Genomic DNA, 288,358 nt, shown 5'->3' with positions numbered 1-288,358 from the left:
TGCGCATAATGGTTGTTTGTCTATTCATGTTTTAAATTTACCACAGCTGGGTTTTAAACCGGAGAGCTCTTAGCTAATTGCATTGTTATGCAGAGCTGTCATTTTGTTATTACATTCTTGGGTGGGTAGCACTGTCGCCTCACAGCAAGAATGTCCTGGGTACCATTCCCAGGTGCAGCGGTCCGGGTTCTTTCTGTCTGGAGTTTGCATGTTCTCCCCGTGTCTGCGTGGGTTTCCTCCGGGAGCTTCGGTATCCTCCTACAGTCCAAAGACATGCAAGTGAGGGGAGTTGGAGATATAAAATTGTCCATGGCTGTGTCCGAAATCACATACTTGAACAGAATGTACTAAATTCGAGAGTGTGCAGTATGCACGCAACGTTATCCATAACGTTATTCAGGGTTGTACTTAGTTATACAAATTTTTTTAATGCATTTTCTCCCCATTTTTCCTCCCCATTTAGCACACTCAATTTGGTTTTCCGCTGCTGAGAGACACCAGATTGCATCCGAGGAGAGCACGTCGCTGTACACGCCTCCTCCGACACGTGTACAGCCCTCCTCTTCTCGCCCCTGCATTCTGCACAGGCGTCTCTTCCGCCAATCAGGGTCCTTACACAGCGTATGAAGTCCCACCCACCCACCCACCCACACATAGTCAGATACGGTAGCCAATTAGTATCTGCTTCAGGCACTGCCAGTTATGCCCGCCAGATGGCGCCCAGCCGACCGGCGGCAACACCGAGTTTCAAACCGAGGAGTTCAGAAACTCGGTGCTGGTGTGCTAGCGGAATAACCCGACGCGCCACCTGGGCGCCTATCATAAAATTTTCAATGTTTGTCTTGCTCCACTTTCCACCATCTTTCCTCTTTGCAGCTCCAGTTAAATTATGGGATAGATTATCGGATCGCAAGTGTGCATACTAAAAAATGGCTGCCCATGCAGTAGGTCATCCGGGTACTTTTCGCATACTGGTTAATGAAGACTACGTATTCGGACACACTGCTCACTCTCAGGTACTGCATCTTCTAGACCTTCATCAGTGGTCACAGGACGCTGCCAACGGGGTGCTGTTGGCTGGATATATTTTTTGGTTGGTGGACTATTCTCAGTCCAGCAGGGACAGTGAGGTGTTTAAAAACTCAATCAGCACTGCTGTGTTTTATCCACTCATACTAGTACAAACACACACTAACACACCACCACCACCATGTCAGTGTCACTGCAGTGCTGAGAATCATCCACCACCCAAATAATACCTACGCTGTAGTGGTCCTGACCATTGAAGAACAGGGTAAAAGCAGGCTATAAAAGGTATTTAGTAATATTAATTGAATAACTACAAAGTGCTTCTTATGGTAAGTGGAGTGTAGAAACAAGGAGGTGGTTTAAAACCACAAATTTAATCTCATATGTATTAACATGGGCACTACGGTGGCTTGATGGGTAGCACCGGGTTCGATTCCCTGCTTGAGTGGTCTGAGTCCTTATGTGTAGAGTAGCATGTTCTTCATGTGTCTAAATACAACTCCACAAACTGCACTAACCTGTATGAATGCAAGATATGCAGAGTGTTGTAATCACTCTGTGGCACTGCTCGTTCTTCTAGAATTCTGCAGCCTCAGCAAATGGCAACAGTTGATTCTGTTTTTTCCTGCCTCTCGTCTACACTACCGCTGCACTTCCGACTGCTTCTGAAGATCTCTCGCGCAAGCATGCCAAGAAAATACTACAGAAACAGAGTAGCTTAGAGGCAGGCGAGTCATTTTCATCGGTGTTTTATTCCCTTTATATGATTTAAGCGTTTGCTGCAGTATCAGGGATCGCTGCTCTTCATGTAGATAAATGTCAGATGAAGCTGGGGTTTCGACCATTACAGTCTTTTTTAAATATTGCTGACAGTATGTGGCAGGGTGTTCCCTTTGCTGACGGGTGAGCTTGCTTTCAGGAGTGCCTATTCACTCAATTAGATCGTAAACTAAACAACATATAAAAATGTTCGTGTGTTTTCTGTGTGTTTCAGGAACGAGGATGCTGAAAAACTACAAACACTGGTCATATTGACGGAGACATGAGAGATTCTTGCAGCTTGATAATCTGGACGTGAACCTCAACGTTCTTCCTGCTCTTTTTTTTTATCTAGTAATGGCTGATCTGAATGAACATCTCATTTTTCCAGACTTTACAGCACGTTCCTGACCCTGACCTTTCGGCCCCAAAAAGGACCGACCGGAATAACCGTTTCATACATTTTCTCAGGCAAAGAGTTTTAAAGGATATTTTTGATTTTAAACATAGTGTTTTTTGTTTTTTTTTAAATCATGCACATGCACCCTGTCTTCTTGGTTAGAAGGGGAAGCTATCAGAAGTAACCACTGCATGCATCATGTGGGGAAAACCCCTATATAACTAGCACTGAAACACATTTTTATTTTTTACCCTGGTGAGCATCGTTACAGCTTTGGGTGAAACATGCTTCTGAAGAAGAAGCTGTGCATCTGTGCCTTGTCTTGCTTGGTCCTATTTTTTATGATCGTCTCCTACACGATCCAGAAGAACATCGTTCAAGATACCCCGAGCACCACGAGGACCATCGTTAAACTACAGCAAGTTCAGCAACGCATGTGCAGCTGCTCAACTTGCGTTGCAGAACCAGGTGTCTCGAAGTGGTTTGACAAACGTTATAACCAGAGTCAGCAACCATTTCTTACGACCGGGAAAAACAAAATCGATTCGTACTCTTTGAAGTGGTGGCTGGTAAGTGTTGCAGATGCAGGTATTTTGTGTGCATGCTATGTTTGTTTATTAGGATTTTAACGTCATGTTTTACACTCTTTGTGTACATTCATGACAGGAACGGTAGTTACTCATTACACAACATTCATCAGTTCACACAAGGTTATATCAAACACAGTCATGGACAATTTAGTATCTCCAGTTCACCTCACTTGCATGTCTTTGGACTGTGGGAGGAAACCGGAGCCCCCGGAGGGAACCCACGCGGACACGAGGAGAACATGCAAACTCCACACAGCAGGGACCCGGACCGCCCCACCTGGGGATCGAACCCAGGACCACCACCGATCGAACCCACTTAGCCACCGTGCCGCCTGTGCATGCTATGTACATGATTGTGCAATAGAATTATTCACTCTCCTTTCAAAGAAAATAAGAACTTATAACTTGTCTGCAGAGCTACTTTTCTTTATTTAATTTTCATGTTTACCACTGCTTTATCCTGGTCAGGGTCCCGTTGGGTCAGGTCTCCCCGGAATCACTGAGCACAATACCATAACACACCTCGGCCAGGACGCCAATCCATCACACCTCCTTCCCCAAACTGTTGCAACATGTCATTAAAACTACTGCATATTAGTGCTTAGTGCTTGGGGTGGCTTGTTGGCTCAGTGGGTAGCACTGTGTGTATGTGTGTCTGGCCTGCGGTGGACTGGCGCCCCATCCAGGGTGTTTCTGTGTGCCTTGCGCCCATTGAAAAGCTGGGATAGGCTCCAGAACCACCCCCAGGCCTCCTTGTTTCTACACTCCACTTACCATATAGAAGCACTTTTTAGTTCTACAATTACTGACTGTAGTCCATCTATTTCTCTGCATGCTTTGTTGGCCCCCTTTCATTTCAATGATCAGGACCCCCACAGGACCACCACAGAGCAGGTATTATTTGGGTGGTGGATCATTCTCAGCACTGCAGTGACACTGACATGGTGGTGGTGTGTTAGTGTGTGTTGTGCTGGTATGAGTGGATCAGACACAGCAGCACTGCTGGAGTTTTTAAATACCGTGTCCACTCACTGTCCACTCTATTAGACACTCCTACCTAGTTGGTCCACCTTGTAGATGTAAAGTCAGAGACGATCGCTCATCTATTGCTGCTGTTTGAGTTGGTCATCTTGTAGACCTTCATCAGTGGTCATAGGATGCTGCCCACAGGGTGCTGTTGGCTGGATATTTTTGGTTGGTGGACTATTCTCAGTCCAGCAGTGACAGTAAGGTGTTTAAAAACTCCATCAGCGCTGCTGTGTCTGATCCACTCATACCAGCACAACACACACTAACACACCACCACCATGTCAGTGTCACTGCAGTGCTGAGAATCATCCACCACACAAAAAATACCTACTCTGTAGTGGTCCTGTGGGGGTCCTGACCATTAAATAACAGCATGAAAGGGGGCTAACAAAGCATAAAGAGAAACAGATGGACTACAGTCAGTAATTGTAGAACTACAAAGTGTTCTAAATTGTAAGTGGAGCTGATAAAATGGACAGTGTGTGTAGAAACAAGGAGGTGGTTTTAATGTTATGGCTGTTTATTGTACTTTGTAAATTTGAGGCTGAGGCTTGCACCACAAAGTTGGAGCGTAGGCATGTTTACACTGTGCTCACCTTTTTTAATTATTTGGAAACTGAGGAGACCATTTTTGCTTAATACAAAATTTCAGTTGCTCAACAGTCCATAAACACCATGTGTGTGACAATGGTCTTTCAGTACTGCAGATCTCGTGTAGCTATATTTATCACAGCAGCATGACTGTTTGTCATGCAGTGCCACATGAGTGCTCACCTCACGCATATTCAACAATAGTTTGTCTGTGGCCTTGAACTACATGAAAAAGATTTCTATGGATTTCCTGAAGCTGATGAATAGGGCTGCCGCGATTGGTCGACCTAGTCGATGATGTCGACGCTAAAAATGTGTCCATGCCAATATTTTAAGTCGATGCATCGTTTTTAAAATGATGCTTATAAATGATCTTTTTTAATTTCTACAATGTTTCCATTATTATAACCGTTCATATGATTTCCCTCAGCACTACTTGCTGGGCGCATGACGTAAGTCGTATTTGGTCCAGTCTGGTTGGTGGCATTAAGTCTTAAAAAATACATCTGCAGCAGTCAGAGGACGATTGTAGAGAGCTTTCAAAGAAAAGCTCAAAGTTTTCCAAGACCCAAATCATCAAGCGTTTGGGAATAATTAAAACTGGCATGAAACAAAAATGTGGTTTGTACACTGCAAAGCTTTAATGGTACCATGGCAGCACGAGCGTGATGCACGGTTGGTGCCCTATTCTCAGTCCAGCAGTGACAATGAGGTGTTTAAAAACTCCAGCAGCATGGCTGTGTCTGATCCACTCATACCAGCACAATACACACTATCACACCACCACCATGTCAGTGTCACTGCAGTGCTGAGAATCATCCACCACCCAAATAATACCTACTAATACCTACAAATTAGTAGGTTTCATGTGAATGAGTCTTAACTCTTACCACTTTGTTTACATGGCTTAGAATTTGAAGTAAGTTTTGAGTAGGTCTAGGTTAGAATCTGGGCTCATTCTGTTGTTACTGTATGTTGGACTTAATGAGACGTGCCTACTGCTTGCAAAGACTAAGCTTTAAGTGGATCCTCCTTTTATACTCAATCTTGATACCCTCACTGTGTCCAATTCACTTTTTTATTGTGGAGTGTAACTCTTCAGTCTTATTTAGCTCCTGTCTCAATTTCTGTTTCTGAGTTTTTAAATTCACATACTTTAAATCAGAGATGGGGACTCGAGGCTGTGACTCTGGGGACTCATTTCAAATGACTCGGGCTCGCAAAAAATGACTTGTGGACAACAAAAGTCAGTATGTGTTTACATTAGTTACGTGTGACATTTATATATATATATATATATATATATCCGACATCATTCTGATCGTGTAATTTTCTGCTCTCTAATAACGCTGCGGCCGCCTTAACCCACAACGCACGCAATGCGTAAATGTTCCAGCCAGCTTCCGGCGTAGTGATGAAGCGTCGCTCCCTACTCCCTTTGGATATAAATCTCACTTAAAATGGTGGAATACCCTACGTAGTGCACTTCACAGTAACAGCTAATGTGAATGGAACGCTCCTACAGAATTGGCGCTAATGATTGAAAGAACCGCTTTCTGAACCAATCAGACCTCCTGATTTTAATTTTTAGTAAGAAATGCTGTTATTTGCATTTATTCAGTTTGCGTCACACAGATGCTTGTCGATGAAACGCTTGATTGGCTTTCTAACGAGTTCGTGTTTTACTTCACAACCGGGAAAAGTTTGGAGGTTTTTAATTATAAGCACATTTACAAAATAACGGATTATATTCCTAATGGGACACACGCTTATAAATGTAATAGCATCTGGAAGAACATAAGCTAAGGTAAGCAGTATTATGGATATTATGGATGAAAACAAAACGTCAGTTGAAGCTTTTAACTGGTACCTAGGAAAGAAAAGGCACGAAGTAAAAATACAGTCGCTAATCTGTTGTTGTTTTTTATCTGAATTTACATATTATGTGTTTATGTTTACATTACATTTCCAATATATGTTGTGTGCAGATTATATTGACTCGTGACTTGACTCGGACTCTAGCCTAAAGACTCGTGACTTGACTCGGACTCGTATTTTGTGACTTGTGAACATCTCTGCTTTAAATGTATGCTTTGCCCTAACTTTAATTTACATCTTGCCACTTTCGTCCATCACCCATGCTTAACAACTTGATGTTATTTGAGAACAGTTTAGGCTTACACACAGTTAGGAATTTGAGCTTGGGTAATTTCAGGCAAGAGTTTAAGGACTTTTATCTGTGTTGCCAAACTTGTGGAGCAGTGAAAAACACTTTGTTGTTTTTAGAGATGCAAAGTTAATGATGTAATTATTGTTTTGCCCTTGCTGGTCTGAAGAAACATCTGGAAAAGAGTTGCATTTTATAATGCAGATCTGCTGTCTATATCAAAAGTGTTTGGCAGTCACAAGTCATTGTGATTATTAAACCAAAGATGGGTTCAGAACAGGAATCTAGGTCACAGATAAAATATGCAAATAAATATGCTACCCTGTAGTAAACCTGTATTTCAGTATTTAACTAAATGTAATTAAAGGCCTAGAGCAATTACGCACACAGTGAAATTACTGAGAACGTTAATTACAGTGCTCACTTAATTATAGGCTATTTGGCACTTATTTTAAGAACTTAATTATTTGTTTAGAAATGCAGGGAAACTAAAATCTAACCTCTTAAACTCTTAAAAGACGTATTTGTAGATGCAACCATAACTTATTTTTATGGCATTTTTTTATTCAACAATGTATTTGTGGACAGCTAAGCTCAGCTATTTTAACATGCAATAACATTGCTATAGTAATATTTTAATAGTACCACTAACAGGTGCCGTGATGAAGAGATAATCAGTGTCATTCACGTCACCTGTCTGGTCATAATGTTATGCCTGGTCGGAGTATTAACACATTCAGGGACAAAATAAGATTTAAAAGTTATTTATGTTACAGCATCCCACAATAAGCAGTTGAACTGGTAACTGGTGAAGAAAACTTGATTGTCAACTAATGATAAGTAGTGGCTCACAACTTTGTACCAAACGTAAAAGAATTGTTAATCAGTTCAACAAGAAGACTGTGAATAAGCCTTTCACCATTTACAGTTCATAATATTGTGAAAAGATTTAGAAAATCTGTAGAGAGCTCAGTCCATGTAGGGCAAAGTTGGATACCACTGTTGAATGTACATGACCTTTGAGCTTTCAGACAACATTGCATGTGAAACTCTCATGCTACTGTGTTAAATATAGCTACATGGACTGGGGAGTACTTTATAAAAACTGTTGTCACTTAGCACAGTCTGACGCTGCATCAAGAACTGTAACGTGAAACTCTCTTACACAAACACAAAACAATACATTAGTTCTATCCAAAAATGCTGCAGAGTTCTCTGGGCCCAAGCTCCTCTGAGAGAGAACGAAAGACAGTAGAAATACACCGATCAGCCATAACATTAAAACCACCTTCTTGTTTCTACACTTACTGTCCATTTTATCAGCTCAACTTTCCATATAGAAGCACTTTGAAATTCTACAATTACTCACTGTAGTACATCTGTTTCTCTACATACTTTTTTAGCCTGCTTTCACCCTGTTCTTCAACATCTTTTTCTGTGTTCAGCAGAACAAGGTCAGGCCTAGAACAGCATTTAATTTGACTTTTATTTGATTGCAGACAGGATGAAAATGAGATATTTCATGTTGTCTGGTCAACCCTGGTCATTTCAGGCCTGCAACACATTCCAAAAAAAGTTGGGACAGTAAAGCATTTATCACTTTGTAATGTTGCCATTCCTTTTCACCACACTTAAAAGACGTTTTGCCACCGAGGAGACCAAGTGATTTAGTGTTTCAGATTTTATTTTGTCTCATTCTTCCTGCAAACACGTCTTAAGATGTACAGTACAACAGTACGGGGTCGTCGTCACATTTTTCGTTTCAAAATTCTCCACACATTCTCTATTGGGGACAGGTCAGGACTGCAGGCAGGCCAGTCCAGTACCCGTACCCTCTTCCTCCGCAGCCATGCCTTTGTAATGTGTCCAGCATGTGGTTTTGCGTCGTCTTGTTGAAAAATGCATGGACGTCCCTGGAAAAGATGACGTCTTGAAGGCAGCACATGTTGCTCTAAGATCTCAATGTACTTCTCTGCATTAATGCTGCCATCACAGAAGTGTACATGACCTTTGCTGAGGACACTGACACAGCCCCATACCATGACAGCCCCTGGCTTTTGGACTTGTAGCTGATAACAGTTTGGATGGTCTTGTTCGTCTTTGGTCCAGAGCACACAGCATCTATTTTTTCCAAAAAACATGTTTCCACTGTGTGATGGTCCATCCTAGATGCCTCTGAGCCCAGAGAAGTCGACGCCACTTCTGGACACGGTTAACATAACCAAACATAACCAAACATTTTTTGCACAGTAAAGGTTTAAGTGGCATTTGTGCATGTAACTCTGTATTGTAGTGCCTGACAAAGGTTTGCCAGGTTTGCCCTAAATTACCCCCGTCCCAACTTTTTTGGAATGTGTTGCAGGCCTGAAATCAGGAATGGATGTACAGTATATTAGCAAATGAAATAAAGTTGAGCAGACAAAACATGAAATATCTCAGGTTCATCCTGTCTGCAATCAAATAAAAGTTAAAGTAAATGTAAGGAACACTGTGTTTTTATTTCATTTGCTATCGTGATCTCAGTAATGTTGAATTCTCAGGAGGGCATCTCCACAAGATTTTATCATAAAATAGTTTCATCTTTTTAATAAGCTTTAAGAATTTTCAAATGCAATTTCATGCAGAACTGTTGAAATCATGTGAGGAGTGTATGGTGTAGAAGTGCAGGTCTAACTGCAGGTTTTAATTCTTTTTCAGGCTTTGCAGCAGTCAGGTGATAGCACAATCAACGAAGTTATAAGAGAGATGTTCAAAGTGGTTTCTCCTCCCAACGGGAAAGAAATTAATTCAGATCGGTGTCAGAGGTGTGCCGTGGTTGGAAATTCAGGAAATCTTCTGCATTACAAGTATGGATCCATGATAGACTCCCATTCCTTCGTCTTTCGGTATGTACCTTACTACTGCCTTTTATTTATTCATTTATTTACTGGTGTTTTTTTCTCCATGGTATTTTACATTTTTACATTTACATTTTTGCAATTTAGCAGACGCCTTTATCCAAAGCGACTTACATTACAGTATGAGCAACCGAGGGTTAAGGGCCTTGCTCAAGGGCCCAACAGCAGCAACCTAGCAGTGGTGGGGCTTGAACCAGCAACCTTTGGATTACTAGTCCTGTGCCTTAACCACTAGGCTACGGCTTGCCCTATGTTTTGGGCTCTCCTTTTCTTTTGGCTTACATGGCCTGGATACAATAGATTATTCTATTAAAAAGAAAGTAAACAAGGAAAAGACCATATGGCCATAGACTTGTTGGACACCCCAGGTTTCCACATTGTTCAGATGTATCTGTGGGAATTTGATGTGCACTCGTGTGGTCAGGCAGTAATCCTCATCATCACTTTTATTTCTTTAAAGTCCTGTAATGATGTATGGCAAGGCCTAGCTCACAATCAGCCCTCCAGTTCATCCCACTACAGTGGTCCTTACCTAACTCAGCAGACCATGTCTTTTTGGATATAGCATCATTGTTTAATTGGTTGTAACACCTTAACAGTAGGTGTGGCTGAAATACAACCCCAAATCATAAAATATTAAGACAGTACAGAGTTTCTTACATTTACTTTGACTTTTATTTGATTGCAGACAGTCTGAACCCAAGGTATTTCATGTTTTGTCTGGTCAACTTAATATACTCCCATTCCTGCGTTTCAGGCCTGCAACGCATTCCAAAAAAGTTAGGGATGGGAAAAATTTAGGGCTAGTAATGAGGTGAAGAAAACAAATAATGATGTGATTCCAAAAAGGTGATTGCATCCAGGAAAGTCTGAGTCTTTGATGAGCAAAGATAATCAGAGGATCTCCAGTTTGTCAACAAATGTGTGAGAAAATGATTGAAATGTTTAAAAACAATGAACCTCAAAGAAAGATTGGAAGGGATTTGCATATTTCTCCCTCTACAGAGCATAATATCATTAAAACATTCAATGAATCAGGAGGAATTTCAGTGCGTAAAGGCCAAGGGCGCAAGCTTAAACTGAACGCCCGTGATCTTCCATCCCTCAGACGGCACTGCATCAAGAACCGCCACTCAACAATAGCTGATATAACCACATGGGTGAGGGATTACTTTGGCAAACCTTTGTCAAGCACTACAATACAGAGTTACATGCACAAATACCACTTAAAACTTTACTGTGCAAAAAAGAAGCCTTATGTTAACCGTGTCCAGAAGTGGCGTCGACTTCTCTGGGCTCGGAGGCATCTAGGATGGACCATCACACAGTGGAAACGTGTATTGTGGTCAGATGAATCAGCATTCCAGGTCTTTTTTGGAAAAAATGGACGCCGTGTGCTCCGGACCAAAGATGAAAAGGACCATCCAGACTGTTATCAGCAACAAGTCCAAAAGCCAGGGTCTGTCATGGTATGGGGCTGTGTCAGTGCCCTTGGTAAAGTTCATTTACACTTCTGTGATGGCAACATTAATGCAGAAAAGTACATTGAGATCTTAGAGCAACATGTGCTGCCTTCAGGATCACATTGTCTGCAATGAAATAAAAGTCAAAGTAAATGTAAGAAACTCTGTGTTTTTTATTATTTTCATTTTCCATGCTGTCTTAACTTTTTCTGATTTGGGGTTGTACCTGTATTATTGCGTAATAATTAAGAGGCGTGTCCACATACACAGTCATTATAGTTTAGCAAAAGGAATGACTGTGCAGTGCTTTTCAACAGTTCAGTTACCTTAGCCGAACAGATTAAAACCCTTATTTACATTCTGTTGCAACAACGACGACTAAATATTGCAAAATCTAACTGCAATCAAGCAGTAATCATATCACACAGCTCTTTACACAGCCGTCTGGGGAAATCCTGTTTGGTGTTTATTTTAGTGCTGTCATCTAATAGTAGGGGTTTATGTGACAAAGTATAATGACACCTAGTCACTCTTTTGAGAGCTGAAAACATTGTATCATGCCAGGGCTTATATTTAATCATTCTTAAGATGTGTCTAGATTAGAACTCAACTTGGAGTCCACCTGTTGCAATTTGAATTGATTGGACATGTCTGTGGATCTCTGTGCTCAAATTCTGGCAAGGTACGGATCAGGACAAGGATATTAAGCAATATACACCGATCAGCCATAACATTAAAACCACCTCCTTGTTTTTACACTCATTGTCCATCTTATCAGCTCCACTTACCATATAGGAGCACTTTGTAGTTCTACAATTACTGACTGTAGTCCATCTGTTTCTCTGCATGCTTTGTTACCCCCTTTCATGCTTTATTATTTGGGTGGTGGATGATTCTCAGCACCGCAGTGACACTGACATGGTGGTAGTGTGTGAGTGGATCAGACACAGCAGCGCTGCTGGAGTTTTTAAAATACCTTGTCCACTCACTGTCCACTCTATTAGACACTCCTACCTAGTTGGTCCACCTTGTAGATGTAAAGTCAGATACGATCGCTCATCTATTGCTGCTGTTTGAGTTGGTCATCTTGTAGACCTTCATCAGTGGTCACAGGACGCTGCCTACAGGGCGCTGTTGGCTGGACATTTTTGGTTGGTGGACTATTCACAGTCCAGCAGTGACAGTGAGGTGTTTAAAAACTCCAGCAGCGCTGCTGTGTCTGATCCACTCATACCAGCACAACACACACTAACACACCACCACCATGTCAGTGTCACTGCAGTGCTGAGAATCATCCACCACCCAAATAATAATAATCAGGTGCAGCAAACAAAACATCTATGTTTAAACTACCAAAAACTAGCTTTATTTGGCCACAATGAGTTACACAGGAGCAAACAAGTGATTCCTGTTCTTTTGACCTTTGTGACTGTTTCTCTTAACATTTTGTGAAACAGCTTTTAGGAAGCTGAAAAAAACTACTTATTAACTACATGTTTTAAATAAATAATAGAATAATAGAAGAAGCAGGGCAAAACCTTAAACTTCTTAGAAAGTTGGTCATCAGATTTTTAGCCACACCAGTTGCATTAATGTGCTTCATTAATTGTTTTTAGGGCCCTACTAAATTCTTGGGAAAAATTTTCATAAATCACAGATTTTACAGATTAAAAAAAAAAACGAATTTTCGGCCCTTTTCTCTTGATTTTTAGCGCGTCAAATTTTTAACCAATTGCGTAATGCTTCCTCTCTACTGGTGCTGAGAGAGGAAGGGGGACCCCAATTGTGGAGAGCGAACTGACGCACGTACCTTCCGATACGTGTGCAATAGCCAACTGCATTTTTTTCACCTGCACCAGCCATAGTTCATATGCGAATCAACCCTGCACATGGAGAGCCACACCTTGATCAGCATTATTCCTCAACCATCAACCAGCCAGCAGAGGTCATAACTGGACCACCTTATAGTGCAAATTTATTATGTTATGAGGTCCCTACCCGGCTCCCTCCCTGTATGAAAAACAGCCAAACGTTGTTCATATAGCCCGATGGCAGAGCTGAGATTCGATACGATTTATTCAAAGTCCCAGCTCCGGTGTGTTAGCGTATTTTACCGCTGCGCCACCTGAGCGCCACCTACCTTAATGATTAAATGTAAACCTCAAACACCCCCCCCGCCCCCGCATCTACGGAATTGGTTGGGGGTTTTCCGAACTCAGTCACCCGAGTCGTGTTTTTAGGTGCTTCGAAATCTTGGACTTCAACATTTTGACTAACTGAATTGCCGTAGGATTGCTAGGACCACCTTATAGTGCAAATTAACCAGTAAACATGAGACACTTGAATGATACGCGAATGAAAAATGGGTCTTAGAAACCTGTTAGATATTGACTGGTCAGTTGAAATATAAAGGCAAATTTAACGAAATTTAAAGGTATAATGCTTAGTCAATTTATAGTATTTAAATGTATTTGGTGGTAATGGTTGGTACCTCAGAACAATAGGTGTTTATGAAGCCACACATGCAGCACTATACAAACCTAAATGTGTTTTTGCTTTGAAACTTTTTGACACTGACGACTTCTGTATTCTTTGTGTTTTTTTCAACAGCATGAACAAAGCAACAACTGTGGGTTTTGAGCAATTTGTGGGGAATAAGACCACTCACCACATCATGTACCCTGAGAGTGCTGTGGATCTTGCTTCTGATGTCCATCTTGTCCTGCTGCCTTTTAAACTAAGAGACATCGAGTGGTTGACCAGTGCTCTATCAACAGGAAAAGTCAAAACGTACGTTCCTTACATAGTAAATAACACTTGCAAACACATGTATACACACGTGTGTGTGTGTATACACAGTCGCATCACATAGAAATCCGACACTGGTTGGAACAGCATGACCAAGACTTCCAAGTACTACCCCTAATTCCCTAGACTTGAACCCAATTGAGCATCTGTGGGACCACCTTAATCGTCGTGTTCGCTCTATGGATCCTCCCCCATGCTACAGCAGCTGTGGGATGCACTGCAGTCAGCATGGCTCCAGATACCTGTGATAATCTAGCTTGTCGAGCTGCTGTTCGTGCTTTACACGGCGGTTACTGTGGATATTACTGGTGGTCATAATAATGTGACTCGGCTGTATACTACTATATTTTAAATATGAGAGAGAGAAAATTTATATAAATATGAAAAAAAATAGGACTCTTTAAAGCATGACTGAATGTTAAACTTGCATTTGAATACTAATACAGTAGACCCTTGACTTATGAATTTAATTGGTTCCAAAGGGCTGTTCTTAAGTCAAAATGTTCGATAGTTAAACCTATTTTTCCCATAAGAAATAATGTAAATAGAATTAATCCGTGCCAGACCTCCCAGACCACCCCCTTACCTAACCTCTCTAATGTCTTAAATTCTCTTTTTTGTTATAAATACAAGTATATTTGCCCTTAAATCTTTAATTATGGAATTGACATTACTGTAATAAACAATAATGAACAACAATACACAGTAGTACTGTACATAAACACACATCACATTTCAGTACAGTACGTGTGCTGTACCATACACCATAATACATTGCATCTACCAGAAACAACAATAACTCATATTTCTCTATTATTTCCTTCTTTATTTTAATAGTGTTGTATTTTGTAGGTGTAATTTCACGAATGAATAACTTCCTTCATCTGTCTTACTCAATGTCACATTAAGGCGGTCCAACGAAATATTAGCGTGTGTGTATATACAGTATATATATATATATATATATAGATAGAGAGAGACACACGGTCTGAATCAACTTGTTTGTCATGTGTTTGTAATCTGAAATTACATTTGTTTGTACGTTAAGTTGAAAAAGATCGTTCGTAACCCAAAATGTTAGTATGGTAAACCGTTCGTAACTCAAGGGTCTACTGTACTTAAAGGTAGTTTTAAATCTCCAAATGTGGATGTATGCAAGATGTATGTGATCATTAAGCAGTAAGTTGATTAATCTGTTATCTTTCATCCTTAGGACATACATGAGAGTAAAAGACTTTGTGAAGGCAGATAAGGATAAGGTAAGTGTACACCAGTATAATATAAGTGTAACATATATATATATATATATATATATATATATATATACTTGATTTTTTTCTTTTTAGCTAAATTTAAATACATTTAAATGTTTATTTTCCAGCTAATTATAACTGAATATAAAGACAACACAAGTAAACACGAAATACAGATTTAAATGGTCATTCCATCAATTGAAGATAAAGATTTAAAACATATCACCAGTGTGAAAAAGTAATTGCCCCAGTAAACCAAATAACTGGTTGTGTCATCGCTGGCAGTAACAACCCCAGTCAAACATTTGCGATAACTTGTGATGAGTCTTTTACATGGCCGTGGGGCGGCACGGTGGCTGGGTGGGTAGCACTGTCACCTCACAGCAAGAAGGTCCTGGGTTCGATCCCCAGGTGGGGCGGTCAGGGTCCTTTCTATGTGGAGTTTGCATGTTCTCCTTGTGCCTGTGTGGGTTTCCTCTGGGAGGCTCTGGTTTCCTCCCACAGTCCAAAGACATGCAAGTGAGGCGAACTGGAGCTACAAAATTGTCCATGACTGTGTTTTACTTGTGAACTGATGAATCTTGTGTGATGAGTAACTACCGTTCCTGTAATTAATGTAACCAACTGTGTAAAACATGACGTTAAGCATGAACTGCCTGTGTACGGTCTTACCACAGTACTTCAGTGGGATTCAAGTCAGGGTTTTGACTCCACTTCAAACCCTTAATTTAGTTTCTTTTGATCCATTCAGAAGTGGACCTTGAGCATCACACATTATGCTCTTAATGTTACCATGCTGAATCATACTTGTTCTGGCTATATGAGTCAGGCTCATTGTACTGGAAAACTAGATATGTAATTACAACCCAAAAGCTTTTATTTTAGCAATTTGTTACATTCTAAATGGGTTGTGTGGACTTCAGTATTACTTACAGATCAAATACAAATCAGATTTCCTAATGTTTATAAGATCATGTTGAAAAAGTCTCTTCATAATAATTGTTGTGTGTGATGTTTGGACTTGCAGGTGATGGTAGTTAACCCAGGCTTTCTTAAATATACTTACGATAACTGGACAGAACATCATGGCAGGTACCCCTCGACGGGCATACTGGCTATTGTGTTTGCCCTACACCTCTGTGATGAGGTAAGATGCTCACATCTTGATTGTTCTGTGTTCATTTCATCTTGGTGCTATTAGAACTGCAGTGTCTTAGAATTTACTGAATTTACTAGCCTTATACACTGATCAGCCATAACGTTAAAACCACCTCCTTGTTTCTACAAGCATTGTCCATTTTATCGGCTTCACTTACCATATAGAAGCACTTTGTAGTTCTACAATTACTGACTGTAGTCCATCTGTCTTTCTTCATACTTTAGCCTACTTTCATGCTGTTCTTCCAGGACCACTACAGAGTAGGTATAATTTGGGTGGTGGATCATTCTCAGCACTGCAGTGACACTGACATGGTGGTGTAATCAAATCGAAGCATTTCTTGACATTGTTGATATATGGCTTCCAGTGTTTGCAAATGTAAATGCACATTGATGAGCTGAAACATTAGGGCCACACCCTAAAAATATGAGCAATGCCGATTTTATAAAAATTTTGCATGTCATCAGCAGAGATATACACCATCTAGGCATAACACACCACAAGGCTCACTGATGCAATGTTCTGGTGGGAAAACCTTGGGTCCTGCCATCCATGTGGATGTTACTTTGACACGTAACACCTACCTAAGTATAGTTGCAGACCATGTTCACCCTTTTCCCTGATGGCTGTGGCCTCTTTCAGCAGGATAATGCACCCTGCCACAAAGCAAAAATGGTTCAGGAACGGTTTGAGGAGCACAACACCGAGTTTGAGGTGTTGACTTGGCCTCCAAATGTCCCAGATCTCAATCCAATCCAGGATCTGTGGGATGTGCTGGACAAACAAGTCCAATCCATGGAGGCCCCACCTCACAACTTACAGGAGTTAAAGGATCTGCTGCTGATATCTTGGTGCCAGATACCACAGCACACCTTCAGGGGTCTAGTGGAGTCCATGCCTCGACGGGTCAGGGCTGTTTTGGCAGCAAAAAAAAAGGGCCAACACAATATTAGGAAGGTGGTCATAATGTTATGCCTGTACTTATATAATGTTGAGTAACTTGTAGTACACGTGGTGAAGGACAAAAGACCTCACAGACTTTCAGAACACCCAAATCAGTACGGCCAGACTACGCACTTGAAGCATGTCTAAAAAACCAGAGGTGCTCACTGGCAGCCGGTAATGCAATAAGGACAAGCCACAAGCCACAAGCCACAAGCCACAGACAGGCCAAGACTCATTAATGCCAAAATACATAAAAGCTATGGTGTCTGGTACAGACAGAGAAGGGCTGCTGTGGCTCAAATTGTGGATAATTTTAATCCTGGTGATGAGGTGAACGTGTCACAACACACGTCTGCATAGAGTTCCCATGAGTAGCAGGATGCACATCGGTGAAGTATGTGTGTACACTGATCAGCCATAAGATTAAAAAGATTATCAGCTCCACTTACCATATAGAAGCACTTTGTAGTTCTACAATTACTGACTGTAGTCCATCTGTTTCTCTGCATGTTTTTTTTAAAACCTGAATTCGCCCTGTTCTTCAATTGGCAGGACCCCCACAGGACCACCACAGAGCAGGTATTATTTAGGTGGTGGATCATTCTCAGCACTGCAGTGACACTGACATGGTGGTGGTGTGTTAGTGTGTGTTGTGCTGTACGAATGGATGAGACACAGCAGCGCTGCTAGAGTTTTTAAATACTGTGTCCACTCACTGGTTACTCTATTGGACACTCCTACCTAGTTGGTCCACCTTGTAGATGTAAAGTCAGAGACGATCGCTCATCTATTGCTGCTGTTTGAGTTGGTCATCTTGTAGACCTTCATCAGTGCTCACAGGACGCTGCCTACAGGGCGCTGTTGGCTGGATATTTTTGCTTGGTGGATTATTCTTAGTCCAGCAGTGACAGTGAGGTGTTTAAAAACTCCATCAGCATTGATGTGTCTTATCTACTCATACCAGCACAACACACACTAACACACCACCACCATGTCAGTGTCACTGCAGTGCTGAGAATGATCCACCACCCAAATAATACCTACTCTGTAGTGGTCCTGTGGGGGTCCTGACCATTGAAGAACAGCATGAATTTGGAGAGAAACAGATGCAGAGAAACAGATGGAGTACAGTCAGTAATTGTAGAACTACAAAGTGCTTCTATATGGTAAGTGGAGCTGATAAAATGGACAGTGAGTGTAGAAATAAGGAGGTGGTTTAATGTTATGGCTGATCGGTGTATGTGTGTGTATACAAATATAATACAACTGTATGTTTATTATTTGCATTAGGTTTGTTAGGTCTGGCAACCACAGGCGAACATTATTTTTCAGATATCTGTCTGTATTCTTGGCTTAGTTGCTAAAACAGTTTTTAGGATAAACTTTTAGGGTGATGCTGACTCCCCAGATACACTGTAAACACATTAGATGCTGCTTGAAAGCAGAAGTAGTTTTTTTGAGGGGAAGTTGGCACGTCGGAACTTAGAATTAAAAAAAATAAAAAACTACACTAAAAGGAGAAGGGCTGCGTCCACAGACCTTGTGAAACCAGCATGTTTAAGGCCAGAGAAGTCTTACTTTCTCTACTGTTTCTGATCTCCAGCACTTCTACACTTCTGATTGAGTAGAGCGAGACTTACACCCCAACCCAAACCCCCCCATCCCGACCAGTTCATATGTGGATCAGCTTCATGTACGGAGAGCCACACCCTGATCAACTCATTATTCCTCGACTCTGTGCAGGCGCCATCAATCAGCCAGCAGAGGTCGTAATTGCATCAGTTATGAGGTCCCGGATCCGGCTTCCACCCTGTATGAACAACAGCCGATCGTTGTTCATGTAGCCGCCCAGCCCAGCCGGATGGCAGAGCTGAGTTTCACACCAACTAGCTCTGGTGTGCTAGCGTGTTTTACCGCTGCGCCACCTGAGCGGCCGAGTTATAAGTTTTTAAGCGAATTACACCGACAAGGCATAACATTATGACCACTGACAGGTGAAGTGAATAACACTGATTATCTCTTCATCACGGCACCTGTTAGTAGGTGGGATATATTAGGCAGCAAGTGAACATCTGATCCTCAAAGTTGATGTGTTAGAAGCAGTAAGGATTTGAGCGGGTTTGACAAGGGCCAAATTGTGATGGCTAGACGACTGGGTCAGAGCATCTTGTGGGGAGTTCCCGGTCTGCAGTGGTCAGCATCTATCAAAAGTGGTCTAAGAAAGGAACAGTGGTGAACCGGCGACAGGGTCATGGGCGGCCAAGGCTCATATAGATAAAGAAGTTAATGCTGGTTCTGATAGAAAGGTGTCAGAATACACAGTGCATCACAGTTTGCAGACCAGTCAGGGTGCCCATGCCTAGACGCGTTAGGGCTGGACCAACACAATATTACGTGGTCTTAATGTTATGCCTGATCGGTGTATATAATCATAGAAGCTGTTCTAACCAATCCTCGTTGTGCTATGACCTGTCCTTCTAGGTCTCCGTGTTCGGATATGGCGCAGACACACAGGGGAACTGGCACCACTACTGGGAGAACAACAAGTACGCCGGAGCCTTTCGCATGACGGGCGTGCACAACGCCGATTTCGAACACAAAGTTATCCAGATGCTGAGCGCAGAGGGCAAAATCAAACTGTACACAAAAGCCAAAAAGAAGCTTTCTGAGAAGCTTCATTAAGCGACTCAGGGCCACGAGCGCGCACGACGTGCTGAAGAAGTGCTGAGGCCAAAGATATGCCACACTCAGCCACCCGGCTGTGATCCACCCGGCTATTAACTCTGACCACTGTGAGTTACGCTCAACCAAACCCACTCAGAACATGCTGTATTCTTGCACGACCAAACAAACCTTTATTTTTATATGAACCTTGTTATTAAATACCACACATTTGATACTGGACCACAAGTTGGAGAAAATAATGAGAAGTGAAAAGAGCTTGGGTGCCAACAGAGCTGAACTCACACCAAATGCCTTAAAGCTACTAGAGCTTCAGGAATTTGACACTGTGCTAGTGCACATGACGATGACTAGTGGTGGCTTAGTGTTTAAGGTACTGGACTAGTGATTAAAAGCCCCATTGATGCCAAGGTGCCAGAAACCATTAATTGCCTGCAATGTATTTAGTCACAATTGTGAAGCCACTTTGGATGAAGCGTCCACAAAATGTAAGTCTGATTTCCTGTAAACGAGTGTTCTTGGTACCATTCTTATTTACTTTTTACCTTCTGGTTAGTGAGCCATGTCTTTATTACTGTGTTAATAACTTCAACAGGAGGTTATGGAAAGGTTTAACAGGGCAGTGATAGCTCAGTGGTTAAGGTACTGGACTAGTAAACAGAAGGTTGCCGGTTCAAGCCCTCGCCACCACCAAGTTGCCACTGATGGGCCCCTGAGCAAGGCCCTTAACCCTCAATTGCTCATCGTGTTCAGCTCATTGTGTAAGTCGCTTTGGATAAAAGCGTCTGCTAAATGCTGAAAATAAAAATGTTGAAGGTTTAACCTCCTTTACGTCTGTGTAAGGTCTCGGGCTGGATTCACATAGGCTGTGTTCATACGCCAGTGGCTATGGTTACAATTCCTGGACTGCTGAATCTAGTTACATCCATAACAGACTGATAGAAAGAAGTATGGGGGGGGGGGGGGGGGGGCTGCTATGTTGATATCTTACACATCCACAGACGTCCGTACAGAGCTGCTGACCTGATAGCAAACTGACCATTAACCCAGTGCATGTGAAATATGTTGGTATTTTCCAGCCAAAATGATTAGGATAATTATGACCATGCTTACATTTTAAGCAAGAACACCAGCGATACAGACAGAATAATGCTGGATAACATCTGTTCAGCCTATGTAAGTCATTTCCAGTTTCTCTATTCAACCACGCCGGCACTGTGCCTCAGTGGGTAGCACTGTCGCCTCACAGCAAGAAGGTCCTGGGTTCTCGATCCCTGGGTCCGGGTCCTTTCTGTGTGGAGTTTGAATGTTCTCCCCGTGTCTGCGTGGGTTTCCTCTGGGAGCTCCGGTTTCCTCCCACAGTCCAAAAACATGCAAGTGAGGTGAATTGGAGATACAGAATTGTCCATAACTCTGTTTAACAATTAAACTTGTCAACTGAGAAACCTCGTGTAACGAATAACTACAGTTTCTGTCATAAATGTAATCAGCTGTGTTAAAACATGAAAAAAGAAAAAAGACCATTCACATGCAGGCAGCATTTGTGATGTGTAATGCTATAGCAAGCCAAAACAGGGTCATTTGGCATGTTTATCTACCTCCATGGTTGATGGTTGACCCTGTGTTGTTGATTCCCTCTCCATCAAACCTCAGCAAGTTCCAGATATCTGATTAGTTCTTCAAAGCTTGTAGTTACAAGATTTTCCACAGTTGTGTCATGATGAGTTATCAAAGGTTGTGTGCCTTGGGTATCTAAACAAAAGGTGAGAACTGGTTATGCCACGCTGAGGTAACATGCATTAAACTGACACCAAGTCCAAAGCCATTGGGTATCTATAATCTTTCCATATAGACACACAAGGCTCGCTGTTAATGCTGACGCTTTTTTTTAACCACTATATATATTTTAGCTCAACATTTTACATTCAGATTAAATTCTTGTCTCTTTTATGTTCATGTGTAATGACCGGCATGTTTTTATGTTATAATTGACAGTATAATTGAATTGAAGTACACATACTGACTGCATGTAACACAAATTACAGTAAACTTTAAACTCTACCAACCTAGTACCACCCTTAGACGTTGTAGCCTTAGTACCAACTCATTAGACGTTGTTTTCCCCCCTCTTTTCTCCCCTAATCTAGTCGTATCCAATTACCCTGATTGCATTACGCTTCACCTCTACCGATACACCCCTCCACTGCTGACTGAGGAGCTTAGCACCGACTGCCTCTTTTCACCTGCACGAGGCGAGTTCATATGCAGATCAGCCTTGTGCACTGAGAGCCACACCCTGATCAGCATTATTCCCCAACTCTGTGCAGGCGCCATCAATCAGCAAGGAGAGGTCGTGAGGAACTGTGAACAATAGCCAATCATTGTTAATGTGATTCGATTTAATGTGATTCGATATGATGTACTCGAAATCCCAGCTCTGGTGTGCTAGCGTGTTCTACCGCTGCTCATTAGACATTGTTTATGTAATTTCAGCTTGATTTGGTTAAAAATAGCCTTTTAACACGTCATATTCATCAATTCATCAGGCATTCATCAATTATCAGCCTTTAAGATGCATTGTAGAAGATATAAATTATTTATAACTGGTTTTGGTCTCTAAATGAACTAATAATTTTCATGCTCACAGTATTTAACGTCGTGTGAACCTGGGACAGAACAGTGCAGTCAGTCATTGTGTTCTCATTATAACTTGGATTGATCGTCAATGTTTTTTTTTAATGTTGAGCTTTAACTTTAGTTTTAACGATGATCTTATGTGGTTTAAATTGTGGTTTAATGCTTGTTATGAATCTTTGTGTTATTGCCACTGTTTTGTGTCAAATAAATGTTGTTACTTTAGTATATTTGTACTCAAAGTCTCTTAAAATGATCTAAAAGTAATTTAATCAAGATAAATGAGAAGTGAGTTTTTCTTTAATAGATTTTATAAATTTAAAATAGTTCAGTTGCCAACCAACTTCATTACAAATAAAAAAAAAAACATTTAAAAAAGCATTAAGATAGCTGAGGTCAAGAATCACAACATATAATAAATACAGAACATACAATTCCTAAAATGCATATAACACTTTTATCTCTATTTTTATACATTTTATTCCCCATTTACTTCATCACAGACTTAAAACAGCAGGAACATTTTCATTTCATGATCATGTCGTTGACATTACAAACATCAATCACAGACATTTAACTTACACTGAAACGTTGATAGAAAAATAAAGAAATAAATCAGTCACCTTGTGGAATTGTTATTTACATGATAATTAATACAGTTTATATTGTACCTATTGATCCCAAAATAATAATACACAGTGTGGGGGCACAAATATTCAACAACTTTTTGCTCCCCTTAGTCCATTTATCAATCAAAAGGGATTCCCATAGGATGTTATTCTCAGCACTGCAATACCACTACTATACTGATAAAGTGTGTTATAGTGGTAAAGTGTATCAGGTGCAGCATTGTTGGGATTTTTTTTAATGCATTTTCTCCCCAGTTTAGCGCACTCAATTTGTCTTCCGCTGCTGAGGGATACCCGATTGCATCCGAGGAGAGCACGTTGTTGTAAACACCTCTCCCAACACGTGTACAGCCCTCCTCTTCTTGCCCCTGCATTCTGCACAGGCGTCTCCGCCAATCACGGTCCTTACACAGCGTATGAAGACCCACCCACCCTGCAGATACGGTGGCCAATTAGTATCTGCTGCGGGCACTGTCAATTATGCCCGCCAGATGGCTCCCAGCCGACTAGTGGCAACGCCGAGTTTCGAACCGAGGAGTTCAGAATCTCGGCGCTGGTGTGCTAGCGGAATATCCCGCTGCGCCACCTGGGCACCCCGTAGTTGGGATTTTAAAACACCTGAATGTCAATGTCTAAAGAAAAAGAGTGCTCCAGCCAAAAATAAAAAGACAACAGCCTACTGTGGTCAGAAAGTGTCCACTATACATACGAGTACACGTAACACAGTTTATTAAACAGTATTAAATTATTCAAGCAACACTGCTGCACCTGATACACTCATACAAACACACTAGTATGGCATTACCATGGTAGTGTTGCTGCAGTGCTGATAATGGTCCATCACCCAAACATCATATGGTCCATCGGGGTCCTATAGGGGTTCATTTGAAGTAATAAATGGGATATGTTGTGGGTGTACCTCATAAAGTGATCAATGTATGTACACACCTGATAGGTGTACCTAATAAAGTGCTTGGTGTGTGTATGCACATTTTTAACTTCGTACCTTTAAATATGAATAAAGAAATATACATTTATACACAAAAATAAATCAGTAGAAATAAATAGAAACAATAATAAAGATTCAAGATTGGCTGCAAAGCTGCTGTTCACAGTTTTAACATGTGTCTGATCAGAAAAAGTGGCTTTTTTTGCAGGATTGTGGCTCAATTTTGGTCCATTCAAACTGGCAAACCATCTTCAATTCAAGTTATAATGCTGTGTCTTCTGTCATAATGCTATTGAAGTGTGGAGGATGGATACACCATGTAGACACTTTTACCTTCTGTGTTATTGTCTTGTTAAAACATCTATATTTATTATTTTTTGCTGATAAGAGGTTGGGACATTTTGTAAAATGCATTTAAACAAGAATCTGTTCTTTCTCAATGCAAAATTACAATGCAGGTTTTCACCGTCTACTGTACATAATATTGTGGAAAGATTCAGAGAATCCAGACAAGTGTTTGTCTTTGTAGAGCAAGGCTGGAACCCACTGCTAAAGGTACGTGAATGATTCTTTCACTTTCACACAGCATTGTATGAGAAACTACTCATGCTACTTTAATAAATACACCGATCAGCCATAACATTAAAACCACCTTGTTTCTACACTCACTGTCCATTTTATCAGCTCCACTTACCATATAGAAGCACTTTGTAGTTTTACAATTACTGACTGTAGTCCATCTGTTTCTCTGCATGCTTTGTTAGCTCCCTTTCATGCCGTTCTTCAATGGTCAGGACTCTCCCAGGACCACTACAGAGCAGGTATTATTTGGGTGGTGGATCATTCTCAGCACTGCAGTGACACTGACCATGGTGGTGGTGTGTTAGTGTGTGTTGTGCTGGTATGAGTGGATCAGACACAGAAATGCTGATGGAGTTTTTAAACACCTCACTGTCACTGCTGGACTAATAATAGTCCACCAACCAAAAATATCCAGCCAACAGTGCCCCATAGGCAGCGTCCTGTGACCACTGATGAAGGTCTAGAAGATGACCAACTCAAACAGCAGCAATAGATGAGCGATCGTCTCTGACTTTGCATCTACAAGGTGGACCAATTAGGTAGGAGTGTCTTATAGAGTGGACAGTGAGTGGACACGGTATTTAAAAACTCCAGCAGCGTTGCTGTGTCTGATCCACTCATACCAGCACAACACACACTAACACACCACCACCATGGTGGTCAGTGTCACTGCAGTGCTGAGAATGATCCACCACCTAAATAATACCTGCTCTGTAGTGGTCCTGTGGGGGTCCTGACCATTGAACATCTGGACTACAGTCAGTAATTGTAGAACTACAAAGTGCTTCTATATGGTAAGTGGAGTGTAAAAACAAGGAGGTGGTTTTAATGTTACGGCTGATCAGTGTATACATATACAGATGTACAGTACAATGAAATGCTTTCTTCACAGTGCAGGGTCAGCCATTGTACAGCGCCCCTGGAGCAAACAGGGTTAAGGGTCTTGCTCAAGGGCCCAACAGTGGCTGCATAAATATGCCTTTCTGCCAACTTTTTAGTGTTGCATCGACATTATTTTCTTTGTCTTTTCTCAGTTACAAAAGGTTTAAAGAGAAGTCTTGGTTTTATTTAGTTTTATAAAATGTCCCAACTCTTCCAAAAGTGTTTGTATTAGCACTTTAGTGGAAAAAGTTAGAGCTGTGGCAACTGCCTTAAACATTGCCGGTTCAACTGGTTTTACAGTTTTCAAGCGGAAAGTTTATGGAACAACAAATCTTTCCTGAACAGCTGCGAGGCAGAAGATATGAAAACTCGCTCTCAGACCAGTGATAAGCAAGATAAAACAGACGTCATTTGGCCTGAAAGCAGAGTGAGCAATAAACTGCTCTGCTATCATCCTCAATCCTTTACTGTGTGCAAATCTCCTCCGTAAAACTGTACGCTGCATTTTATATGTACACACAAACTTTTAGACGATCGGATAAAACAAAAATATAACTTTGGCACAATGAAGTATGGAGGTGGGAGTGTCATGATAGGGGCTGTTTCTTTCACTGATTAGCCATAACATTAAAACCACCTCCTTGTTTCTACACTCACTGTCCATTTTATCAGCTCCACTTACCATATAGAAGCACTTTGTAGTCCTACAATTACTGAATGTTTGTTAGCCCCCTTTCATACTGTTCTTCAATGGTCAGGACTCTCCCAGGACCACTACAAAGCAGGTATTATTTAGGTGGTGGATCATTCTCAGCACTGCAGTGACACTGACATGGTGGTAATGTTTTAGTGTGTGTTGTACTGATATAAGTTTTTAAACACCTCGCTGTCACTGCTGGACTGAGTATAGCCCACCAACCAAAAATATCCAGCCAACAGCGCCCCGTGGGCAGCATCCTGTGACCACTGATGAAGGTCTAGAAGATGACCAACTCAAACAGCAGCAATAGATGAGCGATCGTCTCTGACTTTACATCTACAAGGTGGAACAACTAGATAGGAGTGTCTAATAGTGGACAGTGAGTGGACACGGTATTTAAAAACTCCAGCAGCGCTGCTGTGTCTGATCCACTCATACCAGCACAACACACACTAACACACCAGCACCATGTCAATGTCACTGCAGTGCTGAGAATGATCCACCACCCAGATAATACCTGCTCTGTGGTGGTCCTGTGGGGGTCCTGACCATTGAAGAACAGCATGGAAGGGGGCTAACAAAGCATGCAGAGAAACAGATGGACTACAGTCAGTAAATGTAGAACTACAAAGTGCTTCTTGTTATGTTATGATGTTATGGCTGATCAGTGTAGGTGTGATGTACCAGCACACGTCAGTCAAGAAACTAAATCTAGATGTTTTAACAAGGCCAAAATAATATGACACTTGTACTTGTCAGCCATTTATGTTCTACAGTAGGGGTTTTCAACCTGTGGGGTGCGAGTACCTGTCCAGGGGGGTGTGACATTACACCTCTTTTAAAGACACACACACACACACCGATGTCCTATAACAACAGTCAGTGTTTTTGTCACAGATCTGGTATAGTGGGAGATGCTCCGCTCACAATTATCGCTCTAAGTGAGTCAGGAGTCGATTCATATGAAGCGAAGTGTGTGCACGTTCCGAGTTTCTCTCCTCAGTCAGCTCTCTGTTTTTACTGTTATTAATGAATGCTGCGCTTTCAAATAAACACCAGCTACTACACAACATTTTGTGTGACTCGCTTTTTATACAGGTCAAAGGCTTAATTAAACTGGGTATTACCACAGAGCGACAGCCAAGTCAGGTTTGTTCTGTCCGTTGAGCTATAAGTTAGCTCCACTTAGTTTTCTGACTATGGACAGAAAGCGGGAATCAGGAAAGGTAACACTGTGTTGTTTTGGCCGAGGACTCCACTGGCGAGGCCATCCATATCGATACCACCGGTGCCGATAAGCAATCTACATCTTTTGGCTCAGTCAAAGCAGAGTATTCTGAACTAGTGAACTTCGCAATTGATGTACTTTTGCCTCTACTTGGCTCTGTGAACCAACTTTTTTTTGCTCTCATTTACATCAAAGCAAGCAAGCAAGAACCGCTTAAGATTTCGGTCAAGCTGTAACTGAAATTGAACCACAAATTTCTATAATGTGCTCGCAGAAACGAACTCAGCCGTCGCATTAAATAAGGTAGTAAGTATTTACTAACTTTCTTAACCGCTTATCCAATTAGGGTCACAGGGGGTACTGGAGCCTATCCCAGCTTTTTAATAGGCGCAAGGCACACAGAAACACCCTGGACGGGGCACCAATTCATCGCAGGGCAGACACACACACACACACCCATTCACCTATAGGGCAATTTAGTGTCTCCAATTAACCTGACTGCACGTTTTTGGACTGTGGGAGGAAACCAGAGCTCCCAGAGGAAACCCACGCAGACACGGGGAGAACAACTCCGCACGGAAAGGACCCGGACCGCCCCGCCTGGGGATCGAACCAAAGACCTTCTTGCTGTGAGGCGACAGTGCTACCCACCGAGCCACCGTGCCGCCGTGCCGCCCAGTAATCAGCAAAATTGCATCATATGTGTGATGTGCACAACGTTATTGATATTATTTTAGCTTGTCAAGAGATTTCACAATGGTTTCTGTGCAAGGGTTGTTTTGGGGGAGGGAGGCGCTCCCTGTTCTACAGAACCCTTCCCTTCTGACTGACTGGACTTGAGAGATTTGTGGAACAGGACTTTTAAACAGGCCTTCAGTCCCATTGTGTGCTAGTCCCTAAAATTTAAAAGCATACATATCCTCAAAACATGTACCTTAATGCAGAATAATCGGTGTAGCTTTCATTTTGCACACCGACGTACTGTAAGGTTATACTATTTCCTTCCCGTTCATGCGTGCAATCAAGCATGCAGTCACGCAATCCCCATAGTTTAACACTGGCAGTGTAATGTTTTGAACCATTCATTCATTATTAAGAAATGATTTGCCCCGGTTAGGGTCGTGGTTGGTCCGGTGTCACACACACTGCTCTGGGCGGCAATCTATTACAGGGTGACACACAAATATTCGCTCAGTCAGACCTAGAAGTTATTGAATGCAGCCAATTTACCTCCTCCGTGTTTCGGTGTGCTGGGGAAACTGGAACACAGGGATACATCCTCCTCAGTTACTGGGATACACATAACAATGTATTTGCTGCTTTTGTGAGAGAATTAACCCTTTGATGCACAACCTGGGTCAAAAGTGACCCAACTGAGTTTTTATTTTCTATATCTTTGCAATACATTTATTTCGTCATTCAAGCTCCATGAATTTTTCAATTAACTTTTTTTTGATCATCACAAATCCTTATTTCAGTTTTATATTTTTTGCTTTTTTAATAAAAATCTTTTTTGTATCACTACCCTCCTAATGCACAACATGGGTAAAAAATGACCCTTATGTATTTACTGTGGAATTTGACAGAAACTACTGACATTTGTAAGTGTTTGTAGTCAAAAACATATTTACTGATCTTTTGAAAGACAACCAAAGATTAGGCTCTTGAATCTTGAATATGTCCAATACTATTTGCTTGCTAGCTGTTTACATATTCTAATATAGATAGCTTTTATTAGCTAAGACAGCAAATACATGAATAACTGACAAATGTGCATATGAAAATATTCTTGAATGGATGAATATGGGTCATTTTTGACCCATGTTGTGCATTAGAAGGGGTTTGCTTAGCTTGTGCATCAAAGGGTTAAGGCAAATCCCTGCAACAACCTGAAGCAATATGATTGCTTCAGGGCAGTATTACAGGGCAACTGTAGCTCTTAACCCAGGATTTTAATTTTTTTTTGCTTTTTTCTACAAATAGGGGTATCAGTGGATAGCATATAACCCCTTGTATGTATAATACTTACAAGGGGTTATATGCTATCCACTGATACCCCTATTTGTAGAAAATAAAGCAAAAAAAAAAGTAAAATCCTGGGTTAAGAGCTACAGTTACCCTGTTATAACTTGCCCTTGTGTTAAAACAGACCAATTAAAGAGGGGCAGCATTTTTCACACAGCACAATCATAAAAAACTTAGAATGCCTCCCATCGTCAATCTGCTGTCAACAACCCGAAGCATTATGATCGGCTCCAGCCAGTATTACAAGGGGTTATAAGTGAAAGACTGCTGATAAATCATTGCATGAATGCATTCAAAGTGCATATAGGATGCTGGTAAGCACTTTTTAAACCCCAAAACTAGGCAGGACCATCCAGCCGTGAGGACATGTAGACAAGGACCACATGATCCCAATTGCAACGAGGGAAAGATTATACTGTGATGCTATGATATGGTCCCTTAGAAATGCTCTTTATATATATTGTGTAGTAATAATTACTAAGAGCACATGGGTGTCACTAACACTTTTAAGGGCGTTTGGTACTTCACCATCCTTTGACCATCTTCATTCAGACAACAATGAGACGAAAGAGGCAGGAAAAAGGCCGGTCCTGTTTGGTTTTCCCTCGATGTAGCCATGCTGAAAGAGATTTTTTGTGCTGGTTAGATGCATTACCCAGGTGAATATTTAATAATAGTCATTTAAATCAAACAACAACAAAATCAACATTTTATGTCCTGCCAGGAATGTTTTATTTTGCGTGAATACCCATTTTAAATGCTGCAGAATTCTGCAAAGGCAGATAGTTTAATATGTTTGTGAATAACAAACCAGGTCTAGAATTATTCTTATTGTAAATCTGTGAATATTTATGAAACGTCCACCATGCGTCGGCTTCAAAACAGCACGCAAACCCAAGTGTCTGTAAGTTAAACCATACACCGATCAGGCATAACATTACGACCACCTTCCTAATATTGTGTTGGTCCCCCCCTGTTGCTGCCAAAACAGCCCTGCAACTGTGATGCACCGTGTATTCTGACACCTTTCTATCAGAACCAGCATTAACTTCTTCACTACTATTCACTACTATTTGAGCTACACTAGCTCGTCTGTTGGATGAGCCAACCTTCGCCGGTTTACCACTGTTCCTTCCTTGGACCACTTTTGACAGATACTGACCGCTGCAGACCGGGAACACCCCACAAGAGCTGCAGTTTTGGAGATGCTCTGACCCAGTCGTCTAGCCATCACAATCTGGCCCTTGTCAGACTCGCTCAAATCCTCACGCTCGCCCATTTTTCCTGCTTCTAACACATCAACTTTGAGGATAAAATGTTCACTTGATGCCTAATATACCCCACCTACTAACAGGTGCCGTGATGGAGAGATAATCAGTGTTATTCACTTCACCTGTCAGTGGTCATAATGTTATGCCTAGTCTGTGTATTATTCATTCTTTTATTCCCCAGGCTACCCAAGAAGGATGGGTCCCTGCTGAGTCTGGTTCCTCTCAAGGTTTCTTCCTGTAATTTTTAAGGGAGATTTTTCCTTGCCACTGACACCATCGGCTTGTTCAACAGGGTTTTCTAGTATGTTGGACCTGGATTCTGTAAAGTTGCTTTGAGACAATGTCTATTGTAAAAAAAAGCTATACAAATAAATTTGACTTGTGTCTGTGTCCTGAACCATATTAAACGCACTACCTTTGGTATTGCGTACAGTATTGAGGCTTACCTGTGTTAGCGAGTAGCTCACTTAGCAAAAAGCTATCTATTTATTCAATAGTAGTGAGACGTCGTCATATAACCATAATAACTGTATTGTGTAAATAACATTAGTGCATAGTGTACAATGTGGGCTGGTAGGCAAATAATTTTAATAACATGTTGCCAACTCACTCTGCACTTCACTAGATCTTGTGAGGGAAAATGTTAATTTACACTAGAAGTATTAATACATAATCAATTACTACTTAGAACATGTAAATATGCTTAGGGCATATTGTCAGTAGTCATACTCCAGTATTCCAAGAATACTGCTACAATAGAATGTTACTGGATGTGTACATGGGGGTGGCACTGTAGCACTGTCGCCTCACAGCAAGAAGGTCCTGGGTTCGATCCCCAGCTGGGGAGGTCCGGGTCCTTTCTGTGTGGAGTTTGCATGTTCTCCCCGTGTCCGTGTGGGTTTCCTCCGGGTGCTCCGGTTTCCTCCCACAGTCCGAAGACATGCAAGTGAGGTGAATTGGGGATGCTAAATTGTCCATGACTGTGTTTGATATAACCTTGTGAACTGATGAATCTTGTTCATGTCATGAATGTAACCAAAGTGTAAAACATGTCGTTAAAATCCCAATAAACAAACAAACAATGTGCACATGGTGTATGTGATAAGTGTGTCAATTGCATTTTATGACATCCAAAACCCAGTTCTAGCTGGTTTAAATCAGTTCCAATGTTCTAGCTAAGAAATCTCTGTTAACGGTGGAATCTGTCCTACACAGACACCGACGGGAGTACATAAGGGTGTTAATTTTTTCCTGTGTTCACAGAGGCTGTGTCCGAAATCGCATATGAGGCAGTGCCCACTGCTCAGCTGGTAAAGCAGTAAGCTCTTTTAGTACGCAAATGTGCAGTATACTCACAAACTTAGACGTACTACGTACACATTCTTACCAACGTCATTGTTTGCATACTCAAAAACGGCTGCCCATGCAGTAGGTCATCTGGGTACTTCTCGCAAACTACGTATTCGGACGCACTACCCGCTCTCGCGTACTGCTTTCGTGTACTGTTTAGTATGGAAGTATGCAATTTCGGACACATACTCTCTCTGTGTGTGACTGTCATGTGATTCTTCTCTGCAATTCAGTCTCTGAGCTGTTTCATAAAGGGTTTTTCCACTCTGCACATCTATAGCTCATCTGCTTCTGCACATAAATAATTATGATGTGTACAGCTGTACCCATCTCTGCATATCTTTGACGGCTCGGTGGGTAGCACTGTCGCCTCACAGCAAGAAGGTCCTGGGTTCGATTCCCAGGTGGAGCGGTTCAGGTCCTTTATGCATGGAGTTTGCATGGTCTGATCGTGTCTGCGTGGGTTTTCTCCGGGAGCTCCGGTGTCCTCCCACAGTCCAAAGACATGCGAGTGAGATGAATTGGAGACACAAAATTGTCCATTCTTGCTGTGAGGTGATGGTGCTACCCACCGAGACACCCTTTTTAGTAAAAAGTAAAGCAAAATAAATGTAAGATCCCGCGCTAAGAGCAACAGTTGCCCTGTTATATCTTGCCTATTAAAAGAGATGTATTGGGGTAATTTATGACCCTAATTAAAGTGACAGTGTATATAAAACTGTATTTATTTTACAGTTATGAAAAGGCTGCCTTGTTGCCTGTGTGGTAAGACAATTACTAAGTGGCTTGTGTAAACTTGGATCTTTCCCATAATCAGCTACCTAAAGTACATAAAAAGAACAGGATGTCTTTATGATCTCTAAGTCTTGACCTTGTACAAATTAGTTTACTCATTCAAGGTCGTACCAGTAATTTTGCTGCTCAACCCTTCAGTCTATTTATGTGTAAATGACCCGTACCAGCATACAAAGGAGAATCTGAGGACAGATTTAATTCACTGTCACATTCTTAGCCGCTTATCCAATCAGGGTTGGGGTGCTGGAGCCTATCCCAGCTTTTCAATGGGCGTGGGGCACATAGTAACACCCTGCACGGGGCACCAATTCATCGCAGGGCAGACACACACACACACCCATTCACCTATAGGGCAATTCAGTGTCTCCAATTAACCTGACTGCATGTTTTTGGACTGTGGGAGGAAACCGGACCTCCCGGAGGAGACCCACGCAGACATGGGGAGAACATGCAAACTCCACAAAGAAAGGACCCGGACCGCTCCACCTGGGGAACGAACACAGGACCTTCTTGCTGTGAGGCGACAGTGCTACCCACTTAGCCACAGATTCAATTAATTAAGAATAAAACGTTCTCATAGAGGTATAGTCAACATAAAGTGGCACGGTCAGGTTACTTAAAGCTACTAAAAATTGCCATGAGTGTGAGTGTGTGTGAATCTCTTGATGCATGCTCAATAATCCAGGTACACACATCCACAAAGTTGAATCAGTTCGTCTGGACACAAAGTTTGGTGTAGAGATATGTTTCGTCACTCATCCAAGTGACTCAGTTTGAGCTGATGTTAGGCGCCGGGAGGATTGCTGGCACAGCCACTGGCGAAACGGATGACCCAACATAAAAGATCGACCTCTTCTGAAGATCGCCACTCATTTAATGATGAAGATGTGCAGATCCTTGACGAGGAAAAACGCTGGTTTGAACGAGGAATCAAAGAGGCCATCTATGTGAAGAGGGAACGACCAAGGGGGGGCCTGAGAGTACATCTCTCACCATCTTACAACGCCGTAATAGGAGCTATACCCCAATCATATGTAAAAGGCACACATGGCCATTGTAATTAATGGTTGTTGTGATTTGCATTTGGACCTGATCACTGGTTCCATTGTTATACAATGGGCGGTGATGGGTAGTTATGCAAATCGTCTGCATATAAGGTTGGGGTTATTCAACATCAGCTCAGACTGAAGGAGTCACTTGGATGACTAACTTTGTGTCCAGAGGAACTGATTCAACTTTGTGGATGTTTGTGTGAATGTTTGTGTGTGTCTAAACTGTCCGGGGTGTCTCCTGCATTTCGCCCAATAGATCAGACCCACTATGACTACTAGACCTTATTAAAATAAAGCAGTGGTAAAGCAGACAAAGAATTAACATTAAAACTATAAAGCTTACAATAAAAATGCAATACTTACCCACCAATCAGTGTCTTCTTCTGCAAGAACCACCAGTACGTCCCCCTCACTGAACGTAAGCTCGTCGTGATGATCAGCCACACAGTCATACACGGCTTTTACCCGTCTCAGCTTCGACTTCTTCTGAATAAACACACGAACATTTAAGATGAGGTCTAGATAAAGTCTGTTACACATAACCATCCTGTGTGGTTTCATGTTTGTCAGCAGCAGATAACCACACGCTGAATAAATAAGACTTAGACTAAGGAAGTTCATGTGGTTCATACAGAACAGTGAATTAACAACCTCACCAAACTTTGTCTGGGCTGTGGGTGTGGGACACCGGGGCAGGACGAACAGGAGCTACCATTAGAGTCCAGGCTGAAAGAGCGAGGAGAGGTAGGGGAGAGACCTGGGCCATGTTGTGCAGAGCTGCTGTGACCATGAACTGTTGAGTACAGATGGGATGTGCTGCTTTCAGTGTCTGCTTGAAAGCCTGCGAAAAAAACAACACACAAAACACACTTCCTGTTGTGATACAAAAACTATGCAGTGAAACAAGATACATCATGAAACTGAAAAACATGATAGAGGAACTTTAAAAAAAACATTAGACAAGAAAGCTGAATTGTGCAGACCAGCTCCTACTTAGAGAATTTTAAAATCACAAATATACACCGACCAGACATAACATTATGACCACTGACAGGTGAAGTGAATAACACTGATTATCTCATCACGGCTCCTGTTACTGGGTGGGATAAATTAGGCAGCAAGTGAACATTTTATCCTCAAAGTTGATGTGTTAGAAGCAGGAAAAATGGGCGAGTGTAAGGATTTGAGCGAGTCTGACAAGGGCCAAACTGTGATGGCTAGACGACTGGGTCAGAGCATCTCCAAAACTGCAGCTCTTGTGGGCTGTTCCCGGTCTGCAGTGGTCAGTATCTATCAAAAGTGGTCCAAGGAAGGAACAGTGGTATAACGGCGACAGGGTCATGGCCAGCCAAGGCTCACTGATGCACGTGGGGAGCGAAGGCTGACCCATGTCAGACGAGCTCCTGTAGCTCAAATTGCTGAAGAAGTTAATGCTGGTTCTGATAGAAAGGTGTCACAATACACAGCGCATCACAGTTTGTTGCGTATGGGGCTGCATAGCCGCAGACCAGTCAGGGTGCCCATGCTGACCCCTGTCCACCACCATAAGCGCCAACAATGGGCACGTGAGCATCAGAACTGAACCACGGAGCAATGGAAGAAGGTGGCCTGGTCTGATGAATCACGTTTTCTTTTACATCACGTGGATGGCCGGGTGTGTGTGCGTCGCTTACCTAAGGAACACATGGCACCAGGATGCACTATGGGAAGAAGGCAAGCCGGCAGATGCGGTGTGATGCCTTGGGCAATGTTCTGCTGGGAAACATTGGGTCCTGCCATCCATGTGGATGTTACTAACGTACTACCTACCTAAGCATTGTTACAGACTGTATTCCCTGATAACTGTGGCCTCTTTCAGTAGGATAATGCGCCCTGCCACAAAGCAAAAATGGTTCAGGAACGGTTTGAGGAGCACAACAACGAGTTTGAGGTGTTGACTTGGCCTCCAATTTTCCCAGATCTCAATCCAATCCAGCATCTGTGGGATGTGCTGGGCATGTGCTGCACAAGTCCGATCCATGGAGGCCCCACATCACAACTTACAGGATACAGATTACCACAGCACACCTTCTGGGGTCTAGTGGAGTCCATGCCTCGACGGGTCAGGGCTGTTTTGGCAGCAATAGGGGGACCAACACAACATTAGGAAGGTGGTCATTAGGGCAGTAATATCTCAGTGGTTAAGGTACTGGACTTGTAATCAGAAGGTTGCCGGTTAAAGCCCCACCACTTAACCCTCAACTCGTCGCTTTGGTCATAATGTTATGCCTAATCGGTGTAAACAAACACCATCTGCAAAAATCATCAGGGATTGCAAATCAAAGCTGACTGAATTACAGTATAAAGTAATAACACTGAATGACCATAAAATTTAAAATGCACTTCTATGTGTAGACGCACTCTGTGGTACCCAATTCAAGGGATAATAGCGTCTTCATACATGCAACTGTCATCATTTAACATTATGAATACTAGAATAAAGTCAAGCACCTTGCAAGACCTCCCTAGTCATCTAAATATACAATAAACAATAAACCTTTATGGGGCTTTCTAGGATGTCTAAGAAGACCTCAAGCTCCTTCATTCATCAGTATTCCAAGGATTGAAAATCTTTTAGATCTTGGAGATGTTCTGATTATAGCTACTAACATGCACAGTTAACTTTGGACCAGATTTTAAAGCACTGATTAACACAAACCAACAGCTAGTTGGGTCAAAATGGATTTTCCCTCTTATCCCAAATGTAGTCAATCAACCAAGCAGATAACCTTTAGGGCCCTCTAGGCTCTCAGAGAGGGCCAAATATATTCTAAATATATAGAAAAGTAAGAAAGCAGTTCTTATTTATTTTATCTAGTAATAATTTGACAGTCATCCTTTACACAAATACAAACCTAAGCAAATAAATCCTTTATATTTGCCTATTTCGTTCACAAGATGCAGGGTTACTTATAGTTCCTAAAATTATTAATTAAATTATTTTTTAATTATTTTTTAATTAATTAAAAAAGCATTTTCTTACAAAGCTCCACAACTTTGGAATAATCTTCCTGCCTCTGTTCGGGATTCGGACACAGTCTCAATGTTTAAGTCTAGACTGAAAACATATTTATTTTCTCAGGCTTTTGATTAATATAGACAAAGGCGCAGGGCTTGGGGGTTCTTGGTCATAGAAACTTGTGGTGATCAGGGATGTTGGGTTGCTGTCGTTCTGCCTCTCCTGTCCGATCACTCAGGTTTGGGTAGGGGAGGTGGACGCTGATGTCCTGTGAAAGTCTTCATGACCTTGTTACCTGCTTGCTCTCCCTTTTAGTTATGCTGTAATAATTAGGGCTGCCGGAGTCTAAAACTCTCTGTAAAACTGTTTTACTCAACTAGCATTGTACATTATTAACTACATTCTTTGTTGTTTTACTCCAAAGGCGTTCTGATGGAAACCTGTTTACCCACCGAGGTTAAGGATTAAAGTCGAGACTGCCGTGACAACTATGCTGCTCCTGCCGGATGTGACGGATCTGGAGTAATTGCACCAAGAATGACAAGAACTAACTACAGACTTTATTGAAGACTAGAGCGAAGAACAACTCTATTATTATTTATTTCTTTATTTATTACCAGTTATAACTTTTAGATCATTTAATTCTGTGTTTGTATGCTCTGTGTAAATCGTGTATTTATTTAAAGTATCCTCCAGACCACCCAAGAAGGATGGGCCCTGCTGAGTCTGGTTCCTCTCAAGGTTTCTTCCTGTAATTTTCAGGGAGTTTTTCCTTGCCACAGTCGCCCTCGGCTTGCTCAACAGGGGTTTTTGTATCTGTTGGTCCTGGATTTTGTAAAGTTGCTTTGAGACAATGTCTATTGTAAAAAGCGCTATATAAATAAAGTTGACTTGACTTAACTATTGAATGTGTTGGAACGTGAGGGGTTAGATTAAAGAAAACGCGCCCTCTGCTGGCAGTACAAAATACGTCAGGTCAGTTGTTCATTCTCCGCAGGTCATAGCAATTTAATGAGACCAATTTTAGATAACAGTACAATTGAGCAATCACATTTTCACTCTAAATGAACCAGCTTTGTTATTGCTAACACTATGACAGGTTCCACCTACTGTGCAGACAAGGTGGTTTTAATGCTGAAAAGTTTCAGTATAGTGAACAGATACAAGTACCGGTAGATAGTAGATAGTAAGAAAATACACTTGCTGTCTGTTCTGTTTATTTAACAGTATAAGTAAACAGAATAAAATAATGTGTGCAGTGTGTTGTATACATAGCTTGTTTGATATCAAGTGATTTCAGCATGAGTGACTTTGTTGTCAATGAACAGAATAACATCTATAAATTCAGTAAAAGCCACTTAAGTGTAAAACAGTTAATGTTTAAAAAAAAAACCCCTGAAATTACTGGCTACAAATGGTGACTTACCTTGTTCTGGGAGTTCAGACAGGGAGTTGAGAGCATTTACAGAGTACTTTGGAGACCCGGAGCTGAAATAAAAGTATTTATTCTATTTTTATTAAAATTGCATTGGCCATTTACTGTTCTAGAACATTTAGTACATCAAATGGAATAATCTAAATTATATAATTTAATCTTTTATTGTTTCATTTTCTACCATCACTGGGTGCATAGGCTAATTAAAGTCATGTGAGCACTGACAAGATGGGGATAGTCTAATTTCTAATTAATCCAATTAAGGCTGATATGATTTTTGTCATTTGTTTCAAGCTAAACAGCATTCTTAATTGCAGCATTTTTTCCCACACCTGGCTAAAACTTTTGCACAGTACTGTATACACTGATCAGCCATAACATTAAAACTATCTCCTTGTTTCTACAATCACTGTCTATTTTATCAGCTCCACTTACCATATAGAAGCACTTTGTAGTTCTACAATTACTGACTGTAGTCCATCTGTTTCTCTACATGCTTTGTTAGCCCCCATTTATGCTGTTCTTCAATGATCAGGACCCCCACAGGACCACTACAGAGCAGGTATTATTTGAGTGGTGGATAATTCTCAGCACTGCAGTGACATTGACATGGTGGTGGTGTGTTAGTGTGTGTTGTGCTGGTATGAGTGGATCAGACACAGCAGCGCTGCTGGAGTTTTTAAATACCGTGTCCACTCACTGTCCACTCTATTAGACACTCCTACCTAGTTGGTCCACCTTGTAGATGTAAAGTCAGAGACGATCGCTCATCTATTGCTGCTGTTTGATTTGGTCATCTTCGAGACCTTCATCAGTGGTCACAGGATGCTGCCTACGGGGCGCTGTTGGCTGAATATTTTAGGTTGGTGGACTATTCTGAGTCCAGCAGTGACGGCGAGGTGTTCAAAAACTCCAGCAGCGCTGCTGTGTCTGATCCACTCATACCAGCACAACACACACTAACACACCACCACCATGTCAGTGTCACTGCAGTGCTGAGAATGATCCACCACCTAAATAATATCTACTCTGTGGTGGTCCTGACCATTGAAGAACAGGGTGAAAGGGGGTAACAAAGCATGCAGAGAAACAGATGGACTACAGTCAGTAATTGTAGAACTACAAAGTGCTTCTATATGGTAAGTGGAGCTGATAAAATGGACAATGTGTGTAGAAACAAGGAGGTGGTTTTAATGTTATGGCTAATCGGGGTATATATGGCCTGGCCTGTGACCTGTGAGCACTTCTTGTGGTTTTGAAGATACTATTACCCAGTCATCTGGCCATAATGATTTGGTATTTTTAAAATCTGTATCGTAAAATCGTTACTATGTTTCAGTAAAATTTCTTTTGGTGTTTACTTTCATGTTTAATCCTGTTTAATGTTTTATGCTTTCAACCTTTCACATTTTTCCCTTAACTGAAATCTGTCAGACATGGGGGCTTTTTCTTTTTACACATCTTTATACACGAGGCTCTGTGGTGTTAATAAACCTGCGTATGAAAACAATGCTGTGTTCATTATGTAAAAGTTATTTATTATCTTACCACTAGGTGGCAGAATCTGACTAGAGATAAAGTAGGAGACACTAACCCACACTTATGAAAGGACCCATCCTGGTCCCTGAAGCCTCGAGGACTTGCTGGCACTCCATATTCTATTCCAAAGAAGAAAAAAGCCAGTAGAAAATGCATCCATTAAACTGCATACTAAGTACAAAGAGAAAGTGTCCATACCATTATTCCCAGAGCAGGAATCACCACGAGGACTGTATGGCACCTGGGGTGAGGGCTCAGAGAAAGTGCGCGCATGTCGGATTATCAAGGGAGGAGGGGGGGATTTTTTTTTGCTGAATGGAACCTCACTCCAGTCTTCTGGGGGACTCACAGGAGGGGGAGGAGGAGGAACGTTGGGTGCTACAACAGATAAGAAATAAAAAAAAATGATGTACTCAGCACTGGTGAAACACTGAAAAATCTACTTTAGCAGCTATGCTTTACCTTTAGTTATACAATGCTACATTTCTACAGCACTGTATAATATACACTGATCAGCCATAACATTAAAATCACCTCCTTGTTCTACACACATTGTCCATTTTATCAGCTCCACTTACCATATAGGAGCACTTAGATGGACTACAGTCAGTAATTGTAGAACTACAATTTCTTTACATACTTTTTTTAGCCTGCTTTCACCCTGTTCTTCAATGGTCAGGACCACCACACAGCAGGTATTATTTAGATGGTGGATCACTCTCAGCACTGTAGTGACACTGACATGGTGGTGGTGTGTTAGTGTGTGTTGTGCTGGTATGAGTGGATCAGACACAGCAGCGCTGCTGGAGTTTTTAAACACCGTGTCCACTCACTGTCCACTCTATTAGACACTCCTACCTAGTTGGTCCACCTTGTAGATGTGAAGTCAAAGACGATCGCTCATCTATTGCTGCTGTTTTAGTTGGTCATCTTGTAGACCTTCATCAGCGGTCACAAGACGCTCCCCACGGGGCGCTGTTGGCTGGATATTTTTGGTTTGTGGACTATTCTCAGTCCAGCAATGACAGTGAGGTGTTTAAAAACTCACAACACACACTAACACACCACCACCATGTTAGTGTCACTGCAGTGCTGAGAATGACCCATACCCAAATAATACATGCTCTGTGGTGGTCCTGGGAGAGTCCTGACCATTGAGGAACAGGGTGAAAGGGGGCTAACAAAGCATGCAGAGAAACAGATGGACTACAGTCAGTAATTGTAGAACTACAAAGTGCTTCTATATGGTAAGTGGAGCTGAAACAAGGAGGTGGTTTTATTGTTATGGCTAATCGGTGTATGTACAATGTGTAACGCTCTTTATAAATACAGCACTGTACAAGTTTTTGATTTCTTCTATTTTTGTGTGTTACACCAAATGGTTTCAGTTCCCCATTCTTATTACAGTACAAAAAAGGAGAACATGGAAAACAAGGTAAAAAGGCTACACAAAGTTTAGAAAGTAACTGCCCTTTAACCATGGCTGTCAGGTGTTGACAGGTCAGAAGTTTTTTTGAGCAGTTAGGAAGTGGACCTGCTCTTGTGCTTCAGTTTGTTGTCTTGTTGCATATACAGTAGTGTTCAAAATAATAGCAGTCCAACACCATTAACCTGATAAATCACTGTTTTTAGTATAAATGCTATTTCTACATAGCAAAAAATTGACTTGAAAGTGTAGTAGAGTAATGAAAACAAAACAAACCCAACAATTAGGACATGCATGCTGCTCATTCTGAGTAATCGAAGCATTGATTGAAAGGGGGTTGTTCAAAATAATAGCAGTGAGGAGTTCAATTGGTGAAGTCATTAATTCTGCAGAAGAACCGGTGTCAGTTTTGGCCCTTATTTAATGTAGGGGGGTGGCAAATGTTGCACAGGTTGGTCATAGTGCATTTCCTTCTGAAATACTGGATAAAATGGGTTGTTCCAGACATTGTTCTGATGAACAGCGCACTTTGATTAAAAAGTTGATTGTAGAGTGAAAAACATACAGAGAAGTGCAGCAAATTATAGGCTGCTCAGCTAAAAAGATCTCAAATGCCTTGAAGTGACAACCAAAACCTGAAAGATACGGAAGGAAGCGTGGAACTACTGTTCAATTGGATCGAAGATTAGCCAAAATAGCAAATACTCAGTCAATGATCACCTCCAGAAAGATCAAGGAACATCTGAAGTTACCAGTGAGTACAGAAGATGATTAAATGAAGCCAATTTACCAGCAAGAACTCCTTGCAAAGTCCCGTTGTTAAGATAAAGACGGGTCCTGAATGGCTTAACATTTGCCAAGGAACACGTTGACTGGTCCAAAGAGAAATGGCTCAACATTTTGTGGACTGGTGAAAGCAAAATTGTATACTTGAGCAGATCATGTTGCCCTGTGTTGAAGAAGAAATGTCCTTAAAATGGGTGTTTCAACATGACAATGACCCAAAACATCTTGGTTACAGACAAACAAGATTGAGGTAATAGAGTGGCCAGCCCAATCCCCTGACTTCAATCCCAGAGAGAACTTGTGGGCTGAAATCTGAAACGTGTTTTTTTGAAGCAAAACCCAAAATTGCAGAAGAACTGTGGAATGTAGTCTAATCATCCTGGACTGGAATACCTGTTCAGAGGTGCCAGAAGTTGGTCGACTCCATGCAACACAGATCTCGGAAACAATTGTTCTGCCACTAAATATTAGTTCAGTTATTTAAAGTAAAGCAAAACCTCAAACATTTTTTCATGTTATAGATACATTTTTTGAGTTTTTAAAGAAAAATGCTGGCACTGCTATTATTTTGAACAGCCTAATATTCATTTTTCTTAATTTTCTGTAAAGGATTAACACAAACTGACTAAATTTTGTTAATGTTTTGATTTAGAATTGAAAGTGTAGTATTTTCAGTGCATTTGCATTTATGGAAATAAAAGTTATTATAATGATTTTGTGCTTTATTCGCTTTTTTAAAATCACTGCTATTTTTTTGAACACCACTGTACCAATTAAATGAAATCAATCCGACAGTTAACACATAAAAGAACTAAATATAATTCAAAAATAGGAGAAGTTGATTCGAGAGAGTATCGCAGCCTTTGGTCATGAAATTACACATCATACCACATTATTATTCACACATCGTTCAGAGAAATAGGGTCAGCGGTGACTTGTTTGCTCTTCTCTCTGAGCATTTTATTACTTATGATTTCCTGTATCTTACCTTTCACTCTTGGAGGCAGTGGAGGTGCAGGTGAAGATGGCGGTGGAGGTGGTGGACTATCCAAGCTGCGCGTCTGACTGGCGGGACTACAATACACATCCCGCTTGTGATCTCCCCGAGATATAGTCAATCTCCGGGTCATGCTGAGGATCCCTCCTCCTCCTCCTCCTCCTCCACCCCGGTTTTGTGAAGAACAGCTGCTCTGGTACATGCTGAATGGACGTCCGAAGCGTTCCTTCTTCACTGGGCCTGACTGTGCACAGAGATAAGTCACTGTTTTATCAGGTCCGACTACCATATACAGTAGGTGCGATAAGCCTGTGCCATCATGGACCAACCAGACGTGAGAGTGATATGGTAGTGTGCTGGTGGTTTTTGAGACCTTGATGTCACAGCTTGGTTTAAGTCCTTGTGATTAAAATGTCTATGCTTACAAGGTGCAGCTGCAAAGGCTGGGTAGAAGTATAAGCAGAAGTACCAAGTTCTAATACTAGAGTATTAAACTGTTTGTAAAGTGTGAAAAGCCGTTTTTAGTAAAGATTTGACTGGTAGAATTGTTTAATTAAGGTTTAAACAATTATCAAAAATGGGGCGGCACAGTGGCTCACTGTCGCCTCACAGAAAGGAGGTCCTGGGTTCGATTCCCAGGTGGAGTGGTCCGGGTCCTTTGTGTGTAGAGTTTGCATGTTCTGCCTGTGTGTGCGTGGGTTTCCTCCCACAGTCCAAAGACATACAAAAGATACAAAATTGTCCATGACTGTGTCCATGGTTGAATCTTGTGTAACCAGTAGCTACCTGTCCTGTCATGAATGTAACCAAGGTGTGTAAAGCATGACATTAAAATCCTAATAAAATAAATAACATGGCCAAAAGTATGTGGACACCCCTCTTAATTATTAAATTTAGGTGGTTTAGGCACACTCATTGCTAACAGTTATCAAAACGCGATTATATGGCCGCTCAGGGAACGCAGCGGTAAAATACGCTAGCACACCAGAGCTGGGATTTCGAATGCTGGGCTGGGTGGCTACATGAACAACGATTGGATGTTGTGCGCAGGGTGGGACAAGCCGGACCAGGGTTCCTCATAAATGGTGCAATTACGACCTCTGCTGGCTGATTGATGACGCCTGTGCAGAGTTGGGGAATAATGCTGATCAGTGTGTGGCTCTTAGTGCACAAGGCTGATCCGCATATGAACTCGCCTCGTGCAGGTGAAAAGATGCAGTCGGTAGTGCACACGTGTCGGAGGGGGCGTGTGTCAGTTGCGAGGCTCATCAGTCAGCAGTGGAGGGGTGTATCGGTAGAGGTGAAGCGTAACGCAATGAGGGTAATTGGATACGACTAGATTAGAGGAGAAAATTGGGAGAAAAATTGGAGAAAATAGACATAAAATAAAGTTTGTGCTTCCAACTTTGTGGCAACAGTCTACAGATGGCTTTGTTAGTTCCAGCATGATTGAGCCCTACTGCACAAAGCAAGGACCATACAGACATGGTTTGAGACATTTAGTGTGAAAAAATTCAGTGGACTGGAACTCCCGGAGTCCTGAGTTTACCACCTTTGATATTAATTAGATCTTCAGTTTCAAGCCAGACTGTCACGTTAACCTCAAAATGCTCTTCTGAGTAAAAGAAAACATTTATTTATTGTATTAATTAGGATTTTAACATCATGTTTTACACTTTGGTTACATTCATGACAGAAACGGTAGTTACTCATTACACAAGATTCATCAATTTAATGTCAAACACAGTCATGGACAATTTTGTATCTCCAATTCACCTTACCTGCAGGTCTTTGGACTGTGGGAGGAAACCCAAGCAAACACGGGGAGAACATGCAAACTCCACACAGAAAGGACCCGGACTGGCAATTTTTACAAGGGTAAAATAGGTGTTGCATATACACCAATGAGGCATAACATTATGACCACCTTCCTAATATTGTGTTGGACCCCTTTTGCTGCCAAAATGCACCTTTCTATCAGAATCAGCATTAACTTCTTCAGCAATTTGAGCTACAGTAGTTCGTCTGTTGGACTGGACCATACGGGCCAGCCTTCGCTCCCCTCGTGCATCAAAGAGCCTTGGCTGGCCATGACCCTGTAACCGGTTTACCACTGTTCCTTCCTTGGACCACTTTTGATAGATACTGACCACTGCAGACTGGGAACACCCCACAAGAGCTGCAGTTTTGGAGATGCTCTGACCCAGTCGTCTAGCCCTTGTCAAACTTGCTTAAATCCTTATGCTTCTTTGAGGATAAAATGTTCACTTGCTGCCTCTAATAAATCAACCACTAACAGGTGCCGCGACAAAGAGATAATCAGTGTTATTCACTTCACCTGTCAGTGGTCATAATGTTATGCCTGATCGGTGTACTTGCATATGCTATAAATTCTTTGAACATAAGCATAAATAATCTGACAGCTTTTCATAATGCTGTGCTGTACTTACTGCTGGAAATATGATAAAAATAAAATGACCCTGCACATCTATAAAAACAGTAAAAATCTCTACCCCTATTTGTTTAAATATTCTTTTTATATAGATCCTGACCTTGTCTTCCAGGTCCTCATCACTCTCATACAAGTCATCCTGCCGCAGTCTCCATTCATACTCCACATGAATGTGCATGTTGTACTGGTTATTCTGAGACTGCTGGATCTGAAAAAGAAAGCACTCGTTACAAAACAATTCTTTATAATTATAAATAATCTAAATAACTTTAAACAGACAAAAAGAGAGCACTAGATTCATGCTAGATTAATTACTATTATACAATTAAAAGGCCATGTGAAACTGGTCCATTAATATAAGCTTATAAAAGAAAAATAAAACCTAATGTCATTTACCAGCTCTTCACAGTGAGTGTACTTCAGTCTTCGAGCAATGTCCAGAGCTGTTTCACCATTCTCATTTTCTATAAAGCAGAACAATTTTCATCAACCCACTTCAATCAGAACGGCTCGAACTGCATAATCAAATCATCACAATCAGCCATCAACCCAATCAGCCTTGTTATTTAGAGAAAAGTGTCTCATTCAGTTATGAACCATTTTATTCAAACGAAGGAATAGCAGTTTCATTATATTTGCTATCTGAATGAAATGAAATGAAATGTATAAAGTAACAGGTAGGAAAAAAGCACACAGAAAGGAAGGTAGGTTCACTTACTGATATGTGCATTGGCCTTGGCTCTCAGGAGTAGCTTTAGGCACTCAGTTTTATTGTGAAGACAGCAGTAGTGCAGGGCAGTGTTTCCTTTCACAGTCTGGGCATCCATATTGTTACTAAAACAAATGCATCAATGTTACAAGAGCCTTTTATAACATGTATATCACTTATATCAGTTTTAATCCATGTCCTTGTTCTAGTCGTGTCTTTAGTCCCTTTTCTTTTGTGCTCACTTAATTATCACCTATTAAATACCTCAATAACAAACTGGACTTGGTTAGCAACTCTGATGCTCTATATAGAAAGGGCCAAAGTCGCCTCCACCTACTGAGGAGACTGAGGTCCTTTGGAGTGAGCCGACCACTGCTTAGATCCTTCTATGACACTGTGGTAGTATCAGCCATCTTCTATGCAGTGGCGTGCTGGGGAGGTGCAATCTCGGAAAGAAAGACAGTAAAAGCTCTGTCTTGAACTGTCCTCTAGAATCTGTAGAGGAGGTGGGAGAAAGGAGGATGATAGCCAAGCTGTCATCCATCCTGGACAACAACGCACATCCACTACTCGAGTCTGTAGGGGTCCTAACAAGCTCCTTCAGCACAAAACTCCTCCACCCCCGTGTAAGAAGGAGCACTATTGCAGGTCCTTCATTCCAGCACCCATCAGGGCTTTCAATAATAATATGTGATATGTCACTCAATAAGTAATACACTGCCTGGCCAAAAAAAGGTCACCACCTGGATTTAACTAAGCAAATAGGTAAAAGCCTCCCATTGGATAATTTCTGCATGGGTGATTATGTTTCAGCTGGCAACAAGTTATTTAACCCTAACTGATGCAGTGAGTAGCTTCTCATTTGTTAAACAACCATGTGGAAAGACACATCCTGTGGTCGTGGAAAAGATGTTAATCTGTTTCAGAAGGGTCAAATTACTGGCATGCATCAAGCAGAGAAAACATCTAAGGAGATTTAGCTGAAACTACTAAAATCGGGTAAAGAACTGTCCAACGCATTATTAAAAAGTGGAAGGACAGTGGGGAAACATCATCTTCGAGGAAGGAATGTGGTCGGAAAAAAATCTTGAATGATCGTAATCGGCGATCACTTAAACGTTTGGTGAAATCAAATGGTAGAAAAACTACAGTAGAACTCAGGGATATGTTTAATAGTGAAAGTAAGAGCATTTCCACACACACAATGCGAAGGGAACTCAAGGGACTGGGACTAAACAGCTGTGTAGCCTTAAGGAAACCACTTGTCAGTGAGGCTAACCAGCAAAAACGGCTTCAATTTGCTAGGGAGCATAAAGATTGGACTCTGGAGCATTGGAAGAAGGTCATGTGGTCTGATGAGTCCAAATGTACCCTGTTCCAGAGTGATGGGCGCATCAGGGTAAGAAGAGAGGCGGCTGAAGTGATGCACCCATCATGCCTAGTGCCTACCGTACAAGCCTGTGGGGGCAGTGCTATGATCTGGGGTTGCTGCAGTTGGTCAGGTCTAGGTTCAGCAACGTTATGTGCCCAAAGAATGAGGTCAGCTGAGTACCCGAATATACTGAACCACCAGGTTATTCCATCAATGGATTTTTTTTGGAATGCGTGCCGTAATCAAAGCTAAAGGTGGTCCAACGAAATATTAGAGTGTGTGACCTTTTTTTTTTGGCCAGGCAGTGTATATTCTTCATATTTTTTATGTATATTCTATTTTTGACTATAATATATGTACATCACTTCTTCTTAAAGGAGTTTTCCTTGCTTCATACTGCTGTAACAAGTTAATTTCCCCAAGGGGATCAATAAAGTCTTATCTCATTTCCCTAAAGTGACAGGCATGGTTAAGTGGTTGAGAGATATACATTATATTAAAAAGAATATCTACCCAGAGAAATGAGACATTTATACTATAAGAAATATACAGTGGTACCTTGTAACTCGACGTCCCCTAAACTCAAAATTTTTGAAACTTGTTGCCCTTCGTCGAGAAATTTGTACCCCTAAACTCGACGTTTACCTTAAACTCAACATGTTTCGTTTTTTTAAAATGTATTCATTTAATTTCAATTTAACAATGAACAGTCGCTTTGTTAAGCTTGAGTGTTGCAGTAAGACATCATTGAAAGACGAATCTGCATTTGTGTGGAATAACCATCAAATTCACTCTGAAAGCTCCACATGTATCTGTGTTTAGCTGGATTTTTCTTCTATTTCCCCTTTGAAACTTGTGTTATAAAAATCAGTTTATTTTAAGAAAGTCTAAAATGCTTATCATTACAAAAAGCTTAACGTGACTAAATGTATTAAAAGAATGACATAGAAACACTAAACCTCTCTTAATTATAACTGCTTATAAGTTCTCTCCACTAATTTAATTCCTGGCTCATTGTTTTAGTACAATAAGTCACGTTAAGCTTTGTGCACCGACACACTCTATAGGAAACAATGGCACTATTATACCTAATAATGGCACTAATAAACCTATTGTGCCGCTTCTCATGTGAATGCGCCTTTACTGTAATAATACAATATTCCAAGATCAAGCATCTCCACAATTAAGAAGCATAAGGAAACAATAAAGAAATAAGGGTAAGCAGGTTTTATTTGTAACTGTTTTCAATTGTATTTCAGTGTTTTTTTATATTTGCTATTATATTTATTTAACAACCCCATTATTGTACATTAGCCTAAAATATATGCAGTTTCACAGGACCATGGAACACATTAACTGGTTTCCCATACAGCCTTATGAGAAAACATACCTTGAAACTCAACACCTTTAATACTCAACGCCACTCCCAGAAACAACTGACGCTGAGTTTCACGGTACCACTGTATATTAAGACAATCCTGTGTCAGCTTGCTATGCTCATCAGATTAAACAGTTTCTCCTGTTTCCTCAGAAACACTGGTCGCAAGGCAGGAATACACCCCAGACAAGGCCCCAAAATCATCACTTTGGCCATCTCCTCCAAGAGATTTTCAACAGTAGTGTGCTAGAGTAGTAGACTGATGCACCAACAGAGCATTTCACCAACTGTAATGTTACATACTATTTAATGTGATACAGGATGCAGTTTATTATTTAACAAAAAATTAAGTCTTTCTTTACCATAGATATAGGATCATGGCCTCTTTGCAAGGTGATGTTAGTTAATTCGTACTGTAATTTAAGCTCTCTGTACATAGTACGTAAAAGTACACAATGACATACTTTTATATAATACCATATGTGGTGAAATATGGATTACATATACTGTAGACAGCTGACTTTGTAGAGTACATGTGCATGACTGGCCTGCCTATAGTCCAGTTCTGTCTCCTATTGAAAATCCATAGTGGTATTCCATGAAGAGGAGCAAGACACAAGACGACCACAGACTGTTGAGGAGCTGAAGTCTCAGATCAAGCAAAGATGGAGAAAAATTCCACTTGCAAAACTTGCAAACAATTAAAAAGTGGAATTAATAGAAAAAGTGATGTAACCCGGTGGTACACATGGCCCTGTCCTGCTACAGGCATTACGTTTTTAATAGTTTCTGTTTACAAAATACAATCAACTTGGTCAGTGAAAACAAATAAATATATTTCCTTTTTTTCCAGTTAAATGAAGGTTAAAGAGATTTAACAACTCACAAATTCTTGTTATTAGTGCATTTAACTAAATGTCCCAACTTTTTTTCAGCAGTGGGATTTGTACTAATACTTTCTTACACTTAGAATAATATTAACATAATATATCAAAATGCTTTACCTTTCATTTTAGTTATCATACCAAAACAAAAAAGAGCCTTCCCCAAACTCAATTCAATTTAAAATCATAGCATGTAAATTAATAAAGGATTTTTATACCGGTTAGCCATTTTTATACCATTTAATCTCAATATTAGAAAAAATGTCCACATACACTGATCAGGAATAACATTATGACCACCTTCCTAATATTGTGTTGGTTCCCCTTTTGCTGCCAACTCTGATGCACTGTGTATTCTGACACCTTTCTATCAGAACCAGCATTAACTGGTTCGCTTCCCACATGCGTCAGTGAGCCTTGGCTGGCCATGATCCTGTCGCTGGTTTACCACTGTTCCTTCCTTGGACCACTTTTGATAGATATTGAGCACTGCAGAATGGAAACACCCCACAGGAGCTGCAGTTTTGGAGATGTTCTGACCCAGTCGTCTAGCCATCACAGTTTTGCCCTTGTCAAACTCGCTCAAATCCTTACGCTGCTCAATTTACCTGCTTCTAACACATCAACTTTGAGGATAAAATGTTCACTTGCTGGCTAATTTATCCCACCCACTAACAGGTGTCGTGATGAAGAGATAATCAGTGTTATTCACGTCACCTGTCAGTGGTCATAATGTTATGCTTAGTCGGTGTATATTGTCTATAGATTGTATAATGTGGAATTAAAAGGCATCTGTTCTATCTACAATATTGAAATTGATAATCATGCTCTCACCTGTTGTGTACCAGAAAGTCCACCATGTGCAGCGAGGTCCGGTCTGCTAGTAACACAGCAAGATGCAGTGCAGTCTCTCGTTTTTCCTTGAGAATAAAGATAAACAATTACCCACAATTACCAACAAAGCCCAAAGCAAGCAAGTAAAATGTTTGGACACACCTACAGTAAATTTATGGACCTTATGAAATAGTACAGTGGTCCCCAACCACTGTCATTTATTACCGGGCTGCACAGAAAGAATAAATAATTAGAGATCGCTGCAAAAGCAGTGAAAATGCTGCTTCCATTTACAACACACTTTAGGTGTTATTGCTTCCTATCACCCCTAGGTGGGAGCATCTCATTGCAGCCCTAATTTTCCATCATTTGTGAGTAATATTGTTATTCGAATTTAAATCCCCCCACCCCGCAGTCTGTGAAATTATATCTTATATAAAACCAGTCTGTGGTGCAAAAATGGTTGGGGATCGCTTATATAGTGTGTACAAAGTGTACAAAGCTCTGAACAATTTACTAATAAATGTAAACATATTTTGATTTGCTTAACACACTTTTGGTCAGAGTTGTAATTTAGGGCCTAGAATGGTTTAAGTTCCAAAAAAGAACAAAGAACTGGAATCTGGACTAAGCACCATAAAAGCAGACACAACTAGAGAGTAAAAACAAAATAAAACAGCTAATGGCTGGAAGAGGAATAACAAAGCAGCTTGCAATGCCAAGGGGAGAAAACGTCTCTCTCTCACAGATTTCTCACATGAGAATCAATAGTACGTTGATACCATGTGGTTATGCATCACAAGCCATTGATTTATCTGCCATGCAAAGCATATTACTTTGTCTTTTTATTTTCCCCTTCAGGATTCATCTTGCTAAGAGCACCAGAGTCGTTTTTTAAATAATTTAGCAACACTGTGGTATATCTGTTTTATGTGTGTATCTACAGTGCTGGCTATACGCAGGCTACTGCTACTTTTTTTGTCTCATAATCTTGGCTTCTCGAAATTGTCCCTAGGTGTGATAGTTAATGAATATACACTGATCAGACGTAACATTAAACCACCTCCTTGTTTCTTTGTAGTTCTACACTTTGTAGTTCTACAATTACTGACTGTAGTCCATCTGTTTCTCTGCATGCTTTGTTAGCCCCCTTTCATGCTGTTCTTCAATGGTCAGGACTCTCCCAGGACCACTACAGGCCAGGTATTATTTGGGTGGTGGGTCATTCTCAGCACTGCAGTGACACTGACATGGTGGTGGTGGTGTTAGTGTGTATTGTGCTGGTATGAGTGGATCAAACACAGCAGCGCTGCTGGAGTTTTTAAAAACCCCACTGTCACTGCTGGACTCAGAATAGTCCACCAACCAAAAATATATCCAGCCAACAGCATCCTGTGGGCAGCGTTCTGTGACCACTGATGAAGGTCTAGAAGATGACCAACACAAACAGCAGCAATAGATGAGCGATCGTCTTTGACTTTACATCTACAAGGTGGACCAACTAGGTAGGAGTGTCTAATAGAGTGGACAGTGAGTGGACACGGTTTTTAAAAACTCCAGCAGTGCTGCTGTGTCTGATCCACTCATACCAGCACAACACACACTAACACACCACCACCATGTCATTGTCATTGCAGTGCTGAGAATGATCCACCACCTAAATAATACCTGCTCTGTGGTGGCCATGTGGGGGTCCTGACCATTGAAGAACAGGATGAAAGCAGGTTAAAAAGGTTCTTTATGGTAAGTGGAGCTGATAAAATGGACAGTGGGTGTAGAAACAAGGAGGTGGTTTTAATATTATGGCTGATCAGTGTATGTAACAAGTGTTAACAGTGAAAAAATGCATCCAGGGTGTTGCATCCTAATTTGTACTAATTAACTGCCTACCCATAAGTGTCAATCAATAACTAAAGCCAAATTAAGCAACAGCCAAACATCTGGCTAATAGGACCAGAGTCAAATTAGATACATCATTATGTACCTGCAAATAGATGAGCTAAGAAGTGTTGGTATGCTATCTCATAGAGGAAGGCGTGTGTGTGTATGTATACCAGCAGAAGGCTGGCAAAGGCAGACTATGGAGTATGTGTACCTGCAGTACCTTAGGGCAAGGCATAGAAAAACTGAAGAAACTGTATGTACCTGCAGTGGGCTGGGCAAAGGATGGGTCAAGTCCAGTTTTTCTGAGTAGAGCTGCACCAGGCTGAAGATATCTCGTGAATGTACCGCCTCCTTTAGTCGTCTCCGCAGGGTGTCGGAGGAACAACCGCTACGATGAGCAAATTGACACTCGATATACTTTGCCAGGATGAAGTCTTTACGTGTCGCCCTGTACACACCCCCAACACACACACAACCATACACAAGTTTACTTACTGTTAAAATCATTACAGAAGTTACAGATCCAAATGATCTACAATGATTCTTATTTACAACTCCAAATCAGAAAAAGTTGGGACAGCATGGAAAATGCAAGTAATAAAAACACAGAGTTTCCTACATTTACTTTGACCTTTATTTCATTGCAGACAGGATGAACCATCCATTCCTGCATTTCAGGCCTGCAACACATTCCAAAAAAGTTGGAACAGTGCTATTCCTTTTCACCACACTTAAAAGACATTTTGGCACAGAGGAGACCAAGTGATTTAGTGTTTCAGATTTTATTTTGTCTCATTCTTCCTGCAAACACGTCTTAAGATGTGCAACAGTACGGGGTCGTCGTTGTCGCATTTTCCGTTTCAAAATTCTCCACACATTCTCTATTGGGGACAGGTCAGGACTGCAGGCAGGCCAGTCCAGTACCCGTACCCTCTTCTTCCACAGCTATGCCTTTGTAATGTGTGCAGCATGTGGTTTTGCATCGTCTTGCCTGGAAAAGATGTCTTGAAAGCAGCATATGTTGCTCTAGGATCTTAAAGTACATTTCTGCATTAATGCTGCCATAACAGAAGTGTAAATGACCTCTGCCAAGGGCACTGACACACCCCCATACCATGACAGACCCTGGTTTTTCATCTTTGGTCCGGAGTGCACAGACCATTTTTTCCAAAAAAGACCTAGGCTGCTGATTCATCTGACCACAACACATATTTCCATTGTGTGATGGTCCATCCTAGATGCCTCTGAGCTCAGAGAAGTCGACGCCGCTTCTGGATATGGTTAACATAAGGCTTCCTTTTTGCACAGTAAAGTTTTAAGTGGCATTTGTGCATGTAACTGTGTGTTGAAGTGCTTGACAAAGGTCTGCCAAAGTAATCTCTTGCCCATGTGGTTATATCAGCTATTGTTGAGTGGCGGTTCTTGATGTAGTGCCATCTGAGGGATGGAAGATCACGGGCATTCAGCTTAAGCTTGCACCCTTGGCCTTTACGCACTGAAATGTAAGGAACACTGCATTTTTATTTTATTTGCATTGTCCATACTGTGTTAAATTTTTCTGATTTGGGGTTGTATGATGATTATGATAATAATAATAATAATAATTAGAAAAGTATATTAATGTATAAAAAGGGCATTTGATAGCCAAATAACATTTATAATAAAATGGCCTTTAAAATGCAATTTCTGTCTCAATTTCTGACATAGTTACAAAGTGTAGCCATTAAAAAATACAGCCACAGTGCCTACGTCCAAACAACTAGACAAAAAATTTGCTTCATTTTGCCAGACAGCTTAAACTGGAAAACAGTCTTCTGTGTCAAATAACATTTTGATAGTTTAAAATTAGGAAAATGCTTGAGAGCCGCTCAGGTGCCGCAGCGGTAAAATAAATACGTTAGCACACCAGAGTTGGGTTTTCGAATACATCGTATAAAAACTCAGCTCTGCCATACGGCTGGGCTGGGAGGCTGCATGAACAACGATTGCCTGTTGTTCATAGGGTCAGGCAAGCCGGATCATGGGTCCTCATAACTGGTGCAATTACGGCCCCTGTTGGCTGATTGATGGCGCCTGCAGAGAGCTGAGGAATAATGCTGATCAGGGTGTGGCTCTCCGTACACAGTGCTGATCGGGATATATGAACTCGACTCGGGCAGGTGAAAAATGCAGTCTGTACTGAGCACGTGTCGGAGGGGGCGTGTGTCAGTTGAGAAGCGTCCTCAGTCAGCAGTGGAGAGTTGAATCAGTGGAGGATGCAATCAGGGTAATTGGACACGACTAGATTAGGGGAGAAAATTGCTGGGGAAAAAGAAAATGCTTGAGAGTCCTGATTTTAACCCAATTAAAAGTCTATGGCGAAATGTAAAAATTGCAGAACACCACCACTCCCAGACTAACTTGGCAGAACTCTAGAAAAGAAATATGTTAAGAGGAACAGGATAAATTTTTTTCATCACATTGTGCAAAAATTATACAAGACAAAAACTCCAAATGGGGGCCATTTTTTCTCAGAGCACTACATTACTTTGGACAGAGAGATTAAGCATAGCTCTGGTGAGCAGGAGTAAATTCTTGGCTGATACCATTTCAGTGCAAACATCTTAATTAGTGTGCCTCCCTCCAATGTTTCAGTGCATTTTTATGAAAGAGGTGCACAGGTGGGAGTCATTTAAACTCCAGCAGGGATTCTGTAATAAAATGAGCTGCATGTGTAATCTTTTCATCTGGCATCCTCCCATAACAGAAAGAAGCATGTGGTTAGAAAACACACAGAATGCTACAATCCTCACTGAGCTGAGAATGTTGTGTTATAACGTTTAATGCTGAATTAATTCCAGTTAAATGAGCACAATGTAAATAGCGGGTTCTTTTATTTGATTGCAGACAGTTTGAACCCAAGATATTTCAAGTTTTATCTGCTCAACTTCATTTCATTTGTTAATAAACATCCATTCCTGCATTTTAGGCCTGCAACACATTCTAAAAAAGTTGGGACGGTGGCAGTTTAGGGCTAGTAATGAGGTTAAAAAAACTAAATAATGATGTGATTCCAAACAGGTGATGTCAACAGGTGATTGTAATCATGGTTTCATACAAAAGCAGCATCCAGGAAAGGCTGAGTCTCTGATGACTAAACAAATGTGTGAGAAAATGAAATGTTTAAAAGCAATGTACCTCAAAGAAAGATTGGAAGGGATTTGTATATTTCTCCCTCTACAGTGCATTTTATCATTAAACCATTCAAGGAATCGGGAAGAATTTCAGTGCATGAGGGCCAAGGGCGCAAGCTGAAGCTGAATGCCCGTGATCTTCGATCCCTCAGACGGCACTGCATCAAGAACCGCCGCTCAACAATAGCTGATATAACCACATGGGTGAGGGATTACTTTGGCAAACCTTTATCAGGCACTACAATACAGAGTTACATGCACAAATACCACTTAAAACTTTACTGTGCAAAAAAAGAAGCCTTATGTTAACCATGTCCAGAAGCGGCGTCGACTTCTCTGGGCTCGGAAACATCTAGGATGGACCATCACGCAGTGGAAACGTGTATTGTGGTCAGATGAATCAGCATTCCAGGTCTTTTTTGGAAAAAATGGACGCAGTGTGCTCCAGACCAAAGACGAAAAGGACCATCCAGACTGTTATCAGCAACAAGTCCAAAAGCCAGGGTCTGTCATGGTATGGGGTGTGTCAGTGCCCTTGGCAAAGGTCATTTACATTTGCAGAAAAGTACATTGAGATCTTAGAGCAACGTGCTGCCTTCAAGACGTCATCTTTTCCAGGAATGTTTTTCAACAAGACGATGCAAAACCACATGCTGCACACATTACAAAGGCATGGCTGCAGGAGAAGAGGGTACAGGTACTGGACTGGCCTGCCTGCAGTCCTGACCTGTCGCCAATAGAGAATGTGTGGAGAATTTTGAAACGAAAAATGCAACAATGACGACCCCGTACTGTTGCACATCTTAAGACGTGTTTGCAGGAAGAATGGGACAAAATAAAAGCTGAAACACTAAATCACTTGGTCTCCTCGGTACCTAAACGTCTTTTAAGTGTGGTGAAAAGGAATGGCAACATTACAAAGTGGTAAATGCTTTACTGTCCCGACTTTTTTTGGAACATGTTGCAGGCCTGACAGGAATGGATGTTTATTAATACAATAAATTAGGTTGAGTAGACAAAACATGAAATATCTCAGGTTCATCCTGTCTGCAATCAAATAAAAGTCAAAGTAAATGTAAGAAACTCTGTGTTTTTTTTTATTATTTGCATTTTCCATGCTGTCCCAACTTTTTCTGATTTGGGGTTGTAGTAAATTAATTAAAAACTGCAACAGACAAACTGCTTTTTGCTTACATGTCACTGTCTGCAGACGGCTTCAGAAACTGACTTGGAAGGTTGGCCTCAACGATTTCATTAAACCCTGAGTTCCCAATGTTTCTTGCCAGCTAAAAAGAAACACAGAGAGTGTAAAATACATTAATCTGGCAACAGAATGGCCAAAACTTAAACTAAAACATTACATAAACATAACCAAACCGTGTTTCCCCATATTTGTTTCTTTTTTGTGAGGACTGTGTGGTAAAGAGACTCACCAAGAGTTCAGAGGTGCCAAGCTTGTCCAACGAAAGGGACTGGATGCGGGAGTAATGCACCCCCATCTCCCGATGGATTCCTGAGCATTCGATACAAATCAGGATGCCCAGGTTTGTCGAAATCCAAGTAGGATCTAAAAGCATTCAAGTATACACTGATCAGTCATAACATTAAAACCACCTCCTTGTTTCTACACTCACTGTTCATTTCATCAGCTCCGCTTACCATATAGAAGCACTTTGTAGTTCTACAATTACTGACTGTAGTAAATCTATTTCTCCGCATACTTTTTTAACCTCCTTTCACCCTGTTCTTCAATGGTCAAGACCCCAACAGGCCCACCACAGAGCAGGTATTTTTTAGGTGGTGGATCATTCTCAGCACTGCAGTGACACTGACATGGTGGTGGTGTGTTAGTGTGTGTTGTGCTGGTATGAGCCATTTAAATACCGTGTCCACTCACTGTCCACTCACTGTACCGTGTCCACTCACTGTCCACTCTATTAGACACTCCTACCTAGTTGGTCCACCTTGTAGATGTAAAGTCAGAGACGATCGCTCATCTATTGCTGCTGTTTGAGTTGGTCATCTTCGAGACCTTCATCAGTGGTCACAGAACGCTGCCCACAGGGCACTGTTGGCTGGATATTTTTGGTTGGTGGACTATTCTCAGTCCAGTAGTGACAGTGTCAATGTCACTGCAGTGCTGAGAATCATCCACCACCTAAATAATACCTGCTCTGTGGTGGTCCTGTGGTTGTCCTGACCATTGAAGAACAGCATGAAAGGGGGCTAACAAAGCATGCAGAGAAACAGATGGACTACAGTCAGTAATTGTAGAACTACAAAGTGCTTCTATATGGTAAGTGGAGCTGATAAAATGGACAGTGAGTGTAGAAACAAGGAGGTGGTTTTAATGTTATGGCTGATTAGTATATATAGATAAATAGAAAATATTTAACAACTAAAAACTAGTTACATTGTTCTTGTTTAATTATTTATTGAAAACAAAGTTGTAAATTTTGCTAATAAATATTTGCAATAAGAATTGAATCGTTTTAATTGCATCTGTACATTCTTTCAACTATTATAAAAATAGACTTTTTTTGGCAGTTGTGCTCAACAGTTGTAAGCAGTATGTATGATTTGAATAGTCGTATCACCTGGAGCGCCACAGTCACAGCAGATGTGGTTGCCCGGCATGCGGAGGATGTCCTCTATGACTGCTCGTGTCAGATCCTCAACACTGCTTTCACCGGTCTGTTTGTGTTCATCTAGAGCCTCGTTCAGAGCCTCCTGCTTACTATTCATCAGCACTGAGATCCACCTGAACATCACACACACACAAAAAGATAATTACATGTTGCAAATGTTCTGAAATGAAATTTGAATTTAAATAAATCTGTTTTTTATTTTTATTTTACAATATATTTATTTAGAGAGTTGAATATTACATGTAGGGATTATGTATATATACACACATACACCACACATACACCACACATACACCACACATACACCACACATACACCACACATACAACCCCAAATCAGAAAAAGTTGGGACAGCATGGAAATATAATTTGTTAATATACCTCCATTCCTGCATTTCAGGCCTGCAACACATTCCAAAAAAAGTTGGGATGGGGGCAATTTAGAGCTAATAATGAGGTCCAAACAGGTAAATGTAATCAAAAAGATTGGAAGGGATTTGCATATTTTCCCTCTACAGTGCATAATATCATTAAACGATTCAAGGAATCCGGAGGAATTTCATTGTGTAAAGGCCAAGGACGCAAGCTTAAGCTGAACGCCTGTGATATTTGATCCCTCAGACGCCACTGCATCAAGAACCGCCACTCAACAATAGCTGATATAACCACATGGGTGAGGGATTACTTTGGCAAACCTTTGTCAAGCACTACAATACAGAGTTACATGCACAAATACCACTTAAATCTTTACTGTGCAAAAAAGCAGCCTTATGTTAACCATGTCCAGAAGCAGCGTTGATTTCTCTGGGCTCTGAGGCATCTACGATGGACCATCACACAGTGGAAACATGTATTGTGGTCAGATGAATCAGCATTCCAGGTCTTTTTTGGAAAAAAATGGACGCCGTGTGCTCCGGACGAAAGACAAAAAGGACCATCCAGACTGTTATCAGCAACAAGTCTAAAAGCCAGGGTCTGTCATGGTATGGGGGTGTGTCAGTGCCCTTGGCAAAGGTCATGTACACTTCTGTGATGGCAGCATTAATGCAGAAAAGAACATTGAGATCTTAGAGCAACATGTGCTGCCTTCAAAATGTCATCTTTTTCAAGGACGTCCATTCATTTTTCAACAAGACAAAGGCATGGCTGCGGAAGAAGAGGGTACGGGTACTGGACTGGCCTGCCTGCAGTCCTGACCTGTCCCCAATAGAGAATGTGTGGAGAATTTTGAAATGAAAAATGCGACAACGACGACCCCGTACTGTTGCACATCTTAAGACGTGTTTGCAGGAAGAATGGGACAAAATAAAAGCTGAAACACTAAATCACTTGGTATCATCGGTGCCAAAACGTCTTTTAAGCGTGGTGAAAAGAAACAAAGTGGCAAATGTTTTACTGTCCCAACTTTTTTTGGAATGTGTTGCAGGCCTGAAATGCAGAAATGGATGTTTATTAATAAATGAAATGAAGTTGATCAGATTATTATTTGCATTCTCCATGCCGTACCAACTTTTTCTGATTTGGGGTTGTAGATTGAATGAGTCTACAGGTTCAATTGTAAAACTGTAGGTTCCAAAAAAAACTAAACAATGCAACTTTGAACTTACGCTACACAGTCTGGCTCATCCTCAGCAAGAAAGTGATAAGTGCGGTTATCTGCAGCGAAAACACAATGAGCCGTAATGCACTTACATAAAAACTGGCAAACATTGGATGATGAAACAGATCTAAGCTCATTGTGTTGCAACAATGCTATTACTAAAACAGGACATATACACCACAGCATCCTGTGAATACTAGAATTTACTTTTCAATGCACACAAGGTATAGAGATAATAGTTCTTTTGTGCCGTATTATACACCGATCAGCCATAACATTAAAACCACCTCGTTTCTACACACATTGTCCATTTTATCAGCTCCACTTACCATATAGGAGCACTTTGTAGTTCTACAATTACTGACTGTAGTCCATCTGTTTCTCTGCATGCTTTGTTAGCCCCCTTTCATGCTGTTCTTCAATGGTCAGGACACCCACAGGACCACCACAGAGCAGGTATTATTTAGGTGGTGGATCATTCTCAGCACTGCAGTGACACTGACATGGTGGTGGTGTGATAGTGTGTGTTGTGCTGGTATGAGTGTGTTGTGCTCAGAAGCGCTGCTGTAGTTTTTAAATACCGTGTCCACTCACTGTCCACTCTATTACATACTCCTACCTAGTTGGTTCACCTCGCAGATGTAAAGTCAGAGACGATTGCTCATCTATTGCTGCTGTTTGAGTTGGTCACCTTTGAGATCTTTATCAGTGGTCACAGGACGCTGCTCATGGGACGCTGTCGGCTGGATATTTTTGGTTGGTGGACTATTCTCAGTCCAGCAGTGACAGTGAGGTGTTCAAAAACTCCATCAGCGCTGTTGTGTCAGATCCACTCATACCAGCACAACACACACTAACACACCACCACTATGTCAGTGTCACTGCAGTGCTGAGAATCATCCACCACCTAAATAATACAGCATGAAACATGAAGAACAGCATGAAAGGGGGGTGACAAAGCATGCAGAGAAACAGACGGACTACAGTCAGTAATTGTTGAACTACAAAGTGCTACTATATGGTAAGTGGAGCTGATAAAATGGACAGTGAGTGTAGAAATAAGGAGGTGGATTTAATGTTATGGCTGATCGGTGTATAGTTGTGACCTTTATTGTATAACACTACAATGCTACGTCTAAAACGGTGTAAATGTAAGTGCAGCAGGATGATAAATTCTTAAGATTCATGCATCAAAGCACACAAGCACAGTTACATAATTACTGTCTGCAAAATAACTTTTGTTGACAGTCGGTTCTGCAGGGATTAAATTATGGTTATATTCTCCATTTAAACAACTTTGCTGCAAAACGCAACACAAGGCTAGACATAACTTACGGGAGATGAGGTCAAAGCATTTCTTGTCTTCCAGACTGGGTTTGACCTGACATGTTAGGAGGTTTAGTTTGGCTGGTGCTTTATTTGGCTAAAGAGACAGAGAGAAAAAGAGACCGAGAAAACATTCACCTTTATGTACATGTTAACTTTAATAAGATGTCATAATTAATAATTAATAATGCTTTTTAAAATTATGGTTCAATGCGGTAAAATACGCTAGCACACCAGAGCTGGGATTTTGAATACATCGTATCGGATCTCAGCTCTGCCATCCGACTGGGCTGGGCGGCGACATAAACAACGATTGGCTGCACAGAGTTGGGGAATAATGCTGATCAGGGTGTAACTTTATTGTAAGTCACTTTGGATAAAGGCGTCTGCTAAATGCTGAAAATGTAAATAAAGAGATAAAATTAATATTGAGCAGAATTAAGTTCACCTCCACAATAGTCCCAGTTTCTTATGTGGACCCCTCGAAAATTTAATTGCCCACCCCTGATCCAGACTGTTATCAGCGACAAGCCCTTATCAAAGGTCATTAACACTTCTGTGATGGCAGCATTAATGCAGAAAAATACATCAGAGCAACATGTGCTGCCTTCAAGATGTTATCTTTTCCAGGGACGTCCATGCATTTTTCAACTAGACAATGCAAAACCCCATGCTGCACACATTACAAAGGCATGGCTGCGGAAGGAGAGAGTACGGGTACTGGACTGGCCTGCCTGCCTGCAGCCTTGACCTGACCTGATTCTGTGTGAAGAATTTTGAATGTGACAACAACAACCCCGTACTGTTGCACATCTTAAGATGTGTTTGCAGGAAGAATGGGACAAAATAAAACCTGAAACACTAAAGTGTGGTGAAAAGGAATGGCAACATTACAAAAAGGTAAATGCATTACTGTCCCAACTTTTTTTGAAATGTGTTGCAGGCCTGAAATGCAGGAATGGATGTTTATTAATAGATGAAATGAAGTTGACCAGACAAACCATGAAATATCTCAGGTTCATCCTGTCTGCAATCAAATAAGACAAAGTAAATGTAAGTAAAGGTTTTCTGATTTGGGGTTGTATGTACCAGATACGTGAACTTTTAAAAAATGCCCAGTGAGTGTATATTGTGAAAAGGCCCCAGCTGGATGGTTTATATAACAAAGTTGCTTACAGTTCCATGAGCAATGGTCAGGTAGCAGTTTTGCACAGAACACTTCCTTTTCTGCCACATCTTCCTCAGCCTGCAACAGTCAGAAATAAAATGAGTATTTCTAGGCCACACACACACACAAATCATAAGAATTATTCATCAGTGTTGTTTTACGGACACTGTAGGAAACATTACATACTTTTAAATATTGCAAAAGTATTTTAGCTTTAATATAGTATACAGACAAACTGTTCTAGTTCTGTCACACTGTCATGAATCACTGTGGAAGTAAAAATTTTTTACCCATCACTCTTCTTGTACAGGAAGCCTGATTTCTCTGTGCCATACTGTTTGTTGCCTTGTAGTTGGTGCATACTGTAAGCAGCCTGTTTACAGAAAGAGTCCTGCAGCAAACAAATACACATATGACACATAACTTAACACACAGCCTTGAGTAGACCCTTGAGTTATGAACGGTTTACCATACAAACATTTCGGGTTACGAGCCATCTTTTTCAATTTAACGTACGAACAAATTTTGGATTACGAACAGCCTAATATTCATTTTTCTTAATTTTCTGTAAAGGATTAACACTAACTGGCTACATTTTGTTAATGTTTTTATTTAGAATTGAAAGTGTAGTATTTTCAGTGCATTTGCATTTATGGAAATAAAAGTTATTATAATGATTTTGCACTTTTTTTAAATCACTGCTATTTTTTTGAACACCACTGTATATACAGTGAAAAAACATTCAGACAGCGGACGGTGTTTTTTTCTGTGTTTTCTTTACATTTTGTAAAATTCTATATTAAAATGTCCCCAAAGAAGTTGCAGAGGAAGTGCAGTGGTGAGAAAATGAAAAATTACTATTTGTTGTGTTGTATAATTACTCCTGCCTGTAGCTGTCACTGCGTATCAGACAGAGGGGACAGTGAGTGAGAGAGAAGAAGGAATTCGGCTCAGTAAAGTATTCTTTCTTTCGTGCAATTACACCTACAAAATACAACACTATTGAAATAAAGAAGGAAATAACAGAGAAATATGAGTTATTGTTGTTTCTGGTAGATACAATGTATTATGGTGTATGGTACAGCACACTGTACTGAAATGTGATGTGTGTTTATGTACAGTACAGTACTACAGTGTATTGTTGTTCATTATTGTTTATTACAGTAATGTCAATTCTATAATTTAAGATTTAAGGGAAAATATGCTTGTACTTATAACAAAAAAGACAATTTAAGACATTAGAAAGGTTAGGTAAGGGGGGGGGGGTTTGGGAGGTCTGGCACGGATTAATTCTATTTACATTATTTCTTATGGGAAAAATAGGTTTAACTAACAAAAATTTTGACTTAAGAACAGCCCTTTGGAAAAAATTAAATTCATAAGTCAAGGGTCTACTGTATTTGATCATTTGATGACTGACATAAGGTTAGCAGGCTTTGCTCTAAACTGAAATGCTCACTGCATGTTGCATAACTAACTAGTTCAGTGTTTCTGTCATAAGCAGAAGCAGAAGTGTGAAGTCTTTGCATGAGCAAAAGCAACAAGTGAGAAATGCTGGTTACAAATAGTGGTTGAAATATAACTGTCACAACATTACTACAATGCATTAGATCAATGATACATACAAACAAACCTACAAGTTATTATTATATTATTGCAAGCAGTTCAGTATACACTGATCAGCCATAACGTTAAAACCACCTCTTTGTTTCTACACTCACTGTCCATTTTATCAGCTCCACTTACCATATAGAAGCACTTTGTAGTTCTACAATTACTGACTGTAGTCCATATGTTTTTTAGATACTTTTTTAACCTGCTTTCACCCTGTTCTTCAATGGTCAGGACCCCCACAGGACCACTACAAAGCAGGTATTATTTAGATGGTGGATCATTCTCAGCATTGCAGTGACACTGACATGGTGGTGGTGTGTTAGTGTGTGTTGTACTGGTATGAATGGATCAGCCACAGCAGCACCGCTGGAGTTTTTAAATACCGTGTCCGCTCACTGTCCACTCTATTAGACACTCCTACCTAGTTGGTTCACCTCGTAGATGTAAAGTCAGAGACAATCGCTCATCTATTGCTGCTGTTTGAGTCGGTCATCTTCTAGACCTTCATCAGTGGTCACAGGACGCTGCCCATGGGGCGCTGTTGGCCGGATATTTTTGGTTGGTGGTTTATTCTCAGTCCAGCAGTGACAGTGAGGTGTTTCAAAACTCCAGCAGTGCTGCTTTGTCTGATCCACTCATACCAGCACAACACACACTAACACACCACCACCATGTCAGTGTCACTGCAGTGCTGAGAATGATCCACTACCTAAATAATACCTGCTCTGTAGTGGTCCTGGGAGAGTCCTGACCATTGAAGAACAGCATGAAAGGGGGCTAACAAAGCATGCAGAGTAACAGATGGACTACAGTCAGTAATTGTAGACTACAAAGTGCTTCTAAATGGTATGTGGAGCTGATAAAATGGACAGTGAGTGTAAAAACAATGAAGTGGTTTTAATGTTATGACTGATCGGTGTATAGAATGCCTTTATTTGTCATGTGAACATGCACAAGTGTACAGTCCAATAAAATTCTGTTAACTGTTACAGCACCCCTCTGAGAAGAAACTGTTAAGGACCTTGCTCAAGGGTCCAACAGTGGATGCATAGCAGCTTGGATTTGAACTGACAATTTTCCATTTGATAGTCCACTAGCCTAGCACTTCTGGCTCTATTGTCTCTAAAACTGCTTTTCAAGATCATTATTTTTTTTTAAAGAATAACTGAGTTGAGTGAATGGTGTGTAATCGATCACCTCTTTAAGTTCAGGCTGCAGTGCCAGTCTCAGCTGGTCTCTGAGAGAGCAGAGTCGTCTCTTCTCTTCATCCTGGCTATGTTTGATCTGCATAGAAAATCACAAAAAACACAAAGTATGCATGACTTCTTACAAACAAATGCCACAAATGACAAAACTAGTGTTGACATTGCAATATCTACAGACTTTATGCTAACTGAAACAGAAGAAGATTGGCACAATCTTGGACCTTCCTAGAGTTGGGTGTCTGGCTGGCCGGCAAACAGGCAAGAAGGCCTTCAAAAGTCCTGTACAGAAATGGGAGAACCTGTTGTTTGGATAACCATCTCTGCCCCACTCCAAAAATAACCAGACCTTTATGGCAGAGAGGCAGGATGAAGGCCCTGTTTGTGAATTTATTTATTTAGGTTTTTAATGTCATGTTTTACACTCTTTGGTTACATTCATGACAGAAACAGTAGTTACTCATAACACAAGAATCATCAGTTCACAAGTTTAATGTCAAACACAGTCATGGACAATTTTATATCTCCAGTTCACCTCACTTGCAAGTCTTTGGACTGTTGCATGAAACCGGAGCTCCCGGAGGAAACCCACACGGACACGGGGAGAACATGCAAACTCAGAAAGGACCCAGACCGACCTACCTGGGGATCGAACCCAGGACCATATTAAGCCTCATCAAATATCTGTTGAGAGACCTCAGCATGGCAGTTTACATAAGACCTCTAGTCAATCTTCACTAAATATTGTTTGATTTTTAATTAGTATAAAGGGTGTAATTTATTTGCAAATTCACACTTGGACACACAGGAAAGAAGGAACACAAAGGAAGATGTTAGCTTGCATGCTAGCAAGTTGTGCTGCCTCAGCCCATTGGTTTAAAGGCCTGAGGCTAACTGTGTGAGCTTTGTAAGCAAAGATTGTGGTGACATAATCACTGTCTAAAGTGTGTCCAAGTGGTCTAAGTAGTGTGTCTGAATTTCCTGCTTTAGAAGTTCAATGAGGGCGGCACGGTGGCTAAGTGGGTAGCACTGTCGCCTCACAGCAAGGAGGTCCTGGGTTCGATCCCCAGGTGGGGCGGTCCGGGTCCTTTCTGTGTGGAGTTTGCATCTTCTCCCCGTGTCCACGTGGGTTTCCTCGGGGAGCTCAGGTTTCCTCCCACAGTCCAAAGACATGCAAGTGAGGTGAATTGGAGATACAAAATTGTCCATGACTGTGTTTGATATAACTCTGTGAACTGATGAACCTTGTTTAATGAGTAACTACCGTTCCTGTCATGAACCTACACTTAATTATGATGCCGTATGATTGCTATGACCGCCTTATATGGCATATTGTGTCTCATATTTCATACGTTATGTGAATGAAAAATGTTAAATCGTTAAACACAAACCTTAAATTTGTTGAATTGCACAGCAAATTGAATATTTCATGGAAAAAGGCTCATTTCGGTAATTCGGGAATTAGGTAGGGCCGTTTTAATAATATTTTGAACTGTAGATGGTGAAAGACCTGAATCCTTTGCCATCTTGTCCTGAGAAACACTGTCTTTGAACTGACTGACAATTCTCACACAAAGTTTGGCACAAAGGGGTGGACCATGACCCATCCATGGGTGCAAAGTCAAAACCTTTGGTGGACGCTCCTTTTATACTCAATATTGATGACCTCACCTGTTCCCGGTTAAACTACTAATTATGGAACCTTCTAGAGCAGTGTTAATTGTGTTGCAGGCATCACATTTTATATTTTTTTGTATTTACAGAATACAATTAGTTTACCCAATTACAGTTTTTAGCCTTTACTGCATTTTAGAAAATGTCTCATTTTTGGAAAATGGGATTTTATACATTTAGTCATGGCTCGGTGGGTAGCACTTTCGCCTCACAGCAAGAAGGTCCTGGGTTTGATACCTAGGCGGGGAGGTCTGGGTCCTTTCTGTGCAGAGTTTGCATATTCTCCAAGTGTCTGTGTGGGTTTCCTCCGAGAAACGGACTGCAGTCCAAAAACATGCAGTCAGGTTAATTGGAGACACTGAATTGCCCTATAGGCAAATGGGTGTGTGTATGAGTGTGTGTGTGTTTGTCTGCCCTGTGATGGACTGGCGCCCCGTCCAGGGTGTTACTGTGTGCCTTGCGCCCATTGAAAAGCTGGGATAGGCTCCAGCACCCCCCCCACGACCCTGACTGGATAAGCGGTTAAGAAAAAGAGTGAGTAATTTAAAAAAAAAATGCATTTTCTCCCCTTTTTCTCCCCCTTTAGTGTGTCCAGTTGCCCAATTGCGTCATGCTTCCTCTCCGCCGATGCCGATCCCTGCTCTGACCGAGGAGATCAAAGCTGACCCACGCCCCCTCCGATACGTGGGCAGAAAGCCGTATGCATCTCGTCACCCACACATTGACGAGTGTTGTGCCACCTAGCGCTGTGTATGGAGAGACACACCCTAAGAGCACTCTTTCCTCATCTCTGTGTAGGCGCCTCTAATCAGCCAGCAGAAGTCGTAATTGCACCAGTCTGACAGAGAGAGAGCCCTATCCGGCTTAGTTCCGCCCATCTGAACAACAGGCCAATCTTTGTTCATGTGGCCGCTCAGCCTTAGCCGACAGGAGGGGCTGAGATTCGCTACGATGTATTCGAGATCCCAGCTCTGGTTGCAGCGTGTGTTTTTACCGCTGCGCCACCTGAGCGGCCCGAGTGAGTAATTTTTAAAAGAGTCTTTAATGCAAGTCACTGCTGACAATTATTTGAAATGGCATCCTGTCTTTTGAAGTTATTTTTTGAGTTCTGCACAACAAACAGATCTTCACCCTCTGTCACCCTCACAAGGGATGACATTTAGCCATCAGTGCATGGCATTCATGGAATATAAATATAAATGAATTGATGATAAAAAGTTTTTTTTTTTTTTTATATTGCTTCATGAACAGTAAAACCCTTTTAAATGGTGAACTATAAGTGTTTATTAAACAATTAGACAAGAGGATGGATGATGTGTGGAGAGCTAAATAAATTAAATGATCCACTGGCAGTGTCAAACTTAGCAAGCAAAATGAGCTGTGCTCTGAATATTAATTTATTCCTCTTGGTCACACACACACACATCTGAATGTAATTAGACTGGATAGTGCAGCTGGGGGGTATTCCTCGAATGGACTGACAGTGAATTTGCAGCCTTTAAAAAAACAAAAGGATTCAATGTACTTTTGTAAAACAAATATTTGAATAAGCTTTTATGTGCATTAATTGTTCTGAAAAGCTAAAGCGGGTTTATATCTTAAAGAAAGAAGACGCTCATTTTGCACTGTTCTAAAGTAATTTAAAAGCAGATATGCTCATTCAAAAGATAACACATTCTTTAGACCCACCAGATCAGTCATTTTATGTTATTAGTGATAATTATTTTATGTTTTATTAAGCTTCTAAAAAATTTCTCCCAATTTAGCGTAGTCAATTTGTCTTCCGCTGCTGAGGGATCCCCGATTGCAGTCAAGGTGGGTATATTGCTGCTCACGCCTCCTCCGACCCTCGCACAGCCCTTAGCGGAACCCTTTTTCACCCATGCTCTCTGTAAAAGCGCCTCTTTATCTGCCAATCAGGGTCCTTGCACAGCGTATTAAGACCTCACCCACATAGTCCGGTCATCCCGCCCTAGCAGAACCGTGTCTGCTGCAGGCACTGCCAATTATGCCCGCTAGATGGTGCCCAGCTGACCGGTGGCAACGCCGAGTTTCGCACCTAGAAGTTCAGAATCTTGCCGTTGGTGTGGTAGCGGAATATCCCGCTGTGCCAACTGGACTCCTTACATACATATTATTAGTAAACATGGGCTACTATGGTTCCACAAAGCCATACGAACCTCTTTAAAGCAATTCAGTACATCCCACACTGCGCTAAAGCTGTTTTTTGTCAAGCTACTAAACTAACGTCCCTATACGCAAACAGATAGAACAAGATATTGCTAATCAAGATATAAACAATGCACCTATTAAACAGCTTTGAATATGTAAGAACAGTTACCCAGGAATAAGCATTCTGAGTGTAATATTTAGGCACCAACATGGCAACCTGTACAGTATGAACCTTGAAGGAAAGATTCTTAACAGCATACAGCACTTACAATGCTCAGTCTTGGAGTCAGAGTGTCAATGTAGTGCTTCAGCTTCTCTGTGGCGACTAAGCACTCCTGAAAGAAACTGACAAAAGGAAACAATTAATTATCACCATCACACTGGTTTGCTGGTACTGCTGGTGCTGCAGTTCCCCTTTATCTTCCTCATTTTATCTCACGTCTTATCTCACCCCTCATCGTTTTTCTCCACCACCACCCCCACCCCCTGTTCTCCCTTGAACATTTTCTGCCTTCTTCCTCTTCCTAAATTACTGCATAATGAACCATAATTGTCTTGATGGGGGTAAGTCAAAGGAGACATAATGCAAAAAGCACCAGTAACACTAGCACCCAAGTGGTAATGCAGACAAAGAGCAGGTGTGCCAATTACCTTTGGCAGCAGACAGGACATGATTGTCATTGTCTTATTTATTTTGGAGCTGTTTATGTATTCCATTATGAAAATCTGTGCCTAGAAATATATTTCAGATCATACAGTCCAGTCCAGTACCCATGCCCTCTTCCTCCGTAGCCATGCCTTTGTACAGAATGTGTGCAGCATGTGGGTTTGCATTGTGTTGTTGAAAAATGCATGGACGTCCCTGGAAAAGATGTCATGCAGGTAGAATACGTTGATCCAAAATCTCAATCCATTCTGCATTTATGCTGCCATAACAGCAGTAAAAATTACCATTGCCGAGGGTAATGGCACAACCCCATACCATGACAGACCCTGGCTTTTGGACTTGTTGCTGATAACAGTTTTTGGTCCTCCATTCTGATTCGTCTGACCACAATACACACTTCCAATGTGTGATAGTCCATTCCAAATGCCTCCAAGCCAAGCGAACTTGACGCTGCTTCTGGAAAATGTTTAACACCAGGCTTCTTTTCTGCACAGTAGAGTTTTAAACGGCATTTGTAAATGTAGCTTTGTATTGTGGTGCTTAACAAAGGTTTGCCTGGAGATCCTCTGCCCAGCTTTGCTCCTCAGGGACTTTCATGGATACTGCTTTTGATCAAATAATGTCCTCAGTAGCAGTGTAAAGGAGTGTGGTAGGTTTACCAAGTGTTGGAGGCTTGCAAGGAGGACAACAGCTCAAAAAACCAAGTTCCAAGTTTTATAGTTTTATTCACACACATGAAATATTTACACAATGCGTCGGAAAATAAAACCACAGCTGGTTGATATAAGTAACCCTATTGACTACAGTCAACAAAAAGGCTGTTACTCATATAATAAGACCATAGCAGTCTCACGAATAGGCGGTAGCTGTAAAGCTACAGAAGACTTTCCGCCATCACTCCCTCCTGCTTTTACTATGAGGCCCCTCCCCTATAGACCTGGTGGCCAATCCTCAAGCAGGAGAAACTAGAGCGGGCGTTCAAACACACACAAGATACATTCCTATGGCCATGACATTCAGTGTACACCTTCCCCACATAATTCATAATGCATATACAGCATACAGCTAGCTTTATTCCTTACTGTGTTCTTTTCTGGTATCCTCAGGTACCTTACACACAACAGAGTCCCGGACCAACTCCGACCTCCGCCGACACCTGGATCATCTCCCAACAACAGCTAAGTACTTATTTATTTATTTACACTACTTCCATTGGATACCTAAATCTAGTCTTGGTGATGTGTAAGGAGTACAATAGTACTTACATCATCACAAGCAGCCACATAAAAAATAACACTTTCTAGAACATAATTTGGTGGAACCTAATGATGCCAATTTGGAATAAACTGTCAAACTGTCAATTTGGAATAAAAAAAAACATCATTAATGATCTACACTTACTTGCATTGTGAATGGTAGTGCTTGATGAGATTTTGGAGCAGGTCCACACCCTTCTTGGTCTTAATATCATTCACTTTGATGAGGTACTGTGTAATACAAAAGGTAAAAAAATGCAGCTCAAACAAGAGCGCTTTACACTAAACCAAGGCATTGTACACCGATCAGCCATAATATTAAAACCACCTCCTTGTTTCTACATTTACGGTACATTTTATCAGCTCCACTTACCATATATGACCACTTCGGAGTTCTACAACTACTGACTAGTCCATCTGTTTCTCGGCATGCTTTGTTAGCCCCCTTTCATGCTGTTCTTCAATGGTCAGGACCCCCACAGGACCACCACAGAGCAGGTATTATTTGGGTGGTGGGTCATTCTCAGCACTGCAGTGACAATGACATGGTGGTGGTGTGTTAGTGTGTGTTGTGCTGGTATGAGTGGATAAGACAGAAATGTTGATGGAGGTCTAGAAGATGACCAACTCAAACAGCAGCAATAGGTAGGAGTGTCTAATAGAGTGGACAGTGAGTGGAGACAGTATTTAAAAACTCCAGCAGCACTGCTGTGTCTGAACTACTCATACCAGCACAACACACACTAACACAACACCACTATGTCATTGTCACTGCAGTGCTGAGAATAATAATAGCAAGTCTAGAATGCCTTATAAAAGGTTTAAAAGCGTCTAATCAAAGTCCTAAATTAAACCTCATTGAGGTGCTGTGTTGGACCTAAAACAAGCAGTCCATTCTCAAAAGCCCTCCAATTCAGCTAAATTATAATTATTATTATTATTATTGCTATTATGTTAATGCATTTTACCCTTTTTCTCCCAATTTAGCATAGTCAGTTCGTCTTCCACTGCTGGCGACTCCGGTCATGTCCGAGGAGGGTATATAAGCCTGCCTCACACTCCCTCTGACGTGTGCACAGTACACCGACCCCTTCTTATTTGCCCACACGTTCAATGAATTTGCGCATGAGACCAGTATTCGTGCGCGGAGTGCCACGCACTGATCCTGCGCCTCGGGCTACTAACCGAGGTCCTTACACAGCGTCAAAGACCCCACCCACATTACTCTGGTCTTTTTCCCCTACCAACAGACTTTAAATGGCCAATTTTGTCTGTTGCAGGCACTGTCAATTATGCCCACTAGAGGGTGCCCAGCCGACCGGTAGCAGAGATGAGGTTCGAACTCGGGAGTTCAGAATCTCAGCGCTGGTGTGCTAGTGGAATATCACGCTGCGCCACCTGGGTGCCCAAAGCAGCTAAAGTAAAGCAATTCTGCTGAAACGTGGGCCAAATATTAAATAGTAGTGCTGAAGACTAGCCTCCAGTTACCCAAAGGATTTGGATGCGGTTGTTGCTGCTAAACGTGGCAAAAATGTTTAAGTTTAAAGAGGCAACTGACTGGTATTATTGTGGGTGCTGTTTTTCACTGAATAAGCAGACCATCCCAAAATTGGATTTTGTTTAGTTATGCCGTCTTTTGTAAATAAATGTAACATATTTGCTAGAATATGATCAGAAATGGGGCGAATATGAACCAATTTATTAACTATACTGATGCGAAGTGTGTCTTAGGAAACAAAGTTTAGTTGGTGGGTTTGCCAGATCACTGCTTCCTTTAAAAAAAATCGACCACTGAGTCTCTTCAAGCTGGTTGGTCAAGGTTGTGTAACATCCATATGCACACACACACACACATGAAGGAGAGCACTAACGGCCTTCTTTCACACAAATACACTGACAAACACCCAAAATTGACCAATTTCGCTATAATTAGGAGGAGACAATACTATCCCAGCAAGCTTAGCAGTGCAGCCTCACAGCACCAAGGTCCCAAAGGCTTGGCTTTAACCCTTAACGTTTAGTATACTGCACTTGTCCTAAGGGTCCTCATGTCTGGTAGCTGCCCAGTCGGTCAATAGCACAACTGATTTCTGCTGTTGGAAATCATTCATTCATTGTCAGTTTTACCATCACTTTATCCTGGTCAGGGTCACGGTGGGTACAATTCACTGGGCAAAAGGTAGAAAACACCCCGGACAGGTCGCCAGTCCATCACAGGACACACACACACACACTGCATGTCTTCGGACTGTGGAAGGAAACCGGAGATCGCGTAGGGACTTGGGAATCAAACTCAGAACCTTCTTGCTGTGAGGTGACAGTGCTACCCACCGAGCCACTGATTCCCCACTCACTCACTTTCTTTAACCGCTTATCCAATTAGGGTCGCGGGGAGGGTGCTGAAGCCTATCCCAGCTTTTCAATGGGCGCAAGGCACACAGTAACACCCTGGACGGGCGCCAGTCCATCGCAGGGCAGACACACATACACACACACACACACCCATTCTCCTATAGGGCAATTCAGTGTCTCCGTGAACATGCAAACTCCGCACAGAAAGGATCCGGACCGCCACACCTGGGGATCGAACCCAGGACCTTCTTGCTGTGAGGCGACAGTGCTACCCACCGAGCCACCGTGCCGCCCTGCCACTGATTCCTGCTCTTTGAAATGATATTAGAATTATATTAGAACCAACAAATGTAAGGTGTTGGTACAGGATTAGGTGCACCCTATGGCGCAAACTGTCTTTCCTAATAAAGTTCTCTCAGTCTATGATGATAATGACCTTTTAAGTGATAAAGATGATAATGACAAAAAGTTTTTAGTGAAGGTTTGAATCCTCAGCACATGTTTGGGTAGCCACCACTGATTCCTGCTGTTGGAAATCAATACAATATAATTATACTGTATAAGAACAAACAAATATAAGGTTTTGGGACTAGGTAATAACCTACTTTTACTAAACCCCTAAAATAAGGCAGCTTAATTAAATTTTAAAACCCAAATGTATTTTACGTAAAGAAACAACATGTCATTCATCACAAATTTTGTGAGTATTTGCGGTCACTCTAGGAAAAGTAAAATCTCAGGCAGAAATAAGTTTAAGAGAATCTTAACTGCTGATAATCATATTGGTGGGTCATTGTTGACCCATAAGGCAGGGGTTAAACCTGACCTTTAATCACCATATGTGTGAGTCTAGTATGTTCTCCACATGTTTGTATGGGTTTCTTTCAGGTTTTTTTCCACCTCCAGAAGGCAGACTGGCTATTCAAAATTGCTGGAGCTTTTTAAATTAATAATGTTATGTAAGAATAATGTAATTAATAATTATTGAATAAGTTATTGAATAATGTGAATACATTTTTCTACCACAAACATGAATACATACTATTTTCACTAGCAGCATTAAGTAAAAGTGATCATTTCAAATGCCTTTCAATCTCTACTGATTGTACAAAAGACAAACTTTAAAAGAACTGACTACTTCAAAGGATACAGGCAATTTACAGTGGTGTAAAAAACGCCCCTCTCAATTTCCTCTTTCTTTGCAGATTTATCACACTAAATGGTTTCAGATCCTCACATTATATCTATTATAAGACAACAAAAACATTAGAAAACACAAGCCACAGCATTTAAACATTTAAGCATTTAAAGGAAAACGTTTCTGATACCTGTATCACCATTGTAATATATGATACAGTGTGGGCCAGAAGTCTGATACCACTAGTAAAATGCTTTAATTATGGTACAGTGGTTTTAGATGCTTGTCCACTGAGGAAAATGTAATGCCTTTACAAAAAGTGCACTGAAATACTTTCTACTGTATAACTGATGGTCAGTCTTTTTAGAAGAATGAATCATTTAGCCACAAAGGGTTGTAGCCTTGTAGGTCCTGTTAAGAGGGATCAAGTCCATTGTATAGAGTATTTTACAATGGACATTGTCTCAAAGCAAGTTTACAATTACAGGCAAACAAAGGGTAAAAGTGGCAAGGAAAAACTCTCTGAATATTACAGACTGAAAATTTTGATAGAATCCAGACAATGCATATCGCGTTGGCTGCATATTGATGTAAATGGACCAAAAATGTCTTTTTAAAAGTAATGTTTTAAATGTATTAGTCCACAAGACATGGCAAGGCTTAGGGCTCATCATAATATTTTTTGGCAAATGTGAGGTAAAACTTTATGTTCCTCTTGGTCAGCACTTGTTTTTACATTTTATTTATTCTATGTATTGATAGACTTTGTCCAGTCTATTAGTGAATCATGGATGCTGGCCTTTTTTTAGGTGATCCAGGCCAACAGTTTTTAGACGCTCATGTAGATTCTTTTGGAACCTAATAGATGATTTGCTGATGCGGTCTCTCACTCATGGATTATTCTCCAAAGTTGCAAGTTTGCAGTAGTCTGCAGCAGTCTCAGAGTCTTAGAAATGTTTTTCAAGTCAGTTAATTTCTGTATGTTGTAGGATGGATCGTCATACAGTGCATCTTTTGGCGGACAGAGGAGGAAGGACATAAGCATAATATTGGTGATCATTTATTTACAGTGAAATCCAAACGCATGGTCCGTTAATTAGACAAGGGTCAAAATGAGAAGATGAATTGAGTAGAGATGGACCGATCGGGGTTTTTGGCACCGATTCCGATCTCCGATCTCCTTTCAGGGACATCGGCCGATAGCCGATTCCGATCGGGGGGTGGGGGGATTAGCAGTAAATAAACTTAAAAAGAGCCTCACTGTGAAGATAAACCGGAGCAGTGCGCAATATTTAAAGTAAATATTACAATCAGCAAAATTACATCGTAAGAGCTTTCACGATGGTTTCTGTACGATTGTTGATGAATGGTGATGTGATGGTTGGTGCTTCGTAGCTCAAAGTCTGGATCAATCCACTGAGCTGTTAACTTAACATGGTCTTTATATATCACACGATCGGATCGGCTACTTTTAGGAAATATCGCCGATCGCCGATAGCATATTTTGATTAAAAATCGGCCGATACCGATTCGTAGCCGATCGATCGTCCCATCTCTAGAATTGAGCATTGATAAAACAGGGACACTAAACAAATACAAGATAAAAAAAAAACTAGAAGTAGAAACTATAACTAGAAAACTAGACTCTATGCTAAGTACGCAATACTTGACCAGGGTTAGGGTTAGGGACAAACAAAGGTACATATCAGAGATGGGGACTCGAGTCTGCATCTCAAGTCCGAGTCGCACGTAAGTCGTGACTTCAGACTCAACTCAGACTCGTTTCAAATGACTCGGACTTGACTCGCAAAAAAATGACTCGTGAACAACAAGAGTCGCTAGCGTCAAAATGTGTTAACATTAGTTACATGTGACAACTATATATGTACATAATTATTATTATTATAAATACTCCGGCCATCTTAACCTGCAACGCACGCAATGGGTAAATGTTACAGGCAGCTTTAGGCTTGGTGATGAAGCGGCACTCCCTACTCCCTACACAGTTTGAAGTTCACTTCATTTGAACATTTTCGTTACCTTTGGATTCAAATCTCACTTAAAATGGTGGAATACCCTACGTAGTGCACTTCACGGGAACAACTGGGGTGAATGGAACGCTCCTACAGAATTGGCGCTAATGGTTGTAATTTTTAGTAAGAAATGCTGTTATTTGCATTTATTCAGTTCGCATCACACAGACGATGTGTCGATGAAACGCTTGATTGGCTTTCTAACGAGTTCGTGCTTTACTTCACAACCAGGAAAAGTTTGGAGGTTTTTAATTATAAGCACATTTACAAAATAACAGATTATACAGGAGGCCAACTTACGTCAGAGATCCGTAATGACGGAACAAGACTTTCTTAATAAATTTATAGAAGATGGCAACGTAGCCACGAAACGCCGTATGTTGAGTCTGCCGTAACCCGAGGACTTACTGTATTCCTTATGGGACACACGGTTATAAATTTAATAGCATCTGGAAGAACATAAGCTAGGGTAAGCAGTGGTTATGATTTTTTTTGCTGTGTTTTGGATTTTGGCCACTGTGCTGTGATTTATTGCGCGCAATGAAAACAAAACGTATCAGTTTAAGCTTTTTACTGGTACCTTCTTGTTACGGAAATTACATTCATTTGCACAATGACTAGGAAAGTAAAGGAAAGTTAGGCCTGGTCTAAAGACTCCGTGACTTGACTCAGACTTGTATTTTGTGACTTGTGAACATCTCTGGTACATATACACATACTACAGAAAAACATTGAACAGCAGGTATAAACAATGACAAAAACAATGGGACAGGAAAACAGAACTGAAAACAAAACAGAGTGCACGAGGACCAGGGAGAATGTTCCAGCATCTATTTCTTCCTCAGGCAATTGATGCACTCTTTCCCAGCCATTCATATGATCTTTAAGAAAACAGGACTAGTCCGACCAGTCAATCCATTTCCAACTGACCAGTCAATCTTGTTACAATGTCCAGTTCTGACGCTTGAATGCCCAGTGTAGGTGTTTTGACTATGGGCAGAAGCATAGGCACTCTGACTGGCCTGCAACTATTCAGCCTTATACACAGAAGGGTTCGATACTCACATTCATCTCTTTACCAGCACTACTAGTTGTTAAAGATACTTCAACCCAAATGTGCCCAGGTGGTGCAGCGGGATATTCCACTAGCACACCAGGGCCGAGATTCTGAAACTCCAGAATGAGTGTTGCCACCGGTCGGCTGGGTGCCATCTAGCGGGCATAACTGGCAGTGCCTGCAGGGAGGGATGACTGGAGCCTATCAAAGCTTTTCAATGGGCGCAAGGCACAGTAACACCCTGGACGGGGCACCAGTCCATCACAAGGCAGACACACACACACACACACACCACACAGGGCAATTCAGTGTTTCCAATTAACTTGACTGCATGTTTTTGGACTCTGGGAGAAAACCGGAGCTCCCGGAGGAAACCCATGCATACATGGGGAGAACATGCAAACTCCGCACAGAAAGGACCCGGACCGCCTTGCCACTGTGCCGTCCAGGAGAAAAACGTATAAAATATATTAAATAAAAGATACCTAGACAAATGGCCATACCGATTTGATCTTTCAAGTGTTAGAGGCTGTCCATATAAGTAACTGCCAACAGCACAATGTTTAATACATCATGACTGTGACAAGCACAACTGTTACAAAATAGGCATTGCCATTCCCCTTTTTTTGGGGGGTGTGAGGTGGTCCTAATGTATTGAATGATTGATGTACCTAAACATTTTCTTCTCTCTTCTGGATTTATTTAAGTGCAGCATAATGTGCTGCTAGTTAATAATTCTAGCCCACTTCACAGTCCTGGAAAGGTTCTCATTAAGTATACAAAGCAGACAACACACTTGGTAAACTGGTTAATTAATAAAAACCTAGAGGGCATTTGTAAACACGTCACGACTGGTGTGTTGGTGTGTGTTTTGTGCTCACCTCACACATCTGCAGCTGGAACATTCTGCGCTCTTTCTCCAGCTCCTCAGCAATCTCTCCACCACTCACTTCTGTCCTCACCATCCCATACTGCTTAGCCAGCTCCCTCTTTTCTTTCTCTATCTTAGTGCTTTACAGAGACAAAATACATGTGTAATACCCCTTGTTAAAACATTTGTGCAAAAAAAAAAAACTGCAAGACACGCAAAGCTGTAAACATTTGACAAAACAACTCCATGGATCAGTGCGTGTTTGTTTCAGAGATTCAGTCGTGGTTCAGGCCTTGAAAAACAGCTGTATGAACCAATCAGAGCTTTTGAATTCAGAATTTGGGTGGGATGTCAGATGTTCCTCTCTTTATTGGTTGTCGTAGAGCAGGGGTGGGCAATTAAATTTTCCAAGGGGCCACATAAGAAACTGGGACTGTTGTGGAGGGCCGGACCAATAAGGTGATCTTAATTCTGCTCAATATTAATTGTATCTTTTTATTTACATTTGCATTACATTTTCAGCATTTAGCAGACGCCTTTATCCAAAGCGATTTACAATACAGGTCCAGTATACAGTCTGAGCAATTAAGGATTATGGGACTTGCTCAAGGGCCCAACAGCAGAAACCTGGCAGTGGTGGGGCTTGAACCAGCAACCTTCTGATTACTAGTCCAGTACCTTAACCACTAAGCTACAACTGTCCACTCTTTATGAAAAGCAGTGAATTGTACAGTTCTAATAAGCTGTTTATTGTTACATTTAGAAAATCAGAAGTATGCAGAGTAAAAACATCAACATTATTTTACTATTTAAACAAACAAATGCAAAAACAAATGTGAACAAAATGTGCAGGTTTTTAAACTTTACACTATTTTGTTTTGAGTCTAATTACCACATTTGTTTTTCAGTCCTTTGTTATTGTTTAATATTATTTTTATAATCACAGAGCTGGTCCTGACTGCTTCAGTTCTGGATGTGTTAAACTTTATAAAACAGTCTTTGTTGCTTTTGCGGTTTAGTTAGAGACGCTTCAGGTGTGACGCTCCGCATCGTTCATATGCTTGTATTTCTGTTTAGTACCGTAACAGCGATTTAGAGCCTAAATTCTGATCCTTAACCAGCGTTACACCTGACTTAATAAACAATTCAGAAGTTCATGTCTTGTTAAAAACTCCACCGTCAATCACACTCAGTTCTGTTAGCATAACAGTGAAGCTGATACACTCGCGCACACGCGCATACGCAAATTGAAACGTACGGATATTTAAAGACACGGCGCTCTCGTCAAAATCAGTCCTGTTATATTGCATGTTTGATGTACATTTATTTACATCTCATTTTTAATTGCCACGAACCTCATGCGGGCCGACTGGGGATGCCGTACAATGCCCAGGTCCGTTGTAGAGGTATAAGTGACAGCTCAGTTAATGAATTACCAGTTTGAGCTTTTTGCCGCGAGTGGATTATTTTTAGTGGATTATATCCCTAATGAACAACACACGGATATAGATTTGGTCTCAATTTGAAGAAGAGAAGCTCAGGTAAGCAGTGGTAATGATTTTATGCTGCTGTATGGTTAATCTGGGTCACGATGCTGCTGTTTACCGCTCGCTTTCATTTTGCAATGATAGCAAAGCATGATCAAATATTGAACTTTTTCAGGATTTTTTTTTAAATAAGATAATCCTTTATTAGTCCACAGTGGGGAAATTCATTCATTTAATGCTCACTTATTTAAAGTTAAACAGACATAAATGTGAACAAATATCACACACTTCGACTTTAAGGTAAAAGTCAAGTTTAAAGGTACAAACTTCTTCTTTTTATTTTTTATTTTTTCTCCCCCTTTAGCGCATCCAATTGTTCAATTTGCATCGTGCTTCCTCTCTGTCTATGCCGAACCCTGCCCTGACCGAGGAGATCAAAGCTAACCCATATCCCCTCCGAAACATGGGCAGCAGCCGGATGCATTTTTGCCACCCACACATTGACGTGTTTCGTGCCACCTAGCGTTGCATGCGGAGAGACACACCCTAAGGGCACTCTTCCTCATCTCTCGTGCAGGCGCCTCTAATCAGCCGGCAGAGGTCGTAATCGCATTCGCATTCTGACAGAGAGAGACCTACATCCGGTTCTTTGTCCCACCCCCCCAACTGAGCAACCAGCCAATCGTTGCCTATACAGCCACTCAGCTTCGAACCGGTGAAGCAGAGCTGGATTCGATACCACGTACTCAGAATCCAGCCCTGGTTGCAGCGTGTGCTTTTTACCGCTGCGCCACCTGAGCGGCAAGGTACAAAATTCTTGACGAAGGGCGTCAGGTTTCGAGTTTAGGGGATGTTGAGTTACAAGGTACCACTGTATAAAAAAAAGTAATTGTGGCATGTGCAAAGATGCTTCTAAATCACCCCCTTTTTGCTGCTATTACATCATGCAAACACTTTTGTAGCCGGCTGGGAGTTCTTTCTATTGTTGGTTTATTCTTTATGTAGCATGTTTAGAATCTACCCACAGCAATTAAACCAAAAGAAAAACTGTACATGCAGCATTCCTATGGGGATTGTGGCCAGAAATAAAATTTTATGTAACATGAGAGCACTGGGAGACGGGTTAGCATCACTAGTGTAGGTATTTATCATGTGGCCCACAATACACGTACAAATTGAGACAGTAACACAAACCACCTACATATTGTATGTAATAAAATACAATAAAACACTGCAAGTGTTCTAATTACACAAACACCCAATGTATTGGCAATTAACAATTGTGCGCTAACTACAGTGCTTATGCTACATTTACATTTAAGACGTCTTTATCCAAAACAACTTACAACTGTGATTGATTAAGGCACATGAATAAGGCAATAGATAAAAACTTGGTGGTGGGCTTCATCCAGCAACTTTCTGGTCAACAGTCCAGGACCACTGCCCATAGAATAACAACTGTGCACTATTACAGTGCTAAGGCTAAGTGGATAATGGTTAAAGAACTATAATAAATACTTTACTCAACATCAATAGAAAATAATCTGACTATACAATACCACAGTAAACAAAGAGCTAGGACTAGAATAAAATATATACTATTTTATTATGTACACTGATTTTTTTTTAAATGTGGAAATCAGATGGCGCTAAATCCGGACTTTAAGCTCTCTCTCAGTCTCTCAGACACGACCAATTACTACTCCCCCCACCCTCACCGTTTCCACAGAAAATATAAAAGTGCGAAATCTTTTTGAAGATCCCTCATATTATTAAGGTTGTTTTGCTTATTTGCGTGCACATAAATCAGACACTAAACTGGGTATCTTATTAGCACACTTTTTATAGTTACTAATTAGCACTAGAGTTGCTCGTGGCATATTAAAAAATTTGAACTGATTGTGTTATTGATCCTCACATAGAAGAGGTTTTCCGTTTTCTCTTCTTTAATACTTTTTTAATAACATCAGTATCACAGTTCATGCAATTAAATACAGTATGAGTACTTACAACTTATTCTCATAATCCCGCCATGCTTTATCAAATGGTTTCTTCAAGTCCTGAAGGGAAAAGAAGAAATTAAATTATATAAAGTATATTTTTCTGATGTATTTATAGAACATCGACATGCAACGTCTACATCTACAATTCATCTGTGCATCTACATAGAAGATACATCACAGCAGCTGGTACTAAGTGGATTACACATGACTACAACAACAATACATCATACACTGGTGTGAAAAACTACCTATGTATTTATAGAGTATTATCTAATTAAACCAATGTTATGCATTCATTCATTTACTGTCTGTTTCACCAACACTTTATCCTATTCAGGTTTGCATGTTCTCCCTGTGTCTGTGTGGGTTTTTTAGAGATACAAGCCTCTGTCCAAGACTTGTGAACTGATGAATCTTGTGTAATGACTAACTACCGTTTCTGTCATTAATGTAACCAAAGTGTAAAACATGACGTTAAAATCCTAATAAAGAAATAAAGAAATAAACTATCCTACTTGTTGAGTGGTATAATTCAGCAGCCAAAAGGCAGTAAAACACCACAGACAAGTCTTCAGTTCATTACAGGACAAACACACACACCTAGGGGGACTTTAGTATCACCAGTTAACCTGACTGCATGTCTTTGGACTGTGGGAGGAAACCAGAGCTCCCGAAGGAAACCCATGTAGACAGTGGGAGTAGATGCAAAGCCCACACAGAAAAGGGCTCAAACCGCTTCACCTTTGAATCTAACCCAGGACCTCCTTGCTGTGAGGCAACAGCGCTACCCATCGCGCCACCTTAACCAATTTTGATTGGTGGATTTTTAGGTTTCAGGTTTAGAACATGGCAGGGTTTACTTCTAATTTAAGCAACTAAAGTTTGAATTGGTTTGGTTAAGGTGCTGGACCAGAAATCAGAAGGTTGGCAGATCAAGCCCAACACCAAGTGGGCCCCTAAACAAGGCCCTTCACTTTCAATTGCTCAAATTCTATTCATTCATGATAGTATTGGACAAAAGCACACTGTATCCAAAAGAGAACAAAACCAAATTTTCTACAACAGCTCAGTGAAAACTCATCACAACATATCATGTTAGTTACACAGGTGTTACAAATCAACAATTATAAAACGGATAGTTCCGGTCCTAAAAGCTGATTGGCTGAGCCGCGTTCGAAGCCGTTGTAGCCGTTAGCCGCATTCGAAGCCGTTAAAATCCCCGATAAACGCACACCTATGACGCCACTGAAAAGAAAAAGTGAATGTTATGTTCGCCCTCATGTTGCCTAGCAACACTGTTAATCGAACTACCTTGCGTCGCGGAAGAATGCTTTATTATAAGTTTATACACAATAAATACATTTATGAATTAAACATAGTTGTATTTATTGTATTTTATGTTGACCGCCGTTTTATAAAAGCAATAAGCCACTCGAGACCGTGCGTTACTGCTATGATTTTATCGCGGGGAATGACGATAAGTCTCTCGTGGCTTATTGCTTTAATTAAATGAGTTGGCAGGGTAATGTGTTGAATTATATTAAAGCTAGACTAAAAGTGATATAATAATTGTAAAATTGACTAGTTAGCCTTGTTCAGTTATTAGCATCTGACATTAGATAAATTTAGACATCGTTAATAACTGATGTGAATATTTTTCTAAAGAAACACTGTTATTAATAGTGCTTATTGCCGAAGTTATGCAATTAAAATGGGGTTTAAGGATAATGCAGTTATGTATAACTGTGAAGCACAAATAATATAGACGTCTTATTCAAGATTGAAATCCTAGGACACTGGTAGCCATTGTCGGCTTACATCATAAAATTTGTCAATTTCAAGAAAATGGCCTGTGATCCTATCGTACCAAGTAGGCGTCTTTTCCAGGGACTTGACCAGTGTCCTGGAACAAATACTATGAGTGTGTTTTATTTACACAATGAACAATGGAAATGGTCAAGTAATTTCACCAAGCAAATACCAAGAAATGGGTTGCAGTTTGTCTTTCGACTTCACTCGCAAAATCCGCGATGGGACTGAAGCTCCCAGTGATTAAGTGACGTAGCTGTCAATCAAAATGGGATTCAGCCTTTCGACTGATCCTCCAATCATCTTGCAGAAGCTCCGCGTCCAGACCCGCCCACAGCTCCATTCACCCCCAGAGACGCTCAGCGTCCGGGGGTGGGACAAAATCGTGGCATTTATCCAATGACCGCCGAGTTTCGAAGCAATGAAAAAACTTTTCCATGCAATCCCATCGAGTTCGAGTCAGTCGATTTGTGATAAGTAGCTGATTCTGAACAAACTCGTCTTCAAGATGAACGTGTTCTAACGCATTTGTAGTCAATGAAATGTTAACACAACTGTACATATTTGACCATTTAGTTTTTGACATTTTATGGGAAGCTGAGCTTCCCTTGCAGTCTTAGAGAAATCGCCACTGGTGGTAGCCTAATGGAATAGCCTTGGGCTAGTGATCAGAAGACTATGGGTTCATATCCCAGCTCTGGCATACAGCCACTGTTGGGCCCTTGTCTGCACTGTACAAAGCTGACCCTGCGCTCTAACCCGGCTTCCAAGCCACCTGGGATATGCGGGAAAAAATATTGTGTGTGTATATGTGTATATGACAAATAAAGACATTCTGTATTCTGTAGCTCTAGATACTGATGTGAGCAATTGTAGAGGACATGGAAGTCTTGAGATTTCAATAATTTCTCTAACTGGTCACAGAATATGACAAAAATCATTTGCAAAACCGTGTCTCCAAAAGAAATGTGTGATCATTTAATATTTGAAACCTAAACAAGTTGATGCTCAAACATTTTGAGATAAAGTTCTATGGAAAAGCCAATGATACTCAGAAATTTGGATAACAGCGCTCTTATTTTTGCAGATGAAAAACAAATACAGCATTTTATAGTACAAATACTATAACATTAAATGTTAAAAGATGATCTGGCCATGGGCTAAAACTGAGGGTAAAGTGGGGTTTACAGTAGGACAATGATTTAAAATACAAAAGCAAATTTACAAGGCTCAAACCAGCAACCTTCCCATCAATAGTCCAGTAACTTAAACACAGCTAAATCTAGGATATCACAAAGACAGGAGTCTCTGTGTGTATTTCCGTCCCAATCCCTCAGCCTTGCGTTACACATGGTCAATACTGCTTTCATAATGTAGGCCCCCAAAGTAAAAAAATTTTTAGGTCGTCAATAAGCTTTGGTTAATAAAGTAAAATTACCCAATGCATTGATTTTTGAACACTAAGAGGAAGCACACGTGGTTTAAATAGACATGTTTAGTACAGATGTAACAAGCAACCGGTGAAATATAATAACAATATATATAATAGTAATCTCTTTACTTTGTTTGCTTAGTAAAACACATGCTACAGTTCTTAATGTGATGGGATTTAATTTCTAAAACAGTAAAACTCATAATATAACACATAAAATAAAATAAAACAATTTAAAAAATGGGGCCAGAACAAAGGAATGTGCACTCGCTATAGTTCCCGTTAAAGTAAAGTTAAACAAAGGAACAAAATGTATTCACACTTATGGGTGGGGCGGTCCGGGTCCTTTCTGTGTGGAGTTTGCATGTTCTCCCCGTGTCTGCGTGGGTTTCCTCCGGGTGCTCCGGTTTCCTCCCACAGTCCAAAGACATGCAAGTGCGGTGAATTGGAGACACTGAATTGTCCATGTCTGTGTTTAATATAACCTTGTGAACTGATGAATCTTGTGTAATGAGTAACTACCGTTCCTGTCATGAATGTAACCAAAGCGTAAAACATGACGTCAGAATCCTAATAAACGAATAAACAAAATACCTTGGAAAAGTTGCTAATTCAACAATACAGAACAACATTATGATGAAAAGAAAGAAGTGTCTATGGAAGATCAGCAGTTTATGAATATAATGACCAACTCTACAATACAGAAAAATGGACATTATTATTTGAAATTGCCCTTTCGCAATGCTGATGTGAGTACGCCAAATAACAAACACTGGGTGCAGATATGAGCGCAGCACTTAATAAAAGGTTTAAAGGGAATGTACAACTTAAGTTAACTAAACGTCATATTTACTGTTAAATGTTAATGTTTACAGTTTGATACAAAAAAAAACACAGCAGTATTTTACAGTATATGTTTGTAAAGGTCATTTTGTCACACACTGGTACATAACTGACCACATGAAAGCAGACATGACATGCAGAAAGACCATGACTGACTTTATCAACTTACACCTTTGACCTCTTTCAGATCCCCTTTCACTAGTGAGTCCAGGAAGAAGTTGACGTTGTGCAGCATGCTCTTTAGCTGAGGACAGGAAAATGATGAAACGTAAGGCATTGTTGTGACAGAGGATGTTTCATCCAATAAGAGTATTACACAAATTACCATTTCTAAAATACTCTGAACATTGTACCTATTGTACCTGCTTATTTTTACAATAATGTACACACACACCTAGACAGATCATAAGCAATATCAGAATGACAAATGACCATGATTAGATTATTAGACTTAAGTTGCTGGGGCCTAGCTTCAGTTTTTGCTGTTGTTTCCTTCCATTTCTCAAAAATATGGCAGTAGGTTGACTGGCTAAATTACCCCTAGATGTGTTAGTGTGGCTGTGTGATGCCCTGGATAGGGTGGTACTCTGCTTAGGGTTTGTTCCTGCCTTATGTACAAAGTTTCCAGGTTGGCTCATGACTTACCTTATATATATATATATACCAATCAGTCATAACATTAAAATCACCTCCTTGTTTCTACACTCACTGTCCATTTTATCAGCTCCACTTACCATATAGAAGCACTTTGCAGGTCTACAATTACTGACAGTAGTCCATCTGTTTCTCTACATACCTTTTTAGCCTGATTTCATCCTGTTCTTCAATGGTCAGGACCCCCACAGGACCAGCACAGAGTAGGTATTATTTAGGTGGTGGATCATTCTCAGCACTGCATTGACACTGATGGTGATGGTGTGTTAGTGTGTGTTGTGCTGGTATGAGTGGATCAGACACAGCAATGCTGATGGAGTTTTTTTACACCTTACTGTCACTGCTGGACTGAGAATAGTCCACCACTCAAAAATATCCAGCCAACAGCGCCCCGTAGGCAGCATCTTGTGACCACTGATGAAGGTCTAGAAGATGACCGACTCCAACAGCAGCAATAGATGAGTGATCGTCTCTGACTTTACATCTACAGTGTCTAATAGAGTGGACAGTAGTGGACACAGTATTTAAAAACTCCAGCAGCGCTGCTGTCTGAGCCACTCATACCAGCACAACACACAATAACCATGTCAGTGTCACTGCAGTGCTGAGAATGCTCCACCACCGATATGGTAAGTGGAGCTGATAAAATGGACAGGGACGGTGAGTGTAGAAACAAGGAGGTGGTTTTAATGTTATGGCTGATCGGTGTATAATAAAAGTTTTGATAATATAATTCAACATTTGAGACAAGGTTCAATGTAGCGCTAATAAACCCACAGTGACACCCACATTTGTTTCAGAAAGATCAAAAGGCCATTTAGCCCATTACAGTCAAGTTATAAAATTACCAATTATGGTAAAGAAACCATAACTAAGATTAAAGCAATTTCAGTAGGAATGCATTTAACAGTGATCTAACAAAGCATTTCCTCTGGCAGTGACTCACCATGTTCTTCATTGGTGACAGAAGCTCTTTGGAGAATTCAGCAAACTTATTAAAGGAGGACGCCACTTCCTGCTCTCCGTTGCTGCGGAAGTTGACAGCCAGCTTCTCCACTGAGTTAATATAGACCTCCAAATGTGATATGTGGTCTGAAGAGACAGCAAAGCATTATTTTTTCAAGTTAATAAACATGATATGTTGACAAATTTATACCATATTATTTTTTTCTATTCTATTTATATTTGTTTATTCCCTCCCAATGATCTTCTAATCTTGTCATATCCAATCAATTCTCATTTTACCCTCTACAGCTGCAATCCTCCACTCCTGATTTTAGGAGAGCCACAAACTTTGTACACCCCTTTGACATGTGCATGGAGCTGCCTGCTTATATGGGGATCCATATCGCTTACGGACAGTCACGCACTGATCCCCATTATCCCCTGTCTCAGTGAGCAGACACCCTCAATTAACCAGCAACGGTCGTAATTGCAGCAGTTATGAGGAATTGCTAGGGATGTAACGATGCACCACAAGACAGTTAAAAATCGATTCACATGTGTAACTAGTGCTGGACAATAATTCAATATCGATATACAGGGGTTGGACAATGAAACTGAAACACCTGGTTTTAGACCACAATAATTTATTAGTATGGTGTAGGGCCTCCTTTTGCGGCCAATACAGCGTCAATTCGTCTTGGAAATGACATATACAAGTCCTGCACAGTGGTCAGAGGGATTTTAAGCCATTCTTCTTGCAGGATAGTGGCCAGGTCACTACGTGATGCTGGTGGAGGAAAACGTTTCCTGACTCGCTTCTCCAAAACACCCCAAAGTGGCTCAATAATATTTAGATCTGGTGACTGTGCAGGCCATGGGAGATGTTCAACTTCACTTTCATGCTCATCAAACCAATCTTTCACCAGTCTTGCTGTGTGTATTGGTGCATTGTCATCCTGATACACGGCACCGCCATTGGATGCACATGGTCCTCCAGAATGGTTCGGCAGTCCTTGGCAGTGACGCGCCCATCTAGCACAAGTATTGGGCCAAGGGAATGCCATGATATGGCAGCCCAAACCATCACTGATCCACCCACATGCTTCACTCTGGGCATGCAACAGTCTGGGTGGTACGCTTCTTTGGGGCTTCTATGAGTTCAACAGCTGTGAGTGAACGAGCATCCACAGTTGAAAAAGAAGCAGTATAAATAGTTGATAAGAGAGGAAAAACTAGACTCTTTTTTTCTGTATTCTTTAAGCACAACATCTGCTGCAGCAAATTCTGCAGCAACTCTTAAGCACTTTTTATATTCTTTATCCTGGTTGAGCACTTTTGTTTGAAAATGTTTACATACAAATAATAATCAGTCCATGTTGTGGATTAAAGTTGGTTAAGACCAGAGGTAGAAAGTAACGAAGTACATTTACTCGCGTTACTGTAATTGAGTAGGTTTTTTTGTGTACTTTTACTTTTTAAAGTAGATTTTACAGCCTGTATGTTTTGTATTAAGAATTGTAATTCGCTACATTTTAAATAAGATTCGTTACTGAGTAAAATAATAAACGCTAAAGAAATCGCGTCTGGGAAACTGCTGCAGTGAATTCTGCGACGGGGAGTCGGATCTTTTGTTTCGGTTCCTTTTAAAGAGCCGTATATATACATAACGACTCCCAGAAGCGCGAGTCGGTTCCTTTATTTCATTTTAAAGGGCCGTTCAATAGATTCGATTCATTCTACGACACATCACTAGTGGTTATACAGTTTGAAAAACTTTTATGGGACTAAAATGACACATTACACACCCCTAAATGTTTTAAATGTTGTGTCAACATGTTTTTTCTATTATATTTTAATTAAAAACAAATATTGTGAGATTTATATCCACTTGTCCTGTTTGCATTACACAGGAGAGACCCCCCCCCCCCCCCCCGCTGTTAATAAAGTAACTAAGTAACGTTTACTCTGAGTACATTTTAAATAAGTTACCTTTTACTTGAGTAGATTTTTAGACTAGTAACTTCACTCGTACTTAAATAAAAATTCATTAAAGTAATAGTACTTTTACTTGAGTACAATATTTTAGTACTCTTTCCACCTCTGGTTAAGACATACAGTATATTATATTATATATTGTCAAAGCTTATGTTTATTTGAGAATGATGTCGTGTTTTTGTTTGTATACAAATGCTGAATACAAGTAAAAGGTGAAAGCTAATTTATTTGTATTATTATTATTATTTCTAAAATATTATGTAGTTGTAAAGGGTGAGATTTTATAGACTTTGCAAAAAACATTTTCAGAGGTTTGCAGGTACAGCCTTCCAATTTTGGTGTTCTTGGCAGTTTTTCTGACATTTGTATTATTCATATCGATATCGGAATTATATCATATCGATCGAAATTAGGAGTTATATCGTGATATAAATTTTAGCCATATCGTCCAGCCCTAGGTGTAACAATTCAAATCGGTTTACATGTATAATGAATCGATATTCACTTTAAACAGCAGAGGGCGCTGGCGCTATTCACCTCGTCGGGTTGACGTCACTACAGGGTTGCCAGGTTCCGAATTTTCCAAATGTATTTATGTGAGGATACTTTCTTTATTTGTATTATTAATTTATTTATTTAATTTCAATTTTTTTACACAAAAAGGGAAATGTGCAGGATTATTTGGCATAGTTTGTACCTACCTCAGAAATAAAAGGGCATTTATTGTTTAAATAAATTAAAGATAAGCACAAATACAGTATTTTATTTTTTAAAATAGAAATTATAAAAGGAAACTTTGTCATAATTTGTCTTCAATTTAATTTAGTTTTAAAAAATCTGGAAAAAATCGTATCGTGAACCCAGTATCGTGAATCGCATCGCATCGTGGGTAGAGTGTATCATTACATCCCTATGAATTGCCACCAGCAATCTAATCCGATTAACAAGCCAATCATTGTCTGTATAGCACCCGGCCTGCGGGTAGCAGAGCTGAAATTCTCTGGTGTGCTAGTGTGTTTTAGCACTGGGCCACCCGAGTGCGCCATTGATTTTATTAATTAGTATTTATTATGGAAGCGTTTTTAAATTAACAGCCAGATATTACAACCAATGAACAAAAAATATTTTATGTATTGTCTGGTTAGCTTTATTTCTTTGTTAATATACCTCCATTCCTGCATTTCAGGCAACACATTCCAAAAAGGTTGGGATGAGGGCATTTTAAGGCTAATAAAAAGGAGGAAAAAAACTAAATATTGATGTGATTTCAAAACAGGTGACGTCCATAGTTGATTGTATTCATAATCTAGTGAAAAAGCAGTATCAAGAAAAAGCTTAAAGAAGCAAAGATGGGCAGAGAATCAAATGTGTGAGAAAATGATTGAAATGTTGAAAACAATGTTCCTAAAAGAAATATTGGAAGGGATTTGCATATTTCTCCCTCTACAGTGCATAAAATAATTAAACATTTTAATTTAAGTGCATTAATCCCTTAGACAGCACTGCATCAAGAACCGTCAATTATCTAGCTGATATAACCACATGGGCAAGGGATTATCTTGGCAAACCTTTGTCCAGCACTACAATACGTAAATATGTAAATATGTAAAAAATTACATGCACAAATGCCACTTTAAACTTTACTGTGCAAAAAAAGAAGCCTTATGTTAACCATGTTCAGAAGCGGCATCGTGTTCTCTGGGCTTGGAGTCATCTAGGATGAACCATCACACAGTGGAAACGTGTATTGTGGTCAGATGAAACAGTTTTCCAAATCTTTTTTGAAAGAAATGCTCCAGACCAAAACCGAAAAGGACCATCCAGACTGTTATCAGCAACAAGTCCAATATATATATAAAGGCATTCCATATTTTATATAGAGAATAGTGAAACACTAAAATGAATTCTGTTTTTCATTATTTTATGTAAACACACACATAAACCCCTTAAAAATAAGCTAAGACTAATCAATTAATCAAAAAAATAATTGTCAGATTAACAGATAAAATAATCGTTAGGTGCAGCCCTAATGTAGATTAACAAATAAAATAAAGTTGACCAGACAAAACACTAAATATTTTGGGTTCATACCATCTGCAATTTTATAATGTCTTTTTTCTAATGCGGGATTGTACAAGTATGCCATACATGCAGTCACTGCCAGACGTAAAGTCATTAACTAAGCTCTGGCTGTGTTTAGTACAGTAAACACAGTAATGTTGGAGTATACATGGCAGGATGTGGTGACAATCTTTGTAAGACACAACTTCCTGTCTGGAATAGCTGATTGTGGTCATCTGGTCTTATTATGGAAATGAGTGGTTTGTGTTCTGTTCCATACTTTAAAACTCTTTTACATTCCCTTTCATGCCCCTGGTAAAATAAAAGGAGATTAAAAAGGAGGGAAGAAATTGTGAATTAGCTTAGAAAACCAACCTTGAAGTGAAACAAAATTAATCTCCTACAATGTCTTATAAGGTTGGAGAATACAGAGCAGGGAATTTCTTTCAATAGAATCTCTCTCTCCAGATTGTCCAGGACAGTGGTAGCCTAAAGGTTAAGGTTCTGGACTGGTAATCATAATCTTGCGGGTTCAAGCCTCGCTACCTTCAGGTTGTCACTCTTGGGCTCCTAAGCAAAGAAAGCCCTTATGTCTCAATTGCTTGGATGATATTTGGTCATAACTGTAAGTCACATTGGATAAAAGTATCTGCTTTTCTATGGGGTTTAGATCAAGCAGAAGCTTAATTTGGTGTTCAGTGAAAAAAAAAAAGTGTTGATCTGGACATATGTTTTGAATCTTTGTCCTGCTGCAAAATCCAAGATGACCCATTTTTAGTTTCTTAGCACAGTAAGACAGATTTAGATTTAAAGTGTCCTGTTATTGCATAAAATCAATTAGGGCTGCCACGATTGACGTTGACGCATCAATATTTTAATTCGATGCATCGTTTTTAAAACTATGTTAATAAATGATCCTTTTTAATTTCTACAATGTTTCCGTTCATATAACCGTTCATATGATTCCCTCAGTACTACTTGCTGCGTGCATGACCCAAGTCGTATTTGGTCCAGTCACTGGTTGGCGGCATTAAGCGCAGTCAGAGGCCGATTGTGGAGAGCATTCAAATAAAAACTAAAAGTTTTCCAAGACCCAAATCATCAAAAATTTGGAGAAACTTAAAACTGGCGCAAAACAAAAAGGTGGTTTGTACACTGTGCAAAGCTTTGATGGTACCACAGCAGCACTAGCGCCATGTTGCACGTCTATATTGTTTCATTAAGCTTCTTGATCGTGAAGATCTTGGAATACCGTATTTCTTAGTGAGTTCAGTTAGGGCGCTGCACACTTTGCGGCATTGAGCTCACGATTTTTGAGGTTGCCGTACATAGCGTAAAAAGCTTCTCATGTAAATGCGCCCTAACACTTACCACTTTGTTTACATTGCTGAGAATTTGAAGTAATTTTTGAGTGAATGTGTAGGTTAGAATCTGAGCTCATTCTGTCGTTACTGTACGTTTGCTACAAGTTTAAGCACATTGCTTAGTGTACGGAATGTCATAAACACATGCTGCACTTTGTTTAATATGGAGAATTTGATAATATGGACATAAACCCTGTTTACATTTAGTTTTGTGCCATATTATTACGCCATACAGTTTGTTGTTAAAATAAAGAAGCTTAAATAAGATTCTGAATTAAATATTTTGGAGGAAAATTAATCGTTTAAATTAATCGACTAATCAATAAAAATAGTCTATAGATTAATTGATAGATCATTAGTGGCAGCCCTAAAATCAATGATGACTTGTACCCTACGTAGGTGGAGAAAAAAACACATTTGCTCAGACACATTGGAATCAGGTTCATTTTAGTGCTCCATTCTTCTATTTTTTACATTAAACTAAAGTCCCGAGACATACTCATACCCTTTTTTTTTTCTTTTGGCTGCTCTGGTATGTATGGGTTGTGACAGCGGGTCATTCTGATCTGGATACCTAATTTCACACTGGATGCCCTTCCTGGAGCAACTTAAAAAATTTATACACAATTCTTTGGTGCCAATAATAGCAGTACATGCAGTTTGGTAAAAAATAATATAAAATAAACACATTTTTTCTCCAAATAAATTAACTTTAATTAAAGGAAATGGATTTTTAGTTTTTTAGTGTTACATTTCTTAAAACCCTTTTTACTCATCTTTACCAGGGGTGCCAATAATTGTAAAGAAGAGTTTATGCCTTTTCTGTAATGAGCTATTTAAAGAGATATATTGTAAAATTGTATGTCATTGGTTAATAGTGGGGATGTTACCTTGTCCTGTCACATGCTTGGCTTTGGAGGCTTTCTTCATTTTCTGCAGTACTGTACGGTCACAGTCCAAAGCCTACAAAAAAAAATACAACAGTGAACTGTGATACAAGTCCTATTAACTTCAAAATGCAATGTAACGTAATATAAAGACCACTAACACACTTTATAATTTAACACATGAATATAATATGCATTTTATTTTTATGTTTTACATCAGGGTCGTCAAGGGTCTGGTTTTCCCAGACCATCGCAGGTCCTTGGCCAACTAACACCCCCCTTCATTACCACATATGGAAACGCCCGGCCGGCTGATTGCATCTTTTGTAGTGGGTGGTAGTGGTCTAGTGTAGTACCTGACAAATTGATTGCATTAGTAGACGACTAATAGAATTGTCTGGTATTATGCTAGACCATATAATTATGGCAAATTCAGTCAATTTGAATTATAATTAGTAGGGATGCATCAATACCATTTTTTCCCAACCGAGTACAAGTACATGTATTTTTGTACTTGCCGATACCGATACCAATACCCATTTAGAATGATGGAGTTAATGAGTTGGAGGTTAATAAATATTTTTGCAATGTTGGTGTTTTGTTGTTATGTTTTGTAGAGAACGATCAGGTCAGAAATACTGTAAAACGTGTGTGTGTGTGCCGGTGTATTCTGATATAAACTATATTATCCCCTTGTCCCACCTGTTTACGCTCCTCTCCTGCGTTTCCCCCTCACACCGTATCCTGCGTTCTCATTGGCTGTTCGACATGTCACTCATTCCCAGTCGCACATCTCAGATCAGATATCTGACGTGCTAGAAAACTCGATTCGGTCGCCGAGCGGTCGGCGAGCCGGTCGGATCGAGTTGTTGGGTAGTTCACACTTAGCGATCGAGAGCCGAGTTTTGATCGCCGAGCGAACGCCGAGTTGCTCCCGAGCCGGCAGATCTAGCGCCGACCAGTCGCCAAGTGAAAATCAGGGCAAAAATCGTGTAGTGTGAACCAGGCATAACGCAGCAACGTGCACTAGGCACACAGTATCTGATGTTTAGTATCGGAGCCTCGTTTGCGAGTACGAGTACGAGTTAATGAGCGCGGTATCGGGCAAATACCTGATACCAGTATCGGTACTCATGCATCTCTAATAATTAGGATTAACAATTGGAGTATTTCTGATTAAAAATCCCTAAGCTGGACAACAAATTAGGCCCTGAAACAACCCTCTGCAGAAACATCGGCACCTAAAGCAGAATGAAATACAATCCAAGTATTACGCTGTGTGTAATTACCCGTTTCATAACAGATTTTCCACTGTTGAATGAAGTTGTAAGTGAAACTAATAGATGTAAACAAACAGATGTTATGCAATGTATTAATGTTGCATACAGTTAATTGAAGCATAAGGCACTGGCATTACAAAGGTTATGATTACAACAGCTCAAGCTGCCTATATATGGCCAAAATTAAGTGGACCCAACTACTAATAATTGAGTTGATGTGTGTGGCGGCACAGGCAGCCTGGTGGTTCGGTGGGTAGCACTGTCGCCTCACAGGAAGAAGGCCCTGGGTTCGATCCCCAGGTGGAGCGGGGCGGTCCGGGTCCTTTCTGTGCGGAGTTTGCATGTTCTCCCCGTGTCTGCGTGGGTTTCCTCCGGGAGCTCCGGCTTCCTCCCACAGTCCAAAAACAGGCAGTCAGGTTAACTGGAGACACTGCCCTATAGGTGAAGGGGTGTGTGTATGTGTGTGTGTGTGTGTGTGTGTGTGTGTGTGCGTCTGCCCTGCGATGGACTGGCGACCCGTCCAGGGTGTGCCTTGCGCCCATTGAAAAGCTGGGTTTGTCACACCCATTCATCTATTCCTAACTTTGTAAAAAGAATTTGAAAATGGTTCGTTGCAGCCTAGTGGGTAAGGTACTGGACTAGTAATCAAAAGGTCGCTGGTTCAAGTCCCACCACTGCCAGAGTGCCACTCTTGGGCCCTTGAGCAAGGTCCCTAACCTTCAATTGCTCAGACAATACACTGTAACTGTACTGTAAGTCGCTTAGGATAAAAGCGTCTGCTAAATACCGAAAATGTAAATGTGATAACAGGGGAACAGGACTGTAAGCAAGGACCATATAGACGTGGTTTAATGATTTTGCACTGAGCCCTAACCCCAATCCCATTAAATATCCTTGGAACATTGATTGCAAAAAAGGCCTTCTCATACAACATTACTGTCTGACATTACAAATTCTCTGCCAGTACAGACGTTATTGATTGGGCACAGACTTTCCACAAACACACTTAAAAATCTTGTGGAAAGCCTTCCCAGCAGTGGAGGCTCTTACAGCCACAAAGGGTGCTTGGGGTTAGAACAACTCCATAATAATGCCCATGGTTTTGAAATGGAATTTCCGACAAGCTTATGGTCAGGTGTTCACATGCACAAACACTATATGGCCAAAAGTATTTGGATACTTGATCATATGCTTGTTGGGCATCCCATTTAAAAAGCAAATGATATTAAAGTCTCTAAAATCTATATGATTTTTTTTCTGTGGTAATGTGTGCCCATTCAGTCAAAAGAGCATATGTATGGCTGGGCACTAATGTTGGTCAAGAAAACTTCAATTGATGTTCCAGTTCATTCAAGGGCTGTTGATCATGTCTTTATAGACTTTGCTTTGTGCTTTGTGAACAGGCAAGGGCCTTCCCTAAACTGTTGTTGCAAGGTTAGAAGCATATTATTTTCTTTAAATAACTAGTTCATTACATCTATTAGCTATTTTATAGCTTAAACACATTAATTCAAAAATTACAAAGGGTGTCCCAATACTTTTGTACATATAGTGCATATTGCCCGTATATGCTATTAACAGCTTAAGAACAAAAAAGGCAATAGATCAAAATGAAACAACAGTGATAATCTTTTTTTTTTTTAATTCTATCCTTTGTGATTTAGATGTTCAGTACCTTTCCTCCCTCCTTCAAAACATGCCATTACATAGATTTAAATTCCACTACTTGCCTTAATGGCGATAAAGGAAAAAATATCTGTGTAATGCACTGTCCAGTGTAGTCTCTGGATCCCTCACAACCCTGACTAGAATAAAGCATTTACAATAAAGATGAAAAATGATGATGATGAAACTGATGCTCTTATAGTAATTAATTTTCATGCAAGTTAATAATCAGACATTACAAACTGTTGTGGCTCTGACAGTGTGTAGGTCATAGAGCCCAATGTAGGTGCATTTCACCTAAAAATATATGCAAACAAAACTCTTATGACTCAACAAATCCAGGGTTCAAACATTGATTATTGTGCTAACTGAATAAAAATTTAAAATACAATATAGTTATTACAATAATAACATATTATAAACATTTCTGTTACTTCCGTTTTATCCCTGTTTCATTTTAATGACACAATAAAATATGATTTCAAAAACCATACCAATGCCTGATAAATCTTTAGCAATTTTGAATTAAAGTATCAAATAGATTTTTTTTTTAAAAACTCAATTCCCAAGAACGTTACTCAACAAAAATTCAGTAACCTTGAAAGTGTGGACTGCGTTTGAACAGGCACACTAGAGTTGCAAGCTATTGAATTGATTACTAAGGTTAGACTTTTTGTTTGGTTGCACATTTCTTAAAGCAAATGGGTTGCTACAAAGTACTCTTTCCACTTTTAATTTAAACATTAACATTTTATAACTTAACTATCTATTGACTGGTAATAGGCGTAACAGTACAGGTGAGAAAACAGTATTACATTTCTATAGTTTTCTTTTATTATTAAAGCTATTTATAGGGATGTCCGATCAAGGCATTTTTTTAAACTGATCGGTATCGGCTTTTTTTGTTTTACTGCTGACTTTTGTTGTCTACAAGTCATTTTTTGCGAGTCACGAGTCATGTCCGAGTCACTTGAAACGAGTCAGAGTCGAGTCTAAAGTCGCTGTGTGTGCGACCTACGTGCGACTAAGACTTGCAGACTTGACAATCTCTGTAAAATGGTGCAGCCATCTAACACGATATGCGACTGGCCTAGTCAAGTGCTCAACAGACACAATTAATCTTGTCTATGGATGTGAAGGCTGGATGGGGTGTCATCTTTTTGACAACGTAACTTTACCAGAACAAGCATTAGGGGAATCCAAAATCACTGGGCTCAATGCAGTAATACACCCTTGACAGAATGTCAATCCATCACTTGGTCACCCCCTATTACAGACAAAGCCAATCCCATAACACCGCTGGGGCCGCTCAGGTGGCGCAGCGGTAAAAAGACACGCTGCAACCAGAGCTGGATTCTAAGTACATCGTATCAAACCCAGCTCTGCCTTACCGGTTCGAGGCTGAGTGGCTGTATGAGCAACGATTGGCCGGTTGCTCAGTTGGGGGGTTGGACAAAGAATCGGATGTGGGTCTCTCTCTGTCAGAATGCGATTACGACCTCTGCCGGCTGATTAGAGGCGCCTGCACGGAGATGAGGAAGAGTGCCCTTAGGTTGTGTCTCTCCGCATGCAACGCTAGGTGGTGCCACACTCATAAATGTGTGGGTGGCAAAAATGCGTCCGTCTGCTGCCCATGTTCCGGAGGGGATGTGGGTTAGCTTCGATCTCCTCGGTCAGGACAGGGTTCGGCATAGACAGAGAGGAAGCGCGATACAAATTGAACAATTGGATGCGCTAAAGGGGGAGAAAAAGGGGGAAGAAAAAACCCACTGCTGGGGATTTGAACACTAAATTCCAGTAGCGTGCTAGCATAATTCACTGCTGTGCCACTTAAGAGCCACCGCTTCAATAATCACTCCTTGTCTGTTTTACCGCAGTTTTAGCCTGGTCAGGGTCGTAATGGGTTTGATTACTTGGGCAAAAAATAGAAAACACCCAGGACCGGTCACCAGTCCATCACAAGGCATACAGTGTATCACAAAAGTGAGTACACCCCTCACATTTCTGCAAATATTTCATTATATCTTTTCATGGGACAACACTATAGAAATAAAACTTGGATATAAGTTAGAGTAGTCAGTGTACAACTTGTATAGCAGTGTAGATTTACTGTCTTCTGAAAATAACTCAACACACAGCCATTAATGTCTAAATGGCTGGCAACATAAGTGAGTACACCCCACAGTGAACATGTCCAAATTGTGCCCAAAATGTCAATATTTTGTGTGACAACCATTATTATCCAGCACTGCCTTAACCCTCCTGGGCATGGAATTCACCAGAGCTGCACAGGTTGCTACTGGAATCCTCTTCCACTCCTCCATGATGACATCACGGAGCTGGTGGATGTTAGACACCTTGAACTCCTCCACCTTCCACTTGAGGATGCGCCACAGGTGCTCAATTGGGTTTAGTCTATCACCTTTACCTTCAGCTTCCTCAACAAGGCAGTTGTCATCTTGGAGGTTGTGTTTGGGGTCGTTATCCTGTTGGAAAACTGCCATGAGGCCCAGTTTTTGAAGGGAGGGGATCATGCTCTGTTTCAGAATGTCACAGTACATGTTGGAATTCATGTTTCCCTCAATGAACCACAGCTCCCCAGTGCCAGCAACACTCATGCAGCCCAAGACCATGATGCTACCACCACCATGCTTGACTGTAAGCAAGATACAGTTGTCTTGGTACTTCTCACCAGGGCGCCGCCACACATGCTGGACACCATCTGAGCCAAACAAGTTTATCTTGGTCTCGTCAGACCACAGGGCATTCCAGTAATCCATGTTCTTGGACTGCTTGTTTTCAGCAAACTGTTTGCGGGCTTTCTTGTGCGTCAGCTTCCTTCTGGGATGACGACCATGCAGACCGAGTTGATGCAGTGTGCGGCGTATGGTCTGAGCACTGACAGGCTGACCTCCCACGTCTTCAAGCTCTGCAGCAATGCTGGCAGCACTCATGTGTCTATTTTTTAAAGCCAACCTCTGGATATGACGCCGAACACGTGGACTCAACTTCTTTGGTCGACCCTGGCGAAGCCTGTTCCGAGTGGAACCTGTCCTGGAAAACCGCTGTATGACCTTGGCCACCATGCTGTAGCTCAGTTTCAGGGTGTTAGCAATCTTCTTATAGCCCAGGCCATCTTTGTGGAGAGCAACAATTCTATTTCTCACATCCTCAGAGAGTTCTTTGCCATGAGGTACCATGTTGAATATCCAGTGGCCAGTATGAGAGAATTGTACCCAAAACACCAAATTTAACAGCCCTGCTCCCCATTTACACCTGGGACCTTGACACATGACACCAGGGAGGGACAACGACACATTTGGGCACAATTTGGACATGTTCACTGTGGGGTGTACTCACTTATGTTGCCAGCTATTTAGACATTAATGGCTGTGTGTTGAGTTATTTTCAGAAGACAGTAAATCTACACTGCTATACAAGCTGTACACTGACTACTCTAAGTTATATCCAAGTTTCATGTCTATAGTGTTGTCCCATGAAAAGATATAATGAAATATTTGCAGAAATGTGAGGGGTGTACTCACTTTTGTGATACACTGTACATCCTCTCAGACCTATTTCAATTAGGGCAATTTTAAGTTGCTCCAATTGGCCTGACTGCATGTCTTTGGACTTGCGGAAGGAAACCCAAGCCCCAGAGGAAATCCACACAGACACAGGGCAAAAATGCTAACTCCACACAGAATGGATCCCAGCCGCCCAGCGGGGGAATCAAATCCAGGTCTTTTTTGCTGTGAGGCAAAAGCGTTACCCACTGCACCACTGTGCTGCCCTAGTTTAAATATTTCACAATGAGCCAAACGAAATCCTTACCAATATCAGACATGGCACATGGTAGAAACTACCATGCACCACTTTTATTTCAGGCTTAGTGTTTTTAGTGGGATGTTGTTCCTGGGTATAGATAGCTCTTATTTCCCTGACAGTGCACAGCAGCTGGGAGGAATTCCAGAGTCAGCATAGTTAAACCTTTTGTACCTCCAGCCAGCCAGTGTGCCTTCCATTCAATATGGTTTTGTATGCATTAAGTTCAGTTTGATGCAAATGCTTCAAATGAAGCAGGAGCTTGAGGTTCATCTGCATATTTAGATGTTTATAAGAACTGGAGACAGAGGGATGCGCTATTTCATTCGTTCATTCAGAGGGATGCGCTATTTATAAGTCTGTAAAAACCCCAATTTTTTAACAGTGGGGGAAAAAATGGGACAGAGTCAGACTAGATTTGTGCTGCTTTGCTCTCCATCGAGATGTTTACTATAAGAAGAGGTTCAGATATTACTTGGACCATTGTGAGATCACAGAACAGAAAAATCAATTAAGAGCAGCTCACCAGCACAAAGTGGTAGCAGGAAAACTGGTCCAAAATCTAAATGTATTCATTAATTGCCTGTTTTCCCACCCATCGCTTTATCCTACTCAGAGTCGCAGTGGGTACAATTCACTGGACGAAAGGTAGGAAACCCTCTGGACAGCTTGCCAATCAATCACAGGGCAAACACATCACTATTCACACCTGGGGCAATTTTAGTAGCTCCAATTAACCTGACTGCATGTCTTTGGACAGTGGGAGGAAATCGGTGCACCCGGAGGAAACCCATAAAGACATGGAGAGGCAGTTGTAGCTTAGCGTGTAAAAATGTAAAATGTAAAATGTAAATGGAGAGAACATGCACACTTTACACAGAAAAGACCCGAACCTGGGAACTGAACCCAGGACCTTCTTGCTGTGAGACAATAGTGCTACCCATAGAACCGCCCTGTTTGAATCCAAAAAATCTAGAAAATAGAAGTGCTATGGCAAATATTTAACTCAATATATACAAGTAACTTAATACATAACATCTGATTTTTTTCTACAGATGGCATCTTTAATGTATAATTATAAAATAAAACATACTAATACTACTCGGGGGCGGCACGGTGACTCAATGGGTAGCACTGTCGCCTCACAGCAAAAAGGTCCTGGGTTCAATCCCCAGAGAGGGCAGTCCGGGTCCTTTCTGTGTGGAGTTTGTTTGTTCTCCCCGTGTCTGCATGGGTTTCCTCCCACAGTCCAAAAACATGCAGTCAGGTTAATTGGAGACACTGAATTGCCCTATAGGTGAATGGTTGTGTGTGAATGTGTGTCTGCCCTGCGATGGACTGCCCTGCGCCCCATCCAGGGTGTTACTTTGTGCCTTGCGCCCATTGAAAAGCTGGGATAGGCTCCAGCACCCCCCCTTTCGCAACCATAATTGGATAAGCAGTTAAGAAAGTGAGTGAGTTAGTGAGTCAGTTAGTGAGTCAGTGAATACTACTTGGTACTTACTGGTTAATGTGTTTTATTTCATCCATAAAGTTCCCTTATGATTTAAATGAAATTAAACACCACCTCCATAAAGCCTTTCCTTTATCTAACCACAAATGTTAACGCCTGAAGTTTGAATAATGATGAAATCAGTCGATATTTTAACTCAAATAGCTCAAGAGGATTTGTTTGCCTCTTCCAATAATCTATGACTAGGTTATAGCTGGTCCTTCTAACAGAACAAATATCTTAAAATATACATCAAAATCTAATTTATGCTTACATATTTAAGCTTTTACCATGGTCATTCCAGTCCCCTGACCTAAACTACACTAACAATCTGGTAAATGTCAGTGGACATTTGGACCTATTCCATTTCAATGTTAATATGAAGTCCCACTCTTTTGCAGTTGTAACTGCCTCCATAGTAAGGGATGGTCACAAAAATGTTATAGTAGGTCTATGGAGATTTGTTGCCATTTGATCAAAAAAGTAAAGTCAGGCACTGATGTTAAGAAGGCCTTGTTTACATGAACATTACCATTCATCCCTAAGGTGTTTATTGACCACTGAAGTCGTGGGTCATTCTGTGGTCCTCGTTATGCCCATATTTGGAGACCCGGGTCTAACTCAGATTTCCTATGGGAAAAATGAACGGGGTTTTCAAAAAAAACGGCTCTAACTTATCCTGTGCTAAATAAACATGTTCAGAACCCTGTACGTTTTGTCCTGTGTACATTTTTCTCCTGTACATCACTGGATCCTCTGAATTACGAGGTTGTTAAAGGGTCGTAATACTAATAATGCTAAACGAAAGCTAATGCTACTGCACATTAATTAGACGTCACTGAACTACACCAATCAAATCGACGGAACGAGCGGCTCGCTTTTGGTGAGTACAACCAAAGGCGTAACACCCGACCATCCTCGCTTTCTACTTTAATGTAGCTAACTACTAAAAATATCAACTAAAACTTGTGAATATCACTCCACTGTTATACTGGTGAATCGCGCTGCTTCGTGCGCTTATTTAAGAGGCTTATAAAAGAAAGAAAAAGAAAAAATTAAGAGGCTTCCAGTTTAGTGACGTCAATTCATTGCACAGTAGCATTAGCTTACATGTAGCAATATTCATATTTTGACTTCATAATTCAGAGGATCCAGTGATAAGACAGAAGAATCTCCATAAAACAAAACGGAACAGCTCTGGAACATTTTTTATGACTACAGGATGCGAGAGAGGCAATTTGTGAAATCTCCATTCATTTTTCCTATTCAAACCCAAGTTACCAAATATGGGCATAACAACATGGCGTGGCCTACAAAATGACGACACGACTTCAGTGGTCTATTGGGGTTGAGGTTAGGGCTCTGTGTGGGTCATTAGAGTTCCTCTACACCAAACCTGTTAAGTCATGTCTTTATGTACCGGAACACATTTATGCTGGAAAGGCAATGGCTTTTCTCATTTGCCAAAAAAAAAAAAAACACCTCGACAACCCCCAGGCTTTTTAATATAATGTTTTCTTGACAAATAAGTAAAAAGCGTAACAATGACATTGATCTCATTACATTTGGGATAAAGCTAATATAACATTTCTAGGGATGTCCCGATCACGTTTTTTTGTTCCCGATACCGATCCCGATTATTAATTTTGAGCCCGATCCGATACCGATTCTCAAACCGATACTTGTATTTTCTAGATATTGTCTAGATAAGAACTAGATAATACTGTTCACACAGTGCACACTTCAAGTACATTACAGTTATTCAAATTAATCCAGTGTATATGTTTAACAACTGAATAGCTCTGCAGTGCTGAAGGGAAAAATGCTGCATCCAAGCTATTGGCTTAATGTTCTTTTATTTTTACAAAATCAATCAAAATGAGTGAGATAATTAGTTTTACTTTAAACTTTACATTCAAAGAAAAAGAATGTTTAATGCAGTGATACACTAAAAATGAACAGAAATCTGTGTAGCAGCTTAACTTGAATATAAGAAAAAAAGTTACTTAAAAGCATTACAGTAAAACCTGAATACCAAAATAAAATGGAAAGGCTCTTTTGTTATGAAGGAAAGCAAGTTCTTAAAGTGCTTGTATTGTGACAGTGGTTTGATGGACGTTTGTACACGAAGTGAGTGTGTTTTGACCCTTTAGGCCTTCCATAGAACATGAAACAGCATGCTTGACTCAACTGTCGGCTATTCGGTACCGTAACAGAAGTTAATAAAGTGTTCTGCTCCCGACAATATGTGAATATACTGTGCATTTATTTCTTTATTAAACGAGTGCATCACTACGTTGTTTTGTAAACCGGTGTGATCCTTAACTCACACACACTCTCACACATGAACGCAGCTCTGCTCCCACCGCCTCGTGAAACGCTCACAGTGCAGACGTTACACTTCACTGTTGGACTTGTTTTACTTTTCAATTTAAGGTATTTCCACACAGCGGACATGCTGATGTTAAACAAAAGATCGGGATTAAGATCGGGTCTAGTAAAGCCGATTCCGATCAATTAAAAAATGCCTTGATCGGCCCCGATCCCGATCTTTGAGATCAGATCGGGACATCCCTAAACATTTCACAATAAAAACATCATATCTACAGTTGTTGAATTATTAGTGCCTTATGTGTCTTTTATCTTGTTACATCTAAATACATTTTTATTAATACTTTGCTTGTATTCTTCCCTTAAATTCTTAAGCAAAGCAGCACTAAATTGTGAGTCACCCTCCACCATGCTTCACGTATTGGTGTACAGTTTTCTGTCCAATAAAATAACCAATTATTTCTTTTATTTTTTTAAATGAAAGTTGTGTAACACTGAGGGAATCATTTGCAAGAACAGAAACAATAAGCTGAGTACAGTGAGTCCAGTATGCTGTAAAGAGATATTTCATGTAGCTCTACACTTGGGATCACCAGCTTCAGTACTACACATTGTGTTCTTGGTGTGATATTTGCCGGATGTCCACTGTTAGCATAAAACACTGTACTGATTTTTTTTCTCTATATATAAAGACAATGTATCAAATTGTCTATTGATGAAGCCTTATTTCTTAAAAAAATGTTTGTCTATTATTTCCCATGATGGATGTGAATTCAGGTGATGCTGCGTGATAAGTCTGGTTCCTCCCAGGTTCAAGTCTCGGCTCTGCTACCGGTCGGCTGGGCGCCCTCTCGGCTGCAGACAAATTGGCCTCCAATCTGCTAGGATGGGAAATGACCGGATTTAACAGACGGACGGGCTGTGTAAGGAACCTGGTTGCCCATGGCAATTGCACAGCAATGGAAGAGCGGAAAGGTCGGGGCGTGGCTCTCCGTGCGCGAAGCCGGCCTCACGCGCATATCCACCGATGTGTGGGTGTATAAGGAGGGATCAGTAGACTGCGCACCCATCAGAGGGTGTGTGTGTCAGTCAAGTCACCCCCTCCTTGGGCACCACTAGGGATCCCCAGCAGCAGATTGACTACGCTAAATCCATCATGTGCGTAAAAAAGTATTACATTTTACAGACTAGAGAGAGAATCTGGATTCCTCAGCCATAACCCATGACAGCTCCTTAAAACATCCTTGTATTTTTTTGTTTTTGACCTGTATTCATAAAAGGAGGATTATACACTCAGCTTTTAACAAAAATGTGCACAATTAGGCACCCAGGTGGTGCAGCGGGATATTCCGCTAGCACACCAGCGCCGAGATTCTGAACACCTCGGTTCGGGTCTCGGCTCTGCTACCGATCCGCTGGCCGCCATCTAGTGGGCACAATTGACAGTGCCTGCAGCAAACACAAATTGGGTTGGGGAGATGACCAGACCCTGGTTAGCAGATAGAGGCGTCTGTGCAGAAGCATGGGCGTAAAGAAGGGGTCCGCTAGGACTGCGCAGGCCTCGGAGAGCACATAAGAAGCAAATATACCCTCCTCGAATGCAATCAGGGATCCACAGCAGCGGAAGACAGATTGACTACGGTAAATCGGGAGAAAAAGGGAGAAAATGCATAAAAAAAGTAGAAAAAATGTGCACAATTAGCTTTTTAAACATATAAAATACCAAAAAAGGGTTATTATGGTGCAGCTTTATTGCACAACAACACCAGAACAAAACAATAATGAGCATCATTATTAAAGTCGTTCTAATTACTCTGCCTTGGTTGTGAAAGTCGTACCAGTACCAGTGTTTTTTTCCAGTGAAACAATGAGACTTAAGTCACGCAAATCAAATTATCCTTTCCCGTATCTATTGTGTACATGCAAAAACATGGTTCATCTGTTATTAGAGCACTCCCTGACCGTAACTAGTCTCAAGATACAAGCTTTTCAATAACAAATCTTCAGTAAAAAGACATCAGTATGAACACGATCGTGCTCTGTGTTGCATTAACCCTCAGGTTACGAATGAACCAAGCACCCTGGTGGCAAGAGGATCTGTCCTGTCAGATGATGCTCAAACAATCAAGCATGTAATGTGGTTCACTGTTCAGTACTCACGGCTTTTTACAGCCTAGGTCATTGCCATGGTTACCTCACAATCTAACGTCTGCCTGTAATAGAGGAAGTCACCTTCTGATTGCCATTGTTCTGAACATGACCTCAAATATATTTTGCAATCTAACACAAGTAGAGCACTAACGGACATGCCAGGTGTCAGTAAGTGGAGATGGTACATGAGGTCTGCTTGTACCACACAGTCTGCTGCTTAGAATAGAATAGAGTACAATAGAATAGAACAGAATAGAATAGAATAGCCATTGCCATGCATTTTTTGTTATTAGGAACTAATATAATAACATAAAATTGGGATACAAGACGTACTAATACAGAATTCACATTTACAAAATACAGTCAAGCCGAAAAGTCTGCACACCCCTTTCACCTTCTCCATGTTCTATTACATTACAGACTCATTCTATAATAGATTGAGATCATTTTTGTCCCAAACATCTACACAGAATAGCCCACAATAACAAAGTGAAAGCATTTTTTTAGACATTTGTGCTAATTTATTAAAAATCTAAATGTAAAATATCATATGTACATAAGTGTGCACACCCTTTGATATGACACCCAAAAGTGAGCTGAGGTGCATTTTGTTTTCACTGATACTGCTTGAGGTGTTTCTACAATTTAACTGGAGTCCACCTATGGTCAATTCAATTGATTGGACATGATTTGGGATTGCCAACACCTGTCTATATAAGGTCTCACAGTTGACAACACATATCAGAGCAAACTGATTAGCCATGGGGTCAAAGGAATTATCTGCAGATCTCAGAAACAGGATTGTGTCAAGGCATAGATCTGGAGAAGGGTACAGAAAAATTGCTGCAGCTTTACAGGTCCCAAAGAGCACAGTGGCCACCATCATTCATAAATGGAACCACCAAAAATCTTCCTAGACCTGAGGCCCGGCCAAACTGAGCGATCAGGGAAGACGGGCCTTGGCCAGGGAGGTGAGCAGGAACCCGAGGGTCACTCTGACAGAGCTCCAGCATTTCTTTGTGGAGATGGGAGAACCTATCAGAAGATCAACCATCCAGGCAGCACTCCACAAATCACGCCTTTTTGGTAGAGTTGCCAGACAGAAGCCACTCCTTTCTCAATATGGTGGGAAAAAATAAACATAAACAGCAAAGAAATGAGCCATGTCTGCAGTTTAGAAGTTTTTTTGTTCTGACACAGATTAAAACACTATATACTGTACGGTTTGTTGGGGCACGGTTGTTGCAAAAAAGCAAACGGTTAAGCGACGTTACTTTAGTTTAATTGTTATACTGACGGTATACCAACAACACCCAAGCAAGCTGGAAGCGTAGATATGATAAGCGGTGATAGCTCAGTGGTTAAGGTACTGGACTAGTTGCCAAGTTGCCACTGTTGGGCCCCTTAGCAAGGCCCTTAACTCTCAATTGCTCAAAAAATTGTGTTCAGTCATAAATGTAAGTCACTTTGGATAAAAGCATCTGCTACATGCCAAAAATGTAAATGTAAAGTCGTCCACTTTTCTACAACAGACCTGTGATCAAGGGAGAGCTAACGGTAACCGTATTTACATTTTAGCGGACGCCTTTATCCAAAGCGACTTACATTACAGTTACAGTATACAGTCTGAGAAATTGAGGGTTAAGGGCCTTGCTCAAGGACCCAATAGGAGCAACCTGGCAGTAGTGGGGCTTGAACCAGCTACCTTCTGATTACTAGTCCAGTGCCTTAACCACTAGGCTACTGCTTGTATACAAATACAACATAAAATATACAACAAAAAATACAGTGACACATTTACAGCATTTAGCAGACGCTTTTATCCAAAGCGACTTACACAATGAGCAATTGAGGGTTAAGGGCCTTGCTCAGGGACCCAACAGTGGCAACTTGGTGGTGGCGGGGCTTGAACCGGCAACCTTCTGTTTACTAGTGCAGTACCTTAACCACTGAGCTATCACCGGTCCAAATTGTTACAAATTGATACAAATTGTTTTGGCGCCCAGTCCTACATTAACCGTATGATTTCTAAGCAATAGGAGGCAACTAATAGAGTTCCAGATGCCAAATGATATTAAAAAAAAAACAAATACATTAAGGGAACAGTGTAATAACTTGTCAGTGTTTGTCTTTAATTTAAGTGCCTTATATGGTCATTGATTGGAAACAATCATGAATCCTTACAGGAAGTTATAGAGCTCAGATTTAGTAGATCCTTCATTACCTTAAAACTGTAGGGTTATCTTCTTGGAAAATGCTTCTACATGTTATATCAAATCATCCAGGACTTTAATGACAGCGTTAGGAATTAATATAGCTGTTGTTTTATTTCATATTGTTACCATTTCCTAATCCTCTGGGTCTACAAGGGTGCATTTAGGGGGAGAACTGAAGCTGGACCAATACAAAATATATGGGTGGCTTTATTCAGCTCTGTAACATCAAACAATACGATATTTTCAGCTCACAACAAATAAATAACATGTATTATTCTGTTTCCGACCTTCTAGTTATCCTAAACAGATCAATACAGATGTATATAATAAATAAACAAACGAACTGGAAAACACCACACATGCACTGTTTACAACTGGCGTCTCCAACAGACAAAGTGGACAAAGAGCTAGAAGCAGCCTTACAGAAACAAGCAGAGCAGCACCGGGGATGAACTGAAATACTGAAATGTGTTCAAGCTCAGATAAGGTTTGTAGTAAATGAGAAACAACGACACAGTAAAATGAGGAAGATTCAAATTCGTACTTCCACATAACTACTGTACTAATTAGTAAACCATAGCAAACTGTAGCCTACTGAAATACTGTATAAACGGTGATACAGACACTAGGCGAGATAAACGGACGCTTCCACCGCTACACAGGTACACAGCTGTCAAAGTAGTCTAGTTTTGCTTATTTGTATCGTAAAACAAACAACATTTTCATACCTCTTCAATATTGTTAACAGAATTCCGACAGCTTGTCATTTTAGTGATGAAGGAAGACGTCGTGGGAGAACTGTAGTCCTCCAAAGTCTCCTCGATGAACTCGTCCACAGATATGAACTCAGGCATTTTGGTGATAAAAATAGTGAATTTTAAAAGAAAGTATTTCACTTTGAAGCCATGGAAAATGTAAACGCAGTGGATATTTAAGGTTTTCAGCGTTAAATTGGTAAAAATGGCGTTTACACGGCAGAAAAACTAGTGTTTCTTCTTTCTTTACTGACGCTCGGTGCGACTGAATGAATTCGCTCGCGCACTGAACACATTGACGTTCCTGCAAGCTTCACGAGCTGCTGAGTGAGACTAGTGCGCATGCTCTGTAGGGTAGCTCGCAGCCTGATGAATACTTTTTTTTTTTGACAATATAATAATAATTTTAATGTTTAATTTGAATGAAAATGCTCTGTCGATGTTTATTATATACATTTCATATTTTATTTACATTTCTATTTTTATTTTTGCAAATGAGTAAAGCAAATGTGTTTTTTATTCCAGAATAATAGTTATATTTTAGAATAATGTGTGTATTTATTTCTATATAAACTCTTTTCTTGCAGGTTAAATATTTATAAAGTTTTTTTTTTTTAATGAACTTTATTGAACAACAAATATATTACAAAAGAATACATCAATCACAGCCAAGATGTTTGTTTGTTTGTTTATTAGGATTTTAACGACATGTTTTACACTTTGGTTACATTCATGACAGGAACGGTAGTTACTCATTACACAAGACTCATCAGTTCACAAGGTTATATCGAACACAGTCTTGGACAATTCAGTGTCTCAGATTCACCTCACTTGCATGTTTTTGGACTGTGGGAGGAAACCGGAGCACCCGGAGTAAACCGACGCAGACACGGGGAGAACATGCAAACTCCACACAGAAAGGACCCGGACCGCCCCACCTGGGGATCGAACCCAGGACCTTCTTGCCAGCCAAGATGTAACATATACAATGAAAATTATACAATTATTAACTAAAAATTGCTCGAGGTTATAGAAATAGAAATGAAATAAACTAGAAAAAAAATTTGCTCAAGCAGGATTTTATAGGTAATACCATTTAATGATTTTTTAAAAAGACCTTAAGGGATAGAGAAGTTTTCTAGCAGTGTTAAAGTACGTCTTGCCTTCACATTTTTACAAAGTTTTAATGTATTAATGTACGATATAAAGGATGCCTTAAAAGTGTTGAAATTTGGTCTATTATTCATAAATTTACAACAATGAATGTGATATTTGGATCATATTAAGAGAAGGTTGACAATATAAGTCTCATCTGAATTCAATATGTCATTTTTAGTTATTCCAGATAGAATTAATTCAGTTTTCAATTTAAGGTTATAGCTAATTTTTCTATTAATACAATTATTTAAATCAGTCCAAAAAATAATCCCAAAATAAGTGAATAAGGGATTCTTCATATTTGTGACAAAATGAACCTTCAGCCTGAAGAATACAGTGGTACCCACACACGTGCACGCACATGCACGCATAGTCGCGTACACACACACTGAACAGAACCGGCTGACTCCCTGTTAAGGGTGAACTTCCTGCCTTAACTTACCGGACTTACAGCGACCCAGGTCATTGTAAAAAATAAATAGTAATAGAAACATTCCACCAACAAAGGGCTTTTTCTGCACCACTACTAATACAGCAAATAGTACACTATATTGCCAAAAGCATTCGCTCATCTGCCTTCACACGCATATGAACTTGAGTGGCATCCCATTCTTAATCCATAGGGTTTAGTATGATGTCGGCCCACCCTTTGCAGCTATAACAGCTTCAACTCTTCTGGGAAGGCTTTCCACAAGGTTTAGGAGTGTGTTTATGGGAATTTTTGACCATTCTTCCAGAAGCGCATTTGTGAGGTCAGACACTGATGTTAAACGAGAAGGCCTGGCTCACAGTCTCCGCTCTAATTCATCCCAAAGGTGTTCTATCGGGTTCAGGTCAGGTTCTTGGTTCTTCCACACCAAACTCACTCATCCATGTCTTTATGGAGCTTGCTTTGTGCACTGGTGTGCAGTCGTGTTGAAACAGGAAGGGGCCATCCCCAAACTGTTCCCACAAAGTTGGGAGCATGAAATTGTCCAAAATTTCTTGGTATGCCGAGCTAAACTCCTAAAAAACAACCCCACACTATAATCCCCCCTCCACCAAACTTTACACTTGGCACAATGCAGTCAGACAAGTACCGTTCTCCTGGCAACCACCAAACACAGACTCGTCCATCGGATTGCCAGACGGAGAAGCGTGATTCGTCACTCCAGAGAACACGTCTCCACTGCTCTAGAGTCCAGTGGCGGCATGCTTTACACCACTGCATCCGATGCTTTGCATAGCACTTGGTGATGTAAGGCTTGGATGCAGCTGCTCGGCCATGGAAACCCATTCCATGAAACTCTCTACACACTGTTCTTGAGCTAATCTGGAGGCCACATGAAGTTTGGAGGTCTGCAGCGATTGCCTCCGCTGACCCCGCTCTGTCATTTTACATGGCCTACCACTTCGTGGCTGAGTTGCTGTCATTCCCAATCACTTCCACTTTGTTATAATAGCACTGACAGTTGACTGTGGAATATTTAGTAGCGAGGAAATTTCACAACTGGACTTGTTGCACAGGTGGCATCCTATCACGGTACCACACTGGAATTCACTGAGCTCATGAGAGCGACCCGTTCTTTCACAAATGTTTGTAGAAGCAGTCTGCATGCCTAAGTGCTTGCTTTTATACACCTGTGGCCATGGAAGTGATCGGAACACCTGAATTCAATGATTTGGATGGGTGAGTGAATACTTTTGGCAATATAGTGTATGTGCACAGAAACAATGAGATGAGGAGATGAATTTGGGCTCACAGCATGGGGGATGGGAATTAGGCCGCTAACACAATAAACAACATCTTTAGGAGCTGTCTATTCTAAAAATAGCACAGGTACTCCTAATTTTTGCAATTACATGTGTTTTAGCCACAACAACTGCTAACAGGTGTAGTAAATCAAATGTAGCCCCAAGCTGGGATTTCTGTGGTTTAAGCACAAATTAGCCCAACTTGGCGAGATTTGTGTGTGTGGGACTATTTCTGAAGAAGAATAGGACACAGAAGCACTATGCCAAATTTCATGTAAATGTAAGTCTTGTTTTGCGTAATATTATTTTGCACGTTATACACCATATACTGTATATGCCATAGCATACAGACCTCCTATGGTATGTGCCTTTAGAGTTTCATCAATTAAATGCTTTCTGAGTTACAACAGTATACACCGATCAGCCATAACATTAAAACCACCCCCTTGCTGTTCTTTAATTGTCAGGACTCTCCCAGGACCACTACAGAGCAGGTATTATTTGGGTGGTGGATCATTCTCAGCACTGCAGTGACACTGACATGGTGGTGTGTTTGTGTGTGTTGTGCTGGTATGAGTGGACTAGACACAGCAGCGCTGCTGGAGTTTTTAAATACCGTGTCCACTCACTGTCCACTCTATTAGACACTCCTACCTAGTTGGTCCACCTTGTAGATGTAAAGTCAGAGACTATCGATCATCTATTGCTGCTGTTTGAGTTGGTCATCTTCTAGACCTCCATCAGTGGTCACAGGATGCTGCCCAGGGGGCGCCATTGGCTGGATATTTTTGGTTAGTGGACTATTCTCAGTTCAGCAGTGACAGTCCCTCAGCACTGCTGTGTCTTATCCACCCATACCAGCACAACACACACTAACACACAACCACCATGTCATTGTCACTGCAGTGCTGAGAATCATCCACCACCTAAATAATACCTGCTCTGTAGTGGTCCTGGGAGAGTCCCGACCATTGAAGAACAGCATGAAAGGGAGCTAACAAAGCATGCAGAGAAACAGACGGACTACAGTCAGTAATTGTAGAATTACGAAGTGCTCCTATATGGTAAGTGGAGCTGATAAAATGGACAGTGAGTGTAGAAACAAGAAAGTGGTTTAATGTTATGGCTAAAGTTTAGAGAGGCACATGTTGCCATCATAGCAACTTCTTTTCCTGGTATGGTCATGGTTTTATTAGCAAGGCAATGCAAGGCCTCATTCTGCATGTGCTAGAAAAACATGGCTTCAGTCATGTGCTTGCATGTGCTTGACTGCCCTGCCTGCAGTCCAGACCTGTCTCCTATTGTAAAAATATGGCACATAATTAAGAGGAAAATCAGACAAAAATGTCCACAGACTGTTGGGCACCAAAGCAAGAATGGGCAAAAAATTCCTTGCAAAACTGCAACTATTAGTATCCTCAGCTGCCAAATAATTAAAAATGTTATTAAAAAGGAAAGTTAATATAACACAATATAAAATACAATCATGTTTATCTGTGAAAACACTGGAAATCTTTACTTTGTGTTTTGGTTAAATTTATTGCAGTACAACACATTCATTATTTACTATTTATTTATTTATTTATTTATTTACTCATTATTTACTCATTATTTTTCACTCTCGCACTCTTTCACTCCTTGGGGCAATCTTGAGTAGCCAATCCACTCAAAATGTTAAGGAAATCAGAGAACATAGTGAAATTTATCAGACAGGGAAAGAAAATACAAAATACATTTATTTAATCATTTATTTTTTTGGTCTGTCTGGGTGAAAAGACAGATCCATCAGACTTAGATCAGATTCACACAAATCAACTCAAAGTTTGGCTTTAGGATAACATTTAAATGATACCATACAAAACTTGACAAAGGCAAATAGCTAGGAGTATAATTCTGAAATGATTATAAGATAAATCAGGTGCATTTGTTTAAACTAATGCGTGGTGTTTTATTGAAATTCTAAAATATACACTGATGAGGAATAACATTATGACCACCTTCCTAATATTGTGTTGGTCCCCCTTTTGCTGCCAAAACAGCCCTTGACCCCTTAAGGCATGGACTCCACTAGACCCCTGAAGGTATGCTGTGGTATCTGTAACTCCTGTAAGTTGTGAGGTGGGGCCTCCATGGATCGAACTTGTTTGTCCAGCACATCCCACAGATGCTCGATTGGTTTGTGATCTGGGGAATTTGGAGGCCAAGTCAACACCTCAAACTCATTGTTGTGCTTCTCAAAGCGTTCCTGAACCATTTTTGCTTTGTGGCAGGGCGCATTATCCTGCTGAAAGAGGCCACAGCCATCGGGGAATACCGTTTCAATGCTTAGGTAGGTGGTACATGTCAAAGTAACATCCACATGGATGGAAGGACCCAAGGTTTCCCAGCAGAACATTGGGTCAGCATGGGCACCCTGACTGGTCTGCGGCCCTGCAGCCCCATACCCAACAAACTGTGATGCATTTTGTATTCTGACACCTTTCTATCATAACCAGCATTAACCTCTTCAGCAATTTGAGCTCGTCTGTTGGATCGGACCACACGGGCCAGCCTTCGCTCCCCACGTGCATCAATGAGCCTTGGCCGCCCATGACCCTGTCACCAGTTTACCACTGTTCCTTCCTTGGACCACTTTTGATAGATACTGACCACTGCAGACCAGGAACACTCCACAAGAGCTGCAGTTTTGGAGATGCTCTGACCAAGTCATCTAGCCATCATAATTTGGCCCTTGTCAAACTCCCTCAAATCCTTACGCTTGCCCATTTTTCCTGCTTCTAACATCAACTTTGAGGATCAGATGTTCACTTGCTGCCTAATATATCCCACCCACTAACAGGTGCCGTGATGAAGAGATAATCAGTGTTATTCACTTCACCTGTCAGTGGTCATAATGTTATGCTTAGTCGTTGTATAATTTAATCAAGTAAATGGGACAGAAACACAGCACATCACATCAATAACATATGTTTATAATCAGAGCTGGTAAAATATAGAAGTATTGTCAACAATAATAATAATAGTAATAATAATAATAATAATTCATTGTCTGTTTTACACATCGCATTTACACACACACACACACACACACACACACACACACACACACACACACATACACACACACACACACTTAAGGCAATTTAATAGTTCCAGTTAACCTGATTGCATGTTTTTGAACTATGGGGGGTAACCGGAGCTCCTGATGGAAATCTACACAGACACAAGGAGAACATGCAAACTCCACACAGAAAGGACCTGGACCACCCCTTTCCAGGAATCAAACCTAGGACCTTTTTGCTGTGAGGTGTTACTCACCGAGAACTTTATGTGAAAAGTGCTTTATATATTAATATGTTAAACAAAATTTTTATGGTAACTTATGGTAACCGAAAAGTCTGCACACCCCTTTCACCTTCTCCATTTTTTATTATGTTACAGATTCATTCCATAATAGATTGAGTTAATTTTTTTTGCCTCAAACATCTACACACAATCACCAATAATTACGAAGTGAAAACAGGGTTTAGAAAATATGTAATTTTATTCTACTGACAAAAATGGTTTATTTAGAGGTTACATATCTGTACACACCCTTAGCCTAATACTTGGTTAATGCACCTTTGGCAGCAATTACAGATTCAAGGCATCTTGGGAAAGAAGCTATGAGCTTGGCACACTTGTTTCTGGACATTTTTTGCCCATTCCTTTTGGCATATCCTTGCAAGCTCCATCAGGTTGGATGGGGAGTGTCGGTACACAGCCGTTATCAGCTCCATCTACAGATGTTCCTTTGGATTCAGGTCTGGGCTCTGGCTGGGCCACTCAAAGACATTCACAGACTTGCTCCGAAGCCACTCCTTTGTTCTCTTGGCTGTGTGCTTTGGGTCGTTGTCATGTTGGAAGGTAAACCTTCGCCCCAGCCTGAGGTCCAGAGCGCTCTGGAGCAGGTTTTCTTCCATGATCTCGGTGTACTTAGATGCATTCATCTTTCTCTCTATCAGGACTAGTCACCCCGGTCCCACTGCTGAAAAACATCCCCACATCATGATGCTGCCACCGCCATGCTTCACTGTAGGGATGGCATTAGCCAGGTGATGAGCGGTGCCTGGTTTCCTTCAGACGTGACACTTGGTATTCAGGCTAAAAAGTTCAATTTTGGTTTCATCAGACCAGAGAATCTTGTGAGTCCTCTAGGTGCCTTTTGGCAAACTCCAAGTGAGCTGTCATGTCCCGTCTGGCCACTCTGCCACAAAGGCATGATTTGTGGAGTGCTGCCTGGATGGTTGATCTTCTAATAGGTTCTCCCATCTCCACAAAGAAACGCTGGAGCTCGGTCAGAGTGACCCCCGGGTTCCTGCTCACCTCCCTGGCCAAGGCCCGTCTTCCCTGATCGCTCAGTTTGGCCAGGCGGCCAGGTCTAGGAAGATTTTTGGTGGTTCCAAACATCTTCCATTTACTAATGATGGTGGCCACTGTGCTCTTTGGGACCTGTAAAGCTGCAGCAATTTTTCTGTACCCTTCTCCAGATCTATGCCTCGACACAATCCTGTTTCTGAGGTCTGCAGATAATTCCTTTGACCCCATGGCTTGGAGTTTGCCCTGATATGCACTGTCAACTGTGAGACCTTATATAGGCAGGTGTTGGCAATCCCCGATCATGTCCAATCAATTAAATTTACCACAGGTGGACTCCAGTTAAATTGTAGAAACATCTCAAGCAGTATCAGTGAAAACAAAATGCACCTCAGCTCACTTTTGGGTGTCATATCAAAGGGTGTGCACACTTGTGTACATATGATATTTTACATTTAGATTTTTAATAAATTAGCACAAATGTCCAAAAATCTGCTTTCACTTTGTCATTGTGGCTATTTTGTGTAGAATTTTGTGACAAAAATGAACTTCATCTATTATAGAATGAGTCTGTAATGTAATAAAATGTGGGGAAGGTGAAAGGGGTGTGCAGACTTTCCAGCTTGGCTGTATATTAAAACTAATTTAAATTTAAAATTGTAAAACTTAATTCCTGATTTCATTCAACAGTTTTCACTTAAGGACAAATGTTTACCTACACTTGTAAGAGACATTTATGTCATTCTTAACATTTCTGCAACGACTCCTTTTTGAGACTTAATAAAACTTTAATAAATGTATGTATGGGCTGAATTAAGCTCTGATTTTATTACAAATACAAACATATTCTAATCAGAAAAAAACCTTTAATATAATACAATGTATAACAGATATGCAATGATAGGAACAGCATAAAAATCAACAACCCAATGAGACTCAGAATCTAAATACAGTGCTTCAGTCTATAACAAAAAATAATTAAGTCATTTGAGCAGCATGTAATTACTATTTAGGCAGTTTGTTCTTCTTTATAAGAAACAAGGCTAGATGCATGTTTCCTAATTAGCCATTAACAATAAGCTGACTGATGTGTGTTGGTAAGGTGTACAAGATAAGGGCAAGAAACAGCGTCAGGATTGCTAGAATAACCAAAGCAATTATATATTTTTTGTATTTCTTCCAGATGAAGTATACAAACGTCTTCAATGGGTTCACAAACCAGTTGAAGGACGTCTTGGGACGACTGTAAAAAAAAACAAAGTAAGATTAGTTATAGCCAATGTCTTGTGAATTAAGCAACTCAAAGTTGGAAGTTTGCTGAGATTATGAACCAACCTAATGACAAGTGAATGGATCAGATGTGTTTTTTACAACTACCAAACCAGCACTGTTTACTTAAGCCACACTTATGCCTAGTTTACACTACATGATTTTTGCCCTGTTTTTCGCTTACTGACTGGTCGCCGTTAGATGTGGCAGCTCTGAGGCAACTAGGCGTTCGCTCTGGGATCGAAACTTGGCTCTCGATCACTATGTGTGAACTGTTCATCGTCTAGATCTGAGCGGCTCGTCGACTGAAGAAAGATATCTAGCATGTTAAATATCTGGATCAGTCAGCGATTTCAAATCGTGTCGTATGACAGGCTTTGCGAGCAGGTTGTGAGTGCCAGCGAGCGCTGTGTCGAACTACAGCCAGTGATAATGCAGGATACGGGGTGAGGGGAAACCCGGGGGAGGAGTATAAAAACATGAGACAGGGGCATAATATAGTTTCTATCAGAAAACATCGGCACACACACAAGCTTTACAGTATTTGTGGCTTATCATCCACGGCAAACCATAATATCAACGCTGCATTGCAAGAACTATTTATTAACCTCCAGCTCACTACAAAACAGACGATCCCTGCTGGTCGCGTTGCCCAATACACTCAGATTCATTTATTTTTCCAACTTGCTTTTATGCTGCACATCAGCACACAAACAACTTCGATGCTCGCTTCTGCTGGTGTGAATTTTTGGACGTGGTATCATTAAACCCCTGGTGACTTCTCGTGTGTGTTTTCATGACAAAGCGTAGTTTGGGAGACCAGACAGACTCGTCTGTGTAGTGTGTGACCCCCGCCGATCAGTCGTGTAGTGTGAAATACACAATGACTTAAAAGACTCCCGATTGCAAGAGATCCAGCTGTGTAGTGTGAACTGTACAGCAATCTGACAGATCCCGAAAGTCGTGTAGTGTGAACTTGGCATTATGTTTAAAAATGCCTGTTGGGTGTTTGACCCATCTTTGTTGGTTGAACAAGGAGCATATGATCAGTTTAGATCCAATTGGAAAAGGCCATATCATTCTTGTTTGGCACTTGCAGTGAACAAACACTGTTCATGAGCTATGAGCTTTATAGCAGCTATAGTCAGAGTGAAATTATACATGCATTATTCATATTAGTATTCAGTCAGTATGTCTAGACTTAATTGCCTCTTGGACAGTTACATTTTTTCATATCTTTATTCATTGCCTGTTTTACGACCGCTTTATCCTATTCAGGGTTGCGGTGGGTCCAATTCACTGTTCGAAAGGCAAGACACTCCTCAGATAGGTCGTCAGTCCATCAAAGGCAAACACGCACACACATATCTAGGGAGAGTTTTTTTTCTATTTATTTATGCATTTTCTTCTGATTTAGCTTAGTCATTTTGTCCTCCACTACTGAGGATTCCCGATTGCATTTGAGGAGGGTACATTTGTCTGCTCACGCTCCCTCCGACACATGTGCAGTCCTTCAAACCTTCTTTTGCGCCCGTGCTACAGTGGATTAGCACATGAGGCTCATCCACTTTTTGCACAGGCGTCTCGGTCTGCTAACCAGGGTCCTTGCATAGCGTTTGAAGTAGTGGTGTGCGATACTGCAAAATTTGGTATCGATCCGATACCAAGTAAATACAGGGCCAGTATCGCCGATACTGATACCGATACTTTTTCCTTATTAAGCAGCTTATTTATTTTCATGTAGGGAAGAGCAGTGTGTCATGATTTATGAGGTGAACGTATCATCAATATGCTTTGATGACTAAATGATTTTGTGTTAATTAGTTCATTATGTGCATGTGAAAACCCACTACAGTTTTTAGGCGAATAAAAAGTAATTTTATTAATGTAATAAACTTTAATGAAGTCTGGGGTTTTCTTCAAAAACAGTTATATAATAATAAAACATAATTCCCCCTCTTATTGCACTTTCTGGATTTTTTAAAAATAAAGTACACAAAAATATTAAAGAACGTCAATTCTTTTTTTAGTGAAAAAAGTTGAAAGTTTTTGTTTCTAAACAATAATAAAATAAAACTAAATTTATTCCTTTCACTGCACTTCTCTGGCTTAAAACAAAGTACAGTACAACATTATAACTGAAGAACAAATGTTTTAAAACTTGAAAACTTTTTTTTAATTTAATTAAATGTATTTAATTCACTGACGGACAATATCCACAATTTTTTCTCTTTGCCTTTCACTTACTGCTGTATGTATTTTCTCTCAGCGTCGCTTAGTCACGTGACGGCACGACAATAAAACACAGCAGAGCAGGGAGGAGCAAAGTGTGCATGTTAGATGTACAAGAGTGGTGTTGAGCACACACACACACACACACACACACGTCTACTTTTTGATAAAACGTGAGGAATGTACTGCACGTAGTGGAGAAATAATTGAAACTAAAGTATTGATCCCATCACGATAGGATCGATCCGATTCCAATACCAACGTTGGTATTGATACTATCTATATTTGGATCGATCCGCCTACCACTAGTTTGAAGACCCCACACACTTGACGTCCGGTCATTTTCCCACCCAGCAGACACGGTGGCCAATTTTTGTCTGCTGCAGGCACTGTCGATTGTGCCCAGCTGACCAGTAGCAGAGCCGAGACTCAAACCGGGGTGTTTAGTGGAAAATCCAGCCATGCCACCTGAGCACCCAGATACTAACTAGTATCTCTAGTTAACCTGACTGTTTGTTTTGAACTGTGAGACACAAGGAAAACATGCAAACTCTACAAACAAAGGACCTGGACCGTTCCACCTAGTGTTAATGTCATCCCATAAACGTAAATAACTGATCATGACCTTGTTTAACAGGCCATTTACAAACAACCGCCATTAATATGAATATGCCCCCCATTTGCATCTATAACAGCCTCTTTTCTGCGACGGCTTTCCACAACATTTTGGAGGGTTTGTGAAAATTTGTTCTAATTAAAAAAACAATTCCCACAATGAAGGGCAATACAGAGGGTTTCTCTTATGCTTGGGGAACATTCCTGGAGTTTTTCTCTGATGTTACTTCCCTTGACATTCCAGACACTCCTTGAATTGTTTTTACTGTTATAGGGTTGTGGCTAGCTCATGTACTAACAATTGAATGTCATGCTGTGATTTATTGTATATATATTTATACACATGTGTGCTTATACTACTATTATGAATACATATATATTATTACTAGTATTATTATTCGATTTTAGTACTATAATTACCTATTTTAATTATTATTTATTTATTTATTTTTATTATTATTATTTTATTTTTTTTATTATTAATTTTAATTAATTTTATTTTAATTTATTTATCTGTTTCTTTTATCTATTATTTCCACTCTCTTTTAAGTCCACTTTTTGTGAACAGAGGGGGGCTGTTGAAGTAGGTCCAACTGGGAATCAGGGAGGGGGGATAGGTTTTTGTGATGTGGCAACTTATAATAATTTTGTAATAATATGTAAACGCTACATTGTGGTTGTTTAATTTTTTTCCTGTCTTTGTCATATGTACTGCAAAACCTTAATAAAAAGAATGTTAAAAAAAAAAAAAAAAAAAAAAAAAAAAAAAATCCCCAGCAGTATATGACACTACATAAAACCTCTAGTCTGTATGTTCTGTTCACTTACTTTGGCTTTTCTAATGGCTCTGGTTCCTTGCGTGCTTTGCCCACAGGGTTCTTCTCCGCCTCTTCAGCAGTAACCAATTGGAACTCAGCTTCCACTTTGCCCTTCAAAACAAAAGTGAAAAACAAACCCATTTGAACTGATACTCAACAGAACAAAAAAATAATGTTTACTTAGTAGTCTGTATTGTTTTGGGTTTTTTTTTGCATCCCCCCCAATTTTCCTCCCAATCCAGTCATATCTAATCACAATGGATATTGCATTATGCTTCGTCTCTACTGATGTTGAACTCCAACCTGGTTGAGGAAAGCCGAGACTGACACATGCCCCCTCTGACACGTGTGCACTAGTCGACAGCATCTTTTCACCTGCACGTGGACACACCCTGTCCATATTATCCCTCGTCTCTGTGCAGGTGCCATCAATCAGCCAGCAGAGGTCGTAATTGCATCGGTAATGAGGTCCCCTCTGGCACCCTGCTCTTAAACAACAGCCAATCGTTGTTCATGTAAGAGCTCGTATTGACGAGTTTGAAATGTCAGCTCTGGTATATGGCTGCTCAGGTGGCGCAGTGGTAAAAACACATGCTGGAACCAGAGCTGGGATCTTGAATACATTGTATCGAATCTCAGCTCTGCCGGCTAAGGCTGAGTGGCCACATGAGCAACGATTGGCCTGTTGTTCAGATGGGCTGGACTAAGCCGAATGGGGTCTCTCTCCCATGACTGGTGCAATTACGACCTCTGCTGGCTGATTGATGGTGCCTGCACAGAGATGAGAAAAGAGTGCTCTTAGGGTGTGTCTCTCCGTACACAACGCTGGGCTATACTGCACTCGTTGAAGTGTGGGTGATAAGATGCATACGGCATGCTGCCCACGTGTCGGAGGGGGCATGAGTTAGCTTCGTTCTCCTCAATCAGAGCGGGGATCAGCATTGGTGGAGAGGAAGCATGATGCAATCGGGCAATTGGACATGCTAAAAAGGGAGAAAAAGGGAAGAAAATGCATATATATATAAAATGCTTTGGTATATAAGATTATACTAGAAAAACGAATCATACCAAAACAGCACACAACAGTATAATCTCTTTTAGCAAGTAATACCATTAAGAGAAAGATATTTCCACTGCTGTCCACAAACTCCAGGTCCTCTGGCTTCATTTGACTGCGCTTGCTTTTCTTCTTTTTCTTCTTCTTCTTGTTTTTCTTTTCTTGTTCAGCCTCTCTGGCCTCCCTCTCGATGTCCTCCTGACTCTTTTGTTTAATGAGTGGCCACCAGCCTTTCATCCTCTTGCTGCGGAAGATGGAGAACCGAGGCGTGGCCTTGTCTTTGGCCATCTGCACGCTGCACTGCTCAGAGGATTTAGCTGCACGAACCATGTCGCTTAGTCGAAGTTCAATGGAACCTTTTGAAAAAATAAATAATAAAGAATTTCATATTAATGCAAATAATAATTAAATAATTGACTTTTATGATGAACCTGAGATATTTCATGTTTTGTCTGCTTAACTTAATTTCATTTATTAATAAACATCCATTCCTGCATTTCAAGCCTGCAACACATTCCAAAACAAAGTTGGGACAGTAAAGCATTTACCACTTTGTAATGTTGCTATTCTTTTTCACCACACTTAAAAGACGTTTTGGCACTGATGATACCAAGTGATTTAGTGTTTCAGCTTTTATTTTGTCCCATTCTTCCTGCAAACACGTCTTAAGATGTGCAGCAGTACGGGGTCGTTGTTCTCCACACATTCTCTATTGGGGACAGATCAGGACTGCAGACAGGCTAGTCCAGTACTCGTACCCTCTTCTTCCTCAGCCATGCCTTTGTAATGTGTGCAGCATGTGGTTTTGCATTGTCTTGTTGAAAAATGCATGGACGTCCGTAATAAAAACAACGTCTTGAAGGCAGCACATGTTGCTCCAAGATCTCAATGTACTTTTCTGCATTAATGCTGCCATCACAGAAGCGTAAATTACCTTTGCCAGGGGCACTAAGACAGCCCCATACCATGACAGACCCTGGCTTTTGGACTTGTTGCTGATAGCAGTCTGGATGGTCCTTTTCGTCTTTGGTCCGCAGCACACAGCGTCCATTTTTTCCAAAAAAAGACCTGGAATGCTGATTCATCTGACCACAATACACATTTACACTTTGTGATGGTCCATCCTAGATGTTTCCGAGCCCAGAGAAGTCGACGCCGCTTCTGGACATGGCTTCTTTTTTGCACAGTAAAGTTTTAAGTGGTATTTGTGCATGTACAGTGTATCACGAAAGTGAGTACACCCCTCACATTTCTGCAAATATTTCATTATATCTTTTCATGGGACAACACTATAGACATGAAACTTGGATATAACTTAGAGTAGTCAGTGTACAGCTTGTATAGCAGTGTAGATTTACTGTCTTCTGAAAATAACTCAACACACAGCCATTAATGTCTAAATAGCTGGCAACATAAGTGAGTACACCCCACAGTGAACATGTCCAAATTGTGCCCAAATGTGTCGTTGTCCCTCCCTGGTGTCATGTGTCAAGGTCCCAGGTGTAAATGGGGAGCAGGGCTGTTAAATTTGGTGTTTTGGGTACAATTCTCTCATACTGGCCACTGGATATTCAACATGGCACCTCATGGCAAAGAACTCTCTGAGGATGTGAGAAATAGAATTGTTGCTCTCCACAAAGATGGCCTGGGCTATAAGAAGATTGCTAACACCCTGAAACTGAGCTACAGCATGGTGGCCAAGGTCATACAGCGGTTTTCCAGGACAGGTTCCACTCGGAACAGGCTTCGCCAGGGTCGACCAAAGAAGTTGAGTCCACGTGTTCGGCGTCATATCCAGAGGTTGGCTTTAAAAAATAGACACATGAGTGCTGCCAGCATTGCTGCAGAGGTTGAAGACGTGGGAGGTCAGCCTGTCAGTGCTCAGACCATACGCCGCACACTGCATCAACTCGGTCTGCATGGTCGTCATTTCAGAAGGAAGCTGACGCACAAGAAAGCCAGCAAACAGTTTGCTGAAGACAAGCAGTCCAAGAACATGGATTACTGGAATGCCCTGTGGTCTGACGAGACCAAGATAAACTTGTTTGGCTCAGATGGTGTCCAGCATGTGTGGCGGCGCCCTGGTGAGAAGTACCAAGACAACTGTATCTTGCCTACAGTCAAGCATGGTGGTGGTAGCATCATGGTCTTGGGCTGCATGAGTGTTGCTGGCACTGGGGAGCTGCGGTTCATTGAGGGAAACATGAATTCCAACATGTACTGTGACATTCTGAAACAGAGCATGATCCCCTCCCTTCGAAAACTGGGCCTCATGGCAGTTTTCCAACAGGATAACGACCCCAAACACAACCTCCAAGATGACAACTGCCTTGCTGAGGAAGCTGAAGGTAAAGGTGATGGACTAAACCCAATTGAGCACCTGTGGCGCATCCTCAAGTGGAAGGTGGAGGAGTTTAAGGTGTCTAACATCCACCAGCTCCGTGATGTCATCACGGAGGAGTGGAAGAGGATTCCAGTAGCAACCTGTGCAGCTCTGGTGAATTCCATGCCCAGGAGGGTTAAGGCAGTGATAATAATGGTGGTCACACAAAATATTGACACTTTAGGCACAATTTGGACATGTTCACTGTGGGGTGTACTCACTTATGTTGCCAGCTATTTAGACATTAATGGCTGTGTGTTGAGTTATTTTCAGAAGACAGTAAATCTACACTGCTATACAAGTTGTACACTGACTACTCTTAGTTATATCCAAGTTTCATGTCTATAGTGTTGTCCCATGAAAAGATATAATGAAATATTTGCAGAAATGTGAGGGGTGTACTCACTTTCGTGATACACTGTAACTCTGTATTGTAGTGCTTGATAAAGGTTTGCCGAAGTAATCTCTCACCCATGTGGTTATATCAGCTATTGTTGAGTGGCGGTTCTTGATGCAGTTCCGTCTGAGGGATCAAAGATCAAAGGCGTTCAGCTTAAGCTTGTGCATTTGGCCTTTACACACTGAAATTTCTCCCATTTCCTTGAATTTTTTAATGATATAATGCACAGTAGATGGACAAATATGCAAATCCCTTCCAATCTTTCTTTGAGGTTCATTGTTTTTAAACATTTCAATCATTTTCTCACACATTTGTGGACAAACTGGAGATCCTCTGATCATCTTTGCTCATCAAGCACTCAGCCTTTCCTGGATGCTGCTTTGGACCAAACCATGATTACAATCACCTGTTGACATCACCTGTCTGGAATCACATCATTATTTAGCAGAATCATATCATTCTAGCCCTGAATTGTCCCCGTCCACACTTTTTTGTAATGTGTTGCAGGCCTGAAATAGAAGAATGGAAATATATTAACAAATTAAATGAAGTTGAGCAGACAAAACATGAAATATCTTGGGTTCATCCTGTCTGCAATCAAATAAAAGTCAAAGTAAATGTGAGGAACACTGCATTTTTAGAATCTTGGAAAAAAACCAGACAACTCACCCAAGAAATCATTGGACCCAATCCGATCATAGTCCCAGACTTGGAGTACCAGCACTGCAGGCTGCCTAAACTCTGACTCATCTATAGAAAAGATGGAGTCCTTCTTTTTATATATGATTTCTTTCTCTGTGGGCAGGTAGTCAAAATGGAAGACAAAGCGCCAGTTGAAATTGCCTTCTCCTGTCAGTGAATTAAAATGCACATCTGTCTCCTGCTTCTCATTCTCCAGTCCTTTAACCCAGCTGTGGACACAAGTTTAATAAAAAAACAGTCAGTCGTGATGAGGAGTCATTACAGTGATTGTGTAGGCCTGTACAAAGCATGTCCTGACAAGAACTAACATCTGGAGCCATTAGAAGATGAAACTGTAAAATATGAAGCTTTAGTGGTAAATTATTATGTCTGATTAATGATGGGGATTTTCGTATGTGTATAGTGACGTACCCTTTGACATAAATGTCACTGGACAGCGCTCCTGTAAAGGGGTTGACATCATCTAGTACAACATCATCTGTGTTCCATATGATCACCCGTAGCTCATAGCTTGAGGAAAAAAAGGTAGCAAAAGGGCAAAAAAGAAAGAGGGAGATTTATTTGTATTCTCGGCCATTGCTCTATCAAATTCATGATACAAACTGCTTCCATTACTGATGTTTTAATAATACGACCTGAAGTCTTGTGAACTATATACTGTGCTTATTGGTCAGAGCCATCAGAGCTTTGAAATTAACATACAGTGTATCACAAAAGTGAGTACACCCCTCACATTTCTGCAAATATTTCATTATATCTTTTCATGGGACAACACTATAGAAATAAAACTTGGATATAACTTAGAGTAGTCAGTGTACAACTTGTATAGCAGTGTAGATTTACTGTCTTCTGAAAATAACTCAACACACAGCCATTAATGTCTAAATGGCTGGCAACATAAGTGAGTACACCCCACAGTGAACATGTCCAAATTGTGCCCAAAGTGTCAATATTTTGTGTGACCACCATTATTATCCAGCACTGCCTTAACCCTCCTGGGCATGGAATTCACCAGAGCTGCACAGGTTGCTACTGGAATCCTCTTCCACTCCTCCATGATGACATCACGGAGCTGGTGGATGTTAGACACCTTGAACTCCTCCACCTTCCGCTTGAGGATGCGCCACAGGTGCTCAATTGGGTTTAGTCCATCACCTTTACCTTCAGCTTCCTCAGCAAGGCAGTTGTCATCTTGGAGGTTGTGTTTGGGGTCGTTATCCTGTTGGAAAACAGTTTTCGAAGGGAGGGGATCATGCTCTGTTTCAGAATGTCACAGTACATGTTGGAATTCATGTTTCCCTCATTGAACTTCAGCTCCCCAGTGCCAGCAACACTCATGCAGCCCAAGACCATGATGCTACCACCACCATGCTTGACTGTAGGCAAGATACAGTTGTCTTGGTACTTCTCACCAGGGCGCCGCCACACATGCTGGACACCATCTGAGCCAAACAAGTTTATCTTGGTCTCGTCAGACCACAGGGCATTCCAGTAATCCATGTTCTTGGACTGCTTGTCTTCAGCAAACTGTTTGCGGGCTTTCTTGTGCGTCAGCTTCCTTCTGGGATGACGACCATGCAGACCGAGTTGATGCAGTGTGCGGTGTATGGTCTGAGCACTGACAGGCTGACCTCCCACGTCTTCAACCTCTGCAGCAATGCTGGCAGCACTCATGTGTCTATTTTTTAAAGCCAACCTCTGGATATGACGCCGAACACGTGGACTCAACTTCTTTGGTCGACCCTGGCGAAGCCTGTTCCGAGTGGAACCTGTCCTGGAAAACCGCTGTATGACCTTGGCCACCATGCTGTAGCTCAGTTTCAGGGTGTTAGCAATCTTCTTATAGCCCAGGCCATCTTTGTGGGGAGCAACAATTCTATTTCTCACATCCTCAGAGAGTTCTTTGCCATGAGGTGCCATGTTGAATATCCAGTGGCCAGTATGAGAGAATTGTACCCAAAACACCAAATTTAACAGCCCTGCTCCCCATTTACACCTGGGACCTTGACACATGACACCAGGGAGGGACAACGACAAATTTGGGCACAATTTGGACATGTTCACTGTGGGGTGTACTCACTTATGTTGCCAGCTATTTAGACAATGGCAATGGCTGTGTGTTGAGTTATTTTCAGAAGACAGTAAATCTACACTGCTATACAAGCTGTACACTGACTACTCCAAGTTATATCCAAGTTTCATGTCTATAGTGTTGTCCCATGAAAAGATATAATGAAATATTTGCGTGAGGGGTGTAAATGTATATGTGAGGGGTGTACTCACTTTTGTGATACACTGTATATACAACAGATCTCCTTCTATACTGTTATAGTTGGTTGTCTTATATGTTTAAAAGATTAAAAACAAAGTCCACAGTACATCAATTTAGTCCTTTACATTAAATTTAATACATACAGTGCCAAGTTAGCAACTAAGCATTATTTTACCATCAAGGCTAACACTTAAGCTACCTGAATGAAGTCTCATTGATTGATATAAAATAAAAAAAGAAATAAAATAAAAGAAATAAATTTAAAAAACAAAAACTTCCAGCCAGAGATGTAGAAGCTAAATAATTAATTACATAAAAGTTTTTTTTTTAATTGCAAAACCAAATAAATATTGAACAGGGTCATTCCTACAATTTGGTGCCTTTTGTGTCCCCAGTAGTGATCATTGCATTTATTTTACATTTTAAACAATACAATTTCTAAACATCTTACTGTAATAATTAACACTTTTAAATACTAAACTAGTGATGGATATATGAGGTTTAATCATGAAAATATCTCTGTCTTTTAATACTGTTTAAAAGCTTTGCTTAAATCCCTCTAAACCTTGGATTTTTTTTCTTTACGAGTTTCATTTTATTGCTGATTATAAGGTTTTTCACATCACACATCCCTCAAGTTGCTGTCCACCCTGTTATCTCTTACTACTGTCTCTTAAAATAAAGAGCTGTATTGCATACTGACATCATTTCCTGGAGCTCACATTATCTTTTTGGAGGGAAAACAACTGTGAAAGATGAGTGGCTTATTTAACTCCTCATTTTAATGTTGTTTTTTTTACATTTTATCCTAAAAGTCTTATATGGTCAACCATAACATGTCCACCCTGTTATGGGATATATGAGAAAAAACAATACGATTTGATCATTTAAAAAATTATCACACTAAAAAGCAGAGAATTCTTTGTCCGAATTCACTTTTATGCTAGCTAATGGCTAATTTTATGTTCGAATGTCCACCCTGTTACAACCGAATACGTAACAGGGTGGACGTCACAGTGTAAATGAGGTGCATGTGTAATTTAGCTTGAACTATATTAGTTTGCAAAAGTATAACGTCCTTTTTATCATAAAACACGAAAAACTAATTAAAAATTTTGTTAATTTTCAAAAAGTTTTAAGGTCCAAAAGGCACCCAATCCCAGGAATGACCCAACAGTGTTAGGTAAAACTGTTTGCTTTACAACTGTAGCACTTTTGTCTCAAATTCTTGCTGCACAATTGTTCAGAATGAAATGATTATATAGGTCTATCAAGATGGAGCAGTACCTGATGGGGAGTCTGGGTTTGATATTAACAGGGGGAGGAGCAGGTACGTCCACAGGAAACATGTCAATCCACGTGTGAACATAGCCCTACAACATCAAAAAGAAAGACCATTTAAGCATTACACTACAAAATCTAAAACAACAACTAGATCAGGGCTATTTAACCTTTTTGGCAGTACGATCAATACAGGTATTTACATCTGTTCCTAACTGCCACTTAATACAGTGAAGGATTCAAAGCGGCAGTCATGGTTTTGGTTTTAATATGTATAGTATTGCATTGGAAATATGTACATTTTACCAAACTTTGCGGGCCCAATGGTGTAAATACTCTTTCCTGATTGAGTCAACACACTCAAAAGTTGTTATATGGTCAAAATAAAAGTGAAAAGTCTACAGAATATATTCAATTGCCAGTCAGTGTGGTTCATCATTTACTGCCAAACTGTAAGAGAATTATTAATTAAAAGAGAAAATCACATTTCTCAATGCAAGACTGCATATAAAATAGGTCTTTCCCCATCTACTGTACATAATACTGTGAAAAGATTAAGAGTAAGACTGTTTAAGCATTACACTAAAAAACCTAAAACAACAGCTAGATCAGGGCTATTTAGCCTTTTTGGCAATACGATCAATGCATGCATTTATGTTTGGAGGATGTCAAAGATGCATTTAATTCACAATATCTGCTCCTAACTGCCCACTTAATATGTACATTTTGCCAAACCTGGCAGGCCCTATGGTGTCATTACTCTTGATTGATTTCAACACACTCAAAAGTTGTTATATGGTCAAAATAAAAGTGAAAAGTCTACAGAATATATTCAATATATTCAAGTTACACTGTTTTGAAACATTCCACAAAAAGCAGATGTGGATTTATATTGACCAGGTATAAAAAGAGAAGAGGGGTCATGGCTCATTACTTACTGCCAAACTGTAAGAGAATTATTAATTAAAAAAGAAAATCAAGACTGCAAACAAATTCGGTCTTTCACCATCTACTGTACATAATACCATGAAAAGATTCAGAGGATTCTGAGAAATCTCACTTCATTTAGGGCATGGCCAGATGCATAATTTTCAAACCTTGCAAAAATGCACTGAATGCAAAAAAAGAAAAAGAAAAACATTGGCTTAAATCAAATATATTTGCAAAGTATGCATAACAAAACTATTTACAATTAATAAAAAAAATTAATCAAAACCCATTTGTCCTGAATATTTGGATAATTTAGTACAGACTAAATTAATCATACACTACCAGTTTAAAAGTAATGGTATGTTAAATTAGTACACCAACAAAAGTATTGTTTTCTTTTAGCATATAAATTAATAGAAGGTGTTTAAAACATGAACGAGCTGCATTCAGCTCATCTGTACAACAGACCTGTGATAGAGCCAACAAAGGCTACAGGGATCTAAACCAAACCTATGTAACCATGGTTTCTGAATTGCCCCAAGTATGTGACTAGCTTGTCTTTTAGGTTGCAAAGTGTAAAACTGAACAATAGTGTCTAACCTGGGGCAGGCCTGGTTTATCTGAGTTGAGCAGTGACCGGACCTCCACATGCTCAGGCACCAGGGGACACGCTCCAACACAAAACTCCCTCATTTCCTCCCAGCGCTGCAGTACACTCAGAGCCTTGTGCTCATCCATCTCTGCAAAGTCATCCTCGGTCTTCATGTTCTTCTTCAGTAGCTCTGAGGAGAGGAAGGTAAATTGTGCACAGGCACATGTTTAATAACTAGTATGGTAGTTTGTGTATTACATTAAAGGAATACATTGAAATAATTTTAGGATTTGATCTTGATCCACCACATATGTAGCATAGGGGGACCAAAATTAGAGTATGACTCTATAAACAAAAATATAATGTACTGTAATGCTGTAGTGTAATGTACTCAAGGCCTGTGGGCCAAATCCAGCCCGCCACGTCATTTTACGTGGCCCGCGAGAGCCTTAAGACATGTGATTGCCTTAAAATACACTGTAAAATTGTACATAAACTGCATCTCCCACAATGCATGTCCGCATGTGGGAGATGCATCACAGCACTAGATGGCAGTGTTTCTACAGCTTTTAACTGATGCAGAAGAGATAATTGAAGCAGAAGGAGGTAATTTAATGAAAGATGGGAAAGTGAATACAAGTTTGTGCTTCAAGCGGTACGTCTCTTGTGTTATGAGGCCGTGTCTGTGGTAAAGGAGTACAATATAAATGTAGATATACAGTACATTATAAATATACCGTATAAATTTGCCATTTTGACACCAAACACAGAATTTAGCCTCCAAGAAAAACAACAAATTGTCCAAGACTTAAAAGACAGACTGCAATCACAACAGCATATGTTACAATCGACCCTTCGAGGGCCACCATAATACATATGTGGCCTTCGGTGAAAATGATCTATTGGATACTTGGCATCCACAGGGGCAAATGTCAATTTATAGATTAAGGACATACAGTTTTATTGAGAAATTTGCTTTCTAGGCAACCAACTGTCTTATTAATATTTTGGGCCACCATGAGCCACTGGACCAGCTTCATTGTAAATGGAAGATCATTCCTCAAAATATATTTCCTTAACTGGTACTTTCAAAATGGTGAACAGAACACACTTCAAAACTTTGGTCCACAATCTACTATTTAACACAGTTGAGATCTGGTGACTGTATAAGTCATAGGCTATAATTTACTTTTTTATTTGTTAAGCCATAACTTATACAAGGCCAAAAGGACAAAGGAATGGTGTGATATGTGGACAATGTGAAATAAATTAAGTAATCGGTAAAAATAATATTACACTATTTTGCAGTGACCCTTTCTTTTTTGTATTTTCTATTTATCTACACCCCGTGTTCTCCCGAACTAGTCAAATTCAACTACTTGATCGTAATTCACTTCTACTAATGCAGACCCACTCCAACACATGTGCAGTACTGACCACATCTTTTCACCTGCACAAGGTGCATTCATATGGGGGATCTGTTTCAAACATGGAAAGTCACACACTCACACATCTCCATTATCCTTCATCTCACTGTGCAGCCACCATCGATCAGTCAGCAGGGGTCGCAACTGCAGCAATTATAAGGAAACCCTGTTGTCCCACCCCTTACAAATACACAGCCAATCACGTGTCTGTGTGAGTGCCTGGTCGGCCGATAGTGTAAACCTTTCTTTAGGGTGACAAGCGAAACGAAACCATTCCGACATAAAGCAAAGACTTCTTGTTTAATTTACTTAGATCTTTTTAAATAGCCCTGATTAAATATGCCTATTGGATATTCCATTCTCAAACCATGGGCATTAATACTGAGTCCCCCACCATTTGTGGCTATTACCGTCTCCACTGTTCTGTAAAGGTTTTTCACAAGATTTCCAAATGTGTCTGTGGAATTTTGTCCCAACAGAGTAAAACGAGCATTTGTGAAATCTGGCACTGATATTGGGCGAGAAGGCCTGACTATCAATCAATGTATCCCAAAGATACCCCCTGGGGATAAAATCAGGGCTCTGTGCAAGCCATTGGAACGCCTTCACACCAGCTCATCAATCCATGTCTTTATGCACCTTTGTGCACAGGGACAGGTCCATGCTGGAACAGGAAAAGAGCTACAACTGTTTTATACATTTGATGGTTAAATAAAGAACTAAATAATAACATCAGTTATTTAAATTAATTTGACCAATAAGCGTATGTTTGACTGAGAGGAAATTTGGCAAGATGATCAGAAAAATTCTGAAATGTGTGGTTGCACACATGTTGAGCTTGGTTGACTAGACAATGTACCAATTTTCCAGCAATAACATTGGCATAGCAGGTCTGTTATTTGGTGATTATATGTAATTATCCAAGTTTTCTCTTAGTATAATGTTATATTTTGGGTTATCCTGATCTTGGCAAGATACCACTGTTTATTATAAATTTTAATGTGCGCAGTCAAACTAGCACTAGTCTGTATGTTCTTTAAAAGTGTATGTCAACATTAGTGCTGGGGTGGCATAGTTGTCTAATGCACTAGCAAACCACTGCTGAGATCTCAACTGTGCTATCAACCAACCAGGCACGATTGTTATGGTTATCTGTTATGGTTGAATGGGTTCCCCACTGCGGATGCAGTTGTGGCATATGCTGGCTGTTTGAGATGCCTGCATTAAAGATAGTGGTGTGTAACTGACCATTTGCGTTACTGCTCACTATATGACCCTGTCCTTGATCCACTGCACACGTTTTGAAGGGGGTGTGTGATATTGTGCATCTTTCCTCGATCAGGGTGATGGGTCTGCAGCAAGGAAACTACAATGGGGAATTGGATACAACTACTAGCTTACAACTAAATTGTATTTAGTAATAATTGTAAGTCACTCTGGATAAAAGCTTGTGCTAAATGCTATACATGAAAATGCAACTAGATTAGAAGGAAAAAGAGAAAAATGCTACAATAAAATAATATGACATGCCTGTAAATGTTTCTATTCATTCATTTGATATGTAATTACTTTTTATTATTATCGTTTTACACTGATCAGCCATAACATTAAAACCACCTCCCTGTTTCTACACACACTGTCCATTTTTTCAGCTCCACTTACCATATAGAAGCACTTTGTAGTTCTACAATTACTGACTGTAGTCCATCTATTTATCTGCATGTTTTGTTAGCCCCCTTTCATGCTGTTTTTTAATGGTCAGGACCCCCACAGGACCACTACAAAGCAGGTATTATTTTGGTTGTGGATCATTCTCAGCACTGCAGTGACACTGACATGGTGGTGGTGTGTTTGTGTGTGTTGTGTTGGTATGAGTGGATAAGACGGTGGAGTGATGGAGTTTTTAAACACCTCACTGTCCCTGCTGGACTGAGAATAGTCCACCAACCAAAAACATCCAGCCAACAGCGCCCTGTGGGCAGCGTCCCCTAGACCACTGATGAAGGTCTAGAAGATGACCAACTCAAACAGCAGCAATAGATGAGTGATCGTCTCTGACTTTACATCTACAAGGTGGACCAACTAGGTAGGACTGTCTAATAGAGTGGACAGTGAGTGGACACGGTATTTAATAACTCCAGCAGTGCTGCTGTGTCTGATCCACTCATACCAGCACAACACACACTAACACACCACCACCATGTCAGTGTCACTGCAATGCTGAGAATGATCCACCACCTAAATAATACCTGCTCTGTGGTGGTCCTGAGGGGGTCCTGACCATTGAAGAACAGGATGAAAGCAGGCTAAAAAAGTATGTAGAGAATAGATGGACTACAGTCAGTAATTGTAGAACCACAAAGTGCTCCTATATGGTAAGTGGAGCTGATAAAATGGACAGAGTGTAGAAACAAGGAGGTGGTTTTAATGTTATGGCTGATCAGTGTATATTTATAAGTGTGTTCCTTAGCGTTGGTAATAGAAATTGCAAGTATGCTACAGATGTGGTAGGTAGGCAATCAAAAAAACGCTAAGTATTCATTTTAATTGATCATATTTCAGTAATACAATATGACTCAGTTTGAACACTAAGCTGCAAACTACATACAGACCTTCAGGAAAAGCCTCAGTTGCAATTTTGAAGATTTTGGTGAGAACCTTGACCTCCCACTCTCTGTACTCAGGGGAAGGGATTCCGTTCTTCCGGCAGAGCTCAGCCAGGATGGCACAAGGCTTCTTGGCATCTCTCCACATATTATAGCCATCCCTGGCATTACAAAAAATGCTTTAATTAAATCTGCTTTAACAAAATTATTAAATTCATATTTATTACAAAGAGAAAAAAAATAAAATGCATTACATTAAGGATTAATAAAAAAAAGATTAAATTAGGAAAAAAGTTAAACAGTTAAAATAAAAACAATTAAAAATAAAGTTCTGCAGCGGTAAAGTACGCTAGTGCACCAGAGTTGGGTTTCTAGATACATCGTATCGAAACTCAGCTCTACCTTTCCGACTGGGTTGGGCGGCAGTATGAACAACGTTTGGCTGTTGTTCATGGGCTTAGCGGGTAGAGTCGGAGCATAGGTCCTCTTAACTGGTACAACTGCGGCCCCTGCTGGTTGGCTGACGGCGCCTGCACAGGGCTGAGGAATAACATTGAGGGGGGTGTGACCCTCCGTGCGCAGTGTCTCTCGGTGTATGAACTCGGCTCGTGCGGGTGTAAAATGCAAGTCTGTACCGATTGCGTGCCGGAGGGGGCGCAATTCGGTTGAGTGGCATCCTCAGTCAGCGGCAAGGGGTTGAACCAGTATAGAGTACATAATCAGGGTAATTGGATATGACTAGAATGGGGATAAAAATTGGGGAAAGAAGTGGGAAAAAAATATATTAAAAAAAAAAAAAATGTTCCAGCATTTATTCATTAATTGTCTGTTTTATTACCACTTTGTATAAGGGTGGCCATTACAGCTTCCCGAATCCCCCTTGACGACGCCCCTGAGATGGCAGAATGTCTCCAATGTTTAAAAAGTTAAAAAATGGCTTTTAATAAAATTTTTACCCTTTACATTTTCATCTACTTGTAGCTAGTGTTTAAATTAATTAAATGCATTAATCATATATATTACACTACATGGACAAAAGTATTTGGACACCCCTTCTGATTATTCAACTTTTGTGTTTCAGCCACAACAGTTGCTAACAGGTAATAAATCAATCATATAAAGGAAAATACACTGATCAGCCATAACATTAAAACCACCTCTTTGTTTCTACACTCACTGTCCATTTTATCAGCTCCACTTACCATATAGAAGCACTTTGTAGTTCTACAATTACTGACTGTAATTGGCTGATCAGTGTATATGCTTTTAACTTTGCAGCAACAGTTTCGGAGAGGTCCTTTCCTGTTCCAGCATTACTGTGCTTCTCTGCCCAAGACATGAAGCTTGATTTAAAGAAACTCCAGTGGCCTGTACAGAGCCCTGACCTCAGCCCCACTGAACAGCTTTGGAATGAACCGGAATATCAGCTGAGGCATTCTTGACCAACCATATAAATGCTCTTTAGACTGAATGTGCACAAATGTCCACAGACATACTTCCAAATCTTGTGAGAAGTCTCAAGAGGCCACTGTATTTTAATACCATTTGTTTTCGAAATGGGATGTTCAGCAACCTCATAATAAGGTGTCCAAATACTTTTGACAATATAGTTATAATAAGTGTTATAAATTTTTCTGTAATTCGGTGCATATATTGTTATGTTAAATTTAAATAAAAACATATTTGCCCCAGTTATTTTGTTTGCTGGTGTCACAAACCACTTACACTGTCTGTAGATACATATACAGTGTATCACAAAAGTGAGTACACCCCTCACATTTCTGCAGATATTTAAGTATATCTTTTCATGGGACAACACTGACAAAATGACACTTTGACACAATGAAAAGTAGTCTGTGTGCAGCTTATATAACAGTGTAAATTTATTCTTCCCTCAAAATAACTCAATATACAGCCATTAATGTCTAAACCACCGGCAACAAAAGTGAGTACACCCCTAAGAGACTACACCCCTAAATGTCCAAATTGAGCACTGCTTGTCATTTTCCCTGCAAAATGTCATGTGATTTGTTAGTGTTACTAGGTCTCAGTTGTGCATAGGGAGCAGGTGTGTTCAATTTAGTAGTACAGCTCTCACACTCTCTCATACTGGTCACTGAAAGTTCCAACATGGCACCTCATGGCAAAGAACTCTCTGAGGATCTTAAAAGACGAATTGTTGCGCTACATGAAGATGGCCAAGGCTACAAGAAGATTGCCAACACCCTGAAACTGAGCTGCAGCACAGTGGCCAAGATCATCCAGCGTTTTAAAAGAGCAGGGTCCACTCAGAACAGACCTCGCGTTGGTCGTCCAAAGAAGCTGAGTGCACGTGCTCAGCGTCACATCCAACTGCTGTCTTTGAAAGATAGGCGCAGGAGTGCTGTCAGCATTGCTGCAGAGATTGAAAAGGTGGGGGGTCAGCCTGTCAGTGCTCAGACCATACGCCGCACACTACATCAAATTGGTCTGCATGGCTGTCACCCCAGAAGGAAGCCTCTTCTGAAGTCTCTACACAAGAAAGCCCGCAAACAGTTTGCTGAAGACATGTCAACAAAGGACATGGATTACTGGAACCAGGTCCTATGGTCTGATGAGACCAAGATTAATTTGTTTGGTTCAGATGGTCTCAAGCATGTGTGGCGGCAATCAGGTGAGGAGTACAAAGATAAGTGTGTCATGCCTACAGTCAAGCATTGTGGTGGGAATGCCATGGTCTGGGGCTGCATGAGTGCAGCAGGTGTTGGGGAGTTACATTTCATTGAGGGACACATGAACTCCAATATGTACTGTGAAATACTGAGCAGAGCATGATCCCCTCCCTCCGGAAACTGGGTCGCAGGGCAGTGTTCCAGCATGATAATGACCCCAAACACACCTCTAAGACGACCACTGCTTTATTGAAGAGGCTGAGGGTAAAGGTGATGGACTGGCCAAGCATGTCTCCAGACCTAAACCCAATAGAACATCTTTGGGGCATCCTCAAGCGGAAGGTGGAGGAGCGCAAAGTCTCGAATATCCGCCAGCTCCGTGATGTCGTCATGGAGGAGTGGAAAAGCATTCCAGTGGCAACCTGTGAAGCTCTGGTAAACTCCATGCCCAGGAGAGTTAAGGCAGTTCTGGGAAATAATGGTGGCCACACAAAATATTGACACTTCAGGAACTTTCACTAAGGGGTGTACTCACTTTTGTTGCCGGTGGTTTAGACATTAATGGCTGTATATTGAGTTATTTTGAGGGAAGAATAAATTTACACTGTTATATAAGCTGCACACAGACTACTTTTCATTGTGTCAAAGTGTCATTTTGTCAGTGTTGTCCCATGAAAAGATATACTTAAATATCTGCAGAAATGTGAGGGGTGTACTCACTTTTGTGATACACTGTATATATATACATATATATTATACACACACATATATATTTCTCTTTTTCTCAATTTTTTCCCCAACTTTCTCCCCTAATTTAGTCGTATCCAATTACCCTGATTGCGTTACGCTTCACCTCTACCAATACAACCCTCCACTGCTGACTAAAAAGCTTCACAACTTCAGCCTTGTGCATGGAGAGCCACACCCTCATCAGTATTATTCCCCAACTTTGCACAGGCGCCATCAACCAGCCAGCAGAAGTCGTAATTGCACCAGTTATGAGGGACCCTGGTCCGGCTCATCCCACCCTGAACAATAGCCAATCGTTGTTCATGTGTCTGCCCAGCCCAGCCAGATGCCAGAGCTGAGATTCGATATGATGTATTCGAAATTTCAGCTCTGATGAGCAGCCCTTATTTAATTCATTTAATTAAATTAATTATGTAATTTAATTATTGTTGAATATATAAAATAATCAACTTTGTGGCAACAATTTGGAAAAGGCCCTGTCCTGTTCCAGACTGTACACAATAAAAAGAGTTTCATAGCCCATGTTGTGCAGCTGGTGTGCTATTCAAAACTATTCGAATTTCAGTTATCCTACTGGTCAGTTCCTAGTGTGCCCTAGCGTGCACAGTTGTCAGTACCTGCAGCAGACAAAAATTGGCCCCTAAAGTCTGATGTGTGGGAAAAGACCGGACTAAAAAGGGACCCTTCATCTGTATAGAGATGAAGAAACATGGAGGTCGGTGCGTGGCTCTCCGTATCCACTGAAGTGTGCAAATAAGAAAGGTTCGGTGGACTGTGCATACACCGGAGGGAGCGTGTGTCAGGCAAATATACCCTCCTCAGACACCATCAGGGTTTCCAGCAGCGGAAGACAAATTGGCTACACTAAATTGGGAGAAAAAGGGAAGATGTTGCACAAATAAAATAGTAAAAAAGTTCTATAAAGACATTGTTTGACAATAACACTGAAGTAAAAGCGTGGTCCTTCTTGTTCAACATCAGTGTTTGGGCTGAAGTGTCCTGTTTTGACAGAATGTGCATATATATTTCCACAGACACACTACAAAACCTTGTGCAAAGCCTTTTCAAAAGAGTGCAATATACTGTAGTCACTAAGGCAATTTTTTATGCTCCATTTAATGCCCATTGTTTTGCACTCGGGGCAGCACGGTAGCTCAGTGGGTAGCACTGTTGGGTAGCAAGAAGGACCTGGGTTCGATCCCCAGGCGGGGCACTCCGGGTCCTTTCTGTGTGGAGTTTGCATGTTCTCCCCGTGTCTGTGTGGGTCTCCTCCGTGAGCTCTGGTTTCCTCCCACAGTCCAAAAACATGCAGTCAAGTTAATTGAAGACACTAAATTGCGCTATAGGTGAATGTGTGTGTGTGTGTGTGTGTGTGTGTGTGTGTGTGTGTGTGTGTATGCCTTGCGATGGACTGGCGCCCCATCCAGGGTGTTACTGTGTGCCTTGTGCCCATTGAAAAGCTGGGATAGGCTCCAGCACCCCACGACCCTAATGGGTTTTTCAGCAAGATTGGTCAAGTGTCTACAAACTTTTGGCCATGTAATGGATATGTATATAAATATGAATATTAAATGCATTCAATGTAATAAAAAAAACTAGTGAGAAAAATAATGTTAAATATGTACATTAATGTAAACAAAAGCCAGCTAGAACTCACTTATCATAGTGCAGTGCTAGTCCACAGCCAGCACGGTGTCTGCTGTAAAAACGATTCTCCAGGTCAATCCTGGTTTCTCCAATCACGTCGTCTGATCCCACCAGATCATGGTCAAACACACTCAGTATAAGCTCAGTTTCCAGAGGAAATGACAAGGTCAGCTCAAATACTCTACAGTAGCACGAGGGAAACATGAGGAAAGGCAAGTTACACAAGTTAAACATACACTGTTTTTTAATCATTTACTTTAAGTAAACTGGTCATGGGTGTGTACTTACTCTCCAAAGACAGGGTTTAGTTGTTTGGGAATATATCTCTCCTTGGAGTCCAGATGCTGCTGTCCCACCTTTATCACCACGTAGGGGTCGGCCTTACCATTCGGGTCAGCTGGAGCCAAGTTTGTAGCCTTCGAAATTATGTAAAATGTAAATTAGTAATATTAAATTAACGTTTTGTTGGAAAAGTATGTTAGTAATTATGCTAATGCAATACAAATAGAAATTAGCAGCTGGCAACAAATACAATGCTCTGTGACCTAACAGTGGCAAGTTGGTGGTACTTAAACCTGCAACATTTTGATCAATAGTTCAGTACTTCAACCATTGAGCTACCATTGCTCTGCACAGCACAGCTCCTCACAGCTCCACAGATCAATTTTGGGCTTGTCGGGGTAGGCATAAATCATGGCAGATGTGCTACACATACCCCCCCCCATTCAGATATGCTTAATTTGTACCCCCAATATCCCAATATAGTGATGTGAAATTATACACTGTCAAATCACACTATTTTTGACGGCTGCAGCACGTAGCTCATTAAGGAAGTCACATTCCGTGAGCTGGCTTGGTGGGTATATAAGGTGTGGAAGGCACGTACACCCATACATGCTGACTGTCTTCCATGGGACAGATGGGATCTTCCAGCAAGCCAATGCGACACGTCACTCGGCTAGAAATGTCCGACACTGGTTGAAAGAGCATGACCAAGACTTCCAAGTACTACCCTGGCCCCCTAATTCCCCAGACTTGAATCCAACTAAGCATCTGTGGGACTACCTCGATCATTGTGTTCGCTCTGTGGATCCTACCCCACGCCCCCTCCAGCAGCTGTGGGATGCACTTTAGTCAGCATGGCTCCAGATACCTTTGAATCTACCAAGACCTTACTGAGTCACTCCCAGCCCAACAGTCTAGCTGTTGTCCAATTCCTCCATGTACAATTCCTGGTTACGTCCTTGCATCTGGTCATGAACTTGGACATTCTATTTCGAAACCATTTCGAACCAATATGGAGTTACTCTATATTTGCAACTGTTTTAGGAAGGCTTTCCATAAGAATTCTGAGCTTGTCTGTTAAAATTTATGCCCATTTAGTCAAAAAGCATTTGGGAGGTTTAGGCACTGATGCTGAAAGATGAGCCCTAGCTTGCAATTAACATTCTAATTCATCCCTAGGGATTTTACTGATGGTTAAGGCAAAACAGTTCAGACATCTGAAGTTCCTCTACACCAAACTATAGAAATCAAGGGGGTTTAAGGGCCTTGTTTTGTGCCATAGGAACTGGGAAGCCTTTCTCTCTCAGTTAGAATGATTGAGATTGTTTTATATTACGTTTTAGACACTTGTTAGCAATGTGTGTGGCTAAAACACACACTCAATCATTTCAAAATATGTCATTTAAATACATTTGACCATACAATGTAAATAAATTAACAATTTGTGAAATTAATAATAACAAGGTTTGTCTGTATGTCTTCATTTACATGAATTACTCAGGATGAGTTTAGTGATATAGCTTAATATAAGATTTTATATTAATTTTCACCTTAATCACATACACTCTGGCAAGAACTTTGACTGGGGCATTTTTGGGAATTCCGTTAGTGATCTGGAAGTCTGCATCCTCCTCTTCAGGTGCTATCGGGTAAATCAGAAATGAGCCCTGCAACACATTAAAATAACGCTGCTGAAGAGGGTTACGCACAACCAGACCAGCATGCTATCCAAAAATCATTCATTCACTCATTGTCTGTTTTACAACTAACCACACAAAAGTTAAGAAACACCCTTGGATAGGTTGCCAGGTACTGGGATTTACACATTTAGATTTTCAGCATTTAGTAGACGCTCTTATCCAGAGTGACTTACAGAAGTGCTTCCACAGTGAACATTTCTCTCCTCTAGTGCATGTTAGTTCTCAGCTTAAGTGCTTAGTAAAGATGTGGGTCTTTAATCGTCTTTTGAAAACAGTGAGAGAGGTTTTGATGTTCGAACAGAGACAGAAGAAGTTGGTTCTACCTCTTGGGTGACAGTACAGAAAAGAGCCTTGACGCCTGTCTTTCTCGAGTTCTGGGTGGAGGGTCAAGACGAGCAAGACTCAGAGGTTGTGTGGTACATAGCACGGTTTGATGAGTTCTCTAAGGTAGCTTGGAGTTGGTCCATTTTTGGCTTTGTAGGCGAGCATCAGTGTTTTAAACTGAATGAGGGCAGCTACAGGAAGCCAGTGAAGAGAACGCAGCAGTACTCACACATCTGACTCACACATTCACACATACATTCCCACCTAGGGCCTATATATATATATATATACACACACCGATCAGCCGATCACTGTCCATGTTATCAGCTCCACCTACCATATAGAAGCACTTTGTAGTTCTACAATTACTGACTGTAGTCCATCTGTTTCTCTAAATACATTTTTAGCCTGCTTTCCTGCTGTTGTTCAATTGTCAGGACCACCACAGAGCAGGTATTATTTAGGTGGTGGATCATTCTCAGCACTGTAGTGACACTGACATGGTGGTGGTGTGTTAGTGTGTGTTGTGCTGGTATGAGTGGATCAGACACAGCAATGCTGATGCAGTTTTTAAACACCTCACTGTGACTGCTGGACTGAGAATAGTCCAAAAACATCCATCCATGAGCAGCATCCTGTGACCACTGATGAAGGTCTCGAAGATGACCAACTCAAACAGCAGCAGTAGATGAGCGATCGTCTCTGACTTTACATCTACAACTAGGTAGGAGTGTCTAATAGAGTGGACAGTGAGTGTACACGGCATTTTAAAACTCCAGCAGCGCTGCTGTGTCTGATCCACTCATACCAGCACAACACACACTAACACACCACCACCATGTCAGTGTCACTGCAGTGCTGAGAATGACCCACCACCCAAGTAATACCTGCTCTGTGGGGGTCCTGACCATTGAAGAAGAACATAAAAGGGGGCTAACAAAGCATGCAGAGAAACAGATGGACTACAGTCAGTAATTGTAGAACTACAAAGTGCTCCTTTATGGTAAGTGGAGCTGATAAAATAGACAGTGAGTGTAGAAACAAGGAGGTGGTTTTAATGTTATGGCTGATCAGTGTATACTGTACATCTATTTACATTGTTCATTTTACTGCTTATCATATGTGCATGTTAAGCACTTTTTTGGACCTTAGTGCTGTGTTTTCGTATATATTCACACCCCCTGGAAAAAAGCCTCGCCTTTTAGTCTGTTAAATCATGGTTTTACTCTAATACCAAGAGCAAGTATGTTGCCCAGTTACATAGATTACCTTGTATTTGCCCATGGCTCTGTCACTGTCATCCTCTTCCTCATCATCAAAGTTGGACTTGCCTTTGTAAATGGGGAAAATGTGTAACCAGTCCATGAACTGACTGAATTCGTTTTCTAGCTCCGACTTGTAAAGCTAAAGGGACAAACGAAAAGTAAGAAACATGATCCTAATTGTTAAAGAATAAATGTCTAAAAATACAAAGAGCTAGTGAAATACAAACCTTTATTGTAGCAATATGTTTCCTCTTTGGCTTTGGAGGCTCTATTTCAACGACCACTGCATCTTCATCCTCTGCTTCTAGATTAGACATGTTGAAAGTCCCTCCCTCTGTTGCATGAATAATTAAAAGTAGAATTAAGGGGTGTTTAGCAGTGGTTCTTAACCTTTTTTTCCTCTTATACCCCCCTGTGTTAACATGGGTTATAATATTATTCTTATACTTTTAGCAAGGATGACAAAAGGAAATGGCTTTGCCTGATTTCTAACCCCTAGGACCGAAGCTGCCCACCCCGATTATAGACAAAGGCGCAGAGCTTGGAGGTTCTAGGTCATAGAAAGTTGTGGTGATCAGGGATCTTGGGTTGCTGTCGTTCTGCCTCTTTTGTCCGATCACTCAGTTTTGTTGATGGTGGGGGAGGTGACACTGACATGGTGGTGGTGTGTTAGTGTGTGTTGTGCTGGTATGAGTGGATAAGACACAGCAGTGATGATGGAGTTTTTAAACACCTCACTGTCCCTGCTGGACTGAGAATAGTCCACCAACCAAAAATATCCAGCTAACAGCGCCCTGTGGGAAGCATCCTGTGACCACTGATGAAGGTCTAGAAGATGACCGACTCAAACAGCAGCAACAGATGAGCGATCGTCTCTGACTTTACATCTACAATGTGGAGCAACAAAAAAAAAACTCCAGCAGCGCTGCTGTGTCTGATCCACTCATATCAGCACAACACACACTAACACACCACCACCATGTCAGTGTCACTGCAGTGCTGAGAATGATCCACTACCTAAATAATACCTGCTCTGTGGTGGTCCTGTGGGGGTCCTGACCATTAAAGACTGGATTCTGTAAAGTTGCAGGCTAAAAAGGTATATAAAGAAACAGATGGACTACAGTCAGTAATTGTAAAACTACAAAGTGCTCCTATATGGTCAGTGGAGCTGATGAAAAGGACAGTAAGTGTAGAAACAAGGAGGTGGTTTTAATATTATGGCTGATCGGTGTATCTTGGTATTTTGGTTCATATAGCAGGTTTATTTCTATAGGGGATCTATATGACATCACAAGAAATCTCCCATAAGCGTATTGACTTTTCTATCCCTATATGTGTAATTCTTTAATACTCTTCTCAATTAAATGCAAACAATTAAATGCTTTCTAGGCTCACTGAGGCCTGCTAGTGGTCCCCTGGTTGAGAACCACTGGTGAATAGAACAGTAACCCACATGTAAAGAAGGGCAGTTCCAATCCCATAGATGTGACATTTAAATGTAATGTAACCTTCACAAGCTTATATGTAGTAAGACAATGTAGATCTAGTCCTGTAGCTACTGACTTGCCCAACATTATGTATGAATTTTGAATCAATTATAAGGCATTTTTATTGTTTATTTACATATAATAAATTACCTCCATCTTGTGCATCATCCATCTCTTCATCTTTCTCCTCCTAAAACAGAGGAGAGATTTTTGATTCAGTTAAAATACCTAATTTTATACAGATAAATAACAGTTTAAGAACGTGTAAGTAAGTGCACATCAGACTTTGTTAACAGTGGTTATTTAAAATACCCATAATTAACCAATTTATCACCTGCTTTTCAAGTTCTGCCAGAGAAGCATAATATTTAGACCACCAATCAAGCTCTTCCTTTTCTGGCTCTTCCTCCTCGAGTTCTTCCTCCTTTTTTATCACTGCTTTAAATGGAGCCTGAAATCAAAATTTTTGAGCTTTTTTGAGCATCGACTAAACAGACATTCCATCATATCACAGTCTGTATAATGGCAATTAATTTAATTTAATAGTTTACATATATACACACATGGGCAATGCTTATGTTTTGGCAGTACTTTGGTTTTCTAAAAATTTAGAAATTATATGAAGTCTGGAGTCAAAATATACATACAGCTTTATTTGATATTTTCATGATGACAAAATAATAAATATGATAAATACATTTATTTATTCATTTATTAGGATTGTAACGTCATGTTTTACACACTTTGGTTACATTCATGACGGGACAGGTAATTACTCATTACACAAGATTTATCAGCTCAAGTCTTTAATGTCGAACACGGTCATCATGGACAATTTAGTGTCTTCAATTCACCTCACTTACACGTCTTTGGACTGTGGGAGGAAACCGGAGCTTCCAGAGGAAACCCACGCAGACACGGGAACAACATGCAAACTCCACACAGACAGGACCACTTAAATTGGGAATCGAACCCATGCTGACAGTACTACCCACTGAGCCATCATGCCGCCCGGCCAAGTAACTAGTGATGCAAATTCCTTAAAAATATGGATGGATGGATGGATGGATAGACAGACAGACATATAGATAGACATATAGATAGATAGATAGATAGATAGATAGATAGATAGATAGATAGATAGATAGATAGATAGATAGATAGATAGATAGACAGACAGACAGACAGACAGACAGACAGACACACAGACATACAGACATACAGACAGATAGATAGATAGATAGATAGATAGATAGATAGATAGATAGATAGATAGTAGATAGATAGATAGATAGATAGATAGATAGATAGATAGATAGATAGATAGATAGATAGATAGATAGATAGACAGCCAGATAGATAGATAGACAGACAGATAGAGAGACAGACAGACAGACGGATAGATAGATAGATAGACAGACAGACAGACAGACACATAGATAGATAGATAGATAGATAGATAGATAGATAGATAGATAGATAGATAGATAGATAGACAGACAGACGGACGGACGGACGGACGGACGGAATCTTGCTTCCGCTATCCAAGACATTTTGGACAATTGGATACTTCCAACTTTATGGGAACTGTTTGGGGAAGGCACTTTTCTATTCCAGTATGATTGTGCCCTTATGCATAACACAAGGTCCATACTGTATAAAGGCATGGTTGGGTGAGTTTGGTGTGGAAAAACTTGACTAGCCTACATAGAGCTTTGATCTCAACCTTATCGAAAATTTTGGAATGAACTAGAATGGAGATTGTGAGCCAAGTCTTTTTGTGAAACATCATTGTCTAACTTTATAAATGTTCTTCTAGATGAATTGACAAAAATTCTCACAGACACACTCTAAGATTAAGTGGAAACTGATTGCTACAGACAGACAGACTGGAACACACACACAAACTCTCAGATACACAAAGATTTAGAAACTCCCACTGGGAGGTAACAGTAGGAATTCTACTTTAATGCCAAAATTATTTGAGAGCAATCAAGCAAAAAAAAAAAAAAAAGCACCAAGCAGCATTTCTGGTTGGTCACTGAGGAATCAAGCAAACTGTCACTGTCAAACTGTCAGACTCAAACCGTAATTTAAGATCCGAAGGGGTTGAGAAAAGCTGTAATTGTTTATTAGAAGCTACTTTAAAGCTACAACTCAATGAATCAACACATACCCTCATATCACTGAGAATCACACATATCACCAAATTCCAACTGCCGCTAGAGTGCTACTGTATGCATGGTTAATCAATGTGTTCTGACCTAAAATAGTCAACATTTGGTGAAATGGAGATACAAAAAGATTGTTCACTTTTTTTACTTTTGGTTTATTATAATAGGCGAGTTTTTGTTGTTACTAAAGACTTTTACCCACTCCTCTATACAATCTTTTCATCTTTTATATATTTCATCTATTATATCCATTAATCTGTATCAGCTGGAGCAACTACACAACTCAATTAAATTAACAGTTAACATAACAGCAGTAATTCTAATAAGAGCTCTTCTAATCTTTTTATTTTATTAATAGTGGCCCAATCTAGTCACCGTGACTGTATTTTTTGAAGCACATAATCAGACAACTTAGAGCAGAATAATTTGATCTACTTACAACCCCACATCAGAAGAAGTTGGGACAGTGTGGAAAATGCAGATAAAATAAAAATGCAGTGTTCCTTACATTTACATTGACTTTAATTTGATTGCAGACAGTTTGAACCCAAGATATTTTATTTTATCTGCTCAACTTCATTTCATTTATTAATATACCTCCATTCCTGCATTTCAGGCCTGCAACACATTCCAAAAAAGTTGGGACTGGGGCAACTTAGGGCTAGTAATGAGGTGAAAAAACTAAATTATGATTTGATTCCAAACAGGTGATTGTAATCATGGTTTGGTACAAAAGCAGCATCCAGGAAAGGCTTTGATGAGCAAAGATGGCTAGAGGATCTCCAGTTTGTCAATACATGCGTGAGAAAATGATTGAAATGTTTAAAAACAATGTACCTCAAAGAAAGATTGAAAAGGATTTGCATATTTCTCCCTCTACAGTGCATAATATCATTAAATAATTGAAGGAATCAAGAGAAATTTCAGTGCGTAAAGGCCAAGGGCGCAAGTTTAAGCTGAACGCCCGTGATCTTCGATCCCTCAGACGGAACTGCATCAAGAACCGTCACTCAACAATAGCTGATATGACCACATGGGTGAGGGATTACTTTGGCAAACCTTTGTCAAGCACTACAATACAGAGTTACATGCACAAATACCACTTAAAACTTTACTGTTAAAAAAAAAAGCCTTATGTTAACCATGTCCAGAAGTGGCGTCGACTTCTCTGGGCTCAGAGGCATCTAGGATGGACCATCACACAGTGGAAACGTGTATTGTGGTCAGATGAATCAGCATTCCAGGTCTTTTTTGGAAAAAATTGGACGCTGTGTGCTCCGGACCAAAGACGAAAAGGAGCATCCAGACTGTTATCAGCAACAAGTCCAAAAACCAGGGTCTGTCATGGTATGGGACTGTGTCAGTGCCTCTGGCAAAGGTAATTTACACTTCTGTGATGTCAGAATTAATAATAATAATAATAATACATTTTATTTATATAGCGCTTTTCAAGATTATTATTATTATTATTATTATTATTACCGAATTACAGAATTAATGCAGAAAAGTACATTGAGATCTTAGAGCAACATGTGCTGCCTTCAAGACGTCATCTTTTCCAGGGACGTCCATGCATTTTTCAACAAGACAATGCAAAACCACATGCTGCACACATTACAAAGGCATGGCTGAGGAAGAAGAGGGTACAGGTACTGGACTGGCCTGCCTGCAGTCCTGACATGTCCCCAATAGAGAATGTGTGAGAATGTGTGAGTAATGGTATCATCATTGGAGTAATGTGAATAAAAACATATTAATGTAAGTTACCAGATAAATAAAACATATACAGATGAACAATCTTACCGTGACTAGATTAAGAGGATTTATAGGAATTTTCGTGTCCTTTAGTTGAAATCCTCTCAGGTCCATGCTCACAACTGTCTGGAGGGCTGTGGACTGTTTTGGTGGTTTTTTCTCTGAAATTAAAAACAAAAATTCCAGTTTCTGAATCGAATGCCCACCTTTAAATACAACTTTAAGTCCTTTAATGGCAGAAAAATATTCTAAATAAAGAAATGTAAAAATGTTTTGTATTTGCAATATGTCCAATTAATGAGGTTTTTTTTTATAGATTTTAAAATAGTTTTAAATATATATTTTTTAAATGCTATGATTTTTACCATATAAAAAGCGTTAGGTATGTTATTAACTAGACGTTAATAACATTTTTATATAATATTTTATACAATATGTTACTTAAGTAAATACCAGCATGGTATTGGTGTCCATCAGTGCCCAAGGCAGATACAGTTTCAGTGACCAGAGAGGCAGGAACTTTATGACCACTGACAGGTGAAGTGAATAACACTGATTATCTCTTCATCATGGCACCTGTTAGTGGGTGGGATATATTAGGCAGCAAGTGAACATTTTATCCTCAAAGTTGATGTGTTTGAAGCAGGAAAAATGGACAAGTGTAAGGATTTGAGCGAGCTTGACAAGGGCCAATTTGTGATGGCTAGACGACTGGGTCGGAGCATCTCCAAAACTGCAGCTCTTGTGGGGTGTTCCCAGTCTGCAGTGGTCACTATTTATCAAAGGTGGTCCAAGGAAGGAACGGTGGTAAGCCGGCAACAGGGTCATGGCTCATTGATGCACGTGGGGAGTGAAAGCTGGCCCGTGTGGTCTGATCCAACAGACGAGATACTGTAGCTCAAACTGCTGAAGAAGTTAATGCTGGTTCTGCATCGCAGTTTGTTGTGTAAGGGGCTGCATAGCCGCAGACCAGTCAGGGTGCCCATGCTGACCCCTGTCCACCACCAAAAGTGCCAACAATAGGCACATGAGCATCGAAACTGGACCACGGAGCAATGGAAGAAGGTAGCCTGGTCTGATGAATCACGTTTTCTTTTACATCACGTGGATGGCCGGGAGCGTGTGTGTCGCTTACCTGGGGAACACATGGCACCAGGATGCACTATGGGATAAAGGCAAGCCGGTGGAGGCAGTGTGATGCTTTGGGCAATGTTCTGCTGGGAAACATTGGGTCCTGCCATCCATTTGGATGTTATCTTGACACCACCTACCTAAGCATTGTTGCAGACCATGTTCACCCTTTCATGGAAATGGTATTCCCTGATGGCTGTGACCTCTTTCAGCAGGATAATGCGCCCTGCCACAAAGCAGAAATGGTTCAGGAATGGTTTGAGGAGCACAACAACGAGTTTGTCCAATTCAATCGAGCATCTGTGGGATGCGCTGGACAAACAAGTTCGATCCATGGAGGCCCCACCTTGCAACTTACAGGAGTTAAAGGATCTGCTGCTAACATCTTGGTGCCAGATACCACAGCACACCTTTAGAGGTCTAGTGGAGTCCATGCCTCAACGGGTCAGGGCTGTTTTGGCAGTAAAAGGGGACCAACACAATATTAGGAAGGTGGTCATAATGTTATGCCTGATCAGTGTATATTGGTCTTTTGGAGAGACACATGCTGTCATCACTGCATGTCTATTTCAGCAGAACAATGTCTGGCTTTATTCTGCAAGAGTGAGAGAGCGAGACTTCATGGATATAAAGTATGTACAGTGGGGGAAATAAGTATTTGATCCCCTGCTGATTTTGTAAGTTTACCCCCTTACAAAGACTTGAACAGTCTATAATTTTTATGGAAGGTTTATTTTAACAGAGAGAGACAGAATATCAACAAAAAATCCAGAAAAAAAAACATTAAATAAAAGTTATAAATTAATTTGTATTTAATTAAGGGAAATAAGTATTTGATCCCCTACCAACCAGCAAGAATTCTGACCCGCACAGACCGGTTATGTGCCCATGAGGCACACAAATTAGTCCTGTCCCTGTATAAAAGACTCCTGTCACAGAATCAGTTTCTTCCGTTCAAATCTCTCGACCACCATGGGCAAGACCAAAGAGCTATCAAAGGACGTCAGGGACAAGATTGTAGACCTGCACAAGGCTGGAACGGGCTACAAGACCATCAGCAAGAAGCTTGGTGAGAAAGAGACCACTGTTGGTGCGATAATTCGAAAATGGAAGAAATACAAGATCACAGTCAATCACCCTCACTCTGGAGCTCCATGCAAGATCTCACCTGGTGGGGTAAGAATGATTCTGGTGAGGTGCAGGTGAGGTCAGTCCAGAATTACACGGGAGGAGCTTGTCAATGATCTCAAGGGAGCTGGGAGCAGAGAAATGCTGGATATGACCCCAAGAACACCATCCCCACCGGGCATTTCTTTGCCTCCAAACACGACGAGTGGAGTTGATGCCAAAGAGCTCAATTTTTGTCTCATTTGACCATATCACATTCTCCCAAGCTTTCTCTGAATCATTCATCATTATTTCCCTTAATTAAATACAAATTAATTTATAACTTTTATTTATTGTTTTTTTTCTGGATTTTATTATAGACTGTTCAAGTCTTTGTAAGGGGGTAAACTTACAAAATCAGCAGGGGATCAAATACTTATTTTCCCCACTGTATGCTTGACTGGCCTGCCTGCAGTCCAGATCTGTCTCCTATTGAAAATGTATGACACGTCATGAAGAGGAAAATTAGACAATGATGAGCACGGACTGTTGAGAAAGTCTTGTTTACAGCAAACAGACACAGCTATGACATCCACACGTTTCATACCCTCAGGTTCTTGTTCCTCCTCCTCCCTCCACTCCTCCAAGTCTTTGGGGGCAAAATGCATGAGACTTTGCACAACATGAGTGCCCACCAGAACTAGCCGCCCAAAGGCCCGCTGCTCCATTACAAAGATGGTGAGAGGAGGATGTAGATACACCAGCTCTGGAAGCTCCTATTGACAAACAACAAACTTTCAGCTACATACAAGTGCATGAGGTAATTCCTAGTGTTGCTGACATACTCTGACTAGCATCATTAACATCATGGTGTCCATATCTTTTTGACCATGTAGGTAAACAATTACTAAATAACACATCTGTTACTTTATATAACATGTTAGTCCACAAATGATGAGCTTGTTAGACATACTATTATGGAGTTATGGAGTGAGCATTATTAGTCAAAAGAGCATTTGCGAGGTCATGCACTGATGTTAGACAAAAAGGATTGCAATAAATGTTCTAATTCATTATGTATTCATATAGTTAAGGACAAGTGCAATTTTTACACCTGTTATACGCTTACAGTAGGTGTGGCTGAAACACATGAACTCAGTAGGAGGAATGTCCAAATACTTTTGGCCATTCAGTGTACATTGGGTCTACCTAAAAAACTAAAACTAAAAAATCTAAAGCTACGTATGTGTATAATTGTCCTTACCACATCAAAGTGCTTGACAAGCTCACTAAAATTGGGGTTCTGCTTGTAGTTTGCAATCTCCTCGGATTCAATCAACTGTCCCGCACACTCCATTCGAACCTGAGGTTTCTCCACCTCGAACAGGTTCACACGCTTCAAGTCTCTCAGCCCCCAATACAACACCTGCCATATATAAAAACACACTGCAGTAAACCCATTTAGAAAAGCATACAGTGCTGCTCAAGTGACGCAGCGGTAAAACACGCTAGCACACCAGAGCTGAGATTTCAAACACATCATTTTGGATGTCAGCTCTGCCATCCGACTGGGCTGGGCGGCTACATGAACGATTTAGCGACAGACCAGGGTTCCTCATAACTGATGCAGCTACGACCTCTGCTGGCTGATTGATGCCGCCTGCTCAAAGTCGAGGAATAATGCGTTGATCAGGGTATGGCTCTCCATACACAAAGATGATCCGCCTGTGAACTCGCCTCGTGCAGGTGAAAATACGCAGTCGGTACTGTACACATGTCGGGGGGGTGTGTATCAGTTGCGGCGCTCCTCAGTCAGCAGTAGAGGGTAGTATCGGTATAGAGGAAGCGTAACACAATCAGGGTAATTAGATACAACTAGATTAGGGAAAAAATTGCAAAAAAAGAAAAGAAAAGCATACAGCAAAACTTAATGAGCAAAACCTAATGAACACACTTTTCTATTTGTAAACAGTTAGCGTAATAGACCACTTCAGCGCCTAGTAATTAAACTAAATTATAGAGATAAAAAAGTAATAAAAATGTACCTCTATCCTGAACTTCCTCAGAACAGGCCGGACACCATCAGGGATGATGTATCGTCTCTCTACCTCCAGGTACTCCGGCTCTTTTGGATCTACATCCAGTGGCACCGATGGCTAAACATAAATATACATGTTACATTATGTTACATAACATTGTATAACCAGAGAGACGTTTCAAAAGTCCTACTGTGAAGTTACATACATGTTAAACAGATTATAAAAGTACCTTATAGGGGCAAGGTTTTGTGGAAAAAAGCTAATCACATATGCAATTCTAATTAAAATACCTATCACAACACAACATACCTGCTAATTAAAATTACCTACAAAGTATTATAACATTAAAGGAATAAGCATTTTTATGTAATAAACTTTATCTTATCTTAAGCATTTTATCTAATCTCTATTTACCACAACTTTACATCATCTACATGCAATTACCACAACCAAATAAGTTTAACCCAATACTAACTACCACTACCAAAGCAGTAGTATCTCAGCAGCTAAGGTATTGGAATCGTAACTGGAAGGTTGCTTGTTTAAGACCAACCACTGCCAGTTGCCACTGTTGGAATGTATCTGGCCTTAATTGAAGGTAGCTTTGTACAACCCCAGATCAGAAAAAGTTAGGGCAGTATGGAAAATGCAAATAAAATAAGGACCATTCAGACTGTTATAAGCAACAAGTCCAAAAGCCAGGGTCTGTCATGGTCTGTGTCAGTGCCCTTGGCAAAGGTCATTTACACTTCTGTGATGGCAGCATTAATGCAGAAAAGTACATAGAGATCTTAGAGCAACATGTGCTGCCTTCAAGACGTCATCTTTTCCAGGGACGTCCATGCAGTTTTCAACAAGACAATGCAAAACAACATGCTGCACACATTACAAAGGCATGGCTGCGGAAGAAGAGGGTACGGGTACTGGACTGGCCTGCCTGCAGTCCTGATCTGTCCCCTATAGAGAATGTGTGGAGAGTTTTGAAACGAAAAATGCATCAACAACGACCCCATACTGTTGCACATCTTAAGACGTGTTTGCAGGAAGAATGGGACAAAATAAAAGCTGATACACTAACGCTTGGTATCCTCGGTGCCAAAATGTCTTTTAAAAAGTCCCAACTTTTTTTGGAATGTGTTGCAGGCCTGAAATGCAGGAATGGATGTTTATTAATAAATTAAATAAAGTTGAGCAGACAAAACATGAAATATCTCAGGTTCATCCTGTCTGCAATCAAATAAAAGTCAAAGTAAATGGAAGAAAACTGTGTGTTTTATTATTTGCATTTTTCATGCTGTCCCAACTTTTTCTGATTTGGGGTTGTACAAAAAACTCTTGTTACTCACGTTTTTGCTATGATAATACCAAAATTATTTTAATAAAAAACTTGATATGTAGGAAAACCCATTTCACTTTCCTTTAAGGACTGATGCATACTGAAGTGTGTCATGAAATCTAGGTACATCACAATGGACAGTGGTAGCTCAGCAGGTAAACAAATGGACTAGTAAACAGAAAATCACTGGTTTAAGCCACCACTGTTATGTTGCCACTTTTGTGCCCTTGAGGAAGGTCTTTAGCCTTCAGTTGCTTGGATTGTACACGGTCACAATTGTAAGCTTAGCATAAAAGCATCTGCTAAATGACAAAGATTAATTATGAATATTGATAATAAAACAGATTGTTCATTTAAATGATCATGACTTCTGTTCTTCTTTGAGTACAGAATCTGTTTTTGTAATAATGTGGCAATTATTTATTTGTGACACATGCAATAAAGCCTCGGTCCAAACCACTGGACTAATCCTATAAGCACCACTCTGACTGACAGTGTTCAGGCACTGATTGACTGGATTCTGTCCAAAATGACATTAGCATTTAGAATAAGCAGTAAAACTAAAGGTCAGACCTCTCCAAATCCAGAGTAATCCAGCTCTACTAGCTCAAAGGCTGCCAAAAGCTCTCCCGCTTTACTCTTCCCTTTAGTGATGTCGAAGAACTTCAGCATGGGTTTCTTATACGGCTCCTCTACAAATTTCAGCTCTGGTTCTGCAAACGCTCGACCTAAAGACTGTGGACTCCCCTGTGCAAAATTCATAGCAGATCAGTTAGAAGCAGGTAGCACAAGATTTGGAATGAAAAGCATTGCATCAATATTTTATAAAGCAGTTCTGAAGTACACTTTATGGCCAAAAGTATGCGTACACCTGAGTAAGAACTGGTTGGAAATACAATATCATTAATTCTATTCTCTTGTTATATATTATGGCAGACTCCACTCTTCTGGAAGGTGTTCATTTAGTTGAAAAGGACTGATGCTGAATGAAAAATATCTACAGTCAATTAAATTAATTTAATTTATATATTTGATATATTTTATTTTATATACACCAATTAGGCATAACATTAAAACCACCTCCTTGTTTCTACACTCACTGTTCATTTTATCAGCTCCACTTACCATGTTCTTCAATGGTCAGGACCCCCACAGGACCACTACAGAGCAGGTATTATTTAAGTGGTGGATGATTCTCAGCACTGCAGTGACATTGACATGGTGGTGGTGTGTTAGTGTGTCTTGTGCTGGTATGAGTGGATAAGACACAGCAGCGCTGATAGAGTTTTTAAACACCTCACTGTCACTGCTGGACTGAGAATAGTCCACCAACCAAAATCATCCAGCCAACAGCGCCCCTTGGGCAGCGTCCTGTGACCAGTTATGAAGGTCTAGAAGATGACCAACTCAAACAGCAGCAATAGATGAGCGATCGTCTCTGACTTTCCATCTACAAGGTGGACCAACTAGGTAGGAGTGTCTGATCCACTTATACCAGCACAACACACACTAACACACCACCACCATGTCAGTGTCACTGCAGTGCTGAGAATGATCTATCACCTAAATAATACCTGCTGTGTGGTGGTCCTGTGGGGGTCCTGGCCATTGAAGAACAGGGTGAAAGCAGGCTAAAAAATATATGTAGAGAAATAGATGGACTACAGTCAGTAATTGTAGAACTACAAAGTGCTTCTATATGGTAAGCGGAGCTGATAAAATGGACAGTGAGTGTAGAAACAAGGAGGTGGTTGTAATGTTATGGATGATCAGTGTATATTTTATACATTGTTTTTGTTAGTATTTGTACATTGTACATTAGTTAATCAGTTGCATCAGTTTGATTACTATTTCTGTTAAGACATCAAATTAACTTGTAAATTGATTGCCGAGATAAATGAGCTGGAAATGAACATTGTACACCACAACAATTTTTATATCATTGCTCTATTATATGTATTATTGGATTCAGTATTGATAGACTAAATTCATGAAAGTGTTAATACAGTAAAGCTTACTAGTTTATTTTGGTTGTAGAAGTTGATAATAACCACAGGTGGGTCGCCCCTGAAGTCGTCCTTACTGCCCTCCATGAGAATTTGTTCATAGAGCAGTAACTCAGACCAGGTGGGGGACAGAGTCTCTTCAAAGATCTACAAATCAAACACATCAAAGGCTGTCAGTGTCAATTTAAAGACATATAGCATATTTTCAAAAACTGAGTACTCGGACTCAGGCTGGACCATACAAGAGTATATAACATCTGATGGTAGGATTTTGGTGGAGATGTGGCTCTAATATTGTTTTTTATGTGCTGTACACCGTCAGTACTGCTTATTTCACATTAGCATTGTGTATAGGTTGGGTATTGGGTATGTCTAATGAAAAAATAATTTTAATTAAGAGTAAAACTGGTGCTGAATAAGTGTTTTCTTAAATAATTGAAATTATCTTGTATTGATGTGCTATTTAAACCACAGATCTAATTGTATAATATATAAGCATGTTTCACTGTGTGATTACATTGTAAAACCTTGCTCAACTCACCTGTGTAACCTGACACTGAGTGGAGAATACAACCTTAGCGAAAGGGTCTGATAGGCCATTATCATTTGCAGCGATGATGCCACGTGCTTGGTAAATGTGGGCACGCAGCTGGAAATAACGACTGTCTGAATAAACAATGCACACAGCACAATAATTAATTATCATCATAACAATCTGACACAATAGACAGACACAAATAATTAGCAAGTGAGTTTGAAGGGTTAGTAACTGATCACTACCATTGTTACCAAAATAAAGGACATTTCATAGCAGACTTACCATCCACTTCTAGTTTAGTAGGAGGCATGTTGGGGGGTATTGGGGTCCCAAAGGTTGCTGTCTCATATACGGGCCTGAACTCGGCAGGAAGGCTTGTTACAGAGTTCTTTGAATACTTAGTGACGCCAAGCCACAAGTAGATTTCCAGTTTTGCAAAGATCTCACCCAGTGGTCCTCCAGGAGTCTACGGAAAATTGGTGAATAAAAAAACTTGCTGATGATGCAATTTTAATTAATTTAATTATTTTATAATGTACAATCATGCAACTTTTTTAAATGCATTTTCTCCTTTTTCTCCCGATTTTAGCGCATCCAATCTTTTACCCAATTGCGTTATGCTTCCTCTCTACTGGAGCTGACCCCCACCCCGATTGAGGAGAGCGAGACTTTCACACGCCCCCTCCGACATGTGTTCAGTAGCAGATTGCATCTTTATACCCACACGAGACTTAGTGCACGGAGAGCCATGAGTTATGAGTCCCTATCTGGCTTATCCTACGCTATGAACAACAGCCAATCATTGTTTATGCAGCCTCCCAGCCAAGCCGGATGGCAGAGCTGAGATTCGATACTATGTATTCGAAATCCCAGCACTGGTGTGCTAGCATGTTTAACCCTTGCGCCACCTGAGCGGCCAACAATTATGCAACATTAAGTGAATTATATAACAGTTCTGTCACAGATTTATGTAGACACCATTATCACATAGATAATGTTAGCTGATTAGATTGCTTGCCTTTGTTTTGGTGTTTTGAAATATTTGTAAAAGTGGGGCCTTTAATGCCGCTCAGGTGGCGTAGCGGTAAAAACACATGCTGTTCACCAGAGCTGGGATCTCGAATACATTCGTATCGAATCTCGGCTCTGCCTGCCGGCTGAGGCTGAGCGGCCACATGGACAATGATTGGCCTGTTGTTCAGATAGGGGCGGGATTAATCCGGATGGGGACTCTCTCTCAGACTAGTGCGATTACGACCTTTGCTGGTTGGTGGCGCCTGCACGGAGATGGGAAAGGAGTGCGGTAGAGGGTGTGGCTCTCCGTACACAGCGCTGTACTGCACTGCACTCGTCAAGTGTAGGTGATAAGATCTATAAGTTCGATTGCTGTGCACGTGTTGGAGGGGGCGTGGAGCAGCCTCGTCCTCCCCAATCAGGAGCAGGGACCAGCATTAGTGAGAGGATGATTGATAGGCAGAAATGGGATGCGCTAAAGTGGGAGAAAAAAAGGGGGGGGAAAAAGTGCCGCCTTTGTTGGTGTCATTATATTCTTGGTGAATTATAGTACAGTGGATAATTCTTTTCAAATTCTGTCACGGGTGTATGTAGGTACAATTGCCACATACTGTAGATAATGTAAAGCTAAGTTTTTAGCTAATATTAAACTAGCTTAAACGTAGCCCACTGGATTATACCAGGAATCCGTTGTCTAACATACAACCACATAAAGTAACTGCTTTCTACTTGTTTACCATAAACTACATTAAACAATAAAATTACAAAATAAAAAACAATTAAAAACTAAAATTAAAATAAATAAAAAATTCATTTGTCTTAATTGGCTTTAACTTAGCCCTACTGATCTACAGTATGTAATAGCAGCTAATAAACTATATTTAAAAAACATTTAGCCCAGTTAGCTCATAGTCCAAGTTAGCAAGCTTGTTTTATAGTTTCTGTACAAAACAATTCAGGTCAATGTATCTATCTGTAATACTTTGTATATCAGATTAGTGATAAAAGTTGTTGGTGCTAGCACTGGTCTGAGCTGACTTTGGTTTTCCCACCTGTTTTTCAGCCATGTGTGTTTTGTTACCACCCGTTTTCTGTTCATGTTCATTGCAGCTGTACCTTATTTCACCTGCCTTGATTCACCATTTATTTAATCGCATTTCTTTTTGCAGACCAGTGTGAAGTATTTGTAAACATAGTTTTGGTGTTTTTGAGTACAGGTTATATAGTACAGGCCTATCCTTATTCTAGTTGTTTGCTAATTGAGCAACCTGAATTCCTGTTTTTTTAAAGCAGGCTTTCGCAATGTGTGTAGAGACAAGGAGGTGGTTTTAATGTTATGGCTGATCGGTGTATGTTTACTGTGTACAAGTCATTAGTGCAGTATAATTTGGAGATACCTTCATGTAAAGGGTAGAGATTTTGCCACAGTTTTTGCCCCTTTCTTCCTCCACCAAGGAGAAGAGGATCGAGTGAACTGGGATTCGAGCATATGCTATTCTTTTTTCTCCACTCATCATCCACAGGAACACATCTGGCAAAGTGCTCTGGGGCTACAAATACAAATACAACACAAAAAGTTGTAAACCATTCAAAAATCTTGACATTTTGATTGGATATTTATTTAATTACTTATTTTCACTCAAGATTTTATCCTGGTCACGGTCACTATGGCAAATTTACTGCCTGGCAGCTTAACTTTTCATCTCATTCTACAAAGTGTGAGGCAGAAACAGAGAACCTCCTTAATAACCAAAGAAATAAATGTTTAATGGCATATTGTGGGCCCAGTGAACCCTGAGTTTTGGTCAGTATTGCAAGAGAAGATACAGTGCATCCGGAAAGTATTCACAGCGCTTCACTTTTTCCACATTTTGTTATGTTACAGTCTTATTCCAAACCGGATTAAATTCATTTTTCCCTCAAAATTCTACACACACACACACACACACACACATGATGACAAAGTGAAAAAAGTTTGTTTGAAATTTTTGTAATTATATTAAAAATAAGTATGTCCATAAGTATTCACAGCCTTTGCCATGAGACTCAAAATTGAGCTCAGGTGCATCCTGTTTCCACTGATCATCCTTCAGATGTTCCTACAACTTCACTGGAGTCCATCTGTGGTAAATCCAGTTGATTGGACATGATTTGAAATTGCACACACCTGTTTATATAAGGTCTAATAGTAGACAATGCATGTCAGAGCACAAACCAAGCCATGAAGTCCAAGGAATTGTCTGTAGACCTCTGAGACAGGATTGTATCGAGGCATAGATCTGGGGAAGGGTACAGAAAAATTTCTGCAGCACTGAAGGTCCCAAAGAGCACAGTGGCCTCCATCATTCGTAAATGGAAGAAGTTTGGAACCACCAGGACTCTTCCTAGAGCTGACGCACGGCCAAACTGAGCGATCAGGGAAGACGGGCCTTGGCAAGGGAGGTGAGCAGGAACCCGAGGGTCACTTTGACAGAGCTCCAGCTCTGTTCTTGTGGAGATGAAGATCAACCATCCAGGCAGGACTCCACAAATCACGCCTTTTTGGTAGAGTGGCCAAACGGAAGCCACTCCTTAGTAAAAGGCACATGACAGCCCACTTGGCTGGCACCTGAAGGACTCTCAGACCATGAGAAACAAGATTCTCTGGTCTGATGAAACAAAAATTGAACTTTTTGGCCTGAATACCAAGCGTCACGTCTGGAGGAAACCAGGCACCGCTCATCACCTGGCTAATGCCATCCCTACAGTGAAGCGCTGTGAATACTCTCCAGATGCACTGTATATATTAGAAGGATAAAGTAGGTTCCATTTTGAGACTTAAATAGATGGAGTTTCAGTCATAAAAAGTGCACAACTGACTAGTAACCTTTTGCTGCCATGAATTGGGTTGCCTTGTCCTCCTTAAGCAAAACATTACTAAATATTAACACAAACGTCATATGCTATGGCTCTTATAGTCACCAGATCTCAGCAAATTTGAAAACCTACAGGATATGTTAATATCAATACAGCAATGGAGGTGGGGATTTTTGGACTTGTACAACATACATTGTCTCAAAGCAACTTTACAAAATCCAGGACCAACAGATACAAAAACCCCTGATGAGCAAGCTGAGGGCGACTGTGGCAAGAAAAAACTCCCTGAAAATTACAGGAAGAAACCTTGAGAGGAACCAGACTCAGCAGGGCCCATCCTGCTTGGGTGGCCTGGAGGATACTTTAAATAAGTAGGATTCACACAAATCCTACAAACACAGAATTAAATGAACTAAAAGTTATAACTGGCAATAAATAAATAAATAAATAAATAATAGAGTTGTTATTCGATCTAGTCTTCAATAAAGTTCGTTTGTTAGCTTGGGTGGCCTTTTACTAAGACACTTTATGTAACTCTTGTTTTAATTGGTGACGTCTGTAGATTTTATTGTAATTTCCTGAAATGTTAATAGAACGACAAATATATATTCTTTAATTCTAACTAAAAATTTTCAAACCCTCATTTTAATTTTAATCACCTCTTTAGCCAGAAAGCGTACTCTCTTTAGGATGTTCTTGACATCACCCAGTTTCTCTCGGACTGTACGCCTTGTCACTCTCCTCTGCACCCTTAGAGCCTGTTTGGCCAGAATGATCTACCAATACAACAGAAGTAAACATGAGTTTCTGTTCTTTTATACATAAATTATGTGTAATACAAAAATAGCGACACTAATTTATCTCACTATGTTTCTCTTCATGAAGACTGTGCGACATTTGTCCAGGTTGTTTGGCCGAGACGGACGTTTCCTGTCCATGTTTCCGCTAAACTGTCTGAGATTACAAAGAAGGGGCACATGTTTAATATGTATAATCAGTGTTAATGTCATTTAAAATATAAAAACTGTGAAGAATAGTGCTTACTTGCATGTGGAAACAAATTCAAACATAAGTTCCACCAAGCGCTGCTTAGCATTACTTCTTGGTCTTTTCAAAAGCATCTCTACTTCATCAATGCCAAATTCCTAAAAAAAAATTAATAATACACCGATCAGCAATAACATTAAAACCACCTCCTTGTTTCTACACTCACTGTCCATTTTATCAGCTCCACTTACCATATAGAAGCACTTTGTACTGTAGTACATCTGTTTCTCTACATACATTTTTAACCTGCTTTCACCCTGTTCTTCAATGGCCCCCACAGGACCACCACAGAGCAGGTATTATTTAGGTGGTGGATTATTCTCAGCACTGCAGTGACACTGACATGGTGGTGGTGTGTTAGTGTGTGTTGTGCTGGTATGAGTGGATCAGAGTTTTTTAAACACCTCACTGTCACTGCTGGACTAAGAATAGTCCACCAACCAAAAATATCCAGCCAACAGCGCCCCATGGGCAGCGTCTTGTGACCTCTGATGAAGGTCTAGAACAGAGGTCCCCAACCACCGGGCCGTGGACCGGTACCGGTCCGTAGTCATTTATTACCGGGCCGCACAGAAAGAATAAACAATTAGAGACTCTACATCAGCCATGAAAACGCTGCTTTTATTTCCAACACATGGGCGTTTATCGTCTCATATCACCCCCAGGTGGAAGCAACGTCTCATTGCAGCAAAAAAAAAAAGCTAATTTGTGAGCAGTATAGTTATTCTATTTTAAGTCCCTCCGCATCCGCCGGTCCGTGGAATTATATTTTATATGAAACCCGGTTGGGAAGTGCTGGTCTAGAAGAACAGCAAACAGCAGCAGTAGATGAGCGATCGTCTCTGACTTTACATCTACAAGGTGGACCAACTAGGTAGGAGGGTCTAATAGAGTGGACAGTGAGTGGACACAGTATTTAAAAACTCCAGCAGCGCTGTTGTGTCTCATCCACTCATACAGCACAACACACACTAACACACCACCACCATGTCAGTGTCACTGCAGGGCTGAGAATGATCCACCACCCAAATAATACCTGCTATGTGGTGGTCCTGGGAGAGTCCTGACCATTGAATGAATTCCTGAGTTTAACTGGCTTGGTGTTATACAGTGATGATCAAGTGTTCCCCTTATTGTAAGCAGTATATGTATAATTGACATAAACCAATGTAATAACAATGTAAACGTCCTATTTAGAACAAAGTTTAAAATATCCTAAATGCTATGAAAATGAGTAATGTCATAGTAAACATGCCAGTCTATCCGCCATCTTTGACAGCCAGTTGCAGCTCTGGTAACGGAAGGTGTGATCCTCAAAATAGTTCCACACATAGAGGCAGGGTTTCTCCCGGAGCAGAGGAATACAGCAGAAGGACCTGCAGAGGAAGAGTCAGTTTTTGTTAATGCAGTGTACTGTATCAGTAATTACATCATTTCAGTTAGTGGCACTAGGTCATTTATTGTCTGTTATACCACTGCTTTATCTTTTTTAGGGTCGTAGTGGGTCCAATTCACTGGACGAAATGTAGGAAACACCCTGAGCAGGTCAACAGTTCACCACAGGGCAAACACACTCGTACCTAGAGCAATTTTGGACCGTGGGAGAAAACCAAACTTCCCGGGGGAAACACGGAGAGAACATGCAAACCCCACACAGTAAGGACCCAGGACTTTGCTGTGAGGAGACAGTGCTACCCATGGAGCCACCGTGCCAAGGTTATATCAAACACAGTCTTGGACAATTTAGTATCTCTGGTTCACCTCACTTGCATGTCTTTGGACTGTGGGAGGACACCGGAGCACTCCACAAATAAAGGACTTGGACTGCCATACCTGGGGATCGAACCCAGGACCTTCTTGCTGTGAGGCGACAGTGACACCCACTTAGCCACCGTGCCGAAAACTGAGTAACCACAGCGCTAGCTACTCATTCTACCAATGCAATGTTTTGGAAAAAGTGATCAGAGGAAGCAGCAATTTAAAAGGAGAGGACCTGGCGCAGTGGGATATTCTACAAGCACACCAGCGCCGAGATTCTGAACCACTCGGTTCAAAACTCGGCGTTGCCACCGGTCGGATGGGCGCCATCTGGCGGGCATAATCGGCAGTGCCTGCAGCAGATACTAATTGGCCACCGTATCTGCGGGGGGGACCAGACTATGTGAAGGTGGGTGGATCTTCATACAACTGTGTAAGGACCCTGATTGGCGGAAGAGACGCCAAGAGGAGGGAGGAAAAATTGGAGAAAAATGCATTAAAAAGGAGACGACCAGCCTCTCTATGGCTGACAAAGCCCATGTCCTGGGTAGATTCATCTGTGGGGCTCTGTTTAACAGAGTGCCATCCAGGGTGGCTACTCTGTGATTGCAAAGCATGCTGGCTGAATTAAAATATACTGCCTTTGCAGGTGTTACTGAGGCACAGACACTATACAAATACAAAGCTAATGAGCTGGTATTTAAAGGGCTCTCTCAGTTACAGCACATTATAGCTGATAAGATGCAGATACTGTCTAATTAAAAAGAATGGCCCCTGCTGGCAAAAAGGTAGCAGGTCAGATTTCCTTGGCGGGTGGACCTGTTACAAACTAGAACATTCTAAAGACAATAGAGACTGTTTGGCCGAGCTTTTTTTTTCCCTTGAGAGACAAGGGAGGTTGTAGAAGATGTTTCTTAATTTGATTAAGCTGGTATTACCCATTGTATTCTGTAGGCTGGGCTCTTCTGGGTGCTGTAAGGGATTTGTCCCTAGAACCCGGCACAGACAACTCCTCCCTCTCAAGCTCATCATCTGATTCTAACAACGGCTGCTTGTCCTCCATTCCGTCTCCCTGACCATTCTTCTCGCTCTTCACTATCACATCAGTTGTTTTCCCATAGTTCCCTTTAAAAAAAGCATAAAAGAGAAAAGCATTTAATAATATATAGTGCATATAATGTAAATTTCTGCACTGTTTGTTTTAATTTTTACAAATTATTTGTACTTCTCATATATCACGAAATAATTATGCAGGTCGTATATTTAGCAAATTGACCACTTGTGTGTCACTCACTCACTCACTTTCTTTAACCGCTTATCCAATTAGGGTCGCGGGGGGTGCTGGAGCCTATCCCAGCTTTTCAATAGGCGCAAGGCACACAGTAAAACCCTGGACGGGGCGCCAGTCTATCGCAGGGCAGACACACATACACACACCCATTCAGTGTCTGCAATTAATCTGACTGCATGTTTTTTTTGGGACGGTGGGAGGAAACCGGAGCTCCCGGAGGAAACCCACAAAGGCAAGGGGAGAACATGCAAACCCCACACAGAAAGGACCCGGACCGCCCCGCCTGGGGATCGATCCCAGGACCTTCTTGCCGTGAGGCGACAGTGCTACCCACTGAGCCACCGTGCCACCGTGCCACCCCACTTGTGTGTTTGTTATAATGAAATGATTATCTTTTACACCACTCCTGCTTTTTAAAAATAAACAGGGTTTTAAAACCCTTACAAGACACACAATAGGAGAACCTTAATCCCCCCTTCTATTCAAAGTCAATTTGTATCCCAAAATCCTAGTTGTTGCAAACAGTGATGGGCAGCAGCGTCACTTTGAGTAGTGAAAGTATACATTTCTAATTATTAATGTCAAAAGTAGCAACCCAGTAGTCAGCTAGCACTGATAAACGCTCCAACACTTTGGAGTCCAGAACCAAGATTTGCCCTAAAACAGATGTAATTTACCAAGCAAGTGTTTGTTAGTCAGTCAACCAATAGAATTTGCCATTTATTTTTATATTGACTGGCTTTTTCATACATTTACATAAGCTCAATAGTATCCAGTGTTTTAATTGATAGAAAGACATAAATGATATTTCTCCCACCTAGTTACCTATGTCCATGGAACTTCTCAAACCCCCAGCCATAGGCGGATTTAGGATTAACAAGAATTAAACTTGCAATCTAATGACTGAGGTGATTGCATTTCGTTTAGGCCATTTAAGATTCCCAGACAACTGATTTAAAATCTTGCAAGCATTTAAAACAGGGGTGTCAAACTCATTTTCACCGAGAGCCACATCTGCATTATGGTGGCCCTCAACGGGCCGATTGTAACGTATCCTTCTGTGATTGCAGTCTGCCTTTTAAGTCTTGGACAATTTGTTGTTTTTCTTGGAGGCTAAATTCAGTGTTTGGTGTCAAAGTACCAATTTTATACTTTATATTTATAATGTATATCTACATTTATATTGTACTCCTTTACCACAGACACGGCCTTATAACACAATAGACGTACCATTTTTCTTCCTGAAGCACGAACTTGTACTCACTTTATTATCTTTCATTAAATTCTCTTCCTTCTGCTTAAGTTTTCTCTTCTTGTACATTTTGGGATTATTTGTAAATATCTCTCAACATCATTTGTTGGAAAACCGCCTCAGTTAAACGCTGATGTGAAAACACTGCCATCTAGTGGCGGGATGCTGTCACTTTGCGTGTCACAAAATCGGCATGCATTGTGGGAGATAAACCACATAAAATGACGTGGCGGGACGTATTCGAGTTTGACACGTGGTTTAAAACATTTATCGAACAGACATTTTTTGTTCTTTAGTACTAATGTGACCAGGCAGTTATAAAGAACATTTTACTGATAGTTGTACCATGTATGACCTGTATGTGACAAATAAACTTTGATTTGATTTGACATTTTATCTGTGACTCACAAACCAATAAACTCATTTAATGTCTAATAAAATGGGTGAATTCATTCAAATGTCTTTTTCAAATATCATACATATTGAAATGTACAGTACAAAACATATAAGACATACCAATAGACAGCTCAAAGGTAACAGACTTGGACCCAATGGATGGATCGATCATGGTAACCTCAAAAAATGATGCAAACAGCAAGAATTCCTCTTTATCCCCTGCAAAGTTCTGCAAAACAATCAACAATAAGCACATTATCTGTATTGGGAAACACTACGTGGTCACAATATGTGGGCAGCTTTAATTTGTGGGTTTAGCTACTTTGCCACATCCATTGGCAATACCCATGCAACATAAAAAGACAAACACTGACAAAATAGAAAGTAGTCAAGAACTGTAATAGGATGCCACTACACTTAAAGCTAGTTTAAAAGAAACATGTTTGCTAAGTTTGGTGTGGAGGAAAAGGTTTATATCAGACATGGTCATAACCTCAGGTAGTGGATGAATCTCCTCTACTTCAACAGTGACAGCTTCAGGAACCTCAGATGCAGTGTCTTCAGACTCCTCAGCACGACCCTTTTGCTCTTGGGCATCTGATTAACACAACAATCAGACATCATGATGTAAAAAGGTTTTCCTTTTCTAATTTCTTCTATTTTTGAATATTTTTCACACTTACATGTTGTTTTATTACTCTTATGATTTCATGTATCAATGGAAAAAAAGCTGTTCAGTTCTACCTGACCCCATGTGGAAAAGTTATTTCTCCTTAACATCTAACCAAATTAAATTAATAACTGGGTTCAGTTTCACTAGCCACACCCAGACATGATTACTGCCAGACCTCTTTAATTTAAACATCACTTAAATAAAAACAGTCTGGCAATTTGAAGTAGGCTAGAAGGACTCAGAAATTCAGGAGTACTGAAGGACTCAGTCATTGACATCTATCAGTCTGGAAAAAGTTGCAAGCCATTGCTAATGCTCTAAGACTTCAGCAAATCACAGTGGGTAGGCAAGCCTACCAAAAGTTCACTAAAAACATATCAACAACTAATTCAGGACATCACAAAAAAACACTAAAGAAATCTAAAGAACTGCAGGCCTTTCTTGCAAGGTCTCGCATTTGCCAGCATCTACGTGATCCCCAAGACTTTTGGGATACTATCCTGGGAACTGATGTGTCAAATGTGGAAGACATAGGTCCTTTTACATCTGACATGAAGCTAACACCACATTCTACCATAAAAACATCATACCAATGTACCATTATTGATGGAACCATAAATTATGTTCGTAATATTGTCATATAGAGCATTTGTTTGCAGAAAATGACAGTTGCCAAAATACTACAGCTGGGCGGTTCCTGAATCACCTGGGTTAATTATTCGAATTTTCGTACTGAATCAGGAATCACGAGTCCGAGGTCTCAATTACCCCGGATCCTATGAGTCCTCTGACTGGCTGGCTGCTGCTAAGTACACAAGGCGAGTGAGCAGACTCACCAGAGACATCGCTATTCTTCTTCTTATTATTATTATTATTATAATGATTATTATTATCAGTAGTAGTGATATAGATTAGTAATGCAGCTTATTTTCTTGTAAGCAAAACAACAACAAAATATAGTTATATTATTAATAAAATGCAAATTCTTACAGGCTACTTTAGGACTGTACCACTTAAGGAATATCATAGCCCTTCCCCATGGTAATTTATTGACTGTTTGTTTTGGTGCCACTGTGGCTGCCTGACTGGGTCAAGTTACCATGGCAATTTGTTGTTGACCATTAATCCATATATATACCCATCTGATTGGTAGGTGAGTACACCCCCTCTCCTCCCCCTCCTTGTCCCTTTCCCCCCATGATCAAGATTCCACTTAGAAAAAAGTGTCAACTTGTCACTGACGAGAAGTGTGAAGTGCCAAGAAAATTAAGAGAGAAGGATTTATTTACAGAAGATGAGTGCACGGAAGACGAGTGACATTTGTATGCACTTTCATGCAGTAAATCAATTGCAATCAAGATATCAGTACAAGTGACTCAAGTGAACCGGATCACATTACTGAGTGACTCAGATTAACCCGAGTCCATAAAATGAACCGAATTTACCACCACTACAAAATACATAGTGTTTTTAGAGCTTAAATAATGCAAAGAAAACAGAAAAAATTATATTAATTTAAAGAACACAATAGTAATGTTCAGAAATCAATATTTGGTGGAATAATCCAGATTTTTTATCACAGCTTCCATGCATCTTGGCATGCTTTCCACCAGTCTGTCACATGACTGTTGTGCCACTCCTGGTACAAATTTTCAAACATACTGCATGGCTATGTTTGAAGGCCTTTGACTATCCATCTTCCTTTTGATCACATTCCAAATGTTTTAATTTGGGTTTAGGGCCCAAGATTGGGTTGGCCATATGGTCCTCGATCCACGTCTTGATTGACTTGGCTTCATGCATCCTTTAAAAAGACCAATATGCCCGATTTTAGCCTTGCTGAAGCACCCAGAGATCATTACCAAATTATAAAGTGAGTGTGAAAAACTGCTTCATGGTCCAGTTCTGATGCTCACATGCCTACTGCAGCCTCTTTCAGCGGTGGACTGATTCCTGTTTCAGGTCAACCTGTTTCAGCATGGGCACTCTGACCATTCTGCAGCAATACAGCCCCATACAAGTACTATGTGTTCTGACAACGTCTATCATAACCAGCATTAAATCCTCCAGCAATTTGTGCTACAGTTGTTGTCATATATAAATATACAAGTGTCAGTTGTTTGGAAGCTGGGGTCAGAGGGCAGGGTAAGCTATTGTGCAGTGCCCCTGGAGCTGAGAGGATTAATGACTTTGCTCAAGGGCCCAACAGTGGCTGCCTGGCAGAGCTGGGATTCGAACTCTCAACCTTTCAATTGACTTCCAAAGCTCTACCCACTAAGCTACCACTGGCCCTTATACATGCACGTCAATCAGCATTAGGCAACCATGATTGTCTAGCCATTACAATTTGGGCTTTGTCAAAGTCACTGGGATCCTCACAATTGGCAATTTTCCTGGCTTCCAACACGTCGGCCTTTAGGATTTAGGTCCTGCCTAATATATCCCACCCAGTGACAGGTGTCATTATAATAAGATATTATTTACTTCACCTGTCAGTGATTTCACTGTTATGGCTAATCGGTATATCTAGTAGAAAGAATTGTAATACTGTTTAATGAAATGTGTCTGGAATTTTGAAAATCCAAACAAATACAGATTCATCTTGTCCTTCTAAAGTCGTGTTCCTTTATGCTAATGCACAATGAGAGTCTTTCAAAATGAATAGGCAACATGATTGACAGGTAAATATACTTCTCACAAAGCACTTTAATTTCCTTTACCTTCATTATTATTCTTTTCCTTAGATTTCTTGCTTTTGCGCTTTAGCTTGAGTTTGCTTATGGCGTTTTTGACGTTGGCAGTAGCCTTGCTCTCCACCACAGCAGCGGTGGGGGACATGTAGACCTCCACAGACAGAGACAACAGCACCCTGCCTCTGTAAAAGATGCCCTCGCTTAGGCCTTCATTCAGGTCCCGGTGAATGTCACGCAGTGTGGAGTTCTGAGGCGATCCGTACAGGTTGACCCACGATGGTCCAAATGTGGGATTGAATCCTGTCACACAGACAAAACAAAGTTAGCAAGAATGAAAAGAAAGTAAGCTTTTTATAACTTCCTGACACAACACTTTGGGTTTATCAGGACTTGGGACATCCTATTCCAAAAACATGGACTTTAGTAATAAGTTGACCATGCAATCCAACTGCTAAAACAACCCCCACCATTGGAGTTCCTTCACACCATGTCAAATTCATCAAACCATGTCATTATGAACCTAACTTTGTACATGAAAAAATGACTTCCCCAAACTGTTGTCACAAAGTTTCAAGAATATAATTTATCTTATATGATTTTATTTAATATTTAGCAATAGATGTGGCAGAAGCAGCTCAACTTAATAATTAGGAGGAGGTGTCCAAATACTTTTAGCTATATGTATACCTATCAGCCATAACATTAAAACCACCTCCTTGTTTCTACAAACATTGTCCAGTTTATCAGCTTCACTTACCATATAGAAGCACTTTATAGTTCAACAGTTACTGACTGTAGTCCATCTGTTTCTCTGCATGCTTTGTTTGCCCCCTTTTATTCTGTTCTTTAATGGTCAGGACCCCCAGAGGACCACCACAGAGCAGGTATTATTTGGGTGGTGGGTCATTCTCAGCACTGCAGTGACACTGACATGGTGGTGGTGTGTTAGTGTGTGTTGTGCTGGTATGAGTGGATCAGACACAGCAGTGCTGATGGAGGTTTTAAACACCTCACTGTCACTGCTGGACTGAGAATAGTCCACCAACCAAAAATATATCCAGCCAACAGCGCCCCGTGGGCAGCGTCCTGTGACCACTGATGAAGGTCTAGAAGATGACCAACTCAACCAGAAGCAATAGATGAGCGATCGTCTCTGACTTTACATCTTCAAGGTGGAGCAACTTGGTAGGAGTGTCTAATAGAGTGGACAGTGAGTTGACACAGTATTTAAAAACTCCAGCAGCGCTGCTGTGTCTGATCCACTCATACCAGCACAACACACACTAACACACCACCACCATGTCAGTGTCACTGCAGTACTGAGAATGATCCACCACCTAAATAATACCTGCTCTGTGGTGGTCCTGTGGGGGTCCTGACCATTGAACAGGGTGAAAGCAGGCTAAAGAAGTATGTAGAAAAATAGATGGACTACAGTCAGTAATTGAGTAATTGAGCTGATAAAATGGACAGTCAGTGTAGAAACAAGGAGGTGGTTTTAATGTTATGGCTGATCAGTGTATACCTTCAAGTATAATATCCAGACTAGGGGTACAAAAAATCTACCCTTGAGTGCACCATCTCAGCAAAAAGAAAGGTACATATTAATACCATTATAGAGTGTAGTAGCCACCACAAAAAAAATGTTTTTCAATCAATGTCCATTTAGGTTATATAACCCTGAAGTCTTATTTATGATGTTTTTTACTACCTAGACTTCCTGATGGGAAGGCTGTCTAAATGTTGAGAGTTCCACAGACATATTGATTGAAACAAAAACACACCAACTATCTTACTGGCTGAGCTTAGTTTAATGACTCAACACCGTACTGATCTCCAGCCTTTCCTTAAATAGCCCCAGAATCAGGTACAGCACAATAGCGCTCCAGTTCCTGGGGTTTGTAGTTCGTTTCACAGCAGGAAGCATAAATTTACCTGTAGCAGTATTAGGAAAGAGCAGGTGCTACGCCCAACTCTTACTGAAAACTTGTGGTGCATGTATGAAGCAGCTCAAGTGATATATTATGCACAAAGAAGAAGTATAAGAATGATAGAACCACAAAAACTGGTGTCTTTAGCTCCCAAATGGTTACAGAACAAAAAACAGGAGTTGATTACTGGAAAGCTTGTCTTTGTGCTGTTTTTAATTAACAAAGGTTCAAAAAAACGTGTAGACTTTTGTGTATTCAAAATTATAATTGTGCTGATCAGAGAAGAATAGTTCCATATCAGGGATTTTCCAAAGATTGTTAGCCTTGGATATAGTTGGAGTACTAACAACTTTTAGGTCACTTTTAAACAATCTCTACTAGTCTTTACTCTATAGTCAAGTCGGCATCAGTTTTTTACACCAGCTATCAGTGGATTCTCACTAAGAGACAGAGAGTCACACTTTTCCTTTTATGTGCCAACACTGCTAGTGCTGGTGCCTCTACCAGACAGTGAACATAAAAGGAATAAGAAGAAACCCTATCTAGGTTTTTCTACCCTAGAAAGAGTCAACTCTATCCAATAGAGTGTTGTAAACATCTAGTACAATGTTTCTTGAAATTTGTGACTATTGTAACTCATTTTAATCGTTTTCAAAACCGGGCATCCAATTGACAGACACACATTTTCTCTATGAGAATTTAATTAATAAATAAATATAATTATTAATGTTAATTGAGTATTAAGTGCATGATTACCCCTGTATTGAGAAGTACTATATATAAGCTAAAATAGTCTTAAGACCAAGATCAAATAATTAAACAAGTGGAACTATTGGTTGCTTGTTTTTGGTTGGTATAAAAACCTAGAGCCACTCAAGTCCCAAGTTACAGCATATACACCTTTGTACTGTACCATTTCTGTTGGGGTTAGAAATCTGCTGGAGGTCGAGAAAGTGTGTGGCTACAGCCACATCGCCGATGTTGGCATCGTCAAGGATCTTAACTTTGATTCTTCGAGCGAGGGGAGGAAATTGCTCAATAAATGAGATCTGCTCATTCCACTCCGGTGCGTTAGTGTTGCTCACCACTGACGTCTCTCCCTGAAAACAACATCATGTAATTAATCCAGTTGTAATCACTGATTTGAAAGAAATGGCTGATTATTCAGAATAAAATAATTATGTGTGAGAGGAAACACTTTATAAATGTTTACACACCAAAATGTTTGTACAGCATTAAACTACTGGTTTAGTAGGTACAGGGTGAGTTTCTGATATTGGCTTGGGAATACAGCTACATTACTTAATGTTTTGAACACTGTATTTACTGTTAGCAAATGAGACTTACAAAGCTGTTTAAACATTCGCACCACAGCCCAGTTAACAAACAGACCTGCTGCCAGGGTGTGTGTGCATAAGCATGAGATCACTATAAGAGGAATGATCAGCTGGTGTGTATATACATGTATTTTATACAGAATTTGAATGTAAAATTCTCAGCTGAGCTTTATGCTAAAAAAAAGACTTTTAGAGAATTTGACTAGTAGCATAATGTAAACTATCCCTAAATAGGTTATGTAAAATCATTAAAAGTGTATGTAATATGAATTGTAATCATTTTAGCTAAACTGTATTCACTAAAAAAATCAGTGTTTATAACTTCTCAATAATAATGAAGCTGGGTTAGGCAAAATGGGATTCATGAGCTGTAGAAAACAAGATCACCACTGCTAATATATATATATATATATATATATATATATATATATATATATATATACACTCTACACTCACTGTCCATTTTATCAGCTCCACTTACCATGTAGAAGCACTATGTAGTTCTACAATTACTGACTGTAGTCCATCTGTGTCTCTGCATGCTTTGTTATCCCCCTTTCATTCTGTTCTTTAATGGTCAGGACCCCCACAGGACCACCACAGAGCAGGTATTATTTAGATGATGGATCATTCTCAGCACTGCAGTGACACTGACATGATGGTGGTGTGTTAGTGTGTCTTGTGCTGGTATGAGTGGATCAGACACAGTTTAAGTTTTTAAACATCTCACTGTCACTGCTTGACTGAGAATAGTCCACCAACCAAAAATATCCAGCCAACAGCGCCCTGTGGGCAGCGTCCTGTGACCACTGATGAAGGTCTAGAAGATGACCAACTCAAACAGCAGCAATAGATGAGCGATCGTCTCTGACTTTACGTCTACAAGGTGGACCAACTAGGTAGGAGTGTCTAATAGAGTGGACAGTGAGTGGACATGGTATTTAAAAACTCCAGCACCGCTGCTGTGTCTGATCCACTCATACCAGCACAACACACACTAACACACCACCACCATGTCATTGTCACTACATTGCTGAGAATGATCCAACACCCAAATAATACCTGCTCTGTGGTGGTCCTGACCATTGAAGAACAGGGTGAAAGCAGGCTAAAAAAGTATGTAGAAAAATAGATGTAAGTCAATAATTGTAGAACTTCAAAGTGCTTCTATATGGTAAGTGGAGCTGATAAAATGGACAGTAAGTGTGGAAACAAGGGAGTGGTTTTAATGTTATGGCCAATCAGTGTACATAGATAATTCTGTTCCTCAAATTAATAAAACTGTACTCTAAAAAGGTTTTTTTTTTTCTGTTCTGTGCTATAATGTTTTGTTTTGTAATTAAAGTTTAGTTTAATTATTTTAAATCATTTACTGGAATAAATATGAATTCCATGATACAATCAGAAAGGGACAAATACTTTGTACAGTGGCACCTTAAAACTTAACATCAGTTGGTTTTGGGAGTGGCGTCAAGTTTAAAACGTGTTGAGTTTCAAAGTATGTTAATGTGTTCCATGGTCCTGTAAAACTGCATATATTTTAGACTAATGTAAAATAATGGGGTTGTTTTTGACACTTATACACTGAAAATAACACAAATATAATATAAAGAACTCTGAAATACAATTGAAAACAATTAAAAATCAATATAAAATACAATAAAACCTGCACTTTATCTTTTCTTCTTTATTGTTTTCTTATGCTTCTTAATCATTAAGATGCTTGATCTTGGAATACCGTATTCTGTTCAGTAAAGGCGCATTCACATAAGAAGCAGCAAAATCGCTTTTGTGCTGGCTGTGTCGTTATTTCCTATTGGTGTGGTGGTGCACAAACCTTAACGTGACTTATTGTACTATAACGAGCGAGAAATTTCATTAGTGGAGAGAACGTATGAGCAGTAATAATTAAGAGAGGTTTAGTGTTTCTGTGTTGTTCTTTTAATACATTAAGTCACATTAAGCTTTTTTTAACGATAAACGTTTTAGACTCTCATGGAAAAGCTGATTCTTACAATTTCTCAGCACCTCGAGCTATAACACAAGTTTAAAAGTGAAACAGTGAGGAAAATCCAGCTAAACACAGATACGTGTGGACGCTTTCAGAGTGAATTTGACGGTTATTCCACACAAATGCAGATTCGTCTCATAGTCGCACTTTGATGACGTCTTGTACTGCACTGTGCAGCGGTCACACACACGTTGAGTTTAAGGGTACATATTTCTCAACAAAGGCCATCGAGTTTCAAAGATTTGGAGTTTAGGGGACGTCGAGTTACAAGGTACAACTGTATATTACTTTAGATTGGTAAATAGCCAATCTTAATAAAGAATGCCTTATAAAGAAATTTGAAAATAAAGCACCTGCTGTCCAGCAAATGTGACCTGCACATAGGGATCAATGAAGACCTTCTTGTCACCCATTATTTTGGAGAAGCTGCCCAGAAATCCTGCATTCATGGTGGGCAGGCCCTCCGCCCTGTAAACTTTCAGCAGGAACTTGGCCCATGGCCGTTCCACTGGCATCCTCTTAGGAAGCAGCAAGTTTCTGTTAAAAAATGCAGAATAATGTAAAAACAATTTAAAGCTATTATAAAATCAGCAGAACATATTAAACTGTCTGCAGTTTTATTGTAATTGGTAAATAAAGATGATCTACAGAGGTAATTAGTGAGTAAATTAGCACTCTCTTACTTCTCAATGTCATCGTTCTGGCTGGTGGCGGGGGGCAGACTGGCCATGCCCATAGGGTCACCCTTCATTATCACACTCAGAGTGCACTTCACATAGCCCTTTACCCCTGAACGTGTGTCCTTCGAGTCTGTAAGTGGTGCCCATTTCTGATAGAAACGATGCTCTGCAGAAAGGAACCACATATTTGCTTGATGGATTTCATAATTACAGTTAACGTTCCAGCTCTATAAAGTACTGTAATTATCCGAACACTTGGAACATAAAAAGGTAATTACCATCATTAGGACAGGCAACACACCATTATTTCTGCCCAAATTTGAACATTTTGTGTTCAGAAAAGAACAGACTAAGAGAAGTGCCTGTCCATTCTTTAAAATGTTTTAAAATAAAACACAGTTTTAACATTTAGTTATTTGTTAAAATATGACATTGTTAAAATGGGTACCTGACTGCTGGTAGACTGTGCTGATGTCTATCTTGAAGGAGCCGATATGGGTCATTAGAAATGCTAGTACTTTTTTGTGAACAACCTAAAATTTTAAACATATCAACTACATGAGTTTTTAAAGACAACTAAATTTTAGTACATCTATTCAAACTATACACCGATCAGGCATAACATGATGACCACCTTCCTAATATTGTATTGGTCCCCCTTTTGCTGCCAAAACAGCCCTGACCCGTCGAGGCATGGACCCCACTAGAGCCCTGAAGGTGTGCTGTGGTATCTGGCACCAAGATGTTAGCAGCAGATCCTTTAACTACTGTAATTGTGAGGTGGGGTCTCCATAGACCAGACTTGTTGTCCAGCACATCCCACAGATGCTCGATTGGATTGAGATCTGGGGAATTTGAAGGCCAAGTCAACACCTCAAACTCGTTGTTGTGCTCCTCAAACCGTTCCTGAACCATTTTTGCTTTGTGGCAGGGTGCATTATCCTGCTGAAAGAGGCCATGGTGATCAGGGAATATCGTTTCCATGAGAGGGTGTACATGGTCTGCAACAATGCTTAGATAGGTGGTACGTGTCAAAGTATCATTCACATGGATGGCAGGAACCAAGGTTTCCCAGCAGAACATTGCCCAAAGCATCACACTGCCTCTGCTGTTTGCCTTCTTCCCATTGTGCATCCTGGTGCCATGTGTTCCCCAGGTAAGCGACGCACACGCTCCCGGTCATCCACGTGATGTAAAAGAAAACCTGATTCATCAGACCAGGCCACTTTCTTCTATTGCTCCTTGGTCCAGTTCCGATGCTCACATGCGCATTGTTGGTGCTTTCGGGGATGGACAAGGGTCAGCATGGGCACCCTGACTGGTCTGCGGCTATGCAGCCCCATATGCAACAAACTGCAATGCACTGTGTATTGTGACACCTTCCTATCAGAACCAGCATTAACTTCTTCAGCATTTTGAGCTACAGTAGCTCGTCTGTTGAATCAAACCACACGAGCCAGCCTTCGCTCCCCACGTGCATCAATGAGCCTTGGCCGCCCATGACCCTGTTGCCGGTTTACCACTGGACTGGACTTTATCCTTGGGCCACTTTTGATAGATAGTGACCACTGCAGACCAGGAACACCCCACAAGAGCTGCAGTTTTGGAGATGCTCTGATCCAGTCGTCTAGCCATCACAATTTGTCCCTTGTCAAACTCGCTCAAATCCTTACGCTTGCCCATTTTTCCTGCTTCTAACATCAACTTTGAGGGTAAAATGTTCACTTGCTGCCTAATATTTCCCACCTACTAACAGGTGCCGTGATGAAGAGATAATCAGTGTTATTCACTTCACCTGTCACTGTGGTCATAATGTTATGCTTAATCAAATCACTCTAAAGCTTCAGATCACAGACTGATGTTTAGACATTATTTTCAATCAGTTTTTTCAATCAAGAGCAGATGTTATGGTTCCATTAATAATGGAAAGTTGCCCAGGACCTGAAGCAACAAAGCATTCCAACATAATCAATCTATCACCACCATTTTGCTGGTGGTACGTAGTCTTACACTAACAAAGCATAACATTATGACCACTGATAGGTGAAGCGAATAACACTGATTATCTCTTCATCACGACACCTGTTAGTGTGTGGGATATATTAGGCAGCAAGTGAACATTTTATCCTCAAAAAATGACAAGGGCCAAATTGTGATGACTAGACGGCTGGGTCGTTCCCGGTGGGGTGTTCCCGGTCTGCAGTGGTCAGTATCTATCAAAAGTGGTTCAAGGAAGAAACAGTGGTAAACCGGCGACAGGGTCATGGGCGGCCAAGGCTCATTGATGCACGTGGGGAGCGATGTGGAGATCCAACAGACGAGCTACTGTAGCTCAAATTGCTGAAGAAGTTAATGCTTTTTCTGATGGAAAGGTGTCAGAATATACAGTGCATCGCAGCAAAAGGGGGACCAACACAATATTAGGAAGGTGGTCATAATGTTATGCCTAATCGGTGTATGGTTAAACTTTGTGTTAGATTAATGCCAGAAGCAACAGGATCCGTGTCTTCCGAAAAGCTGTACCGTCATCTGGTCAGTCCATAAAAAATGTTTTTCATCAAAACGTTTTTGGTACATTTGATATGAGCCTTTATGTTCCTCTTTGTTAGGAATGGTTTTCGCCTTGCAACCCTCTCTTGGGTAGAGCTTATGATCAGTTTCTTTGTAATAGTTCATAGTATCATGTATCATGAACACTGACTTTTTCCAAGGCAAGTGATGTCTGCAGTTTCTTAGATATTTGTTAATATGACTTGGATGAGTCCTTAGTGTATAATTTTGGAGAGCTGGCCACTTCTGTAAAGATTCAGCACTGTTACACAAGTTTGTTTCATTTGGGGACAATGGCTCTCATGGCCGTTATTATTGGTTCAATGCAGTCCCTGAGCCTTAGAAGGGCTTAGAACCCTTTTCAGATGAACATATTTCTTTCTTTTCTTTCTTTTCCTTTTTCTTCGGGACTACACACCAATCAGGCATAACATTATGACCACCTTCCTAATGTTGTATTGGTCCCCTTTTGTTGCCAAAACACTCCACTAGACCCCTGAAGGTGTTCTGTGGTATCTGGCACCAAGATATTAGCAGCAGATCCTTTAACTCATGTAAGGTGTGCTGTGGTGGCCTCCATGGATCAGACTTGTTTGTCCAGCACATCCCACAGATGCTCGATTGGATTGAGATCTGGGGAATTTGTGGGCCAAGTCAACACCTCAAACTCATTGATGTGCTCCTTAAACCGTTCCTGAACCATTTTTGCTTTGTGGCAGGGCGCATTATCCTGCTGAAAGAGGCCATAGCCATCAGGGAATGCCGTTTCCATGAAAGGGTGTACATGGTCTGCAACAATGCTTAGGTAGGTGGTACGTGTCAAAGTAACATCCACATGGATAGAAGGACCCAAGGTTTCCCAGCAGAACATTGCCCAAAGCATCACAACTGCCTCCGCCGGCTTGCTCTCTTCTTGTCGCTTCTTGACATTTACCACTGTTTCTTCCTTAGACCACTTTTGATAGATACTGACCACTGCAGATTTAAGTGATGTATAGATAGCTGGAATACTATTGGAATACTATTACTATAAATTAGCAAGCCTTGGTATGGTGAGTGTATTTAAACCCAATTTTCCATCATCATCATATGCTTTCACATCATCATCACATGAAAATCTTCTTCCCCTAAAGCTTCTTTGAGCATCCAAAAAGGTGCAAATCAGATGGCACTAAATCCGGACTACAAGCTCTCTCTCAGTCTCTCATACACGACCAATTACTACTCCTATAAAAGTGTGGAAACTTTTTGAAGATCCCTCATGTTATGTGTTATAAAAAGTAAAATTTGATGCCAGCAACACACTCAAAAAAGATGGGACAGCAGCATGTGGTAGTAGCACATGCAGACAGAGGTTTCCAGCCTTGACCTACATGTACTGAGATTGTTTGGAATTCCCTAAATCTTTTTACAATATTGTGTATGGTAGATGGTGAACATTAAAACCACCTCCTTGTTTCTACACTCATTGTCCATTTTATCAGCTCCACTTACAGTATACAGTAATTCTACAATTACTGACTGTAGTCCATCTGCTTCTCTGCATGCTTTGTTAGCTCCCTTTCATGCTGTTCTTCAATGGTCAGGACTCTCCCAGGACCACCACAGAGCAGGTATTATTTAGGTGGTGGATCATTCTCAGCACTGCAGTGACACTGGCATGGTGGTGGTGTGTTAGTGTGTTGTGCTGGTATGAGTGGATAAGACACAGCACCGCTGCTGGAGTTTTTAAACACCTCACTGTACATGCTGGACTGAGAATAGTCCACCAACCAAAAATATCCAGCCAACAGAAGATGACCAACTCAAACAGCAGCAATAGATGAGCGATCGTCTCTGATACGTCTCTGATACGTCTACAAGGTGTACCAACTAGGTAGGAGTGTCTAATAGAATTGACAGTAAATGGACACAGTATTTAAAAACTTCAGCAGCGCTGCTGTGTCTGATCCACTCATACCAGCACAACACACACTAACACACCACCACCATGTCATTGTAACTGCAGTGCTGAGAATCATCCACCATCTAAATAATACCTGCTCTGTGGTGGTCCGAACTACAAAGCGCTTCTATATGTTAAGTGGAGCTGATAAAATGGACAGTGAGTGTAGAAACAAGGAGGTGGTTATAATATATGAATAAAATATATTATATAATATATATATACAGTATATATATATACTATATATATGTGTGTAAATTTAAAGTAAAATAAAGTAAAAAAAAGTACTTTAACATGCTTACTTACAGATATCTCAATAACCTTATCAAAAAGCACATCCTGGGTCTCCTGAAACTCAAACATAAAATTCTGAAAGACAAAAGGCAGAAAATTATAAATTTTAACTGTGGGACTAAATCAGTTTTGCAGTTGATTCATCAAATATTGGGTCTTCAAAAGTATCGTACCTCATTGTAAAATGGACAGTTGGTGGATTTCTGAGTGGCTGTGTGTTTTTTCTCATCTCCTACTTTGATATACACAGCAGGGTTGATGTTTACACCCACCAGTTTCTGAGCTTCTATGACATTAACATTCACCTGAAGTGAAAATCAGAGCAACATTGATCAACATCAGCATTTCAATCTTCAATCTCCAGTCAGTGTCAGTAACTTTTCTTTCAGTTAAATGTGTAGCTTTATAACTTTATGGTAATTGTGTGTCTGCTTAGATTTTGAGGGTCTCACCTGGAATGATTTAAGTTTAGGAGCAACAGCAAGCTCATGTTTTGATAAAGCGGTGCATCGACTGAACATGAAAAGAAAGACAACAGGGTTTTGTGAATAAGATGGACGTACACATACAGTGTATCACAAAAGTGAGTACACCCCTCACATTTCTGCAAATATTTTATTATATCTTTTCATGGGACAACACTATAGAACTAAAACTTGGATATAACTTAGAGTAATCAGTGTACAGCTTGTATAGCAGTGTAGATTTACTGTCTTCTGAAAATAACTCAACACACAGCCATTAATGTCTAAATAGCTGGCAACATAAGTGAGTACACCCCACAGTGAACATGTCCAAATTGTGCCCAAAGTGTCAATATTTTGTGTGACCACCATTATTATCCAGCACTGCCTTAACCCTCCTGGGCATGGAATTCACCAGAGCTGCACAGGTTGCTACTGGAATCCTCTTCCACTCCTCCATGATGACATCACAGAGCTGGTGGATGTTAGACACCTTGAACTCCTCCACCTTCCACTTGAGGATGCGCCACAGGTGCTCAATTGGGTTTAGTCCATCACCTTTACCTTCAGCTTCCTCAGCAAGGCAGTTGTCATCTTGGAGGTTGTGTTTGGGGTTGTTATCCTGTTGGAAAACTGCCATGAGGCCCAGTTTTCGAAGGGAGGGGATCATGCTCTGTTTCAGAATGTCACAGTACATGTTGGAATTCATGTTTCCCTCAATGAACTGCAGCTCCCCAGTGCCAGCAACACTCATGCAGCCCAAGACCATGATGCTACCACCACCATGCTTGACTGTAGGCAAGATACAGTTGTCTTGGTACTTCTCACCAGGGCGCCGCCACACATGCTGGACACCATCTGAGCCAAACAAGTTTATCTTGGTCTCGTCAGACCACAGGGCATTCCAGTAATCCATGTTCTTGGACTGCTTGTCTTCAGCAAACTGTTTGCGGGCTTTCTTGTGCGTCAGCTTCCTTCTGGGATGACGACCATGCAGACCGAGTTGATGCAGTGTGCGGCGTATGGTCTGAGCACTGAAAGGCTGACCTCCCACGTCTTCAACCTCTGCAGCAATGCTGGCAGCACTCATGTGTCTATTTTTTAAAGCCAACCTCTGGATATGACGCCGAACACGTGGACTCAACTTCTTTGGTCGACCCTGGCGAAGCCTGTTCTGAGTGGAACCTGTCCTGGAAAACCGCTGTATGACCTTGGCCACCATGCTGTAGCTCAGTTTCAGGGTGTTAGCAATCTTCTTATAGCCCAGGCCATCTTTGTGGAGAGCAACAATTCTATTTCTCACATCCTCAGAGAGTTCTTTGCCATGAGGTGCCATGTTGAATATCCAGTGGCCAGTATGAGAGAATTGTACCCAAAACACCAAATTTAACAGCCCTGCTCCCCATTTACACCTGGGACCTTGACACATGACACCAGAGAGGGACAACGACACATTTGGGCACAATTTGGACATGTTCACTGTGGGGTAGTACACCCCACAGTGAACATGTCCAAATTGTGCCCAAATGTGTCGCACTTATGTTGCCAGCTATTTAGACATCAATGGCTGTGTGTTGAGTTATTTTCAGAAGACAGTAAATCTACACTGCTATACAAGCTGTACACTGACTACTCTAAGTTATATCCAAGTTTCATGTCTATAGTGTTGTCCCATGAAAAGATATAATGAAATATTTGCAGAAATGTGAGGGGTGTACTCACTTTTGTGATACACTGTACTAAACAAATGAGCTTTGTGGATATACATTTACTGTCTGTAGTTCTGCGCTCTATCTAACCCCCATATGTACCCACAGGATGCTGTTACATTTATATTTTTACTTTATGCTTGACACACTATTATCCTTAAAGCATTAACATTCATATGAAAATCCCAACAACACTGCACCTGCTAAAGGTATCCAATTACAACACAAACTACCACATCTTTACCACATCAGTGTCAATTCAGTGCTGAGAATAGTCCACCACCAAAATTATATCTGGTCAGTAGGCATCCTTTACGATTAGTAAATGAGGTATAGGGGGTGACAAAATGTACAGTGCAACAGATGGACTGCAGTCAGTAATTGTATACCCACAAAGTTATCTGTAGGGTAGGTGTTGCTTATTATGAAATATCATTAAATAATTAATGAATGTACATACCAGATAAGTGTACCTAATAAACTGCTCAGTGATTATTATGAATTGTAACATTCCTAGTTAAATCCATTAATTCCAGTCTATAAAACTTTAGTCACTTTGGAACAAATCCCACATCTTACTATGGTATTTAAATACCTGAATATGGGGGTAAATGTGATGTTAGCACATTCTATGTCTGTGAAATCATAATCATCATCATAGTCATCATCGTCGTCTTCATCTCCGTCTTCGTTATCCGTCTTTAGAAGGCTGCGACCGAGCATCCTGGCGTCTCGATCCATCTGCTGAGCACGGAGATTTCTAAGAATCAAACATTTTAATGAAATTTAGGGTTAGATTGATCATACTGGTGGTACTTTGAGCATACAAACCCATATTTTGTTTAAACAATGCGAACACTTCTTTTGATTGTAGACATTTTTAACTAAGTAATCACTTAACGGTGCAAAACTAGTCACAGAAATATGTATATCCGTAAACAAACACAAACAGTAGAATACATGGAGGATAGTCAAATTTCTGCCTTGAGGAAGCCAGGTCAGCAAAGAACTTCTTGATTGATGATGAAGAATTGATTGTCTCAGGCAGCTGTTTTGGTTTCTTGGTTCCAGTAAATACAAATTTAAAGGCTACAGAATATAACAACGTTTTTGAGAGTCTCTAACTTTGTGAAATGCCATTTCCAGTTCTAAAATGACAATATCACCATATACAAAGTGAGGTCTGTAAAGAAGTAGTGTGGATAAAACATGAATGGACTGCTCTCAATACCATCTAACACCTTTGAAATAGATTGGAACCTTTCCTGGAAACTATAACTTTTTTGTTTTGTTTTTTTTATTCATGGTTTATTGCCACTTTAGCCCCCAATAGACCATTTACATGGCATACTTTCAGTGGCATTAACAGTTTAAGGCTTAAAGACAATGGTTATATTTCTACAGTAATTATATTAGGTGTTTTAAATCAAAGTGTCTCTTAGTTTTTCTTCTTTGTAATACATTTGCTAACTAACTAACTAAAGTTGATGCATTAGCCCCTGTCAGTGTCACGAGCTCAGCCCCTCTGTGCTTCCAGAGCACGTGGAGTTTGTTTGGATATGTGCCATGCCCCTCTCTCCAGGAGCACATGCCGAAGCCAACGGCCTCATTATGATTGGTCCTCTGCTGCTAATTACCCACAGCTGCACCTTGTTTAAGGTGTAATGCGTAGGACATATAAGAAGGCAGTTGTGGACCAGTCATTAGAGGCTATTTTGAATTTCATTTGGTTTGGTTTTTGACCTTGCTCATGTTAGCTCCTGCCGGTTAGCTCCTGTGTTTGTGTTTATAAGTCTTGTTTAACGTTAGTCCTGTTCATGTTTTGTTTTAGTCAGTCTATGTTCTGTTAGCTTAGCTTAGGGTTTAAATTGTTGTTTCTTGTATTTAGTATTAGCATTTAGCATATGTCGTGTGTTTGTGTCTTGTCTTGTGTACTCCTGTCTTGTGTTTTCTATTATTAAATTACTGCGTGTGTGTCCACCACTCTTGTCCCGTCTAGCCCTAATCGTTACAGTCAGAAGGTAACTTTAAAAAATGCTTTTAGAATGGTATTATATGTTAGAATAAATTATACATACCCAGGTTCCAGAAAGCCTGTGTTCCTAATGACAAGACCTGATCTGTACAGATTAACAAAAAGCAGAAGAATTACATGATTTATTAAAAGTAAATCACAATCAGTGTAATTACACTACTTAAAATATGGGCAAATAGAAATATCAATTGAATAAAATAGATGTGTCTGCTTTACTGCTTACTCATCACTGTCCTCAATCTTAAGAAAGTCTTCACTGGTCCATTCTCCAGCTGCACCTTGTACAGGAATGTACCTCACATCCAACTCTACATATATCTATACACAGAAAAAGCAGAACTAAGAGTCCACAGCAGAGATGTTCACAAGTTACAAAATACAAGTCCGAGTCAAGTCACGAGTCTTTATGCTAGAGTCCGAGTCAAGTCACAAGTCTTTAGAATAGAGTCCGAGTCAAGTCACAAGTCTTTAGTGCCTTTACTTTCCTAGCCATTGTGCAAATGAATGTTATTTCCGTAACAAGAAGGTACCAGTTAAAAGCTTAAACTGATATGTTTTTGTTTTCATTGTAAAACAAAAGCGTGCAGTAAATCACAGCACAGCGGCGAAAATCTAAAACACAGCAAAAAAATTATAACCACTGCTTACCTTAGCTTATGTTCTTCCAGATGCTATTACATTTATAACCGTGTGTCCCATTAAGAATATAATCCATTATTTTGTAAATGTGCTCCAAACTGTTCCCGGTTGTAAAGTAAAACACAAACTCGTTAGAAAGCCGATCAAGTGTTTCATTGACACATCATCTGTGTGACGCAAACTAAATAAGTGCAAATAACAGCATTTCCTACTACAAATTAAAATCAGAAGGTCTGATTGGTTCAGAAAGCGGTCTTTCAACCATTAGCGCCAATTCTGTAGGAGCGTTCCATTCACCCCAGTTGTTCCTGTGAAGTGCACTACGTAGGGTATTCCACCATTTTAAGTAAGATTCCAATCCAAAGGTAACGAAAATGTTCAAATGAAGTGAACTTCAAACTGTGTAGGGAGTAGAGAGTGACCCTTCATTACTACGCCGGAAGCTGGCTGTAACATTTACCCATTGCGTGCATTGCGGGTTAAGACGGTCGGAGCGCTATTAGACAGCAGAATATTTATAATAATAATAATAATAATAATTATATACAGTATATACTGGTGCTGGTCATAAAATTAGAATATCATGAAAAAGTTTATTTATTTCAGTAATTCCATTCAAAAAGTGAAACTTGTATATTATATTCATTCATTACACACAGACTGATATATTTCAAATGTTTATTTAATTTAATGTTGATGATTATAACTGACAACTAATGAAAACCCCAAATTCAGTATCTCAGAAAATTAGAATATTGTGACAAGGTACAATATTGAAGACACCTGGTGCCACACTCTAATCAGCTAATTAACTCAAAACACCTGCAAAGGCCTTTAAATGGTCTCTCAGTCTAGTTCTGTAGGCTACACAATCATGGGGAAGACTGCTGACTTGACAGTTGTCCAAAAGACGACCATTGACACCTTGCACAAGGAGGGCAAGACACAAAAGGTCATTGCTAAAGAGGCTGGCTGTTCACAGAGCTCTGTGTCCAAGCACATTAATAGAGAGGCGAAGGGAAGGAAAACATGTGGTAGAAAAAAGTGTACAAGCAATAGGGATAACCGCACCCTGGAGAGGATTGTGAAACAAAACCCATTCAAAAATGTGGGGGAAATTCACAAAGAGTGGACTGCAGCTGGAGTCAGTGCTTCAAGAACCACCACGCACAGACGTATGCAAGACATGGGTTTCAGCTGTCGCATTCCTTGTGTCAAGCCACTCTTGAACAAGAGACAGCGTCAGAAGCGTCTCGCCTTGGCTAAAGACAAAATGGACTGCTGAGTGGTCCAAAGTTATGTTCTCTGATGAAAGTAAATGTTGCATTACCTTTGGAAATCAAGGTCCCAGACTCTGGAGGAAGAGAGGAGAGGCACAGAATCCACGTTGCTTGAGGTCCAGTGTAAAGTTTCCACAGTCAGTGATGGTTTGGAGTGCCATGTCATCTGCTGGTGTTGGTCCACTGTGTTTTCTGAGGTCCAAGGTCGACGCAGCCGTCTACCAGGAAGTTTTAGAGCACTTCATGCTTCCTGCTGCTGACCAACTTTATGGAGATGCAGATTTCATTTTCCAACAGGACTTGGCACCTGCACACAGTTCCAAAGCTACCAGTACCTGGTTTAAGGACCATGGTATCCCTGTTCTTAATTGGCCAGCAAACTCGCCTGACCTTAACCCCATAGAAAATCTATGTGGTATTGTGAAGAGGAAGATGCGATACGCCAGACCCAACAATTCAGAAGAGCTGAAGGCCACTATCAGAGCAACCTGGGCTCTCATAACACCTGAGCAGTGCCACAGACTGATCGACTCCATGCCACGTAATCCAGGCAAAAGGAGCCCCAACTAAGTATTGAGTGCTTGTACATGCTCATACTTTTCATGTTCATACTTTTCAGTTGGACAACATTTCTAAAAATCCTTTTTTTGTATTGGTCTTAAGTAATATTCTAATTTTCTGAGATACTGAATTTGGGATTTTCATTAGTTGTCAGTTATAATCATCAACATTAAAAGAAATAAACATTTGAAATATATCAGTCTGTGTGTAATGAATGAATATAATATACAAGTTTCACTTTTTGAATGGAATTACTGAAATAAATCAACTTTTTCATGATATTCTAATTTTATGACCAGCACAAGTATATACTGTATATATATATATATATACATATATATATATATATATATATATATATATATATACATATATATATATATATATATATATATATATATATATATATATATATATATATATATATATATATATATACAGTGTATATACAGTGTATCACAAAAGTGAGTACACCCCTCACATTTCTGCAAATATTTTATTATATCTTTTCATGGGACAACACTATAGACATGAAACTTGGATATAAGTTAGAGTAGTCAGTGTACAACTTGTATAGCAGTGTAGATTTACTGTCTTCTGAAAATAACTCAACACACAGCCATTAATGTCTAAATAGCTGGCAACATAAGTGAGTACACCCCACAGTGAACATGTCCAAATTGTGCCCAAATGTGTCGTTGTCCCTCCCTGGTGTCATGTGTCAAGGTCCCAGGTGTAAATGGGGAGCAGGGCTGTTAAATTTGGTGTTTTGGGTACAATTCTCTGATACTGGCCACTGGAAATTCAACATGGCACCTCATGGCAAAGAACTCTCTGAGGATGTGAGAAATAGAATTGTTGCTCTCCACAAAGATGGCCTGGGCTATAAGAAGATTGCTAACACCCTGAAACTGAGCTACAGCATGGTGGCCAAGGTCATACAGCGGTTTTCCAGGACAGGTTCCACTCGGAACAGGCTTCGCCAGGGTCGACCAAAGAAGTTGAGTCCACGTGTTCGGCGTCATATCCAGAGGTTGGCTTTAAAAAATAGACACATGAGTGCTGCCAGCATTGCTGCAGAGGTTGAAGACATGGGAGGTCAGCCTTTCAGTGCTCAGACCATACGCCGCACACTGCATCAACTCGGTCTGCATGGTCGTCATCCCAGAAGGAAGCTGACGCACAAGAAAGCCCGCAAACAGTTTGCTGAAGACAAGCAGTCCAAGAACATGGATTACTGGAATGCCCTGTGGTCTGACGAGACCAAGATAAACTTGTTTGGCTCAGATGGTGTCCAGCATGTGTGGCGGCGCCCTGGTGAGAAGTACCAAGACAACTGTATCTTGCCTACAGTCAAGCATGGTAGTGGTAGCATCATGGTCTTGGGCTGCATGAGTGTTGCTGGCACTGGGGAGCTGCAGTTCATTGAGGGAAACATGAATTCCAACATGTACTGTGACATTCTGAAACAGAGCATGATCCCCTCCCTTCGAAAACTGGGCCTCATGGCAGTTTTCCAACAGGATAACGACCCCAAACACAACCTCCAAGATGACAACTGCCTTGCTGAGGAAGCTGAAGGTAAAGGTGATGGACTAAACCCAATTGAGCACCTGTGGCGCATCCTCAAGTGGAAGGTGGAGGAGTTCAAGGTGTCTAACATCCACCAGCTCCATGATGTCATCATGGTGGAGTGGAAGAGGATTCCAGTAGCAACCTGTGCAGCTCTGGTGAATTCCATGCCCAGGAGGGTTAAGGCAGTGCTGGATAATAATGGTGGTCACACAAAATATTGACACTTTGGGCACAATTTGGACATGTTCACTGTGGGGTGTACTCACTTATGTTGCCAGCCATTTAGACATTAATGGCTGTGTGTTGAGTTATTTTCAGAAGACAGTAAATCTACACTGCTATACAAGTTGTACACTGACTACTCTAACTTATATCCAAGTTTTATTTCTATAGTGTTGTCCCATGAAAAGATATAATAAAATATTTGCAGAAATGTGAGGGGTGTACTCACTTTTGTGATACACTGTATATACAGTATATACAGTATATATATATATAATTGTCACACGTAACTAATGTTAACACATGCTGACACTAGGGACTCTTATTGTTTACGAGTCATTTTTTTGCAAGTTATGAGTCGAGTCACAGTCGAGTCTGAAGTCGCTGTGTGTGCGACTTACGTGCGATCTCTGAGTCCACAGTATTAGGACGTTACATAAACTAAACTGCTGACATTTGAACAGCCACAAATATCCACACCTCTTTTCTAAATATGGTTACTAAGAGGTTAATAGATTTGTACAGCACTTGAGACTCACATCAGTCAGGCTGTAGTTGCTGTCTGTGAGAGGTTCTCGCAGGACCAGCCTCCCTGCTGTCACCACATGCTGCAAACTGATCACCAGCTTCCCCAGCAGCCTGCAAAATCAGCCCCAAACATGAAATGAGATTTCAAATCAAATATCATCTAGGCCTCCCAGGGAGGATGAGGGTCTATTTCAAAATCTGGTTCCTCCTAAGGTTTTATCATTATAGATAGAAATAATATTTAGACCCTTAATAATAGGATTGCTCATTAGGAGTTTTGGAACCAAAGCTGCTTTGAGACAGTGTTTATTGTTAGAAATACAAATACATTTGAAGTTTGGCAAATCAGGCATGTATGAGCATAGATTGCTAACCAGTAGCTCACCAGTACACATTAATACAGCTAATAACTAATAACTATTGGTTTGTAGAAGTATATTATTACTACAGTACAGTAAACAACCCCAAATCAGAAAAGATTGGGACAGTGTGGAAAATGCAAATAAAATAAAAATGCAGTGTTCCTTACATTTACTTTGACTTTTATTTGATTGCAGACAGTTTGAACCCAAGATATTTCATGTTTTGTCTGTTCAGATTCATTTCATTTGTTAATACATTCCTGAATTTCAGGCCTGCAACACATTCCAAAAAAAAGTTGGGACTGGGGCAATTTAGGGCTAGTAATGAGGTGAAAAAACTAAGTAATGATGTGATTCAAAACAGGTAATGTCAGGATCTCCAGTTTGTCAACAAATGTGTGAGAAAATGATTGAAATGTTTAAAAACAATGAACCTCAAAGAAAGATCGGAAGGGATTTGCATATTTCTCCCTCTACAGTGCATAATATCATTAAACCATTCAAGGAACCTGGAAGAATTTCAGTACACAAAGGCCAAGGGCTCAGGCTTAAGCTAATCGCCGTGATCATCGATCTCTCAGACGGCACTGTATCAAACAGGGCAGTTGTACCCTAGTGGTTAAGGTACTGGATTAGTAATCCAGAGGTCGCTGGTTCAAGCCCCACCACTGCCAGGTTGCCACTGTTGGGCCCTTGAGCAAGGCCCTTAACCCTCAATTGCTTACATAATATACTGTCACAGTACTGTAAGTCGCTTTGGATAAAAGCATCTGCTAAATGCTGAAAATGTAAATGTCAAGAACCGCCACTTAACAATAGCTGATATAACCACATGGGTGAGGGATTACTTTGGCAAACCTTCGTCAAGCACTACAGAGTTACATGCACAAATGCCACTTAAAACTTTACTGGGCAAAAAAAGAAGCCTTATGTTAGTCCAGAAGCAGCATCGACTTCTCTGGGCTCTGAGGCATCTAGGATGGACCATCACACAGTGGAAACGCGTATTGTGGTCAGATGAACCAGCATTCCAGGTGTGCCTCGGATCAAAGACGGAAAGGACCATCCAGACTGTTATCAGCAACAAGTCCAAAAGTCAGGGTCTGTCATGGTATGGGGCTGTGTCAGTGCCCTTGGCAAAGGTCATTTACACTTCTGTGATTGCAGCATTAATGCAGAAAAGTACATTGAGATCTTAAAAGTACATTGAGATGCTGCCTTCAATTTTGAAACACAAAATGCAACAACGACGACCCCATACTGTTGCACATCTTAAGACGTGTTTGTAGGAAGAATGGGACAAAATAAAAGCTGAAACACTAAATCACTTGGTCTCCTCGGTGCCAAAACGTCTTTTAAGTGTGGTGAAAAGGAATAGTAACATTACAAAGTGGTAAGTGCTTTACTGTCCCAACTTTTTTTGGAATGTGTTGCAGCCCTGAAATGCAGGAATAGATATTTATTAGTAAATGAAATGAAGTTGAGCAGATAAAACATGAAATATCTCAGGTTCATCCTGTCTGCAATCAAATAAAAGTCAAAGTAAATTTTTGTTCGTTTTTTTCTCTTTGTTCTTATTCTTGTAAAACAATGTTAAAAACAAAATAAATAGACTGTAAAACTGACCTGTGAGACTTTTGACTTAATTGTAATTAGGTTCAAAATCTTGTGAAAAGCCATTTCAGAATAGTAGAGACTATTATAGCCACAAAGGGAAAGATAACTCTATATCTTTATAGCCTGGGAGAAAAGCTATACAAATTAAGACAATGGTTATGATAATTATATAGACATAAAACCAGCTGACCTGTTACTGAACATCTTGCTGCAGTTGTACACACTGATGGAGAGTACTTCATCCTTGATGATTTTGCCATAGTGTGGCCACCTAAAGTGCTAGACAATCAAAAAATAATTTCAGTATAATAATGTCAGTAAAAGAATGTAGAAACAAAATTCCAGCAAATGCTCAAAGATGGTCCGTGGCAAAATTGAAAATAATTTAGGTGTTTAACCATTTATCATACATGATATTGTAAAACGATACAGGGAATATACACACTCTTGAACTCTTGAACTTGAGCTCTTGAAATCCAGAGAAATCTCTATTTGTGAACTGCATGGCTTGAAATCACTAATATTTGTGACCCTTGAGTCCTAAAGTATTCTATTAGAAATCGTCATGCTAGCATCACTGCTGCATCAATTAATACAACTTGAAACTCCACGCATCTTTTGGTAAAAAGCGCTATACAAATATATTTGTTAGCAGAAGTGATACCAAGTTCTCTGGGCCTAAGCTCATCTCAGATGGACCAAAAGACAGTAGGAACCTGAGTTGTTGTCAGTTAAGTCCACATTTCAGATTGTTTTTAGCTTTGGGAAAAATAGACATTAAGTTCTCTTTGCCAAAGATGTAAAACAATCCATTATTACTATTTTTACTCATGGCAAGTTACAAACTATATTTTGTGTTTACTCAGGTTGTCTTTATGTTAAGTTGTACCTGGTTAAGCACCTTTATACCCCTACCACACCCCAAGGTTGGCCCTGGAGAGGGGTAACCTGAAGACTGCCCTCAAAGTACATCCAAAAAGCAATCTGTTTTCCCTATGCTTCTTTAAGTATTAACAGTGCCTAAACTTTAGTGCTTAGCTAGTGTAGTGTAAATTTTATGGCCAAAAGTATATGGAAAACACTTATCTTTTTCAGGCATTTTAGCTGCACATTAACAGGTGTATAAAATACTAAAAAAGAAATAACAGGATTCCAACTTTATGGCAATAGTTTGAAAAAGACCCTTTCCAAGCCGCTCAGGTGGTGCAGCGGTAACGTACGCTAGCTCACCAGAGTTGGGGTTTCGAATACATCGTATCGAATCTCAGCTCTGCCTTTCTGACTAGGCTGGGCAGCTGCATGAACAACGATTGGCTGTTGTTTAGGGTTAGAAGGTAAGAAAGTCGGATCATAGGTCCTCATAACTGGTGCGACTGCGGCCCCTGCTGGCTTACTGATGGCGCCTGCACAGGGCTGAGGAATAATGCTGATGGGGGTGTGGCCCTCCGTACACAGTGGCCGTCAATTGTATGAACTCGACTCGTGCAGGTGAAAAATGCAGTCTGTACTGACTGTGCGTACCGGAGGGGGCGTGAGAGGCGTCCTCAGTCAGCGGTGAAGGGTCGAATCTGTATAGAGGATGCAATCAGGGTAATTGGACACGACTAGACTGGGGATAAAAATTGGAGAAAAAAGAGGGGAAAAAATATAAATAAATAAAAAATTTTAAAAAAAGAAAAGAAAAAGACCCTTTCCTGGTCCAGCATGACTGTGCCCCTGTGTTTGAAACAAGGTCCATAAAGTCATGGTTTAATAAGTTTACACAGTGGGAACGTTGATTGCAAGGCAGGCCTGAACTCATCTCGGATGGACCAAAAAGCAGCAGGAACATAAGTTGTTGTCAGATGAGTCCACATTTCAGCTTGTTTTCAGCTCGGGAAAAATGGACATCGAGTTCTCTTTGCCAAAGATGAAAAACAGCCCAGAATGTTATCAACAAAAGGTGCAAAAACCAACATCCGTCATGAGTGAAGGTGCCATTGACACAGAGGCATATGCTGGAATTTTAAAGAGACAAATACTGCCATCAAGGCAACATCTTTTTCCAGGCAGTCCGTGGTTATTTCAGCAAGACAATGTCAGTCCTCATTCTGCATGCATTAGAACAGTGTGGCTTCATAGACACAGAATGGGTGTGATTGACCAGCCTGCCTGCAGTCTAGATCTGTCTCTTAGTGAAATTGTATGGCTCATCATGAAGAGCAGAATCAGACAACGTAACCACATGACAATGAGTTTTAAACAGCTTATATCAAGCAAGAATGGGCAAGAAATTCCACAGTTAATTTCCAGTGATTACACACGATTAAAAAGTAAAATTACTAGGAAAGGTAACATAACAGTAGTAAACAGGCATCAAATTCTGAATTTGTTTACATTTATAATATTCTGTACTGTACTTTTGTCAAATGAAGGTTCAAGACAATTAACAAATCACAGACTCTTGTTTTTATTGTATTTTATAAATTGTCCCAACTTTTTCAGAAGTGCAGTTTGTCATTTGGAACCTGCTCATAGGCATTTCCAGGGGTGGCAATATTTGTGACATGCATATTTTTACAGTGTTTTTTTAATTAATCTATTTTTATTAAAGGTCAGTTTTTTTCTCATATTGTCACACATTTTTATAATCATTTTTATCCATCTTTACCAAGTGTTCCAATACTTCTAAAACTGTCTATATTTACTACAAAGCTAAATTAAGGACTGTTTTTTAATTAGGCACCTTTAATTAAAAGGCCATATATATATATATACACCAATCAACCATAACATTAAAACCACCTCCTTGTTTCTGCACTCACTGTCCATTTTATCAGCTCCACTTACCATATAGGAGCCTTTTGTAGTTCTACAATTACTGACTGTAGTCCATCAGTTACTCTGCTTGCATTGTTAGCCCCCTTTCATGCTGTTTTTCAATGGTCAGGACCCCCACAGGACCACCACATAGCAGCTATTATTTGGGTGGTGGATCGCTCTCAGCACCGCCTTGACACTGACATGGTGGTGGTGTGTTAGTGTGTGTTGTACTGGTATGAGTGGATCAGACACAGCAGCGCTGCTGAAGTTTTTAAATGCCGTGTCCTCTCACTGTCCACTCTATTAAACACTCATACCTAGTTGGTCCACCGTGTAGATGTAAAGTCAGAGACGATCGCTCATCTATTGCTGCTGTTTGAGTTGGTCATCTTCTAGAGCTTCATCAGTGGTCACAGGACTCTACACACAGGGTGCTGTTGGCTGGATATTTTTGGTGGACTATTCTCAGTCCAGCAGTGAAGGTGCCATTGACACAGAGGCATATGCTGGAATTTTAAAGAGACAAATACTGCCATCAAGGCAACATCTTTTTCCAGGCAGTCCGTGGTTATTTCAGCAAGACAATGTCAGTCCTCATTCTGCATGCATTAGAACAGTGTGGCTTCATAGACACAGAATGGGTGTGATTGATCAGCCTGCCTGCAGTCTAGATCTGTCTCTTAGTGAAATTGTATGGCTCATCATGAAGAGCAGAATCAGACAACGTAACCACATGACAATGAGTTTTAAACAGCTTATATCAAGCAAGAATGGGCAAGAAATTCCACAGTTAATTTCCAGTGATTACACACGATTAAAAAGTAAAATTACTAGGAAAGGTAACATAACAGTAGTAAACAGGCGTCAAATTCTGAATTTGTTTACATTTATAATATTCTGTACTGTACTTTTGTCAAATGAAGGTTCAAGACAATTAACAAATCACAGACTCTTGTTTTTATTGTATTTTATAAATTGTCCCAACTTTTTCAGAAGTGCAGTTTGTCATTTGGAACCTGCTCATAGGCATTTCCAGGGGTGGCAATATTTGTGACATGCATATTTTTACAGTGTTTTTTTAATTAATCTATTTTTATTAAAGGTCAGTTTTTTTCTCATATTGTCACACATTTTTATAATCATTTTTATCCATCTTTACCAAGTGTTCCAATACTTCTAAAACTGTCTATATTTACTACAAAGCTAAATTAAGGACTGTTTTTTAATTAGGCACCTTTAATTAAAAGGCCATATATATATATATACACCAATCAACCATAACATTAAAACCACCTCCTTGTTTCTGCACTCACTGTCCATTTTATCAGCTCCACTTACCATATAGGAGCCTTTTGTAGTTCTACAATTACTGACTGTAGTCCATCAGTTACTCTGCTTGCATTGTTAGCCCCCTTTCATGCTGTTTTTCAATGGTCAGGACCCCCACAGGACCACCACATAGCAGCTATTATTTGGGTGGTGGATCGCTCTCAGCACCGCCTTGACACTGACATGGTGGTGGTGTGTTAGTGTGTGTTGTACTGGTATGAGTGGATCAGACACAGCAGCGCTGCTGAAGTTTTTAAATGCCGTGTCCTCTCACTGTCCACTCTATTAAACACTCATACCTAGTTGGTCCACCGTGTAGATGTAAAGTCAGAGACGATCGCTCATCTATTGCTGCTGTTTGAGTTGGTCATCTTCTAGAGCTTCATCAGTGGTCACAGGACTCTACACACAGGGTGCTGTTGGCTGGATATTTTTGGTGGACTATTCTCAGTCCAGCAGTGACAGTGAGGTGTTTCAAATCTCCAGCAGTGCTGCTGTGTCTGATCCACTCACACCAGCACAACACACACTAACACACCACCACCATGTCAGTGTCACTGCAGTGCTGAGAATGATCACAGTTGGACTACAGTCAGTAACTGTAGAACTACAAAGTGCTTCTATATGGTAAGTGGAGCTGATAAAATGGACAGTGAGAGTAGAAACAAGAAGGTGGTTTTAATGTTATGGTTGATCGGTGTGTGTATATATAACATATTATGTGTTGTTCAATCCTCAAATCTTCATGAGTTAGCTTTGGGTGTTCTGGTTTCTCCCCTATAACACATGAAGCCAGCCGTCACATATTTTTTTAACTAAGGCTCATGTATTGTTATTAGACAGGACAACACAACTCGAGGAGGGTGAAATCTCCAATCCTTCCATAGAGTTACAAAGACCTGGCTAGGGTTATTTTTCCAGGGGAAACAAGAATAGTTAATTTTTACCAAGTGATAAGTGCTAAGTATTCAAAGATGGCTTTGCTATTTTATTACCTCCAGACAACAGGATCAACATTTTCTGACATGCCAAATTTAATCTGACAGTAATTATTAATTGCTACTATTAAGTGATTGCTGATGCTTTTAAGAACCTTATCATTTTTCTTTATAGCTAATCTGACAGCATACAGATCAATAAGAAGTATAAGATAGACTACAGTTAGTCAAGTTTAGACAAATTTCCATGTGTTTTTTTTTACAACAACCAACAATCTTGGAGGGTGAGACTAGCATGTGGTTTCCCCAGGACACATGGAGCTAGTCAAATGCATCTTTATAAGGTGTGGCACACGTAGTGTCCATTGGCAGATAAACACACAGTTTTGTTAAGTGGAAATTCCGCTAGCACACCAGCACTGAGATTCTAAACTCTCCGAGTTCGAATCTCAGCTCTGCTACTGGTTGGCTGGGCACAACTGGCAGCAATAGTCTGGGAAAAGGCCAGACTAAAAAAGGGGGTGAGGTCATACGCGCTATGTAAGGACCTCAGTTAGTAGATTGAGGCACCTTTGCAGAAGTGGAGGAACGCAGTGATCAGTGCATGACGTGCATGACTCTCCATGTGTGGGACTGGCCTCACGCATGAATCCACCGAAAGGAGTGTGTGTCAGGCAAATATACCCTCCTTGGACGTGATCCCCAGCAGTGGAAGACTAATTGGCTAAAGTACATTAATAAAATAGTTAGTGATGCAGGGTAATCTGAGAAGTACACATCATGAGCATGAGCATCATGTGCAGTCTGTGGTTCATGGACAAATTTATGGTCAAATTAACTTCCCAAATGTGATTTACCTGTCTAAAATGTTAACTAACTATTTAATGGCTTTTAGGCTCCCCATGTATTGATAAATACACCTATGGCACATTAATTTTGTACCGTTTAGACTAGGAATGGCCGGTTATACCTGACCAGCCAAAGCCTGACCATGTTCCGTATTTCATCTCTACATTTCTTAAGATTGTAGTTTCGTTTAACATGAGTTAAAGTTTAACTTAAGGGAGAGACAGAAGTGCAAACACTAAATATATCGTTCTGTGACTGATTGCAGAGTGCTAACAATTTACTGAATTGGGTGCGCACCTACTGTAAGGTGCCAAGAATGACTAAGCCTGTAGGGAGCGGTTTCTGTAATGAACACAACCACACCTCCACCCTGCCAAACATCGAAACTATTAAAAACGCAGTACATAGGAAGGAAAGAGGAAGTTCTGCCATTTTACACTGCTCTCAAGCTGTTTCTCAGGGAATTTGAGCGTTTATCAATCTACTTTTTCTCATGATTTTAATTTTAGAGCTCTTATTAAACAGCTGCTCCTTTGTTTATTCATTTTTAATAACCAGTTTATCTTTGCTGTGTTGGGTGGTGGTGGGTCTGGTACCCAAAATACACACAGACATGGGAAACCACACAGACACATTCCACAAAGATTGACCAGAAGCAAGGATGGAACCCAGGTCCCAAGACCCATGTTGCTCAGCATCACCCATTATACTAGCTGCCCTAACGTGCCATGACAAAGAGTTTTTGTCAAGCCAAAAGGTAACAAATCTGTGTGCTATTTATATTTTGAATCAAGTAATCTCGCATAAAATGTATTAGTGGGGTACCCAGGTGGCGCTCTCGGTCAGCTGGGCACCCCCTAACAGGCACAACTGGCAAGTGCCTTTAGCAGACAAAATTGGCCTCTAGTCTGCAGTGTGGGAAAAGATTGCATTAAGGGGTGGGGTCTTCAATTCAATGCTGTATAAAGACCCTGGTTGCCCAAGGCGCCTGTACAGAAGTGGAAGAGCGCAGAGATCGGTGCAGGCACAAAGTATGGGAGAAAATATACACCCTCCTTGGACACCATCGGGGCCCCCAGCAGTGGAAAATGGATTGGCTACGCTAAATTGGTAAATGCATAGATAAAAAATAAAATAAAATGTATTCATTATTTTACTAAAGTTGTAATTAATTTGAAATGATAGAAAATAACTAATCATTCATCTCTATCTAATAAAACAAACAATTGGTACACTATCATTTACAATCCAATATGAAAAAATGTACGTAAAACAACAGGCTGACAGTTTTCCAGTGTAAAAAATATATGTTGTAAGTAATCTAAAATTAGTATTGTTGCTTTTCCCTTTAGTAGTGAATGTCCTTTAAAGATCACACCAAAGCACAATATACAATGCTAAAGAAGGTTTAAAAAGTAAAACAGCAAAAGCCCTGCAGAAATTCTTCCAACATGTTTTCCCTATACAAAAAAAACTTGCTAAATAAACACTCATCTTAAAAATATATAAATAAATTGCTATATGACTTCAAAAGACTACCTACAGCATGGTAGAGCCAGGATTCAAACCCACAACCTTCCAATTAGTAACACACAGCTCTACCCACTAGGCTACCACTGTCCATAATATATGTGACTCTTTGGCAAACACCAACAGTCTTTGGCTGTAAAAACATCAGCACTAGACACCAACACTATGTAAAGCATTGTAAAGAAAGCCTCATGGTTCAAGGTTGCTTTTATTCTCCATTTCCAAAAAAGCTTTGTTTTGGAATGGTAAGATCAAGATACTGAGCGATGACTTGCAAGACATCCTACATTTGCCTAAAATTCTTCTATTCCTTCATTTAGTCATTACAATGTTAAACAATACTGTGAATTTATCTGCGTCTTTAACAGACATTAAAAAAAAGTGCAACTGATTGTGTTAATGGTTTTGATAGAATGTTTTTGGGTATTAATACAGTAAGATTTGTGATTTCACTTTAAGACTTAACTGTGCATACAACCTCTAGATATTGCATTCAGGTATTTTAACCACACCCAAGAGTTGTACATTATCAATTATAGATTATAAAATAAATGATTTGCTTACAATCTAACAGCAGCAGTTTGGTGGAGGAACTCCAGTGGCCCACACAGACCTTAGTGCCATAATAATAAGTTTCAAAGTATTTGGCATTTAAACTGATTGAAAATTGTGTATCTGAACAATAAAGGTGTTTGTATAACACATACGTTATGCTTTCATACAGTGAAGTAATAATCAGAGTCAGACAGCAATATATTTTACTTACCTCGTTAAAAATAGCAATGTTTTCGCATTGAAGAATCTTGGTTTTGTGTGTAAAATCTGTGCAAATAAAGATTTTAATAATCACATGGTACATCACAATACAAAGTGTATTAACTGGTATTTAATGGTAATATCATAGATACAGTGTATTTTATCTGCATTGGTAAATGACGTTTTTGTGTGTGTATACTGTATCTTTATGTAAGAAAATGTCCAGCGCATCAAGATCAAAAGTCTGCTCAAGTCTCAGAGCCTTAAATAATCAGATCGATTATATTTAACAAAAATTATAGATTAAAGTGTGTGCATGTGTGTGTGCGTCATGTTTGTTGTATACAGTGGTACCTTGAAACTCAACGTCAGTTGGTTCTGGGAGAGGCGTCAAGTTTGAAAGACGTTGAGTTTCAAGGTATCTTTTCCCATAAGGATGTATGGGAAACCTGTTAATGCGTTCCATGGTCCCGTGAAACTGCATATATTTTAGGCTAATGTAAAATAATGGGGTTGTTTTTGACACTAATACACTAATAATAACACAAATATAATATAAAAACAATGAAATAAAAAGCAAAAATGAACACCGAGCTGTAACACAAGTTTAAAAGTGAAACAGGTGAAAAATCCAGCTGAACACAGATACAATCTTTTTACCAGATTTTATGACTCAAATAACCGCTGATTTTATGATGTATGTCTCATGATGCTATGATGTTTATATTTTTTTTATATTTCATGATGTTTTATATTACTCTTTTTTCTGTAGCACTTTGAAATTCGTTTTCAAATGTAATGTGCGTTATAAATAAAATGTATTATTATTATTATGTGGAGCTTTAAGAGTAAATCGGATGGTTATTCCATACAAATGCAGTTTCGTCTCATATTCGCACTTTGATGACGTATTACCGCACCGCTCAACCAGAGCAAAGAACAAAGCGACTGTTCATTGTTAATTTAAAATTAAATAAATAAATGTTTAAAAAAACAACAAAATGAACACGTAGGGTTAAAGGGAAAAGATGAGTTACAAGGTACCACTGTATATTGCATTTGAAGCTACAAGACTATTGTGAAAAATACACGAAAGTAGAGATTAAGAGGGTCAAAAAGTATTGTTGCTCTTGCCATTACATTAAAATATAGAGGTAACTGTTCTTTTGAAACACTAGTGTATAAACAAGCTACAGTACATTGTTTTCATTTTAAAGTATCATGTATTTGAAACATTAATGTAGCAAAAAAATTATATTTATGCTCCTGTTTTGTTTTCTTTAATAAAAAAATAAATAAAAGCACCTAGGGTCAATTTAACAGGTATTTTGCATTCTTACCCCTAAAAGACAATTCCACTTTCCTGTCGTATTTCCCAGGCAGGTTGGAAATCCTCTTCAGATTCACAGTAATAGACATGCTTCAGTGATCCGGATTTATCAGCCCTGACAAAAAAACGTTCTCATTTTATCCTACTGAACATGTCGCTTCTTAAAGTCTACACTTTATCCAGACAGAATAAGAATCAGCAACTGTGTATCACTTGATGGATTGCTATAAAGTAACAGCGCTGCTGGACTTCTCAGGATCGTCTCCTGAATGAGGACTCCTCAGTTTAGTAGAGCAGTTTTAGTTTCTCTCCTCTGTTTGCACATGCTAATTAAACAGGTACGAAGTGCTAAGAGAACCTAACAAAGCCAACATATGACTAAAAGCAAACCTTCCAGGATGGAGTTCTTTACAGTTAAAGGAATAACTGACAGCAGTAAATATCTCTATTGATTAAACACAGAACAAGTTGTGCAATGTTAAAACAAACAACCGGTGGTTAAAAGACAGTCAACACCTATTTTATTAGAATGGTTTATTTATTTTTAACTGTAAAAATAAGGCAATTGGCACAGTGTAGCAAAGAAAACTACAGTCAGAAAGATTTGGGTGACAACTATTGTTTAGTGGGTGGTTTCCAATAAACAAACAAAAACATAGCAAAAGTAGCAAATAATAAAGACGTGCAAAAAGGCTAAGTTGTTTCCTCATATTCAACAATCTATTTGGACAGTTAGTCATAGCACAGTACTTGATTTGGCTGGAGATATCATTTTTATTGTTTAACTGCTATTTGTTTAGTAAAACATGCATATTGTATGTAAATACACTTGGAATGTATCCCAATCCCAAGTGAACATATACCAGGTTAAAGCTTTACTGGTGATTAATGTATAATAAGGTGCAAACATTAGCGCATATATACACCGATCGGCCATAACATTAATCCACCTCCTTGTTTCTACACTCACTGTCCATTTTATCAGCTCCACTTACCATATAGAAGCACTTTGTAGCTCTACAATTACTGACTGTAGTCCATCTGTTTCTCTACATACTTTTTTAGCCTGCTTTCACCCTGTTCTTCAATGGTCAGGACCCCCCCAGGACCACCACAGAGTAGGTATTATTTAGGTGGTGGATGATTCTCAGCACTGCAGTGACACTGACATGGTGGTGGTGTGTTAGTGTGTGTTGTGCTGGTATGAGTGGATCAGACACAGCAATGCTGATCACTGAAGAACAGCATGAAATGGGGCTAACAAAGCATGCAGAGAAATAGATGGACTACAGACAGTAATTGTAGAACTACAAAGTGCTTTAATATGGTAAGTGCAGCTAATAAAATGGACAGTAAGTGTAGGAACAAGAAGGTGGTTTTAATGTTATGGCTGATCAGTGTATATATCTCATATATAGTGCATAACGAAACACACATGGTTTAAAATTTGATTTTTTTTTTTCCAGCAATTGACACAAACTCAAATACAATACAATTCAATTCTTCACATCGTGTCCTTTCCAGCACAAGCTGATGGTTATTTAATTACTTTCTATTTATAAAACTATTTTGCAATAGAAAAGCTATAAAGCATGTGCAATTATTATAGAATGCCAAAAAGATCTCTTTTACTACAAAAATAAACAGATAAGGCACCAATATTATCAATAATGTTCAATATATTGTTATATGTTAAAAAAGAAAAGAAAACAACATGCATGATAATACATGATACATTTTTTTAGTTGGTTTAGTTTAAAGTGGTTTTATAATGTAAACAAGTGCATTATTAAAATAGTACGCATCTGATAATCTAACCTTTGGCTCTAGCTACTTCGAACTATGATGTTTAGATTGATTGTGAAATGTATGTAATGTTATAACATTTGTTATATAATGCCATTAATAAATTGGAAAGTACAATGAGTTGCATTACACCTCCTCCATTCACCACATACGATCACATACCACAGGGACAGTGGTAGCCTAGTGGGTAGAGCTTTGGGCTATCAATTGAAAGATTGAGAGTTTAAATCCCAACTCTGCCATGCAGCCACTGTTGGGCCCTTGAGCAAGGCTCTTAACCCTCTCTGCTCCAGGGGCACTGTACAATGGCTGACCCTGTGCTCTGACCCCAGTGACTATACATGTGAATATGTATATATGAAAAATAAAGGAATACTAGGCATTTTATTCTAAAAGTGGAATGACTCCAACATTGCAACCTGATCGATCCAAACCAGCTGTTTATACTGATAATCTAACGTACATGCAAAAAAATAAAAAGTGATTCATATGCCTCATATAAAAATGATTTTTAGTTTACTAAACCACAAACCTAATTATTAACTGTCCATTGGCAGCATTTGTAAGACATTTTACAAAATTTGGCTAAAATGAGATTATAGGCTGCTGAAGAAAGTTGCACTACATGTCTGTTTTGGGGGTTGAAAAAAACGAGAAACTCAGTTCTCTGCACATTCTTTATTTTGGCAAAGGTGGGGGCGGAGGGGGTTCAGTTTATCGCTCTTTTGTTGCATCAGATTGTGTATGGATTAGCTGTACTTGATAATTGATAGTCTTACCATGATAATATAAAGATTGTACCTAGTACTGCCATTGCAATTCAATGCTGTTAAATAATGATTTGACCCAGGTGGCATAGTGGGATATTCCACTAGCACACCAGCGCTGAGATTCTGAACTCCTCGGCGTTGCCACCGGTCGGCTGGGTGCCATCTAGCGGGCATAATTGGCAGTGCCTGCAGCAGACACGGCCTGCAGATGACCGGACTATGTGGGTGGGGTCCTTAGACGCTGTGTAAGGACCCTGATTGGCAGATAGAGAGGCACCTGTGCAGAGTGCATAGGTGAAAAAGGGTTCCGCAAAGGGCTGGGCGCGAGTCGTTGGAGGCGTGAGCAGCAATATAGCCACCTCGACTGCAATCAGAGATCCCACAGCAGCGGAAGACAAACTGAGAAAATGCATAAATAAAATGCAAAATGATGCTGGAATGATTATAATACAGAATGTCAGAATGCATGTCATGTTCAGGTGATGTCATAAGGTCATTATTGAACCAATGTCAATGTACAGCATTTTGGAATATTATAGAGCTCTCTCTCTATAAATGCCTTTTAAATAGCATGGCAGAATAGCATGGCTGGTAATGTCATGGCAATCCAGAACTCAAATATCTAAACCTATAAACTAAATACTTCAAGCTTTGGCAAGTATTTAAATGAGTTTTTAAGCATTTTGCTATAAAATTTGTGTTATTTTTGTATGTAATGTACATTCTTAGAAAGAGGCACAGCGAAAAGTGAACAAGAAATCAAAAGAACTAAAAAAATAGAAAATATATTTAAGATTATAAAGAAGGCTATTCATATATAGTGAATTATTTGCATTGCATAATACAAAACAGACCTTTACACTGATTTTTTTTTTTTTATCCCTACAAAACTCTATTTAGAAGGAGTGGGAGGGTTGACGGGGCCCAGATTCCTCATTTTGAAGTATGACACCAGCTGAGTGGGCACTTCAGCAAGAACAGTCTGAGCCAGAGCTTCTTTGGGTGCCTGAGGAAGAAAAAAAAGAGAGAGAACACAATGTTACAATATATGTTTTCCTCCCGATTTAGAGAACTTAATTTGTCTTCCGCTGCTGAGGGATACCGGATTGCATCCGAGGAGAGCACGTCACTGCACGAGCACATCGCCTCTTCCCAGGGTCCTTACACAGCATATGAAGACCCACCCACACACAGTCCCTGCCCTGCAGATACGGTGGCCAATTAGTATCTGCTGCAGGCACTGCCAATTATGCCCCCTAGATGGGGTCCAGCCGACTGGTGGCAACGCCAAGTTTCGAACCGAGGAGTTCAGAATCTCGGCGCTGGTGTGCTAGCAGAATATTTATTTATTTATTTATTGTTTAACACATTGGTCATTTTGATGGCAAGATAAGTACCTAGGATTATGCACAGGTTCTTTATTCATGTTCTTCGTCTAGTGTCCTTTCTGTGTTTAGTTCTAGATGTGTATTATCAGTCTTGTATTTTTCAAAAAAATTGATCAGAGTCTATGCTTTGGTTTTGCTAGCGGGCGCCGCTAAGTACAGATTTAAAAAATACATTTTGGTAATGCAATCAGTCACAAAAATGAAAGACTTACATTGGCAAAATTTTTGTAAGGCACAAACTGCACTATATCTCTGGAAGCTGCTTCTCCGCTGGGAGACCTAAGGACGCCGTTATCGCCGTCAAGCACCTCCATGGCTTTGAAGTCTGCCTCGCCAACACCCACGATGATTATGGACATGGGAAGCTTGGAGCTGTTCACTATGGCCTGCTTGGTTTGGTCCATGTCGGTGATCTCTCCATCGGTTATGATCAGCAGCACAAAGTATTGCTGAGAATCAAAATATGAGACAAAACAATAAAAAAAAGAGCGCTGAGATTTGCAGAAAAAGATCCTAATAGTACTGTACATTTATGTATGACAAAAACTCATTCCATCTGCCCAAAATTATTATTATGGAAAAGAGTTCTACAGACAGAACAGTCTAGTATCAGCACTCTTTTACTATAAGCCATTCTCTTGTAATACGCTGTTGTTACACATGCCTTTGACACCAACACTTCTCTATACCGTGTTTTTTCAAATAGCTCAGAATGAAAAATAATAATTACATAAACTTATATGCAAACGCCCCCTTGTGGAGGCTTTATGTTATTTTGTATAGAGAGAGTAAGATGCATTGGGTGTTGGGTCGCTTAAAAATAAAAAAAAGCTTGAAAAAACCTCGCCCTATTCTATGAAGACACAGGCTTTGAACTTTGCGATGGTAAAAATCAGGATGGTTTCCTTTTCTCTTTGTCTCAATGAATACCACACCCATTATTTTAAAAACAATAGAAATAGGTGGACTCGTCAGACCATGACACTTGCTGCCGATGGTTTTCCAAATAATTTCTGAGCCAACTTGGAAAGATTAATCACAGGATGCTGTTTGATATACGATTCTCCAAATCTTTTATTCATTTTATAGACTGTGGATGAACTAAATGGTATTCTTTACAACTGTGCATGGAAAAATGTTGTTCGATATTCAACAAGGTAATACAATTATGAAAAACATATTATAACATTTGACATTATTCCTGGTTTCAATTTGCCCCATCCCAACTTTTTAGAATGTGTTGCCGGGCTCAATTAAGGAATTAGCATATACACAGATCAGCCATAACATTAAAACCACCTCCTTGTTTCTACACTCACTGTCCATTTTATCAGCTCCACTTACCATATATGAGCACTTTGTAGTTCTACAATTACTGATGGTAGAGAGTAGGTATTATTTAGGCGGTGGATGATTCTCAGCACTGCAGTGACACTGACATGGTGGTGGTGTGTTAGTGTGTGTTGTGCTGGTATGAATGGATCAGACACAGCAGCACTGCTGAAGTTTTTAAATACCGTGTCTGCTCACTGTCCACTCTATTAGACACTCCTACCTAGTTGGTCCACCTTGTAGATGTAAAGTCAGAGACGATCGCTCATCTATTGCTGCTGTTTGAGTTGATCATCTTCTAGACCATCAGTGGTCACAGGACGCAGCCCACGGGGCGCTGTTGGCTGGATATTTTTGGTTGGTGGACTATTCTCAGTCCAGCAGTGACAGTGACGTGTTTAAAAGCTCCAGCAGCATTGCTGTGTCTTATCCACTCATACCAGCACAACACACACTAACACACTGGGAGAGTCCTGACCACTGAAGAACAGCATGAAAGGGGGCTAACAAAGCATGCAGAGAAACAGATGGACTACAGTCAGTAAGTGTAGAACTACAAAGTGCTTCTATATGGTAAGTGGAGCTGATAAAATGGACAGTGAGTGTAGAAACAAGGAGGTGGTTTTAATGTTATGACTGATCAGTGCATTTACAATATTTACAAATCTTAATGTTGCTTCAACTTTCCAATTCACCACATTAAGCCAAATAAGCCTGTGCTTACTTAAATGAAAATGTCCATCATTTTTTTGTCGGCTGCTCCCGTATTTAGTGGTCACCACAGAGGATTTGGTCCGCATATCAGACTTGGCACACTTTTTACTCCAAATGCCTTTTCTGGCTTTCTTTCCCTCTTACTTGCATCTGGGGTTGGGACCCACACTGAGATGGCTAGGCTGTTTAGGCCACCCTCCATCGACGTTTGCCAATCACATTCGTTCAGATGCCCAACTGGCCGTTAGCACCTGTGAGATTCAAACCCCGGATCTCCGAATCTCAGCATCAGTGGGCTAGCTTACTTTACCTCTGAACAACCCAAGTGCCCCTAAATTAATAAATATAAATTAATAAAGCACTAAATATTTGTGGAGTGAAAAACTAGTAATCAAGAGCAGAGAAGCACCATTTATTAATCTGTAAAAACTACTAAGCTCTGGTTTAGTGCTTGGTGGAAACTCACTGATGCGGTTGGCTGCTGAGCTGCTGTGGAGGCAATGCGAGACACGTGGTTAATGATGGGAGAGAAGTTAGTTGGGCCATACAGCCGGACCTGTGGCAGAGCAAAGCGATACGCCTGCACGACACCCTCCACTCCTGCAGAGACAAAAAGTCATAAACAAAAGGTAGATGAAGCCAGTCTTAAACACTATCATACATAAAACTCCTAGAAAGACTGTCGAAACTAAACACGCTTACCTTGGCAGTACGGGCTAGTGGTATTGAAATTTAGCGCAAACTCATGTGAAACCTGAAGAAGAAGAAAAACGTTTATTTGTGTGTGTTTAGAGACATTTTCTTTATACAAGGGAAGGCTCACTGATGTTACTAACCTTGAAATCTGGAGGCACCTGAGCACCAAATCCAAATGCAGGAAACAATTTATCCCTGTATAGTCAGAGAAAAGCACATTAAGTGATCTACAGTGCTACCTAATTGTGCTAAAGACAAAAATAAAGCTGAAGGATACATTCACTTTGCAGCAAAATGCTCTTCAAATCTAGGGCCTGTCACTATATAATTTATTGCACACAGAATTGCCATATAGGTAGTTTATTTTTGTACTGCAGCAAGTGCCAGAAAAACTGGTACACCAGTCTGATACTCAGTAGGCCCCCATGGGAGTGTAGGACTACACGAGTACGCAGAAATGAAAACCATACTTTCTGCAGAATGGTCCACAATTCTGTGTTGTATGGCATCCCAGATGTGTTCGATAACACTGAGATCTAGCAACTTAGTTAGCCTCAAACCCATAATCTGGCATCTCTAGACTTGTTTGGCGGCTTGCTGTACAGTTGGCGGGGGGCCAAACCCATCAGAATGAATGCAGGACATGAACAGGTGTAACCCGTCAGACAGAACGCACACATAGCGTTCACCTGTCAGAAACGTTTGTAGACGTACAAGGGGTCCCATGGATTGCCAGCTTAACAAACCCATACCATTATGGAGCCACCACCTGCCACTACAATCCCTTTTTTCTGGCACTTCAGTTTATATAATGCTTAATAGCAAAATCAATTTAGATAGTTCATGAGAAATAAAACCACCAATTTTTGTCCTGCTACATTTATACATTAAATAACAGTTATCATCTTCTGCTGCATGCAAATGAAATATATTAACACAGGTTTCAGTTATATAGTCTCTTGTGGAGTAAACAGGGTTCTTTGATTTGCAAAAAATTGGCAAACTTGCAGGCATCACAGAGATTTTGAGTTTAAATATCAGAAGGTGCTGTCGACCTGGCCAGGTACTCATACAGACATGACTGGCTTTGCTTAAGTTGAATTTATTGCCACTGCACATTTGAGCCCTCTGCTGTCTGTTAATTTCCATGCCAGATTAACAAAGCCGTACATTGCTGCAATGTAAATGCAGTAACACATAATATAAAAAACTAAAATCTGCTCTTACACATCATAGTCCTGGACAACCAAGCCCACAGACCAAAGGGCACTAAGGTACTGGTTCACACCATTAGGACTGAGGTAGTGCAGAGATTCAGGTGAACGTGGGTCTCCGTTAGAGCCGGTGAAGTCGATCCCGACCTACAAATAGAAACAGTTCACACAGGTTCACACAAAGCTTTCAAAAACATGTTATTATTGGTATTAGCTTGATTATACAGTTTTCTTACCGTAAAATTAACTTGGCAGCCTCCCATGATGTAATCCAGGAATGTGTACTGAGCCTCTATCTGGAAATGGTAAAGACAGACATTGTAACACCAGATAAAAAAAAAGATTAAGAATTTAAGGTATCACCACTGAGGAGGCACAGCCAGAAAGAAAATGCAATTTTTTTCATCCGAGAGGTCACTAATACTTAGGCTGGTTATATTTAAGGAGTATTTTACAGCTATTGGAACAATATTCCACCGATACTGAGTGTAGATCCTGTTTATTGATTAAAAAAAGTCAATAGCGAATTCTTTCCAATTTATGTAGATGTTTTAACGCCATGTTTACACAGTGGTTATATTCAGGGCAGGAAAGGTAGGTAGTTCCCATAATTCAGTTTATAGTCCTTGTCAAAAGTTGTTCTTTAGATGCACTCCTTTAGACCAACTTTTTCCAAAAACTTGAGGACTGTTTTCATTTTCAGCTTGATTAAAGATTTTTCTCATAGTCTTTGGTATTGTGATGGATTGTCGACGCTGTAAGTGTTTAGAATGTTCAGTTACTATATGTTTAATTGCAATAGGTATATGGCGGGTATCACAGAGTGGAGTAGCTTCCCCTCTTACAAGAGGTGTGTGTTAACCTTGTGTGTCCGGTGTGGCATATCTGGTATAAACCACCTGATCAAAACGTTTTTCTCAAATTCTTTCTAAAGCTGGCCATTCTGACCAGCCAATACTTGAATAACTAGCACTTTATCACCTACAGAAAAGCTGCTGGTCTTTAAAAATGGTGTAGATTGACCTGAATATCAAACCAGCTAAATAAATAAGGCAAAACTACCACCTTAACTGCTACATTTAGTCGTGTATTGCCAAGCAGTAGTTACACATTTCTATTTTTACAAATGTTACAACACACACCAGCCCACTAGTAGATGCAAGTAGAGAGCCCACGTGACATCCGGTGTTTTGTACTTTTTTTCAAGAATATTTTTACTTGAGATTGCCTTTGAACTGACAATACAGTTCATGGCAAAAGCATATGGACACTTAGCCATGAGGTTGTTGGGCAATAGTTAATAGTTATTTGAAGCTTTAACAGCCTTAAAGGGCTTTTTACTTGATTTGGAAATTTTTAAGTTCTGTGCAGCCAGTCACATCAAATTTCAAATCACATTCATATATACCAGTTAGCAAATAGTGTGACAAACACCTGACCTTAATAATCAAAATACTTTTGGCCATAAAGTGTATGTTAAGCCTAATTTACATGGAACACATATAACCATTCCTCTGCACAAATCAAGTAAGTTTTTATTTTAAAAAATATTAAAAAGTGTGGCTTTCCATATGCAATACAGCTGTGTGAGAACAACACTGGCAAGTCATATTAATTTGCCTGACTTTTTTCACCTCTACTGCTGCACACCTTCACTCCTGACCAAGGAGGGCCATAACTAACATGCCCCCTCTGACACGTGCAGTAGCCAACCATTATCTTACTTGCAGAAGTTGGGTTCGTATAGGGATTCGTATCACGCACAAAGAATCACACACCAATCGTCATTATCCCCACCACCACTCTGTGCAGTCACCACCGTTTAGCCAGCGGTGATGAGGACCAGACGATTATTGTCCATAGAGGCACCAGGCTGGCCATTAGCAGAGTGGAAATTCAAAAGATGTCAGCGCTGATGGCACAAGCGCTAAACATGATTAACATACAAGTGCTTTGATTACAGTTTACACACCTTGCAATATTTGATGCGGACCACACCGGAGTTCTTGTAGCTCTTTTTTTTCTTCTGCTTTTCTGGATGAACACAATCAAACTCCACCTGATAACAATAACAGAAGGTTCATACAAGCCCGACTATAAATGTGACTATATTTAATCTAATATAGAAAATGAAAAAGATGTGAAAATGGACAGTCTCACCACAGAACCACTCTCTACTTTCTGAAGCTCAGTCACGTTAGTTTGAAAAATGCCAATGAGATCATGTGAGCCATCATTATCATAGTCAGAGCAGTGGACCTATGGAGAGAGTCAGAAAGGAGAAAGTGTTTAAAAAAAAAAGAATAGAGGAAGCTGAGCCCTGCTCACCCCCTGGTCCTTTGCCTCTAGTAGTTTGGTTGAAGGGCAAGTGAATTCTCCTATCAGGTCAGAGCTGGAGTCGTCGTCCTTATCATAACAAGCCACCTAGATCGGCAAGACAGACAGGTCATCAAACCAACTCATCACCACCAGCAGCGACATGATGTGACAAATCTGCCAGAAGTAATTTTTTTTTTCTTTTTCTCCAAATTTTTAGCGCATCCAATTTCTGCCCGTCAATCGTCCTCTAACTAATGCTGGTCCCCGCTCCTGATTGGGGAGGACGAGGCTGCTACACGCCCCCTCCGACACGTGCAGAGCAATCGAACATCTTATCACCTACACTTGATGAGCGCAGTGCAGTACAGCGCTGTGTACGGAGAGCCACACCCTCTACCGCACTCCTTTCCCATCTCCGTGCAGGCGCCACCAACCAGTCAGCAGAAGTCGTAATCGCACTAGTCTGGGAGAGAGAGTCCCCATCCGGCTTAATCCCACCCCTATCTGAACAACAGGCCAATCGTTGTTCATGTGGCCAACTCGGGCAGAGCGGAGATTCGATACTATGTATTCAAGATCTCAGCTCTGGTGAACAGGGTGTGATTTTACTGCTGCGCCACCTGAGCGGCAGCTGCCAGAAGTAATTTAATTTCACGCAAGTTGGCACCAATGTAAACTGAGCATGGTGGAACATTTTTTTATTCCCTCTGCTGTGTTCTGAACAGATACATGTTTCTACTTATAATCAGTAAATGCAATATATTAGTTGCAATCCTTCTCTTCTTATGTAGCCAACATGACAAGATCGTGCCGGTTCCTCGTCTATAACATCAAGAAGATTCAATCATTTCTCTCCATGGAAGCCACTCAGATTCGTCCATTTACATTTTACATTTACATTTTACATTTACATTTTCTGCATTTAGCAGACGCTCTTATCCAGAGCGACTTACAGAAGTGCTTCCATAGTAAACATTTCATTTCTCTAGGTTAAGTAAACAACAGTCGAAGAACACAAATCTGCTGAAACCCGTTAGAACCAAAGTGGTGTTTTTTTTTTTTTCATCCAGTCACTTGTAATCTCACGGCTGGACTACTGCAACTTCCTCCTGGCAGGTGCTCCAATGTCCACTATTAAACCCTCACAACTCATTCAAAAAGCAGCTGCTCGCCTGGTTTTTAACCAACCTAAACACTGCCACGTCACCCCACTGCTGGGTTCTCTTCACTGGCTTCCTCTAGCTGCACACATTCAGTTTAAAACACTGATGCTCACCTTTAAAGCCATAAATAGACTAGTGTCAAACTACCCTAGAGTACTCATCCCAGCCCGCTCTGTACCATGCATCGTCCGAACCACTAGTCTCGCTCGCCTTGATCCTCCATCAGAACTCGAGGAAGACAAGCATCAAGGCTCTTCTCTGTACCAGCACCCAAGTGGTGGAACGAGCTTCCCTTGTCTGTACGAACATCTGAGTCTCTCGCTGTCTTCAAAAGGCGATTAAACACCCACCTATTTACTAAGCACTTAAACTGAGAACTAACGTGTACTATCTAACGATCTTATTTCCTTAAAAAAAAATTATAATAATAATTGTTCTAACAGGGTTTTAGCAGATGTGTTCTTGGACTGTCCGTGTACTTAAACTAGAGTAGGAAATTATTACTGTGGAAGCACTTCTGTAAGCCGCTCTGGATAAGAGTTCTGTGCTACCGTGCCCCGTCCACAATGACATGGTTTGATGAGTTTGGTGTAGAGAAACTTTAATGGCTTGCTCAGAGCCCTGAACGCAGCTCTACAGAACATCTCTGAGATAGGGATGTCCCGATCACGTTTTTTTGTTCCCGATACCGATCCCGATTATTAATTTTGAGCCCGATCCGATACCGAGTCTCAAACCGATACTTGTATTTTCTAGATATTGTCTAGATAAGAACTGGATAATACTGTTCACACAGTGCACACTTTAAGTACATTACAGTTATTCAAATTAATCCAGTGTATATATTTTTTATTTTATTTAAATTTTTACCCCTTTTTCTCCCCTTCTAGCGCATCCAATTGTTCAATTAGCATCGTGCTTCCTCTCTGTCTATGCCGAACCCTGCCCTGACGGAGGTGATTGAAGCTAACCCGTATCCCCTCCGAAACACGAGCAGCAGCCAGATGCATCTTTGCCACCCACACGTCGACGAGTTTGGCGCCACCTAGCGTTGCATGCGGAGAGACACACCCTAAGGGCACCCTCTCCCATCTCTGTGCAAGCGCCTCCAATCAGCCGGCAGAGAACGCAATCGCATTCTGACAGAGAGAGACCCACATCCGGTTCTTTGTCCCACCCCCCACATGAGCAACCGGCCAATCGTTGCTCATATAGCCACTCAGCTTCGAACCGGTAAAGCAAGGCTGGATTCGATACCACGCTCTCAGAATCCAGCCCTGGTTGCAGCGCGTTTCTTTTTACCGCTGCGCCACCTGAGCGGCATCCAGTGTATATGTTTAACAACTAAATAGCTCTGCAGTGCTGTAGGAAAAATGCTGCATCCAAGCTATTGGCTTAATGTTTTGTGTTTTTACAAAATCAATCAAAATGAGTGAGATGATTACAGTTTTACTTTACATTCGAAGAACAAAAACCTGTTTAATGCAGTGATACACTAAAAATGAACAGAAATCTGTGTAGCAGCTTAACTTGAACATAAGAAAAAAAGTTACTTAAAAGCAGTACAGTAAAACCTGAATACCAAAATAAAATGGAAAGGCTCTTTTGTTATGAAGGAAAGCCAGTTTTTAAAGTGCTTGTATTGTGACAATGGTTTGATGGACGTTTCTATGCGAAGTGAGTGTGTTTTGACCCTTTGGGGCTTCCATAGTGCATGGAATGGCGTGCTTGACTAGCTGTCCGCTATTCGGTACCGTAACAGAAGAAGTTAATAAAGTGTTAAATGCTCCTGACAATATGTGAATATACTGTGTATTTATTTCTTTATTAAACGAGTGCATCACTACGTTGTTTTGTAAACCGGTGTGATTCTTGACTCACACACCATATAAACGGTAAAATTCTACAGTAATGAACGCAGCTCTGCTCCCACCGCCTCGTGAAACGCTCACATTGCAGACGTTACACTTCACTGCTGGACTTGTTTCACTTTCCAATTTAAAGTATTTCCACACAGCGGACATGCTGATGTTAAACAAAAGATCGAGATTACGATCGGGTTTAGTAAAGCCGATTCCGATCAGTTAAAAAATGCCTTGATCGGCCCCGATCCCGATCTTTGAGATCAGATCGGGACATCCCTAATACTGGTGTATTAATTGCAGGCCAGGCCTTCTTGTCCAACATTAGACCAGGCCTTTAGACCAATTTTAATGCTCCCTTTCCCATTGTAGGCACTTTCAGTTGAGGACAGGGGTTACATAAAAGTCACTCAGATCCTTTCGCTTGCCTATTTTTCTGCTTCTAACACATAAGCCACTTATTAACAAGATAATCAATGTTATTCACTTCATTTATCAGTGGTTTGAATGTAATGGCTGATTGACATATAGTAGTCTTGCAAAAGTCCACCCAACCATTAAATCATTTTGAATAACCTGCATTAAATGCATTATCTTTTATTAGCAGCATTTCTTCTGATACTGAGAGCTTTTAATCTGTACTCTAATGCAAAAAATCATGACTAAAATAACCCATAATAATATGTTTATGGCATTAATGTAGCAATACTAAGATAAAGTCTAAGGTTAAAACTCCTTGTTGTCAGAAATTTGCTGATTAATTCCTGTACTGTTTGAGCAGGCTGTATTTTATGTCTTTAGGAAAAACTCAACTACCACCACTTCTCCAAATAAAAAGGTCATATATATTACACATTACAATGCGGCCGTCATCATTAAGCAACTTCAGTTTTATCTTTCCTACCTTAATTGGCTTGTTCAGGTCCCCATTACAGAATGTATGCAAAGAAACGTAGAACTTTTTCCAGGATGGGTTCAGATTATTCTTAATGACCTGAATGTGGGAGAAGAAAAAAGAAAACCACAGTGCTGGTACAAAATTCATGTGGTTTCATGCACAAACCATGCACAGAAGAACTGAATCAGACCTCAGTCCTGTGGACCAGCTGCCACGAGCCATCATCAGCTTGCTTGAAGAATTCCAGGTAAGGATCAGACTTACCAAATAGATCCTACAAAAATAGGAAAAAAACTATGAATACCTGGTGGCGAGTCTTTGTAAGACAGAAAATGGCAATTCATGGCTAATGTGAGACGGTCATAATAGATTGTAAAAGGAAACTTAAATGTCTTTTTTACCTTTTTGTCCAGGTTCTTGGCTTCTACCTCCAGCACAATGGCTCTGTTATCTTTTACTTCTTCAGCCACAATCTGTACAACAAAAATCAAATCACATAGACTATTAGTGAATATTAAGTGAATTGCCCATAAAGGATGGGCTGAGATTTCTCAGAAACACTGCCAGAAGCTTGGTATTAGATAGTGCAGGACTGAAAAGCTGCCTTAATAAATACAGGAGAAACAAAGCAGCCAAATAAATCATTTTGAAAGCATAGAACAGAATACGCATCTTGACACGTACCGTTACTAAGCCTTTGCCGGCTGGCTTGCCTGGTTTAAGTTGAAGTGGGTTGGTGACCCTCCTACTTGACACAATCTGTAGAGAAGAATAGCACATGCAAATGGAAATGACATTTAACATTTGTACAATAAAGCCTGTTACATTTGGACTAGAGATGCATGAGTACCGATACTGGTATCGGGTATTTGCCTGATACCGCGCTCATTAACTCGTACTCGTACTCGCAAACGAGGCTCCGATACTAAACATCCGATACCGTGTGCCTAGTGCACGTTGCTGCGTTATGCCTGGTTCACACTACACGATTTTTGCCCTGATTTTCGCTCGGCGACTGGCCTCACCGAGCGGATTGAGATTTCTAGCATGTCAGATATCTGATCTGAGTTGCACGTCTGGCAATGAGTGCAATGTCGAACAGCCAATGAGAACACAGGATACAGTGTGAGGGGAAACGCAGGAGAGGAGTGTAAACAGGTACATAATATAGACAGGGACAGAATATAGTTTATATCAGGAACACACGTTTTACAGTATTTCTGACTTGATCGTTCTCTACAAAACATGAACATTGCAAAAATATTAATTAACCTCCAACTTACTATAGAACAATCCATACTGTTCATGTTGCCAAATCCACTCAGATTCATTTATTTTTCCTCCTTGATTTTACGCTGCACATCAGCGTACAACCACTTTGATCACTCGCTACTTGTTGACGTGCATTTTTGGACGTGGTATCATTAAACTTCTCGTCACTGCTCGCGTTTGTTTTCGTGACAAAACGTAGTTTGGGAGACCAGAGAAGCTCGCCTGTGATTCCAGTTGATGATAGATGGTGTAGTGTGAAACCCCCGATCACCGATCAGTCGTGTAGTGTGAAATATACACCGACTGAAAGACTCCCGAGTGCAAAAGATTCAGTCGTGTAGTGTGAACTGTACAGCGACCCGACAAATCAGAAAGTCGTGTAGTGTGAACTTGGCATAAGTGTGAACTATCCAACAGCTCGGCGACCGAATCGAGTTTTCTAGCACGTCAGATATCTGATCTGAGATGTGCGACTGGAAATGAGTGACATGTCGAACAGCCAATGATACGGTGTGAGGGGAAACGCAGGAGAGGAGTGTAAACAGGTGGGACAGGGGGATAATATAGTTTATATCAGAATAAACGTTTTACAGTATTTCTGTACAACAAAACACCAACATTGCAAAAATATTTATTAACCTCCAACTCACTACAGAACAATCTATACTATTCGTGTTGCCAAATCCACTCAGATTCATTTATTTTTCCTCCTTGATTTCATCACATCAGCGCACAAACACTTTAATCACTCGCTACTTGTTGACGTGCATTTTTGGACGTGGTATCATTAAACTTCTCGTCACTTCTCACGTGTGTTTTTGTTTTAAAAAAACGGTATTCTAAATAGGTATCGGCGAGTACAAAAGTACATATACTGTACTTGGTTGGGAAAAAATTTTATTGATGCATCCCTAATTTGGACTATGTATAAATTACTGTTATTCCATTTGGACTATGTATAAATTACTGTTATTCCATTTGGACTATGTATAAATTTCTGTTATTCCATTTGGACTATGTATAAATTTCTGTTATTACATTTGAACTATGTATAAATTACTGTTATTCCATTTGGACTATGTATAAATTACTGTTATTCCATTTGGACTATGTATAAATTACTGTTATTCCATTTGGACTATGTATAAATTACTGTTATTACATTTGGACTATGTATAAATTACTGTTATTACATTTGAACTATGTATAAATTACTTCTATTACATTTGGACTATGTATAAAAACATCTTATTCCATTTGGACTATGTATAAATTACTCTTATTACATTTGGACTATGTATAAATAAATCATTTCATCTGCAGCTTTTAATGCAACTACAATTAATAGTAATGCTATTTGGTCAGTAAAACCCACAGATAATCATTGCTCAATTTAATAAGCAGCAATTTTACCATAATAAAAATTACTGGCTTTACTACAGGTCGTTACACTAAGAAATTATATTACTAAATGATTCATGTAACCTCAGGAGCTTCACATACGCACGCACATGACCCCAATAACTGGGCTGACATCATTTAATCTGATGTTGTAAATGGACACACTCATTAAGTACAGAAGAAAGGGATTCTATAGCACCTGTTTCTACAACACTCTGAAAGAATGAAAGTAAACCTGAGAGGCATACATGCATGAAATTAATCAATATGATGCACAAATAAATAATAACAACAATAAAGAAATTACATTTAAAAAAACAAACAAATACACCGACCAGCCATAACATTAAACCACCTCCTTGTTTCTACACTCACTGTCTATTTTATCAGCTCCACTTACCATATAGAAGCACTTTGTAGTTCTACAATTACTGACTGTAGTCCATCTGTTACTTTTTTTAGCCTGCTTTCACCCTGTTCTTCAATGTTCAGGACCCCCACAGGACCACCACAGAGCAGGTATTATTTGGGTGGTGAATCATTCTCAGCACAGCAGTGACACTGACATGGTGGTGGTGTGTTAGTGTGTGTTGTGCTGGCATGAGTGGATCAGACACAGCAGCGCTGCTGGAGTTTTTAAATACCGTGTCCACTCTATTAGACACGCCTCCCTAGTTGGTCCACCTTGTAGATGTAAGGTCAGAGACGATCGCTCATCTATTGCTGCTGTTTGAGTTGGTCATCTTCGAGACCTTCATCAGTGGTCACAAAACGCTGGTCACAGGGCGCTGTTGGCTGGATATATTTTCGGTTGGTGGACTATACTCAGTCCAGCAGGGACAGTGCTATCCACTCATACCAGCACAACACACACTAACACCACCACCATGTCAGTGTCACTGCAGTGCTGAGAATGACCCACCACCCAAATAATACCTACTCTGTAGTGGTCCTGGGAGAGTCCTGACCATTGAAGGACAACATGAAAGGGGGCTGACAAAGCATGCAGAGAAACAGATGAACAGTAATGAGTCAGTAATTGTAGAACTACAAAGTGATTCTATATGGCAACCGGAGCTGATAAAATGGACAGTGAGTGTAGAAACAAGGAGGTGGTTTTAATGTTATGGCTGATCGGTGTATGAGATCTATACATAAAGCCTATTGAAAGGTAATCAAAACTTGATAAAAAAATCTGCATTTATTTGAGCTGGTGAACTGTTCATACCTGGCCCAGGTTACACTCAAAACCTCCCAGGAAGTCGTCATCTTTCAGGTCCACAGACTTGTTATCAATGTCATAGATCCCGAATTTTAGCTTTTGCACCTTCTCAAAATGATAGTCGATGCACAATCTTTTTGAGAACTCTGGATCCTGGCAATTCTTTATTTTTTCTGTGCGATCCACCTGTATAAAAATAACAACAAAAGGGCTTTGTTTAATGAAATACTGCTTGTCTAAAACAGCAACAGCGATACTATTGGTTTAACGGATGTGGTTTTCTATCACACTTATGAAAAAAAAAAAAAAAAACTCTTTACCCACACAACTACAACTTCCATATCAAATCTATTTCCTACCTCAGTCCACTTGTCATCCCCCACACTCTGCAGCAACACACACAGCGGGTCGGATTTTGAGCCAACATCTTTGTCCAAAAGGTTTTTGCAGGACACAGCAAGCTCGATCTTTGTCACACACTGGGTCGCCATCTGAAAAAAAGAAAAGGTGGATGGAAAGTACATTAATATAAGTGGAAGTAATAACAGTAATTACACAGTAATACATTTACATGCATTATTCTGATTAACTTTTGAGCTGCTAAGAGAGTCAAACAATGATATATCAATGTACACTCAGGAAGGTCCCAACAGCAGCTTTTCCATTAGTGATACAACCACAACATCGAAGTGTTGTATATACGCTAATACAGACGCTAATATTATTATTAGATATTAGGTTAGTTTAATGTCGAACACAGTCATGGACAATTTTGCATCTCCAATTCACCTCACTTGCATGTCTTTGGACTGTGGGAGGAAACCCACGCAGACACGGGGAGAACATGCAAACTCCACACAGAAAGGACCGCCCCACCTGGGGATCGAACCCAGGACCTTCTTGCTGTGAGGCGCCAGTGCTACCCACTGAGCCACCGTGCCGCCCTACAGACGCTAATAACCACACTAACCAAAAGTGTGTTCAGATAAAATGCATATTAAAAAAGAACAAATTAAATTAGTTAATGCTTTTGGTATTTTGCCTCTGTAGCCAGGTTGGTTGCTATGGTAATGACAGATGTGCCTGCGCTGAGCTCGTAAGCTTGCTACCAAAGGCAACGTCTAGTCATTAGGGCTCCAAGAACCAATCAACAAATTGTTTATCAAATTAGTTAAACAGTTAGCAATTATCGATTAGTCTGTCTATTGTTTATTCTATACTCAGTCACTCACTTCCTTAATTGCTTATCCAAATAGGGTCACGTCGGTGCTGGAGCCTATCCCAGCTTTTCGATGGGCACCAGGCACACAGTAACACCCTGGACGCCAGTCCATCACAGGGCAGACACACATACACACACCCATTTTTACCTATACAACGGGTGATCACTAAGGACTGAGCGAATATACATGTATATATGTGTACTTAAGTATATTCATACAAATGCATATGTATGCTAATGTATATATAGTTATGGCTATATTGGCCCAATCCAATGTGCAATACTTGTCACTTATCACTTTATATTTAATATTTAATCTATATTTAATTTGGACCGTGTACTGTATACTTGGAACCGCACCTTCCTGCACTTTTACTTTTAATTCCATTTGGTTATTTTTACACTCAATCCATCCTCATCATTAATAACTGCTCTGTAGCTATGCAGTATATGTAAAACTCAGGTTACATTCAATCTGTCAAAGTGTTTGTACTTTCTCGAATTTATATTGTTGTCATTTTTTTTTCTTTATAGTGTGTATTTGATCTGATTGGATGTACAATGCTACTGGGACTAATTTCCTTCGGGATCAATAAAGTATCTATCTATCTATGTATCTTTCTATCTTATCTAATCTATCTGGTGGTCCTGACCATTGAAGAACAGGGTGAAACTACAAAGTGCTTCCATTTGGTAAGTGGAGCAGATAAAATGGACAGAAACAATGATGTGCTTTTAATGTCACTTACCAATCCTACACTCGATCCACACACAAATGGGTGAGATTTAATAGGTGTTTTGTTTGGCTTTAGGAGCAATTTCAGACCACCACACCCTAAAGATTTAGAGTAGGACTAAACTATGGTTTGTTCCTTAAACAGGTCACACAGGTACAGCAGGAGTAAACAAAGGCTATAACCCAGTTTGACAATAATCTATCTCATTCAAACACACTGTCAGATCCACAATCTTGGGTTAAATGGAATGTATAACGTATGGTGGGGCAGAAGCTGGATGCATGTCGTCCAAAGGGGGCAATAAAACTTGTAGCATACGTTTACATTAACTTACAATTAAAAAATATAGGGACTATAGGGAATTAAACTTTGCAACAACACACCTGTTGTTTACAACGGTTTAGGAAACCATGCAATGATCTAATATTCACTATCAAATCACAAAAACGACTCAAGTTGCCCTGCAGCCCTTAATATCATTACATTATTTAAAATACACGGTATTTAAATACTCATCAGAGTATTTAAAATATTAAAGGAAACAAAACACCCTGAATTACAGAAGGGGTTTAGGTCTAATCCAGAGCGGTAGAGAGAACAGAGTGGCGACACTCCCATAGGGAACCGTTGGAAAGGGGGCGGGACATATTTTCTGTGCAGCTTCCGGGTTGTGGAGCTCTGTATAGTTCCAAACAACCCATAGAGCCTCATTCATTTCCACTACTTATCCAGCATTTTTAGCTGTTTGTTGCTTTGTTTTAAAAAAAATAATGAATTTAATGTCATTAATATACTTAATACTGTTATTGTTTAGCATTTGCTCAGCACTAAATGTTACATGTTTATCTTAATTAATAGATATAACTGAATTTAGCTTAGTCAGCTAAGCTAAATTATTGACACGAGTCTTTTCACCTAAAATTGATTAATTAAAAGTTGATTAATCAAGAGTCTTGTTACAGAAATGATAATAAAACATCAGAGCCATAATAAATCATTATACTTTTACTTTCATACTTAAGTACATTTGAAGGTAAATTTAGTTTAGTACTTTAGTGGAGGTATTTTTACTTTTACTACTACTTTTACTGGAGTAATATTTTACCTTGGATATCTCTACTTCAACTCAGCTACATGGTTTGTGTACCTTGTCCACCACATACATTAGACAAAATGAACTAGTGCATATTAATTATGAATTAATTCATGTATTACATGTAGAAATAAATTATTACTTACTCATGAAATAGATGAATGAATGCTATGTCATGTACATGCACTATAATGTTAAAGGTGCGGTAGTGTGTTTATGAACCTGTTCATTTAGTGCAGGTAAACCTTATGAATCCAGCCACATGGCTTAGTGTTTAACCAAAATGATTATTATTATGAATCCTCAGGAAAGTGAAGGGAGATTAGTTTATGTAAAAAACAAAACATAAAAAACTGTTTAAACTACTTAATGATATCGCATTATGTAATGTATGCTAATATAATGTACTGTGTGTTAACAAGAACGACCTATTAAGTCATTATAAACATCAATCTTCCACTTCATATACCAAATTGACATTAAAGCAGATGCAGTAAATGTAAACGCAGTTGAAAATACCCAGAAATTGTACAAATGTTTATTATTTACTGTTTAATATTTCATTTACTGCTGCCTGTCCCATATGAGAACATGACAGCGCCGGGTTTGTTTGGAACTATCGGAGGGTTACATGAACCACGTGACCGCGTGGCGGCGAGATCAAGGAGTGTCGCAACTCTCTCTATCTACGGCTCTGGTCTAATCCACAGAAAGACTATTGTAACAGTACCTAACGGGCATTTCCGGATTAGCGTATCCGCTATTAAACACCCACTATTATAGAGTAAATAAAACCTTAAACACACATTAAAAGTGTTTTAAAAACGTAACCATACCTTTACAACAGTCACAAGAAATTTCTCACGCAGTCTTTAATACAACATACGCCTTACTGCTGCTGAACTGATTTGAAGGTGTGGTGCACGGCGGCTTGCTCTATATCGCCTCTGCCTCCTGCTATTGGTCAGAGTAACACGCAGAGCTCTGCTCCCATTGGACAATCCGCCGTCAATCACCGTGCTCGCTGCAACGCTACAAACCAGTAATGCTACATTCCTCACAGGTTCGTTCACTCACTGCTGGTTCATCTTACACTTCAAACAGCTGCTTCAACCGAGCTCCAATACTAATATTCAAACAATATACACACAAACCAACGATAATAAGGTCATATAAGCAACAGAATTGCACTTTAAACGGACACACACGCTAAAGTAGGAATAATGAAGCGTAAACAAAAGTATAGATGAAGCAGTCTGAACGAGTTTTGGCTTGAAAGAGGGTTTAACCTCCAGGGTGGTTCCAAAATGTCATTCAACTCTCAAGCAAATAAAAACCGCACATTCGTGTGGTTAGCATGAAGTAACAGCCCAGAGTTCAAAACCTACTACCCTCAAAAATGCTACAAATGTAAACAATATTTGTACTTCTGTACTCATGTGTCACTAAACATGTAATATTAGAACACTTAAAGCAATATTTGTGGGGTATTAAATAGTTTAGCATCCCCAATGTTCAGAAAACAACAGTGGGCGGCGCGGTGGCTAAGTGGGTAGCGCTGTCGCCTCACAGCAAGAAGGTCCTGGGTTCGATCCCCAGGTGGGGCGGTCCGGGTCCTTTCTGTGCGGAGTTTGCGCGTTCTCCCCGTGTCTGCGTGGGTTTCCTCCGGGTGCTCCGGTTTCCTCCCACAGTCCAAAAACATGCAGCCAGGCTAATTGGAGACACTGAATTGTCCTATAGGTACCTGGCCACTAGGATGCATAAACCAGTGCGCATTGTAGTGCCGGTCCCAAGCCCGGAGAAATAACAAAAGGGAGGGTTGTGTCAGGAAGGGGCATCCGGCGTAAAAAACTGTGCCGAATCAATAATGCAGATCACGATCCGCCGGCGACCCCTAACGGGAACAGCCGAGGAAATAGAATGTTCAAAAAACAGCAGTAAAATGGTCTGGTAACACCTCTATAGTAAGGTCACAGAGCCGCATAGATTATTTTACTCAGTCTACCCAATTTTTGAGAAGACTTTATTAATCCATTTGGGGAAAGTAAATTGTTACAGCAGTATGAAATAAGGTGGTAAAACAGAAAAAAAACACATAGTGAGTCGTTAATGACAGTAAGAGGATTACCTTTAGAAAACAAGTGATGTACTTATATTATCATGAATATAATATATACATTACATATTGCACTTGATAATATCAGTAAGCCTCAGCTAGTCAGTGTTCATGACTTACGAAAGGGAACGTAAAAGAATAGAATTCAATGGAGCAACTAGGAAAGCCACTGTTAACCTACAGTAATATTACTGCTCATCAGAAATTTGCAAAGAAACAACTGGGTGATCTCGAAACATGTTGGAATAATGTTCTACAGAAAGATGAATCACATCTGTGCAAAAACCATTCATAATCTAGATTCATAATCATTCATAAACTATACCAGCAGTCAATCATGGTGGTGGTAGTGTGATTGTGTGTGGTACATTGCTTGTGTCAGGACCTGGGTGACAGGTCAGAAGAACAACAAAAAATCATTTGTCCAAATGCAACAGGGAAATAATAAAATAAGAACTGGTGCAGGTCATCATCTAAATTACAAATAATACAGAGTTAATTGGATTGGTTAACTTGAACCATGCTTTGCAGAGATAATGGTCTGGTAACACCTTCATAGTAAGGTCACAGAGCTGCATAGATTATTTTACTCAGTCTACCCAATTTTTTTGACTTTTGAACCCTTTGGGGAAATTAACTTGTTACAGCAGTATGAAAGAAAGGTGGTAAAACAGAAAAAAAAAATGTAAAAAGAAGCTGCTAGACAAAATTGCACACATAGTGAGTAGTCATTTAGAGTAAAAGGATTAACTTTAAAACAAGTGATGTACTTAATAATATTGTGAATATAATATAGACACGAAAATATGAACAATATATTACATATTGCACATTAACTAACACCAACACAATGATTTTTGGTTTGTCTTGTGTGTGTTGAGGTGTGTTGTGGTGTTTAATTTTCTGCCCTGTTAAAATATTTTTCGTGACACACCTGTAATAAAATCTATTGCACTTTAGTCAAACAGAATCACCACAGGAGTGAGACGAAAAGAAAACACCCTATTAAAAACCAATCAATGGTCTGCACTGTTTCTTACCCCAATCAGTACACATCAAGTAGGGTAACCAAATTTAGTATGGGTACTTAGGTACAGGTTGGGTCAGCTGGCAAGGGAAATGACTAAATGTGGGATCTCAAATTTAAAAACACACCGTACCATACGTGGTACCGCTATCAATTTGGGTAAGCACGGGAGTTGGTCTAGTTCAAACCTAGACACAAAGTAATTTTCTTGTTTAATTACTTATAAAGTAAAAAGTTAAGTGTTTACATGAGTATAGCCTCCAATGACTGTGGAGGACTGCACATATCCCCAACACCAAACTAATTAAACCAAATCCAGGTCACTATGTGCACAGAAGCACATGTTACATGTTATACACCTGTTAGGTAGTCAGAGGGATCTTTAAATATGTTCGACCAAACAGCGTATATAAGGTGTTAAGTGGCAGTCATTGCTGCTAAAGGTACAGGTACAGGTACAAATTCTTAGTAATTCCATTTACAAATTACTGGTTTACAAAAACGACATGGGAGATTACTCAAAGTGACTTTGGCAATTACTTTCTAATAGCTCAGGAGATATTAAAATATTAAAATTCTATTTACTACATCAGAAACTGTTTCGATATCCAGGTAAGCACGATCTCCTGCCATGGAAAACCCATATGCCCAGACTGTGGTTAGTGATATTTTCACTCTGACTGTAAAAAAACTGTACTCTTTACCCTCAATCCACAGTTATTAATTAGGCACACACAAAAAAAAAAAACAGAGACAACTAAATGACACACTTTATCTACAATGGTGAACCTACCATATAGTATAGCCTCCACTGAGTTTAAAATATGTTTTAAAAAACAGCTTCATACTTAAATCTGAAAGAAAAGGTTTAAGACAGAAACTTTAAGTCTTAAATGGAATGTTTAGGAACTCTGTTTTATACTTGATTCAGCCTAAACAAAACAATGAGTATTAATAAGGGCACCTCAGGTTTAAAGTAAATCTTTTTAGTGGAAAATGTAGAGGACTAAACCTTTAAAACAACTATTTAGGGTGTGTTCGAAAACCTAGGGAGCTGCCTTGCTGTCTTACTGCCTACATAGGCAGCTGCCTCAGTAGAGAGGATTCTAATAAGTCAATGACTTATAAGGCAGGTTATTGGAACGCTCTACTTAGACAGCGATAAAATCAGGTTTCGCTTACTAAGTTAACACAGTTAGCATCATGCCATTTAAACCAATGGGATGGGGTGGCACAGCGCGCTAGCATGTCAACTAACATCTCCCTTCGTGTACCGAAAACGGTTAAATACGCTGACAAGCCCGAACTTGCAAATAAATACACTTGTGCAGGTTTATACACAATTAAAAATCATAATTTATTTACGTTTGAAAATAACTGTTTTTTTTTTTCTATGAGAAAAGTTGTGCCGCACTGAATGCTGGGATATCCTTCGCCACTAAGGCAGCATCGGATGCTCACTTGTTTTTGAGTCAAAATAGCGTTGAATTGTTAAGATGCCGAACTAGACAGCATATTAAGGCATCTAGGATTTCGAACAGCCTCCTTCTCGGGAGCGTGCATAGGATGACGTAAAATGCTGTCTTTGTAGAGAGCTCCCTAGCTTTTCGAACACACCCTTAATGTTTTAAACAATTTAATCTTTTAATTTAAAGATCTGTGGATTAAAACTTACCCTCGGTAACAAAACCAGTCAAAATTCCTCTACATTTGTGGTTTATGGCAAACACTTTTAGAATGCCAGATAGCTACATGATCATAGCTCAAATTGCATTAGTCAGAGGATAAAAGTATTTGGATATCAACATTGTATTTAACATTCAACTCCTAAATGCCTGCAACAATGGCCTTACAATGTAATTCAATTTTTAGAAGTGTTTTAATGCAGTGTTCTTTTTGTATCACCACAAAAACGTGTTAATATTTTCCATGGTTGTCAATTTCTTTGGTATATGTTTACTCTGATAGCATTGTGTAAATTGTAACAACTGAGTCACAAATCAATGGTACTTGCACCACATGTACACATTGTTTCTAATGCTACAGTGCAGCCTGCTTTAAGTATATTTAAATACATATATATATATAATTCAAAATACATTTTGTAGTAATAAGGAACTTCACACTTGTGAAACTCTATACGGCAAGTTTGTTTAGCAATGCAAGCTAACATTATTGTTTATGACAAGCAGGTATTGTTTAAAGAGCACACAAAAGTAAAGTCCAGGCTGCTTCCTAAATCTCATTCTAATGTTCCAGTTTGCTATGATTTTCAAAAAATTCTATCACAGTTCAAACAGAAAGTTACATAAAATTCAAAATCTAAACAACTAGACACATCAAGCCTTAGCTACGACCAGTGTTCATGACTTCACAATACGAAAGGGAATGTAAAAGAATAGAATTCAATGGACTGTAGCAACTAAGAAAGCCACTGTTAACCTACAGTAATATTACTGCTCATCAGAAATTTGCAAAGAAACAACTGGGTGATCTTGAAACATGCTGGAATAATGTTCTACAGAAAGATGAATCGCATTTGTGCAAAAACCAATACACAGTCTAGACACTATACCAGCAGTCAAACATGGTGGTGGTAGTGTGATTGTGTGTGGTACATTGCTTGTGTCAAGACCTTAGTCAGATCAAAAGGAGAATAAAGAATCATTTGTCCATATGCAACAGGGGAATAAAAAAATAAAAACTGGCACAAGTCATCATCTAAATTATAAATAATACAGAGTTAATTAATTGGATTGGCATTAAAGTCCTAACTTGAACCATGCTCTGCCGAGTAATAAAAAACTTGGTTCTAAACAGAAAAGTGGCTAAAATTCATACAGAGTGATGTAAAGGACACACAAAAACACACCCAATGACCAATGGATATCTGACCATCAGCTTGCTGGTCATCCGATTCCAAAACCACCGGCATTAAAGATTCTACTAAATCAGAGTGTCTGTAAAAAATTTTAAAAGAGCATTGGTGATTAACTGATCACATTTGTGTGTAATTAATCCCAAATGTGTTTAATAGGATTAATATGGAGGACTGCAAATAGCCCCAACACCTAACTAATCAAACCAAATCCAGGTCACTATGTGCACAGAAAGGGCTTTTCCAAAACTGTTGGCACAAAAACAGACAAACATCATTCATTATGTTAGATAATAATATACACCTGTTAGATAGTCAGAAGGATCTTCAAATATGTTCGACCAAATAGCGTATATAAGGTGTTAAGTGGCCGTCATTGCTGCTAAAGGTACAGGTACAGGTACAAATTCTTAGTAATTCCATTTACAAATTACTGGCTTACAAAAACAACATGGGTGAGTACTTTGGCAATTACTTTCTAATAGCTCTAAATTCTATTTTCTACATCAGAAACTGTTTCGACATTCAGGCAAGAACGATCGCATGTCATGAAAAACCCACATGCCCAGACTGTGGCTAGTGCTACTTTCACTCTGACTATACTTTAGCAGGAAAAAAAACGTACTCTTTACCCTCAACCCACAATTATTAGGAACACACAAAAAAACAACAGAGATAACTAAATGACACACTTCATCTACAATGGTCAACCTACCATATTCCTGTTTTCTAACAGTTAACATTCCACCTACTGTATTATAATGGCCTGTAGAGAAGAATAGGTTTTTTTGGCAACAGGGTTATTTTTTCTTATGAGATTATTCAGTTACTAAACCGTGACAAAAATGTTTGTTCTATTAATTTACATCCATTAATTCTTATCTTAATTGGTTAGTTTGTCAAAATTCTAAGGGCAGAATAAATATTTAGATTTTTACAATTTATTTTAGATTGTTGGAGCAAATGTGGACTGATTTTATTGTTAAATGTGTCAATGCACCTTCTTATCAATGTAATAATTATTTTAACATTGTGTAAGCAGATAGCACGCTGGCTCAGCAGGCTGTATTGGGCCTAACAGCTTTGACAATCCAGGTTAGATCTCGAGTTGCTGTCTGCAAATTTTCTTCTACAAACCCCAGAAAAGTTGAGACATTTTGTAAAATGCCAGTGTTCCAATGTTTCACTGATCAACCTAATTGTATTTTGCAAATATGAAGAACGTCATGCCTGTACCACACTGAATTGAGATGTTGAGATGAGGCAAAGTTAAGAGTATTTAACTTACACCAGTTGAAACATTCCATAATGTTCCAACTTTGGAATGCCCAGTAAGTACATGCAAACTGGTTCCATTTATGTTTGTTTTTCCTCTTTAAATCTTTGTGCATAAGTCTTTGATGCGTTAAATGAATGTCCATATGGCACCACAGAAGTAGCCTTTAAGCGTAAAACTGCAGTACCCATGAGTAAGTAATGTCACTGTACTGTAATGTTATAAACACTGTACTTTATATTCCTTTTGCTACTCTGTTGCTTATATTTTACTTTGGCCCCTTTGTGGAAAGAGCATTTAAAACAACAACAACAAAACACTTGACAATATTTAATTCATGCTGATATTTATTTGATTTGAATATTTAATTGAATTTATTCAAAAATGTACTAAGTTAATTGTATTATAAATCACTTCCACAAGTCTAACATAAATTATTATTTTTAAAAACTTCACCTTGCTTTATTTATTCCTGCTTTTAGAATTTTAACAAATGAATCAATGGGTATTAATAACAATTAATAAATGCGAGTAAAACAAATCTATTCTTCCTTAAAGACCATTATATTACAATAGGTTGGATGTTATGCTATTCTGTAGCCCATAATTCCCTTTGGCCCCTTTGTGGCAAGAATAATTCATAACAATAAAATACTTCAAAATACTTAAAAATTCAGGTGATACAAAATTAAGAGTTAATTTGATTAAAAATGTAATTAGATTAAGAATAATTACATTTCTGCTTTCGTCATGATATTAAATTGAAAGAGAATTCTCAAATTTTACTGGTACTTTAATGACTTTAAACTCCAAATTAAACACATTATAGATAATGGTAACTTTGTTCCTCTAGGTTATATTTTATTACTTATTACTAAAGCTAACGTAAAACATTTATACCTTCTACCATAAGTAATAGGTCAGAATTTTAAACAAACTAATTTTAAGATTTCAGAACACTGGTGGCAGTTATGGGGTTAAATTATTTAATCTACTTTTAATTGTCATTCTAATGCATGGTGAGATATAGACCAAAAACTATAGCAATCAACAACCTTTGTTAAGGCGTGCAATTTGTTGAAAATAAACCCACTATTAATTTAGAGCTACAATTGCAAAGTCCTGATTTTAATACCAAAGAATTACTTTGTTTACAACAAAAACATTTACACAGTCAAACTTTATTAGGTATGCAGTTTGTTGGCTCTAAGCTAAAATGCTAACTCGTATGATCCAACCAATATTCTATGTTGTCAAATGCTCCAAAACATTTGATACAAGTTTAGATGTCCTGTATGTTCCAGCATTACAACCACACAGCCAGCAGCACAATAATGACAATATATGATGACAAAAAATATTCAAGAATAATATCTTTGTTTTTTTACTATTAGCATCATCTATGATTCTGTGAAGCACTGGTTCTAAATCTTATCAGCTTGGCCACAACTGCATGAGTAACAAGTCCCTTAGGACGAACAGTAAAAGTGTAAAAACCAGCAAATGTTGCAGTCCATATTCACATTATAATGCAGCCCGAAATTCTACAACTTTTAAATTCCAAAAGCCAGGCAAACCCAAAGACAACAACTGCAATGACAACATTGAAACACTTATGATTGTTATAATAAACACATTTGTGAAGTTTTCCTCTCCCACAACATTTAGCAGCAAGGATCCAAAATCAGTATAGCATTAAGAAAAGGATAAAAAGACAAAAAGATTCACTGTTTAAACAAAGGCAAATATATTGAATAGTTTTAGATTTAGAGAAGCAAATAATGGGGAAAAAATGGATCACAACCCCCCCATCATATCATTTCAATCCATTTCCAGTTTCCCACTCCTATTACAAATAAAAAGCATCAGTAAAATGTATTTTAAATGAGTATTTACAAACCCTATTACAGGACATTTTATGAATGCAACAAAAAACAAAAATCTGACATTTAGGCCGCTCAGGTGGCGCAGGTGTCCTCATAACTGGTGCAACTGCGGCCCCTGCTGGCTGACTGATGGCGCCTGCACAGGACTGAGGAATAATGCTGATGGGGGTGTGGCCCTCCATACACAGTGCCCGTCGGTGTATGAACTCGACTCGTGCAGGTGAAAAATGCAGTCTGTACTGACTGTACGTGCCGGAGGGGGCGTATGTCAATTGAGAGGCGTCCTCAATTAGCGGTGAAGGGTCGAATCAGTATAGAGGACGCAATCAGGGTAACTGGACACGACTAGATTAGAGGAGAAAATTGGGGGGAAAATTTTATTTAAAAAAAAAATCTGACATTTGTTACTTCTCGCACATTTATTAAACTGATTAAAGTACAAATAAACGACAATGTTTTGGCTGACCAACTTGATTCTATTTTGTAAATATAAACACATTCTGAATGTGTCCTCAACACATTTTAAAGAAAAGGTCTGGGTGGGCCAAAATAACAGCAAAAAGTTCACAGAATATTTAGAATCCGCCGTTTTGAAGCATTTTACAATAAGCAGTTGAATTAATAACAGATGAGGTAATCATGATTGGGTATAAAGGGAGGATCCACCAAAGGCCCAGTCTTAGAAAGCAAGGATGGGTCATGGCTAACATTGTTGGGCCAAACGTCATGAAAGAAGGTAAAAAAAAAAAAAAAAAAAAATCGCAATGCAAAATTGTGAATAATTTGTCTTTTACCATCTACTGTACATAATATTGTTAAAGGGTTCAGGGAATCTAGACTTAGGGCAATGCCAGAAACCACTATGGAACAAGCATGACAAATGAGCCCGTGTTTCATATTGGTTTGGGAAAAAAGACATTTAATTCTCTGTGTATAAGCTGCAATAGACCACCTATCTGCAAAAGGTGCAAAAGCAAGCATCTATCTTTGTATGCGTGTCCTGCATATGTGTAAAAGTACCACGGTCACAGAAGGATATATTGGAACTATAGAGACATTTGCTGCCATCAATGTGACCCAGGAAGTCCAGGTTATTTTAGCAAGACAATGCTAGGCCTCATTCTGCACACACTATCACAGCGTGTTTTGTATACACAGTGTGTGTGTGTGGCCTGCAGTCCAGATCTGTCTCCTATTGAAAATGTATGGTGGATTTTGAGGGCAGTTGTAGCCTAGTGGTTAAGGTACTGGATTAGTAATCGAAAGGTCACTGGTTCAAGCCCCACCGCTGTAAGGTTGCCACTGTTGGGCCTTTGAGCAAGGTCCTTAAGCCTCAATTGCTTAAATAATATACTGTCACAGTACTGTAAGTCACTTTGGATAAAATGTGACCATGCACTGTTAAGTAACTGAAGTTTTGTATTAAGCAAGAATTCCACTTGCAAAACTGCAACAATACGTGTCCTCAGTTCCAAAGTACAACCAAACAAAACATCTGTACTAATCCAAAACTTACCTTCAATAAAACTAAGGACTCGAGAGGGACCTCAGAGCACTCCAAGAAATGAACCCAATATTCCAAACTTGTCTTAATAATTCCCCTCCTGTTAAGTTCACGCTTCTCATATTTTTCATATCATGTAGTCATATAAAAATGCAACAATATATATCAGGGGTGTCAAACTCACGGCCCGCGGGCCAGATCCGGCCCGCCGCGTCATTTGATCCGGCCCGCGAGAGCTTAAACGACTGTATGATTGTTGTGATGGTTCGAGTCGTTACAGAGACGCGCTTATAATTTAATGCGCTCCTGCACCTTTAAGAGACAACGTGACATCGTAGTCATGGCAACTAACTTTAACCTTCGCTAAGAAGCCATGTGACTTTTACGGCAAAAGAACGCGGGGTAGCGTAGTCAGTAATGTAAACAATAATAAATAAATACAAATAATTATCTTTCGGTATAATACCCAAGCATTGTCTGTAAGTAGTGACGTTTATATTCTCAGTTGTTAGTAAATGTTTAGTGAGTACATCACAGCGTTTTAGTTACAAATTTACCGTAATTAAATACTGTTGTTACGTTACTATAGCAATTAGTATCTTTACACACAATTTTAACTCGTTATTTTACGTTTGGTTAAATCTCATATTGTACCAGATGTAACACTTGACTACAGCTGTGTGCTTTTACTGTATTAGGTTCTTTATTGTTTTTATTGTTTGTATTTTTACTTCATTTTGATGCACACAGTGTATCACACAGCTGGGAAGCAAAGAAACCGACTGTATTCTGAAGGGAGCTGTCTGTCTGTCTGTCTAGCTGAGAAAGGAGGATAAACTATTAGTGAGGGCAGAATGATTGTCTTAAAAATACACTGTAAAATCCTAAATAAACTGCATCTTTCAAAATGCAGGCTGATTTTGTGACCTGCAAAGTGACATATCCCGCCAGTAGATGATGTTACACATATTTACACATGATCCTAAAATGTACAAAAAGATAAGTAAGAAAATTAAGCATAAGGAGGAAATTTAATGAAAGTGAAAACAAGTTTGTGCTTCAGGAAGAGAAACCGGTGCGTCTCTTGTGTTATGAGGCCGTGTCTGTGGTAAAGGAGGACAATATAAATGCAGAATTCAGCCTCCAAGAAAAACAACAGACTGCAATCACAGCAGGATACGTTAAAATCGGCCCTTTGAGGGCCACAATAATGCTGATGTGGCCCTCGGTGAAAATGAGTTTGACACCCCTGATATATATGGTCAATAATGAATATGAAAGTAAAAAAGGTTTCACGATGTTTAAAAAAAATTAAAACATAAAAAAGGCCAACAATTCAAATTAAAATTGTGCTAGCGCAGCAATGAAATTGCATTTAATTAATGTCACTGATAATAAATCTGATGCCTTTTGTTTTTTTTCTTTTGTTCGCATTACAATTTGGAAAAGTTGATTGATTACCAAGAAAAATCAGGCCATCATGTAACAGTGGCGTTACTAGGAGCTCATGGGCCCCAGTGCAAAAAAAAAATTTTTGGGCCCCCTCAACAAATGTAATTTATATACAGTACCAGTCAAAAGTTCTCTTCAGTGGTTTTTCTTAATTATTTTTATTTTCTACATTGTAGATTAATACTGAAGACATCCAAACTATGAAGAAACACATATGAAATTATGTAGTGAACAAAAAAATTTTAAACAAACCAGAATGTGTTTTATATTTTACCAACTCTACCTCTGCACAGCACAACTGATGGTCTCAAACACATTAAAAAAGCAAGAAATTCCAGAAATTAACTCGACAAGGCACAAACATTAATTGAAAACCATTCCAGGTGGCTACCTCATGAAGCTGATTGAGAAAATGCCAAAAAGTGTGCAAAGCTGTCATCAAAGCAAAAGATGGCTACTTTAAAAAATATAAAATATAAAACATATTCTGGTTTGTTTAACACTTTTTTTGTTTACTACATAATTCCATATGTGTTCCTTCATAGTTTGGATGTCTTCATTATTAATCTACAATGTTGAAAATAAAAAAAAATCAAGAAAAACCACAGGAATGAGAAAGTGTGTCCAAACTTTTGACTGGTACTGTATGTATATACATATATACACATATGTGAAGGGCCTCCACCCACCATGGGCCCCAGTGCACCTGCCTAGTGCAGTTACACCCCTGTCATGTAATAATGAAGCAAAGTCAAGTCTTAAACTGGTACTTTTACATGAGAGGAGTTTTACTAATGGAGGGCATGGACAAATTCCACAACAAAAACACACACATAGAGCCCCAATTAGAGCTATTGGGAAGTCAAATGCTCATTTTTATATGTAGGGTTCATTTACATTTACTAAGTGCAGTCTGTTAAACTATGACTGTTTACAAGTGGAATGGTAGTTATGCATTGTGATTTGAATGATGATTTTTATTGCATAACAGTTGCTCCATTGTACTTAAAATGAAAAGAGCTACCTTAAGGCATTGGTGCAGAATTCAGCAAAACACCAGCGTTTGAAGGGGTTGAATTTAAACACAACACTGGTTCTCTACACGTAGTGGTGGGTGGGTGCGTGAGTAATCAAGAACTACACAATTTAAAAAACACTTTTAAAGGCTCCCAGGTGGCGTGTCAGGATATTCCGCTAGCACACCAGCACCGAGTTTCTGAACTCCTCGGTGCGAAACTCGGTGTTGCCACCGGTCGGCTGGGCGCCATCTGGCGGACATAATTGGCAGTGCGTGCAGCAGATACTAATTGGCCACCGTATCTGCAGGGTGGGGACCGGACTATGTGTGGGTGGGTGGTTGTTCGTGTGCTGTGTAAGGACCCTGATTGGCGGAAGAGACGCCTGTGCAGAATGCAGGGGCGAGAAGAGGAGGGCTGTACACGTGTCAGAAGAGGCGTGTACAGCGACGTGCTCTCCTTGGATGCAATCTGGTATCTCTCAGCAGCGGAAGACAAAAATTGAGTGTGCTAAATCGGGAGGAAAATGGGGAGAAAATGCAAAAAAAAAAAAATGCTTTTAAACCAACAGCATTAACCAAACAAGGACATATTGGCTGGTAAACATCTCTGGAAGCTATCACTTAGAATGGTTCAAGACTGAACAGCAAAATCAGAAGTTCAGACTAATAGCATTTAGACTGTATCAGTTTGACAGTGGTAGCCTGATGGGTAGAGCTTTGAGCTATCAATTGGAAGAGTGTTGGTTCAAAATCAGGCTCTGCAGCCACTGTTCGACTCTTAAGCAAGGCTCTTAACCCAGGGCTCCAGGGGTGCTGTACAATGACTGACTGTGCTGTGACCGCAGCTTCCAAATAAGCTGGGATATGCGGAAAAAGAATTTAATTGTACTGTACACTGTACTGTATGTGTATATCAGAGATGTTCACAAGCCACAAAATAGGAGTCCGAGTCAAGTCACGAGTCAATATAATATACACAAAACATGTATTGAAAATGTAGCGTAGAAATAAACAAGTAATACGCAAGTTCAGATAAAAAAACAACAGATTAGCAACTGTATTTTGCCGTTTTACTTAGCGCCTTTACTTTCCTAGTCATTGTGCAAATGAATGTAATTTAAAAGCTTAAACTGATACGCTTTGTTTTCATTGCAAAACAAAAGCGCACGATAAATCACGGCACAGCAGCCAAAATCCAAACACAGCAAAAAAATCTGAACCACTGCTTACCTTAGCTTATGTTCTTCCAGATGCTACTAAATTTATAACTGTGTGTCCCATTAGGAATATAATCCATTATTTTGTAAATGTGCTTATAATTAAAAACCTCCAAACTTTTCCCGGTTGTGAAGTAAAACACGAACTCGTTAGGAAGCCAATCAAGCGTTTCATTGTAAGTCGCTTTGGATAAAAGTGTCTGCTAAATGGCAAAAATTTATGCAAATGATACTCGTGTTTTCATAGCCAACTAAAGCTCGACCTTGGAAAAGCCTTTGACCACTAAAATCATATACCAAAAGATTACACATTATTTAAAAGACTGCTGTGTCACATGTGTAAAACAAAGTCAGCAGAGGAAAAACACACTTTATTGTTCAGTTGTGAGCTGAAAGAGGAAAAGAACAAGAGAAAATGCAATACCTGGTGGATCAGAATTATAGGAATGCCATTTTATTGACAAAATAGTTCAGTCAGGAAAATAATATGTACAACAGCAAATTAACTTTTACACCAAAATAATATAATTGCTTAAAGCTCTTTAAAAAAGCAACAACCCAATGTATATGGCATAGCAAATCATAACCAAAAACAGCACACTGAAGAAAGCACAGTAAAGAGGAAGACTGAAATGCTTTTATATACAAAACATCACATTACTAAACAGTTCTACTTATCCATTTACAGTGAAATGAGGTTAGAGCATTTGGGTATCATGTGTTTCTCAATGGTAAGCTTCATCATGTTACTTCACCCCAGCAGTAAAACACTCACTGACAACACAGACATGTATGTATTTACTACCAATGGCAAACGATGAGCAGAAGTAACATTCTACTTCTGGGCAAACATCATGCATGGCAGCATTAGATGTATAACCCAACACAGAAAGCATAAAACAGAAAACAAAGCATATAAAGAAGTGCAAAATAGCACAAAATTATCAGTCATTGAGAATTAGAGATAGAAATGTACACAAACTCTGCAGCACAGCCATTAGTTTAAAAGATAGCAATTGAGTGTTTGTAAATCTCTTTATGAATGCCATAAAAAACAGTCGCAAATCAGATCCAGGTTCAAACACTTTAGAGCTTAAGAGAAAAAGAAAGACAGACAACAAACCAAGCTTTTAAATAACTGAATCATGCTTTTGAAGGTTCAATTTTCATGTATAATACAATGTCTTAAGAAGAAAAAGGGTCTACAGATGCTCAAAAAAACAATGTGTCCTTTTCTTTCGTCAGACAGGGCTGTCAAAACAGTAAACCCATTTTTATTTTCAACCCATGGTGATCTTTACTTTCCTTGCACCGATAGGCCTTTCATTGAGGTCCATTACAGCAGACATTGCTTCATCGTGAGAATCAAACGCGACCATGGCCTCGCCTGTGGGCAGTCCCTTCTCACTAAACTGCAAGCAAACTGAGCCTGGCAATACCTTATAACCATAGAAAAAATCTAATATTTCATCAACGGTAACTGTAAAGGGCATATTTTGGATTTTTACAATGACTGGCCTCGAGTTTCCAGGACCAGTACTGGACGGTGTATTGGGATTTTCAGGGGACTGTCCATAAGTAGGCTGCGATCCCTCTGAATGGCTTTGATTACCACGGTTTTGACTTGCACCTTTTCTCGATGACCCATTATTAAACGACTGCATGCCCCTTAAGCTCTCTGGTGCTCCGACGAAGGCAGGTGGTGCACCGTTTCCACCGGGTCTGAAACCAGGGGGCTCCAGGAGAGGACCTGGTAGATGCCCTCCGACTAGTGGTGGAGGAACGGGAAGTAAAACATCACCCAATGCTGTACCTAAAGGTGGTATAGGTGGTGGTCCTGCTAGTCCATTACCCGGAGCAAATGGGTTAACAAATGGCGGACCATTTGCAAGGTTCCCCACAGTACTTCTGAGGAAATTAAACTCCTCGCCAGACATTCCAGGGAAAGCATGTGGTGCTTGGACTTGAGCTTGGATGTGGGCTTGCGCTTGGATCTGGGCGTGAGCCTGGGCTTGAGCATGTGCGAGGGAATTGCTTTGAGCTTTCTGTCCTCTCTTTGACTGTGGGGGAGGATTTCTTTCAACCTCTTTCATTTGTTCATATGTGATCAAGTGGACAAAAGCGTCCCTGCCGTTTAACTTTTGCCTGTGTAATCGTTCAGCTTTACGAGCCTCCTCCTCAGTTACAAACTGCACCACAGCTTGGCCGAGACCATTGCCGTTGCCATCGACTAGGACTTTGAGGCTGTCCTCAAACAATTGAAACCCATCCAGAAATAGACGTACATCTTTCTTTGAAACATTATAAGGTATATTTGTTATATGAGCACAGGTTCTGGCCCCTCTTCCTCCATCTCCTGAGCCACCCTTATCCCCCTGGGAGCCCTGCATCTTTTTGCGAATTGCATCTATCTTTTCGAACATGTTTTTCTTTGTGATGGGGTGCACTTGTATAAATCGACTACCCATATACTGCATGTGGCACCCAAGTGCAACTTTATAGTCCATTTCATTTCTAAACTCAACAAAACCTTCCCCTGTGGCTCTGCCATTGGGTCCGTACGCAATATAAATACTGTCTTCGACGATGTCAAGGTTTTTGAAAAATTCAAATATCTGTTTGTTTTCTGCTTCGTACGGGAGGCCCTTTAAATACACGCAGAATTCTTGTTTGTGAGGAGACCGAGACCTGGCACGATCTCGACCAGATGACAAAGGCGAGCTAGCACTTCCACGATGGCGCCGATGGTGCTCGGAGTCGTTACCTACTTTCATATGCTCAGTGTTTAATGTGTGGCTCTCTCTCCACTGTCTTTCTGAAGCAGGAGCTACTTCGACAAACCTCTGGCCCATTACAGCAGTTCGTTTTTGGGCCTCAAAACAATCCTGGGGTGTAAAGAATTTTACCAAAGCCCTGCCGTTGTTCCTGCCTAGATGGTCTCGAAGTAATCGAATACAATCAATACCTAGTCCGTGGAAAATATCAGCTACCTCCATTTCGGTTGTATTGAAGTGAAGGCCTTGGAGCTGTATGAACAACTCGTCAGGATTCATGATTTTCATGAATTCAGCTGATTTTAAATGAGCTGGGATATTAAGGGGATTTAGAGGGTTAAGAAACAATTGATTTGGGTTTCCTAGAGACAGGGGTGGTCCTGGAGCAGCAAGGCCACCAGCCACGGGGCCGACTGGTGGAGGAACACCAGGATTAAATGGTGGGAGAGCGGAGAGGTGTGGCATGTGTGCCATTGGAGGGACTGGGGGTGCTGAGGTAAGTGGGTTAACAGCTTGTACTGGTGGTAAAGTGGACACTGGTGGTGGAACTGGCATGGGTGGCATAGGTGGTATGGTTGGCAAAGTGGGCATGGAGGGTATAGGCGGAGGTACAGTGCTTAGGGAGGACATTGAAGTAGTCATTGTGGACCCAATAGTAAGACTGGGACTGCTGAAATTATTAAAGTTTGGAGGCATGTTTCCAATGGTTGCGGAGGCAAACGTAGGGGTATTTTTGTTGCTTAAAGGCTCATTAACGGAGACGGCCATGGTTGCCGTGGCATTGCTGAACCCTTGTGCAGTGGCTGACATGCCAGCCCTTTCACTCCCTCCGGCAACAGCGGGAGGTCCTGATCTATTGCTATTTCCTGAAGCCACCTCGACGTTACCGGATTCGAAACGTCTACGGCTCAACTCGATCATGTTTTGCATCTCGGTTTTACTGCTGAGCAACAGCGACACTTTAGAACCTTTGATTGTACCCCCTGTGCGCATCATTCCGAGCCTTGCGTCTTCATCTGTTGCGAACACGATAAACGCTTCGCCATGTTCACCCCCTACAATATGCACGCCACCATCTGGAATGGTCAGGCCGGAGAAGAAATGACGGATGTCCATGGTGCCCGCCACAATGGGGAGACCCTGCAAACGGATGACCACAGCCATGCTGAGGTGATATAAACGCACACCTGTAGATGAAAGAAGGCAACGACCATCAGGCTAAGGTAAAAGAAAGGTGAGCAGGACAGTTACAGTAAAGATGCAAGACTCATAGCATGAACAGAACGATAAAATTCATTGTACACAGAGCATCTGAGCAATAACAGCAGAACTAATGTCTTTTACAAACAAAATCAACTCCCAGAAAAGGTTTGGCTTTGCCACACATGCATCTTTAAATATGCAATCATCATTTCAAAAGGAGATCAGCAGAATTAACTCCATGTGAAAAAGCCAAATGTAACCCAGCATTGCTTGTGTACTTTGGACATTATTTGGAAATATCTTTGACACTTTGCTCTTTGCCCTAAATGAACATTTCTCTGATACACCACAGGGATGTTATGAGAGAATATTGAATGTAATATTCAAACAAAAACTAGTAACTGTATCAGGCCAGTGAAAGGCTTCATTTGGTCTGTATCATTTAGCTCTAACCTCACAAATGTTTGGTTTGCAAACGGATACGTTTCATTCAAATGGAAAATAGATAAAACATTCCACATTTCCTTGGTTCATAACCTCCAGAAAAACATGCGAATAGCTCAGCAAACATTCACAGAGGGCGTCTGATTCCAGTATTTTAATTACAACAGTGTGAACAAGATCCTTTAATAATGTAGAAAGCATTTATTCAGATTTAAACATCATTGCGTAGCTCACACAGGAAAAAAAGATAGCATGTACAAAAACAGACTGACACCTAGACTAAAAGCTACCCAGATGCTTACCTGTACAATCAGTGGTGCTTCGTTATTAGTTGTGGACGAAACCCAAGCCAATCTTGAAGTCAATCATTTAAAATCAACGCTTGACTGTAATAAGAGAATAAACGAAGGCAAAACCATCAATGCAAATAGCAAGTTATCCAAGATCGGCCAGTATGCATCTTGTAGTACACTAGTCGGCACCAGCTCCAGATTTAAGCACTGTATTGTAGTTGAGCAATCACTTAGAAAACCAATTACACAGCTGGAAAAGCAGTAGCCTATTTTAAATTAGCATTAACATATCAGTTTAGATCATATCACAAAAATATATATAAAAAATACCATCAGCAAAAAAAGCATGCATGTAAGCAAAATGATTCCATTTTAAAACATGCTACATTTTCAATATCAGTAGTTAAAGCAGAAGAATAGACCACTGAAGTCGTGCGTCATTCTGTAGTCCTCGTTATGCCCATATTTGGAGACCCGGGTCTAAATCAGATTTCCTATGGGAAAAATGAACGGGGTTTTCAAAAAACCGGCTCTAACTTATCCTGTGCTAAATAAACATGTTCAGAACCCTGTACGTTTTGTCCTGTGTACATTTTTCTCCTGTACATCACTGGATCCTCTGAATTACGAGGTTGTTAAAGGGTCGTAATACTAATAATGCTAAACGAAAGCTAATGCTGCTGCGCATTAATTAGACGTCACTGAACTACACCAATCAAATCGACGGAACGAGCGGCTCGCTTTTGGTGAGTACAACCAAAGGTGTAACACCCGACCATCCTCGCTTTCTACTTTAATGTAGCTAACTACTAAAAATATCAACTAAAACTTGTGAATATCACTCCACTGTTACACCGGTGAATCGTGCTGCTTCGTGCGCTTATTTAAGAGGCTTATAAAAAAAAAAAATACAAATAAAATAAATTAAGAGGCTTCAAGTTTAGTGACGTAAATTCAGTGCGCAGTAGCATTAGCTTACATGTAGCAATATTCATATTTTGACTCTTTAACGACTTCATAATTCAGAGGATCCAGTGATAAGACAGAAGAATCTCCATAAAACAAAACGTAACAGCTCTGGAACATTTTTTATGACTACAGGATGCGAGAGAGGCAATTTGTGAAATCTCCATTCATTTTTCCTATTCAAAATTTCTCTTAGACCCGGGTTACCAAATATGGGCATAACAACATGGCGTGGCCTACAAAATGACGACACGACTTCAGTGGTCTATGGGGAAAAAAAAAAACATGATTTCAGACACTATTTCCCAGTTATCCAAGTCTAATTCATTAATATTGGAAAGCAATATAATAAAGTGTGACTGCTTACACTATCTCTGGAACTAGAAAAGTGAAACATCGCCAAATGCAGCGACGTATGTTCAAACATTTTTGTTCAAAAACTGACAGGCAACTTTATACGTCAACCATCATGTTTTCTGTAGGCATTCTAAAGTGGTTCACCCATCACACAGAGCAACAAGAATGACTACTTCTCAACTCAATAATCCTGAAACCTTTAAGTATACAAACACAGCTTACAAACAGATGTGCTGCAACACAATATGTGCCCACAGTGCGTAACATATTTCACTTCGTTGGAGCATAAATACATTTAGTTTCTATTTTACTAGAGCCTTTAAAAACAGCTTGAAGCCATCAAACAGACAACCACTATGGGGTAATTCTGCACCAAAAGAATTTCAATCATCAAGCAAAATACTGTGTTATGTTTTAGAATCCTTTAAAATGTTGCAAATATGTCCTCAGATATGACTCCATACACCATAATTAGATTTTTATATTTATTTTGGCATTTTTCTTTTCTTTGAACACTTGGCAGATTTTCACAGGTATGAAGTCCCATAAAAGATGATGGGAAAACTACAATTTAGGGTAATAAGGCCTCTGACCCTTCAAATAAAACTAGATGCAAGATCAGTAGTGGGTGTTGCTGGTCATTGCTACATATTTTGTAAGCACTGAAGTGTCACTGAATCTAGTTTGTTGTTACACTAAAGTAAACAGAGGGTAAATGGAAAGGTAAATAGTCACCCAGACTATAAACAGTAATGAATACCAGTTTCAAAATTAGAAACGCACAGTAGTTAGTTATGTGGACTATATTCATCGATCAGCCATAACATTAAAACCGCCTCCTTGTTTCTACACTCACTGTCCATTTTATCAGCTTCACTTACCATATAGAAGCACTTTGTAGTTCTACAATTACTGACTGTAGTCTATGTGTTTCTCTGCATGCTTTGTTAGCTCCCTTTTATGCTGTTCTTCAATGGTCAGGATTCTCCCAGGACCACCACAGAGTAGGTATTATTTAGGTGGTGGATCAGTGTATGTTGTGCTGGTATGAGTGGATAAGACACAGCAGTGCTGATGGAGTTTTTAAACACCTCACTGTCACTGCTGGACTGAGAATAGTCCACCAACCAAAAATATCCAGCCAACAGCGCCCCATGGGCAGCGTCCTGTGACCACTGATGAAGGTCTAGAAGATGACCGACTCAAACAGCAGCAATAGATGAGCGATTGTCTCTGACATTTTATCTACAAGGTGGACCAACTAGGTAGGAGGGTCTAATAGAGTGGACAGTGAGTGGACACGGTATTTAAAAACTCCAGCAGCGCTGCTGTGTTTGATCCACTCATACCAGCACAACATACACTAACACACCACCACCGTGTCAGTGTCACTACAGTGCTGAGAATGACCCACCACCTAAATAATACCTGCTCTGTGGTGGTCCTGACCATTGAAGAACAGGGTGAAGGCAGGCTAAAAAAAAGCATGCACAGAAACAAATGGACTACAGTCAGTAATTGTAGAACTACAAAGTGCTTCAATATGGTAAGTGGAGCTGATAAAATGGACAGTGAGTGTAGAAACAAGGAGGTGGTTTTAATGATATGGCTGGTCAGTGTATCTGGGCAGTGGCAGCACAAGAGTTAAGATACTGGACTAGTATCTTCAAAAATTAACGACTGCAAAGTGGCCTTAAGCTTGGAGAAAAAACACTATATGAGGTGCTATAAAACTTTAATAGTAGTAGAAATAGCAATCAAATAGTTGCTGATTCAAGCCCTACGACCAGCAAGATGCCAATTTTAGGCAACTAAGCAAGACAAATAACACTTAATTGCCTGACTGTATTCGACCAGTTTTCACTTTGGATGAAAGCATTTGCAAAATGTAAAAGGGTCTGGTGCTCTGGCAAGCTTTGGTGTAGTATTTAACGTCTTTCTTTTATTCTGTATGGCACCAGCAGCACCTAGCGCTGATAAACCAAGCTGAAACACAGTCTGTATCTTTTATATAAATAGGGTCAAACAGATAATTTAATACATTTCCACAGTGCAGACTGTAATGACATGTTAACTAAGAAAGACTGTTTAAATGTATTTATTTATTTATATTTTTGATTATGCATTTTCTCCCTTTCTCCCGACTTTTAGTGTATCCAATTACCCAATTTCCTCAGGCTTCCTCTCTACTGATGCCAATCCCCACCCTGATTGATGAGAGCAAGACCGACACACGCCCCCTCCGACATGTGTGCAGCAGCCGACTGCATCTTTTCACCTGCACGAGGTGAGTTCATATGCGGATCAGCTTCGTGTACGGAGAGCCACACCCTGTCCACATTATCCCTTGACTCCGTGCAAGCGCCATCAATCAGTCGGCAGAGGTCGTAATTGCATCAGTTATGAGGTCCCTATCCGGCTCCCACCCTGTATGAACAACAGCCAATCGTCGTTCACGTAGGCGCCCAATTCAACCGACGAGTTCGAAATGTCAGCTCTGGTGTGCTAGCGTGTTTTACCGCTGCGCCACCTGAGTGCCATGTTTACATTTATTTAAAAGCATCTGTATCCCCTCTACTAGACAGGCAGTAAAGGTAACTAGCTGGCTGTGTTATCCAACAATAACATCAATTGATAGGTATGACAGGTCAAGATTATTGTTAAAGTAAATTGTAAAACAGGCTGCCTTTTAAAGCCGCTCAGGTGGCGCAGCGGTAAAAACACACGTTGCAACCGGAGCTGGATCCCGAATACATCGTATCGAATCCAGCTCTGCCTTACCGGTCGAGGCTCTGCGGCTATATAAACAACGATTGGCCTGTTGTTCAAGATGGGAGGGACTAAGGCCGGATGTGGGTCCCTCTCTGTCAGAATGGTGCAATTATGACCTCTGCTGGCCCTAAACAGAGATGAGGAAGGAGCGCTCTTAGGGTGTGTCTCTCCGCACGCAACGCTAGGTGGCACAACACTCATCAATGTGTGGGCGGCAAAAATGCATCCAGCTGCCGCCCATGTTTTGGAGGGGATATGGGTTAGCTTCGGTGTCCTCGGTCAAGGCAGAGATCGGCATAGGCAGAGAGGAAGCACGATGCAATTGGGCAAAAATTCGACACGCTAAAGGAGGAGAAAACGCATATTTAAATAAATAAATAAAAATAAAAGCTGCCTTTTTAGCTGTATAATACCGTATATCCTTCAGTAATCCGAAAAATACTTAAACCATGACTTTGGCTATATTACTATATCTGCCAAGGTACCATCCGTGAAAGACGTGCCAAATGCAAATGAATAAACAATTAAAGGGTAGTTAGGGAGTTGTGGAATTTTGCTATATTTGCAACTTCTGTTTAAGTAACTTTAATACTCCATATTTTGTTTATTTAATGATGTTCTGCTATTTTGTTTAAACAACTTCTAGTAATTCAAATGAAACAGAAAAATTGCATTTCGAGTGGCATAAACAAGTTCTATAAAAGCCAAAACACCCAAATTCAAGCAAAACACATAGACAAAATGACCTGTGCTTTACAACAGCTGTGCACAGTTACCACATCCATAAAACTGCTAAAATGTTATAGCAACCAGACTGTCCGTACAAAAACACTAAACATGGCATCAATACCAAACCCATATGCACAGGAACATAGACCCAAATCACTGAGCTCTCTGAGGCCTTCAAAACAAAGAAAGAGTCCAAATAAACAGAAAAGCTAGAAAATAAAAAGAAACAAGGTCTTAATCTTTACACAGAAAGCTTAGCGTACAGAAACATTTAAGTTGGTAGATATTTGATAACATAATAAACACATGGCAGAAATGCCAGTCAAAGCGCAGCTAGAGCAGCAGAGATGACAAAATGGCGAATTCACTTAAACAACAGCTAATGCTACAGCCACCGAATTACCCACAAACTGCGTGTTTACTTTGCACCAAAAACACGCACAACCTCACCACACACCAGATAATGCATTAAAAATAAAGCGACTCCATGTTTTATCTGCACTCTTTGGACAAACGTCCCTTTTAAAGCAAATGTGTAAATCTAACCATTAGTCCTACCGAGCCCGGACATTTCAGTTTCAATTCAAATTCATCAGCAGACTTGTGTTTTTCTAAAGTGCAAACACTCTGAGCTTCGTTACTCTGCATATCTTACCGATTATATCTGTCTTAACAGATTTAGTGTTTCTTTGTTTGTTTTTAATAGACGAGCTCTCCTCTGTGCGTGTGCTCTTCCGCCGCCTGCACAATCATTTCAGAGTGAAGCGGAGCAGCGGTGACGAGCATGCGCACATGCACGCGCGTACACACGCACGCGCATATACGCGCGCACGCACACAGGGTTTCTCGTCTCGCTGAATTTATTCAATATCTGTTTTACCACCACTTTAAAAAGGTCCTGGGTTCGATCCCCAGGTGGAGTTTGCATGTTCTCTTTTATTTGATTGCAGACAGGATGAACCCGAGATATTTCATGTTTTATCTGCTCAACTTCATTTCATTTATTAATATACATCTATTCCTGTATTTCAGAAGATAGAAGAAGATATACGGTACTTTATTTGTCATATATACATATACAGGTGTACAGTACAATAAATTCTTTCTTCGCATATTGTTTGGGAGTTGGGGTCAGAGCGCAGGGTCAGCCAGGGTCAGCCATTGTAGCGCAGGGTCAGCCATCTGCCCCTGGAGCAGACAGGGCTCAAGGACCCAACAGTGGCTGCATGTCAGAGCCTGGATTTGAACCGCCAATCTTCCGGTTGATGGCCCAAAGCTCTACCCACTAGGCTACCACTGTCCCACTGTTTCAGGCCTGCAACACAGGCTAGTGAGGTGAAAAAACTAAACAATTATGTGATTCCAAACAGGTGATTGTAATCATGGTTTGGTACAAAAGCAGCATCCAGGAAAGGCTGAGTCTTTGATGAGCAAAGATTTTGTCCAGTTTGTCAACAAATGTGTGAGAAAATGATTGAAATGTTTAAAAACAATTAACCTCAAAGAAAGATTGGAAGGGATTTGCATATTTCTCCCTCTACAGTGCATAATATCATTAAATCATTCAAGGAATTAGGAGAAATGTCAGTGCATAAAGGCCAGGGGCACAAGCTTAAGATGAACGCCCATCATCTTCGATCCCTCAGACGGCACTACATCAAGAACCGCCACTCAACAATAGCTGATATAACCACATGGGTGAGGGATTACTTTGGCAAACCTTTGTCAAGCACTACAATACAGAGTTACATGCACAAATGCCACTTAAAACTTTACTGTGCAAAAAAGAAGCCTCATGTTAACCATGTCCAGAAGCAGTGTCAACTTTTCTGGGCACGGAGGCATCTAGGATGGACCATCACACAGTGGAAACATGTATTGTGGTCAGATGAATCAGCATTCCAGGTCTTTTTTGGAAAAAAATGGACACCGTGTGCTCCGGACCAAAGACGAAAAAAACCATCCAGAGTGTTATCAGCAACAAGCTAGGGTCTGTCATGGTATGGGGCTGTGTCAGTGCCCTTGGCAAAGGTCATTTACACTTCTGTGATGGCAGCATTAATGCAGAAAAACAGATCTTAGAGCAACATATGCTGCATAACACATAAGAGGTCATCTTTTCCAGGGAAGTCCATGCATTTTTGAAAAAGACAACGCAAAACCACATGCTGCACACACATATATATACACACACTGATCAGCCATAACATTAAAACCACCTCTACTCTCACTGTCCATTTTATCAGCTCCACTTTCCAGCAGTAAGCACTTAGAAGCACTTTGTAGTTCTACAATTACTGACTGTAGTCCATCTGTTTCTCTGCATACTTTGCTAGCCCCCTTTCATGCTGTTCTTTAATGGTCAGGACTCTCCCAGGACCACTACAGAACAGGTATTTTTTGGGTGGTGAATCATTCAGAGCACTGCGATGATACTGACATGGTGGTGGTGTGTTAGTGTGTGTTGTGCTGGTATGAGTGAATCAGACACAGCAGTGCTGATGGAGTTTTTAAACATCTCACTGCTGCCTTCAAGACGACATATTTTCCAGAGACATCCATGCATTTTTCACAAGACAATGCAAAACCACATGCTGCATACATTACAAAGGCATGGCTGCATAAACTACATAAATGTGTGAAAAAAATGGCAGTTTTGTATCATGTAGGTTCCATTAATATTTAGAACTTGTAGCACAATGCTTCTATTGAGAAGTTAGGCTATACATTAACATCTCTAACTAGATGGTGATAGCAATGTTATAAGTCACAGGTGGACTTGATGGGGTGTGGGTGGGTCATGGCTGAAAAAGCTGGGAAAAATGACTGATTGCCATTGTAAAAAAAAAATATTGTGGTGCCCTCACAATAGGATAAACTTGACATTTCATACAGGTGCCTTTCTTGCAATAAATTATGCTGATGTGCCCTTTTCCAGCAAAGAAAATTTGTCTTAACGGGTGCCCTTCCAATAGAAAAGGGTGCTGTTATAAAGTGTATTCTATGCCTCCGTTATTTGACAGCATCCCAAAGGATGCCCTTTCCAGTAGAGAAAATGAAATTCAGTCTTTCTAACAGTGTGCCCTCTAGGGCAGGCTTTCCCCAAGTGGGTGCTGTGACGACAGTTTTGATAAGCTCTACCATCTCAAGTCACTAAAAGGGCATAAAAAAATGACAAATTTGCAGACAAATCTGTTAGAGATATGTGTCAGTTTTATGATGTGGAGAAAGAAAATCTTGTCACCAAACACAAGGTACTCCACTTATCATCAAAGCTGTGTTAAGGTATATATATATATATATATATATATATATATATATATATATATATATATATATATATATATATATATATATATACTGTATATATATATATATATATATATATATTGTTTGTGCATTTTTCCCTTTTCTCCCAACTTTTAGCATATCCAATTACCCAATTGCATTATGCCTTCTCTCAACTCATGCCAATCCCCACCCTGATTGAGGAGAGTGAGACTGACACACCCCTCCGACATGTGTGCAGTAGCCGACTGCATCTTTTTTCACATGCACAAGTACACCTGCACACGAGTTCATATGCGGATCAGCTTTGTGTACTGAGAGCCACACCCTAAATAACACATTATTCCTCTACTCTGTGCAGAAGCCATCAATCAGCAAGCAGAGGTCGTATTTGCTTCAGTTATAAGGTCCCTATCCGGTTCCCACTCTGTATGAACAACAGCCAATAATTTTTCATGTAGGCTCCCAGCCCAGCCGGATGGACAAGTTTGAAATGTCAGCTCTGGTGTGCTTGCATGTTTTTTTTGTGTCCAGTGTTTCCTGGTTAATAGTATCTGTGGCCCTGTCTATGTAACATGCCCACCTGCCGTGTCCCAGTTGGCCACAGCTGAGGTGGAGAGCCAGACTGATGGAAAGTGCACTTCTCTTTAATCTTGCATTCTCTGCGGGCGCCCAGGTGGCGCTGCGGGATAATCCGCTAGCACACCTGCGCTGGGATTTTGAACTCTCGCTTTCGAACCTCAGCTTTGCTACCTGTCGGCTGAGCATTTAATCACATAATCACTGGTCTGTCTTCAACGCTGTGTAAGAACCTTGTAGCCCGAGGCGCCTGTACAGAAAGTGGTGGAGTATGGAAATCAGTGTGGGGCTCTCCACACTTAAATACTGGCCTCACGCGCGAATTTACAAAATGTGTGGGCAAATAAGAAAAGGTCTGTGGACTGAGCACGCCTTGGCGGGCAAAAATTTACTCCTGGGATTTGACCGGAGTCTCCAGAAGCGGAAGATGAATTGACTACGCTGAATTGGGAGAAAAGGGAAAAAATGCATTAAAAAACAGTAAAAAAAAAAAAAAAGCATTCTCTGCACCTAATCAAGCATTACTTGTTTAGTATATAGTTTAGTATGTACAGCTACTGAAAATAAGAGTTTTGTCCTAATATTTTATTATGTACATGATGCTCTGTGCACTGCCAAGAGCAATGCTTATAATCAGAATATTTAGAGACAAAGTCGTCTTAATCAACAGCGAGTGCCCAAAGACATTAAAGTACAATAGACCCTTGACTTACGAATTTAATTGGTTCCGAAGGGCTGTTCTTAAGTCAAAATGTTCGTTAGTTAAACCTATTTCTCCCATAAGAAATAATGTAAATATTATTAATCCGTGCCAGACCTCCCAAACCACCCCCTTACCTAACCTTTCTAATGTCTTAAATGCTCTTTTTTGTTATAAATACAAGTATATTTGCCCTTAAATCTTAAATTATAGAGTAGACATTACAGTAATAAACAATAATAAACAACAATACACAGTAGTACTGTACATAAACACATATCACATTTCAGTACAACCATACACCATAATACATTGTATCTACCAGAAACAACAATAACTCTCATATTTCTCTTTTATTTCCTTCTTTATTTCAATTGCGTTGTACTTTGTAGGTGTAATTTCACGAAAGAAGGAATAGTTTACTCCGCGATTTCCTTCTTCTCTCTCACTCACTGTCCCCTCTGTCTGATACACAGTAACAGGAGTACTGGCAGGAGTAAATATACAACTACAAAGAACTGCGCTTTCCCTGCACCTTCTCTGGGGATTTTAATATAGAATTTTACAAAATATAAAGAAAACACTGGAAAAACATCGTCCGCTGTCCGAATGTTCGCTCACTGTATATACTGTATATATAGAGAGAGAGAGACAGTAGAAGTCAACTTGTTCGTGACGTCACGTGTTTCGCGAATTTCGGTTCGTAATCCGAAATTTGTTCGTACCTTAAGTTGAAAAAGATCGCTCGTAACCCAAAATGTTCTTAGGGTAAACCATTCGTAACTCAAGGGTCTACTGCAGGGGTGTCAAACTCAAGGCCCGCAGCCAAATCCGGCCCGCCACGTCATTTTATGTGGCCCGCGAGAGCTTAAAAGACGTATGATTGTAGTGATGGTTCAAGTAGTTACAGAGACGTACTTATAATTTAATGGGACACCTGCAAATAAAACCCACATAACTGTATTTTGGAGGGAGCTGTCTGTCTGTCTGTCTGTCTGTCTGTCTAGCTGAGAAAGGGGGAAAAAACTCTAAGCAAGGGCAGAACAATTGTCTTAAAATATACTGTAAAATCGTACATGAACTGCAGTTCCCACAATGCATGCCGATTTTGTGACCTGCAAAGTGACCACATCCCACCACTAGATGATGTTGAGAAATATTTACAAATAATCCCAAAACTTACAATAAGAGAAAACTGAAGCAGGAGGTAATTTAATGAAAGATGGATAATAAAGTTTGTGCTTCAAGAAGAAAAACCGGTCCGTCTCTTGTTATGAGGCCATGTCTGTGGTAAAGGAGTACAATATAAATGTAGATATACATTATAAATATACGGTATAAATTGACATTTTGACACCAAACACAGAATTTAGCCTCCAAGAAAAACAACAAATTGTCCAAGACACTGCAATCACAGCTGGATACATTACAATCGGCCCTTTGAGGGCCACCATAATGCTGATATGGCCCACGGTGAAAATGAGTTTGACACCCCTGGTCTACTGTAATTTAAACCCTGACGTGTTGGGATGGTGGCGCTATTACCACATTTTGTACTTAATTCGCTTTTATGCGACTTTTATTTTGAAACAGTGAGTTCTAAACCGGAAATTTTCAGTGTAAACGCATGTAGGTAAACTCGTGGGTGATTTTAATCCTGAGTTTTGTAAAACATCGTTTTATTTTATCATTTAATATTAGTTCCAGTTTATGCTGAAAACCATTAAGCTGTTAACTATTGTAAGGACCTGAGTGCAGCATGGTTCGAGCCAAGCGGTATGTATTTATTTAATTTACTTGTAATGATAATATCACAGATAGTAATTTAAAACGTGCCTGTCTCTTTATTTAATACTTTTAACGTATGTTTACACTGTTTCACACATGTTTTACTGTCTTGAGTATAGACTAAAGTAATACATTCACTCATATACTGTACAGATAAAAAGAATTGCATATGAATGTGATTTAATTGCATTATTCATTGTTCGAGGTCTATAACACAAATTAACCATATATTCTCATATTGTGTAGTTGTCATTTTCTGCATATATATATATATATATATATATTTAATAGTTTGTGTGTGTATATGTATATACACTGATCAACCATAACATTAAAACCACCTCCTTGTTTCCACACACACACTGTCCATTTTATCAGCCCCACTTACTATATAGAAGCACTTTGTAGTTCTACAATTACTGACTGTAATCCATCTGTTTCTCTGCATGCTTTGTTAGCCCCCTTTCATGCTGTTCTTCAATGGTCAGGACCACTACAGATCAGGTATTATTTGGGTGGTGGATCATTCTCAGCACTGCAGTGACACTGACATGGTGGTGGTGTGTTAGTGTGTGTTGTGCTGGTATGAGTGGATAAGACAGCGGCGCTGCTGGAGTTTTTAAACACCTCACTGTCACTGCTGGACTGAGAATAGTCCACCAGCCAGCAGCGCCCTGTGACCACTGATCTAGAAGATGACCGACTCAAACAGCAGCAATAGATGAGCGATCTTCTCTGACTTTACGTCTACAAGGTGGACCAACTAGGTAGGAGTGTCTAATAGAGTGGACAGTGAGTGGACACGGTGTGTAAAAACTCCAGCAGCGCTGCTGTGTCTGATCCACTCATATCAGCAGAACACACTAACACACCACCACCATGTCAGTGTCACTGCAGTGCTGAGAATAATCCACCACCTAAATATACCTGCTCTGTGGTGGTCCTGTGGGGGTCCTGACCATTTAAGAACAGGGTGAAAGCAGTCTAAAAAAGTTATGTAGAGAAACAGATGGACTACAGTCAGTAATTGTGGAACTACACAGTGCATCTATATGGTAAGTGGAGCTGATAAAATGGACAGTGAGTGTAGAAACAAGGAGGTGGTTTTAATGTTATGGCTGATCTGTGTATATACAAAGCAAATCATGATACAGTGGGTTGGCATGCTACTTTATTAAACTTTTTGGAGCTGTGTTAAACTGTATGTTCTTCTTTTTCCCCTGTTAGGGTAGTGCGAAGGCCCAAAACAAAAAAAGTAGATGACTATGACAGTGATGATCCTGCCAGCTATAAGAATGAAGCAATTCCAGATAAAGTAATAAGCTTCCAGTTGTCCTACAGGATTTTGTTTCCTTTTACATTTTGACAGCTTGATGTAACATGATTGTCTGCTTTGTGTTTTCCACATCAGAAATCATCCAATTTTGTGGAGGATAAAATAGAAGAATTCCACAGTAAAAAAATCTCGGTTGGTTATTAATCTTATAGCGGATTTTTTTCATTAATATTCACTTAACGTCAGTATTACTCAAGTGCTTTTTTTCTGTAGAATCTTCTGGCTCATGGGGTGCAAGAAGACAGTGAACAAGATGATGCAGATGAGGTAATAACAATTTTAAATTCCAAGCACTAAAAACTTAATGTAACTTAATTTAGACTTTTTATATCCACTGTAAGCTACGTTTCCCCAACGTTGTCAGTAAGTAACTGAGTCAGATTGCTGTGTAGAGATGTTCATGCTCATTAATGTTCTCTTTAGGAAGAGATAATGCCTCTGACACTTGAGGATTCAGATGAAGATGGGGAAAGTGATGATGACAATCAGGATCAAGATGAGACTGACATGGAGAGTGACCTAGAAGGGAAAAGAAATGATGGTAGTTGATTTTGACCCCATCATTTTTGTTTGTGTTTAGGGGGGTTGGGTTTTTTCTTCCTAAAATATCGTGATGCTCTGAGGTATAAAGATATTTATATATATATATGTAGATAATTGGCATATCCCCTGTTACTTTTAAGCACTACACTGACTGACCCTTATGTGTGAAATGTTTGACATATTGTCACATCTGTCCTGTTCCACACCTTGAATGGTTTATCTTCAACATTTTCTCTTTAAGATATTGCAATACATCTGTTAATTCATGGTTCCACTAATGACATACAAATCCCCACACCTTCAGCACTCCTATATCTCCATATAAAAATTATAACACTGTCATACTTCACTATGGAGACCATGTACTTCTCACTGTGTTTTTTCCTCTTGCAACACCATATATTTAGGATGCCATTAGACCACGTATTGGTTCGCCCAATTTAGTCATGTTCAGTTACCCAGTTACGTCCTCCCCAATAGAGACGGCCATACCTAACACACGCCCAGTTTGCCATGTGTGCAGTAACCAACCGGTTCTTTTCACCTGAATGAAGCGGGATTACACAGATATCAGTATTGCATACAGTCACACACTGATCCCCATTATTCCCCGTCTCTGTGCAGGCGTCATCGACCAGCCGGCCGAGGCCACATTTGTGGCAGCTGTTGTGCCCACCCACACTTAGACTTACCCAATCGTGTCTGTGTAGAGCTGAGATTTGAGCTTGAGATCCCAGCAGTTGTGAGTTGTTAGACCTCTGCACCACCCAAGCATCCTGCATTTCACCTCTATGCAGGATGCATCTTACCGAGTGCAAAGAAACAGTCCAGTTTGTGTTACCACAGCTTTTCCCATTTCTATGGGGCATGCTTGGTGATTATCTGCCACTGTTCATAGCAAAACCGCTTATCACTAATATTACTTTTGCTATGGTGTTCCAACATAAAACAGTGATTTGTTAATGTTTTTGTGCTCTTATTTGTGTAACAAAATGATCTTCTCAAGTCTTCAGACAATTCTCAGTGGTGCTGTTGGTAGCATTAAGTGGGTTGGTTAAGCATCACTTTTAATAGTCACTTTTAACAGTAAGTGTATCTTACATGCTAAACAATAAACCATAACCAAAACCAGAAACCTTCAGAATGAAGTAGTTATGTTTACGACTTGGTCCTTTATTCCATTTATAAGCAAATTATTTTCATGGTTAGTATTGATGTGTTTAATTGGTAATTGATAAACCAGACTTGCTGGAACAACTCCAGATAAAGAGATTGTTAAATGTGTTTCAGAGGAGGTGTATTGTATCTAATATTTTGTTTTTGTCTCTGCAGATTTGCCAAATGACATGGCCTGGGGACAACGGAAGAAAATGTACTATGATTCCGATTATACAACAAAAAGTATGAATTTTACACACATGTATACACACAATTAGCTGTACGAGGTTAACTGTAATTATGTGAGATCTTAATGCATTTTATTTGTAGAGGGCAAGTCATTGGAGGAGGTAGAGGCAGAGGACCAGGAAGAAGAGGAGGAAGCCAAAAACATTCAACAACGACTAGCGGCCAACCTGAGTGAGGAAGACTATGATCTTAACCTGCTTCAGGTAAACTTTTAAAAAAATAATTTTGACTTTGAATATACACTATATTGCCAAAAGTATTCACTCACCCATCCAAATCATTGAATTCAATTCAATTCAATCACTTCCATGGCCACAGGTGTATAAAACCAAGCACATAGGCATGCAGACTGCTTCTACAAACATTTGTGAAAGAATGTGTCGCTCTCAAAAGCTCAGTGAATTCCAGCATGGTACCGTGATAGGATGCCACCTGCGCAACAAGTCCAGTCATGAAAATTCCTCACTACTAAATATTCCACAGTCAACAGTCAGTGGTATCATAACAAAGTGGAAGAGATTGGGAACGACAGCAACTCGGCCACAAAGTGTTAGGCCACGTAAAATGACAGAGCGGGGTCAGCGGATGCTGAGGTGCATAGTGCACGGAGGACGCCAACTTTCTGCAGAGTCAATCGCTACAGATTCAAACTTCATGTGGCCTTCAGATTAGCTCAAGAACAGTGTGTAGAGAGCTTCATGGAATGGGTTTCCATGGCCGAGCAGCTGCATCCAAACCTTACATCACCAAGTGCAATGCAAAGCGCCAAATGCAGTGGTGTAAAGCACGCCGCCACTGGACTCTAGAACAGTGGAGACTTGTTCTCTGGAGTGACGAATCACGCTTCTTCGTCTGGCAATCTGATGGACGAGTCTGGGTTTGGTGGTTGCCAGGAGAACAGTATTTGTCTGACTACATTGTACCAAGTGTAAAGTTTGGTGGAGGGGGGATTACGGTGTGGGGTATGGTCCAACATCAGTGTCTGACCTCACAAATGCGCTTCTGGTCAACAATTCCAATTAACACACTCCTAAACTTTGTGGAAAGCCTTCCCAGAAGAGTTGAAGCTGTTATAGCTGCAAAGGGTGGACCAACATCATATATAACCCTATGGATTAAGAATGGGAGTCACTCAAGTTCATATGCGTGTGAATGCAGATGAGCGAATACTTTTGGTAATATAGTGTGTATATATATATACAGGGGTTGGACAAAATAACTGAAACACCTGTCATTTTAGTGTGGGAGGTTTCATGGCTAAATTGGACCAGTCTGGTGGCCAATCTTCATTAATTGCACATTGCACCAGTAAGAGCAGAGTGTAAAGGTTCAATTAGCAGGGTAAGAGCACAGTTTTGCTCAAAATATTGCAATGCACACAACATTATGGGTGACATACCAGAGTTCAAAAGAGGACAAATTGTTGGTGCACGTCTTGCTGGCGCATCTGTGACCAAGACAGCAAGTCTTTGTGATGTATCAAGAGCCACGGTATCCAGGGTAATGTCAGCATACCACCAAGAAGGACAAACCACATCCAACAGGATTAACTGTGGACGCAAGAGGAAGCTGTCTGAAAGGGATGTTCGGGTGCTAACCCGGATTGTATCCAAAAAACATAAAACCACGGCTGCCCAAATCACGGCAGAATTAAATGTGCACCTCAACTCTCCTGTTTCCACCAGAACTGTCCGTCGGGAGCTCCACAGGGTCGATATACACGGCCGGGCTGCTATAGCCAAACCTTTGGTCACTCGTGCCAATGCCAAATGTCGGTTTCAATGGTGCAAGGAGTGCAAATCTTGGGCTGTGGACAATGTGAAACATGTATTGTTCTCTGATGAGTCCACCTTTACTGTTTTCCCCACATCCGGGAGAGTTACGGTGTGGAGAAGCCCCAAAGAAGCGTACCACCCAGACTGTTGCATGCCCAGAGTGAAGCATGGGGGTGGATCAGTGATGGTTTGGGCTGCCATATCATGGCATTCCCTTGGCCCAATACTTGTGCTAGATGGGCACGTCACTGCCAAGGACTACCGAACCATTCTGGAGGACCATGTGCATCCAATGGCGGTGCCGTGTATCAGGATGACAATGCACCAATACACACAGCAAGACTGGTGAAAGATTGGTTTGATGAACATGAAAGTGAAGTTGAACATCTCCCATGGCCTGCACAGTCACCAGATCTAAATATTATTGAGCCACTTTGGGGTGTTTTGGAGAAGCGAGTCAGGAAACGTTTTCCTCCACCAGCATCACGTAGTGACCTGGCCACTATCCTGCAAGAAGAATGGCTTAAAATCCCTCTGACCACTGTGCAGGACTTGTATATGTCATTTCCAAGACGAATTGACGCTGTATTGGCCGCAAAAGGAGGCCCTACACCATACTAATAAATTATTGTGGTCTAAAACCAGGTGTTTCAGTTATTTTGTCCAACCCCTGTATATATATATATATATATATATATATATATATATATATATATATATATATATATATATATATATATATATATATATATATATATATATATATATATACACACACATACATACATACATACATACTGTATATATATATATATATATATGTATATATATATATATATATATGTATATATATATATATATATATATATATATATATATATATATATATATATATATTAGGGCTGTCGAAGTTAACGCGATAATAACGCATTAACGCGACCTCAATTTAACGCGATTAAAAAAATTAGTGCCATTAACGCAAATTCTAGTTCATGTTGACACTTGACTGGTAGAACAAACGTTTTAATGTCGGACTTGCCACCGTTTTTCATTTGCGGTTTGTTAACATAATGTAACCGATCGTGGTAGTGATGCACTTGCATAATAAAGAAATAAATACACGCTATATTCACAAGTTGTCGGGAGCAGAACACTTTATTACACTTAATTAACTTCTTCTTCTGTACCGAATACCGGAAAGCTGAGTCGAGCACGTTAGTTCATAAACTATGGAAGCCCCAAAGGGTCAAAACACACTCACTTCGTGTAGAAACGTCCATCAAACCATCGTCACGATACAACCACAGACAAGTCTGATACAATAACTACGCCTTATCCCACCTAAAGCACCGCTGATCTACAATGTTTGCTGATGGAGAAATTCTAACCTACAATCTGACATTTACTGCCTAGTATGTGAGTGAATAAAACTCCCTTACAGTTTTCTCTTGTCCCAGCAGTTTTTAACATAAGTACATTTAGCATAAAATGTGTTCACCATTTTAATTGTAACATTTCACTTAAAAATCCTTGTTTTCTATAACATTTACACAGATTTTTTTTAATGCGATTAATCGCGATTAACTATATGAAATTCTGAGATTAATCGCGATTAAAAATTTTAATCGTTTGACAGCCCTAATATATATATATATATATATGTAGATATATATATAGATATATATATAGATATGTGAACTCGTATTAGCACTACAAATAATTGGTTAATTGGAACTGTGATAGATGGTTTTGGCTGTATTATCCACCCCAGTACTCAGTCGCATATAGCTCCCAGATTTGCTGAATGGCATTTTTACTTTTACACTGGTACTGACTTGGTACAGATAACTGTTAAATGATATTGGTATTTACTATGACACTTTGATGTTATAACACATCTAATGAGAATGTTAATATTAATCTATATGAGATATTAGTATTATAATAAACTGTTCTGAGATCTGTAAGTGTTGTCAGATGTCTACAGCCATTCACTCTACCAATTGAAAGATTTGTTGTTGTAGTTATCTAGTTTTCTAAGGCAGCTGTATCATGATGTATTCTATATCCTGTACTGTGAATCAGTTACCTAGTATGTTTTTGTGATATTGTTTTTGAGAGTATTTGACCTGATAGTAGCACACAATGTAGTGCAGAATGGGCAGTATAATCCCTGTGGTGTTTTAGGAGTTTGCAACAGAAGCTGAATTTAAGACGACTGAAAAATCTGCTGAGAAGGAGCAGAGGATTGTAAAAGACCTGCAGACGATGTCACAGAAAGAGAAACTCAAACTGCTTAAGAAAGAGAGTCCAGAGTTAATGGAGCTCATCCAGGACTTTAAGGCTAAGGTACTGTTAAAGCTAAATTTGTAGTGTAGTAAAAGTTGGGACATTGATAAATGGTTGGTAAATGACTTGTTGATTTTTGTGAAATTTTAATTTGATTGGATTGAGGGTGGTACGGTGGCTAAGTGGGTAGCACTGTCGCCTCACAGCAAGAAGGTCCTGGGTTCGAACCCCAGGTGGGGTGGTCCGGGTCCTTTCTGTGTGGAGTTTGCATGTTCTCCCCGTGTCTGCGTGGGAGCTCCGGTTTCCTCCCACAGTCCAAAGACATGCAAGTGAGGTGAATTGAAGATACTAAATTGTCCATGACTGTGTTCGATATAACCTTGTGAACCGATGAATAACTACCGTTCCTGTCATGAATGTAACCAAAGTGTAAAACATGATGTTAAAATCCTAATAAACAAACATTTGATTGGATTGTGAAATAGGACAAATTAGAGTGAAACATTTATCGAATAATTGTTACATTAATTTGAAATATTCCTCTGTAAACAGGTGGATTAGTAGCAGGTAAGGGTATCATGCTTGGCTGAAGAGGGAGAATCCACCAAAGGCTCAGTCATGGTCATGGAGAGACATAACATGGTTCACCACTTTGTGCCAACGTTTATAAGAGAATTGTCAATTAGTAAAACAACAGCATTTGCCACAATGCAAGATTGCAAATACTTTAGGTCTTTCATCATCTACCGTACATAATAGTGTGAAAAGATTCATGGAATCTGGAGAAATCTCAAGGCCAGAAACCACTGTTAAAAATGTGTGAACTCTCAGACAGCACTGCATGAGATGCCACATGGGCTTGGGAGAATCATCGTCACTTAACACAGTCCATCACTGCATCAAGTAATGCAACCTGAAAATCTATTATGCAAAAGAAAAAGCCACCAAGATCTCTGACCCTGAGCTAATCTCAGTTGGACCAAAAAGACTGCTGTGATGAGATGACTCCATGTTTCAACTTTTTGAGGAAAAATGGATGACGAGTTCTTTTATGCCAAAAACAAAAAGAACCATTATGAGCAAAACCCTCAACATCTCATGGTATGAGGCTGTCACACTGCCTATAGCATGGATGACCTGTCTATGTGCAAAGGTAACACCTAATGAAAGGAGAAAATCCCCCGACATTTCAAATGTCAAAGACCTACTACAATAAAATAGACTGCCCCAAATACACCAAGGAAAGACACATGCCTGAAACACATGCCATGAAAGAAACTCTTATACAATACAACACAAGAACAGTATTAACCTGCCTTGCAGCCATAAAAATGAAAATAAATGGACTGAAATACGAGAAAATAAACAGACAGTAACACAATACCTGTTTCTGCAATTAAATAACACATATGTGTTAAACATGATGTTAAAACCCAATTAAATAAATAAATGTGTGAAGGTACCAGTGGTACCAGAAGGTACTTGGTTATTTCAGCAAGACAGTGCCAGACCTACAACAATGCCAGGCCTACAACATTGTAGCTTTGTGGACACAGAGTGTTTGTGCTTCACTGGTCTGCCTGCAGTTTTAGATCTGTCTATATCAGGCAACGGTGACCATTGACTATTAAGCTGCTAAAGTCTTGCAAAACTGCTACAATTAATATGCTTAGTTCTAAACCCATTAAAAAGTGTAATAATAGAAAAGGTGATGCATTTGTCCCAACTTAATTTTTGCAGGTATCAAATTTGAAATGTGTTTAGATTTATCAAAGTACAATTAAGTTGTCAGTGAAAACATTAGATTTATTTTTACTTTGCTTAGTTAAATAAAGGTTCATGAGGATCGACAAATCAAGTCTTGTTTTTATTGAATTTTATAAAATGTCCCAGCCTTTGTGGAAATGGGGTTTGTTAGTTAAATCTTAAGTACGTAGCTCTGTAGGTTAATAAAGACTTTTTTTTTTTTAATCTTTTTTGTGTACATAGCTGACAGAACTGAGAGATGCGATTCAGCCATTAGTGCAGATGGTAAAAGATGGACAGATTCCACCTGGAAAGGTGAGCTGATACCCTAAGAAAATGTTACACCTATAGTGTAAGTATAATCTCTTATTATACTTATCATACATCTTTTTATTTACATAGGGAGCAGATTACCTTATAACCAAGCAGCAACTTTATCTCAAGTAAGTTTGCTGTTTTTTATATCTGTTTACTACTACAGTATTATTGTAAAATTAGCAGGTTTGTCCTGAGACATAACTGGTTTTCTTTTTTCCTCCAGCTATTGCACAAACATAAGTTTTTACTTGGTTCTAAAAGCCAAGCGAATTCCAGCACATAATCATCCAGTGATTGAAAGATTATTAACCTACCGAAACGTAAGTACACATTTGTTGACATGTAAGATTGGCTTTATTGGGTTTACCTTTACATTGCTTATGGTGTGAAATTAAAATGATTCACTGCTTAATCTAACATGAAGGATCTTCAAAAAGTTTCCACACTTTTATATTTTCGTTGGAAACGGTGAGGGTGGGAGGAGTAGTAATTGGTCGTGTCTGAGAGACAGAGAGAGCTTAAAGTCTGGATTTAGTGCCATCTGATTTGCACCTTTCTGGACGCTCAAAGAAGCCTTCAAAGAAAAGAGATGCTGTGAAAGCAGTGGTGCATCAGTTGCTCAACCAAAAAAAAAATTTGCTGATGGCATTAAAAACTTGGTATGATACTGTGGCATTTTACATTGGGGTCAATTGCATCGTTGCTTAACATTGCTTATTTACATAGAGGTCTTATCCCAAAAATAGGCATATAGGCATTTTATTAAGAATTGTAGCAGTATGTAAGCCATCACAGTACAGTGCAAATTGTAAATATCTCATTTTTGACCTGTATTTCAAATGTGGCACTATAAATGCAATACAGATCATAATGAAATTACAGTATGGCAGAATATAAGGGGTAATTATTAAAAGATTATGTTGCTTTTTAAAATAAATAGCACTGGAAATTATTTTAACCGATAATGACTCTCCTTAGTCAGTGGTAACCATTAGCTTAGTCACATCAAAATCTAAAAAACAGTTTCATGGCATAAAAAAAGCTTTATTTTATTTATTTTACTGAAAACTGTTTTTTAGATTTTGATGTGACTAAGCTAATAGTAATCATGCTGTAGTAATCATGGCAGTAATGTAGAAAAGTATTAATTAACTTTTTGGGTGGTTATTGGTTAATCATTAACATCTCTAAATGGCACTCATGTCACCCTCCTGCAGAAAGTGTTGCAAGGCTAAACTTTAGTGAAATACGTCTAATTAGTCCAGAGGTACTTGTAAGGAATTTGGGAGCAATGATATAGAAACACTCCAGGACGCTTTAAACAAAACTGGAAACCAAATACATTATGAACTACGTTTGAAAAATCCAGGTCTGGGAGGAGATCCACCAGAACACCATGCATTATCTCATCAGGACTCATCAGGATTATGAATTACTGTGATGAAATTCACACAAATTGGATCAACCTGTAATCTATTTTTACTGTGATTTTTAATCCAGGCATCAGTGGGTTAATGATATTGGTTTACATTAAGTGCTGTTATTTTATTCTCAACATATTACACAATTCAAATCAATAAAGATTTTCAAGATTTTTTTTTTTTTTTGCTTTTGTAGTTAATAAACAAACTAGGACCCATCGACTCCAAATTGGAACCTCAACTGCAACAACTGCTGTCTGGAAACCAGGACGAAAGAACAACCAAAAGAGAGAAAGAGGTCAACACGACTAGAGTAAGGAGTTTCCATTTTCTCTTAGAATGCAAGGCATAACTGTGATGTCAACAATTGAGTTTCTTATGAATTAATCCCTGTAGACATCAGAAGAAAGAGATATGGAAGTAGCAGAAGAGTCGGATTTGGATGAAGAAGCTGCCCTGCTCTTCTACAAAGGCATTGAGGAAAGGCTTAAACGCAAGAGAAAGAACAAGAAGCTGCCGGACAATGGGTGAGTGGTTACACTGGCTATCTACACTGATCAGCCATAACATTAAAATCACCTCCTTGTTTCTACACTCACTGTCCATTTTATCAGCTCTACTTACCATATAGAAGCACTTTGGCTGGATATTTTTGGTTGGTGGACTATTCTCAGTCCAGCAGTGACAGTGATGTGTTTACAAACTTCCAGCAGCGCTGCTGTGTCTTATCCACTCATACCAGCACAACACAGACTAACACACCACCAAGTCAAGTCAAGTCAACTTTATTTATATAGCGCTTTTCACAATAGACATTGTCTCAAAGCAGCTTTACAAAATCCAGGACCAACAGATACAAAAACCCCTGTTGAGCAAGCCGAGGGCGACTGTGGCAAGGAAAAACTCCCTGAAAATTACAGGAAGAAACCTTGAGAGGAACCAGACTCAGCAGGGCCCATCCTTCTTGGGTGGTCTGGAGGATACTTTAAATAAATAGGATTTACACAAATCATACAAACACAGAATTAAATGAACTAAAAGTTATAACTGGCAGTAAATAAATAAATAAATAATAATAGAGTTGTTATTTGGTCTAGTCTTTAATAAAGTCTGTAGTTAGTTCTTGTCATTCTTGGTGCAATTACTCCAGACCCGTCACATCCGGCAGAAGCAGCATTGTTGGCACTGCAGTCTCGACTTTAATCCTTAACCTCGGCGGGTAAACAGGTTTCCATCAGAATGCCCTTGGGGTAAAACAACAGAGAATGTAGTTAATAATGTACAATGCTAATTAAGTAAAACAGTTTTACATAGAGTTTTAGACTCTGGCAGCCCTAATTATTACAGCATAACTAAAAGGGAGAGCGAGCAGGTAACAAGGTCATGAAGGCTTTCATAGGACATCAGCGTCCACCTCCCCTACCCAAACCTGAGTGATCGGACAGGAGAGGCAGAACGACAGCAACCCCTGATCACCACAAGTTTCTATGACCAAGAACCCCCAAGCTCTGCACCTTTGTCTATACTAATCAAAAGCCTGAGAAAATAAATATGTTTTCAGTCTGGACTTAAACATTGAGACTGTGTCCGAATCCCGAACAGAGGCAGGAAGATTATTCCAAAGTTGTGGAGCTTTGTAAGAAAATGCTCTTCCACCAGCCGTGATCTTTTTAATTCTAGGAACTATGAGTAACCCTGCATCTTGTGAGCGAAGTGGACGCGCTGGGTTGTAGTGATTAATAAGCTCGCTCAGACACCACCACCATGTCAGTGTCACTGCAGTGCTGAGAATGATCCACCACCCAAATAATACCTGCTCTGTAGTGGTCCTGTGGGGGTCCTGACCATTGAAGAACAGCATGAAAGCATGCAGAGAAACAGATGGACTACAGTCAGTAATTGTATATACCTATATGGTAAATGGAGCTGATGAAATGGACAGTGAGTGTAGAAACAAGGAGGTGGTTTTAATGTTATGGCTGATCGGTGTATTTTGTGTTATGAACTGTAGACATTTGCTGACCTACTGTGGCTCTGTCTGTAGGTTGGCGGAGCAAAAAGAGGATGAGGAAGAGGAAGCCGAGATGGATGGAGATGGAAAAAGAGGCATTACTTACCAGGTACAGTGGAACAGATTGGTACTTGTAAACATTTATGACTGGTTTGGGAAGACTTCTGAAACAAACGTGGTAAAGCCTAGGATGGGCAGGGGTAGCTCAGTGGTTAAGGTACAGGACTAGTAATCAGAAAGTTGCTGGTTCAAGCCTCACATCTGCCAACTTGCCACTGTTGGGCCCTCAATCGCCTGCAATGTATACAGTCTCAACTGTAAGTCGCTTTGGATAAAGGTATCTGCTATATGCTGAAAATGTAAATGTTCATGGTCTATCAGAAGTGTGGGAGGTACTTTGTTTATTGATCAAGGGAGTGGGAAGCAAACAGCCAGTGGTAATAAGTAAAGACACACATTATGTCTGCACACATTAAAGGGAATTAATGGGCTTTGTGTATATACTAAAAGTTGAATATTGTGCCCAGGTGGCGCTGCGGGATATTCCGCTAGCACACCAGTGCCGAGGTTCTGAACTCCTCGGTTCGAAACTCGGCATTGCCACCAGTCAGCTGGGTGCCATCTAGCAGGCATACATGTTGACATGGTGTAAGGACCCTGACTGGCAGATAGAGAGGCGCCTGTGCAGAGTGCATAGGTGAAAAAGGGTTCTGCTAAGGGCTGTGCGCGGGTCGGAGCAGGCGTGAGCAGCAATATACCCACCTCGACTGCAATCGGGGATCCCCCAGCAGCGGAAGACAAATTGACTACGCTAAAATTGGGTGGTGTACTAGTCCACCATGGCAGAAACCCAAACGTAAGTCTCAGAACAATTGGCTGTGTCACGGAAGGAATGTGGAAACCTCATTGCCAGTGCAACAGTGACTGCTAATGTCTATCGAGGCGCTGGCACAAGCAGTAAGAGCCTGTTCATTGGTACATGTTAAAAGCTTCACAGTCAGAAGGCATGTGCTCTTTTGTGGCACCCTGCTCAGGGTGGGTGCTGTGCACGAGGCAGTGAACTTGCAATATAGTTCCAACACAGCCAAACTAATACATCCAAAGAACAACTGTAAGGGTGGGTGGATGCTGCTTTACTATAATAGTCTGTGTATCATTGCATCTGTCAGGAACCCAGAGACCAATTCATAGCTTTTTGTCATTTGCCCTTACTGTTCAGTAAATGTAGCTATCATAACTATCAATACTTGATCTTTTTTTTTATTTTTTTAGATGGCCAAGAACAAAGGACTCACACCGAAGAGGAAGAAGATTGATCGCAATCCCAGAGTCAAACACAGAGAGAAGTTCAGGCGTGCCAAGATTCGCAGGAAGGGTCAGGTATGTGTTACAGCTCCTGGTGAAAGCATTCAAAATCCTAATAATCTTTGGCACTTGTGTGGCGCAGCGGAAAAACACACTAGCCCACCAGTGCTGACGTCTCGAGCTCGCGAGTTCGAATCTCAGCTATGATAACGGCTGGCTGGGCACCTACATGGATACTGATTTATTATTAAAGCCCAAAGCTCTACCCTCTACTGCTGCTTCAGAAATGCACTGAATGCAAAGGCAGGAATACAATGGTGCAAATCCATCACAGTGCTTCAACCCCCAGCAACCCCACCCACCCAGACATAGCCAGTCATGTCTGCATAGACACCCAGCAGGCTGATCTCAGCGATGGTGGGTTAGCATAATAGACCTCTGTGTTACTCTTAGAACTTACAGCACCGGGTGAAAGAATTCAAAATCTTAATAATCTAGGGTGCTTGGGTTGCACAGCGGAAAAACACACTAGCCCACCAGTGCTGACATCTCAAGCTTGTAAGTTTGAATCTCAGTTCTGATAATGGCTGGCCGGGCAACTACACGGACACTGATTGGCTAGTTCGAGGGAGGGCTGTAAGGATTCATCATAACTGGCTTATCGATTGGTGCCTGTACAATAAGACGGGGGATAATGGAGATCGATGCGGGACTGTCCATGCACGATACAGATCCCCATATGAGGTGAAAAGAAGCAGCACCGCACACATGTCGGAGGGGGCGAGTGACAGTTGCGACTCTTCTAAATTAGAAGTGGAGGTCCGCTATATGTATAGGGATTTACTTTTATGACAGCAATAATAAAATGTATGTGTTTAATTTAATCTGTATCTTTGACATGTTTATCTTTCATATCAGGTTCATGAAGTTCGGCGTGAGGAAACAAGATACAGTGGAGAGCTGTCCGGTATTCGTGCTGGAGTTAAGAAAGGCATCAAACTCAAGTGACGAGTGTAGTTACAGCAAACGATTAAACTGCCTGTGTATTATTAATCTTGATGTTAGTTCAGATGTTTATTTAGTACAAATTTGTTACTGGATACATCACAATTAAATAAAAATACTTCTGTGACCTGGTTAATTTGTAAATTCTGTAGGCTAAATGTTTTTATGCAGTATAAAATACCTTAAGGACAGACTACTAGGACCGTCACACTGCTTGAAATAACAATCAGCAGCAGGATATTCCGCTAGCACACCATCACCGAGATTATGAACTCCTCGGCTCAAAACTCGCCGTTGCCACCAGTCGGCTGGGTGCCATCTAGCAGGCATAATTGGCAGTGCCTGCAGGGAGGGATGACCGGACTGTGTGGGCGGGTCTTCAAAACGCTGTGTAAGGACCCTGATTGGCGGATAGAAGCGCCTGCGCAGAGTGCATGGGTGGAAAAGGTTCCGTTAAGGGCTGTGTGTGTGTCGGAGGAGGCGTGAGCAGCAATATACCCACCTCGACTGCATGAATCGGGGATCCTCAGCAGCGGAAGACAAATTGACTACACTAAATTGGGAGAAAAATGCATCAAATATAATAATAATAATAAAAAGAAATAACAATCAGCATAGAAAATTTGTTATTTTTAAATTTTATTAGGATTTTTAACATGTTTTACACACTTTGGTTACACATTGGGATCTGAGCCACCGTGCCGCGGACAATTAAAATGGTATTTTCTGTATGCCAAAGCTGGTTTGTTAAATTACTTTGTAGGAAAATGAATGCTTAGGAATGTTTGAATCATGGTAAAGGCTGAGATTTAACTATAACTAACACTGCCATCCTGCTGAAATGGCTAAAATTAATTTTAATTGTGCTGTGAATGACCAGTATTAAAAAAGCCACTGTTTTGAACTCTTGGAATCTAGAATCTGCTACATACACATAGAGCCATAGGTAAATTATTATTAATTAAGTAAAAAGTCTTAAGAAAGCCAACATTTAACCTTGTTGGTTAATGAACTCAGTGTGTGCAGCTGACAGAATAGTTATGATCTTTTCTTCAATTTCAACATCTCTCTGTACCTCCTCATCTGTAAGAATCAGTTCTTCTTGGGTGTCCTTAGTCACAATAACTACGTAACCACGACGTGTGTCCAGGACATTTGCCACGACCACTTGGTGCTTGTAGGTGTCCAAGGCTCGACGAGCTCTCTCTAGGAGGATGGACGGATCAGTTTCCAGCTTAAATGAAATGACAAAGGCTTGTGGGGCCCAGTCTTTCACAAGTGGTTTGAGCATCTTGGGTACCATTTTCATGCTTATCTGTAATACAAAATAGGCTACAATGACTGGTCATGCATTTGAATAGAAAACTAAGGTGATTCTACAACCCCAAATCAGAAAAAAATTGGGATGGCAGGGAAAAAGCAAATAATAATAAAAAAAACAGAGTTTCTTACATTTACTTTGACTTATTTTATTGCAGACAGGATAAACCTGAGATATTTCATGTTTTATCTGTTCAACTTCATTTCATTTATTAATAAACATCCATTCCTACATTTCAGGCCTGCAACACATTCCAAGAAAAGTTGTGACAGTAAAGCATTTACCCATTTGTAATGTTGCCATTCCTTTTCACCACACTTAAAAAACGTTTTGGCACCGAGGAGACCAAGTGATTTAGTGTTTCAGCTTTTATTTTGTCTCATTCTTCCTGCAAAAACTTAAGATGTGCAACAGTATGGGGTCGTCGTTGTCGCATTTTTCGTTTCAAAATTCTCCACACATTCTCTATTGGGGACAGGTCAGGACTGCAGGCCAGTCCAGTACCCGTACCCTCTTCTTCTGCAGCCATGCCTTTGTAATGTGTGCAGCATGTGGTTTTGCACTGTCTTGCTGAAAAACGCATTGACGTCCCTGGAAAAGATGATGTCAGCACATGTTGCTCTAAGATCTTAAGAAGTGTAAATTACCTTTGCCAGGAATGGAGGTATATTAACAAATGAAATGAAGTTGAGCAGACAAAACATGAAATATCTTGGGTTCAAACTGTCTGCAATCAAATACAAGTCAAAGTAAATGTAAAAAAAACACAGCATTTTTATTTTATTAGCATTTTCCATACTGTCCCAACTTTGGGGTTTCTTTCTGATTTGGGGTTGTACTACACTGCACTCAGGGTTGAGTAGTAACAAAAAGTATTTGTACTTGGTACAAGATACACTTCGAAAGGCAGTAATCACAATACGTTATTTTTTAATTCCAGCAATGTATGCTATTTATCAAGTTATTTGCCCAGTAGTGCTTAACACAGGGGGCCCAGATGCATGGTTTTCTTTCAAAGTGTGTGGTTAGATGTGAGGTTAAATGTTTTGCATACATTAGATGCATTTTAAATTTATAATAAATCAACAACCTGCAGGATAAAATTTGGTCTCACTCTCATTGCTCTCATGTTTTAGATAATTAGCCTGATAATTTATGACATGTAAACAGTGGAATCAGAAAGTACTGTATTCAGAGGCATTGACGGTTTCCACACTTTTAAGTTGTGGATTTCATTCTGAATGGATATAACTAGTCATTTAACCCATCAATGTAATCCTGCATGGATGGAGTAAAACATGGTTGTATCATTTTCCCAAAAGACTAAATTAAAAGTTTTATTTAATAGAAGGATTCAGATCTTTTAATACTTTGTATAAGCCATTTGTTAGCCATTACAGTTTCAAGTCTTTCTAAATATGCATCTACAAGATTTGCACACCTGAATCTGTCCGGTTCTTCACAGCAGATCTTCTCCAACTCAATCAAACTAGAGATTATAAGTCTGTGAACTGCCTTTTACAGGTCTGTCCACAGAAGTTTTATGGGGTTCAGATGTTTTAAGGACATTCAGAGACCTGCCCCAAAGCCACTGCAGTGTTTCTTACTGCTGCACAGGACTTTTGGAACTCTTTATTTATTTATTAGAATTTTTAACATCATGTTTTACACTTTGGTTACATTCATGACAGAACAGGTAATTACTTGTTACACAAGATTCATCAGTTCACAAGTTCAAGGCAAGCACAGTCATGGACAATTCTGTATCTCCAATTCACCTCACTTGCATGTCTTTGGACTGTGGGAGGAAACCGGAGCTCCGGGAGGAAACCCACGAAGACACGGGGAGAACATGCAAATTCCACACAGAAAGGACCCGGACCGCTCCACCTGGAGATCGAACCCAGGACCTTCTTGCTGCGAGGCGACAGCGCTACCCACCAACCACCGTGCCACCCGTGGAACTCTTTGAACATGACCACTAAGTTCATTCTTACTTCCCTGACAAAGGCCCCAGATGCCGATCTTTAGAAAAGTAAAAAATTGATCCAATGCTTTTCTATTTAAAAATCACTGAGGCCACGGTGTTCCTGTGACAACTATGTCATTTCACATGGTCAATTCGACCATGGAGATCCACAGACAGTTTCTTTGAGTTCATGGCTTGGTTTTGGTCCTGGTGATGCATTGCAAATTGTGAACCTTTATAAAACCTGGAAATTTATGGAACATAGCCACAGCAATTTAATGAAAGGGAAATTAGATTTCAGCATGATCTGAGTACTTTGTAAATCCACTGTATTAACAGGATCATTTTAGGAAATTAGTAAAAATGTCTAAACAAATCAGTTTGCTGCTATTAAATCATTACTAGGTTGCTTTGTCCACTGAGACCTTTTAAACCTTTAAAGCTAAAAAAAAAAATACCCATTGCCAACACAATGGTTAAGTGATGTAGGGAATTGTACTCAATCTGCTACAGACGTATTTGTACTTTTTAAATAACATTATACATATAACGCCTCACAGCAAGAAGGTCCTGGGTTTGATCCCAAGGCAGAGTGGCCCAGGTCCTTTCTGTGCGGTGTTTGCATGTTCTCCCTGTCTCTGCATTGGTTTCCTCCGGGAGCTCTGGTTTCCTCCCACAGTCCAAAAACATGCAGTCAGGTTAATTGGAGACACTGAATTGCCCTATAGGTGAATGGGTGTGTGTATGTGTGTGTGCCCTGCGACACACACACACACACACACACACACACACACACACACACACACTGTGTGCCTTGCCCCCTTAACCTGCGACCCTAATTGGATAAGAGGTGAAGACAGTAAGTGAGTGAGTGTTTATGAAACTGAATAATCTGTTGCAAAGACATCTACTACTTTAATTGAGAAAATTTGCTTAGCACATAAATGAATTTCTATACTATTCCACTTACATTTGGGACAAGTATTTGTACAAGTATGTATCTATAAATAGTTTAAAAAATAGGTAATCATGTACCTGTAGAGGCCCATTGGAGGACTGGATTTTGTGCTCTGGCATTTCAGATGCAGGGATGTAAAAATCAGAAACTGCTGCAGCCAAATAAAACATGGCATTGGAGCCTAAAAGAAACACAATACAGCTTAAACATTGAACACACAATATGTTAAAGTGTGTTACAAATTGAGCAGTTTTTTACCTGTTGAACTGAGAGCTTGTGCTGCTGCTTTGAGAAGGTGAAGATATTCTGATAAGGTGTTAAACTCCACTGGTAGAAGTAACCCCTCCGCTTTTACTGCCTGGTACTGTTTCACTACCTCTGTGATGTTGGGTAACGCCTTCTGATCCACTTGGAGCAGACCAGTGCCATCCCTGGCGGTCTCAAATGTAAGACAGTCCAGCAAATTGACCCCCGTATACTGGCGTGTGTACGGGTAGAGAGAGCGATGTCTGTGTAGAAAAATCACAGCATATCCAGAGTTGAGAAAGTATTCAGCAGAGGAGGCCCCTCTCCGACCACTGCTAAAGTTGTCCAGAAAGCGCACTGTCCTGGACTCAAGAGGGACCTTGGTGCCTCCTGAGGTGATTAGGACGACCCTACGTCCAGCAGCCCCATGCTGCTTTGCAAACGAAGCCATCACATTCTTGACCTCCTCTACGTGAGAGGGGACGGCAAACTCCTCACCCAGGCTGCCTGCTGCAGGGTCTGAACTCGCCATCGCAGGAAAACCTGCAGCATATTGAATGACATTAAAATCAAAGGAAGTTAACACTTAATGAAAATTCAAGTAAAGTAACAACTGGGGAATTTGATAATGTTACCCATTTATTTCTAAATTGGTCAAGTTGAGCAGTGGTCAAGTTGTACAGTGGAGTTTGCACACTAAGGGTAATTGTACAATACTTAAACATTAAATAAACAATAAAAATTGTATTTATTGCAACTGTTTTACATGTACTGATTGCATCATATATTGTGTCATTTTGTGGGGCTGAGCAAAGCTTATAGTACTCAAAACCTTCATTATATACATGGTGAAATTAAAACATGTTATATTCTATGTACTTATGACAGTAGAATAAGCCACAGTCATACAAAAAAACATACCGTGGGAATTTCACGGGGAATACCGTGATACAAATTTTTGGTCATATCGCCCAGCCCTACTACATTTCTACTACAAAAGTAGCTAAACGTGACAGTCACCATTTAAAACAACGTTAGTGTCTTGTGCATTCCTGTCAGTTAGTCACGGTTTAAAGATTTCTCCTTTAACTTTTCTTGTAACATTAAAGCTCACAAATCCCAGCAAATGGTAAAAATAAAACAACCTTTAAACTTTGTGCCAGCTCACTCAAAATGTAAACAGTTGTAAACAAAGCCACACTTATGTGGCAGACATCGCCATGATCTCATAATACAGCAAATGATCCTGAACACTATTATTTGTTAAGAAAGGTTAAAATAAAAAACTGCTTATGATTTAATTGGAGTAATGTATCATTTAGCAGCATTAAAAGTTAATTCTTCATATTCATCTTCTTCTATTTTGGAAGGTTTTTGAAACCATGTATGTTAAGTGTTTGACTTTGAACTCAAACTAAATCATGTGTAAGTACCTGTCCTGTCATGAATTTAACCAAAGTGTGAAACATGATGTCAAAATCCTAATAAACACACAAGTACATAATAATAGTATAGTCATTTTGTGGGGCCAAGCAAAGCTTATAGTACTCAAAACCTTCATCATATACATGGTGAAATTAAAACATGTTATATTCTATGTACTTATGACAGTAGAATAAGCCACAGTCATACAAAAAAACATACCGTGATATACCGTCAAACCGTCAGAATACCGTGATACAAATTTTTGGTCATACCGCCCAGCCCTACTACATTGCTACTACAAAAGTAGCTAAACGTGACAGTCACCATTCAAAACAACATAAGTGTCTTGTGCACTGCTGTCAGTCACGGTTTAAAGCTTTCTCCTTTAACTTTTTGTTACATTAAAGCTCAAAAATTCCAGCAAATATTAACAATAAAACAACCTTTAAACTCTCAGTGCCAGCTCACTCAAAATGTAAACAGTTGTAAACAAAGCCACACTTATGTAGCAGACATGGCCAGTTTATATCGCCATATTCATAATACAGTAATGAGCTTAAACACTATTGTTCATTTATTTTGTTAAAATTACTTAAAAACCACCAGCGTTTTAGTTTAAATGGTTGACTTGATTTTACCAGGTTTATTAATGCTTCATATAGTTACCTCACAATATAGAAAGTGTTCAGTACTGACATTAAGTAAATAACGAAGCAGTAATACACAGTGCGGCCAGTATATTTACATTTTACATTTACATTTATATTTTCAGCATTTAGCAGACGCTTTTATCCAAAGCGACTTACACAATGAGCTGAACACAATGAGCAATTGAGGGTTAAGGGCCTTGCTCAGGGACCCAACAGTGGCAACTTGGTGGTGGCGGGGCTTGAACCGTCAACCTTCTGTTTACTAGTCCAGTTCCTTAACCACTGAGCTATCACTGCCCTATATGTGTATAAATATAGATATACATAATAAAGCTTACTTTGTTAACCACTGCGTTACTGGATCAGCACAAGGTGTACAAACAAAATATAACAACACTACATAAAAATAAAATCAACTTGAATTTAAAAGGTGACCGCAGCACAGTTTCCGCCTGTACTAGCACACAGGCCAAGTTCCAACTGTGCCGATTCGTTCGTTGTGAACCGACACATGTTCAAAATAAAAGTTCGTTCTTTATATTCTTCTTATAAAACGGATAGTTCCGGTCCTAAAATCTGATTGGCTGAGCCGCGTTCGAAGCCGTTGTAAAATCCCCGATAAACGCACACCTAGGACCACCTCACATCATTCCATATTAATACGCCACTGAATAGAAAAAATTTATGTTATTTTCGCCCTCACGTTGCCTAGCAACACTGTTAATCGGATTACCTTGCGTCGCGGAAGAATGCTTTATTGTAAGTTTATACACAATAAATAAATTTATGATTAAACATTGTTGTATTTATTATATTTTATGTTGACCGCCGTTTTATAAAAGCAATAAGCCACTCGAGACCGTACATTACTGTTACGATTTTAGCACGGGGAGAAGAAACGTCATCCCCATGCTAAAATCACAGTAACGTACGGCCTCTCGTGGCTTATTGCTTTATTCTTCTGCACTGCCTGCCCAAAAAAAGGTCACCACCTGGATTTAAATAAGCAAATAGGTAAGAGCCTCCCATTGGATAATTAGTGCATGGGTGATTATGTTTCAGCAGGCAACAAGTTATTTAACCCTAACTGATGCAGTGAGTAGCTTCTCATTTGTTAAACGACCATGTCGAAAGACACATCCTGTGGTCGTGGAAAAGATGTTCATCTGTTTCAGAAGGGTCAAATTATTGGCAAGCATCAAGCAGAGAAAACATCTAAGGAGAAGCTGAAACAACTAAAATCAGGTTAAGAACTGTCCAACGCATTATTAAAAAGTGGAAGGACAGTGGGGAAACATCATCTTCGAGGAAGGATTGTGGTCGGACAAAAATCTTTAATGATCTTAAATGAAATCATTGAAAAACTACAGTAGAACTCAGGGATATGTTTAATAGTGAAAGTAAGAGCATTTCCACACACACAATGCGAAGGGAACTCAAGGGATTGGGACTAAACAGCTGTGTAGCCTTGAGAAAACCATTTGTCAGTGAGGCTAACCGGCAAAAACGGCTTCAATTTGCTAGGAAGCATAAAGATTGGACTCTGGAGCAATGGAAAAAGGTCATGTGGTCTGATGAGTCCAGATTTACCCTGTTCCAGAGTGATGGGCGCATCAGGGTAAGAAGAGACGCGGCTGAAGTAATGCACCCATCATGCCTAGTGCCTACCGTACAAGCCTGTGGGGGCAGTGCTCTGATCTGGGGTTGCTGCAGTCGGTCAGGTCTAGGTTCAGCAACGTTATGTGCCCAAAGAATGAGGTCAGCTGACTACCTGAATATACTGAACGACCAGGTTATTCCATCAATTTTTTTTTTTCCCTGATGGCATGAGCATATTCCAGGATGACAATGCCAGGATTCATCGGGCTCAAATTGGATTGGCCGTCCAGACCTGAACCCCATTGAGAATCTTTGGGATGTGCTGGAGAAGACTTTGCGCAGTGGTCCAAATCTCCCATCATCAATACAAGATCTTGCAGAAAAATTAATGCAACTCTGGACAGAAATAAATGTTGTGACATTGCAGAAGCTTGTGCAAATGATGCCACAGCGATCAAATTACGTGCCGTAATCAAAGCTAAAGGCGGTCCAACGAAAAGCTGTCAAGCTCTTTTTTCCACCAGCCAGTGGCAGATTCCTTCACAGAGCCTAAACACACACAGAGGAACACGGTGGACTAAAATATTATTCCATCACTACCCTTCCTCAGACACGAACAATTGTGTCTGTAGAGCATTGACAAGTCCAGCGAAGACCCAGTACCCTTCTAACCTCATGTGTTTAAGATTAGCAGCTTTTAAGATATTTGTTCCACAGGATTTGGAGGATTAATATGCTTAAACATATGTAGTATAATGTGTATGTCACTTTCCCCCCACTCTCACAGCATTTTTCGTCTTTTCTGGTAGGTTTTGGATTTTAAAGATCGAATATATATTTGCTATTCCCCATACTTACCGCAATTCACTGTAGAACAGTGCATGTGCTATTACTCATTTTTAATTTTTTCTGGCATGGCTCTGTTTCTCTGGATTTTTGTATTTGTGACAGGAGTTACTGTCCTCTTTAATATTCTGAAAGCTTTATTAGTTTTCACAGCAGAGGAACAACCATAATTCCACCAGGTAATCTTCTTCCTTTTTTATTTTGCCTATGTTATTGAACTTCTACCAATGTTGTTAAAGAACCACTTTCTTTGGGTACTTTTGGGCCAGCACAGTGGCTTGGTGGGTACCACTGTCGTTTCACAGCAAGAAGGTCCTGGGTTTGCCGCTCAGGTGGCGCAGCGGTAAAAACACATGCTGCAACCGGAGCTGGATCTCGAGTACGTCGTATCGAATCCAGCTCTGCCTTACTGACCGAGGCTGAGCGCCTATATGAACAACAATTGGCCTGTTGTTCAGATGGGCGGGACTAAGGTCGGAAGTGGGTCTCTCTCTGTCAGAATGGTGCAGTTACGACCTCTGCTGGCTGATTAGAGGCGCCTACACGAAGATGAGGAAGGAGTGCTCTTAGGGTGTGTCTCTCCGCACGCAATGTTAGGTGGCGCCACACTCGTCAGTGTGTGGGTGGCAAGATGCATACGGCTTGCTGCTCACGTGTCGGAGGGGATGTGGGTTAGCTTCGATCTCCTCGGTCAGGGCAGGGATCGGCAGAGGCAGAGAGGATGTGTGATGCAAATTGGGCAATCGGATGCGCTAAAAGGGGAGAAAGTGCAGAAAAAAAAGGTCCTGGGTTTGATTCCCAGGTAGAACGGTCTGGGTCCTTTCTGTGTGTAGTTTGCATGTTCTCTGCGTGGGTTTCCTCCCACAGTCCAAAGTCAGGCAAGTGAGGTGGATTGAAAATACAACATTATCCATGACTGTGTTTGACATAAAAGACTTGTGTAACGAGTAACTACCTGTCCTGTCATGACTGTAACCAAAGCGTGTAAAATGTGATGTTAAAATCCTTAAGATCTCTATACAACACCGATACATCCCAGATTTTATATCTGGTTTCTCTCACATCTTTAATACACACTAGTAAGGGATCATCCATTTGGCTCTTCAACTACTGTTCTATTAGTTTATACTAGAGCTCCACCATGTGTTGGTTGCATCAAAATCCCATGCTTGTTCTAGAAATCCTTTTTTTTTTTCTATTCCATGTTAATAAATATTCAGGAATGACCAAGTATGATTGTGTTCCAGTCAAGTCTCTTAAATACATAAAACATCTAGTAGTGTTGGTAATTCATGTTCATATTTCTTAACCATTTGCAATCAATCTTCAAGCATTTCATTAAAGTAAGATTTCGGTCATTTCATTGTCTCATTTTTTTTCTATTATATTTTATGCATTTTCTCCCATTTTCTCCCAATTTAGCGCTGCTGGGGGATCCCTGATTGCAGTCGAGGTGGGTACATTCCTGCTCACGCCTCCTCAGACCCACGCACAGCCCTTAACGGAACCCCTTTTCACCCATGCTTCTGCACAGGCGCCTCTCTATCTGCTAATCAGGGTCCTTACACAGCGTTTTGAAGACCCCACCCACACAGTCCGGACATCCTGCCCTGCAGGCACTGTCAATTATGCCCGCTAGAGCCGCTCAGGTGGCGCAGTGTTAAAAACACACGCTAGAACCAGAGCTGGGATTTCGAATACATCGTATCGAATCTCATCTCTGCCTGCCGGCTAGGCTGAGCGACCACAAGAACAACGATTGGTCTGTTGTTCAAATATGGGTGGGATTAAGCCGGATAGGGTCTCTCTCTCATAACTAATGCAATTACGACCTCTGCTGGCTGATTGATGGCGCCTGCACAGAGATGAGAAAAGAGTGCTCTCAGGGTGTGTCTTTTTTCTAGGTGTCGGGGGGGCGTGGGTTAGCTTCATTCTTCTCAGTCAGAGCAGGGATCGGCATTGGTGGAGAGGAAGCGTGACGCAATCGGGCAATTGGACGCGCTAAAAGGGAGAAAAGGGCAGAGAAGGCAAAAATAAAAATTAAAAAAAATAATTTTTAAATTATGTCCGCTAGATGGCGCCCAGCTGACTGGTGGCAACGTCGAGTTTCAAACCGAGGAGTTCAGAATCTCGGCGCTGGTGTGCTAGCGGAATATCCCGCTGTGCCACCTGGCCGCCAGTGTCTCAGTTCTTTTGTTTGTTTGTGCTGTACAGCTGATACCTATGAGGGCAGCAAAATTAATTTAGTTACCTGTTAAAGTTACCACTTTAAAATCACCTTTTAGGGAATTGCTACTGTCCCATCATTTCTTGAAACTAATTTACTAATTGTGAATTATATTGGGAAAAATATTGTCCAACCTGGACCAATTTTACTGCCCAAGCATATGTAAAGTAAGAATCCATTTGCTTGACTCGCTACCAAGCTGATTCTGGACCCAAGTGCAAGAGCAGAACAGAATCAAAAAGAAAAAAAGAAGTACGTGATCAAAAAACGAAGAAGAAAAAAAGATATATAGGTGTATATATATATGGTTGCCCAAGTGGGATTTGATACCATGCAGTAGAACACCACAAACACCTGCACTACCGCCTGAGGAGAGTTTGTTTGCTGGGATTCATCCAACAAACTACTGAAACACAGTCACAGCCCCAATGCTTCTATTTCAACCCTGCCTAAAAGCAGAATGGGAGCAAACTCTTCGATTCGAAACTCAGCTCTACCACCTGGCTGGGCTGGGTGGCTACATGAACAACAATTGGCTGTTGTTCTTACAGGCTGAAGTGCCGGATAGGGACCTCACAACTGGTGCAATTACGACTTCTGACTGGCTGGTTGATGGCGCCTGCACAGAATCGAGGAATAATGCATTGATCATTTGATCAGGGTGTGGCTCTCCGTACACAAAGCTGGTCCGCATATGAACTCGTCTCGTGCAGGTGAAAAGATGCAGTCAGCTACTGCACACATGTTGGAGGGGGCCTGTGTCAGTCTCGCTCTCCTCAATCAAAAGTGGGCATCAGCATCAGTAGAGAGGAAGCATAATGCAACCACGTAATTGGATATGACTAGATTGGAAGGACAATTGGGAAACATGCAAGCCACCTTGCGCCTAACAGTACCCTTCTAACCTCATGTGTTTAAGATTAGCAGATCAAAGATATTTGTTCCACAGGATTTTTGCTTAAAAATATGAACTCGCCTCATGCAGGTGAAAAGATGCAGTCAGCTACCGCACACATCACATGTTGGAGGGGCCATGTGTAAGTCTCGCTCTCCTCAATCAGAAGTGGGGCTCAGCATCAGTAGAGAGGAAGCATAATGCAATCAGTTAATTGTTTGTCAGTGGGACGTCGGTGGATATGGCTAGACTAACGGCTTTTTAATTGTTTTAATTAAGATTATTGTGGCCTAGCGGTTAAGGTACTGGACTAGTAATTCAAAGGTTGCTGGTTCAAGCCCCACCACTGCCAGGTTGCCAATTCTGGGCCCTTGAGCAAGGCCCTTAACCCTCAATTGCTTAGACAGTATACTGTTTTGAATAAAAGCGTCTGCTAAATGCTGATTATGTAATGTAAATGTAATTGGATATGACTAGATTGGGAGGACAATTGGGTAACGTGCAAAAAAAAGGTTAAGAATCAGGTTAACAAATTTCAAATGAAGCAGTTGTTTGAAAGTGTTTGAAAGCTCTGACAAGTAAACAAGATTCTCTTGGCTAAATCAGCACTTCCCAACCTTTTTTGCACCACGGACCTGTTTCATATAAGATATAATATCACGGACTGGCAGGGGCGGGAGGATTTAAAATAGAATAACTATACTGCTCACAAATTAGCTTTTGTCGCTGCAACGAGACGCTGCTTCCACCTGGGGGTGATATGAGACGATAAACACTCATGTGTTGGAAATGGAAGCAATGTTTTCATTGCTGATGTAGTGATCTCTAATTATTTTTTCTTTCTGTGCAGCTTGGTAATAAATGACCCCTTGGTTGGGGACCACTGGGCTAAATAGAGAGAGCTCTCTCAAAAAGGAATGAAATGTGCACCCGGCATCCACTTTTACTGGCTAAGGTCAAATGACTCAGTGTTGCTCTGCCATTCAGGCTTTTCTCAAATATGGCAGAAAATAAGTGCAGCTTCTGGGATTTGTATTCTCGTTGGGACATGTATTTTGTAGTCCTCCTGTCGTGAGAGAAAACGGACAAAGATATTTCAACGTATTACAACATATGTCCTATTATCTTGTATTTTATATTTTATTGCTTCCATTGCTTTACATCACAGGTAGGCCACATTGTGTGGATGGTCACAGTTATACCATTTTGAAATGACACCCTCTCCATATTGTCAATATGCAAGATTCCCACCACATCTACATCTGTTTTTTTCTTGTACAAACAACTGCATCATGACCCAAAAGCTGGCATTTCAAGCATGTCAGTGGAGGTGGTATATATGACGTCACTAAGCAGCTTTCATATCCTGACTTGACACGTTTGGATTGTGCTGTTTGGTTAAAGGTCAAGGCTACTGTTCTGCCAGGTTCTCTATTTCTACTTTTAGTCAAATATAAATGTTTGATTTCAGTTATTTAATTTTCTAAGCATGTTTTGTGTGTCAGATCTTACAGATGATATTGCACCCGTGATCACACCCTTTGATCTACTTTTTATTACAGGTAACATTTCCCTGCTAATCCTGCTAGTTCCCTTGGACCCAGTGTCATTTCTTGCTGAATTTTGTCCCGACAAAATTTCATTATTCTCTGCTAACAACCGGCCAGGTGTTAATGACATTAATTGGTTTGTATGAGGGAGGGGGGGCATAGGGATTCCTCATAATTGTTTCAGTTATGACCTCTGCTGATTGATTATTGGCGCCTGCACTTTGAGGCGGGGATAATGGTGATCGGTGTGTGACCCTCTGTGCACGATACGGATCCCCATATGAACTTACCTTGTGCAGGTGAAGCGCAAGCAGTCAGCTACTGCAGCCCTACTCTAACGGCTAACGGCTTTTTAATTGTTTTAATTAAGATTATCTACCTTACTAAGAGGGCGGCACGGTGGCTTAGTGGTTAGCACTGTCGAAACACAGCAAGAAGGTCCTGGATTCAATCCCCAGGCGGGGCGGTCCGGGTCCTTTCTGTGCGGAGTTTGCATGTTCTACCCGTGTCTGCGTGGGTTTCCTCCGGGAGCGCCGGTTTCCTCCCACAGTCCAAAAACATGCAGTCAGGTTAATTGGAGACACTGAATTGCTCTGGTGAATGGGTGTTAGTATGTGTGGGGGTGTGTGTGTCTGCCCTGCGATGGACTAGACCTCGTCAAGGGTGTTACTGTGTGCCTTGTGCTCATTCAAAAGTTGGGATAGGCTCCTGCACCCCCCCGCGACCCTAATTGGATAAGGGTGGTGGATCATTCTTAGCACTGCAGTGACACTGACATGGTGGTGGTGTGTTAGTGTGTGTTGTGCTGGTATGAGTGGATAAGACACAGCAGCGCTGATGGAGTTTTTAAACACCTCACTGTCACTGCTGGACTGAGAATAGTCCACCAACCAAAAACATCCAGCCAACAGCGCCCCGTGGGCAGCGTCCTGTGACCACAGATGAAGGTCTAGAAGATGACCGACTCAAACAGCAGCAATAGATGAGCGATTGTCTCTGACTTTACATCTACAAGGTGAACCAACTAGGTAGGCGTGTCTAATAGAGTGGACAGTGACAGTGTCACTGCAGTGCTGCAGTATGACCCAAATAATACCTGCTCTGTAGTGGTCCTGTGGGGGTCCTGACCATTGAAGAACAGGGTGAAAGCAAGCTAAAAAAGTATGTAAAGAAACAGATGGACTACAGTCAGTAATTGTAGAATTACAAAGCGCTTCTATATGGTAAGTGGAGCTGATAAAATGGACAATGAGTGTAGAAACCAGGAGGTGGTTTTAATGTTATGGCTGGTCGGTGTAGATTAAAATGTATAGATAATGGTGCTACAAAACTTACATAATATGATAGCGGCAGCATCACGCCACTGGGGTGCTCGTAGGAGCAAGAACAAAACAAAACAAAAAAACTAGTAAGAATGAATTGACTAATGAATGCAGCCAAATACAGGAACATATTTAAAGAAAACTTGAATGTCCACGCAGGCTCCTTTTAACTCAACACTGACACAAATCATACAGACAAAACATGACTGGAGTGGCTTTGGGGCAAGTCTTTGAATGTCGGAGAATATGGCCCAGCCTAGGTCTAGACTTAAAACCAAAGAGAACATCTGTTGAGTGACCTGTAGATGGCAGTTCACAGACACCTGCCATTCAATCCAGTTTAAGCTTAAGAGAATTTTGCCATGAACAATGGGATAAACAGTACACATCCAGCTGTGCAAAGCAAAACAAACTTGCAGCTGTAAACTTGCTTCTATAGAATAAATAATAAAGGGTTTAAATACTTATGAAAAGGTGGTATCAGTTTTTTGATTTATCATAGATTAAGTGTAGAATAGGTTTGAATACTTTCAAAATCTATAAATGTCTGTCTGTATGTCAAACAAATATACACTGATCAGCCATAACATTACAACCACCTCCTTGTTTCTACACTCACTGTCCATTTTATCAGCTCCACTTACCATATAGAAGCACTTTGTACATACATACTTTTTAGACTGCTTTCACCCTGTTCTTCAATGGTCAGGACCCCCACAGGACCACCACAGAGCAGGTATTATTTAGGTGGTGGATGATTCTAAGCACTGCAGTTACAAGTGCTGGTATGAGTGGATCAGACACAGCAGCGCTGCTGGAGTTTTTAAATACCGTGTCCACTCACTGTCCACTCTATTTGACACTCATACCTAGTTGGTCCACCTTGTAGATGTAAAGTCAGAGACGATCACTCATCTATTGCTGCTGTTTGAATTGGTCATCTTCGAGACCTTCATCAGTGGTCACAGGACGCTGCCCACAGGGCACTGTTGGCTGGATATTTTTGGTTGGTGGACTATTCTCAGTCCAGCAGTGACAGTAAGGTATTTAAAAACTCCAGCAGCGCTGCTGTGTCTTATCCACTCATACCAGCACAACACACACTAACACGCCACCACCATGTCAGTGTCACTGCAGTGCTGAGAATGACCCACCACACAAATAATACCTGCTCTGTGGGGGTCCTAAGAGAGTCCTGACCATTGAAGAACAGCATGAAAGCAGGCTATCAAAGCATGCAGAGAAATAGATGGACTACAGTCAGTAGTTGTAGAACTACAAAGTGCTCCTATATGGTAAGTGGAGCTGAAAAAATGGACTGTTTTTTTTAAATGTTATGGCTGATTGGTGTATAGACAGAGCACAACACAGTGTTACAATTCTAGTAAACAGTAGAAGAACAATGAAAAATCAGGGTCAACAACCAGAAATAAGAAGAAACGTAAACGGTTTATGATTGCCAGCCACATACTCAGATGACCCTGCTGACTGCCATGGATGCAGCACGTGAGGACACCACAGCAGACGCCTGCAGAGGCTGGATAAGACATTCCAGAAGATTCTTTCCACGCTGCATTGCAAGGGAAGATATTCATTGTGATGTGAATGAGAATCTGTGGCCAGACAGACAAGAATGTCTGCAGTGTACTTCCTCATACAGTGCTGCGTGTACAGTTTTGCCTGAGAGGTTTTCTATGTTTACCTTTCTGATTTTTTTAAATGTTGTATTTCTTTAGCAAAAGCATGAACGGTAAAAGCATTAATGCGAATCTTGTTCAGTCTCTTGCAGTCAATCTTCTGTACACAATATTGTGTTACTGTGTACTGTTAAAATTGATGTTCCACACAGTGTAGCGCACTTACAGAGTATACTGATATATTGACAACACGGCTAAAGTATTTTGACTGTCTTGTTCGTAATCAATGACACAAGAACTTGGCATTTTGATGACACTTTTGAGACATGAATTAAGGATGGGCTTTTGCTGGTAATCCATTGTCTGGTGCTGTTTGTATGAATTGTTTTAAGAAATGCACGTACCGTTGTGCAAATATTCGTAATGATGAATCCTGCTTGGCAGCAATGCGCCACTGTACCGTTAAAACCGTTAACATTGTTATGACACTGTTTGGGGTAAAAAGGGGAAGTGAATGTAGGGATTTTAACTAATTACTGGTAACCCAACCTAGAACACAAGTAGGGTGAGGTCAGGTAGTTTGGGACATCAGGCATATAGGGGCAAATAAGGTTTTGCTTCATGGGCTCTTCAAAGATTAGCAGCCAATCACCAGACATGTTATTACATGATTGCTACAAGTGTCCTTTACATGAAACAATTTTGATTGGTATGATTTTCTCTTTATGGTAATAATAGTGCTGCAAGTAAACAATGAATGTATAACATCAAAATGTCTGATCTTGCATGTTATTAATTATTTGACATAATATTTAAAATATTTTAATAATAACAGGTAATAGCAGGTTTCTAGGCTGCCAGGTGCCATTAAATCATGCTATTCTGTGCCAAACTGTCATATTACAGACATTAGGTTTGACTGTATCCAATGACAACAAAAATCAAACCTAGTAGCTTAAGTTCTGTAGTTAGCACTGTTGCCTCACAGCAAGAAGGTCCTGGTTTTGATTCCCAGGTGGAGCGTTCCGGGTCCTTTCTGTGTGGAGTTTGCATGTTCTCCCCGTGTCTGCTCCGGTTTCCTCCCACAGTACAAAAACATGCAAGTGAGGTGAATTGAAGATACTAAATTGTCCATGACTGTTTGATATTAAACTTGTGAACTGATGAACTTTGTGTAACAATTAACTACCGTTTCTGTCATGACTGTAACCAAAGTGTATAAAACATGACGTTAAAATCCTAATAAATAAATAATGTAGTTAGTATGTTCCTAGTATTGAATTAACTTTGGCTGTATGTATTATGGTGTAGTGCTATTTACAGCCTCCCACTCAGCTACAATAATAACTTGAACTTGAACTTGAATGCATTTAACCATTCAAAAATACAAAAGGATTGAATATAGTTGTTCTTCGATTAAGCTGATTTGTTTGATGTCCTTTTCAACTTTAATAACCCAGCTTACCAGCTTTTCCATTTTACCTGAACATGACATCTGAATGAGGTATGGGTTTGTATTGTGTTTGAAGGTCCATCGTTTCTTAAGTGTTTTATTTGGCAACCCACTTTCTTTATAGAAATATAGACACAGATATCTATAACACATTTTAAAAGTATATCTTAAGGTAGTCTTTGGACTTGTAGGTGGTCTTCTTGGTAATTTACCATAAAGTGTCCCAAATTACTAGACTTCACCCTATGAAATGTGGTTTGGTGCCTCGAACCTGAGAGCTTCACAGACACAACAGGTCATTCCTGAGGTAGAACAGCCGGTGGAGAAATCACCAGGTCGGAGGGGGGTGTGAAAGTCTGTGGTCCTTCCTCGGCCACATGGATGTCGTGCATAAGGTAAAGGTTGACCATGCAATGGGGAACTGAATTAACAGGTTCCTGAAAATTAAACATCAGGGCAGACTCAACTCATTACCCTTAATTAATGCATGTTTACAGAAGGATTTTCAGGTGCATTTTACATGCAGTGAAAACGTGGCAGCAACCCATGCTCAACTGGTATAAATGCTGTACTGGTATAAATAAAATACATCCCCAGATAAGTTGGGACAGCATGGAAAATGCAAATAATAATAAAAAAACACAGAGTTTCTTACATTTACTTTGACTTTTATTTTATTGCAGACAGTTCATTGCATATATTTCATGTTTTACTTTATTTCGTTTATTAATAAACAAAGAAAAGTTGGGACAGTAAAGCATTTACCACTTTGTAATGTAGCCATTCATTTTCACCACACTTAAAAGACGTTTTAGCACAGAGGACACGAAGTGATTTAGTGTTACAGCTTTTATTTTGTCCCATTGTTCCTGCAAACACGTCTTAAGATGTGCAACAGTACGAGGTCGTCGTCTTGCATTTTTTGCACACATTCTCTATTGGGGACAGGTCAGGACTGAGGCGTTTTTAGTGTGTGATGGTCCATCCTAGATGTCTCAGAGCCCAGAGAAGTTGATGCCGCTTCTGGACATGGTTAACATAAGGCTTCTTTTTTGCACAGTAAAGTTTTAAGTGGCATTTGTGCATGTAACTCTGTATTGTAGTGCTTGATAAAGGTTTGCCAAAGTAATCCCTCACCCATGTGGTTATATCAGCTATTGTTGAGTGGCGGTTCTTGATGCAGTGCCGTCTGAGAGGTCAAAGATCACGGGCGTTCAGCTTAAGCTTGCGCCCTTGGCCTTTACGTACTGAAATTCCTCCCGATTCCTTGAATCATTTAATGATATTATGCACTGTAGAGGGAGAAATATGCAAATCCCTTCCAATCTTTCTTTGAGGTTCAATGTTTTTAAACATTTCAATCATTTTCTCATGCATTTGTTGACAAACTGGGGATCCTCTGATCATCTTTGCTCATCAAGGACTCAGCCTTTCCTGGATGCTGCTTTTGTACCAAACCATGATTACAATCACCTGCTGACATCACCTGTTTGGAATCACATCATTATTTAGTTTTTTCACCTCATTACTAGCCCTAAATTGCCCCCGTTTTAACATTTTTTGAAATGTGTTGCAGGCCTGAAATGCAGGAACGGAGGTATATTAACATTATAACATAATAGGGTTGTACTATACTATACTATACTATACTATACTATACTATACTATACTATACTATACTATATTACTATTTTAATATACTATACTACGTATGTATCGGTTCATTAACAAATGAA

At 40.2% G+C, this 288,358-nt stretch overlaps 7 protein-coding genes across 12 annotated transcripts in view; 2 read left to right on the top strand and 5 right to left on the bottom strand.

Moving 5' to 3' along the window:
* Positions 1-20,603, top strand: part of st3gal8 (ST3 beta-galactoside alpha-2,3-sialyltransferase 8) — a 32,050-nt gene extending 11,447 nt beyond the window's left edge. For both annotated transcript variants that reach the window (XM_062986388.1, XM_062986389.1), the window contains exons 2-7: positions 2,024-2,757; positions 9,263-9,450; positions 13,536-13,715; positions 14,947-14,992; positions 16,014-16,133; positions 19,572-20,603. In XM_062986388.1, the coding sequence (XP_062842458.1) occupies positions 2,473-2,757; positions 9,263-9,450; positions 13,536-13,715; positions 14,947-14,992; positions 16,014-16,133; positions 19,572-19,772 (1,020 nt within the window). In that variant the 5' untranslated portion in view covers positions 2,024-2,472 and the 3' untranslated portion in view covers positions 19,773-20,603. The remainder of the gene's footprint in view (positions 1-2,023; positions 2,758-9,262; positions 9,451-13,535; positions 13,716-14,946; positions 14,993-16,013; positions 16,134-19,571) is intronic.
* A 9,292-nt stretch (positions 20,604-29,895) lies between these two features.
* unm_sa1614 (un-named sa1614) lies at positions 29,896-109,807 on the bottom strand. Its single transcript, XM_062986277.1, has 28 exons — positions 109,682-109,807; positions 93,997-94,069; positions 87,688-87,833; positions 86,257-86,331; positions 82,011-82,060; positions 78,524-78,653; positions 71,208-71,293; positions 69,409-69,484; positions 65,289-65,375; positions 62,768-62,868; positions 62,486-62,555; positions 61,319-61,406; positions 59,991-60,039; positions 58,334-58,497; positions 57,170-57,303; positions 56,931-57,022; positions 52,825-53,011; positions 50,680-50,765; positions 46,221-46,336; positions 45,899-45,966; positions 45,603-45,710; positions 43,042-43,294; positions 40,040-40,219; positions 39,897-39,960; positions 38,294-38,355; positions 34,526-34,710; positions 34,233-34,355; positions 29,896-30,020 (listed from the first exon to the last, which is right to left on the bottom strand). The coding sequence occupies exons 1-28, from the start codon at positions 109,805-109,807 to the stop codon at positions 29,946-29,948; spliced, it is 3,054 nt and encodes a 1,017-aa protein (XP_062842347.1). The 3' UTR covers positions 29,896-29,945.
* An 8,058-nt stretch (positions 109,808-117,865) lies between these two features.
* Positions 117,866-202,081, bottom strand: fer1l4 (fer-1 like family member 4). Its single transcript, XM_062986245.1, is given in 46 exon segments — positions 117,866-118,199; positions 121,901-122,001; positions 123,002-123,303; positions 126,400-126,641; positions 126,844-126,942; positions 129,992-130,077; positions 131,516-131,697; positions 135,547-135,701; positions 140,599-140,769; positions 140,877-141,004; positions 142,424-142,540; positions 144,167-144,301; positions 144,390-144,496; positions 145,803-145,842; positions 145,987-146,103; positions 149,630-149,742; positions 152,427-152,595; positions 153,084-153,245; positions 153,865-153,975; positions 155,768-155,941; positions 157,213-157,347; positions 157,742-157,866; positions 158,021-158,204; positions 160,150-160,302; positions 162,268-162,384; positions 162,475-162,562; positions 162,653-162,753; positions 163,911-164,031; positions 165,352-165,538; positions 167,473-167,581; positions 167,846-167,940; positions 170,731-171,018; positions 173,563-173,749; positions 176,351-176,534; positions 176,681-176,843; positions 177,126-177,210; positions 181,479-181,541; positions 181,640-181,771; positions 181,919-181,979; positions 184,235-184,399; positions 185,718-185,759; positions 185,898-185,992; positions 190,491-190,590; positions 192,649-192,737; positions 200,673-200,728; positions 202,003-202,081. Coding segments are annotated over 46 exon segments (6,096 nt in total). The 3' UTR covers positions 117,866-118,018.
* A 1,230-nt stretch (positions 202,082-203,311) lies between these two features.
* Positions 203,312-247,757, bottom strand: cpne1 (copine I). 3 transcript variants are annotated; one of them, XM_062986209.1, is made up of 16 exons: positions 247,669-247,757; positions 220,409-220,540; positions 220,056-220,235; positions 216,839-216,913; positions 216,556-216,627; positions 216,345-216,428; positions 216,161-216,250; positions 212,241-212,336; positions 211,885-211,971; positions 210,149-210,208; positions 209,926-210,059; positions 208,839-208,893; positions 208,705-208,756; positions 208,469-208,602; positions 206,169-206,405; positions 203,312-205,574 (listed from the first exon to the last, which is right to left on the bottom strand). In XM_062986209.1, exons 2-16 carry the CDS (start codon positions 220,538-220,540, stop codon positions 205,461-205,463), a joined length of 1,602 nt encoding a protein of 533 aa, XP_062842279.1. In that variant the 5' UTR covers positions 247,669-247,757; the 3' UTR covers positions 203,312-205,460. The 3 variants fall into 3 exon arrangements, with proteins under 3 accessions (XP_062842279.1, XP_062842277.1, XP_062842278.1); XM_062986207.1 differs by lacking the exon at positions 212,241-212,336 and adding an exon at positions 212,073-212,171; XM_062986208.1 differs by lacking the exons at positions 212,241-212,336; positions 247,669-247,757 and adding exons at positions 212,073-212,171; positions 223,938-223,999.
* On the top strand, positions 224,140-268,656 carry utp3 (UTP3 small subunit processome component). Of its 3 annotated transcripts, none has more exons than XM_062986210.1 (17): positions 224,140-224,164; positions 245,664-245,799; positions 254,596-254,683; positions 254,780-254,836; positions 254,918-254,971; positions 255,128-255,245; positions 256,580-256,648; positions 256,736-256,857; positions 260,617-260,778; positions 262,708-262,779; positions 262,867-262,907; positions 263,006-263,102; positions 264,400-264,516; positions 264,600-264,730; positions 266,248-266,323; positions 267,487-267,594; positions 268,438-268,656. In XM_062986210.1, exons 2-17 carry the CDS (start codon positions 245,705-245,707, stop codon positions 268,525-268,527), a joined length of 1,497 nt encoding a protein of 498 aa, XP_062842280.1. In that variant the 5' UTR covers positions 224,140-224,164; positions 245,664-245,704; the 3' UTR covers positions 268,528-268,656. The 3 variants fall into 3 exon arrangements, with proteins under 3 accessions (XP_062842280.1, XP_062842281.1, XP_062842282.1); XM_062986211.1 differs by lacking the exon at positions 245,664-245,799 and adding an exon at positions 253,282-253,356 and having other exon boundaries at positions 224,147-224,164; XM_062986212.1 differs by lacking the exons at positions 224,140-224,164; positions 245,664-245,799 and adding an exon at positions 253,219-253,356.
* rbm12 (RNA binding motif protein 12) lies at positions 237,930-247,755 on the bottom strand. Its single transcript, XM_062986206.1, has 3 exons — positions 247,669-247,755; positions 242,199-242,282; positions 237,930-241,436 (listed from the first exon to the last, which is right to left on the bottom strand). The coding sequence occupies exon 3, from the start codon at positions 241,411-241,413 to the stop codon at positions 238,756-238,758; it is 2,658 nt and encodes an 885-aa protein (XP_062842276.1). The 5' UTR covers positions 241,414-241,436; positions 242,199-242,282; positions 247,669-247,755; the 3' UTR covers positions 237,930-238,755.
* Positions 268,657-269,146: 490 nt separating the features above from the next.
* On the bottom strand, positions 269,147-275,653 carry ppcs (phosphopantothenoylcysteine synthetase). Its single transcript, XM_062986215.1, has 4 exons — positions 275,432-275,653; positions 273,031-273,561; positions 272,850-272,953; positions 269,147-269,839 (listed from the first exon to the last, which is right to left on the bottom strand). Exons 2-4 carry the CDS (start codon positions 273,548-273,550, stop codon positions 269,516-269,518), a joined length of 948 nt encoding a protein of 315 aa, XP_062842285.1. The 5' UTR covers positions 273,551-273,561; positions 275,432-275,653; the 3' UTR covers positions 269,147-269,515.
* Between the last annotated feature and the right edge of the window lie 12,705 nt (positions 275,654-288,358).

The sequence above is a fragment of the Trichomycterus rosablanca genome, chromosome 24, assembly GCF_030014385.1.
Source record: "Trichomycterus rosablanca isolate fTriRos1 chromosome 24, fTriRos1.hap1, whole genome shotgun sequence".
NCBI classification, from domain to species: Eukaryota; Metazoa; Chordata; class Actinopteri; order Siluriformes; family Trichomycteridae; genus Trichomycterus; species Trichomycterus rosablanca.
Note: the sequence above shows the minus strand (reverse complement) of the source record. Positions and strands in the feature narration are given on the sequence as shown.

Excerpts from the sequence above, each read along its gene's own strand:
- unm_sa1614 (XM_062986277.1), bottom strand. The coding sequence starts at position 109,807 with ATGCCTGAGTTCATATCTGTGGACGAGTTCATCGAGGAGACTTTGGAG. Across the intron at positions 86,332-87,687 it reads TGTCACCAATGAAGAACATG|CTAAAGAGCATGCTGCACAA; the intron begins GTGAGTCACTGC and ends TCCTGTCCTCAG. Across the intron at positions 38,356-39,896 it reads GGGTCCTTTCATAAGTGTGG|CTCCGGGTCTCCAAAGTACT; the intron begins GTTAGTGTCTCC and ends CTTTTATTTCAG.
- cpne1 (XM_062986207.1), bottom strand. The coding sequence starts at position 220,540 with ATGGCGACCCAGTGTGTGACAAAGATCGAGCTTGCTGTGTCCTGCAAA. Across the intron at positions 208,757-208,838 it reads AGGTGCCTCCAGATTTCAAG|GTTTCACATGAGTTTGCGCT; the intron begins GTTAGTAACATC and ends CTTCTTCTTCAG. Across the intron at positions 206,406-208,468 it reads CTCAGCAGCCAACCGCATCA|CAATACTTTGTGCTGCTGAT; the intron begins GTGAGTTTCCAC and ends TTTGATTCTCAG.
- rbm12 (XM_062986206.1), bottom strand. The coding sequence starts at position 241,413 with ATGGCTGTGGTCATCCGTTTGCAGGGTCTCCCCATTGTGGCGGGCACC.
- utp3 (XM_062986210.1), top strand. The coding sequence starts at position 245,705 with ATGCCAATCCCCACCCTGATTGATGAGAGCAAGACCGACACACGCCCC. Across the intron at positions 254,684-254,779 it reads ATGAAGCAATTCCAGATAAA|AAATCATCCAATTTTGTGGA; the intron begins GTAATAAGCTTC and ends TTTCCACATCAG. Across the intron at positions 260,779-262,707 it reads TCCAGGACTTTAAGGCTAAG|CTGACAGAACTGAGAGATGC; the intron begins GTACTGTTAAAG and ends TTGTGTACATAG.
- ppcs (XM_062986215.1), bottom strand. The coding sequence starts at position 273,550 with ATGGCGAGTTCAGACCCTGCAGCAGGCAGCCTGGGTGAGGAGTTTGCC. Across the intron at positions 272,954-273,030 it reads ACAAGCTCTCAGTTCAACAG|GCTCCAATGCCATGTTTTAT; the intron begins GTAAAAAACTGC and ends TGTTTCTTTTAG. Across the intron at positions 269,840-272,849 it reads CCTCCAATGGGCCTCTACAG|ATAAGCATGAAAATGGTACC; the intron begins GTACATGATTAC and ends TTTGTATTACAG.